At 39.7% G+C, this 229,070-nt stretch overlaps 4 protein-coding genes and 1 long non-coding RNA gene across 12 annotated transcripts; 4 read left to right on the top strand and 1 right to left on the bottom strand.

Annotated features, from left to right (window-relative positions):
- The first annotated feature begins 3,314 nt into the window (after positions 1 to 3,314).
- On the top strand, positions 3,315 to 35,836 carry NRDC (nardilysin convertase). Its single transcript, XM_068406945.1, has 31 exons — positions 3,315 to 3,618; positions 8,172 to 8,493; positions 8,685 to 8,766; positions 9,393 to 9,546; positions 11,311 to 11,384; positions 12,837 to 12,932; positions 13,869 to 13,991; positions 15,480 to 15,537; positions 16,543 to 16,616; positions 16,806 to 16,875; positions 17,279 to 17,356; positions 17,783 to 17,903; positions 17,982 to 18,040; positions 18,642 to 18,696; positions 20,564 to 20,668; positions 20,941 to 21,064; positions 21,618 to 21,704; positions 22,310 to 22,429; positions 26,254 to 26,305; positions 27,432 to 27,582; positions 28,688 to 28,815; positions 29,174 to 29,336; positions 30,628 to 30,659; positions 30,963 to 31,101; positions 31,579 to 31,626; positions 31,989 to 32,041; positions 32,654 to 32,737; positions 34,283 to 34,373; positions 34,691 to 34,807; positions 35,058 to 35,147; positions 35,619 to 35,836. Exons 1-31 carry the CDS (start codon positions 3,422 to 3,424, stop codon positions 35,814 to 35,816), a joined length of 3,345 nt encoding a protein of 1,114 aa, XP_068263046.1. The 5' UTR covers positions 3,315 to 3,421; the 3' UTR covers positions 35,817 to 35,836.
- Positions 35,837 to 36,678: 842 nt separating this feature from the next.
- On the bottom strand, positions 36,679 to 101,598 carry OSBPL9 (oxysterol binding protein like 9). 5 transcript variants are annotated; one of them, XM_068406950.1, is made up of 25 exons: positions 101,410 to 101,598; positions 91,466 to 91,516; positions 87,527 to 87,605; positions 74,437 to 74,513; positions 65,560 to 65,562; positions 64,054 to 64,149; positions 61,956 to 62,003; positions 55,729 to 55,758; positions 54,795 to 54,845; positions 50,644 to 50,682; positions 47,366 to 47,459; positions 46,750 to 46,851; positions 44,466 to 44,625; positions 43,652 to 43,764; positions 43,258 to 43,376; positions 41,722 to 41,807; positions 41,304 to 41,478; positions 40,552 to 40,636; positions 40,172 to 40,282; positions 39,732 to 39,795; positions 39,483 to 39,623; positions 38,480 to 38,558; positions 38,078 to 38,169; positions 37,503 to 37,638; positions 36,679 to 37,399 (listed from the first exon to the last, which is right to left on the bottom strand). In XM_068406950.1, the coding sequence occupies exons 1-25, from the start codon at positions 101,518 to 101,520 to the stop codon at positions 37,325 to 37,327; spliced, it is 2,217 nt and encodes a 738-aa protein (XP_068263051.1). In that variant the 5' UTR covers positions 101,521 to 101,598; the 3' UTR covers positions 36,679 to 37,324. The 5 variants fall into 5 exon arrangements, with proteins under 5 accessions (XP_068263051.1, XP_068263052.1, XP_068263048.1 ...); XM_068406951.1 differs by lacking the exons at positions 50,644 to 50,682; positions 65,560 to 65,562; XM_068406947.1 differs by lacking the exons at positions 65,560 to 65,562; positions 74,437 to 74,513; positions 87,527 to 87,605; positions 91,466 to 91,516; positions 101,410 to 101,598 and adding an exon at positions 71,893 to 71,973.
- On the top strand, positions 101,375 to 105,463 carry LOC137666745 (uncharacterized). The gene is made up of 4 exons (XR_011048687.1): positions 101,375 to 101,565; positions 102,060 to 102,168; positions 104,976 to 105,094; positions 105,184 to 105,463. It is a non-coding gene; the product is annotated as an uncharacterized lncRNA (long non-coding RNA).
- A 16,227-nt stretch (positions 105,464 to 121,690) lies between these two features.
- Positions 121,691 to 173,933, top strand: EPS15 (epidermal growth factor receptor pathway substrate 15). 4 transcript variants are annotated; one of them, XM_068406359.1, is made up of 26 exons: positions 121,691 to 121,805; positions 129,760 to 129,801; positions 134,900 to 134,989; positions 135,315 to 135,362; positions 136,351 to 136,446; positions 136,877 to 136,942; positions 137,391 to 137,516; positions 137,985 to 138,044; positions 139,059 to 139,259; positions 140,823 to 140,968; positions 141,874 to 142,033; positions 145,599 to 145,684; positions 151,596 to 151,668; positions 156,681 to 156,842; positions 157,457 to 157,654; positions 159,965 to 160,162; positions 160,717 to 160,794; positions 161,161 to 161,251; positions 162,600 to 162,635; positions 163,500 to 163,636; positions 165,244 to 165,313; positions 166,584 to 166,660; positions 167,161 to 167,323; positions 169,918 to 170,096; positions 170,675 to 170,711; positions 172,030 to 172,122. In XM_068406359.1, the coding sequence occupies exons 1-26, from the start codon at positions 121,779 to 121,781 to the stop codon at positions 172,038 to 172,040; spliced, it is 2,658 nt and encodes an 885-aa protein (XP_068262460.1). In that variant the 5' UTR covers positions 121,691 to 121,778; the 3' UTR covers positions 172,041 to 172,122. The 4 variants fall into 4 exon arrangements, with proteins under 4 accessions (XP_068262460.1, XP_068262458.1, XP_068262461.1 ...); XM_068406357.1 differs by lacking the exon at positions 170,675 to 170,711 and having other exon boundaries at positions 172,030 to 173,933; XM_068406360.1 differs by lacking the exons at positions 169,918 to 170,096; positions 170,675 to 170,711.
- A 17,256-nt stretch (positions 173,934 to 191,189) lies between these two features.
- On the top strand, positions 191,190 to 227,944 carry TTC39A (tetratricopeptide repeat domain 39A). Its single transcript, XM_068406226.1, is given in 18 exon segments — positions 191,190 to 191,290; positions 199,929 to 200,060; positions 200,724 to 200,739; positions 200,741 to 200,825; positions 201,333 to 201,400; positions 204,352 to 204,416; positions 206,898 to 206,997; positions 208,137 to 208,202; positions 214,738 to 214,846; positions 215,507 to 215,574; positions 215,704 to 215,763; positions 216,539 to 216,700; positions 217,979 to 218,070; positions 219,107 to 219,227; positions 221,512 to 221,623; positions 223,971 to 224,085; positions 224,646 to 224,762; positions 227,824 to 227,944. Coding segments are annotated over 18 exon segments (1,692 nt in total). The 5' UTR covers positions 191,190 to 191,207.
- The last annotated feature ends 1,126 nt before the right edge of the window (positions 227,945 to 229,070 follow it).

Raw genomic sequence — 229,070 nt, 5'->3', positions numbered from 1 at the left:
CATTAGCTGCACACAGAGCTTGTGTTTCTCTGAAACACATGGAGGAACTGCTTTTGCGGATCTGTGAGATTACATGTACTGTCTGCCTTTGTTTGTGATCACGCCTTTGTTTGTGCATCCCAGCTCCACACAGTGACTGCAGATTGCGTCTGTAGATGTAAATGAAGTGGGTACAGAGAGAAGTTTGCTGTCTTAAGGTGAAAATTCTGGAAAGTTTTATGGCTTTACCTAGGGCCTATGAACTGCTCTGACTGAGGAGACACTGATGTCAGCAACGGGAGTCGAGGATCTGCCCACTGCACTGTAATGTGCTGGGTCATGACACTAGTGAATGCTTTTGTGATTTTGTTGTGTCTCAACATGTAATAGTTCTAAAGAAAAAAGCACAATATCCTTGGAGTAAAATTCAACTACATTGGTGTAGTTTGAGCTCATTGTGCTAAATGCTTGATCCCTTTGTTTGTATGTCGCTTTCAGAAATCTTTACTGTGACATATTTTGGGTGTGCGTGATCTAGTACTGAAAGTGCCATTTGTGCAGCGCTAGGAATGTGGTTGTTGTATCGAAACCCCTGAAACTGCAAAATAAAGAGAAATGTAGTCACCGGGTGTGGCCAGAGAGCTTCTGTGAGCTGCATTACTAGCGTTTTGAGCAATCACGTGTGTGTATAAAGAAGGTATCTTCTTAATGCTTTTAAAATACATCAAACTACATTGATCCTTTTTGACAGGGTGATGATCCTTGAGCCCAGCAATCAGGAGCCACTATGCTGATTTAAAACAGAGTGAAAAGAAGGATTATTTGGTCAATAAATGTGCAGTGCAGTGTTCTAACTGTAGCAGAAGCAGGTTTTAGGGCAACTTGTGTAACGAGCAAGAAGAAATAAAAACTTCCACAGCAGGGAGGGATGATTTTGAGCTGTACAGGTATAATGAAGTACCTCAGTGCAAATAATGATTTTTCAGCTCAGCAACTCAATGGTAAAAGAAAATGCATTCAGCAGAAATGGAATTCCAATTCTTTTGGTTTACTTTTTTTTCCTAGCAAAAAAGACATTCCCTTTCTCTACCCAATATATAATTGTGTTTCATTGTGTTCCAGTCAAGTCAGATTTTTTTTTTTTTAAAGAAGAATACAAGTACATTCCAGGTCCTTCAAGCTAGGATGGGCAGAATTGTTTTTTACAGCACAAGCCAGCAAGTTAGCTACATGGCAGTACAGTCTGAAGAACTGGAAAAGACGGTTACGAATTCTACCCTGGCTTATATTCCATACATGGAGAAACCTAGTATTTGGTGCAGAAATCATGCAGAGTTTATTTCAAATAAGAAATCAAATCATCACAGACAACCGACACATTTCTCCATTAATATATATTTTATGTATCTCATCATCTGGCATCTGCATTAAAAGCTGTGAAGCAATACAGAGAAGGCCTTTTGCCTTAAGTGGCATGCAGCTGATTTCAGTTATCACCAGTGAGTCAATAATAATTGTTACTTGTATTAAGTTGTAAGAGGTAACAGCAGAATGCAAGACAGTAATTTTTCAAGGCAACGGAAATAATGGACTTGTTTGCACGGAAGACAAACCCAAAATGCTTCATGGGGTCTTCTATAGAGCCTTCCGTTTGACTGGCAGTGGCCTAGGATAGAAGTGTTGATAAAACAGTATGGTTGCAAGATAAAAGAAAGGGGTACTAGAATGTGAAAGGGAAGAGGTGACTGCTCTTCACAAGCTTGTACAATACAGCACCGAGTGCACAGTTCCCCAGTAAAAGCCATCCAGGAGGCTCTGGGTTAGATGTGGGTCTTGGCTTCCATCTTGTGGACAAATAAAGCACTAAAATATCAGGTAGACATCCAGTCTAAATTACCTTCCTAGACATCCAGTCTGAACTGTAGTCCCTGTATCTCAGACAGCCCTCCTCATTTGTATTAGTCTCTGACCCCTTAACTTTGCTTTCATCATCTCTTTTGCAGTCAACATAGACTTACACATGTGCACAAAATAACAGCACTGGTATTGCAGGGATAGCAGAAAACAGAACAAATATGGAACAATGCAAAAGGGATGTGATAAATGCAACAGCAAGCTTCCTGTCAGCTCTCAAAGTGTTACAAGAAAAAGGATGTTGGCAGTTTATGCCATTTGGAAACACCAGCTTCAAAGCGGTGCAGGACAAGAGGAAAAGCAGCATTCCGGGTGTCAGGACTTGAACTTGTTACACCAACACTGCAGTTTCATGGGGAAGCATATTCACAAATTGGAAAACGCTGAGACCTACTGAACTGCAAAGACTAGGCCATATCAAGAATAAAGTCTTTTCTGTTAAATAGTCATAGGCACAAAGTTCAAGCTATTAAGGATACCAGTAGGGGAAGAAAAAAACAGTAAACATCAAGCACATACTGGATCTCTCAAAAGACCAGCACTACTGCTGGCTGAAATAAAATTGTGAAGTTAGGTCTAGCTCACTTAAGTGTTGAAAAATACCATGTTGATTTGATAGTTTTGCTATCAAACCAACGGTGCGGTCAGGCGTTTTGAAGCGTAAGAAGCCACATTTCTCTGAAGGGATTCAATGTGGTCAGCGTGTGGCTGAGGGAGGCCGATGGCTGCGCTCCCCTTCCTTCGTGCCAAGTTTCGGCCTCGAGTGCAGCGCGTCTGGCTCGACCTGTGATTCTGTGATTCTGTGACCCACCGGGCGCATTTCACCGCCGGCCTCGGCGCTCCTGCCGGCGCTGCCCGCTGCGGAGCTGGGCCCGCAGACGGGCCCTCGGCGGTGCCCTTCGCCGGCTCGTTCTCCAGCGGTGCCGGTAAGGCCTTGCCGGGCCGCCGCCACACCCTGCGCTGAGGGGACTACGCGCGACACCTCTCCTCGGCAGCTTGCGCGAGCTGATTGGTCCCGTCAGGAGTGAGCGACAGCTACTTGGACCAATAGTTGAAGGAAATGAGCGGAGAAGGCTGACCTCCACTAACCGGCGGTTGGACTATTCCAACGCAAGAGCAGGGGGGCACAGCTAACACGGCAGCTGGGCATAAATGTCGGATCGCGACGGCACAGAGAGGAGTTCCTGGGGTCTGGGTCTATTTTCCTGTCTTTTTTCTGAGCTCTCCGTCCTCCCGGTCTGATTTCCGAAAGGGGCTGCCTTTCCCCCCGTCTCTCTCCCCATCTATGGTTCACCCCTCTCACGCCGCTAGCATTCTCTCCACCAATCAGAGCCACCCCCGACCAAGTCAGGGCCTGGGATTGGTCCGTTTTCCCCACCTGGCGCCGCGGCGGGCGCTGACTGGTGCCGTCACAATCGTCACCGCCACTTCCCCGCGCGGCGGAAGCTGGCGGGGTCGCGGCCTGGCGGGGCGCGGCCGGGCGGCGGGTGCCGTTGCCCAGCCGCTGTGGTGCCGTGCGACCGCCGCCATGCCCGGTAGGAACAAGGCGGCGTCCAGCTACAGCTGCCCGGAGCTGCCGGGGGGGCAGCAGGCCGCGGAGGGCGGCCGCGACACCAGAGGCCGCTCGCCTCACGGGGAAGAGGAGGACCGCGGGGACATGGGTCCCGGCAACAACCTCGGCGACCCCGACATCGTCAAGTCCCCCAGCGACCCCAAGCAATATCGGTGAGGGCCGGCGGCGTGGAGCCTCCCCCCGGAGGCCGTTGGCCCGGGAAGGCTTAACGGGGGGTAAGGGGAGCACGAACCGCTACCGTTGAGGCAGCCCCCGGCTGGTCTGTGAGGAAGGCTGGGGCCTCCCCTCCCCGCGGAAAACCTTGTGCTTGAAGTCGGGCTCGTCTTGGTGACCGGGGGAATTAGGGGCCTCTCTGTGAAAAGCGGAGACTGGGAGTTCAGGGGTGTATTTACTGTGAAGATGGGCTGTCGGGTTTGTACGCAGTGGTAGGCTGGGGGCTCGCATAGGAAGGAAGAAATCGGTACTTGTTCAGAGGCTCTGCCCTGACGCTACGTTTTCGAGGCACAGCGCTGCTGAATTGTTAGTTTGCAGCCCTTGTCCAGGCAGCTCTATTCCAAAAGCGTTAAGCTGAAGTGTGAAATGTGGTTGAAGCATTACAGAGCAGATACCAACTTAAAAAAAGGCTGTAACTTTTCTCGTTTTAGACGAGCTTCCAGATTTTAACAAAAATATATCAGTGAGTTGAGACAGAAATTACTTTTACACTGCTGTTTTGCTTGTGTATTCATTTGTGTATTTCTGAGTAATACCCCTGAAAGTGCTAAAAAAGATCACCTTTCCTGAGCACAGCCTACAGCCTCTGGCTCTCGCAGTGAGAGACGCAGCTGAGAACGGCCGGCGGAGGTTGAGCTCTTTGGATGCTGTAAGGCAGTCATTCTTGAAGGGTCGCTCTTATCACTGCTTTCTGTTAGGCAGAAGATGTTGTTGGAGATGCTTTTTTTTTTTGTATTTTTACTCTTCATGATGTCTAATCTGTGCAGCCAGTGGAGAATCTGGCTAAGCCTGGAACTGAGTTTTGGATTTGCAGCGATGCTGGTTGCCAGTGACATTCCCTGCTGGCTGCATGAAGAGGACTGTGCCCATTGGCTTAGGGAGAAATTTGCTCCCTCCCTTCTTGCACTACTTCCTTGCTGCTTCCTCTGGTCCTCTGGGACCTGCCTCTCCTGCTGGCATTCTTACTCATGCTACTTTGTAGGAGGCTTGTCTTCATGCAAAGTTCATGGTTACAGAGACTGTCAGCTTAGGAAACTTCTGCCTTTACTGCCTGAAGCAGCACACTGATGAAGCTTGGGAAGTCCCTTGCAAACCATTACTGGCTATCTATTTTGAGGCTCAGGAACCTCCTCTGCGTGTAGAGAATTGGAGAGTGTGTTTGCTTATAGCATAAGATAAATACCAACATCTTCCAGAAATCCTGCTCTCCAGACTTAACAGATTTTTTTCATCTGGAAGCAAAGTCTCACATCTTTTCAGACTGATTTCTGTTCGTGGGAAGTGAGCCTTGCACAGAACAGACACAAACGTTACCCTTAGGACGGAGAACTTCAGTGTGGCTGAAAGTAAAGCATACCTGTGTCCTCTAGCTACATACCAAACCTCCTAAGGAAATGTAATGGCAGGTGATTTGGTGATGCACATACACTTTCTCCTCTGTTCATGCATCAGTGATGATGTATCCTGCAGACCAGTCACAGTGGGCTTAATGTGTCCATCTGGTGACATCAGTCTTAGTGGAAAATGTTATATTTTGTCTTAAATACAGTGATCATAAAACCAAAAGACTTCTGACAGAGATTGCAGAATGTATTTTAAAAAGTGAGTTTGTTGGGACAAAAATTATTGTCATAATCAAAGCTGGTTTTGTTCATTAGAGCTATGAATGGGTAGTTATCTTTACTAAAATGTATGTTTTATTTCAGTTCATCCATATATGGAATTTCATGGGCTTGTATTGCTTGTTTTGGGTAATTTGGAAATGAAAACATTTCAGTGTTTACCATGCATTGATATGTATTTCAGTATTTACTGCTAAACAATTATCATTGATATAAGAAAAACCTTGGTATGAGAACAATCCTGTTTAAACTTGTTCAGGATGTTTAAACAGTATCTTTAAGAATTTGAATTTTATTTTATATTTAAGCCTTATTTGTATCAATGCCTGTAAAGTCCTTCACAAAAGCAATTGGACTATGCTTGCTTCTGTTGCTACATTAAGTGATTGCATTTTTTGTACTGTATTTTGCATACTAATTGATACTCATGTATTGATTGCACTTGTCCTTTTTCCATTGGACTGAAACATGGAAAAAGTAAACACCGATGTCAGTTGGTGCCTGTGCTCAGTATAACCTAAACTGTTCCAGATTCTCCTGAAGTGGAATCTGATAGCCCGCAACAGCGGCTTAGTTCAATTGTTTCCTTGCTGTGAGGTGCTTTCTGTCCTAGTATGTAACACCCACAAGCCTGAAGATGACTAATGTAAAATTACTATCATCTGCCTCGCTAGTTTAAGGGAGGTATGTGGAAAGGATCAACGACAGCTACTGGGTACACCTGTCAGAGCAGCTTTATGGCAAATCGTTCTTCTGCAAGAATAGTGCTCTTCTGGTCTCTGCTCTCCGTGACTGTCTGTTGATCACTGGGAAGCCACTGTTCTTTATGGGCTGTGAAAACCTGAAGAAGACAGTTGTATGCAGAGATGAAGAAGATGATGGTTGTGCTGGAAGACATGCTGTAGCAGCATGGACTTGTCACTCCTGGAGCTTTTGCTCTGAGCTCTCCAGGGGCTGTAGCGCCTGAGTATACAGTGTATCTGTTTTTGGGACCCCTGTTATTCGTTCAGAAGTGCTGCAGATGTGTAATGTGACATATGTATGTAGCGCAAACACTCGTAGCTGTTGCAGACTTTCAGAATTGTAGGGATGATTAACTTTGTACCCAGACATTAGCCGTGGATCTAGTACTATCTGTACCCCCTACAGTTAGTCCTAGCATCTCTGCAAGTTATACACTATGTGCTGTAGTTTAAAAGAATAAAAATGCACTTGTGCTTTTGATTGGAACACATTTGTAGCACTCAGTGGTCCTGCAGCAAGCAAAACCCATGTGTTAATGATTATGAAATCCTGGCCCAGAGTGCTATCAATTCCTGTTTGATGAGTGATCATAATTCATAAACAACACAACTATTAAACATTTGTTCTTTAGCTTTTTTTCATAGACTTGGCAGTCCAAGAAGCGTGTTTTTTCCGTTGTCTCAGAACTGCGTAACTCATGTCACACCTTTCCTCCAAATACGACCTTGTGAAATTCAGTTGGGAGAGAAGTACTCTGAGTAACTTGTTTCCAAGCTGGTCTGTGGTTTGTGGAGCCATAGCAGGTGGCCTGCAGCTCTAGTAAAAATTGAAACTTACACTGACTTCATATTTTGAATTGGAAAAGTGATAGTAACACATGCTTTTATTGCTGGGAAACTTGAAATTGTATAATGATAGCCATGAAGAAAATGTGAAAAATTTCTTGTGAGAAACTTTGGGAACCATGGAGTTGGAAAACATACACCGTGCCTTTCGTTTTTCTTTTGGGTACTTACTGTGTAGCTTGAGCTGGAAATGTGCTTTGAAAGTTCTGCTACCTGATTATAGCAGTGGCCACATTGCAAAGCTCTGATCTGGTATAAACTTGCTGTGTAACTCCCATTTTTCTGTGGGGGTGGGATGTGACCATGGGTTTGTTTTATACCAGCAGGTTTTTTTGCTGGATCAGATGCCACCTGTTTATATCACACAAGCTCGTAGGCTGGATCGAGTATTCTCTGGGTCCAGCATTCTTTCCTTTCTGCAGCTGGAGCTCCCGGAGAGGGTGCTCTGGCTAATTCGGCAAATTGTGACTGTCTGTTCCTGATCTGATGTGAAACGAATACTGCTGAGAGATCTGGTAGTGCAAAACATTGTTGTTTGCAGTCCTCAGCCTGAAAAGCTGTAGAATGGTGCTGAACAGAGGGCTTGTGGGGTTTTTTTAATATATATATATGCACGCACATATATAAAAAATTCTATGCATGTATAAACGCATATGTATGTAAACACACACACACGCAAAGAACTCTGTGTGTATTGCTTCTTGATAGCAACCCAACCAACCCCCTGTGACTTATTTTATTAAGCCTGGAGAGGAGATCTGTGCTTTCTAATACACATCTGCTGTGGACCCCAATTAATAGAAAGTATTGATAAAATCAAATAAAATTGAGTCTCTGGGGCCTAGTTAGAGGCAAAGACTAAGATCTTAACTCTGTCATGTGATAGAAGTTTCCAAGAGCCCGAGAAGCATAACAAGCTATTGAAGTTTGGGTTTGCCTATTCTGAGTATGTGAAGTTTTCTCTAAGTGGTGCTGGTAGCTTCAATATTTCAGAGAGAGAGAAATAAAAGCCCAAATCGGTGTCCCTGACCTTACAGGGAGAAGGGCTTCTGCTACTGCCTTGAATTGCTTCTTTCTTACTCTTATAGCTGTTGAATAGCAGAAGAGTATTTTTACTTTCCCAGTATAAAACAGCTCACCTTCTTAGCAGCCATTAGATTTTAATTAGGAAATCTCAGTTGAAGAGCACAAAACTATTGTGAGAAATACAGAAGCTTTTGTAATTCTGAAAATTCAGATTTGGGAAACGAGAGTATTCATTGCAAATCCTTGTTCTTTCAGGTATATCAAGCTGCAAAATGGCTTATGTGCACTTTTGATTTCGGATTTGAATTACTTGGATGGTGCCTCAGGTCCTTCATCTTCAGAGGAAGAGGAGGAGGAAGACAACGATGAAGAATCTGAAGAGGAAAGCGATGAAGATGATGACTCTGGAGCTGAGATCGAATATGGGAGAGAAGGTTTTGATGATGAGGACTGTGATGAGGAGGATGAGGGTGAGGACGATGATGGAGATGATGAGTTCAGTGATTCTGATGACAGTGAATTAGAAGAGCTAGCTGAAAAGGAAGAGACAAGAAAGAGAGGCTGTACAGAAAAGCAGGTATGTACTTAAAGCTGTATGGTGAAAAAATACGTAGTGAGCTTTCTTGTGCTCTGAAACCTTGTGATTTGGCATTCAGACTGGACCTTCTTTTTAATCTCCCTGTCCTGATTGATTTATCTTATACTTCTGTCATTTTCCTGAAGTGTTTCTTGAAGGAACTTTTACTGAGAGTGTTGTGTTTTCTCTAGTCTGCAGCAGCCCTCTGCGTTGCTGTTGGCAGCTTCTCTGATCCCGATGATCTGCCTGGATTAGCACACTTCCTGGAACATAGTACGTATCTGCTCCCATGTCACCTTCTCCAACTTCAGTGAGAAATGGGTGCTATGTAGCTCTCAATTTCTGTAGTATTTTAGTATCATTTCCTATTTCAGCTATCCCAGCATTTATTTTCATTAGTTAAATAAATCTGTGACTTTATAAAAATACTGACTTGGTAAGGAACTCTTAATATGGGAGAAGGTGTCTCATACCCTTTGGCAGGCTATGCATTAACGTATATTAACAAATTGTTTGTTATCTATTAAACGTGGGGGGAAGCATGTTACCTATGGCTTTATAAACTAGGCTGGAGCTACAGACCTTTACCTCTCTAGTGAAGGATGTTGAATTAGTAATACAGGCACAGAAACCACAAGAAATTTCTGACCAGATGTATCTTAAAATACTACTCTTGACTGATGGAGGCCAAGCATGCCTAGAAAGGCACTGTTATTTCCAATCTGTTTGGGCCTTCTGCTAAAGGCAGATTACACAGCCTGTTGCTATTTAGTAGTTACTCTCTGCACGTGAGCTGTGGGTCAGTTGTCTGTAACGCTGTGCTGAAGAGGGGTTGCTCTAGCTGCGATTAGGAATAACAAATTAATGTCATTTTGGTAATTTGCTGCTTTTTGTTCCAGTGGTTTTTATGGGCAGTTTGAAGTACCCAGATGAGAATGGGTTTGATGTGTTTCTGAAGAAACATGGGGGCGGTGACAATGCTTCGACTGACTGCGAGCGGACAGTCTTCCAGTTTGATGTGCAGAGGAAGTACTTCAAAGAAGCGCTTGATAGGTAACTTCATATAAATAGTGATTAGGTGTTAATGAATGTTCGTGTGTGCATCAGGAGCTCGGGTTTAGCTGTTCAGTTCTTCATTTTGGGGTGATTAAGGCTGTTGCTGAACTTCCATAGGTACTTGTACTACCACAGAGATCATGGAATATAAGGGAAATATTATTTCCCTTTGGATATCTTACTGGTTTTGAGATAGTGCCTGAGTAGCTGCTGTGTGATTACTTAGGATCCATGTATGAGTCTTAATGCATATAGCTTTTTGATTGTTTTTCTTAAACTAGTAGCATTGATGACAGGAGAAATCTTATGCAGTGTGACAACTGTTCAGAGGGGAAGTGCTCCCAGAAGCCCAGTGACTCATCCCTTGAAATATCTGTCCTGATCAAGTTAGTGGGGTTTTTTTAAATTCTTTCTTTTGTTCCAAGTCTAATCCAGCAAAGTGAGTGGAAGGACAGCCTTGAGAGTTATGGTACAATGTGTGCCCCAGAAGGAAACATTTAACCTCGTCCAGGTTATTCAGTCAAGTATGTATCTTTTGCCAGAAAGTATTTAATTTGCTCTTTTGTGCTGTGGGATGTGTCAGGACAACAGAGCTCCACCTGTTGGCATGGCTTCCTTCAGTGAGAGGAAATTACTTGTTCATAGGGGTGTGGCAGCTGGGTATTCTTGGTGCTGTAAAATACTCAGGAGGAGGGTAGACTCCACTGTGAACTTACTTTGATCAAAATACATTCCTGTGATGACACCAAGAACAAGTGTTTGCACATTTTACCAAGTATTAGGTAAATTTTACTTTGCTGGGACAAATTCAGCTTTCATTAGCAGATTAGTCCAACTTGTAGATGTTTGGAAGTGCGAAATAATCAAAAAATGTAATTGCAATCTGTCACAACAGCTCACTTAGTGGAGGGGAAACACAGAAATTAGGAGTTCTGTAGAACAGCATCTCATACAAATAGGATAAATGGATGCTGCTGATGATTTCTGCTCATTCAAGCACTTGTGGACCTAAAGAAACTGAAAGCTATCACCATTCAATAATCTTTAGCTTAATGGATCCTGTAGCCGTAGAACTCTGTCAATAATGTATTACTGTTAACGTTTTGCTTCCACAAGTTCAGTGCATCATTAAAAAACCTCAACAAATAAAATAGAAATATTAGATTCTCTGGCAGCCTCTTGCAGAGTCTCCATTCACTGCAGGCCTGTCCCTTTCCATTACTCTGCTCTCTATGGGTACAGGAGGAGAGATGTATCTGGATGACAACACTGACTTTTATAGTACGTAATAAAATTGTTATGGATATAGAAACTTATGTTTCAGGACATAAATCAGGAATTTGTTGCCTGGAGTTAGGAAGAAACTTTCCCTATGGTCATATTCCTAACGAACAATCAATAGTTTCCTCTGAAGCATCTGATACTGGTCTCAGAGCCAGGAACCAGACCAGATGGATCACTTGTCTGATCTGGTATGATCGTTCTTAGGATGTAAAGGCAGATAATCCTGCACCCATTAGTGTCATATCCTACTGTATCCAACTCCATGGAGCAGGGGAGCCTCGCCCTTTGTTTTTTTTATGGTATCACAAAACTAGCTTTTATCTTTCCTTAAGACAGTATAGTCAAGAATTACATAATTTGTAGTAAGACAAGCAACTTTATAAAATAAAAATAGTAGATATTGGGTTTAATTGCTGGGTTTTTTTTGCCCTAGCTTAACAGACACTAAAGATGTCTATAAATTTTTCTGTTTTGTAGGTGGGCACAGTTCTTTATTCACCCGCTAATGATCAGGGATGCAATAGACCGAGAAGTCGAGGCCGTAGACAGTGGTAAGTAAGAGTATCCTTTCCTGTGTGTTTAGCCCATCTCCTTAAAGAAACAAAACCTAGTTTGTGACGCTGTTTATTGGTTTCCATTTTGGCCTACACTTCTGAGCACTTCAGTCAAGTTCACTTAACTTGACAGAGAGATTAAACTCTTCAAGTTTCATGGATATCAGTGGCTGTTAGAGGAGAAAGACTGAATGTCGTGCCATCACTGTGAGAGTTTACCATCTCATTTCTTGAATCAGAAATTAATAATTTTAAGTGGTTTGGCAGTAACTGGTAGGGCAATTACATGAGCATGTGGATGCTCTTCAGTGAACAACATACCAATAGCTCCAGCATAGCCCCAGTGCTCTCTCCACTTCTATGTGGAGTTAATACAATAAGTTGAGGTGACTGTACTTGTCTCCTAACGCCTTAATGACTACAAAGTCACTTCACAGAAGGAAATTGAACCAGACATAGGAGGGAGTGGAGCGTTCACTTGATTTTCTAATACGTAATGAATACCTCTAGACTGCCTGTAAAACTTCACTGTTTTAGAAAAAAAAAATGTGATTGGCAGATATACCAACTGGTTCAAATATTTATTCCAAGTTTTCTTCTTCATCTCTCTTCTGGCAAGGAAAACTGGGCAATTTGATCTTTGAATCTAGATAACTGTCAATATAAACAAGGACCTGTCTTTGAGTTAAGGTGTGGTGTCTTCAACAGCTTAAGCCAATTTACACCTTCATTTGCACTGCTTTCATCATGCAGATCCACTCCTTCCCTTGTATTGACACTGTAGTAATGCGTTGCCCAGTAAGTTATGTCAACTTGATGAACTGGCTACAGAATAACCCAGCCAAAAGAATTCGTTTACAGCTCTGCTGTGCATGTTTCTTCTTACCAGCAAAAACAGGGGCAGGAAAATGTGGTTCAGGAGGGTGGATTCTGTATTTTGGCAGCATCCCATATTTAGATTAGTGTAAACTGATTGTAAAACTGCATTTTTGGAAACTGTCTTGCTCAGCTTTCAATTTCTTATTTCATTATTGGTCTAGAAGTTGTTCTGTGTGATGTATGGGAGAAGTAGGTTTGTCATTGTTCTCTGGCCCTTTCTGCAGGGCCTGATGCTGTAGAAAGTTGATAGCTTTGTGTTCCCATTAAATGTAACAGATTGAGAGCATTCAGATGGGACAGGCTGGGGCTTTACATGCTTCCCCTCCTTATCCCTTTCTTTACTTCTCTACGTTTTTTCCTCTTCTCTTTCTAGCAGTAATGAATATAAGTCAAGTCCTGTTTCTTATGCTATTTCACTACTTCATCACACGTTAAAACAAAACTATTCCAGGCTGCAACTGTGTGGTGTGTCTCCTTTTCAGTTTGATTGGGGTTTTTGCTTTGTTTTGTTTTGTGGGAACATGACCTCAAATTTTGATGCATGCCACTGCAAATTCTTTAAATTAACAGAGTATCAGCTAGCAAGACCCTCTGATGCAAACAGAAAGGAGATGCTGTTTGGGAGTCTTGCCAGGCCTGGACATCCTATGAAGAAATTTTTTTGGGGTAAGTTCTGAATTTATGTTACAAAGTGGTGATAATACTTAAGCTTTTAACCACTTAAAAGATGCTTTAACATGAGCTGTCTTATCACAGCAAACACTAGCCTTGCTCAGAAGTATTAGAGCAATTATTCATTTTACAGTAGAATGCTTGGGAATAAGAACAGCTGTCTGCTTCTTAAGATATTTTTCATTCAGGTACTGCTTTTTTGCTGATGTTAAAGTTAGGTTGCCCTAGGCGTGTAATCATGTAAATTTCTGTTAATGTAAAGGTGGTGCTCTCTGAGTCATCTCTGTCTTGCTTAAGCTTGTTTATTGCTATTAAAATTTCCTGGAAAAAGAAAGTATTCTGGATTTGTGTCTAAGGAGGCTTTTCAAAGTAAATAATTCACTGTTGAACTTGCAGAAGTAGACCTTCACAGCCATGTGAGTGGAGCAGAAGGGAAATTTGTCCTTCCTCTCCTGGACAATACAGTCCTAGCTCCCTCACCGTTGTGATGCTGTTGAGCATGGAAATTGCAGTGAGATGAGTAATAGAGTTAGCCATCTTCAAAATGTACGTAATTTTTTATAAAGTTCTGTAGTGACATATACTGAACATCATATTTTCCTCTCTTTTTCTGTTCTGCAAATTTCATTGGTGAGGGAATAGCTGGCAACACACAATGAGCTGTGCAGTACACGGTATGGGTGATCTGATAATGCAGGAGGACTCTGTCCTCCCTTGTCATAGAAATACCAACTGTCCTTATAATAGGAACTAGACATTGGAAGATATTAAATTTCAGTTAACATTCCTTTAACCGCAAATTTCTGTTAGGTATTTTTCATGTGCTTACCATGACCAGACTCAGTGCTGGGGGAGGGAAAGGAATTCTCGGTATATCTGGTCTTGATGTAACCAGTGTCTAGATAACTAACCACCTTTTAATGTTTACAGGTAATGCGGATACACTCAAACATGAACCTAAAATGAAAAATATTGATACCTACACCAGACTGAGGGAATTCTGGCAGCACCATTACTCTGCTCACTATATGACTTTAGTTGTCCAATCTAAAGGTAATGTCAGTTGTTCCTTAAAAACAGGCTCATGGCTGCTGTCGGTGTAGTGCTTTTGGCACCAGTCCTGCTGTAGCCCAAGCTGTTTTAGTGGATTGTCCAGTCCTGCAGGAGGTATTTGTATGTAGATTTTAGCCTGGTTTCCAAATGAAACTTGAGCAATTGCGCTGTGTTGTTGTCATCCTGCCACTTCTTGAGAAACTTTTGACTGAAACTGTTGAATAGGTTCCAGATTAACACAGAATGAAAAATCTCAAAGATATATTTAAAAACAAATCTTGTAGGAAAGTAAAGTCAGACCACTTAAATGACTTAATGCTGCTGATTTGTCTGCCATCAACAGTGAACCTCCACAGAAAATGATGGGGAGGCTGAGACTGGGTCTCCCAGTTGTCTTGTTCTGTTTGGGGCTCTTTCAAAAGAGGTCTTAAACTAAAACACATTTCTCTAGGAAGAATAGAAATTCTAAGTTTTTTCCCCGTAGACTGAAAAATTCTATGCAAAGGGAATTGAGTTTCGTTTCAGCAAAGAACTTCAGACCTATGGGTTGTTTCTGCTGAGAATAAAAGAAAGAAACTTCTTAGAAGTTAAGCATGTGGAAGAGACTTGTGCTGAAAATAAATAGTTGTGTGCATTCAAGTTAGGTTTGTGCTTAGAGGTTTTGTTGAATGCTAAAACTGATTGCAATTCCCGTCTGTAAAATAGAGGTGGTAATTCTTTTCTTCTCCTATGCTTTTCTGTTCAGTCTGTAAAATTCTTAGGGCATTGAATGCCTCTGGAATAATAGTTTACATAGTGATGGATTGTAATGTTGTTTCTTTTGGTGATTGGGAAGAAAAGCATGGGGACTGATAGCCAGCCACATCAACTTCGTATTTCTCTCTGTTAAAACAAAAAAACCCCTGAGTCCTGCCCCCTTCTCCCCACCCTGCGTTTCTGTTGTTGCTCTTTAGCATATACCGCATCACTCTTGGGATACAGAATGTTCCCTTAAACAAGCAATCTCCAACTGGTCATTTAAAAAAAAAATAAATGTCTAGTTCTTGACACATTTGCTTTAGGAAGGAGGATGGGGAGAGGGAAGGAATTCTTATGACTGTGTTTAGGTGTGAAAACTGCTGCGTATGTTCTGGACACAGAGGGATGGAATGAGTCTAGCAAGTACTGGTGATCTTGTAGATCCTTAAGTTGGTAATTCCTTTTCACGGTCACTCCAGATACTACTGAACTTTAAATCCCAGTTGTATCAGCCTGAGATTTCAGCGGTATATACAAAACCAGAGCTATGACCAAAGATATAGTTCAGTGAATATTAAGAATTGGCTCAAATCAACAGCTTTGAAGCTTATAATTTAGAACTTTGCAATTTTAAAATGTACTGACTTGCAGCCTCTTTAAAATAACTGAACCAGAGCAATAAGATGAAGAATTTGTCTTAGATCTTCAGGAAGTTACATTTCTGGCTTTGTTTTTTTCTCTCCTTATTAGAAACACTGGATACACTGGAAAAGTGGGTGACAGAAATCTTCTCCGAGATCCCAAATAAGTAAGAGTATTTTGATGCATAAAGACATTACAAATTATAAAATTATCTATACTTAAAATTGCTGTCTTTAAAAAACATCCTTTACTGGAGAAGCTAAGGAAATTAACACTTGTTAATTAACATCCTTATCCAGAAAAAAATGGGCAACTTAGGAAATTAAAGACCGCATTAATTGTTTCAGGAAGACTTTATTTATGCTTAACACTTATATAGCCTGCAAGCTGTGTGGTGCTAACCTGCAGCAATGTTTGCTTAATGTGTACTGATACCTTGATTTTATGATAAATCATTCAAACCTAGATTATCATTTTACATTTCTTATCTTTGCTTTATGTCAAAAATAATTAGCAGCAAAATAAATTAAGACCGTATCTTGAATTTAAGTGTCATCCTTAGGGTGACAACTGGCTAGAATTTGACCTTTTTTTTAATAATTCACTCCGATGTGTTGTCTTAAAAGGGGGTTCTGCAAAAGCTTTACTAACTTGAAAAGCATTTTATTTCCCCTTTCATTTCCTGCTTTTGCAAGATGTTTATTTCTGTGGCGCATGGAAATGTGCTTGTGAAAGTCTAATGCTGGACAGAGACATGTTTGTCTCTCGTGACCTCCATCCTTCTTGTTCCTCCTTCCCCGCAAGACAATCCGTGAGAATTCTGTGAATCCAGGGCCAGCTCAGGAAGTTGTTTACTGTCCTTAGCTTTCCTTTCCCCTGCTAGGAAAGCAAGGTTTTTATTGTTACCACCTTGGAGAGAAGGAGAGGGAGGAGTTGATGTGGTATTTAAATCTTGGCTAATTACTCGGTTGTGTGGGCAGAGTGCAAGTGAATGCCAGGTTGCCTTCCACTGTGGGCTGGGTGGATCCTGGGCTGCACCCTTCGTTAAGGGCCTTTTTCTGGTTGTCTGGTGTACCGCCTCTGTCACATCAGAGATGTTTGCATCTTGTCATTATCTCAGTGTAGCCTTGAATCCTTGCCAGTAACATCACACTTAAATTTTGCTTTTAAGTGGTTTACCCAAACCCAGCTTTGGCCATCTGACTCAGCCCTTTGACACACCAGAATTTCACAAGCTTTACAGAGGTAAGTAAAAGAGATTTGTTTAAATGTTTTGAATACCTAGCTTCGTATTTTCTCTGTGTGACTTGACACTTTGTAGAATAATTGTGTGTGGTTCTGAATAATTTTTAACCATTCTTTCTGCATTATGTAAATTTTCTTATCTATGTCTAATCATGTATATTTATATTCAATAAATTTATTTGTGTTCAGTTGTTCCAGTCAGGAAAGTTCATTCACTGAGTATCACTTGGGCGCTTCCCCCACAAGAACAGTATTACAGGTACAGTGGTGCTGCATCTTACTTCTACCATGTTTATGTTGTGAATAATTTATTGACTTTTGCCACAAACCAAAGAATCTCATTTATTTGTGTTACAGATTACTTTGGTTCAGCTAGGGGAACATTTTTTAAATGAATTAAACTGATACAGATACGGTTCCTTTTATAAATTGAATGGAATTGGTACATGTCTGATTTAACGTCATTCCTCACTTGACTCAGATCTGTCATTATATTCTGAACTCCCACATTTTTAGCTTATTATTCTAATGCTGCCTGAAAATGCAAAACTTGCCATGAAGAAACAGACAGTGTATACTTTAGTCATCTGTCTAGTGATTTGAGTTCTTTCTGTGAAACATATGACCTCCTGGCATTTAATCTCCTTCAAATTTTCTTTTAGGGTGAAGCCTCTTCATTATATTTCCTGGTTGGTGGGGCATGAAGGCAAAGGCAGTGTTCTTTCTTTCCTTAGGAAAAAGTAAGTTTAATCATAGTTATTAAATGTTTTGCTGTCATTAAAATAAAGGCAAACTCTATTTTGTGTATCTATATTTTCTGTATATATAAAAGCAGGCCAAGTCTGCCTTTTTGTATCAGCGTTTAGTAGTGATATTCTTTAAATTGATGATAGACCCAAGTAAGAAATAAGTGGGTTTTGGTCTGTGATCCATGGATCAGCAGTATCTGTGACTGATCTTTAAGAGACCTCCAAAAGGTAACTTAGTTTTTTCACTGTTTTTCTTAAATTCTATATCTGGAGGTTCACATCTTTATGTTGGAAAAGCTTTGTGTAAACTGTAAACAGATTGAAAGCCATTGAAGTAAAGCTATGATATGCTAATTGTAACTAAGCTCAAATAAAGCTGAAATGAGTAATCAGGAAGTACCTTTAACTCTTCCATAGATTTTGGGCTCTTGCATTATATGGAGGAAATGGTGAGACAGGATTTGAACAGAACTCCACTTACTCCATCTTCAGCATTTCTGTCACTTTGACTGATGAAGGTTACAAGCACTTCTACGAGGTACAGTTTACTGCAGCTTGACTTTCTTACTGTTTTCCTGATGTCTGGAAAAATTAATCTGTTCCTTTCTGTCTGCAGGTGGCCCATGTTGTATTCCAGTATGTGAAGATGCTGCAGAAAAGAGGGCCAGATAAAAGGCAAGTGTTTGCCACTACATCAGGGATTGTCCTTCTCCATTAGCCTTTTATTTGTAGTGTTTGCACTTTTTGTTTAGTTACTAGAGCATAAACGGTGAGTCAGTAGTAAGGCTTGTCTGTGTGGGAAATGTATCAGTTTAAAAAAGTTTAAAAATGAATTTTCTAAATGTTTATGCTTGTTTCTTGGTGCTTTTGGTTTGATTTATTGTGATCTGATTTCTAATTTTGATAAGCTGAACTAGTGTAGATGTTAGGAGTAATTTTTGTGTTTATTTAAATAAATTTGTTGAGCCAAATCTGTGGAAGTCAGGACTGTGGTGTTCTGGTGTTAGCCTTTGTGTTAATTTGGCATCCGATTTTGACTCTTTGTAATTAAGTCTCTTCCTCTTCAGAAAATAGCAGCACTTTCTGCCAATTGAGGAGTGCCCTTTTGGATGGAAGGGAAGTGCATGTAATACTGGCTTCTGTGTCTTGTACCTGAATGAATCATGGAACTCACCCTTGATGCCTTTCCTAGAAGACTGCTTTTTTTCTGATTCTTGATAAATGTTGTGGAATAATGGAGGAAATACACTTTTCTTCTCTTCTCCCTCCTTTACAGAATATGGGAAGAAATACAGAAGATTGAAGCTAATGAATTTCACTACCAGGAACAGGTATTCATCCCCTGTTTTGTGTTGATATAGGTAAACCATAAAAAGGATTTCTTTTTAATTTTGAAACACATTTTCAAAGTTCTGTTCAACCAGAAATAGATGATGCGCTTAATGAGGCTGTATTTTGCTGAAAGACTTCGTATTCTAGGCATTCTTTTTCCTTATCAGAATTAAATGTTACTTTTTTCATTCTCTACCTATTAGGTGGGCTCTTTTTCAATTTTAATCATTAGGCCCTTGTGTGTGAAGTTCTGTGCCCATTAATAGTGCTCTGCAAATTGTTTGGGGCATTTCAGTACTTTTGCCAAATTTCACTTTTTTTAAGCTGTTTTGGCACTGCTGATTTCTGGGAAGAGAAAAGCAGTGGTGTGTGAAAGGTGTGGCTTGCTAGTGACCTGGCCTCACAAAGGCTCGGGTGCTAATGACCTCCCAAGTAACAGAGTGGTGGATTTCTTTGGTAGGAACAAGTTTACTCTGGTTTACAAGCGTGTTTTTTTAAATGCCATGTGGTGGTTTTTTAGTGGAATACGATGTTTATGAATTTGTTAGCAAAGTTTGGCTATTACAAGATTACAACAGACTGTGTTCTAACAAAAGCTTTCCCCAGAACAGTAGAGAATAACTAAAAATCTGTGCAGGATGGCTATTTAATACATCAGACATAACAGGAACGAATGTCTGTTGCCCTACATACAGATTTAGGATCCTGTCTTTAATCATTGCCGGAGAGAGGTTGTCCAGTTTGAAGTTTGGCTTTTTCATCAAAGTGAAGCTATTTAGTCCTGAAAGGTTCTTATTAGTCAACTTGGTTCTTTTTAGTACTCCAGCTAGAATTTTATGTTCCCCAAAACTGTTACTGCTCTGATAGTGTACGTACTTCCCAGTATCAAGCCAGAAACACCTGAGTTTACACTAGGGAAATACTCACTGGTAAGAGTCCTGCCTTTTTGGCCAGCTGATTTTGAGTGATCATTAAGAGGTTACTGACAGTGCAGGGATGTAACTCAGAAGGCAAGGAACAGAGATGTGTGTGCTTTTGTGACAGGGTTGTGCATCTTGGGGACAGATGAATGACTTAGTCATGACACCCCACTCTGCTGGTTGATGGGGAGAGCTGGTACGTGGGATGGTTTTGGGATAAGCAGTTATGTGCCCCAGGAGAGATTTAGTGTTTCCTCAGGTGTACAGTGTCTTAAGAAATTCTTGGTCATGTTTTCCACTACAATTATAAGACACAGATGTGTCAAACTCACCTCTTTTCAGGCAAACTGTGGGCTGTATCTGAACCCAGAATCTTTACAGTATGATGCTGACGGGTTCAAAAAAAACCCAAAAGCACTCAGCAAGAGGCTAGCAAGAGACTAGGCAGTCTTACACCGTTAAAAGGCAGTCTATCCTTTCATATCCGAATAGGAGAATCGCTTCCTCCTCATGCTGTATGTCATGGCAGAGAACTTAGGAAAGGAGCAGAACCAGAGATACTCATGCAGCAGCAGGAGTTCCTTGTTTTGCTCTCTCCAGGTTCCAGATCACTTTAAATCTTGAATTGCAGGACTCTGCTTGTGTTCCCTGGAGGCAAGGAGTGCATTCTACTGGGTCTTTAACCTAGTAGGTTTAGTGACTGCAAACTGCATGCTCAAGGTTTCTTCTACAAAGACGTGTCTGATATTTCAGGATTCTCAGAGGAGTCCTGAGCATTAGATATGGTTATTAATTATATTTAGTTTAATAACTGAAACTAAATGCTGTGACGAGCACAGCATGCAACTCATGCTCAACATGCCTGACCAATGAAGCTCTTAGAACAGAAAATTGATATTTTAGTTTTCTGATTATGTGAAAAATAGCTTTGTTTATTTGCTTACAGACAGATCCAGTTGACTATGTGGAAAGCCTTTGTGAGAACATGCAGTTGTTTCAGAAGGAGGATTTTCTGACAGGAGATGAGCTCTTGTTTGAATACAAGCCTGAGGTAAATATTCTTTGAACTCTGATTACATGTTTTGATGTAAGGAAAATATGAGCATACTGTATAATGTGGGCATGTATGTAGGCATTTATAATTAGCCATAATACAGGCACAGGTTTTGTATTAATTGAAACACTCTTTTTATATTCAGAAAGCAAATCTCCTTTTTTTGTAAGCTTGTTTTGTCTTGTTCTTCCTGTGTTCAGCCTAAGAAGTCTGCTGGGTCAGGCAGAGCCGGAGTTGCATTTGGATTAAGTATTATCTTGAATTTGTAGATCATTGCTGATGCCCTTAACCAGCTCAGTCCTCAGAGAGCCAACCTCATTTTGCTGTCTGCAGCCAACGACGGCCAGTGTCATCTAAAAGAGCGGTGGTTTGGAACACGATACAGCGTGGAAGGTAAAACAATGGCAGAAGCTTGGAGAATGTCCAGTTTGTGCAGTAGAGATATTTAAAGGGTGACAACACAAAATACAACCACGGGGAAGTTGGGAAACGAAACCTCAGTGCTAAACTCACCTCATCTTTAGTCAAATACTGTGTCCTACTCAGTAATGGTTCTGCTTTGTTTGGTATCAGTTGATTCCCACTCCATAGTTTACAATTGTTTTAGGGGGCAGGGATCCCAGCGAGCCCTGGCCTTCCCCTTGGCCACCATTCAAGTCGTAAACAGGGAAAAGACCACAACCAATGAAGGACAGGGCGTGTTGGTAGCTGGATTACAAATGCAGGCAGGCTTGCTTTACTTCTTCATAGGACTGCTTCTGTCCTGCACCAGGGGAGTTCGTAGGAATGGATTTAGAAAGAGTCATGATGAACCGGGTGACATTAAGGAACTCCTATTGTACTGCAAATCTTCATGGAGATAGCTAAGAGATGAAATGACTGGTCTAGGAAATAGGATAGCATTACCTTCCTGTTGGAACTAAATGCATTTCATGTTTTTTAATAGATATTGACAAGTACTGGAGTGGTTTATGGGCCAGTGACTTTGAGTTAAATCAGGATTTACACCTTCCAGAAGAAAACAAATACATAGGTAAGGCACCTGAGCATGAGTGAAATCTTGCCCCAATAATTTATTTGAGAATTTTCTGTAGTTTAGAAACAATCTTAATTTCCATCTGCACATCAGCGTGGTTTTGAAAATTAAAAAATAGAGGAGCTCTGTTTACCTGAATTTTATTTAATGTTCTTTTATGTATAAGAACTGAGTTTTCCTAAGGTGTAAACTTGTAGACCATATAGCTGTAACAGAGCAGATCTCACACAATCAGTGAGAGTTAACACAGAGCTCCAGACACCCTAGAAGAGCAATTTTATTTACTTAATCTTGCTGGTTTTGAAAGCATCTAAATACCAGCTAGCTTTGTCACAAAAACCAAATGAAAATAAACCCGTAACTTGTATCCTGGATGGAATGCAACATCACCATTTCTGCACTGCTTCTGAGCCACTATTCTGGTGTGGAACTGAAAAACAAATGTTCTTTGGGTCCAGGAAAGCATTATCACATGTAATTTAGCAAGCTGGGAGGGGGAAAATGTATTTTGTTGGTAATTTGAAGACTTTCATGCATGTGGCCTGGCTGTGTCTGTGAAACACACTAACTTCTGGGTTTGGTTTGCTTTTTCTTTTTGTTAGCCACTGACTTCGCTTTGAAAGTTGCCGACTGCCCTGAGACAGAATATCCAGTCAAAACACTAAGCACACAACAAGGCTGTCTCTGGTACAGGAAGGATGATAAATTCAAAATCCCAAAAGGTAAATGCCTTAGGGCTTTCTGAAGAATAGGAAGTCCCTGTTTTTACCAGCTGGAATTTATTTGAAGGCAAATAACCCATGATAGTGTTCACCATTTAAACTCAGTGTTTACTGTCAGCTCTTCCATGGCACTTAGTACCACGGTCTAGTTGACATGGTGGTGTCAGGGCAATGGTTGGACTCGATGATCCCAGAGGTCTCTTCCAACCTGATTGATTCTGTGATTCTGTGGGAGATGATAGAAGGTTAAAATATCCCAAGTGGCAAGGAAAGGGTGAGAAGGGGTGACTGTTCCTGCCACCTCCAACAGAAGAGCGATTGGGGCAGCAGATAGAGGCTGAAGGTGGAGATGTGAAACAGGAGGCACAGGTCACACCAGGGCTCCCCACAGGACTCCCCACTGCAGGAGGCCCCGGGTGCTCGGAGGTTTGCACATGGCCGATAAACAAGTGGACAAAGTCATGGAAGAAAAATCCATGGGAGTCTGTTAGATACAAAAGCTCTGATGTCCCTGTGCTGCCAGTGGCCAGATGCTAGAGGACCTGAACTGGTCCTGAAACTGGTTTTTGAACAGGCTCGGCTCACCCAGCATGAAGAGCAGGACGGGTGACGCTTGATTTCAGGCGGCGGCATAAGTCAGCCCGTGGCTGGTGTTGGGCTCTGCCAGCTGTTCCCCTGGGGAAGCGGAGGCAGCTGCAGGGGATGTTTCTTCAAGCCCCAGTTTGCAGCTCAGGGCCCGAGTACAAATCCATGGGCAAGGTCAGGTTCAAAAAGGGATCGGGGACACCCGAGGGACACGCAGGGCCCTCCGGCAGCGCAGGAGAGGAGCCAGCTGGACGCTGGGATGTCTCAGCTCCGTGCTGCCAGCTTTGCTGGGGCTGGTTTGCCCAAGCAGGGGCATTGCGAGGATGTGCGGCTCCCTCTGAGGAGGGACCCGAGCGAGATGGGGTGTGCGCGGAGGGTCGGGAGGTGGTGGGGCTGGAGGGAAGGAGCCACACGAGACAAAAAGCACTCGGAAAAGTCCTCAGCAGCCAAAGTCCCCAGCCCAGCCATGCTGCAAAGCACCTCACTGGGTGCCGCGGCTGGAAAAGAGCCTGTGAGGAAAAGCCGGGGAGCACAAAGGCATTTCTCCTCCTTCCCCTGGGGGGAAAGGTCCCGCTCCACGGCAGGGTGCTGCACCCCACGTGGAGGAGGACACTCGTGGGGGCTTGTCACAGCATCCTTGGTTGGGAATGGGGGACTGGGGGTGAGCAAGAGGGGGCTCAGTGGGATCCAGCCTCTGCAAGCGGGTGCTGCAGTGGAGGTGGGGGGGGGGGGCTCTACTTCTTTGCCCACTATCCTGTTGTAAAGGGGCTGCTGGGAAGGTGGCGAGTGGTTTTGGGGCGGCGGTGGGGCGGTACCCCCCCGCCGCCCCAAAACCGCTCGCCCGGCTCCCAGGTGCCACGCTGGGACACAGCAGAGGGCGCCTGTGCGACCCTTGCGAGCGGCGGCGGGGCAGGGGATGTGGGGTGCTGGCCCCTTCCCAAAGCCCCAAGCAAACCCCATCGCCTCCCGAAACAGGGACCCTGGCCGGGCCTCAGCCCCTGCTCCGCGGAGGGCAAGGTGGTTTGCAGCCTGCAGCTCTGCATCCCTCCAGCCCTGCAGCCCTGCACCCCTGCCCCACCGAGAGGGAGGTGGTTTGCATCCTTGCACCCCTGCATCCTTGCACCCCTGCATCCTTGCACCCCTGCATCCCTGCCCCACAGAGGACAAGGTGGTTTGCAGCCTGCAGCCCTGCATCCCTGCTCTGGGGAAGGCAAAGTGGTTTGCATCCTTGCTTCCCTGCATCCTTGTTTCCCTCCATCCTTGCACCCCTCCATCCCTGCCCCACAGAGGGCAGGTGGTTTGCAGCCTGCGTCCCTGCCCCAGGGAGGGTGAGGTGATTTGCAGCCTGCATCCTTGCGTCTCTGCCCCACAGAGGGTGAGGTGGTTTGAGATCGGATCATCCTGAGTGCCATTACACGGCACATGCAGGACAATCGGGGCATCAGGGCCAGCCAACATGGGTTCATGAAAGGCAGGTCCTGCTTGACCAACCTGGTCTCCTATGACAAAGTGACCCGCTTAGTAGATGAGGGCAGGGCTGTGGATGTAGTCTATCTATCTAGACTTCAGTAAGGCATTCGACACTGTCTCCCACAGCATCCTCCTAGACAAACTGGCTGCCCAGGGCTTGGGTTAAAAACTGGCTGGATGGCCGAGCCCAGAGAGTGGTGGTGAATGGGGCAAAGTCCAACTGGCGGCCGGTCACTAGCGGTGTTCCCCAGGGCTCAGTTTTGGGGCCGGTGCTGTTCAATATCTTTATAGATGATCTAGACGTAGGGATTGAGTGCACCCTCCATAAATTTGCAGATGACACCAAGCTGGGTGGGAGTGTCGATCTGCTGGAGGGTAGGAAGGCCCTGCAGAGGGATCTGGACAGGTTAGATAGATGGGCCGAGACCAACAGCATGAGGTTCAACAAGAACAAGTGCCGGGTCTTACACTTTGGCCACAACAACCCCATGCAGCACTCCAGGCTGGGGGAAGAGTGGTTAGAAAGCGGCCCGGCGGAAAGAGACCTGGGGGTGCTGATCGACAGCCGGCTAAACATGAGCCAGCAGTGTGCCCAGGTGGCCAAGAAGGCCAATGGCATCCTGGCCTCTATTAGGAATAGTGTAGCCAGCCAGTCTAGGGAAGTGATCGTCCCTCTGTACTTGGCACTGGTGAGGCTGCACCTTGAGTACTGTGTCCAGTTCTGGGCCCCGCACTTCAAGAAAGATGTTGAGGTGTTGGAGCGAGTCCAGAGGAGGGCGACCAAGCTGGTGAAGGGTCTGGAGGGTCTGACCTATGAGGAATGGCTGAGGGAGCTGGGGTTGTTTAGCCTGGAGAAGAGGAGGCTCAGAGGTGACCTTATTGCAGTCTACAGCTACCTGAAGGGAGGTTGTAGTGGGGTGGGAGTCGGCTCTTCTCCCAGGCAACTAGCGACAGGACAAGAGGACACAGCCTCAAGCTTCGCTAGAGGAGGTTCAGGTTGGACATTAGGAAGAATTTCTTTTCAGAAAGGGTTATTAGACATTGGAAGGGGCTGCCCAGGGAGGTGGTGGAGTCACCATCTCTGGATGTGTTTAAGAAAAGACTGGACATGGCACTTAGTGCCATGGTCTAGTTGACATGGTGGTATCAGGGCAATGGTTGGACTTGATGATCCCAGAGGGCTCTTCCAACCTGATTGATTCTGTGATTCTGTGAAAGGAACCCTGCTGATACCTCAGGTTAAAAAGTGGAATCACTGAAATATACTGACTTCTGAATGTCTGACTACGGACAGAATTTGGCAGGCAGACTATGATACTGAGACAAGGGCTTGAAAATGAAGGAACATGTGAATTAGAAGAGACTATAGTCTGCTCTACGGAAAGAGAAAAATATAGCCTGGATCTGAGACAAATGTGGAAAATATATTGCTTCTTTCAAGCAGAGTGTCACAATTTTCAGTGTCTCTTAAACAGATGTTTTGTGGAGTTTTCTTTTTTGTTTATATTGGTCACATCATGTGAGTTAGTGTTCTACAAAGCACAGCTTTGTATTTTCTATTATTTGGTATTTTTGAGGAAAGTTTTGGAGTGAAAAAGAGAAGACATTTGATGATGACGACTTAATATAAAATATCTTCTTATAGCTGAATGACCATTTTCATTAGACTCAAATTGTGACCAAAGAATAACCCAATGGAAATATATTTGACTTTAGAAAGCTGTCACTGTTTATACAATCGCTCATTTAAGTTTCTCTTTGCCCACCAGGTTATGTTCGTTTCCATCTGATCTCTCCATTGATACAGCAGTCTGCAGAGAAGTAAGCATTATACTATTGGTACTTATCTTGCAGAGCAACTAAATTCCCATACCTAGTGAAAAACGACAAAGAGAGATTAATTTTAAACTGGAATAGAGTAAGGCTTCCTTTTCTCATGTTCTTACACTTTCCTCGTGGTTTTATCTGTAGTTCGGTGAGAGTGGTTCTGCCGCAGGCCGTTACTGTAGCACACGGATGCGTAGGAGTTCCACGGCGTGTTATTCCCCAGTGCGAGTTTTAGAAAAGTTAATATAATAGCAGCAGTGCACATACCAGAAGGAAGTGCTTAGAGAAGGAGTTGGTCCTGAGAAGAGAAGTCCGGTCATGCCCTGAACCAGCAACTTGGGAGCCTGTAGGAGCAGATGAAGAGACTATCGGCAGCATTTAGAAACCAACTCTTTGTTAGACAGACCTCAAGATCCCAGCTCTGCACGTGCAGCACTGCTGCTAGTCTCAGGCTAGCATTGCTGTTTGTAACGAATGTCGTAGTGCTTTTATCATAAGCCTGCCGAGACCTGCTCAAGTAATGTTTTGGGAAAGCCTTTGGAAGTCCGTTTTCATCAGGGCTTTGTTAGTTTGAACTTTGAATTGGAATCCAGGCAATAACAAAAATCTGAAAGCACGGACTGCAATTTCCACATTGTGTAGCCTGATTTGCTATAGCTTATTATTATTTTTTTATCTTGATAGATAAACAGTCATCTCATTACTCAAGTGTTCAGCATAACTGAGTCCATCCATCCCCCATTCCTTTACACAAGGTGTAATAATCTCATTTTCTGTGATTACTCAATGTTGTCAGCACTGACATGTTAAAATGTGCATTCCTACCTTGGAGAAATCTTAGATTATGTGAAGCTGGAATCTTATTCATTGCAAAGAATAGTTGAATGTTAAAATAATTGTTAAGTAGTGTCATGTGCTTTCTAGACAAAGGGAAACTTGCATTCTGTAGTTCCAGGCTCGTTGAAAATTTCTTTTTGAATCTCATTTTACTCAGGTATTCATTTCTGTTGGAGAACTTCTTGTGTGTACCACCAAACTCATTGGGCTTGATTTTTTTATCTTTCTTCTATTCCTTCCTTTTTTCCTGTCTTTTTAACCCTCTGCCCTTTTCTCCACCCAGCATAATTTTGTTTGATACATTTGTAAACATCCTTTCCCACAATCTCGGTGAACCAGCTTATGAAGCGGACGTCGCTCAGTTGGAATACAAGCTAGGAGCTGGAGAGCATGGCTTAGTCATTCGAATTAAAGGATTCAATCATAAACTACCTGTAAGTGCTGCTGATCTTCTAAATACTTTTATGCTTGCTGGAGCCTAGTTGGTCGGAGCTTTGAATGTTTAGCTGGGGTATTTTATATTGGAAAATTTGTGGCTGTGTTCAGATACAGGATAATGCAGCAAATGCTTTTTCATGTGCTTATATCTATAAAGATGTAGTTTTATTCACTTAAATAAGTTCAAATTACTGACCTTAGGCTGACTTAAGCGAAATCTTTCTTTAGTTAATAACTGTATCTCTGTAAAGATTTTAACAGCTTTTCCTTTAAAAAGAGCTATGAGTCTCCTACGTCCCTTTAGAGTGTTAGAGCCTCTCCAGCTGTAAGCTAAGGCCATTTGCACGCTGTCTGGAGAAGTGTGTCTGAAAATAGGTTTTGTTGACAATCGAACTTTGGAGATACAACTTCTGAACGTGCTCATTTTGGGTGCCGTTTTTCTTTGTTGGGTTGCTAAGAGCTTACCTTACGAGGAGTGGGGGATCCCTGTTCCCATTTTCTATAAACACCGGCCGAGTAAGACATGGAAAGCACAGAGAGGATGCAGTGACCATAAAGGAGAGAACCACCAAGCTGCTTTAGACTTTCATTGCAAGAGCTTGGCTGGAGCTTTAACCAGACTGTCACTCATCTGTCAGGCTTATGAAGTGAGGTTTAACAGGAAAAGCCAGAGGTGCAAATAGCGTGGTCTAAATATTCTTTTTTAATCATGAACGTTGCTCTGTTGTGATGTCATTGTGCTGGTCAGCTGTAAAAGGGAAAACTGGAATATCCAATACAGGAATGCTGGAGTGACGGGCTAGGTTTGTTTCAACAGGATGTGGAAACTCCTGTTGGTTTGGGTTATTGAGCTTGTTTCTTTCACTTTTTAAAAATGCTGTCCCTTCGAAACTGACTGTAATTTGGTGTAGAATTGTTCAGTGAAGAACACCTAACAGAACTGAGGAATGTGCTTTAGTAACCCTGCACGTCTCTCATGTTGACCAAATAATGATGATTTTTTATTATTATTATATGGGATTAAGTTCAAATTGGTTCTTTTTAAAAAAAAAACCAACAAAACACCAGAAAAACCTCAACTTAAAACTGCTTTCTTTACAGCTTCTATTTCAGCTCATCATTGATTACTTGTCTGACTTCAGCTTTACTCCAGCAGTTTTTGAGATGATAACAGAGCAGCTGAAGAAAACATACTTCAACATCCTCATCAAACCTGAGACTCTGGCCAAGTGAGTTCTGGCAAAAAGTGGCTCTGCAGTAAGTGTTGAGGTTGAGCTGAAGAGCTCAGGAATCCCTGCCCTGTGCTCATGGGGGCTCAGTCCAGGGGTAGCTGGTGGCTTAGAGAGCTCAAGCAGCTGTGCAACCAGCATATCAAACACGTGGGTCAGAGTGGACATCCAGGTAGCTGCTGGTCTGAAGCGACCTGTAGCCAACAGCAGGTGCTGAGGGAGGGCAGGATCAGCCCACAGCCACACTCCTGGGGACCATCTTCCTGTCTCCAGTACAATCCTGAGTCAGAAATGGGATCTCTTACATTAAACAGCTCATTAAACACCCTGTGGTTTTGTTTTCCTTCTTGCATTGCAGGGATGTGCGTCTCCTGATTTTAGAACACGGCAGGTGGTCCATGATAGATAAATATCAGACGCTGATGAACGGCCTTTCCATTGAGGCTCTCTCGTCCTTTGTTAAGGCTTTCAAATCCCAGCTCTTTGTAGAGGGTCTTGTACAAGGAAACTTCACGAGCAGGGTAAGTACAGCTTCAGCAGCTGATGTGCTCTCAGCCTTATTCTTCAGATGTGCTTTAACATGGGTGCCACAGCTCCAGCACTCCCCTGCCAGCTGACTGCCTCTTCTCTCCTGGCAATCCAGAGGCTTGCTGGTACAGGGCAGCTTCACCTCTGACAGCTCGGGAGTGCTCGTCTGGATCAGCCACTGGGGAGGCCGTAGCTGCCAATTTGAACAGAGGGGTTTTTTTTTTAAGGAATTTGGATTTAAACTGCAGAGAGGAGAAAATGTGGTGGAAATACAGCTGTAGCCTGTTGCCCCTGCTGCCCCCGTGGTTTACAGTTTGCTATATTGATATATTTGATATTGAGAAATTGCCATGGTGGTGCCCCAGGAGGAGGCTTCCCTCAAAGTACATTTATCCTGGAAACTTGATTGCCTGCCTGGTTTGATCAAACCTCACTGAGGTCCAGTCATCCTCAGTCTTGTTAAACACCTGCAGTATTCATCGAAGTCTTCTGCCCTGGGACTACCTCACACGTAGTCCTGTCAGGCTTTTTAAAATAGGGTTGTAATGGGGCTCAGCTCCACATGTCCAGCGTCGTTGGGTGCCTGTGTGTGGTGTGGGAGAGAAACCTTCTGCAATTACAATTTGTGCCGAGAAGTTTGTCTTAGCTGGTGGTGTTTGTCCTCATGCTGTTTAAAGCCTCCTAAAGAAAATGTCCTCATGTCCTTTGGGAGGTCAGATTCTTGTCATGTCTGCTGTCCCCTCCTGAGCTGTGGGACAGAAGGAGGTCTGAGAATCTAATTGTGATTTCCTAAAAATCTTCATTCAAAATGCTTTTATTGCTGCAGTTTGTGGGTGAGCTAAGCTCCTTTCACAGTGCAGCATGTGCAACCCCGTAACTCCTGCATCAGCTTTACTGTTTCTCTTACTTCCTCCCATGTCTTAAGCCCAAGAATCTCCTTCCCAGAGCTCCAACTTGATGCACAAGAGCAGGGCCTTACCTCCTGTGTGCACCCTTTGCTGTTGTGATGGCTGGCGCTATTTCTCTGGCTTCTGCATTCCCCTTCTGGAGAAGTTACAGTGCAAGAAGCTGCCTGGAGGCTCTGTTTGCTCTGTGGCTGGGTGCAGAGGCATCCAGAGGGACCTGGGATAAGGCAAGGGGCCAGCGATGTAGGTGGCACGACAGAGCTCGGCTGTACTTTGCTCAGGGGGTCACTTTCTCCTGCGATGCACTGCAGTGTGTGGCTGTGAATTGGGGTAATAATTCTCTTCTAAATAAAACCTATGTTTGTGCTTTCTCTCCTAGGAAGCAAAGGATTTTCTGAATTACGTTGTTCAGTGAGTATCTCTTGACTCTTGCACCACTCATATGTGGAAACTATAATCCAGTTTGGATTCTTTTCTGGAGGAGGGGGCCAGGGTGGGAGCGATGCAGCAATTCTCTTTCCCCCTCTTGGATACAGTGCTGCTGGTGTTTGGGGGAGGTGACCATTCATCATGGCAGTCCGAGCAGGACATTGTTCTGGTTTGGGGAAGGGGAAAATAATGTCAGACCGAGTGTGTAAATGCCCAGGGTGTTGTCTTTGTTTTGGTTATGATGTGAGGGGGTGTTTGACGCTTTGCTGTCTGTGCTCCCTTCAGAAAGCTCCACTTCGCTCCTCTGGCCCATCCCTGCCCTGTTCAGTTCCGGGTGGTGGATTTGCCAAACATGCATCTGCTCTGTAAGGTGAAAACTCTGAACAAAGGTGATGCCAACTCTGAAGTGACAGTCTACTACCAGGTAACGCATTAGCTTGGTGTGTACTGGTCTGTTCCCTCTGGTCACTGCTGATGCTACGGTTGTATTTGTGTCACAGCTTTCAGAGCAGTCTCTGGACAGGGGTGTTACAGAGGGTGCACTGTAACCTACTGTGAGCACTCACCCTGGGGCCAAGGCTAAACCCAGGTGGGCTCTTCCAGTGTATGGTGTTCCCTGAACCAGCACCTTCCCCTCCCAGCCTGTGCTAGTGCCAGTAGCTGGGTCTGTGCCTTGGTGATTTCCTGGTGCCCTCAGCACTGATCTCGTGGCACTGGGCTGAGCCCCTCCCCTCGCTTCTGAAGGCCATATTGAGGCCCCTGTGGAAAATAAGAACTTTCCAGCTGTCCCTGCTGTGAATTGTAATTTAGTGCTGCAGTCCAGGCTGAGGTGTGCATCACAACTGTCACACTGTAGCATTTAACTCCATGAAATCACCCTAAATTCTTCATTTTCTTTCAGTCAGGTGCCAGGAACCTAAGGGAATACACCCTCATGGAGCTGCTTGTGGTAAGTTAGTGTTTGTGTTTCCTGACTCATCAGTGTCTTCCCTGAAAACAGCGCATGGAACTAAGACAAGGCCATGGGGCTGAATGGTACAGAGGGGACAGCACGTGTCTATTGCTCACTCCGATTAAACTTCTGAGTGTTTGGGACAGGACCCCCAAGCTGCTGCAGCGACGGACAGTACGGAAGACTGTTCTCTTAGCTGCCGACCCAGAAGAGTGAGACCTCTTCCAGTTCAGTGGGTGTAGCTGGAAAGGCAGCACTTCCATCGCTTTCACGTCCTGTGATCACGTTGTGTACGGAGCCCGAGGGGCGGCTGCAGAGGAGCATCGCTTCTGCTCTAACGCGGTTGTGCTCTGTTTCAGATGCACATGGAAGAGCCTTGCTTTGACTTCCTGCGAACCAAGCAGACCCTCGGGTGAGTTCACTGTACGCACCTGCTTTTGCTGTTCACCAGTATTTTTACTCTGGAAACCCCTCCAGCACAGCGGCTCATTCCTGAATTACTGTAACAGAAACAGCAACATAAACACATCAAACCCAAGAGCAGCCATCGATACATGCTGCAGCCAAGTTGCTTTTGAGTCCTGTAAGAAATGCATCTATTACCAGTGTGTTAACTCAGAATTATTCAGCATCAAGTTGTTCCTTCAGCTTCCTAAATCAGCTCCCTGTTCTCCAGGGCTGTTCTCACAGCGGCTCTGTGGGGTGTAGCAGCCTCCCTCACAGGCACCCTTCTACCTCAGGAAACTGGAACAAGCTTGTCACAGCTATAGGTCTGTCACTCTGATGAATGAGTTTGCAGGAACACAAACACAGATACTCTGCCAAGCTTAAAAGGATTTCCGAAAACAGAAAACACTGAAGTGCAGTGACGCAGGAAAGAAAGGAGACTATTGAGAGTTTATGTCCGAGATTTTTCTTTCTGAAGCACCAACGCTATTTTAACTTGTAGCATGTCCTGCAAATGAACATTTAATTGTGCTTGTGGAATGACTTTATTGTTTCTTCCTTTTTTTTTTTTTTTAAGCTACCATGTGTACCCTACCTGCAGGAATACTTCTGGGATTCTTGGCTTCTCAGTCACAGTAGCAACCCAGGCAACTAAATACAAGTAAGTGTGTGCTCCGTGGTTAATGTTCATCACCATTCCCAGGCGTGGGCCGCGGGAGTTGCCCCTGAACTGCCAGCGCCCATTTCTGGTGACCTTACCACACCGTGTCCCCTGTGTCCTGCCGGCAGAGGCTCAGGCAGCAGGGCCTGGCTGCTGCAGACCGGCTCTGCCAGCCTGAGACTCGAGGGATCAGCTGGCCGTTCCTCGCTGTATTTTGCTGTGCAGAGCATCCCTGTAATGGCAGCTGTTGCTGCTGTCTGCGTAAGGTGCCCTTCAGCACAGGAGAGTTATGGCAACTGCTTTTAGAAAAGTCAGGCTTAACGGTGGCCAGTGGTCCTTGCATGTATTTAGGCACTGAACATGTGAGCCTCATGGGATACAGTGAGGTATCAGACTAACTCTGTGACCATGTTTACATGTTGTATTTTGTGTATAAGTGGTGTATTTCTGCAACATCCAGCTGAGAGAGTTTCACTTGGATCTTCTACTTGTTGTTAGATCAGGTCACAGCTGACTTCAGTTTGCTTTTGCTGGGGCTTTTCTGTGCACCTGCCCACATGTAAGAGTTCACACCTGTTTCAGACCAGGGAGGGGGTTTTATTCTATGCGAGGAGTGACGTAAGAGCCCAAAGGGAATGTCAGAGAGGAGTCCTGGCCTCTGCTGGTGATGCTGCAACAGTTGTGACATAGTGTCTGAAAACCAACACCTAAGTAAAGCAGTAGCCGTAAGCTTCTTAAAACTGGAGCAGTCCTGACTTGAATAGGGAAAAGTAATCCAAAGACTAGGTAAAATACCCCACTGCCCTGCTGAAGATACTCTGCCAGGAGAGCTAAATCTGTTGCCAAGTAAATCCTGGGTAGCTGTTGTTCTGGCTCAGTTTCAGCAGACAGAACAATACTGTGGTTGTGTTCAAAGCTGGGGCTTAACTACAGGTATTTGACCTGCCAGACTTGAAGGGGTATATGAAAAATATGCAACTTATGAAAAAATAATACTGTGTCAGTGAGAGTTTAATTAGCACAGAGCTGCCTCTAATTTTTACATTTGGGTGACACTTCCATTGCTGAGGTCTGTGTCATGTGTGAAGGTTTTAATGTTTCAGAAACCTCACTGTCCATCACATAGTGTTATTTTTCTTTCATCTAAATCCAACAGAACATAACCATTTCCGTGCAGGGCTGAGGGCTGCGGGTGGGGTTCTCCATACAGCACGCTCTAGCGCACGCGGCCGGTGGGTGTACCACAGCGCAGGGCCCCCATAGCATCACAGCAGCCACTCCTCTCGCTTCTTGGTTATATGAAGTCCCCGTGTTTGAACTATACTTAACAGAGCTAACGATCAGAGCACTGGTTTTATTCCCTGATACAAGGGAAGATAAAAAAGTTGGGGTTTGCAGATGTGTGAGCTTTTAGGGGAGGAGGGCAGCGAGCCTGTCCCAAACACTCCCTTGTCATTTGGGGGCTGGGGCTGTTCTGCTACTTCACCCCTCAATATTGTTTCTTTTTCCCTCCATGCCTGATTTAATTATTCAACTCTCTTTTAGTTCTGAATTGGTTGACACGAAAATAGAGGAGTTTCTTTCTTGCTTTGAAGAGAAAATCAAGCATTTAAGTGAAGATGCTTTTAGCACCCAGGTAAAACTTGGTCTTGAAAATATCTCATCCTTGAACTGCTAAATGACACCAAAACTGGAGGTTTTGGTTACATCCATCTGGCATATTTCTGAGGTTTTCTGGACAAAGGACTCACTTTTAACTCCTGCCTCTTACTCTGTTCTGCAGTCATTCGCTAAACATTTGCTCTCTGGCTTTTTACAGTTAAGTTTGAAAGCAAAGTTAATTAATAATTAACCTTGTCAATGTAATTTGGGTTTTCTTTCAACTCAGTGACTACGATAGTAAATTAAGGTAGTTTTAAACCCTTTGAAATGTATTGTTTTTTTCAAATGTAGGTTACAGCTTTGATAAAACTTAAAGAATGTGAAGACTCCCACCTCGGAGAAGAAGTAGACAGGAACTGGAATGAAGTTGTGACACAGCAGTATCTTTTTGACAGGCTCGCCCGCGAGGTTGGTGCGCCCCCGTCCTTGTTAAGTGATGGCAAAGGGAACAGGCACACATCCCTTCTTGCAGCAGTTTTAAATGCAAAGCGTAAATAGGGGGATTGATGCTGTTAGTGACACACTGATTCTAAAACTACATGCTATTTCTAAAAGGTTCTTTGTCTAATGGGATATAGTTTATAGAGAAACCATTTTTATGTTTAAAATTACTCGAATCACCACTGTGCTACTTAAACTTCGTTCCTGTGGGTTTCAGATTGAAGCGCTTAAGTCCGTTACAAAATCCGACCTGGTCACCTGGTTCCAAGCTCACCGAAACAACATGAGGAAAGTGCTCAGCGTACACGTGAGTGTCTGTCAGCTCCATGCTGACAACGACTAAAATGCCAAACTCTGATAACTTTGGTAACCTCAGAGCACCCAGTAAGGGTATGGCAGAAGAGCTCTGTAGTCTAACTCTTCATTTAGTGGGTATCCACATTACTGCTCATATTTTCTACATTTCTAATTATTATTGTCGCTTGAATTTACTGTGAGGGTGGTGAGACACTGGCCCAGGTTGCCCAGAGAAGCTGTGGCTGCTGCCTCCCTGGCAGTGTTCAGGGTCAGGTTGGATGGGGCTTGGAGCAACCTGGTCTAGTGGAAGGTGTCCCTGCCTGTGGCAGGGGGGTTGGAACTAGATCATCTTTTAAGGTCCCTTCCAAGCCAAACCACTCCATGATTCTATGAATTGCATTTAAGTATCTATATTTAATTGTCAGGGCAGATGAACATTGAATGAGATGCCAAATTTCTTTTTTGGTAACTTTTTTTGCAGGTGGTTGGCTATGGAAAACACGAAGGGGACTCAGAGGTTACAGCTGTCGCAGAAGTACAGAATTCTTCATCTGGTGAAATACCTCATCTTATTTTCTTGCCCCCATCTTCTTTGATGACTAACGTTGCTTCCATCAAGGACATCAAAGCTTACACGTCAACTCTGAGTGTTCTCCCTTACCATAAAATATTAAAATAAAAGTGTCGCCTGGCCCTGCAGTGATGTGTAATACAGGTGCTTTCTGCAACAGAAACATTACCAACCTATTTTTATTAAAACAGGGCTGTAGCGTTAGCTGGGATGAAGATGTCCATTCAGATACCAAGGAAGCTTTCCTCAAGTAAGTTCCCCTTTCTCATTAATCTCCCAAGTTCATTAAGGATAGGCACAGCCCTGCCTCTTAGCTGGAGCGAAGGGAGGGTTCCCCCCCACCACCAGAACGATGCCACGTCTCCTCTCCAGCTGGCTGAAGGGCTGGGCTGCACCTCCTTGTTCAGACTCTCTTGTTCATCGTTCCTGCAGTGCTGGGGCAGTTGTTTCGCAGCAGTTACAGCTCCTCAAAGAAAGTGTTCTGCAGGGCTCCTCGAGGAGTTACAGAGCAGGTGAGAGGGGAAGAAAAGCCTAAGGCTTCAGTCTCACACTGCATTTTTTTTTTTTTTAGTTTTTCTGTATGTGCTACATAGACAAAATCAAGATGACATCAAATAAAAGCTAGATTTAACTGTGGAAAGAAAAATAGTTTGATTGCTACACACAGCTACTTACTTGATCATGATTTAACCTCAAGGAAAAGCACAGAAATGCAAGGATTCCTAAACTACTGGTGAGCCAGGAGAAAGGGGGGTTGGATTTAGATTCCAGAAAAATTGTACTGGGGGTGCTGCAAATTCTGCTCCTTTTGCTAGGTCATAACTACTTCAAGAAGTAGGTTTAGCTGCAAGGATTCCAGTGGGAAAAAATAATATTAATACATTTCACATAAAACAATTGATCATCACTCAGCTGGAAAAACAGTCTTGCTGCAAAGGTTTATTATGAAATAAATAAAAAGTCCATAAGAGAAGTTTGAAAAATCTATTTTATGAAGCTTTAAGATGCATTGAGTAGAATTATCATCTATGGTTACATTTTAATCTCAAAATAACAAAGTTATTTTGGGCAAGACACTGAAATGCCAAAAGATTTGATTATCGTACAGGTGGAAGATAACATTTACGTAGCCTTTTCTAACAAATTGTCCCATCAAAGGAATCCTCATATTTACACATTGCAACCATTAGCTAGATTTAAATGACATCTTGCATTTTGTTTCTTGGTTTTTAAATACGTAGGACCCAGGAATATTACGCAACTGATACCAATGCCGTGGCCTTCACAGTGGTTATACAAGGTGTATATGCTTCATGGCCCAGACTCTCCAGGCTTTAGAAGCGTCAGTAACAGGGCTCCACCAGCCTGCCTCTGAAGCCTGAACACACCACCAGGATAGCGGAGCCCAGTATAAGTTACGGCACAGCCAAGACGTTTCTTGTTTCGTTTAATTGCTTATCTGCATCAGTAAGTCAGTATCCCTGAGATAGGAACCACTGTAGTCGGAGGGGTCAGGTTCTCCGGCCGGTACGTACGTGATAACTGGTGACTATCTTGGTATCAGATGTAAACTTTGCTAAGCCAAGGCTTGAGTGTTTTCTGGTGTTATAACCCACTTAATGTTTACTGGCAGCAAGTCGCTTCAATAGTGGCTCATCATAAACCCAGCATTCTCCATCTTCATGGAATAACTAGAAAAAAGGGAATAATCAGATGTAAGTTTTTTATGACTCAGTTGGAAAGGAACAAATGCTACAGGTTAGAGGGCATTTACACTGCTGGAATAAAGCTCACCCTTGTTTCCCATGAGGTCTCATTCTCCTTTCTGGCTCTGGCTTCAGCTCTTTGTCTTTCTTCAAGCGCGTGCTTTGCAGCTGTGGCTGCATCGATGTCTCTAATTTTTAAGTTGTAGGTCACATCTTTCCATAAGCTTAAAGAAATTTGAATGGAGACTGCTTTATAGAAGCAAAGTGCTACAAGGTTGTAGAAACGTATAACTGGCTATCAGTCATCGACATTTGTTTGAATTAAGGTAGGTCTCACTTACTAAAAGGGCAGAAAAACCCCACTATATATTAAACCACAACTGCACTGTCTATTGCCAGGAGTGAGGAGGCTGTAGTGAAGCTCTCTGGACCTCCTGGAACATGTGGTCCCAAGGAGGATGTGACCCAGAACTACAGGTCTCCTCTTCCCCTTAGAACTGCTTCTACCTTAGCTCTGTCCTGCAGCAAAGGCCAATGAATGAGGAGCACAGTTCATCCATGCAGTGAATGGATTAAATATACCATTAGTCAGACTCTGTACTGCCAACTTGGGTCTAATTAAATAAAGAAGTCTTTATTTGCCCATTTAACTGAAGTTCTTACCAGCGAGACTCAAAGTCGTCTTGGTCCTCCAATTTCCTTACCTTCTTCTTAATTGTAGGCATTTTCTTGGTATCTATAAAGACAGCATTCTCCTAGAGAGTGAGATGTTATTAAAAAAAAAATCAGTTCTTTATCTAGACTTAAAATTTATACACCCTCATGCTCTAGTACACTGGTTGTCAGGAAATACATGGAAAACCATCATTCTTTAGATTTTGTTCTTGCTATAAAAATCGGGTTACCGTAAATTCACAAAGTAAATTCAGGACTTTTATCCCAAATTCAGCATTTTTGTGATCTTTTGGGCAGCTTCACAGGAGTTCCTAGCTATTAATGTTTCTTTTAAACAAAAAAAAAAACAACCAACCCCAAGCCCCAAAGAAAAAAAAAAAGCTGCTTTACCCCTGTTGTGTATTTTGCGTACATGACACCATTCCATTCTCCTTCAATTGAGCAGAAGGGTTTCTTGTCATTAGGAGAACTAAACAGAAAGAAACAGTCGTTTCTCAGTTGTATTACAGTAACTGAAAGACCCTAAAAGATCAAAACTTTATCCTAGTTGCCGTACAGTGTGATTTGTATCACCCCTTAAACTGTCCATCACCAACACAGAAAAGATGAGGGTTCTGTTTACAAGTGAGAAGTTTTGCCTGCATTAGTTCAGCTGGATAAACCTTTCAAGGAAGTGCTGTTCCACGATAAGACAGGTCTTGCCTTAGGGCTGTATCTGCATTTAGAGTTTAAGAAACTAGTTACAGGCTTTCGAAACAGATTTAGAGTGATGAGTTTAAGCTTTAACAGGTTTCACAAACCCAAAGTTCTTTCCCAGATTACTGGGAAAGACAAACACTAGTTCACGAATTACATCGATCAGTGTGTGTCAAGAAGTGATTTAAACCCAAGTTATGGACCTCATTTTGTCAGCATCACTTACTGACATTACAGCACATCTCCAAATAAGATGAGAATCTCCACTGAATTCTCTGCTCTGGGCACGTGCACAGGGTCTAACCAAAATCCACCAAACCACAGGTATAAATAAATATGTAAAAGTGCGCAGCAGCGCTTTAATGACACTATGAACAGCAGTATTACAAGGCTTGCTTCAGTATTTTTATTTTTAGGAGAAATAACGATGAAGAAATTTTGGGTAATTCAGGAGTGAAAATTTAAATTCCTTTTGGTCAACAGCCGAGAATGTTTTAGAGCAGGACAAGGCGGGTGCAGGGCTATGCAGGTTTCCTCTCACAAATCTTGGCTATAAAATGGCATCCCGTGACAGGTAATCATGAGCTCAGTTATTGGGTGTAGCTGTGCCAGTATTTTACACTCCTGACTGTCTTGAAAAAGCACCGTCAGCATTTAAGTAGAGAAAAAGTGAGATTAACTGAAGAAACGTGCTTACAAAATTTCAGCTGTAATTCTGTGCTTCTTTCCTCCATAAAAGGGTTTTGTGTGGAAGACGATGGAAGCATTATAACCTGTCTTTGAGCAATTAATACTGCATTCTCCACCAAGTTCTATCCATGGCACAGTGAGAATAGACCTGCAATTATAAATGTATGTACGTATTTATAACCTTTTCACTGATAAATATTAAGCATGAAATATTACAAGGCATTAAGAATGAAAATACCAAAGAGCATTTACTTGCCTTCCATAACCATTAGGAAAGGTCAAAATATAGTGTTCATCATAATCTAGGCATGTGACACACCCTGCCAAAGAGAAATAAAAATAGATTTTAAAGACCTCTAGCAAAACCTCTACAAAACTTTTCATAATGATCTCCTGAAATAATTCACTAAAACCAGGTACCATAAAAAGGAAAGGTGGAGAGCTTTATTTAAAAGCTGAGAACACCCAGCTTCTAGAGAAGGCAGGGAGAGTTGTGTTTGTTTACGTAAAAAACTGGGCCCTAAATGATTTCAGCACATAAAGTGTGCAGAAGGAATCACTGATTCCTAGATACATAAGATCAAATTACATAAAATCACATACCTTATGTTTAACAGGATGACTAAATAATTTCTGCAATAATTCTAGTTGCAGAATGTAAATTTATCTTCTATTGTTAACTTTACGTGCACATACCTTGGCCTATGTTATGAACCCCAATAGACATTCCTAAGAATTTTGACTTAGTCCATATGTGAGCATTGAACTGTATCCTCTTGCTAAAACACTCCGCGTAAAATGCTGAAACTGAAGAAAAAGGTATTAAAAAACAGCAGCACAAGATATTAATACTATTGTGTCCAAATTCATTCATCGGGAAATACCTCAAAGTGCCTCAGACTTATGTGGCAACAGAGTTTGCAATTTGTTTCTCACAGAAACAGCTTATAGATGATAAAACTTTCAGCTTTTAAATTTGGAGAGAAAGTGTAAATCCAATATTTAAACCTAGAGCTGACTTTACTGTCACTCCTACCCAGGTACCATCTCTATTAGCAAAGTTATTGCCAACTTACTTGGAGGATGATGAGAGACCTGCTCTGCCACAAACGTTACACTGCTTTTACTGACCCAAGGAACTGGTCCTTCTGAAACTGGCTCCTGCATGATAGTAGAGAGGATTTTTGTCACTGACAGCATTTAACAAAACACTGAATGCTTCCAAGAGAAGTTGCTTCCATGTTTAAAGGCTTATAAAAATGTACTGCAGTGATTTAACGTATTTGTCGGTTTGCTAATTTGATAGAGAATAACTCCTTACTCCTGAAACTATGATGCTTTCTAAAGAACGTGCAGCTTCCACTCTCTTGTTTTTAACTATAAACATATCTGGGGAGATGCCCCCAAATACAACAGTTAAACTGAGAGTCATGTAGAAACCCAATTACAAAGCAATTAAATCCACCTAATTTCTTATTAACTAATAAGAAATGGGTGGCAGAAATAGTTTTCATTTTTGCTTCTGAGAAAGTCTGATATGCATAGTAATAATGATCAGAGTACATGTATCACAAAACCATAAAACAACATTCATTGTGGCAAATCATAAAAATTCGTGATTAGGAGCAATGGAAGCACAAATACAATATTGTCTTTGTGCCAGCAAACAGTCGTCCAAACATTCACCTCAGAAACAAGAGAAAGATTTGTGCAAACTGATTTTGCTACTTAAACATAGCATAAGCCATTTCAGTCAGTAAACTAATAAAGCTTTGGGGATTACTCGCATGCATTCTAGGCACCAAAAAACATACCACAAGAAACTAACCATGTCATCTTCACCTTCAGCGCCTGGTAATACCCAATGACATCGGAAGATCTCACCCAAAATGGGATTGTAAGGCTTTTTAGCAACTGACCCTTTTCTTCCTGCATGAAAAGCTGAGAGGTACCATTTAACCACTTGAACCATTCGTTCCTTTGGATCCTTCTGGTCACTAATGCTACACGGGCCAAAAGAGAGAAAAGGACAGGAAAATGAAATACAAGCAAGTACCTCAAACCCAGGAAAGCTCTTTGGATGTTTGGTTGTTTTATAACTAGAAGTTTGACTACTTTGACTGTTTTTTTAATTTAGATCAAAACCCAAGCAATATTCTTCAAAACTACTAACTTACTTATGGCAGCCCACAAGGGCCATAAACAATATCAGAATCAGTTAATGCTCTACTTTAAAAGTCAAATACCTGACAAATAAGTCCGGATGTGCAAAGAAGTCAGCGTACATTTCCAACAGTGATCTTCTTTCCAGGATAAAAGTTGGAAGAACCACCTGAGTGAAGAAAAACAACTCCTACAGCTCAAGACACTTTAACATCCTGCACAAAAGCATTCGACATACTAACTGTAAAGAGCACACACAGCACCCAAGGCTTCGTGTGCCTGGAAGCTGATTGTGTTCTCAAACTTACCAATGAGTTCTGACATATGCAAGTCAGTTGACATCGTCTACAAAACCAAAGATTTAAGGTGAACTGCCTCTTGTCTTATATATATTCTAGTCCCACTTAGAGCATATCCAACTACATGGCTGAGCTTATCAATAGCTGTTCCTAATTACAGTAACACTGATTATTTAATTTCATCTATATGCACCCTGTCAATTTTCAGTTATAGCCAAAATCTCATTCCATGTAGTTACATCCTCTTATGTGCCTCTTTATCAAGACGAAGGTTAATCTCTTCCCTACTACTTTCCTTCCCCAACAGCATTCTCAGGTTCCATTCTTGTGGATCTGCTGTCTGCTTCAGTGTGGTACAGACCGCTGTTGAAAGCGGTGTTGATTGCTGTTGTTGACTTTAAAGTGATGCAGACAAGAGGTGTGCTCATGATGCTTCTTGGCAGCTTGAGATCAGTAATTTTCAACTATTCCAGGAGTTCCCAAAACAGACACATTTTGGACCAATTCCTATTCAGAACTGCCAGAAACCTTCCGTAGTTTACTTGAGAGCTGCAGGCTATTCCCCCCGAAAAGTTTTAAGTTTATCTTTTTATTATCTATTGTGAGTTCCAGACTGGACAGTTGAAGTCATCAACTTAAGGAAACTAATGATAGGATTGACCTCGCCTACTCTTTTTCAATCTGGAATTACTTGTTTAGATATATCCAAGCTGCCTAGAAAGATCAATGCCATCAGAATGTTGTTCATTCAACCTTAAGACAGACACCAACATGAATCACATTCAGGAAAAGCCAACTCTTTACTTGCCAGTCCTACATATAGCATTTTAAAAGAAGCAACTTCTTCAACAAGATCCCAGTTAAGCAAAGTATTTCACAATATGCTTAATTCTCCCTTTCATTTTATCCATGTCTTAATGAATGTCACCATACAGTGGGATCTTGTAGAGCTTTGTTCTAGGAAGCTAAAGGTCAGGAGAAACATTACTGCTGTATGGAGAAACATTAGTACTGCCTACAGCATTCCTCTTATCCCAGCTTTATAGGCGCTCCAAGGATCAGGTTCAAAGAGAGCAAACAGCTACTTTCCACAGCAAACTATTTTCCCAAGCAGATTTTAGCAGTTAGATGTATTTATTCTGCATTCATTTTTCCCCTCCCAGTAACAACTCCAATTAAAAAAAATACCATGCTAGAGAGATTAGAGCTTAACTAGCTCTTAGAACATACAGTTAAATTACTACTTTAACATTGAACTGATTTACACAGAATTCAGGCTTTACTCCCCCTCCCTTACCCATGAACAGTCAGCAAGTTTACCTTTGTTAGATCCATTCCTAATCTAACTTGTGACAATAGATGCATAATAACACTCTTATGTTCTTCCACTGATTCTCCTTCCCCATCATCATCTCGATCATCAGGAGGATCGAAGAGATCTAGAAAGACCAAATTGCTTTTGTGTTTCTCTAAACCTTCAAAGACAGACTGCATTTAATTAGCATATATATTAGCTGTCAAGAAGGTCTTATTTATAAAACTAAGGTTTTTAAATCCTACAATTCAAGTCTTCCATTAGTAAAGAAACAGCAGATAAACCATTTTCCATTAAGTACCTTGTCATATTGATATATGATCATACGTATATTGACACAGTTTACACATAGATTATCAGTCAAGAGCTCCTTACTGAAAGTTCACACAGTCCACTTACCAGCATCATTTGTCCCATTAGACATGGAAGAATTGAGGGACTCTGTGGTATCTGGACGTTTCAGACTGCTTCCTGTGCTGCTCCGAGTCAGGACTGCAGCAGACCCTGAAGAACTAAAGAAGAGTAATAAATTCTCACAATTCACAATGAACTAATGCAGAACAAATTACTGTTATTTGATAGACATAGACATCAATTCCCTGCGGGGTTTACTGATAGACATTAATATATGTGCTGCATGCTCATTCACAGAACACTTGCAATGGACTGTAACTGAACAAATGGGAAAGCCTGCAGTCTAAGATAGCAACACCTGAAGGGATAAACCAGCTGACTAATTCCTCTTTGAAATGTGTAGCATCTCTTAAAATTAATTTTCCGATTCATAAAAAAGAAGAGTAAATAGAGTCAACTTCAAAAACATTTTTTTAGTAAATGTGAGAGGGAATTGGTTATTTACCAAAAGCTGCAACAAATGCATATGAAATACACCATGGTCTCATTAAATCTCTGAGCTGGTGGCTTCCCAAGTTTGGTTTATGTTAAGAGTTTTGTCAATATGTATACCTGATGGCATGGGAAGAAGCAGAGGAGGAAACTGCATCCCTTACAGACGACTGTGCTGGGCAGGAGGTAACTTATTCTGTTACACAGAGTGGCTTTTTTGCCTCCTCCGGCCTTGCTTTGTTTTTTTTTTTAAAGCCAATGTGGCTTATTCACTTATTTAGCTTAACTAACTTCTACAAGCAGACAAGCCATGCCCTTGCAGATAAAAATTGTATTCAGCACACACTGTGTACTTTCCGCTACTTACTCCATACATCGCTTTGGGGAAGAACTGCTCTGATAGAATTCATCTGCATCATAGAATTCATCCTCACTGCTTGAGTAAGAAAAATCTGGGACTGTGTTTGGAGACAGGTTGACATGGCTTGGAGAGGTGAGACTGCTGCTAGGTGCTGACTGCCCACTTCCTATGGAGTATTAAAAATTACAGATTTAATAAAAACAAACGAGTTTAAAATCCACCAGTTCTAACTTATGAGTAAGATTGTTCAAATCAAAGACGACCAACACGAACTCAGAAGGTATGATATCTTACAAAATTAGAAGTTATACTTAGTCAGGTTCATATTCAGTTTCATTTAACATAAAACAAAAGAAAGGTTACAAGGAAAATCAAGAACACAGAACAACAGTAAAGTATAAGGACATGTTTTCCCCAAGGTTGTTGATTAAAGGCAAAACAACGATATTGAAAACTTGTATGGACTCATAGCATGATTTATGTTGGAAGTCAGCTGGTCCAACTCCCCACTGAGGACCAGATAACTTCAATTACACCAGTATGTTCAATATCACATTTATTCAGGTTTTAAATACCTCCCAAGATGAAGAGTCCATAATCTTCCCAGGGGAACCTATTTCAAAGTTCAATCACCCTCATTATAAAAACAGAATTTCTAATTTCTAATTAGAAATTAGAGTAGAAATAATTCTAAACAGAATTTCTAAAATTTTCTAATATCTACTTGGAATTTCCCTTCTTACAACTTGTGTTGATTGCTTCATACCCCAAACTATACCTAGTACTCAAGATGTGGTCTCACAGATCCCAAGCAGAGAGGAACAGTCACTTCTCTTAATCTGCTCTTCACACTCTCACTAATACAACCCGGTACGCAGCAAAGCCTTCATCACCACAAGGGCATGCTGCTGACTCATCTTCCACTTGTTGCTCACCAGGTCCTCTGGCTCCTCTTCTGCCAAGCTGCAGCTAACCCCACGCAACAGGGCAGGTTGAGGGCTGTGTCCATCGTAGCTGGGTGGAGGACTTTGCATCTGCCTTCATCAAACTTCGTGAGGATTCTGTCAGCCCACTTCCCCAGCCAGTCACAGCCTCTCTGAATGGCAGCCCTGTCCTGCCCATGGTTCTCCCCAATCTGGCAAGGTCCATGTCTAGGTTATCTAAGATGTTAAGCAGTATTGGACCCAGTATCAATCCCTGAGAAACACCAATAGCCACTTGGTTGCCATTTGGACCTCACACAGCTGATCATGAGCCTTGGGCCTGGCAGTCCAGCCAATTTTCATTCAACTTGCATTCTACTTACCCAAACCATCTACTTCCAATTTAGCTACCAACACATTTGTGGCAAAATCTAATGAATACGGTTTCTACATTGGATTACACGAATCCTGTCTCACCATAACTTGCAGTCTTTCCAAAGGGTCACAGCAATAAAGACAAAGCAGGTTGACACTGACACAGACCTTCTGTGGAAGCCTAAGTCACAACAGAGGCTATTAAGCAAGCTGAGGTATTTACATACGCAACAATCACCAGAAACTAAACAGAAGATGAGATGCATAGAGTAAGACTAAAAAAAGGACTAAAAGCCAGCAAGGGTATCCTTCATTTTTCAGATTGGGGCAAACACTGTTTAAAATACATATTAGTGTTCTGGGAAGGAAGGGTAGTAATAAAGTAACAACAAAATCATTTACACACAAGCTTAGAAAAAAACCTGTGAGGGAGCTGAGTTTTAACATGATTGGACAATATAATCAATACAATTGATCAGGAAGGAACAGTCAACGTAGACTGATCAATAAAAAAATACATTAAGTATGTAGCTATGGTTTAAAAAAACCTTAAAAATATTATAGGAATTGTAAACAGGTAATTATAGCAACTTCATAGATATTATAGCAACTTTTGCTTCAAAGCATCTATTGTAGTTTTAAAAAGCCCAGTGAATGCTATTATTTAAGGGAGAGAGAAGGGAAGCAATGAATTACAAAACCCAAAGGCCACACGTGATGTATTAACTGCAAAGTTCTTGCGCCGATTACTGCAAGATTGCAGTGATGGAGACAAGACAGCAAGCTGGTAATACTCCTGTGTATTATGCATACATAGCGGGGAGAAGGAGCAAAATAGTTGATTTTAACATGACACTGAAATATGTGTTGATTAAAAGCAAGATGTAGGCCAATACAATGTTATCTTAATAGCTAATTACATTGGTTTACAGACAGTATATATTTAGGTTTTGTTTCTCGTACTTCAATAAGACAGTCACACAGAACCGTACCTGTACTATTTGGTGTTGGAGTCTGATTTCCAAGCGATGCTACTACGGGTCCCACTGGCAAAGATGAGGGTCGCTGCTCTGACTTGCACAACTGAGCAGGTTCTAGGGGATATTTTGATATGTTAAACCCAAAAGTCACATTTAAATATGAGAATTATACTTTTGTTGGGAAGGAGATTCCACCTTCAAAAATGAAATCCTTTTCTATAAAAGCCATTCAGACAGAAAAATATGTCTCTTTATTACTATTAAGCAAAGACGGTGTTTAAAAAATTGCAGTTATTTAGCTAGAGAGCATTTATCTTTTCTGAAAGCTACAGTTTCCTTTATTTTAAGGAAATATATTGGAAATGTAAGCTAGTAACTTAGAGCAAGTAAAAGATATCAGCTTATCCATAGAACTAGAGGCAGATTTACCTGGAGGCTGAGGAAGCTCCATGCCTCCTGCTCCTTTCCCTTCCTTTGCACCATGGTGAGTGTCACCACCACGTGCGGTGTGTGCCTGCATTTGGGACACAGAAGCTATCCAGCGCTACGCAGCCCCTCCATCTAGACTGCAGCTGCACCCTGCTCTGCTCGTGAATATTTCTGCTGAGGTTTTTTCTGTACGCCATACCTGGAGGTATAACCGCTTGGGAAGGCATTGTGCTGATCACTGACTGCTCCAGAGGACTGGGCTGATATACTGCGTCAACCGGGTTTATAGTGCTCTGAGGCAAAAGAGAGAAAAAAGCACATTTTTTTTTTCTCAGTTAAAGAAAAAATAATAAATAAAGTCTAGATAGCAAGAACATTGTGAGCACAAGAAATGCCCAACTGCAAGATAGCAAATTCCTGAGAGAGAAAGTAAAACACAAATTGACAGTTGAGGACATGAGAAATACTTTCAAAGTGGTAATACTTTAATTCTTTATACTAAACTGAATTTGCTACAGATTTATAGAATCATAGAATAGAATCATAGAATCATTCAGGTTGGAAAAGACCCTTAAGATCATCAAGTCCAACCATAAACCTGACACTGCCAAGTCCACCGCTAAACCATGTCCCTAAGTGCCACATTTGCACATCTTTTAAATACCTCCAGGGATGGTGACTCAACCACTTCCCTAGGCAGCCTGTTCCACTATTTGACAACCCTATTTGAATTGTCCTGTAAAGAATTCTTATTTCAAGTTCTAGCTTCTGGTATTCCTTCCAAAGTCTGTTAATAAATATTGCATGCAGAGAGTGGAAAATTAGATGCAAATTATCTGGCAAAATTAGGATAGGTAATCTGTATTTTTAAAACCATTTTTTTCAAAAATTAATTTGTCCAGACCATAGTAAATCAACCCATACATTAAAACAAGAACCATCAGCATGCTTACAGCCATGAAGTGGCTTTGTTGCCAAAACTCTTCCCAATGCAAGCTGACAGTTTTCAGTGCGTCTCCAGTGGACGACATTTCAATCTACTTATGAACGTGGGCGCTTTGAAAATGAAGCGCCAAATTCAACTCGACACTCACAAAAGTCACTGACTTCAGTACATGTTCTTGGCTTTTATACAATGAGCCTCTTGGAAACCTAAACTGCAATGTCTTGTAATCCAAACTAGCATGATTTTGCCTTGCTTCACTGGCCTGTAATTTTGTTATCATCTAAGCACTGTTTGTTATATATGTTTACATACAATATCCAGAACTTCTACGTTGTTCTGTGTTGTTAATTGGATAAAAGGCACGTAAAACCCTTTTCCAAACATCTTGCAATTTAAAACCTTTGATCTATGTCTGAACTGTGAAAATCTTTGTCTGCTAGGAAATCTTGCTACTGTGCTTAGGTTGAAGAATATCATAGGTCATACAATGCCGAGTTCTGCTTTAAAAGAAGTTCTGTTTTTAAAAAAGCTAGATGAGCTTTGCCTTTAAATTTAGTCAGTACATTTATTCCTATCCTCTTTTTAGATCAATATTTAAAACATTAGAAAAAGAAGAGAGTCTCCAACTGTTCTTCCCTCCCTTCACTCTATTAATTTCTATTTGCATGCAGACTGAGGAAAACAGGGTCATTTTAAGCTTCCTCCTCCCCTTTTCCTACAAAAGGAAGACTTCTTTCTTGCCTCCTTTCCTGGTTAAATGTTCCTCTGAACTTTATCCTATATTTGAAATCAGTGAAGATTTTTATTACTTTTTTATAGCATGGGATTTATTTAATTGAAAACAAAACTATTATTCCCTGGTTATTTTTAAAAGTCTCCAGTTTAAAAAAAAAAAGCCATAAAAATTGCTTTCTACATTTTCGTTGGTGTTACTAACGAGTATCCAAATAAATAATCCAGTACATATACTGTTACTCCACTGTATTCCAGCATAAAATCAACATCCTTTACAGGTTACTGCAACTGCTTGTGCAATTAGGTCCCTGTACCACATATTTCACCATTTAAAATCATGATCCAATTTTCAGAGTTAAGAAACTTAAAAATCAAGATGGTCCTATGATACACAGGATGCTATTGCTACCTCTGTCTCCCCTAGTTTCTAGGGAAACTAATAATGTATATGATACAGAACACTGGTGTGATAAAGGAAAAAAAAAAAACAAAGCAACTTTGACTTTGTATGCAGAATTGTAACCTTATCCTTAAACAATTCTCCACACCGCAACATGAACTGGAGTTTCTTGTTAGGTATTTTGAGGTATGCCTTCGTGTTTTGGAAATAGATGAAGGCAGACCTGAAAGTTTCCTCTTCTTGAGTTTAATAACAACTTAAAAACAACCACATAGAAACAACAAGACCCTCATCCCACCACGGTATCAAACATTGATCATATTCTTGCCTAAGTTTAAAGTGAAATCCTGACCTTTAGCCCATCAATAGCATCAAAATTTCAGTCTCCACAATCACTGACACATCAGTTAATATATTCTCTCAGAAATACTTTTTTTTTCTCGCCAGTATAAGCCAGCCCACAGATAATTGGAATAGTGGCTAATCAAATTCAGACTGTAGTAAGTTGTAATATCTAAATGAAATTTCCAAGTTGCAGATCTAATGCACATACCACCTCTGCCTGTGGTAGCCTCCAGCTGCACAACCTCTCTTTTCCAGGGCACGCAACAGATCCTGTTCCATTACATTAAAACCTGAATTACGTGACTCTCCACAGGGTAATCATTTATCTTATTTCCCATAAGCATGAAACCAAAATCTGTATGTGCATCTTCACTCCAAAGTTCACACGAGAAAATCATACTGCTAAAGCTGTATATAATGAAAAGACAAATAAAGCTTGGGAATTATTGTCAGCTGTAATGAAAAACTGTGATTTTGAGAGTTATGTTTTACTGAAATCAATCTTCTATTAAAAGTATCTGAAATGTACTCAAGTGACAAAAAGAGAACGAAGAAAGAGAAGTCACATGTGACCGAAACCAAAGATGACAGAAGTTACATTAAAAATGCAGAAGTTCTATTAAAAAAAAAACAACACTGCTTAAACAGACATAATACAACTTTGCGTCAAATAAGCAGCACTGTAGAAAAGACAAACTACTTGAAGCACACAGATAGCTGATCTATTTCATACATAAAGATACTTCAGATGGAACACAAAACTATTTCTATCCCAATAATTTCCCTTTCATCTGTTCACATGGCAGATTTTTATCTAAGTGTTCAGTCACAACGCTGCCATTTAAGACAGTATAAAACTGATCACTGCATGTTCTAAAGGCAAGGGTGTTAGCCAACCTCAGAAGCTAATGACTCAACAGTAATTTTAACAAGACACTTGAAGCAGTAAATTAGAGAAAGGAAGAAGTATGTTGCAAATGAGTGGAAATTCAGGTCTCTGTTCACATGTTCTGCAGAAATAAAGGGAGATAGGGATTAGATTTAAACTTACTATAAGTCCATCTGCGTGCTTCTCCTCATTATTTTGGTCCTTAAGGAAAAAATGTTAAAAATATCAACATAACAGTCTTGTATGACTTATCAGTTCTGTGTTAAGCGAGAACAGCAAGTTTCTCTCAGGAATGTTTACATTTTCAGCAATAAAATGTTCCTCATCATGTGATACAGTAACTAAACTTAGAAGAAACAATTCTATACCTAGTCACTGCACCTCTGAAGATTAAGAGTTTTCCAAGGATCTGTCCACACAAATTTGAACAATTTAAAAAATATCCTTTCTGTGCTGCAGAGTACCATTATGCTTTACAACGTAGGTTCTTCCCAAATAGCAGAGAGCCCCCCAAACCACGGTCTGCAGCACCAGTGAGTCCCTGAAAACCGAAAGACGTGAAGTTCTTGGTTTCTGAAGAACTGTGATTAGCACACAGGACAAGTTTCCAAAAGCACTTTTTGCTTCTGAAAGGCAGAAGTACCTTTTATAAGTGAAATGTTTTTAAATGTTGCTTTTTGGTATCCACTAGATTTTAAAATGTTTTTAGATTATTTATAATCTCGGATTTGGGTTTTTTTGCCTAGAAGCATATGTGAAAGGGCAGGCAATGCATGGAACAAAACTGTCATCAGGGGAACTAGCACCAGCCAAGTTAATGCCAATGTACAGTTAGCACAGTTTTAACACTGTACCAGCAATGGTATAAATTTTACTGAACATTAAGCCAAATCACTTCTGCTGCAAAGTTTATAGTACCAGTATACCAGTCCATAACTTTGTTCAGTGTAAGCCTTAAGACTCGTCTGCAGAGTATTTCCCCAGATTTCCAGTTGTTTAAGTTAAGAGGAACAAGGGAAAAAAAAAAAAAAAAAGCTGTAAATAGTATTAGAAAGTTGGTGTATACTCATGTTTTGATACTTTATACATCCTCAGTTCATACAGTTGGCAACAGGCTGCTCAAATTTCATGTCTGCTAGCTGACATTTCTTAAGCAAGGCTTTCCATGACAAAAACTACACTAAGGGCAATGAGTTCCACTGGGTTGCAAACTTACAAACAAAGAACAAAGAGTAACGCTGGAGTCCAAATATATGGGACATATATTTCAACATACAAAATTTCCGTGTTACACTATCAGCTCTAAGACCTAAGAAATAAAACCCAAAGATGCTGCATTTGTACTGAAGCTTGCTACCCTATCTCAGTAATGCACCATCAGCAACGTGGCATGTTGATGAGGTAAGGAAGGCAGAAATGCCACAGAACTAGGCAGGCAAGACTGACCAGAAATGATGGAGTGAAAAAGGGAAGGCAAAGATGCATAACTAAATGTGTAAATTATAAAAGCCACTTCATAAAACACATAATATATACTGCTAAGACTGTAGTTTACCAACTCACTAACAGACCATTACATATATTTTACAACACACACATCAGCAAAGCTGGACACCTTCAACTGTCACACACGCAAAGGGGACAACATCAAAGCCAAATGCTCCCCCTACCCATCCCACCTAGTTTATTGATTGCTTTTTGATAAGCGATGTATGTATTATAACATATTCTTATGTAGCTGGTATTTACTTAATTATTTTGAAAACGCCTTGGGTGGGTCACCTCAAGTACAAGTACACTTGATTTACCAGTAAATTTAATGAAAATTTAACTGTCCAAGTCCTAAGGCAGGTTGTTTTAAGAGTCCATGAAACAGTTCAACTTAACACACAATTAAAAAAAAAAAAACAACAAACAAAAAAACGAAAAACCACTAAAAAAACAGGTTTGCCTCAATGTACCAAAATCATCTGAATAATAAATTGCTGTGTGTTTGAAACAGAGCAACGTTCTGAGTATAGATAACAATTTTCAAGGTATGCAAACAACCAGATGGTAATTGTGAAGTCTGCCTCCTAATGAGAAAGGCACTGTAGAAGTAAAAATGGGGGCCAGGGGTGGTGTTAATATGATTTATTTTCAGCAGGGTAAGTCAGCAGCCATACTTGCCTTACAGCTTTGGGAAAAAAACTTGCAGAATCTTATAAGGTTCTATACTGGAGAACAGAAAGCTATCAGTCAGACAGTACATTTTTACATATATAATGCTTCATACATGTGCAACTTCCAGAACTGTAAAAACAAACCAAAAAACCCTGTATTCTTAATTCCCTACAGTAGTAAGAAATCAGGATACCAACAGTTTACGGAAAAGAGGGCAGGGGGTGGAGAGGGAACAGAAGTGCCATGTAGTGAAGCATAGTTGCCTAAGATAGAGAGGGAGGAAGATGATGAAGAGATGAGGCAGAATAAAGGTATTAAAATAGCAGGAAGATTTATAGAGGGTATTTTTCACTGTATGTGGATCAACTTCTTCCAATTAGCTATGCATAAAATACTCATTTAAACCACCTTATCTTCAATAGCTCTACAAGAGCTTTAAATATGGTTTAGCAACAAACAAACAAAAAACCCCCACTCCCTAATGGATAAACCCATCTGTTTACACTGGTTAATATTTACTGGTACTGAAAGGAGGACTTAAAGTCTGATTTAGTGTAACAGAAAGCAAGTCTTAGCATCTTTGGGGGACCCAAATTCCACCTACCTTTATGCTTATATGGTAGAAAAGTTTATGGTTAGTAAAGTTATGGTAGTAAAGTTCAGTAAAGCACTGAACCTGATCAAAAATGACTGCAACTGCCACTACAAGTTCAATTTTGTCCATTATCTGCAAACCAGCCAGCCAGCTTCAAAAATATGCTTAACATAAGTGCAAGATAAGCAATCATTTGTCTATCCCCCAATAAACACCCATAGCAGAAATGGGATTTGATATTCAATAGAAACAAGACAGCTAACTCAGCAACCTATTACCAGCTTTGATCAATCTATCTGTGATTGACTCCACCAAATCCTCAAAGAATTACATATTTCTACTGGTTTCACCATACTAAAACAATTCTAAATACACCCAGTACTAAATAACAGCAAACTATTAAGTGCTGACAAGGCTTTTCTTGCTATCACTACAGCAAAGGCTTCAAATAGTATCATTGTATGTTAAATAAAGACTGTTCTAACTCTAGATTCATGTGGTACAAAACTATTTCAATGTACCCTACTACTTGTAAACTACTTCTCATTTTGTACAGACCTGTTAACTAGCAAGCCTTTTCTTCAGAATTTTTAAGCTAACGCTATGACATTTGAATTTCACAAAATATGCACTGATCCTTCTACTGAACCACTTCTGATCCTGCAAGGTTCTAAATACTTCCATTTTCACTGGCCTCAAAATTTTGTGCAATGTATCTGGCATCTAGAATGAAGACAAATAGCAGTATTGTATTTGAAAGCTACAAAAAAAAGTTGATCTAGACCACAGAAAAAAAAATTGAAGAGCCTATGCCTATTTCTGAATAAATCAGAATGTGTTCTGATTAAATTCAGCCTTAAATTCTGAAATTACCATAAATTAATTTCTTTGTGAAATACTGTCTTCCTTCACTTTGGTCACAAGATATAAATCAACAGCTCGTAACTAACATATCCTAAATACAGTAAGTGAAGGCCTGTAAGAGCAGAACTTGACAAAACAAAAAATCCAAATCTCACTGAATTTTAAAAAATAACAAAAATTTAAGTGAAAAGCATAAGGGCATGACCCATACTGCATTCTCAAATAATACAATTCGTACTTCAAGAAGTTCCGACATCATCACGAACTTCAGACCCACTAAAAACCTTGCCAAACCAATTTAGATTATTAACATCACAATTTTCCCTTTTTCTGTTTACATTAGTCACATTCTTAAATGAAACAAAAAGAAGAGTTTTGGTAAGTTTGTATTCTGTCACCCTGATGTTTGTTGACATTCTTATTTAGTCTAATAGCAAACTCTGCAAAGGAAAGTTTATCTCAAAAGAAAAGCTTTCTCATCAACACGACTGTTACCATGACCATTAACAGGACTGTCTGCTATGGAACTCAGTATTTCAGAAACTTCATTAAAATAGTAGCATAAATCAACTTCTACCAATTTTTTTAATATATCCCCTAGATCATATAGAAGGCACTTTTACATTTCAATTGTTTTTAAACAGATTAATGCTGTATAATTAAAATTCAAAATAGTTTATAGTATACTTACTTTAGCAATCTGTAGCAACACAATGCAGTGTTTTATTGATTCTACCATGCTCTAGGAAAAAAAAATAACAGGAAAAAAAAAAACCAACTTGTATTACTGTCCTACATTTTTTTGTATGTACAAGTATTTTTATTAGTTACACCAAATATTAACCAAAATATGGGATAAGAACTAAATGGACACTCACTTCTGTAGAACCCCTATTTTCCCTTCCCCTTTTTCTTCCCATAGACAAAAGCACAGCAGTAGAAAACTGAAGCTTCCAAAAGCCACACACAACACAGGTTGTTAGGGTGAAATGCAGGTGAGCTTCAAACTTTCAGAGCGCTGCCAGCAGGTAACCTGTCATGTGAAGACAGGCTGAGAGAGCTGGGCTTGTTTAATCTGGAGAGGAAAAGGCTCAGGGGAGACCTCATCAACGGGCATCAATATCTGATTGGAATGGCAATGTGCAAAGAAGACAGAGCTAGACTCTTCTCAGTAGTACCCAGTGACAGGACAACAGGCAATGGCCACAAATCAAAGTACAGGAAATTCACCTTAAACATAAGAAAACACTTTTTTAGTCTAGGGATGATCAAACACTGGGACAGGTTGCCCAGAGAGGCTGCAGAGCCTCCATCCTTGGAGTTACTCAAAACCCAACTAGATTTGGTCCTGGACAACCTGCTCTAGCTGACCATGCTCTGAGCATGGGGTTGGACTACAGACCTTCAGAGGTCCCTTCCAACCTCAACTATTCTGTGATTTTATGATTCTAAGGTGCTAAACACAAATCCGAATACAGCACCAGAACCAGGCTGCCTCTGCCATCACACTGTTGGATCAAACATGGATTCCCACTTTTCTGTAAAAAGCTTTAAAAACTTTCCCAAGAAAATAAGGTGAATTTTAGAATCTATATATAATAGATATAAAAATTAAAGAAACTTACACTGGTTGTTTCTTTGAGACTTTCAATTTTCTGGAAAAGAAAAATCAAAATAGTGTGGTTAAAGACAGAATTTCCAGCATCTCATTTGACCTAAATACTGTACAAACACTGTATTTTAATCTTAAATTGGGGGAGGGGAAAAAAGCAACCAATATATTAAAGATTATTTCTGTATATAGACACAATTTTCATTTTGTAATTGACGAGACAGAACTCAAACTGATAACTAAAGCTTAAAGATGACAAGGTTCGGAATTTCTGAGCAGTGACATCATACATATTTACCCATCAAAGTCTACACTTCAGTTTTGTGTAACACCAACAAAAATGAAATGCAGGATGAAGATTCACTCTACGTTCAGTTTGTATCCTTATACAGTGTACTGAACATGAGCCAGCAGTGTGCCCAGGTGGCCAGGAAGGCCAATGGCATCCTGGCCTCTATTAGGAATAGTGTAGCCAGCCGGTCTAGGGAAGTGATCGTCCCTCTGTACTCGGCACTGGTGAGGCTGCACCTTGAGTACTGTGTCCAGTTCTGGGCCCCGCACTTCAAGAAAGATGTTGAGGTGTTGGAGCGAGTCCAGAGGAGGGCGACCAAACTGGTGAAGGGTCTGGAGGGTCTGACCTACGAGGAGCGGCTGAGGGAGCTGGGGTTGTTTAGCCTGGAGAAGAGGAGGCTCAGAGGTGACCTTATTGCAGTCTACAACTACCTGAAGGGAGGTTGTAGCGGAGTGGGACTCAGCCTCTTCTCCCAGGCAACTAGCAGTAGGACAAGAGGACACAGCCTCAAGCTTCGCCAGAGGAGGTTCAGGTTGGATATTAGGAAGCATTTCTTCTCAGAAAGGGTCGTTAGACATTGGAATGGGCTGCCCAGGGAGGTGGTGGAGTCACCATCTCTGGAGGTGTTTAAGAAAAGACTGGACATGGCACTTAGTGCCATGGTCTAGTTGACATGGTGGTGTCAGGGCAATGGTTGGAGTCGATGATCCCAGAGGGCTCTTCCAACCTGATTGATTCTGTGATTCTGTGAATGGTGGCACATTTCAACAATCAATATTACTTGAAATAACCACCATTCGAATATAATAAACATACACAGTTAAGCACAGTTAAAAAAAAAAAACCCACGGAAAATAACAGTGCACACATGTTCTTGCTCTTTCTAAGCCTCCAGTAAAAGTGCATCTGGAAATCTGCCTACTTAATTTTATCTAGAAACACTGGTTCATAAAGATTTCCTGTGTGGAATTGCACTTCAGGCATGCAAAAGGCATCTGCATGCCATTTTACACATAAGCATAACCTATCTAAGAAGCATATGCATCCTGTTGATGTCCTTGGGTCTGTCTGCAGAAGCCAAATTATTAAATTGGACTCAGCACTGAACTTCTACTAATTCAATTACAGGACCTCTTTGTTTTGATTAATATGAGTGTCTCATGTGACTTGAGTCACAGCCTTTTTGATTCTTGAATAATCGAAGTGCGTAAAGGAACTTTTTTCCCCACACAGCATTGCAAGCCAAATTCTACAGCTTAAGAAAACAACATGCATCTATAAATCTACAGGAATCAACAGTCTCAGCTCATGGATTAAAAAATATACATAAATTCAGTGACGGCTTCCCAGCCAATACCTGGGGACAATTTTTTCAGTCATACTCTGTTCAATATATTATTCATAAGGATGCTATACATTTTCTTCATGATTAACTGGCAAGAGGTGGCCAAACGGCACCCAGTCTCAGCCTTTTCCATTGGAAATACTGGACCATGCTCATCTAGGAAATAGCATATCAAAGATGTCATATCACAAAGTTATATTTACTTCTGCTGCTAGCGGAGAAATATGCCAACAGCTAAGAATTCCTTTGTTTTGTTTGTATTTCATCTCTACTATACTTCCAGTCCAAACTTTATCAAAATATATTGAAAAAAGCATTTTAAATTCCAATGACAGCAGTGAAGTTTTGTAGCACCAAAATAGAACAGGGAACGTACCCAAACATACAGATCTTGTCAGATGAAAGGTTATGCAGCTGAAATAAATCATTCGGTCTCAAAGCTTTATAGTCAACTATAGGCAGCCGTCAGCAGCTTTGATTATTCTTTACCTATTTTTTCTCCAACATATTATAGAGTATTTGCACACCAAATAAACTGGTTTCTCCTTCCCTTCACTGACATTGTCTTTGGCAAAAATCCGAAAGTGATGTCAGGCCACGCAATGTAATTCAGTCACACTGTTTCCCCCCTACCCATATGTAATTTTCCAAACAATAGACTAAGACACTGTTATTCTTACACATAGGTAGAGACAAAAGGGTAATTTGTCCAAGATTACACAGAAGATCTGAGATGGGAAGACCTCAGGACACCTGGTTTTCAAGGCCTATCCACAAATTATACAATCATAATTTTTTCCTCTATGGAAATGAATTCTTTGTGAGCTGGCCACCTTAGGTGTAACAGTACACATTAATCCAGTATTTTTCACATTTGTGCTGTAGGGCTACCTTGCAACACTACAGCACATGGAACTGGAACATTGTCTTCTTCATAGATATACAAAATTATAAGAACAATGCAGGCAAGTCAGACAGACTCAGTCCCTGGGACGACCCTTCCAAACAGCACCGGCCCTGTTCTTTAGGGCTAAGCAAACATTGATATGGAAGTCTCTGGATTTCCATGAGCAATGTGTTATTCTAGAATGGTGGTGTAAGCAGGCATAAAATAAAAGTTTGTGAACTCTCCTCCCTGTAAGATCTTATACACACTATAGACATGACACTGAGGAGAGAAAAACAAGTGGACGATCACTAGCAACAAAACCGGCATGCTTACAAGAGTGGTTGGTTTGGAGAAGTTAGGACAATGCTTGTACCTCATCTCATCGATTGTACAGAACTAACTGCTATGTACACATGCTGCTACAATCCTTGTAACTTTATTCTTATTATAGAATCATAGAATCACAGAATGGTTTGGGTTGGAAGGGACCTTGAAGATCATCTAGTTCCAACCCCCTGCCACAGGCAGGGACACCTTCCACTAGACCAGGTTGCTCCAAGCCCCATCCAGCCTGGCCTTGAACACTGCCAGGGAGGGGGCAGCCACAGCTTCTCTGGGCAACCTGGGCCAGTGTCTCACTACCCTCACAGTAAAGAATTTCTTCCTAATATCTAATCTAAATCTACCCTCTTTCCGTTTATTATCAGTTAATTATCTTTTGTTTAAACTTGCATTAAAGTAAGTAATATAGATAATGTAGAAAATATAAAATTGTAAGGAAAATCATAAGCAGGTAAAAAGAGGTATGTTGAAGATAAAAACCATGACCAATAAAAATAAAATCAAATAATATAATTTACTACTAAAAGTTATCACAATTTTCTCTCTTCAACATCCCTACCCTTCGAAAACTGATGATCAAGATAAAATTTTAGTAAGACAGTTTCCCTAGTTTTAGGTAATGAATACACATATTTTCAAATGAAACATCAATTTCCTGCAGACTGACATTTGTAAAATGCAGCCACATGCTGTATCTAATCTAATCAAATTGCAGGCTGCTGTTGAAACTACTCCATCTACTTGCTGCCTGTTGCACCTCCTTGACACTTGATTTTTTTTTTATGAAGCCACTGGTGATCCAATAAAAGCTAATTTTATTTCATTGAACATGATTTTTGCCTCATTCAACAATCGTGTGACTACAGAGGGATCAGCTCATCCAGCAAAGAGAGGCAGCAGAGGCTCATAGAGGCACCCAACTCGTGGTCAGAATTGGTAAGGTGCAACCTGAATCCGTGTGCTCAGCCTTGGTTTACTTCACAAGAAGTACTCGTCATGAACCAAACAGCTTAAGCAGGCTACACTTCCCTCCAAAATCTTGTTAAGTAATGTCAGCTTTGTTCCAGCCTGCCAAACATACAGCTCTTCGCTCTTCTGATGCCTTTGAACACTTACAGTTTTATTCTCCCTGATATGGGTGGTCAAGATAGTTTCACAAAAGGGAACAGCAAAGTTTACTTGGAGTTCTCACCAATAATATTGCTAACACTGTCAGAAAGCAAGGTCCTGTCTTGTCTTCACCTCGAAACGCCAGTACCCTCAGATCACACACCTTCCTTTACTTCCCACGTAATCGGATATATACTTTGTACTCCATCAGCAGATTCGGCAAAACTGGCAGCACTGCTAGTTATAGTATGTTTGCAAGGCAGTATGATCCCGCTAGACAGTGCTAGTTGTAGTTCTGCCAGAAGTATCAACACAACACAGGGAATTCATGATAATCACAGTATTTCTCAGTCTTCAGAATTCATCAAGTCTACATCTGCACTGTCTTCTTTCAAGTTCAACAGATTACCATGTCTCAGAAAGAAGATATCCAAGAGATCTTGAAGCATCTCAGAACACCTATACTCTATACCATTATCTTAAAAAAACAAATATTCTGTTACTAAAAACCAGTTCATCCAACGCCCTGTACACTTGCAAAAACAATAGCTCAGGTTTTAAATGCCTGGCCATAAACAGCTGCAGAAAACAGCACTTAGCTAGTTGGGAAGCATGTAACACTCAAATAACCAAATCTTGTTTCCTCAGAGGAAAAAAATATGGGTTGGATGGAAGTATCCTGCAGGTTACACTCAGCTCATAGTCTGATAGCTGAACCATACTTCCATAAACAAATAGGAAAACTGCTAAATACAGTATCAAAAAGCCTCTTAGCTGCTTTAGTACAGGAAGAGACATGATCAAAAAAGTGCTTTGCCAAGTCTTTTTCATTTTTAATAGAGAATAAATGGGATCTATAGTAATAGCAACACTCATCAAGATTTAAAACTGGAGGAAGCTGACCTCTTCTAAACAAGCCTCCTGCTTTCTCTATAAAGTCAATCTGCTGTTCCTTGGATGTATCCTCCAAGATACCTTCCAGAGATAAAGAAAGAAATCAGCACGATATGCGGAAAGTCTCCAGGGATTAGAAGCACTGTCACAGGGAAAAAGAAAGTACTGCCTGCTCCGCAAAGTAGCATCTGGAGGAAGGTCAAAACTGAAGGAGAACTCCACCCAGTGAGATACACTGAAGGAGAAATACAAAATATTTAGATCTTACTCTTTTGACCAGTTGTCTACAGATTAAACACGCTTACACAGAGAGCGCCTGTACTTCAAAGTTATTCTAGAAGTCTGTACATGTAAAAGAACTCCAGAAAGACCATCACTTGTGAAGTCCCTAAGACACCACGTAACACATCAAACAAGAGTATAACACATGAAAGGTCACAACCATTATAAAGAAGTAAACTAATCACAGAAAGTATCAAACTGTTTTCAAAACTGAAACCAAACACCAAGAGAACATCAGCTTGTTTTTCACAAGTGAAATTGGGGGGAGAGAGGGAACTAGGATGAAACACACCACTACTTCACGATATTGAAATTACTGCATTCGCTGAAAACAAAAGCAACTCCTCAGTAAAACACCCTTCATAAGGAATTGTTAAATCCCTCCTCCACACCACACAAATTAACATACAAAACCAGCAGGCTACTTAATGCCAAACCCACACCACCAAAGGTATGTGCTAGCCTTTCTTAAACACAGCGACTGAACCCTGATCTACAAACCTGACTTTGAAATGGAATAGGAGGGGATGCAAAAAAATACAAAACACTTAAGGGAATTAGAACCTCACTAAAAAAGTAGTGCTCCTCACATAGCAAGTTACATTTTTGGCACCCTCACTTAAGGTGAATGAATGATGGTATTCTCAAGACTTCCAACATGTGGCATGCCAGTCATAGAGCTACACAGGATGCAGACTGATTATGTGAAATACATGATTCTTAGCATTTATTTTTTTTCTTCAGAACAGCTTTGCTATTCCTGCAAACATTAAACTCTCATCCTTGTTAAAGATTAAAAAATAGCAAATTTAAGTCAAAAATGCTTTCAATGGTTGGATAACAGAGGAGTAATCATTTCCTACAGACTGAAACCTTTTTTAATGTTATGACACCCAGTATTACTAAAAATTCGATTTGCAGCCTATTCACAACACAATGTTATCAGTTATTCAGATTGTTTTAATTGATTTTGACAAGTTGACAAATTTGAACTGTACTTTAAAATTTCTATAGGCTATAGCGAATTGATGCACAAACCAATCTGATTAAGCAAAACAAGCAATATTTAAGACAAAATGTACTTGCTTTTCTCTGTTCATCATCTTTGCAGTTCTGGAGTTTTTCATCAAAGAGCTAAAAGAAAGAGATACTTGTGAAAATACTGAAAGTGCTATTTTTTCATATAATATCAGTCAGAAACACTGAAATTTCAAAACGAAAAGCATTTAGTAAGTACTTAAGTTATACAATCTTGGTATTATGACCCAAAGCAGTTTTTGCTTAATATTTCTTTACAGCATTTGTGATGTAACACATTTGAAACTCATTTCTCACATGATCCCGTCCTGCAAGAGACCAAATCTCAGATCCCAGCTAGTTCCACAGCTCAGTCTGGTATGGTTCTACCATGGTTTGAACAAAAAGGTGAGATTAACTGGTAGAAGTGACACTCATCAGAACACCTGAAACTCCTTTATTTTATTTCAGCAAAGACCTTTGGGGCATATAGAGTGCTTACCAAAACAGCCTCGACCCTTATCAACCGGGTATCTTGTTATTCAGGTACATGATTCAAATAACATCAGACTTGTAAGCACTTCTTTTGCAAAGACACGTAGTGATTTCCTAGCATTAACTTGTACTTGTTTTATTAAAAGTGGAACATGAGATGCAGCTAAGCAAAGTGAAACAAATTCTTACCGAAAAGCTTGCATGAAAAGCAAGCTCAATTCTTACTGAAAAGTTGAGATGGAACAGTTAAAAGGTGTCTCCCAGAGCACTCTAAGGTGCACATACAAATAACCATTAAGTACAAGTTGTTCAAGAAATAGAAAAGATTAAGGGTAATGCTCAAAAGTTCATCACATCCACCCTTGCTCTGAAAAGAGGCTGTAATTTTTAGTAGGTGAGCTACAATTCTTCCCTCAACTGCCTGCCTAAAACCTGTTCATGTGTTCCCTTTCCCTTGAGGGTTGATTTCCAGTTCTAAAAAAAGACTGTAGTCTTGGTCTCTGTTCATCCTCAAATTCACTCTTCTTTCACTATTAACTAATTCTTACACCCTCTCCCCCCAGTTGGCCTGAAATAACAATTAGAATGTGTAAAGATTTAAATACCTTCCTTCAGTGAAGCATGCTAGATGGCTCTGGAGCTGCAGACAAAGCTAACTCCTGATCAAGGCTTTGCAGTTTAGCTTTGAATTTTGTTTGTATCTCTTTTGCCTGCCTCCATTTGTTGGTATGCTCTTCCCCCTCTCCACCCCCCCGACAACTGAATTTTTGCTGAATATCCCACATGCAATACTTGCCCATTATATCAGGGAAAAAAAACCCCAAACCAGCAGAACTGAAGCAATCTTAACAGCAATTTTAACCTGCTGAGTCATGGGAAAAAGTGTCTTAACCAGCAGCAAAAGTGTTTTTCTCAGTAAGGTGAGTACTGAGAGATATGACTTCATCATCCCTCACCTTCCCATCTACTCTTAAAATACATGTATAAAGTGTAAAAGAACGGTATTTGTGCAAAATTTCTACAGAATGTTTTCACTCAAGGACAAAGAAACAAATTATCTATCACTCCTGCAACAAAGTCAGAAACTACCTGCAGCTGTAGGTACATATTATTTGACAAAATTTTCTCAAGGTAAATTCTAAAATGCTATGAGCAATACAATGGCTTAATGTTTTAAAATTAAACTTAAGTCATCTCTGCCATTTCCATGGAGCTATATATACAAAAGAATGTTTCAGTCATTGTAAACCATTCTATAAAATCTGTTTGAGTTATTCTAATTTTCTAACTCCATTTTAACAACCCCAAGATCCACTCTCAGAGAAGGCCATTTTCAGCTTATTTCAGCCCTTAGCTTATAACTTTTAATTTTTATACTTCTAGTGAAAATCTATTTCAGAAGGAGTTAGAACTTACGTAACGTCTTAAGCTAGGGAGAAAGAGAAAATAAAATTCTATCATCATCAGACTTCATATATACAGAAGGTATGTTTTCTCCAGTTCACAGTGAGCTCAGCCAGATGAGCCTCTCTCTGCCTCCCACATTGACCAGAACATGTGCCAAGCATAAAACATGACTCTCCCTCTGTTGAGCTTCCTTTCAACCAGCTCTTGAAATCCCCACTGACAAGCAGACTCCCAATACAGTAAATACATCAGTTAGTTACTGTACCTTCAATTGGTCTATCAAGATCTGTAAGTAAGCATCAGCCTCAGTAAGTTTCTTGTCAAAATCATGAACGCTGGGAACAAATCCTGAATCCACTCCCTAGATAGAAATAAATAAAAAACCATCAAATATATAATTAGAGTTTCAGAGGAGGGAAAAAAGAGAACAAAAATATGGTTTTGCCTGCCAACTGACTGACAAAATGTTGCCTTGCCTCTCATCCTGCCATGTGCAAACACAGGCACACACAGCTGAACACATCTGTCTTCTATTTGCAGCTAAATCAGTAACAGTAAATTGTTACACATTTTCCGTAGGGGTATAATCATCACACACCAGAGTATTTCATTACTTATGATTGAACAAATCCCCTTACATTACACTAATTAAAGTTTCTTTGGAAAATATAAAGGAGAATTCGAGGTTTTCTGAAGACTGTCTCACGATTCCACATTCTCACATTTCGGTGCAGGAAGACAAAACCATACCCAACTGGATGACTGCACTTTTCACACTTCAGACAATATTGCTCAACTTACAGCTTCTTAGCTAAGAACTGAACTAACAAGTGCTAAATCTCTTCTTAAATACGGACCCACCTTTGAGCTGAAAAATTCAAAATTATTACTCCCAGTTGCCCTAGTTCCTTTACAGCTATAATGATTTGCATCCTTGTCACTATATTAGATTTCTCACATTTTGTTGCACATATGCCAACAAGGACAAAGTATCAGTGCCATGAGAATGGTTACTTTTATATTTTCTTGCTTGCAAATTTGTTTCCCTTAATAATGTCAGACTCGAGGCACACTTCTGCATTTAACATAATCCCTACCTTTAAACTGATAAACCATGTATTTAAAGACCGGAACAAACTCCCACTGGGTTACCACATCTTTAATTACAGGAAAGAAAATAGGGGATTCTTTAAATGGATTACTTCTGACTTCATGGACATATGCTACGTATACACATTTAAGGTTTATTTATATAATGCCTTTAATGCAAATGGAACTGCAAAACAAATATTGAAGCACTCCCAGCTTAAAAAAATTGTGCAATGCAAATAAATATATAGGAGGAAAAAACCCATGAAGGATAAAGGAGCAAACACCAGTTATAACAGAAACATAATGCTGAGGACATCTCAACAGCGACAAGACTTTCCTACTAGCCTAAATACTTTCACCCGTATTCACACTGATCTAAAATATGACATCTTCACTTCAAACTCTCATGAAACCATCAACCGTGCTGTTGTGACTGCTGAGAATCTCAAGAGTCTGAATGTGTAAAGCTCAGCCAGTGGCAAAAAAACATTTCGTAGAGGGGAAGATGGGCAATCCGTATTTGTAAAATTCCAGATTAGCATAACGTTTTCTTTGACATTGTTTGCTCTGTCAGTACAGATAGTTTCTTTTATTTTTATATGATAGCAGGCCACCATATTAAGAGCTTTACTGATGGCTCTTTAGAGGCACGAACACTTGTGTGCAATAGAGGAATGACTTGCTCTTACATCTGCCAAGTTGTGTGCACAGTATCATGCACACCCTAAAACATAAAGCCATCTACTGACTGTCGAAGATATTATTCTTTATTCATTTGCCAAATCTTAAACTGTGCTACAGACTAACACTCAGATCTTGACAACAGTTCTACATGAGTAAATCTATCCATACAGATTAGTTTGTAAACCAGCATAAAGAAAAAGATACTTCACCCTGTATTAGACAGTCCACACTGGACAAATTTAGAAATAGTGTTTTGAAACAAGGAGGAGGGAGGAGAAGACAAGAAAAAAAAGCAATCATTTTGACTATGCCAAGAAATTAAGAAGACAAGACAAAAAACACCCAGTGGAACAAGTTATCAAAAAGAAAGGCAGAAGGGAGAGTCCTCTCAACCAAGAAACTTCTGGCACTCCCTTAAACTAGTCAAGTTTAAACTACACAGAAACTAGATCTGAAACTGTATGAAATTAGTATTCTATTTCCTTGTCGAAAACAGAATTGTCTGCACAGCTAGCAGCCAACACTATCATTTCAGCAAATGGTCTAGCATGCTCAGTTTAAAACTTCTGGAAGTCAGGTTTCATATATCAAAACTGCATGAACTATACAGAAAATTTCTGCTGAAGATACTATACACAGAAATATAGTTTATGGTGCAAGTTATCTGTATGCTGCATCAAAATGCTGATTTTTATTTCAGTCATCAGTCTATGACTACTAATATGTAACAATCTGGTATTTTTAGTGGTGGCTTAAAGATAAAACGCCATTCTTAAATTTCAGCCTCTTAGCACTAAGGGAAAAGCTGATTAAAACATTTAGTGTTACAACTCAGCAGACATCCGCATCAAACACAGAGTAAAAACCGTGACCCAAAAAGTTCTATTAGAAAGTTAAAACTTCAATGCAAAGTGAAAGCCATAAAACCAAGTATAGTGTCAAGCTGACATAGCAGAGATGAAACGTGAAAATAATTTTGAAAAGAAGCACAGGTACTTGAAGCTGTAGCACTTCACTAGTTTGCTCTTGGTTTGTATAAAGATAGTTTAGATGAAACTGGATGATCGACTGAGCAAATTTACTAGTCTGTGTTATACGAGATTAAGTTAATAATTGGAAGTTCTCACATAGTTTTAAAATTGAAAACCAAAAGATAATCGGAAAGTTAAAAATATCAAGATTAGCAATAGCACAGAAAAAAAACACTGTATAAATAACAAACAAAATCAACCAATATTTCAAACCCAGCAGTAATTTAGAAAGAGCAGATATACAAAGTGCAGATTTGCATAACATATCCTTATTATCTAGTCACCCAAAGACACAGCAGAGGAAAAAAGGGGACCCTTTCTCTTTCTTCCCCTTTCTTCCCTCCCCTGCCATGTAGGAAATGAGGCTTCAAAAGAAATGGGTGAGCAGAGTCAATAAAATGGCATTTAACAGCTTGTTAAACTTGTACATTAGGAAACTGCACATCTGAACTACCAATCAAAGTTTTACGAGAAACTTTTTTATATGCTGCTCACCTATTCATAAACTGACAAAAGGTTGCGTGCAGATATTGTTGAGCCTCCACCCTTGGAGGGCAGAGTTCCAAACTCAACTGGGTTTGACCCGAGACAACGTGATCTAACATAGAAGTTGGTCTCACAATGAGAAGGGGCTCGGACTAGGTGACTTGCAGAGGTCTTCTCCACCTGAAGTTATGCTATGATTCTAAAATAAGTATCTTTACATTAAAAAAAAAGAATAGGAACTCAGACTATTTTAGATCTTCAGAAACACGCTGATTCTTTCCTACTGTCAGTACCAATCCAAAGTAATATAACCTGCCTTTCCATTGAATAACTAGATCTATCAGTAAGCATACTTTATTTCCCTCAAATAATGACTACTCTATGTTCATGTAGGTTTTAAGGAATTAACAGATTATATTACCAGATTAAATAGCTGCAGAAGCAGGCAATTTATATAACTTCTAGTCTGTCCACCACCTCTCAAAACAATGCTGGTCTGGGGTTGAGTAAAGAACTCTCATGCTAGGGGTCCTGCAAAATTATTCCCTTCATACACAACCCTTTTTTTGGAGGGGGTAAACAGGAGGGCAACAACAACATATAAACCAATTAAAAATACATATTATGAGCCTTATTTCCATTACAGAACTGCCAGCACTATGGGAGGTTTGTATGTTGTTTCCTTGTCCTCCAAATGAGAAGTCACATATATCACTAATGCATTTGTATTCAAAACTTGTCCATGCTGAGAAGTAATTCCAGCCTAATTTAGACTAGTTCTTTCAAACTAGTATGGGATGAAAAGATTGCATCACCCTTAGAAGCAGCATACCAGAAAAATTCAAATATATTTCTCAAATAAAAGCATTACAGTAATGACCTCTGTGGAAAACAAACAGTAACGAAGGCAGGGAAACAAAGAAAAAGATAGAGGCAACAGCAAAGACTTGACAAGAGTTGTCCTTGCAGAACAGCTTTGCTGGGGGAGGAAAAGAGAAAGCTGTACAGCGCAGACTTTCTTATCTTTTTAAAGATACTTATGCTATATTCTTCATCTAATTAGGATTTCAAGTCCAACCAAAAAATCTTGTGGAAGTTAGTTTAAAGAAATTAATAAGAGTGTTTTCCCTCCATCCGCAATACCTCATCAGAAATACATGCCCTGCCTACAGCATGTTTGATTTTGTTGAGTAGGGCATTGCCTGTAAGAACCACTGCTATAAAACTGAAGAAAAATGACAAATCGACTAGTAAGCCACTACATAATGTCACTTTCTTGTGTTTTTATTTGTGGCAAAGACAACCATATTTTTTTCCTCTGCTAGATTTTTAAGCAATATTTAAAGCTCAGAATGTAAACGTCTCCAAATAAATTTAAAAACAAATGTATGAGTTCTGGAAGGCACATGAGCCTTCCAAGCAGTCAGAATATTGCACTTCTTTAAGAAAAAAAACTATTTCTGCTTTGCAAAACACAAAACGCTTAGCAAAGACTGTGTAGCTATAGATATTATCAAGTCTTCTAGGAAACTAGAGTTCAAAAAAACAGAAGTACTTTACATGTATGTAAAATTCTGTCTTTAAAGCATAGGTTACCACTCTGAAACCTCACAAATAGTAAGTATATCCTACAGTTCCATTCATTTACCTACATAATTTATTATGGATGTAGTGAACAAGCACGTTAGTGCATGTGCATCATGTACCACAGTTACTTTGTTAGAAAAATTTGAAGAAGGGCAGCATGCCTGTTAACTCCATGTCCTTCCACCAGCACCTGAAACACATCTGTATTGGATATATTCTTAATCTAAAAGAACATGTTCTTAGTTTTATGCAAGCATTCTGACTCACACTAGAAGCAGTGTTGGAAAGCCAGTGAGTAACAATGTAATATATTTAAGAAAAACATATAGAAAGTTTTACTCTATCTTTTATTCTAGTTTGCAGCTTTAGTACCACATTAACCAGGATTTTCGACGACCTTTCTAAGTGAACTGCTACTAGCAACACAGTTTCACAAACACTTTACACCGGCATAAGTGAAAGAGAAACAAATCAGTTCTCCTGTTGTTTATTCGCACCCTCATTCTGCTCTTTCTTTTGAGTCAGCATAAACATTTACCTTGCCACACAACCAACTCAATGTGGAAACTAATCCGGGTTAAAACTAAACTCAGAATGGGAGAGCAGCAGGAAAAGTAGGTTTTAATTTGGGCCAGTTCTGAACCCAGATCCAAATTCAGCTCTGCTTGCTGCACTGCCTCTTCCCTTTTGCCAGGAGAAGCGAGCCAGGACTGCTCCCAGCAGCAGGACCAACTCTTAAGCACTGGTGAAGCCATGGTGTAACTCTTAATATTTAAGCCATTTTATCACTCTTCACAGCAACCACTCCAGATCCACTTCTTAGAATATAGTTTTCTTACCTTACTATTTGCTACTTATGAAGTAAACATTGTGTTTACATTATGGAGGCATCAAGCTCCAGAGCAATTTTTTTTTTTTTTTTAATTCCTTTCACTTTTATGCTGGTAAGAAACAGCCCACCGTTGTACTGACAGTAATTTCAGTTCCTTTGCCTCTAGAGGAGTCGACTTAGAGGCTGAAATAGTTTGGGGCATTACCTGAAGGGTTTTCGTAAGTCTGGGTAGGAAATCCTTTGTAGCCTGCAAGTATTTAAAGACTCTCTAATGTGGATTATCACTGTCATGTCTACTCAGAAAGCATGAAAGACATCTTATTTGTAGAATACGCAAGTTTCAGCTCTGTATTTTTATTTATTTTTAAATCAAGCTGGTAGTTAGTTGTCTTTCATGCAATTCTCAACAGCCTCTTTAGCTGCCACTTTAAGACACTTACAAGATGCTCTAGCAGCACTAGAGCGGCAGAAGGCAAAAGTACATTTCAAGACATGGGATTTAAGGCAAGGATGACTGTGAAACCTTCAGCTAAGAGAAGGAAGGAGAAGGGGGAGGGAAAAAAAAAAAAGGAAAAAAAAAAGCAGCAAAGCTCATCCCTCCAGCTCATGGTGAGCGTGACTCCTACAGACAGGATCCTAACGCTACCAGAACACATGCACACATTCAGCCACTTAAAATTTTAAAAATTAGCCAGTTTTTTACTGAATTCCCTTAAGGCATGAAAAGAGTATAGCTACTGGTGTTTTTTAGGTAGATTCATATTTTAACAGTGGTCTTGCACTTTTCAGACAAAAGCAGAAAGTTACTGTGGTCCTAAAAGACAGAGTTATCTGCAAGGCGTTTTCACACCAGAGAACTCCAGAGCCAAAAATTACATGTAGCACTAGGGTGCCACTTGAAAGACAGACAAGGAAAGCGGGACGTTTACACTAAACAAGATGACTAGAAGCATTTCCTGCTTGAATGGGATTGCTAGTTGACATAAGATGCTGCTGAGGAACAAAAGAAAATTTGAGATAACTTATCACCCTCCTACCTCTGCCCAGACAAACAAGAAACCCAAGCCACAATATACCTTCACCCCATGCACACCCTTCCCCTTATCTCTTGTGGGTATGAGGCAACTGATGTGCTGTCACTGCAAAGCCACTGACCTGGTAATGCCACAACAATAACATCTTGGGAGGGGTAAGGGGAAAAACACTTCAGTTTCAAAATTCAGAGAAATTAGATTACAAGTGTATCCGAAACATTTCCTCCCTGTTCTTGTTTCATTTGAATACAACATTACTAATTGTCAGCCCTCTGGACAGTTAGGATCCCTTTACTCATTCTATATTTATGACCCAGTTCTTCCTCAGTTCCTGGACTGTAGCTCATTCTTGCAAGTTTCAGTTTGTTGGGAGGTGTGTTTAATCATTTTTAAGTGTTTCAAAAACATTTCCATTATAAAGTCTGAAGGACAACACGGTAGGACATTTAGGCAAACTAGCAAGACTATTCACACTAGAGAACATCCAGACACCACTTTGCCTCTCATTAATTCCTTATCCTTTCTGATTTGGTCCACACAACACACAAACTACCTAGGTTTCAGCACACTTTCTCACGTCTAACAGATGTGTGTTTGACACTATAAAGAAAACTTTAAAGTCTGACTTTCCAAACTTGAACACTCCAGAACAGAAAGTGAAAGTGGCATGAAAATCTGAAAAAAAATACTCAGAAAAGATAGATCATTTTGGACAAAAACAGATGCATAAAGGTTTTATACAACAGATAACCACGTTTCTGTTTGCGACATAAACTAAGAACGTAAGAAAATACCCTTACAGAAAATAATCTCTGCTACAGCACTCAAACCCCATCCACACCCGCTGAGCCAATAATCCCCCCACAGAACTCATTTGACTTTATTGTCTGAATAAAAAGGAAAGCAAGAGAACATCAAGTGCATGAAGTGGCTTTTTGTTTTAAATGTTAATTGAAGCCAAGGCGTGTTTGTATACAAGGGGCTCCTGTAACCGGGTGGAAGCATCCCTCTCGGCACGCAGGAACTCTCCGACGCTCCGGTAAGGAGGCAGAGCCACTCCCGGGGGCTCCGCGCGTCCCCCCGCGCCCCTGCCCGCCTTCCCTGCGGAGCCCCGCTCCCGGGGGGCTGCCTGACGCCCACCTCTGCCGCCCGCTCCCCGGAGCTGCCCCGAGCGCCCGCCCGGGCGGGGCCGGGCAGCGGCCAGAGCCGCTCGGCCGCCGCGGGGAGGAGGCAGCGCCCGGCTGCCGGTGAGGGAGGCGCCCCGGGGCTGCGGCGGGTTGGGGACCTGCCCCAGCGGGGGCACCCGGCAGCCCCGACACCTGCCCCCTCCGCCCCGTCCTGCCCTCCCCCGTACTCACACCGGCCATTCCTCCGCGCGGGGCGGCGGAGCGTGCGGAGCGGCGGGGCTGGCTGGCCGCCCGCCGGGCCCCGCCAGCGCCGCCTCGGGCGGGAGGAGCAGCGGCGGCGGGGCGGGGAAGGGAAGGGCAGGGCGCCCCGCCGGCCGCAGCCGCGGCCCCGCCGCTCGCATCACGAATAAGGCAGCCGGCGATTGGCGAGCGGGCGGAGGGCGCCCTTCCCTCCGCAGCATGGCGGTCACCGGGCGGGGGACAGCCCGGGAGCGCGGCCCCGCCGGGAGGGCAGGGCAGGCCGCGGCGGCGGTCGGCGGGCGGGCTCAGCGCCGCGCCTCCTCTCACTGAAACAAAAGCGGCGGAGCAGAGCGGGCGAGGCCCCGGGCCAGGGGGCGGGGCGGCGCTGCGCTCCCTGCCGGCCCGCGGTACCGGGAGGGCGGCTCCGCGGTCACCCCGCCAAAGGCACCGCTGGCTTCAGCAGCGGCCGAGGCGAGAGCTCGCTCAAAAAGCCCAGCAGCGCCCGGCGGCTGTTGAACCTCCGGGGTTTCGCTTGGCGAGCGGCCCCGCGCTCGGTCCGCAGCCTCCCCAGCTCCAGGCCGGGCTCCGCAGAGCTCAGTCGTTCCGGCTGCGCATCCCGGTGGTGAGGCGTGAGGGCCCTGCGGGTGAGCGGGACCTGAGGCCGCTCTTCCTAACTCATGAAAGAAAGGTATTTTGCAAGGAGGTACAGCCTTGTTCCATTGTTAAAGCTGCTCAGCAGCTCACGTCAATGAAGATGGCGAGCCTGAACAGTGCCCGAATTGGGGTATAAGTGAGCAGTGTTCCATCTAGTCTAAAACTAAGGGCCTCAGAGACAAGCTTACATGACCAGCACATTGACGAAGGTTCTTGAAAATGAATGGTGAGCACACAACAGTGGCCCACGAGGTGGTACGCTCAATGCTGAACATATTTAAGAGGGATTAGGATATGTTTCTTAGTAATCAGTTCTAGATTTTTAATTATTTCCTCAAATATTACTAGATGAATTACTAACTTAGGTGTTTTTATCTAAATATGCCTTACTGATTTGAAAAACTCCTGGAACATGAACAGCTTATATAAGAGGAAACAGCTCTGTCATTAGCTGCAATCATTAAATCTATGTCTGCCAATAAAACTACAAGCACAATTTCCAGAGAGCGTGGGAGTGTACATTTTGATAAAACTGCAGTATATTCTGATGTTTCATCTCTGTAGTCTGTATCTCCAAGCCATAAAAAGTCTTCTGGATGGAGGAAACTACACGGATTCCTTTTACTTCATTTCAGACCCTAAATAGGACCACTCACATTAATGCATTCACTTTCTCTCTCCAAGTTGAGGATGGGGAAAGAGGCATCCCTTGGGAGGCAGCTCGGCCCTTCTAAGTCCACATGTTGCTCTCTAGATAATCTCTGTCTCCTCACACCCACTGCAGAGCAGAGTTCTTCAGTCTGTGGTCAGCTACTGTGTCCAGATGGAGAGATTACTTCTAAAATATCCATGACATGTTACTAGGGACACAAAGCTGATTATCAAACTTGAATTATTATCCGGGGATCTGCTATCCACTAGAAAATTTGTAGTGGTCTTTAATAAGTCAAAAAAGGTTGAAAACCACCGTTTAGCAGGAAATTAACGTAAATTGACTGAGATAGCACAAGTGTCTAAAGTTAGATGGGATAAATTCAAGCTTGTTCTACTCTTTAGATTGGGCAAATGTCATCTTTATAAGCTGCTTCTCTTTCTGTGATATTAGGGATTTTAATGTATCTTTCTTCACACAGTGTCAATCGTTAAAAGACCTAATTCTCTTGCTGTACTCCAAAAGCATACCAAACCTTTATTCAACACAAATAATGAATATCTGCTTTAAGATTTCTACACTGTCATCAGACACCTTTGTGGTCCAAACCAAGTGTAAGAAAATCCCTTTCACGAAGAGTTTGGGTTTCTCTCCAGGGCAAAATAAAGGTTTAGCAAGTCTTACAGACATGTCCAAGTCTACAACATCACCAGAAACTGATCTTAGATAACTAGTACTAAGAACCATCCCCAGTCCAACCATCTGTTTTTAGAACCAGAAAGCTACCAATATCCAGCTTACACAGTGGATTCAAACATAAGCTATTTACCATTTTTGTCATCCAGAAAGAGGTTCAATGCTCCTGCCTCATTGTAATTTCAAGATCAGGTGGTGTAAAAGCACACAACAGGCTTGACCCAAAAAGGACTAACTCCCAGTTTAAAAAAGAAAAAAAAAAAAGAAATGTACAATAAGTCTGGAACCACCAATTAAAAATATGAGTTAATAAAGGGAAGTCTTATACTGACTTTTCATGATGGTAAGACAAGAAAATACTAATAGAAACACTCAAACTTAATCTCAGGTACCTATACTGATGTCTTACTATATCTGATTGTATAGGCTATAGAACGACCAGATGTTATACAGGATTTGTTTGATATTAGCAGTCATGCCATTGTATTTCATTGCTTTGAAAAAAAGTAAAACAAGTTAAAAGTGAAACTTGCCTGGAGCTGGAGGGTATGGCGGAGAATGGTGTCCTCTAAAGCATGAATCCACTTCTCTCTCTCATCAGCATCTCGAGCTGAAAAAGTATTCAAGGGATATTGTTAAATTATATGCAGCATACTAAAGCAAAAAGTTCTGATGTCCTCACTAAATACAGAAATTAAACCATACTATGTTTGTTAAGTCACCAAGGACATAATTCCACAGTTGTCTTAATATCCTGTTTATTTTTCTGTGGTTACAGCTCTGTAACATTATTATGTTAATCTACTCTACGGTACTAGAGAGATGTTTTAAATAATCATGCATGCAAAAAGCTTTTATGCTTTGATAGAAATTTTATTCTACTAATGACTCTGTACCATAGATGTCAAATTAAAAAAAAAAATATAAATATAAGAAAGTTTTGCATTATTGCTACTTGTGATTATCTGTCCCTTGTCCGTCTTTAGGGGCATAAATGAGAAGAGCGTTTGCACAGACATTCCTCAATTCAGTAAGTAATTTTTAAATTTTCTTAGTTACGAGAAGCTGTTCAACCTGTAATAAATTATCCAGTAATTCTACTTCAGTGTGAACACAGTAACTCTGAAGAAGTTAGCCTTTTGGGAATGGATTCATAAGACAGGACAAACACCAACTCTAGCAGTTCACCAGTGCGAATTAATGAAGCACAAAGAATAATCTGAAATACATAATAAACATCTTTTAAACTCAAGACAATCCTTCTCTAAAACTGAATAGAACCTGAATCGTATGTTAACGACAATCCACACAATAATATTTTCCTACTTCCGCAACAGACCACCATACAGTTTAATTAAGAATCTAAGTCAGGAAGTAATGACAAAAGAAGATGATTATGCTTCTCATTTGCAGATAGTGATAGTCAAGAAAGAAATATATTAAGTGATGATTAAAGGAGGCAGTGGATGGCTTTCAGGACTAGGGGGGCAAGGAAGAGAAGAGGAGCTGGAGAACGAGGATGAAGAACATCAAAACAGACTGAGGACTATCATCGCCTTTTCTTTTTTCCCCCGACACTGCTTTTCTTCCTCCCTACCCCCAGTACAGACATGACCCCTTTACTTTGAAAGAGATCCTTGCTGTGCTCGAAGAGTGTTTAAAAACCACAGGAGCAGAGTCAGTGGACTCCAGGCAAAGAAGAGAAAAATCCACAGGCATTAAATAGACTGTAAACAAACTGGCCCATATACAGATTTAGAAGAGTTATTGACAATTGTTTCTAGTTCCTCATTCAAGTGGAACGTATTTAAAAGAAACAGGAAGCCTGCTAAAAGTAAGGAAAGCTTAACTGAGCTAGCACCTATTATGAATCAGAGAACTAAGATGCCTATCTGACTTATTTGTTATGGAGTTTGGAGGAAATATCTGTAAGTTATTATACTGAAATGTACTCTCCAGCCTCAAAACGCTTTGTTTTCAAGTCCTGCACTTGGGTCACAACAACCCCATGCACCGCTACAGCCTTGGGGAAGAGTGGCTGGAAAGCCGCCTGGAGGAAAAGGACCTGGGGGCATTGGTCAACAGCTGGCTGAACATGAGCCAGCAGTGTGCCCAGGTGGCCAAAAAGGCCAACAACATCCTGGCCTGTATCAGAAATAGTGTGACAGTCACAAGGGAGGTGACTGTCCCCCTGTACTTGGCACTGGTGAGGCCACACCTTGAATACTGTGTGCAGTTTTGGGCCCCTCACTACGAGACAGACATTGAGGTGCTGGAGCGAGTCCAAAGAAGGGCAACGAAGCTGGTGAAGGATTTAGAGCACAACTCTTATGGGGAGTGGCTGAGGGAACTGGGGTGGTTTAGCCTGGAGAAAAGGAGGCTGAGGGGAGACCTTATAGCTCTCTACAACTACCTGAAAGGAGGTTGTAGCAAGGCGGGTGTTAGTCTCTTCTCCCAGGTAACAAGTGACAGGATGAGAGGAAATGGCCTCAAGTTGTGCCAGGGGAGGTTTAGATTCGATATCAGGAAAAATTTCTTCACCGAAAGGGTTGTCAAATACTGGAACAGGCTGCCCAGGGAAGTGCTTGAATCACCATCCCTGGAGGGATTTAAAAGACCTGCAGGTGTGGTGCTTAGGGACATGGGTTAGTGGTGGACTTAGCACTGTTAGGTTAACGGTTGGACTCGATGATCTTAAAGGTCCTTTCCAACGAAAACGATTCTATGATTCCCTTTCTCACCCTTATGTTTCTATTGCTTTTATTCTTCGGAATTCTATAGCTCAAACCCGTCCATACTCAAAACCACCACAGGTCTTCTAAATATGTTAAATAAATGCTTCTGTAGGAAATTATTTATTATATTTTCACACATCCATTCCTATAAAGGGTATTTCATTGGCCAGAGGAAGGAATGAGGGAAGGAGAATCAGAAATCCAAATCTTTCTCTTATGCCCCCCTGCCTTTAGGAGGAGGAAGCTGTAGATTTTTCTAGACTCCCCAAAGAAAACCCTATCAATATTAAGATAAACATACTGCATTGTTTACTTCTCTATATATACACTGATTATGTCAAATTAACAAAACCATCAGGAAAGAATTGATGATTTATGTGTTTGTGAGAAATACGTAAGAATGTCTTTTTAAAACAGAAACTTGCTCTGAGTCTAACTGATGAGGTGGCCTCACAAAGTAGTGGGGCAAAACTTCCACTACACGCAAGGTAAAAGTAAAAGCCCAGTTTGAAATCTAGCTAGTCTTTAAAAGAATACATATTTTCCCAGATACTACAAGTCAATCCCTATTCATTGTTCTTTTAAAATAGTAAAGAGTGATCAATTGCCACAGGTATTCTAATAACGATGCCATTAACGTGCACAAATAAAAACTACACATAAGGGAAAGTGACTACCCAAAGTGCCCTCATATGCACAAAGGAAGCCTGTAGGAAGAAGTTAAAGTAATTAAATGTTACTTGGAACAGCAGGTAAATAACTTTCCTGCAGGAACTGCAGCAAGTATTAAAAAGCTGGATTTTGCCATCTGTAATATTCTCCAAAACTCATTAGAAAGAACTTCTAACTCACAGGGGTTCTTCCTACTAGTTCTGTATATTTTAATTGAAAAGCTGAAGTAGGTGCTGAGGACAAGTTTATAATGCAGTGAAACTAGAGAGGATGAAGGGACAGAAACCCTATGAACTCTGCCCAGATGACTGCATTAAGCCAAATATATTTTGCAATGTGCAAATGATAATTTTTCCTTTCACATTACGTACACACATGCACACACAAACATCCTGGTTTTTTTTTCACAGCATAGCTTACACTTCAACACTAATTTCAATTACTGAATTAGTCAATTAGAATCAGGTGTATTTTCCTCTGATGGTAATTTTAATGTTTATTAGCTTCTTCGGATCTGCTTACCAAGAACAGGCCCCTTTGCCTAGTCCTGACAGACATATTAATTAAGCTTATGCTTCTTACACCAGTCACCACTGAACAGTTAACATGTAAAGTTACCTGTGTCATTAATCCATCAGTACTTCAAACGTATCAATACTTTGACTTTTCAAATGTGTGTACGAAGTGGTGGTGTTTAACATATTTCAATCTGTGTAAGCTTACTTGGGTTTGTTTTCTATTTTTCTTTGTCTTTTTAATCAACCATCTCCCAGTCCCAAACAACATCTTACTGGGGAACTGGGGTACAAGTCACTGTGGAGCTACCAAGTAATTTGTGGGATACAAAAATCCTGTGTTCAAGTTTTTTGCCCACGATTATTTAAACTAAAAAAGGAACAACTAAGCTGCAGACCAGTGAATTAATCCTTGTATTGCAACAGACTTCCTATGACCTTCCATACTGCCAGCAAAAAGAGGTCACTGTGTTAGTTAAATGCTCATCTCAATACACAGTAGCCCATTAATAAAGGTTATCACAGTAAGACTTGTAGATGAAGCACTAAGCACGGAGAAGGCTTACAGCAACACGGAAGACCTAGAAACCAACCAAGCAGTACAGTTCAAAAACTGAACTGACCTTCCCATGCTCATAAATAAATTAAACTTTTGAAGTTTCTATTCCTCCAATAGCCCTTTTTATAGCTCTTTCTACCAGGGTTCAGCAGAAGGAAAAAAGCTGTATTTTTTCCTCATATACTAGACACTGCAAACTTATGGCGTAGCAAGATCAGTCTTTAGGTAGAACACATGAATCTCATCAACTCTGCTACTAAGACAAAGTCTCGGCCACGGTAAGTCCAGGAACACTGCCATGAGAAGACTGCTTACTGCATGGAAACACACAGCATTGTAACCTTTTAAGCATTTTCTGTTCAGGACACTGATTGAACTTTCAGACCATCTATCATCAACAGCAGATCCTCCTGGCTCTCCTCCATACGCTCTTTTAAGAAAACCATGGAGAAAACAGCAGGATGCAGTTTTAGCTGCGAGAAAAGTTATAGTAAATCTAATCAAAATGGCTGCTCTGAGATTAGGTGCAAGTAAAAGCTCTCTAATGGTAAAAGCAATTTAGAACTGAACAGCTGCCAAAAGATCACTGATGAAAAAAAAATCAATGGGAACATTCAAAAAAGAGATTAGCCAACACACTCAGAAACAATTTATGGGAAAAATCTACACACAATGGTCAGAGATCATTATCCCCCCATCGGTAGGGAAAGCTAGATATCCAAGCTGGTTTTCATTTAAAGAGGGCAACTTTGGCCAAAGAAAAAGCTCTAATATCTTTTCAGCTAAAACGTTTGTGATGCACGCTACATAATATCCACTCTGCATCAGCAAATGCTGGAGCCTTTCTTCAGCGGAGTGGGGACAAGAACGCCTTGCTCCTTAGTCCTGTGTTCCTGTCTCAAGTACCCTGAAATCACTCCAGCCTTTTTCATTATTTGATCAGGCTCCATTTCCACCTCACCCCCTCAATGCCTATGGGAAAGCTACTCCAGAATTTCTTTCTGCCAACATATTTGGGATAAGGCAATTATTTATTATCTAGTCCAAGGAATTTCACTAGTATCTGTGCTTATATAAAAATGGAGGAACGGTATCTGGTCCCTCCTGACACAAAACTTCTAGAAAGAGAAGAAGGGTAGGGAGCAAGAGAGAGAAACAAGTTACATTTTCCTAGGCTGACTCTAGAATAACAGTAGTACAAAAGACAAGTAAGAAACACTGAGACATCAACATGAGAAATATCTGGCATTTAAAAAATATAAAGGTGTTACTTCAGCTGTTTATAAGTGATTCAAATCTTTTTACACTAATTAGAAAAAGAAATTAAATAGAGGAGCCCACTACGCTACATGAACATTCCCTGTGGTTTAGTCTGATGGGTTAATGCGAGAGTCACCTTGTCAGCTGAAATTCAAATTGTACTAGGGCATCAACTATCCATAAAATTATAAATACTGTCTGCAGTTGAGAGAACAGTAACAGTCTCTGAGCTTTTCTCTATTTTAAGTGCCAGAATCATTAACTCAGTTTTTACTGCAACTTACCGGTGAACATTTGCACGTGGAACCAGCTAAATCCACATAGAGCCATATACTCACTGCTGTATGCAAGAGGTTGAATCATTAACGCTGAAACATTGCAAATTTACCATGATTAGGTCAATTAAGCTACTGTTACATTTTTCTAGTAGAACTAGTATTTATGAGCTAGATTACAATTTGTCCCCATTTTCACTCCTCTTGTGTCTATAGTGCATTCTTTGAAAGGTACCTGTATAATTTATTGTGAGAGCTCAGGCATGTCCAAGACAACCACAGGGTACTTAACACAATCACAGTCCTATTTATGACTAGTTCAGAGAAGCACAATTCAAAAGTATGTAATTGCATTACAGTGAGATTTAATATGATAATAATATTTTTAAAGATGTGTGTTTTTTGCAATCTGTCTGGTTGAGCTTATTCATAAGATATTTTAACATCCATTTTTTACTAAAAAAAAATCTCTGAACTCTTTCCTAGAGGAGGTACAAAGAAAGAAAAGCAATTATTTTACCAAGGAGAAAATTATGGAATGAAAAAAGTACTAAAGACAAGAATCATTCCTTCTACTGAGGAATTTCTGTAATTCAGAAAAATGATGTTTTAGAACTCCTAAAATAGTCCCTTATCTCTGAATTTCCCAAACTGCCAAGTCAGATATGGCAGGGATTTTAGAAAGTTCTATTCTATGAGGATAAGAAGGCAAATGAAATGCAACTACATTAAATGCTCTCAGCCTCTATTAATTTCCCATAAAGAGAATAAATTTTGTAATTTAGAGTTTCTATAATATTTACTTTGTTGTGAAGAGATTATATGTGTTTATATAACGCATACCAAATGTTAAAGTACAGCATAAAACAGATTACTTTTTCTAGCCTAAGCTTGATAGCATCTAAAGATTAGATATAAACAAGTTTAACAACTCTGCTCCACGATACAGCATTTACCACCAGCATTTCTAGGTCACGCACAGCAGTACTTGGAAGACAGAATATACAAAACATCACCTCAGAATTAGCATACTGATGCTTTTTTTTTCCTATGTGCATATACATGGGCATCAGGATGAAAGAAAAACCTCAATAATTAGTTAAAAAAATCACTAGATTACTTATAAATACACCATACTGTCACAAAGTGAAATGCATATTTTATTTTCTTTCACTGTGACCTACTTACAGGCAGAACTCAGAAAAAAAAAGTCTATTACACCCACAGAGTCAATAGAGTCAATTATGCAGCCTTCATTCTGACAAAACTTCCACTGATTTTTATGCAAAATTCATGTATTTTCTCAGCCAAGTGCAGAACTAATGTAGTATCTTTACACACAAATAACCAGATGACAGAGGTGAAATTCTGACTATACCAAGATTGATAGGATTTTTGCCACCAGTCTCAAATGAGAGGGATTTTATCAGTAGTGCCCAATAAGGTGGAAAAGTCACACATCAATGGACTGTTCCATGGCTAAATAAATGTCTTTTAAAAGTCACTAATGGCCTTTCAAACCATAGAAAAACACACAAGATAAAGAAGGGTTTCATACAAGCCTACAAAAATACTATGGTTTCATTGCTTACAAATACCCTGCTAACACACGCAGCTCCCACCTCTGTCAGTAAGTTGAACACAGTTTCAGTACCTCATTTCCTCTGTATCATCATTTTGGAGTTGTCACAATCATTACTCTCCCTTCTACCAATCTTCCTCCCGATGCCATTCTCCGCCCACACATATAAATCAACCCTCATTTTGTTCTGCAGGTGTTTGACCAGTCTGCTCTCCCTGTACCTACTGAAGCTGCAACGCAGTCACGAGAGAAAAAGTCTAATCTTGTCCAAAGAAAAAGCATCAAATGGTCTCCTGTGTACAACGTATTAGTAAGATTAATCTGTGACCTTGAAAAATCATCTAACCTGCTGTTTCACTGTTACCTAAGCTCAAAAGCTTTTTTAGCAAGCTTTACAGTCAGCCCATAAACATACCTTCAGGTAGAAACTTGTGTGACAAAGGAAATACACAAACAAGATGCTGTTAGTTCTCTCTGGGAATTCATACACAACATGTAATTTAGTAATTAAACATTTCTGGCTGTGGGACAATCTGCAAATATCTGGGTTTTCACTAGAGAATATCAATATTTAAATATTAAAATAGAAGAACAAAAATATAACCATTTTCCTTAGCCAATAATATAGTTCTCAATTTGACAGGTCAAACTCAAGTTTATTGCTACTTGGAATTTCTCGTTAAAACACAAGGAAAAGTGTGTTGAACTTCTCAGTATCTCTCCCCTCCTTATAGTGAGACCTTTTCATAGTTGCCATGTATCACATATACAGTTGAGATATTAGATTCATATTGATACCAAAAGTAACAAGCAATAAATACACTATTTCTTCCAGAGGAAGGAAAAAAGAAAACAGCTGGACACATCACACAGTTACTGATTCAAGGTATTATTTTCTTTGCTACTCTCAAGTTTATCATACATTTTGAACTCTGCTACTTCAACCTCAAGAAATGGAAAAGCAAGAGGTGTTTATATATGACCGTAAAAATTGAGTGCAGATAGTCCCATTAAAAATGGCGTACTCATGGTACAACTAGAAAATAGACGATGATACAGGATGCTGCAGGTGCAAAGAACTGCATGAAACAGTAAAAGCACAACCATGCACCGTTCCCTCCACTCTGGTCACAAGTTCCAAGTACTCAAAGTATTAGTATAATACATTTATAGCAAAAAGGAGGTAGATGGAAGAGAGGGGAACACAGAAAAATCATACTGCAAAAGCTAAACCTAGTTCTGGCAGAGGAATTTTTGCAGTTTTGCCAATCAGGAGAGGACGAGATGCAGCCCAGAACTTTGTGCAGCACGGACCTGGTCGGTTAAAGGGAGGAGGACAGGTAGGTCAGCTCTGATGTAAGTGTATGAAGAGACAAGGCTGGAAACTTTACTCTTAACACAGCTGCTCATCCTCCTCTGCGATATAAAAGCACCATTGAGCACAGCATAGAGGAATTCACTGTTTCAGCATTACCAGAACCCCAAAAGGCCCTGAAAAATGTTGGCTTAGGGCAAATGATGCAGTCACAGCAGTCATAAACATCACTGAGGAAACCAGCACAGACCAAGATTTCACACCAAAATCTCTTTCTAGGCATTTTTCAATATAAAATTTTAAAAGTTCTCAAAACTTTTGTGGAAAAAGGCTGCAATTTATGAATCATTATTCAAATTGGGTAATCTGATAGACTAAAATGGCTCTTTATACCATAAGGGCAATCAGCGTCCTGTCATCTATCTGGTGGACAATGCTAAGGTTTTACAGAAGAGTGTAAACATTGACTATTTCCCCAAGTAGTGGTTAAATGCAGGTCTAAAGCCATTATACTTCATTTTGATACTTAATACAAATACTTAAAATCTCAAATTCTGACACTGCTCAGCAACTAAGGCCTTTGTGGACCCCGGTATATCCTTAGTAAGAACTGTGTCCCACATTAACAAAAATTCCCTGCTTTTATGATGCTAAGGCAACCTCTTGCTGTGCCTATCTCCCTCTTTTCTCAGCTGGGATGGTAGGCAGCCACAAATCAAGCTAGAAACTGGGGCAGTATGGGGAAGAAGGAGAAATCTACCTTTACCAGCTGACAGCTTTCATGTAATAGGAGAATAAGTTGCACAGCAACATTCATGCTTCATTTCTCAGATACTTTTGTGGCAGGAATAGGAAAGGAAAGACAAAAGCTAAAGCAAAATCATCTCAGATCAATGCACTGGACTGCTTCCAATCTTTCAATCCTTTATTACACAAAACAGTGGAGATGAGACTGATTTGCCTTCCAAGGAACTGCGCTGCAGGCTGTAAAAATAAGAGCTGGGTTTTCAGGCAGGAGCTTAAAAATCTGAATTCTTGTTTCTGCATACAATATGTGTTTAGTGAAGTATTTCAGTCCAAATAAAAGCCATTATTGCTTCAGGTTAGACAGCAATTCAAATATCAAGAAGGCAACAATACCCTTGACAGACTATCTTGAACATCATGTTCCCACTCTTGAATTTAAGCTGCGAGCATCCTAGTGAGCAGAAAGAGCAGCTAAGTGATATGAAGGATAGAAGAACTGACTTTCCAAATGGAAACAGTTTATAGCTAGGTGATAACATGAAGATGTTAAAAGAAAAAAAAAAAAACAACACACCCCACTGTGTTTGAAGGTTATGGAACATTTAGAACAGGGACATGTATTACAGCAAGAAAAAATATATTATCAAGAAAGAGCTTCCTGACAGGAAGGTACATTAGACTAAGAGTATTACCCCAATTGTCTTGCAGCAACTTGAATGTATTTTTGCATCTAATCTGAACAAACCCATGAGGGAATGCTTTGAGATCTACCTAATTCAGAAGCCTTAGAATCAAGCCATGAAACTGGATATACAGTATGACCAAACAAGAACCAATCAGGAGACGAAATAGATTACTTTTAAATACATTTTAAAATTTCTGTGGACTTTCTACCCCTTCCCTTCTCCCTCCAGTGTGAACAGGTATCAATACAGATGTACATAACAGTAAAATAAAGGGTAAAAATCTGCTGGGCACTCTGGCAGAGCTAAAGTTAAGCTGAGAGTAAAACCAAAACATGCTGTTTTTTTTATTGCTCATATTTATTCAATTCACTTCTTTATACACAGGTACTAAGTATATGGATACCATTTGATATTTATGCAGTCATTCAAAGCCTACATTTTCTTTGTAATAAAAACTTTTTAACTGTTACTAATGTTCAATACAGAGATGGCCACTAGGAAACACAGCTGTGAACAGAATAGAGGGAGACTGTCACAGGCAGCAACAAAATATGAGCTACACACTGGAAAGACTCAGAATTTACCAAGATCCAGTGACAGGCAAATCTTAGTGGGAGATACTGGAGCTTTAGCGCTTCAGAAATTCAGTTACACACATACACACACATATGGGAACAACATCCCTGTGAGAAGTTGATCAGACATCTTTAAATGACTTATTTGCCCTTCATCTCATTACTTATATCTCTGAAGTGTTAAGACAGATGTGCAATTTTGAGCAACAGACATTAAGAAATAATTAATTAATCCAGTGTGAAGTTTTTCCTTCTTTTCCCAAATTCAAATTCTATCACTTCCTGTCAGCAAAATTTCACTGAGGCCAAAGAAAATTCAAGGCTTCACCTATCAGTACTTAAAAGTCTGAGTACATGAAAAAATTTTCTTTTGGAGCCTGAAAGAGAAACCGTTCCACTACAGATGGGACCCTAACTTAGACACAGGTCAGCAGATCTTTGAAATCTTGATATTTTTAAAGTTCTGTCATTTTTCCAACTAGGTCCCAGGTTGTTTGGATCCCTGGCTGTCTTTGAGAATGAAGGCAGGCAGCAAGAAGGAAGGAAGAGATTGTATCTTTTAAAAAGTTGCCATTTCTGCAGTAGTCTTCTCTCGTACAAGACTTCTTTTATAAAGTATGTATATAAATATACATACATTTATAAATGTATTTATAGCTATGACTATCTCACAGAACAAAAGTTCTATCTGGATCATGTATAAAAAAATCTTAGAAAGAAATTGTTAGGAATACTGTATGTCTTCTTGGATTATTCCCAGAATCTGTTCTACATATCCTATGTAGTCTCAGAATACATTTTGTAGTATTTACATTATTACCTATTCATCATTCATGACTGAGTGACCTATATTTCACATAAATTAAAGCCTGTGTAATACTGAATTAATTTAATGTAATGAACAAACATTTTATATATCTATGACATAAGGGTTGCATGAGGTGAGAATACATTTACAGTGACTGTAAGAACTACAGATATAGTTCCACAGAGCTGTTATATACTGAAATATCCCAGCACTAATATCTTACCTGTCTTTTAACATTTTCACATTACAGCCACATATATTAATACTGTGATTGTATCATTATAATTCTCTGGATATCAGAGATGTTATCTTCATAATATGCTAATAGAAAAAGCATAATACAGAAAATAGTGTACAAGATCTTAATTCTGCACTAAAGGAGCATACAGAAATCCTGACCTGATATGAAATGCACACAAATAGAGATTATAAAGCATGATACGTTATGTGACAAAACTGCTGTTCAAAAATTATGAATATTACTTAGAGCAGAACATTACTTGTATCAAATACTACCAATCTTAAGACATCTGACTACCCAAAAGAGAATATAGCATATAAGAAATCGGTGCAAATAAGACATATTAAAAAAGGTATATCTTAGGAACTAAAGATGAGAGATTTCTAGATTTACCTGTATCAAGTTCTCAAATATTCAGCAGTATTTTGCTTCATAATACTGACAGAGTGCCACAGTACGGCATTCCATTACTGCATTAGCAGTTAGCTTGCATTTTATCAGTTATCCTTGGGAACAGTAGATTTAAGTATTACTGTGAGCTCAGCATTATGAAGGTGTGTTCATGAGGCTTAATGCAGTGAAAAGCCAGAGTACAGCAGCAGCATTTAGGAAGAACTGTAGCACAACGAATACAGATGCCAGTGACAATATGGTGTACAATTAATATTTATCATTAGAAATATTCTCACAAACACAGCAGTACTAACGATAACTCCCATTTCCAAATCACTGATTTAAAAATACGTACAGTACAATATAGGTTACAGAATTATTTCCGTTTATATACATTAATATGACTGCTTACATGCAAATATGCCTCTTGGATATTTACAGTCTCCAGCTCTATGCAAAGCAATTAAACTATTTAGTCGCTACATTTTAGAGGAAAAGCAAAAGGACTAACAAATGTTAGTTTAAAAATATTTTCATCACACTTCCCTAGGATTTTAACATTCAGAAAAGGTAAGTTCTCTAGTCAATATTATCACAGTATTTTGTCCTACTGCTGCAGATAAAACGATTTAAGGAGTACATAACAATTATATAGTACCTTACCCTTTCTACCGGTGAACCATAGCATGCAATGACGAAACATAGCAGTGGCAGATGGCATTGGTGTTAGTAAATGTGAATAAAAGGATAATAGCAGAGAAATAGCGACTGGCAGATAAGACACAGAAATGTAGATGAAATGAATGCAAGCTGGTAAATCTTGAAGCAAAGCTCCACCTTTAAGCCAAATGTTGCCTCTAGTCTCCTCATAATTGAGCATTAAGTTCTATTTGGATACAAATTGCAACCTTCAGACCAGTCTTGATTCTCTTCATACAGAAATGCATAATTGTATCTTGATAACGAAGATCAGAAATGTTTTCTAAGCGAGACCCATAATCAGAAGCCCATCACTTTCTCCCCTTGAGTGACTTGTTCTTTAAATTTTTAATCTCCAAATCCTGCCAGAGCTACAGTCTCTTTCTAGCACATATGTATCCACTGCAGATGTAAATCCCTGCCTAACCTGCAGCACCCCTGGATCCAGAATGTTCTCAGTGTGCTCATTCATGCTGTTCTGTTGCCAAACATTTAAAATCATCCATCAAATACGAGTGGAATCTAGTATAAGAAAAAAAAAAATCTCTTCTTTCAGCTCACCCTGAAAATGGAAGGTTTTCTGATCAACAGTTATTGTGAAGGTGCTGTCGTCCTCATCGTCTATACCAATCACAGCTCCCTGTGAAACAAAGAACAAAATCCTGATAAGGCAAGCAGTGACATCAGCAGCATACACTCTATCACTACACCACTGGAATTTAAAAAGCATCGACAAATTAGATGCAAACTGAATACAGTAAGGAGCAGAAAGGTTCTCTGTTTAGTCATAGGATACAAGTCAGCTATTTAAAAAAATAAATTTTTAGTTGCAGAAAAAAACAGTAATTATTTGTAAAACGGATTTTCTGGATAATAATATGCATCTCTTATTTTTGTAATGGAAGTGGCTTTACGCTAAAGCATCATGATAGTAAACAGTTTTCTACTACATTCCAACTTATATTTTAAAGAAGAATGGGGAGCAATATCTTATAAGTACTTCCCATGTATAAAAATATTAATTCATAGATATTCTACAAAAAGAAGCTCTTGACCTGATTTTATCTACCAGTCTACAAAAAAAAAAAAAAAATCATTCTAGCAGAATGAATCTGGCCCATCATGTCATGTCACTGGCACGCTGCATGATCTAATTTTCAGTCCCATAGTAAATACTAACTAAGTCATCCGGATATATCAAAAGCAGCTAGCTTTGTCTTCTAACTCTTCATGAATTATTAGAAGGAAATGTATATGAATTATAGAGTTAAAGGCCATCTGTTCATAGCTATTTACAAATCTATCCACATCTTCATTCCTGCCACCCCCCTCCCAAACACTCAATAAATAACACAGTTTCACCCAGGAGACACTGACAAAAAACCATTCCAGGCCTCTGCCAACTCCAACAAATTATAAGATTTAGTTCAAAAATCACCAATGGTTTTACTCAGTTTCTCTTCTCCAGCAGACACAGCATCAGGATCTGTTTTATCCTTCCCCCTCCCACAAAACAGACATCACTGGAAGGTGCACATATTTAAGGGGTAAATTCTGCCCTTACTGTTAGAGTAAACAGCAAGTAACAATAGTACAAGCACCTGTGAGTCAGTTCCAACAAGTGCTTCATTTCATTCAGCCAAGTATCACACCGCAACTGCAGAGTAGGGGGTCAGGTATGTATCAGGCTGACCACAACAGAAGAATCGTTTTGGTACAGACTTAGAGGCAAAGGGATCTGAATCAATGTTATTCACACACATTATTCATAGCCCATATATGAGGTTTCTGGCCAATGGTACCAGCTCATGTATGGCTGGGACTATCACAGGCTCCACAAGATGGAGTGGAAGGAACAGGCCCTCTTTAAGAATAGCACCAACCATATGTAATTCAAGGCTATACAGCAGGAAAGGATGCTCCAAACTGTTTTTAGTTCCCTCCACTGCCAAAAATGTACCACTTAACTTCTCCAAAAGAGTATCTTCCATATAGGCTTTTCAAGGACTGCTCTGTGATCACTATAAAAGAGGCACCTAGAAAGTATACCCAAGCCAGTATAATTCTGAATACTTTTAGTGCCAGGACATAACAACAACCAGATGACTAGCCATTACATTTGGAGACTATCTGGTAACCATGCAGTGTGACAGTGACATTACATGATGGGCCAGATTAATTTTGCCAGAATGATTTTTTTTAAATATACCAATAGATAAAAAATGTCTGGCACTTTAGGTACACGTTTTGCTATACAATAAATCAGAAGATCATTACAAGTTGTACAGTACCATTCTCCTCACCAGCTATATACAAAATCCATAAGTCAGACACCAAGAACATGACCAAGCTATTCTCCCTAGAGAATATAGGTAAAACTAACGTAAGGCTATAAAGGTCAGACTAGGACAGCTAAGTCCTGTCTCCATCCTAAGTGGTGGGAGGAACCTGAGGAGCAGGAAGAGCACACCACTCCCTGTGATCTCAGCACAAGCCTGTGTAAAGTGCACATGCTCTAACTGCAATGCTGAGGCAAAGGGTCTGAGCGTAAGCACAGAAGATACTTCTGTTGTCATGCAGATAATACATATGAACAAGTGAAAGAAAAACTAGAGTGTGAAAGTTTGGGTGTCTATTCCAGAAAACTGAAGCAGGACTTAAGCACAGTACAGATGACATAGATATCTCTATGAACACACCTTCCTAAATACACTACGACAGTCAACAAAAGAATTTGAAGATAAAACTTCAGGCCTATGAAATGTGTATCAAGAGGAACAAGCTTTTAAAAATCTGTTCAAGAAAAAAGGAAGTATTTTAGCCAAATTGCTTAAATTACATGTTTGTTTATGTTCACACCTACAACTACAAATCAACAATTACTCTAAACAGAAAACCTCTTTGACAGAATTTCAGACTGCAGAAGCCCATCTGTTCAGCTATCAGTATCACTGTCATCTGCCAGAAGAGCTGCTTTACAAAAGCAGAAAAAAGAAAGATTCCTTCCTCTTCACAAAAAAAGGCCACACACTTTCAGAGAAAGGATGGGGGAGTCAGCAAATCTTCAGAAAACTCCAAAGAGTAATTTGGGGTGGGAAAGTGGCAGATAGGTGGAAGAGAAAGGGATTGTTTTATGTTAAATACACATAAAGATGGCTCATGCAATATTGAACAGATTGTTCACTTTTAATATTTCCTAAACTGACAGGCTGAGGCCAACCTCCACACTGACAGGCTCACAACTCCATTAAAGCAGGCATGGTTTTTCAGACTAATTTTTTCTGCACAATGCAAATAACATCCTCATGAATCTTTAGGAATGTCATGTTCTAGACAGTGGTCTGAGTTTACATTACCCTTAAAGAAATTCTAAATTAAGATAGCAATACATTAAATAAGGGAAAGTGCAAAAACACCATCTGGAGTGCAAGTGAATGGAGAGTCTCTGTATGAGTCTCAAACGGCTATGGGTAGCCCTTTATTAGGCCCACAGAAAGACTAGAAAGGAGTAACAACAGAAGGAAGGGATAACTAGAAGCAGCAGAGTTCTGCTGCAACGCTCATCACGTTGTGTGTCAGACCACAGATCACCTTCCCTATACTTCTCTTACTTCAAGACTCAAAATGCTCCCATTCATACCCATCATCCTCCTGACTCCTTCCCTCTGATTACATCAGCTCTTTACAAGACTGCTACATACTGGAACCAGAGATTCTATGAGGAATGGGAAAAAATATAGAAAAAGGACTTTTGCAAGAAATATTTTTGGTACGTGCATGACCACAAGGTAGAAACTGGGCATGTGCAAAGACATCACAGCATTCCCACCTCACTTCAGTACTGTCATTTCAAGCTACAACAGTAGCACTCAAAGTTAAATGTCCCAAGCCAGCGTGCCTCAAACAGGTAATACTCAGCTTTCCCACTCTGCATCTTCTTACCTCCATTTCCCCAATTTGTTCCCCACCCCCAGCTATTTCAAAAACTTTGTCTGCTGTGTTCTTCCTTCCCTTTCCAGTCCTCCTCTGTTTCACTAAGCTCGAGCACAGTCAAGTGGCAGGCCTAAAGAGTGTCTGAACTGGCAGAGTGGAGGACACAGTAAGAGAATAAAGGCAAATGAGGACAGAAGGAAGCAGTTTTGCAATGACTTCTGTAGGTACATGTATACACATATATATCTCCACACACAAAGAAATGAGAACTGCAAACAGCAACTTTTTCATAGCGCACTACTACTAACCCGTCTTACTCTGTCACATAATGCTTTTTTATACAATGTATAAAATGCATGTTTTTACACAACGTATAAAATTACAGAATGTAATTAGCCCAGCATGTCACTTGACCTCTAACATTTTCTTTCTTTAAATACTTTTACTATTTCAGTATTTTGCAGAGTCAGGAGTAGAGCCCAAACCTCAAAACTCTCCTTGCAGTTCTCTCCATTAGGCCATATTATACACACTAAGTCATTAACTACTGAACAGAAAAAAACTTACCCTGAGTCTAACACACCCTCGGCGTGATCCTCTCATCATTTTGTCTTTTGACTGAAACAAAAAAACCAGATCACTGGATTAACAACTGGATAGAGTAAGAATTGCAAGGAGAAAGTTAGTTATTCAAAGCAACTGAGGAAGGAATAAAGCATTTTTGTATAATGATTTATTGACTGATTAAATGAGATGCAACTTCAGTTACAAAATCGGTTAGTTCTCACACTAAAGAAAGTACGCCACCATGGTATGAAAAAGAAATCCTTCAAAAAATAAGAATACAATATCCCACTTCTAGAAGTTTTGTAGACACCTTGAAGAAACACTTAGAAGATGCAGTCCACACCTTTATAGAAAGTAAAAAGAAGTGAAGAAGAAAGGAAATGGGAAAATTAAAAATTGGCAATTTACATCTTCCACTTTTCTCTCTTACTCTCAGAAAAGTGTCCATATAAGAAAATCCAGCTGTGCAGGCAGAATTGTACAAATGAAATTATATATCTGTCACAAAGTTTCCCGGATTCATACCCCTTTTCATACAGATAGACCGTTTCTATGTCTACTTCCTAGATAGTACAGCCTGCTTTCATTACAACAGTTAGAAAAGTTACATTTATAACCATTTAAGCGGTAAGAGCCCAGATCAGAAAACAGGATTCCCATATCCATAACCAGTGCTCAAACCTGTAGACTAGCCCACTTTGCAGCTAAACTACTCAATCTCTTCTTTAGTATCTGTTTGAAGCACCGACAAAGGAATTCCAGGGGAAAAAACCTCAACCCCCGAAACGGGCAATTCTAAACAGCCAACTCACTTCTAGCTTGAAATTGTGATACCTTGAACTTTTCAGCTATTCCCAGCACGAACTCAGGTAGATTTGTCAATAACTTTCTGCCAATGTCATAAGTGTTATTGAGCAACAGGGGCAAGTCCAAGTAGCGCACACACAAACTCTTTAAGACAAAGAAAAAAAGAAAACATTTCGGTCACCCTAAATACTCAGTTTTCTGATAGATGCTAAACATCTTCTAGTGTTTAACTACCCACACCACACACTTTCTGTTTATTAAATGATAAATTTCATGCCATTGTAGCCTTATCTGCAAAGGCAGTCTTGTCTAATACAACCCCTTCTCTCTTACCATTCAAGTATTCAAACTATACTCTTTCAGGTCACAAAAATACAGCTATCACTGGTGTCTCGTGAACAGATCCTCTTGCTGTCATCTTCTGAAACATCCACATCTTTCCAACAGTATCTTAACAATTCCAACTAGACAATATATTGATGTGATTATGAACAGCCCCATTTTCACTGAAGCCATTAGACAATGAAATCTTACTGACATCAGTGGAAAAAAAGACAGGAACGAGAAGAATCAGTGTTAACAGTAATAAATTATTCTTTGTCTGCTATGTATTTGAGATATAGCTAAAAGGAAAGCATGAAGCAGTCACAGCAAGTCCTGTTATGAAGAGAGGCTGAGAGACTTGGCCTTGTTCAGCCTGGAGAAGAGAAGGCTCTGGGGAGACCTCATAGCAGCCTTCCAGTACCTGAAGGGCCTACAGGGAGAGGGACTTTCTACAAGGGCAAGTAGTGATAGGACGAGGGGGAACGGTTTTAAACTGAAAGAGGGTAGATTTAGATTAGATATCAGGAAGAAATTCTTTGCCATGAGGGTAGTGAGACAACGGAACAGGTTGCCCAGAGCAGCTGTGGCTGCCCCCTCCCTGGCAGTGTTCAAGGCCAGGTTGGATGGGGATTGGAGCAACCTGGTCTAGTGGAAGGTGTCCCTGCCCATGGCAGGGGGTTGGAACTGGATGATCTTTAAGGTCCCTTCCAACCCAAACTATTCTATGATTTTATGATTCTATGATTCACTAAAGATAATTTTAAAATATAGCAGCAGTCAGAGCTTCAAATAATGTTTTTGCTGATCTCTCATTCAATTCAGTCTCTAATCTGTCAGAGTTGTCTTCTGAATGTTAGAAACCATCAGTATTAATCTATTTGTTTTCACAAAAATACATGTTAGCTGGTCAAAATGAAATGGATGTAAAGACCAGCAGTGCATCCACAATGTATTCTACAGATAAACAATTTCTTTGTAGATTTCCCGAATGAAAACATAGGGAAGATTTTTTGAAGTTGTTTTTTAACAGCTCAAAACCAAAAAAGGATCTAGAAACAAAGTTTCCCCGATAACTTCCTACCAGAAATGGTATATACTTGGGACACACCTCACTAGGGCACACTTTCATTTTTTATAGTCACTGCCTCGAGTGTTCCATACAGCGGGAGGACACTCTGAGAGCCGGTTACTCCCTCTCGTGGTTTCCAGAAGAAATACTGGCATTGTCTTAGCAGGAAAGGAAATCCCTGGGCTGAGGATGTCCAGTGCAGGGAAGATGAGAGCTAGTCCTAGTGCAAGGGAGGGCAGAATCCCAACAACCCTGATTTACACCGTGCCGAATGGCTATCAACTGAGCTGCAAAAGACACTATAAAAGCCTTCCTTTTTCTCGCATGCTGCATTTTAATGGAATGGAAATTAGGTTTAAACATTATTATGTTCTTATTCTGCAAAAAGGTTCACAAGATAAGTCACAGGTTCAGAGTGTGATCCTATATACTTACAATTTCGCCATCTTCAGACAGCGCTTTAATCGGTTATAGCAATTATAACGAAGCGGTAAATCTAATTCATTCTACCTAAGTGGAATAAAGCACCTATAGTTCCATTAGCTGAACTCCCTGGGCACTAAAGCATGCAGCTACCATCACATGTAGTGCTGTATTCTCTCACTGGAATTCAGCAAATCTTTTACTGATTGCTGCAGAAGAGTACTTTAAAACAGAACTCAGCTACGTTTTAGATTTGCCCCCGCCCCAAGAGTAAGGTTTTATAAAAAATACAATTCAGACAGCTTCAGCTTCCCCTTAGAGCACTCTGGTTTTCCCTTTGGTTGAAATCAGGCATGGGTATCCAATATGTCCTACACTTGGTCACGTATTCTTGGATAAATAAAGCCATCCCATAACTGTTCTAAGGAATGGTTCCATTTCACGGAACAAAATCTCATACAGCAGAAAGATGTCTCTGAATGGCTAATTAAAAAGTCACATTTTACTTTCTTTTTATATTTAGTTTTAATATGCAGCTATCTTTTTTCAGTGATCAGTTTCATAACCAGTCAAAATGACATTTTCAGTAAACTTTTCAACACACAGTGCACTGATTTTGAAGATAATGGACTTGAATAGGTTACAAGCAGACAGCAACATGAGATAAATTTCAGCTGAAACTCAAATGAAAATTTGTAAAAATGAACAAAGCTATACAGTATTACTGCAGGGGGGATGTAGGTATCTCCCAAAAAAATATGGCCTTTATTGATTTCTTTTTCACATCCACACAGTGAAGCTGATCAAATACAGAACTGATCTACCATAAGGCATTTCAGGGAACCTACAACTTCTTAGAGAAATGAAAATAATGCCCGGGTCTATTTAAAAAAAAAAAAAAAATCCTAACCCCTCCAAAGGCCCCTAGCCCTCCTTCATCTTTAGAACTACCACTATTTCATTTGAGTTTTAGCTGTTGCATGCAAAGTTTAAGATTTCAATATAAACCCAGCTGCGGTCTGCCTCCAAAACTTCTCAGGCGCAAGTTCTGCTTGTGCAGAGGCACACAGAACTTGAAGAGGTTCGTTTTTGACTCACACAGTGCTGTCAAGGAAATCCCTAACATAAGTACACAGCTGAGCAAAACCACTGATGACATTTATTTCCCGTGAGGGATGAAGAACCTGGAACAAGCTCTATTTATAAATAGTGATGTTTGCAGTTTGACTACGTCTACAGGAGAAGCTGTAGCTTGGACCACTTTCCATAATAGTCACTGTTCTCATCAAATGCTAAGGCAACCCTCATTTTTCAAGCAGAAATAAACACCAACAATTTAAAAACTTTACATACTGTTCCCAGCTCGCCATTCCTCTAGCTCCCTTGCAAGGCACACCCCAGTCTCAGAGGAGGACCTACTTGAGCACAGGGACAGCATCTAACAGCCAGGATGTTTCTGTAGCTAAAGCTTTGACTTTTGTGGATGCAGTCACAAAGCAGGAACCGAAACACTGCAGCAATAACTGAGGATGCCACTGGGGCTCATTTAACCCCAATAAATGCCATGTATATCTGAAAAAGATAAGGCAACAATTTATGATTCCTGACAGAAAAGCATTACACTGCCTATAGAATCCTACAAGAAATTAATACATGAGAGGCCTTAACTGGATCAAGGTGTAAAAGATACAGCACAATCATAGGACACTCACTTCAGCCTCTTCCCCGAGAAGCACAGCTACAGACTAAACAGCCTGTATCTGCAACAGGACTGGTTATCTGATCACCATGTTGATCTTTTCAAATTTCTAAATACTGTAATTGCTATTAAAATTTCATACTGTATAATTCGAAGTTATTTTAAATAAAGCTTATTCATTAAATTGTCTCTCTCACCTGATAATTCACTAGACTCAGCTTAACTGCTCCATTCCCAACCTGCATTGAGGTAAGACTTTTAAATAGCTAGAAACCTTTAACTAAGTTGTAATCTAACAACAACAACAAAAAGTGATCCTCTAGATTGCTACTGGTTTTATTTTGCACACCTAATAAAGAAAATACAAAAAACATGCAATAGATGAGATTTTGCAGGTAAGTGAACAGATTTAGTACTGAACTGGTTTTCTTTGGATCCACAGTTAGCACATGATCTGTACTCTTCTGATTTGCCAAACTGTACCCATCTTGATCCCAATCCCACACGAGCACCCAACTACACTTCATCATATTAATGGAGCAGACAACACGGCTGGCTTTGAGAGGACAGACAACATGCAGTTCAGAGTGCCAGTACAAAATTAACCCATCAAATACATTTGAACAAATCTGAACAGGCACAATGTGTTTATATTGGATGAGAAATGCCAAAGACATGCACTGCAAAGTGATGATCAAGTATTGGGAGACCTAAAACCAGACCCATAGCCTAACTACTAAAGAGGGGTCAACTGCTTAAATTATAATCCTGTAACAATTTATTCAGTGCATTAAAACTTGTGACACAAAGTTAAAGTTATGTACAAAATTCAATTTACTGTTGCATAATAGCCATAAATATTTTTTATCCTGTGTCCGCAAATCATAATTCTTCTTTTTATACCTAGTATGCTTATAATTTTGTCTGTTTTTATCAGACTCACTGAGCTGTTTCCAGTGCATGTGACAGATCGAGTTATTACAGGAAAAAGTGTCACCTCAGCTGAGAATGGAAAGCAGAGAACTCAAAGGGAATGTTTGTGCAAAAGCAGATTTTTTTTCCTGTTTTCTTCAGATTTTTGCACATAGTTGTTGATTAAGAAACTGTATTTGGAAAAAGCAGGAAAAGGCATTCAACTGAAAGTCTCTACCATAGGGGCACTGAGCCATGACTCCAGCTTCAGAGGCATCATTTGAAATCAAGTTAACAAGATTTGTTTTCAGTTTACCACCAAAGGTTCATGAAACCGCTGCAAAATTTGAGTCCTCCTCCTCAATATCTGGATTGTGCAATCCACAAGCAGTTCTTCAATGCAGTACAAACAGTATTAAAGTTACTAACCAGCAGCAATCTCTACCAAGCATGAGGGGAAAAATATTTTTATACCACCACAACTACTTCCTCCTAATGACTGTTTTCACACAGATTTTGCTTCTGAAAGCATTCAACCAGCTTAAGTTTTTAAAAGTAGTTTGAAAGAATACACACTATGGAGTTGTCATACACAACATTTTTTTCTTGCAACCCTCCCTCGCCACACAAGGCAGCTGTTTAAGACTACAACATTTTGAACAGTTCTCCTTTCAATACCACCAGATGTCAAATATCCACAAAGTTTTAAAATATTTTAAGGAACTGACCTTCCTATCTACTGGCCCTGGTTTTAGCATTGTTTGCACATCTATGCCAGTTCTGCTTTCAATTTATTAGACAATTAAAATATTTATTTAAAGAGTACACTTAAAACAAGAATTTAAATTACATTTTTCAACCTTGAGGGGTTCTCTGGATTATTTCTACAGGATTCCCAAGAGTAATCAAGGCTATAGCGGATGTGTATTTAAGACAGCCCTTCTGCCAGAAAACACAAACAAAAAGCAAATTGCATTCAACTCCCTCTTTGTCCCTAGCCGTTTCTTTGTCTTCATGCTATCTTCCAGTATCATGCCAACACACATTTTTATACTGACATGCAGAAAACAAACGGCAGAGCAAATTCAGCTGAAAAAATAAATCAGCAGAAAGTTATTTTTCATCTGGAATCCAGCTCACGGAACAATTTTACAGCTCCTGTGCCAGCAGAAGGCAGAAATGAGCTACTTCAAGACTTTTGTGTTAAATATTGTCAGTGCAGCCAACTACACACTGAAAAAAACACAATGCTTCAGCAGACTTACATTTGCTATACCCTCAAGAGAAAACCTTGGTGGACTCACAAATCAAAGAATATTGAGGGGAAAAAAGAAGTAATTTGTCAAACCATTGGTCAAACTGATCCAAAATGGCACACAGTCATTTATTTCATGTTTCTCTCTTCTAAAAACAGAAAAAACCTAACCATTTACTGATATCAGACAATCATTTATTTGAGCAAAACCATGTAAAGACCATATTTGGAAGACAAGTCCAGATCATACTCTCTGAAATATATAATTCATAAATAAATTTAAACAAATGTAATTATAAGCAACTTTGAGGATGTACATTTCTATTCTGAAAGAGAAAAATCCCACAAACTACAGAAGAAGTGGGAAAAAAGCAAACAATTTGGAATTGTAAAAAACTTTTGTAAACAACTTGGAAATGCATGTGAGAAACATTCGCATTCACACTTGCAAGTAGTACTAGTAGTGTTCACTACAGTACAACTAAGCAGAGAGGTAGGAATACACAAATGAAAACAGAACAGCGTGAACAATAAATTATCTTTTTTTTTGTTGATGTAAAATCTTTTGTCTTGCTCCTTGAAAATTCTAATTATGTCAGAAATGCAAATTTAATTGGATTAATTTGCTTCTGATGGATGTATCTAAAACATATTTAGGTTAACATCTACTCATTTTACCAAAAGACAAAGCATACTAATTTAGGTGCTTTTTTTTTTTCCCCACAAGTGCAATACTATTGCACAGTAACTCTGTTGGAATGTTTATTCCACATTAAGGGTACTTTTCTGCAGTCTATTTTAAGTTACTATCAAAGACGACTAAACACAACAGTGCAAGGACACAGCTATGAAGAGACACATGTTTCTGGATCTAGCTCTGACGGAAAATTCAACTGCATCAGAAGTTATTACCCTGAAGTTTTCCACAGCTCCTCTGCCAAAGGTTAATTGGATTTACTGGAGAAAGTGTTTCTTGCATGTGAAACTTTCTGGATTGAAATGGGCTAAGGACTCTGGGAGAGGTGATGAGCAGGTAAAAGCTGATCAGTTAACTGTAATCTCTGCTATCAGCAAAACTGTTTCCAGATTGCATGCCTACACAGCCAGGTTGGAACAATCTCAGCCTACCCCACCCATGCATTACGCTCATGGGGAAGGGCCAGTTTCAGGCTCCAAAATCATTCCGTTACACTTACACAAGCAGAGCAAGGCAACTATGTTGCTTCAGACTGAAACTGGCTCAGAGGGAACAGAGTACATGACCCGATGTACCCGATCACATAGACAAGCTTTTAATTCTAAATACAAGTCTGCATATACAGAATCACAACAGGCCGTTTTCCTACATAAAGAAAGCCCCCAAACCTTCTAACATTCCAAATTAATGTTGCTTACGTACCACACCCTTATAAACTACCATTCAGGAGCTATTATTCTAAAACTAGAGGTAAAGCTCAAAGAAACAGTATCCTACTCCCTTCCAATGCTAATATTAGCACTCGTGAGACATGCAGTCAACTGGGACTTGATCTGAATTATCTTTCAAACCCCTGCTCCAGCCGACCCTGCAGCCCTACGAGTCATCACGCCAGCACACGCGAAGAAGGGCGCGTGCTGAAGGACCAGTTCTTTTGGCAGCCAGTCTTTCAACACAATACACACCCTTAGGTACAAGCATGAATTCAGACATCTAGAGAATGGCATAACACGTACTTTACAGACATATTTGCGGAAAAGATAGCACATGGTTAAAGAAAGCATTCTAAAATAAATGTTAACTGCAGGAGTTTCTTAGTGGTAAAGGCACACAAAGCAGAGAACGTGGCCCCAACTTGAGTTTTTTAGGACAGGTAGTTAAAAAAGGATTTTTAAATTTGTGCACTGAAAGTCACTATAATAACAGACACATAATAAATTATACAAAATAAAAGTGTAATGCATATGTAGGGATACCTAATCATGGGAAGTAATGAAATATAAGAACTGATTTTTAGTAAACAGGTGGAGACCATAGAATGAAAGTCAGTGCAATAACCAGAATTATTATACACACTAGTCATCAGCAAACATTTCTATTTCTGTAGCTGAGCACTAAATGACTTTGCACCTTGGACCTCTACTTAGACTACACTCACTAATTCACCTCAGTCAAACAGCTAACATTTGAATAGCCATTAAAAAGCAACTATAAAAGCACTTTTGTTTCTCCATCCATATTTCAGGTGAGGGGTTTTTAACGTACACGAACCAAAAGTGTTTGGGAGTCTGTGACTGTTTTATGCTGAGAGCCTTATAAACTCCTACGTCTGGAGAGATAAGCTGTCTCTTAGTAGGGCTGTAAATCCAGATTTAGGAAAAAAGTTTTATATGCAATGCTGCTGTAAGAATATACCTTCACAGACAGCATGATACTCCAAGTTGTTACTTGCTGTAAAGCTATTACAGTTTACTACAGGTTAAATCTGTATGCGTTTTATCCAGACTGGCACACTAATAGTAATTGCTCCACGCTAAGGAAACTTATCCGTGCACGTATGCGGTTCAGCCAGTCAGCCTTCTCATTTAAGGGCATATCCTTGAAAAAAATGAATTTGTACTGTTAACATATTTGTAACTTAATACACATTTTTATACAAGAAGCTGGACAAGTCAGCAAGTCAGGATCTGTCAGTGGTTACGCAAAAGAAAAAAAAAAGTCAAAGAAAACAGCGCTGTTTCTTAATACACCGCACTTTAAAAGTTCGTGCTTGAAAGTACCAAGTCCTCGAAGCAAACGGGACAGTCAGTCTCCAGCCGGGAAGCTGCCGGCTGTTGCGGCTGCGAACTCCGCGGGTGCAGCGAGAACGTGTCCGCGGCCCCCGCGTAAGGAGCGCCGGGACGATCGCCGCTCCGCGCAGCCGTTCCTGAGGCGAGCCGCCCGGGAAGGCGACTCCCTCACGGGCCCGTCGCCCGGGCGGAGCGGCCAAGTCAGGGCGGGAGCGAGTTCCCGCCAGACGGAGAGGGGGGCGCTGAGGGAGCGGGACCCGGCAGCCCGCGGCCATCGCCGGGCGAGGCTTCGGACCACCCGGAGCGAGCGGGCCGGCCCCTCTCCCCCGGGGCACAGGGGTCGCCGCCCGCCCGGGGGTGGGTGGGAGGCCCCGAGAGCCACCTACGGCTTCCCAGACCCCACCGGCCGCCAGGGACCTCCCCGCCGGGGGGCAACGGCCGCTCCCGCCCAACGGCCCCGCCCCGGAGCCGCCCCCTCCCCCCCGCGCCGGCCGCCAACAATAACAACGCCGCTCGCCCCCACCGATAAATCTCCCCGCAGCGCCACCCCATTGGCTGCTCCCGCCGCCTCCTCCTTCCCCATTGGCCACCCGAGCACTCACACCGCCCCGAGTCCCCTCCCCGCCCCCACCCTGCGCCTCAGCCGGTCTCCCGGCTCCGCACCCGCCCGGCCCGCCGCTGCCCCTCACCGTGTAGTAGGAGAGGAGCCCGGCGTTATAGTCCAGCACGAACCAGCGGTACTGCCAGCCCTTCATGACATTGGTCCATTTGCTCAGCGGGCCCTCCATGATAGACGCCATCTTAGGCACCGAACCGGCACCACCACGGCGCGCACCGCCCGTTCGGTGAGGGGAGCCGGGCAGAGACACGGCGGCCGCCAGGCGGGGAGGGGGCGGGGCACGCAGCGAGGGGGCGGGGCCAGAAGCCACATTCGCCCGGGGGCGGGCGGGGAAGGGGCGTGGCTTGCGCGCGCAGCGGGGGCGGGCGTCGGCGCGAGGGGAGGCGGGGCGCGGTGAGGCGGCGGGAAGGCGGGCGGGGGTGTGTGGGGAGGAGGGAGGGCGGGAGAGGGGCCTGGGTGTCCGGAGGGAGCCGGGGGCTTGGGTTTGTGGGTGTTAGCTGAGGGATCCGGTCCCTGAGGCGGCGGGGCTTCCCCTCACGGCTCGGGGGAGGCTGCGCGGTGGCGGCGGGTGTGGGCAGGGCACGACGCCCTGGTGCTGCGGTGGTGTGAGGGCGGGAGGGCGTTGTCCTGTCCCCGAAAATACTTGGCACCACGGCACCTTTCCATTCCTCTCGCTGATGTGCTGGTCCCTTTGCCTCGCTGTTGTTTGCCTGTCCACAGCGCCTGTTGGGCTTTGCCAGTCGAGTCCGAGGGCCCGGGTCTTCTCCTGAAGGGTCTACACGGCCAGAGCGTGTAACAAACATTCACGACTTGAGATAACCTTTTAAGGGTAAGGCTTATGGAAACGGGGCACAGCTTTCCTGTGGGCTGATCCAAGAATGTGGAATGAATTCCCCAGGAGCTATGAACAATTGTAAATCTGTTGTTCAGTGCAAGGCATGTTCTTTGGTGCTGATCTTCTCTGACATAAGTACATAACTTCAGTTGTAGTTTAACATAAAAACTTCGAAGGACCCATAGAGATACTCACATTCTTTCCTAGGGATCGATAATACAGCAGCAGAAATAGTGCTTTTACCATGACGTTTGTGTTTGTCATGCAATCTTTACAGTACTCATGGAAAAATTTTTCCTTTTTTTTAACCAAATATAAACCCAGCTTTTTCTTTTTATGATTTTAATATAAAAATCACTTTATAGTAGGGCTGAGATAGGTCTAGTGTCTTAAAACATTGCAACTTTATACTGTTATCTAATTTTAATAGAAAAATCACCCCAGTTACCCCTTTTGTGAAAAAGAATCACTCAAAGGCAGAGCTGCTGTGTTTGATTTTAGAAAATAAGAAATACTTCCATATTTCTAATTCATCCTCCCATTTCACATGTCACATTGCTTACTAGTTTGTTACCAAGTGGAATTTATGGCATTGACTCTATAATACCCCTTGGAGTCACCTGATGGTGTGTTTTTGTGAGGTGTTACCAGTTTAATCTAGCTAATGCACAATTCAGTCTTGAAACACAGCTTGTTAATTTTGATAACATTCTTTTTCAACCTGCATATGACCTTAGTAGTCTGTTTTCTTCTTTAGTTTCACTGACTAAACAAAGCGCTGCTGCCTAGAGATTATACCCAGGCAAGCAAAACAAAAAACATCAGATGGTGCCAGAACATTACTAGTACTACCATTTAAAGCTGCAGTTGGACTGGAGCTTTATTCTCTCAGATCACTACTTTGACTGTGTTATACCACAAGAGTTGAAACTATGCAAAGAGCTTGTGCAAAAAACCTCTTGGCTTAACTGTGAAAGGGCTGTCTGTAGGCAGAGCATTCTCAATGAGAAATTCTCAACACAAGAGCTTTCTATTTACCTTGTTTTGCCACAGGCTGAATTCGCTGGACTTCGGCATACACTGAATATCTTACTAGTTCTTTGTTCTCTTTGACTTTTTTGAGGGGAAATGTGCCAAAGACTTGTCTCCACTAGAAAAAGCCTGTATTTTAGCTAGCTCAATTTAGCTAAACCTTAAAAGCCCTAGAGTAGATGGAAAAGTTGTGTTAACAGGTGTTAAAAGGGGAATTAATCTCTTTAGGTAATTTGGCAGAGATCAGAGAAACATTGTTTTTCGAAAAAAAACCCACAGAAATTGAAATAAATACATATGAAATTATAGTCTGTTGTCAGCATTCAGGATACAATATCATATAGGTTTATGTACTTTCTTGACATGCCAGGGTGATGTGTCTTCTGTGTAGATCAGATTACTCGGGTATATTTTGAACATGGTTCACGAGGGCATTGTTGAAGGGATTAGGCTTAACTAGTTAGGTCCTTCTGATTGATAAAGATTCTAGGTGCCCATTCAAATTGTTTTGAAAGGTCAGTGCAAACATTTTAGTTCAACAAATTGAAATCAGCCACACCTGTGATATAACCTACCTTTATATACTTTGTGTATTACATCATCAACATCAATGATTTTGAATAAAAAATTACTTGAAATAGAAGTTAGTAAGTTACTTCCTTAATAGAAGACGTTAGTTTGCTATAACATGTCCCGTCTGTATCCAATTTGGAACAGTTACAAAGAGCTGTTATTTTCTGTAATTATAGACAGTTTTATTGTGATGTTCTCCATATTTTACAAAACTTAAATTAGACTAGTGTGTCACCCTCTTTAACATTAAGTAGAGTACTTACTGTCATCTGAGAGAATTATGTACTACAGAGATCAACAGAACTGGGCAGAAAGCAGCAGCTGTTACCTTGTGCTGCCTTTGTTTTATACACTGCTCCATCAGCTGAAAATCTTGTCCAGCATCATTCTCTTGCCACACAGAGGCCTCAATTAAATTTTCTTGCTGTACTGTCCCAGCCACACACAGATTTCCTGACCAGCCACAATGTTTAGCCCATAAAGTGGCCTCTGGAGTACTCAGACTGTCCCAGGAGGAACGTAGTGGGAAACCTCAGATATGCCTGATCCTGACTGTGTTTACCAGGACATCCCAGCTTACACCCTACTTTTAAAAATTTCTTCTATGTTCTTTTCCTTTGTCCAAGCTTGTCGAATAAATTACACCTGGGGTTTTTTTGCCATTACAGTTTAAATCTGTATAGTTTCTGGCCAAGAGGAAGGTACTGCCGATTTAGAGTAAATGCCAGTGAAGGACCAGGGTAGAGGGAATGAGAAGCAGGAGTATACTGAAAGTCAGATTCTTTAAGAGGAAAATGCTTTTCTATTGTAAATTTTCCTGAAGTTATAGCTGAAATAACTTTGAAGAACCTCAGTGATGAAGTTGTGTGGCTTGTGGGTTTCTTAAGGGTGTCTGGGAGTGTGACTGGCAGCAGTGAAAGTCGCTTTAGCTTCTCCCAACAGCTGCAATTGGTTGGGGTTCTGTAGAACATAAGGAAGCCATTTGAGAAGAGAACAAATGACATTTTGTTTCCTTTTCTTTTCCCACTTCAGAAATGGGCTGGCAGCTTCATTTTGTATTCCTTGTCCTATCAGGTCACTGTGTCAACTACTGATAACATAATAATCATAATTAAGAAAGTATGTTTTAGCCTGATGGTGGATGATTCTTTTTCTACTTGTTGGTAGCAAGTAATGTCTTTTATTTGTACCTTCAGGAAAAAAAATTCCTTCATTTGATTTTTTTTATGGGTAACAAATGCATGAATAAACTACAGTCAAGTAGAAGATGAAGCTTTCTGTGTAATCTTCAGTCTCCTGCTACAGTCTTTTAAAGGTATTTTCTAGTCCCTCTATGCATATACCCACTACATTAAGAATAGGAGTAATGTCAGAGCCTAAACACTTTTTATTTTATTTCTTCAGAATTATGTTTGGTTTAAGGAGTTATGGAGAGGAAGATAGATGGGAGAGAATCACCTTTACCCTACAAGCAGTCATTCTTAAAAGAGGATAATGAAATCAAGTATGCCAATAAGTGCCATTGTAAGTAGATTTTCTGAATAGATTTATTATACTGTCACTGTTTTTAATATAAATGTTTGTGAAAAACAATCAGCAATACGGTGAAATGAAGACAGTAGTTGGTTCTCTGTCTTTCTGAGGCAAACGAATTATTCTCTCTTGAGTTTTTCTTACTGTATGATCCAGCAAATAAAAGCCATTAGCAATAAATTTTCCCAATCCTGTCCACTTTAATCTAGTTTTTCTCTGATCTTAATGAATTGTCATAAATTCCTCTAGATCAGGGATGAGGAACCTTGTTGAGGGCTAAGCAGACCTTTCTGAGTCTTCTAAATGACTGTGTATTAGCACATACCACAGGTGGAAATCAAATTACCACAGGTTGTATGGAATTAAAGTCCTCAGTCCCTGTTCTGTTTCTGCTTATAGCTTATGGCTGTGTTGGGACTAGCTTTCACAAGATAAGGGACTTTTCTTTCTGAACATTATTGTCCAGATTCTCATTCTTTCATGGCATGTTTAGAGCTGCATTGGAGAGTATTATCATATTGGAGCCATTTCCTCAAAACACGTGGAATGTGTTCAGACAAAATGTGGTACCATTTAAGAAAGGGCTGAAGAATCTCTCTTGCATTTAAAATAGAGAGAGATGATTCTGAAACTAAGATTTATTTTATCTGTAGTTATTTAGTCCTCTCTAGTAGTGCTGTATGTCCATGGGATGATGCAGCGAAGACGCAGCTGACTCACCTAACTGGCACGGATACTTTACAGGGCTAGGAAAAGTTTGTCACATGTTGCAGTGTGTGTTAAAAACAGAGTGTGATGGTATTCAGTTAAGCAATTCAAGTGACTCACTGACCAAATCTTGGTACAAGGTCTACAGAGAAACACATTTTAAGGATATTATAAATTTGAGTAGCTTTGCAACAGTAACTTAAATTTTGGTATGATCTCATAAAAGAGTAAATTCAGGTTACAGTTTTACAGGACACTTTGACATAATGACATTATCTGGGAGTTGCAAGAGATGTAAACTGATGTTTTAGGACTCAACATTTCTTCAAGAAGTACATTTCTGAACTTGCTGAGGGGCTTTGCCATTTAGAAATGGGGGTATATCTTCTGTACTCCCTTTACATAGAGGAGGGCAGAGAATTCCTCCCGCATGTCCTGGTCACACTTGAGATTTTTCAGTGTTCAGAGATGAAGGCATTAACAGTAATACAAATTTAATAGGGAAAGCACCTTCTAATGAAATCTGTAACTTAAATATACTATAAATCTAGTCCAAAAGGATTAAGAGATTTGCCTAGCTTTTATACTGAAGAAACAGCTATGTGAGCTATTTTCCATCTGCACATAGACTGAGCTCTAGTAATCTGAAAATCAATCTAGCAACTAGAAAAATGCTGGAATTAATTTTGCAGGGTGAATGATTCACTGTAATCTTAGTATTATTTTATTTTAAAACTTACAACATCATAATTTAGTCTTGAGAACAATAGGCCTGATGTCTTTGCTGAGTACAAGAGTGTAGAGTTCACAGCGTGCTGAATCACATTTTATACTCCTAATGCGTTACTCAGATGGGTAACGTCTCATCATTTGATTCGAGCATCTTATCGTCCTGTGGGCAGAATTTATTTAAAATTTAATGCAGAAGTCCGTGCTATTTTCTCAACCACAAATGAGTGATTTCTGCTTTAGTCTCCACAGAGACTTTGAAAAGATATAGAGGAATGCTGCTCAACTGGAATGTTTACTTCACCGCAGCCGCGGTATGCAGCCCACTGGTACAAAAAAGCAAATAAGCATCATCTCTTTTCCCAAAGCTTTCCCACTATCACCTCTTTTCATAGTGTTTGGCCTATTAATATGTTTCAAATAAGGTTACTTGTTCTTTGTAGTTGATTTGTTTTGCAAGAATGCAATAGGTACATTGTCTTCTCCCCAAATTTAGACTATTTACAGTAGAGTTTGATGTGTAGCAAGTTTAGCAAGGGAAAAGGTATGAACTGATTTAATATTTTAAAGGGTATAGTCCCTCATCATAAGGATTATATGCTATGTTTATTTTCAGTAAGGAGTGTGTATTTTTTTCTTTATATACTACATTTATTTGTTATTAATACATACAGCAATATCAAAGCTTCTCTTTTTTTTTTGTCCAGGTAAATAGCAGAAATAATATATTAGACTTAAGCATAAATCTGACTATGGTAATTTTTAGGGTACTAGGTGGGAAATCTAAGGAGATGAAAGGGAGAATAAAAGTAAAGTCAAGGAGACCTAGAGCTGAGCAATCAATCATAAAACACAAGTATATAGAATGAGCACTATCCCATGAATGCTTCTATTACTTATTTTATTTCCTTAGCTAGAAGTATTAAAGGAGTATCTTAGTTAAAACTAAGTTTCAGTTTTGTCAATTTAGAATCAGTTTCTGGCTCCTTCTGCATTTCATTCTGGGATTTAAGGCCAAATCATTTTTCTTTAGATCTACAGTCACTCCCAGTGATTTGTACGTAGGAGGAGCCTTATATACAGTAAAATCCCTCGTCTAATACTGACCTGATTTTGGGGTGCCAAAAAGATCTTCCTTTAGGGTTACTGTTTCTTCTATAAGGATGGGAGACAAAGGTAGCAAGGTTTATCCTACTAAAAATTGGAGAAGGCATTTTCTTCTTACCTGAGAATTAAAATAATCCTTTTTGGTGCCCGCTTAAAGGATTTGCTTCCTCATTGTTCTGATGAAAGTGAAAATGCAGAAATTATTTTTTCATCTTACTCAATTCTCTCTCTCTCTCTCTTTTCCATGAGAAATGGAGAAAGAGGTAGAAAATTGATTTAGTAGAAGAAAAATAAGCAGCCACCAGAACTGGCAGAATAAACTCAAATTGCTCCCCCAAAATCATGATCTGCTCTTGCACCTCAATTTAGAGAGCAGATGGGTGTTTTGCTACTTCGACAGCTCTCAAGAGCTGTCAGGAGACTGTTCTGGCTATGTGTGATCTAGCAGACTCATGTGCAGAATGCAGCCACATCTGATTTCCAGATGAAGTGAGACTTCAGTTCACAGCAGCACCTCCTGCAGCTTCATCAGCTTGGTATCAGCAGGAAGAAACTGGGTTCAAAGGTCAGGGGAAAGCCCTAGCCCACCCTGACTAGCTTTCCAACCTTAGTAGTATGAAGACAAAAGCTTGGGACATATTATAGGACACATTGATCAGATGTCTAGACTAAAACAGCCACTCACACCAATTAAACAACTCCAGTATATTATTGGAGGTTTGGGATGTATGCCAGGGCAGTCTCATTACATGTTTATCTACTCCTACCATCTTCCATAGCTACTAGCTATTGCCACTGCTGGATACAGGACACTGGGCTGTTTGAACCTTTGTTCTGAGCCACTACCTCTGTTCTTATGTTCTTATTTTCACAGAGTTAGCTAAGGGACTCTATAGGTATCCTTTCAAGGAGGGTTTGGGGTTGGTTTTTTTTTTCCCAGTAAAAGAGTGGAATCTCTGTGGGGACCTTTAATGATATTGTAGCCTAACTTTACATTTTAGTAGTCGAACCTTATTTTGCCCATTCTCTAACATGAGCAGTTTCACTGACTTTCACTAAAGCTGAAGTTGCTCAGAACTGCTGAAATACACCCAGATGTCATAGACTGAAACAAAGGGAATCCTACTCAGCTTGTAGGCAGCAGCACATACAGGGTGGCTCTGTTACTCAGTTTGTAAGCCAAGAACTTGATGAAAATCCAAGCCTTATTGCATCTGTTTGCTTCCAAGTTTCAAAAGTTCAGTCTGTTCTATTCATACTTCCCAGTGCCCTGATAAACTATTTAATTTGAACAGTAACTGCAATGTAACTTCTAAGCAAATGCTACAATAACATTAATATTAAAATCTGTAAATGCTACTGGAATTAACCAAATTCTCTGGACAATTCTCAAAATGGAGAGTTACATCGCTTGCTTTCCATTGCCCAAGAGAATTAATTTTTGAAAATAAACTTGTGAGGAATATACTAACTAGCAAGGCTAACTATAAAAATAGTCTGCAGTATACAGTGAGACTTTGATTTCCATAGCATAAGCTGAAGTTGGTAATGTTTAGGACATCATAGTTTCTTACAGTTGTGTATTTACCTGGGGTATACACAATAAATTGTTTTAATTTACTGGTCAAGTTTGCAATGTAGTTTGTAGATTAGCAGCATTAAGTCTTTGGAAATAAGATATCAACAAATGAAAGCATGAGTTTAGTCGGGTGGTTCCAGTTCAGGCCGAACAGGCCAAAAGTTGTTCGTACTTGTGTGTGCCATTGGTGCTGATGTGGTTGCATGTACATAATCAAGAGCAAAATTTATCCCATTGAGTTAAAGATTAAAGCATGTAAATACCCAAAGTTAAGCTCTGCTATTCATATTGCATAAGAAAAGAGGAGGATCTGAGCTTTTCATTAGTATTACACTCTCCAGTTTATGCTGACTAGTTCTAATTATGCTGTTTCTAGTATGCCAACTAGAGAAAAGAGGCAGCTCTTCTGAATATAGCAAAATCAGTAGCAATTGAACTGTTGTCTTATCAGTCTTTCAGATTTTTGGTTTACATATCTGACAATTTTAGAAAAAAAAATCCTACCCATAGTTTTCCCTGATCTATTTTTTTATGTAAACAGTCATTTACATATTGATAACATTAACCCATTCTGTCTGTAAAACGTTATGTCTCTTTGGCTTTGCACTTTTGGATAGGAAATTAATCTGTTATATATCAGGGGTGATGTCTCATACATTTAATCACTACAGAGTCACTGCATTAAATTTACTCATTGCACTGAATTTTTAAAACACAAGGAGGACAATGTTCTTTGTCCTGTAGGTAGTGGACCAGTCTTATACCCTGAGTACTTGCCTTGCTGTAGAGTTAACTCAACTTACAATTTCTTTGTGGTTTTTACCTTGAATCCTGTATACCCACAATCCCTTAATTGTAGCATTGTAGTACTTTAGAGATTTGTGAGGATAATCAGTGCAGTGTCAGCTGATGCAGTGACTGTGTGAAGCATACTCTGCAGTGTAACTATCTTAGTAGTGCTTGGCTGACTCAAGTGATGGCTGTCATTTCTGTTCCCAGTAGCAACATGGGCATATTCTGTACTGTGAATGCTCAGACAGTGTAATTACTTCTTGGAAATGTTCGATTTTTTTCATGCACAGAGAAACTCTGCAGTATGCAATCTGCCATTCTCTGGGTTTTTTGAATGTACTCTATCAGGATTCCTAATGTGAAGAAATTCAGACAACTAGGTACAGAGTTTGGGGAGAGGGACATAGATGTGTGTATCTCCTCAGGAAAAAAAATCTAGATGGAAAAAACTGGCATATCTGGGACATATGGTAGCTTTAAATCAGGTTTACTTTACAGTGAAGGCATTGCCTGAGGCATAATGATGCCAGCAGGAACAATGCCTCCACTTAGGCAAGCCATTGACCAAGTGTTTGGCAGAGGGTCCTGTGGAAAGGCTAGGAAGCATTACAAGCTGGGGAGAGCTGTCTGGTAGCCGTTCCTATATCAGATTGTTTAAATGGGAAATCAGTAGACTTCATATTCCAGGCATTTTAAATTATTTATTTGTGCTTAAGCCCTGCCAACCAAAGCATAAGGTAAAAGGGAATTTTGGTCTCTGAACCTTCAGGGTTCACATTTTCAAGCTTTTCTTGGCAACTTTGAAGGCCAGAAAGGTCCTATATTTTGCTGCTTTCTTGTTGGCTTTTTAAAATTAAAGCCTAAATAACCCATGCAGGCTCTTAACTCCAGAGGCTGGAGCTTTATTAAAAAAGCAAACAAAAAATTGGAAAAGATATGATAAAATCTTGGTAGCTGGTAAAACTGAATTTGTTTTCTAGAGCATGCCATATTTGAAAATAAGAAGTAGAAAGGCAGAAAATGAGAAAAGAGCGTCTTCCAAGCAGATAGGCCCTGTTTATCTAAAGTGGGACAAGGAAAACTTTTATCTGACTTAACTTTTACTTTTGGATGGCATTTGAATTGGCCTTGTGTGTTTGGCAGCTCATCTGTTGAGCCATCTGTTTCAAATTATGCATGCTCAGAGGGCACATTGCATCCAGGGATACAGTTCCCCCAAACACAAGAAATGTGAATTGGATTTGCAGTTTAGCGATCTGTAAACATGGATGTGCAATCATACAGCTAAATAAACTCTTGTTTATTTTGGAGAAATTGAAGCATTCATACAGCTGGAGAAACCTGAGGAAGGTTGTAAGTGGCCTCTGGAAGGCTGTAAGTGGTTGTATGGCCTTAGGCCATATTCACTGTCCTGTGTCCCTTGTACAGTGCAAAATAAGAGAAAACCACCCAAGGTCCCCAGCTGGGAAATTTCTCTTGTAGACTGAAAAAGTTCTTAATGGACTAAGAGCTAATATAGTCACCAGTTTTACAGTCCATTTAAACAGCGTCTTAAAGGGCTTGTAGGGGAGAGAAACTGCAATTTGGCTCCCTCTGTTAATGAATCATCTTCAGTCTCATCACAGTGCTAGAGATGAACTGGGTAGTGAATCAGAAAGCTATGACCAGCTCTCTGAGAGCCTTTGTTATGCAAGTACAGCTTGGCCAGGAAAGAGGATTTGATCCATAAACTTTAATGGTGCATTACGTAAATTCTATATTATTTATGGCATACTAGTAGCACTTATCTTTTCCATATGTTATCTGCTTTGAACATACTTATTTTTTGGATGAATATACTGCTTGTTCCACCCCTCCCTATTCCTTCCTTTCCCCAGAACGCTGACTCAATTCCTTTTACTCTTTCAGTCAGCTTGCAGTTTTAGCCATTTCCTTGTCCGGTTTTCAGTGGAACACATTACTTCCCTCTCATCAGCATTGTGCAGCTCTGTTGCGGCTGTTGAATAACATGCTGGCTGGAGATGGAAGAGATTTATTTACATGCAGTAGATAACTGACATCAGACCATCTTCTCTTCATGGAGTACACTGAAACTATGGACTTGGGTAGCAGTTGTGTATGAGAGAAGGAAATTTGGCTCACATAATGCAGTAATGGAAGTAATGGTAAATCTAGAACCAGCCAGGAGACCTGAGGGATAAATGTAATTTTGTCATGAAGTCGCTTCCTAGATTATTACATTTCCTTTTTATAGGTTTTCACATTACCAAAACCCCAAACTGTTTGCATTACCAGCAAAGTTTGAGTCCTCTGGTGATGAAGATCAGACTTAAGTAATATAGTTTATAATAAATCGTGAACAGAGCATTGACCAAATGTAGATCTATTATATTGTTTGGGCAGATGTTATTCAATGTGCACGAAGAGTCTAATTATGACACTAGGTTGAGTGAGGTGCTTGGAAATATTTCTTCCTGCTAGAAGTAGCACACATAGTTAATTTAATCAAATAATTGTATATGTCATTTGCACATCTAAAATTATAGGAATTTTACTTTTTGTAATATATTTAATCTGCTCATCTGATCAAAAATAGGTCTTTATATTACATTGCTTACTCAAGTATTAAATTGTATTACTTTTTAAATTAGCAATCCCAGAAGAGCTACAGGAATTGATGTACATTATTTCAGCAATGTTACAAAATTCAGGTATCTGAAAGGAAAAAAAGTCTAATTAAAATTTTGCCTTTTTGAATCTTGTTAGTAGAATAAATGCTTTTCTCACATGAACAGTTTGGTAAGTTGTTATAGAGCTACAAGGGCAGGGGACAGAACTGCAGATATGTAAAAAAGTCAGCTGTCTGATAACAATAAAGGGGGGAGAGAGAGATTCTCTGCTGGTTTTAGAATCTGCCAAGGATGTACTATGTTTTGGGCAAGAGAACTCTTTTAGACTAATGCCATCTGGCTGGCTTTCGTCTGTGCCAGTTGTTATATAGGCCAAGCCCCGTCCTGCCTCTACCACATTTCTTGAAGTAGGAATTACATTAAAAATGCGGTAATTTCCAGTTACCTGACTGGAAACATACCTGTCAAGTGATTTAGAAACCCAAGGAAGTGATCCAAGCTTCTGTGCTTCTATCAGAGACTTTGATCAAAAGTTTCCTCATCCATGTCCTGAAGCAATTTTTGGATACTTTTCCCCTTTCAAGCCTCACTGGCAGCAAAAAAGCCTGGCTGTAAGATCTGCTCCAATTTGCTGTCCAGTGCACATGATGAATACAGTTTAAAAAAGCAAAAAAGCCTCCACCACCACCCCCAGGTCTTCTATGTCATTCTTTTAATTAGTAACTACTCTTTCTGAGATGCCATGCATATCAGCTTTGTTTCCTGTGCTTTATTTTTGCAAAAGACAGAGATCTGTCACACCAAGGTTTTTCAAAGCCTGTCTGTGTGACAATATTGGTAACTCACTTAATCTTTTAAATTATTCTGTAAACCCAAGTCTCAATCCTATATTGAGGATAACTGTAGATTTTCAAGTTGTGATTGTAGAAACTCCATATACTGGAAGAAGGGATTTTAAATTATCAGAATTGGATATTATGTTGACTTTCATTTGAATACAGTAAACTTTGTGGTATCATCCATGTCACAAACTTGTGTTCTTTAGAGTTAGCAGACACCTTGCATACCTGAGAATCCCAGTTACAAAATAAGGATACTGAAAAGCAAGAATAAACAGCAGATACCTGTATTTATAAATACAACAATATAGGTTTTGTTGACCTTGATCTCTACAAGGTACCTGCATGGTTTCTATTTTGGGCCAACAGTTGTGCTGTCTAGCTAATGGATTTGTCCTGTAGTCCCATGTAGGAGACCCAGAGCTAATTTTTAGCCTTGGATTTATTCCCTACTTAGGAGAACTGGAGTTAAATTAAGTAACTCATCTATATATTAATTTTCCAGTTAACTAAATAGCTCTACTGGTGATTTTGACATATTTTTTTTCTCATGCTCATCTGTATATATGTAATTTACCATCATCTAATGCTATCACAAGGAAAGGAGACAGAAATTCATTAAATCATTTTTTACAAATATTTCTCTAAGGAAAACCACTGGGGTAAACTTGATTTAAACAGGAACAAATTATATCTTTTCAGTAAACAGGAAGAGACTGACTATCAAGAAAGTTTCAGTTTTGCATGTAATTTGAACGCCTTTTGAATCGTGGAGATTCTTTTAGGAAGAATACATCCTCTGTTTCTGCAAAACTCATCTAGCTATCTGATCTTACCTAGCTTATATGGCTTCTTCCTCTGTTTTATACCGAGAACCTTGATACTTTCCTCTTTTGGGCCTCAGTGTTCTTTGTGTCATTTTCATACATCATATCTATTTGTCTTGTGAGCACCTTGGGGGGTTTGTCCTTCTAAAGAAGGACAAATTTGTTTGTCATGTTTACACAAATTAAACTGATATGGGAATCTGAAAAATCTGGCTGGTTTGATACTTGTGCATCATCATCAGTAATTTTGGTAATCTGATATAGATATTTATGTATAAATATACCGATACATTCTTCAAATGCTTCTCAGCTTTTGTGCATTTAATTTAAATTAATATTACCAATAACAGTGGGAGTTACTTCAGCTTGTCTGTCAGATTCTGGGGTGCATTTTTAAGGCCAGAATATATTTAAATGTAATTTTATTTATAAACTGAGGAAGTTTGATTGAAAAGCTGTTGTGAAACTACTGAAATCCATGATGTAGTTTGCACAGTCACAGTGATTGTTACACTGGAAGTATTTTCCATGGCTGCCTTAATTGCTACTAAAACTCAGTTAAAGAAACTTTTTTTATGAATGGTTACCAGACTTTTGTAGCTACATCTGTTGAACACAACAAGTGAAGCTGATGAAATATCTTTAATTACAGGTGATAGATAGGAAAGAAACATAAGGTAAGCAAGTCCTTGTCAGCTGATGGAGTTCAGATTCAGCTAATGCTCTTTTGCATCTGATCAGTCTCGTGCACACCTTAAACAGTTCCATCAAGGCTGAATCACCACTGCATTACTTCTGCAACTTAATCTTTAAAAAAACCCCAAACAAACAAACAAAACCCCAAAAACCCAAACAAAACCAGAAAATAAATCAGTCATTAAGCAAATAATTTGATCATTTTTAAGGATATTTCATGTTTCAATTACATTGTATGTGCAACCAAATGAGAACATATATTAAACTGTGAACTATTCGCTGCACCCATACTTCACAGCAATGAGATAATATTCAGTCTTTGATGTGTAGCAGTGATATTTATTTTACATGTTTAAAACATTTTTCATAAAGGAAAATATTTTAGGTGCTGTCTCATCAGTCAAGTTACATTACTGTTATTGATAGTACCAAACTGATTTAGAAGAATGAAAAAATTTAATTACACATCAATAATTCAGGAGTCTAGAAAACAAAGAGAGGTTTTAAAGCAACATTCCTCAGTCTTACATGTCGACACCAGTGGGATTATATGTTTTGCATTTAAAGGAACATTTTGCCTGCCGGTGTTGTGCAATAGTTGGCCAAGTAACAGAACGGATTCCTCTCCCTGCTACAGAGCTGTAAATCAAAAATAATCCTGCATGGTGGTTTCTCATTTATGGACATACATAAATGGTTCTGAGAAGGGGGGGTGCAGCAGAAAGAGTATCTGTAGAGATTCCTACAGAATCACACCACATTCCTTCTGTCTGCAGAAAGAACACTGCAATATGGAATCTGATAGCCTTCACAAAGTGCAGCCTGCACTTATAGCACATGACTGATACAGATGTAGGCAAGTAATGCTTTGCTCTCGCTTCTCACTATATTTGTCAATAATTTGTGATCTTCTCCATAGCAACAAAGGCATCAAAACACATATTTTAGTTAGCACAATTTTAAATGTGGCTTGGCTGTGGTTAACTAACATGGTCGAGTCATCTCTGTCGTTGTCTACGCTGAGGGCAAAATCATTAACATCTTTTCAAATACAATTGATTTTCCACTATTGTTAAGACTTTTGACTTATCCCCTCGCTGTCCCTTTGGCAGCCACAGTACCATAACCCAGCGGAGATCTCTGTTCTGCCACCAGTGGTCTTGTCACTGTATTTCACATACATGAGAGAGGTTATTGCTGAAACCAAGCAGAATATTATTTAAATTTAGGAAAGTTTTTAACTACTAGTGTAAAATTAGACACAACTATTGTGTTGTCCTGAATAAGGATGAATTTAAATGTGTGTTTTAAGTGTTTTGCTGTGTTAGTGCCTGAATTGTTGCTCAGTTTAAAGACTGGGTTGCAGGTAGTAGGTTACTGTGATTTGGGAAAGTTAGTTTTTTTTGTTTTATGACCAACATTATTGCATCAGTGTTATTTTATTTTCATAATTTCCAAACCATTTTGACATTGTTAAGATTGTAATTAAGACTAGATAAAAATGTGAGAGAATTTAGAAGAAGGTAAGAATATATAAGGAGAAAAAAAGAATTAGGAGGACAAAAGAGGGAAGTCCCAAGAAGAAACACTTGCTAGTATCAAGATTTACAGTAATGCCATAAAAAATGGCATCATGCCGTAAATAGTCATGAGTTTGTCTTAAAGACAAACCATTTAATGAGAAGAAAAAAATTCAAACGGTCATAACATGCTCTTTTACCTAATTACTTCATGTATCTTATAATTCTGAAATGAATTAATAATCTTTGTGAAGTGCAGAGTGAATTAGTTCCAGGTTAGGGGAATGCTGGGAATTCAGTGTGTAGATTTTTTAAAATTAAATCCTATGTGAAAAATGTCACTCTGCTGTGTGTCATCCATCTAGTTTATAAAGAGGTCAATTTGACCTCTTGTATATACCTACATCAGCCTGTCAGTAACCCTACATGTAGAAAACCTGCAGCTGCATAAAAAGTAAGAGCACATAAAGCATATCCTGGGGTGTATTTCTGGGTAAAGGCACGCCTGCAGTTGTGACTTCCTAAAACAACTTGTGTCACTAGTCCTGGAAAGTACTCTGAGATTTCTGATGAAGGGTACCTTCAGTCCAAAAGGTCATCAAAGTTTTGTATGATGATCTTCCTCATTTCTCAGGAGGGATCTCTCAATATCTAAGTGGGGGGAAATGCGGTTTTGTCTCAGGAGCACGGCTGTTGCTTGGCTTTCTGAAGCCTGTGCAACACAAGACAGTCACTGTTTACCTCTGAGCTGGTTCCCTTGCATTTCATTCTTTGATCATAGAATAGTAATTCTTTTTTTTGCCACGATTTTGTGTGTTCATGTGTATGGTTCCTTTTGTTCTGTAAAACTCAAAATGGTTTAATCCTGCTGACATTTAGGTCCTTGATTCTGTATCTGTAGCACTGGAGCTACTGATCTGCTTTGCACTGACATTCCAGAAAGCTGGGTACGTCGTTTAATGTTCAGGTATGCAGGAGGCAGGAGTGAGTCATGCCTCTAGTCAGCCTCCTGAGTGTTCATGGGCTGTAAGAACACTTTTCCTAGAACGAGCAGAACAAGTCATACTAAATGCCTACGTGTTGTTTTGGAAAAAAAAATAATGGGCTTCCTGCATGCTGATCCATAATGTAAACAAAGCCATAATAAAGGAAGGGATGGAACTTAAGATGTTATTTCCAGTGGATATGATTAAAATGTTATTAGCTTTACTAACAAAGATATTTTGTAATCATAAGGGATTTATAAAACACAGAGATCATTAGTGACTGATGCTGACTTGTGCAAGGCCTATGTTGTCTTGCTGCAGCACAGCTTTCAAATTCAAGTCAACTGTATTAGAACAAGTCACTTCATACACTTACACAGTATCTTACTTGTTTGACCAGCATAGACTTAACCTTGGGCATTGTGCTTTTGAAGAAACAATAAAGCACACTGAGATCTGTACCCATTTGCCAAAATGTCAGTACTTAGAATCATAGAAAATCCTATTATATTTACAAATAATAGCATACTGATCCTGTTCTCTGTGTCCTTTTGGTATCCAAAGTGTCCTGTACTAGAGGATCTTATGACAAATAGATCAACATATAGCAGTCATTACAGAGTAGATTACAGATAAACACATCTCCTGCAGGATAATTGATGTTGAATGTCAGAAGATAAAAAAGGAAACTTAAGTTTTTGCCCCATTCATGGACCTTTTGACTTTCTTATTCTCTTAACAAGCTTTCCCAAAAACCCAGCACACAATCCCACCACCCCTTCAACATCTCCACAATTCTCAGTACAGGAGATACTGCAAAAAGACAAGATTCATGGGGCCAGCAAAGGGAGAGACAGAAAAACAGGGTTTCCACTGAGGAGCAAATAAGGGGAGAGAGACCTTTAGTAACTCCCCCAGTTCCAGATGTCAGCAGCTTTACCACCCTAGCCAAGCACTAGCGAGCTGCTCTTGGCTAAGCCAAGAAAGTAGTTGGAGGGCATTGTTTTGCAAACCTGACAAAGGTTACAGGTAAATTTTCGTAGCCCTAATTTGTGTCTTGACAGAAAATAAGTATGAAGTCCAGTTTTATGACCGTGTGTCAGGAGATGACATTTCGATTCCAGCTTAGAAGCAGATAGCTATTTCCTTCTGGGAGCTGTCATTCCAGATTCATACAAATCTGCAGTACAACAGTTCATTGTCAGCAGGCTGACAAGTGCTGTTGTAATTATTACACAGATGTCTGAGGCCATGAGCTGGGTGTTTTAATTCAGGTGGTTGGAGGAATCCAGGACAATGTTTGTCTGTGGGAGGCACAGAACGCTCAACAGCAAAGATCTACCTGACCACACCAATCCAGCATTGATTGAACTCATTTTAATTTGCAGAGGCCACAGTGATTACCTTGAGCAATTCTTGCACTCTGACTGTGGACAGGGTGGTCATGCATGATGACCATGTGTTTTGAAAGTCCGTCCACCTCTCAGAGGAGCCAAGCGTGCTATGTGCATGGCCAGGGCGTGAAGGTACATAAACACGTACCTGGCACTGCCTGCTAGTTCCTAAGCAGCAAGTACAGCTCATAGTCTGCTGCTGCTGCTTAGGAATGCTCAACAGCAGTATGAAAAAGGCTCTCTGGAGCAGCAGACTGCTGTGCACTTCACAGTTTGAGGGAGGAGAATGGTGTTTTTTGCTGTGTTTATTTTCTAACCCAGAGGCTTCAGGAAGGTCAGGCCCTCAGGGACAGTCATTCGGCCAGAGCAGACGTACCTCCTGGACAGCACCTTCTGCTCAGAGGGGACATGGGACATTTTATCATGCTCTGGGTGAGGCTGCCCTGCATGAAGGGCTCTGTTGGGAGAGCCGAGAACCCGTACAAGTCCCTGGTGTTCCTTGGCTCAACACCCTTATTTCAGTGGCCTCACTTCAGCTGTGGGTCTAGTGCTGGACCAGATGGGAAACACTTGATGCAATACCCAGCAGAGAGAAAGGGAACAGCAGCAAGAACACATCTGCCGAGTCAGATAGCCTGCCCATGAAGTCCTGCTCTCAACAGCTCTCAACATCAAGCCTGTAACTCCAGAGCCAGGTCCCACTACCCTGTTTTGCATTTTCCTTCTATTTGCAATGAGAAGTCATCAGCCTGGGCGTAACCTCTCTCCTGAGAGGCCACCAGCCTGCTGCCAAGCTGTAGCTGTTCTCGCCTGGGGAGACTGAGAGGAGAAAACAACTGTCAGGGCAAAGAGCATCCGTGTGAGATCATGGCAGCTAATAGAAACCTAGGTCCTCCAAACCTCTGCTGAGGGGCCCCCTCCCAAATACTAACGGGCTCAAATACTGCTGTCCTGAGGAGACACAGCTGTAGTTTTACAACCTTCTAGTTTAATTGCCAGGTATTCATTATTGTGGGATAGTAATCCAATTTTAATCAAAGATGAAAAAAAAATCAACCTAGAAATATAATAGCCTGTGCTATTTTCTAGGGACTTTACTTAGGAGGAAATGAGTGTGAGGTGGAGTAGAGGTGTGACAGTGAGTATGTGAATGGTGTGGATATTTTTGTATCTATTCTGTTTGCTTTTTCTGTTCTTCCCTCCATATCTTCTTGCTGAAACAATGAGAAACAGGTCGGTAAAGCAGAGCTTCTATAAAACCTTTATGAGAGGACAGGTGAGAAGGAGGGATCCCACATGTTTCATGCCAGATGATGAGAAATAGCAGCTCAGAATGACTGCCAGCTGAGGAATGACAGGATGCAGAGGTGGGGCGTGAGCATTAGCACAAGTATGAAACTGAGCTGAAGAGGACAAAAAAAATGCAGAGTGGTGGAGAACTAAGAGCAGAGAAAGAAAACAAAGCCCATTGTGAAACTTTTCCAATAATCAAGTGTGACTCCAGGTAATTTCCCCTTGGAAATGGTCCGAATGTGTATTTCAGGTTTAAATTTGTGCCTAATCCGTCTTGGTGTAAAGTAAAAAAATACGAATGTTTTCCCTCCACCCTGGGTGACTGATGTGTGATGTGGCAGTGCAAAGAGCTCAGAACAGTGGCTGAAATAGCCAGTGCATGGGAGTGAGCAGTGCAGGAGGAGCAGTTCGTGCTCTCCTCTTCCCTGGCTCTGTTGTGGCAGAGGGAGATTTGCCTGGGTGAAGCTGGGGCCCTAAACAGGAGAAAGAGCCAGAAAGTAAGTGGTGACACGAATATCGCTTCCAGCCAGTGCGTACACGATTGTTTCTCACGGCTTAGGGGAATGTGGCGCAGTTGGCTTCCCCCTCCAGCTTGCTCCTCTTTCTCTCGCCGCCTGCGTTGTCTCACTGTTTCTCCTGTCATAAGGGGCTTGTCTTGTCCCCTTGCTGCTTTCCCCTCGCGGGTGACCCACTGTTCCCCGTACCGTTCCACCGAGCACACACCGTCTGACAAGGAGATGGACGTGTACAACCAGCAGTTGCCTGGGCAGGCGCATAATTTCCTGGGAGCGGAGAGGTCTGGGGGAGAGAGGCAGGAGGTCAAGCCCAGGGCTGTCCCCCGCTGCTGCTGAGCCAGGAGAGGACACGTCAGGTCAGCGCATCCTGTGGGCTCACGCGCTGCTTCCTCCTGGCCCCGTGCCCAACGCTGTTGCAACCGAGCCCGGACCTGCTGCACCTCCTGTGTCGGGACTTCCCCAACCTGTGTCGTGACTAAACTAGGGGACTGTAACCGTTCAAAACGCCTGAAGCATCTACAGCAGAAGCAGAGAACATAAGGGAAAGGCTCGGAACTGGGAGTGGGGATGTTGGCCACTACATCACGCCAGTAACTCCGGCTCCGGGTTTTTGTTGCAGCTGCCTCGAGTGGGCTCCGGCTCCAGCGACCGTGCTCCAGCGCCCGGTTTTGCTTGCGGCTGCCGTGTGCTGGCGGAGGAGGCTGGGGCTCCGGCTCCGGCCGCCGGGCGGGCGGGGATCCGGTGCCGGGTTTTGGCCGGGGCCGGCTGGGGAAGTTGCTGAAGTTGGGCCGTGAGTGCCGGGGCCGCGGCGCGTCCTTCCTGCGGCCCGGCCGGTGCATGATGGAAGCAGCATGGCCGCCCACCTCTCCCTGACACAGGTACCTCCCGCCGGCCTCCGCGCGGGGAGCGGGCTCCCCACCCCTGCCCGCCGCTCGCCTCCCTCTGCCGGCGGGCTCCGAGGCCTGGCGCCTCCCGGGGGTGGTGCGGGGTGTTCGGGACGGGAGCGGGGCCTGGGGCTGACCCGCTGCCGCGGTGCTGAGGCGGGTGGCGGGGCCGCCTCGACGCCGCTGGGGAGGGGCTCGGTGCTCCCCGGAGGGCCCCTCGGCGGCGCGGCTTTGTGTGCCCGCCGCCGCCCCTCAGCCCTGCCCCGCCGCGCTAGCGGCCGCCGGCGCTGTCAGGTGGCGGCTGAGGCGCGGCGGGCGGCAGCGGTGTGTCCGTGTGAGGGACGGACGGAGGGAGGGGGCGGCCGGGTTCCCCCCTCAGCCCCGAGCCGCGACCCGGGGGCGCCGCGGGCGTGAAACGAGATCCCTCCCGGCTGCAGGTGCCTCTGCCCGGGGCTGAGGGGGGAGCCCGGCCTGCCGGGGCGCGGTGGGGGCACGGCCGCAGGCGTCCCCCCCTGGCCGGGGAGCGGCCCTACGACAGCCCGCAGAGGTCTGGGCTGCGGCGGCTGTAATCCCGGTTGGTCTTTTGTCTTGTGTAAAGACCCAGGGCGCCTGGTTTAAACAACAACAAAACCCGCCCCGTAGATTTTGAAGGCAGGTGGTGAGTGTTGGCCGAGGGTCTGAAACGCGATCGCTCCGGCTCAGGTAACTGTGCCCCCGTGCCTGGCGGGCGGCCGCCGGCCCAGCGCCCCGCTCGGCTCCCGGAGCTCCGCGGCTGACGGCGCGGGGAGAGGCAGGAGCGAGTGAGTCCCCGGAGGGATCAGTTAATGGGCAGGGTGCGAGGAGGTTAGCTTGGAAGGGGGAGCGGAGTTTCTTGTTTTAACAGAAACTTCACTCTGAAGATAGTGCTCGGAAGGCCTTTTGCCTTGTTTTTCGGTGGGCCCCGTGGTATGGGGACACCATTTTTGCATACCGCCTGTACAGGTGCCTAATAGTGGAGAGCTTTCCAAGTGGTGATCTTGAAGAATCTTGGCACCGTTTGGTGCTCAGGTGATCTTACTTTGCCTAAATCTTTGTTGCTTGCATTTTTTTTTCCTGATGGTAGTAGAATTGCCTCATACTGTTGGGATTACCTCTTATCCCCTAGAGATTTGATAGCTAATAAACTGTACTTTTTGGTACTCTTTTTGTTTAATCTAGCAGTGGCATGAGAAATTTGCATTCCTACCTGACATAAGCCTGAGACAGGCCTGTCAGTGCATGTGCTCCTGCTTGGGATGCTTCAATCCAATAAATTGATTGTCACGTTTGCAGAAAGTAAAGCTGGTAAATAAGCATGAATCACTTAAGCACATACAAGTAAACTTAAAAGCTGGCAGCAAGACTGCTCAATTTGGAGTTGACTTTTGGGAAAATCATCAAGTATTTAAAGGGAAGGAGGATAGTTCAGTGAAAAGATGAACTTCAAATATGTGGAGAAAATAAATGTGTTTTTAAAGGTCTAAAGATATATAGTTATGAAGTAGTACCTTCTGTGAAAGCTTGCTTTAATATTAAACACTGTTAGGTTAGCCTTTTTTTGTGTCTCTTTTTCAACAGTCTTTAAGCAAAGGAAAAAAGTTTAAAACATCTCCGTACTGAAGAGGAAAAAAAGTTTTCATAGACCAGTAGCCTTAATTCTGCTGGTCTAAAGGCATGGGCTATTCTGGGTCCTTGTTTGGGGAGAGGAGTGTCTGCTCTGGTGTGTTCTACAGCAAGACATTATTGCTTACAGGCTGTGTAATCCCTTCATTGTATAATTTATTTACTCTTTTGGTCATGTGGAAGGGGGACTAAATACAAATCTGATAATGTTGACAGAAGCAGAAAAATCACCAGTATCCTTAAAACCATTGTGACTACAGCTTACATCAGTGGTTAAATTGAGGAAGCTATTTCTGTTGCTGTCGACCATTTGTGTGGGGGTTTCTTTTTGTTTGTTTTTTCTGCTTGCATTGTATAAGAATCATCTTAGAAAGTCAAGCAAGCCTAAAGAGAATTCCTTCAATGTAGGTTCTAACTTCTGGAATTTCAGGGTTATGAAAAGTCATAACAAATTGTTAAGTGTTGTAAATCTGTTTAGATGAGCATGAGGAAGTGAAAATGACAGTACGGGGTGGGGGTTGCAGTTACTGGCTGCAGTTACTTTTTATTGCTGATGTTTGTAATTGATGTATGCAGATTGGTACTTTCTGCTCTAGACCACATGCAGAGAACAACAGGCATATTCACCTGAAATCAGGCTCACAATTGTGTCAGATTTTCTTTTCCCCTTCCCTGTTAGGTTTGGCTGTGATTTAACACAGCTAGGAAGTTGGGTATTTCCAAATGAGACTAGGGTATTTTCAGATGGCTTTGCAGCTGCAGTGTCTGAGAGAGCTGGGCATCCTTCATTTGAATATCAAAGCTCTGTTTAAGTAATTTGAAACTTTTTGGTACTAATTGTAATCTGTTGGCTGATCAGTAAAAATGTTTTAGGACTGTGTAGCTGCAGTGAAATTTATTGCACCAAGTATACTTGAAAGTGTGTTGCAAAATGAAGGTGATTATCTCTCCCTTCTTCCCCCAATTTAGTATTAAACTGAAGTATCTTTTATCTCCTCATTTTGAACCCATTCTACAACATCTTGTTGTCACTTGCATTTGCCCACTAAGTGTTACGGTCTGGGCGTAACTCTGAATTTAACAGGGAACTTCTAAGGAAACTTCTATGAAGTAAATGTTTTGTTGTGGTTGCCTTTAGTTTGGAAACAGGCTAATGACCTCAGTGAGAAGGACCTGTTAAATTGTCATATGTGGTTGGAAAACTCTAATTAAGCTATAGCCAATATAAGGAGTTGTATTTTTGACCTTCCAAGGATGGTTGCTTATCTGGCCTGTTTAATTTAGGGAGAGGGGAACAGAAAACTGAAGATGCACGTTGGGAGTGGGGAAGATACGTTTGTTGAAAGCTGGTGTCATACAGACATTTGAAAACTTCGTGTTGCTCTTGAAAATTGAATTTGCGGTTTATTCTGAAAAACAGTGTATGTGTGATCGAGGGGGAAGCTCACAGTTCTGGGAAGGACTGTAAAGAAAAATTCGGGGACAATAGGGACATAACGTTTTGTGTTTGTCTTCTTGAAATGCTTCATGTGAAAAGTGTGGTAGTCATCTTAAAGTAGTTACGAGCTGCTTTGGCAAACAAGACAAAGCCATGTAATATCAATTTGTATCCTAACTAGCTGCAAGTCTCGGTTTAAACTTCACTATTATGTAACGGAGTCCAGGATGCTGTGCTTTGTTGTTGAAGGGAAGCATCAAATATTACAACTGAGGCTAAGCTAGGTAGATATGCCAGGATTAGTCTCTTGTTACTGGAATATGTAGGATGTAAATACTTAGTATGAATGGCACTCTTATAGTGATATATATGTTATATATAATGTAGAGCCAAAGCTTTTGAGGTCTGTGGCAAACTTCTGATTTTTTTTTTTTTTTTAAAGGGTCAACAAAATGGTAAAATTAAGATCTTAGTTTGTTCATTTTACTGGAGCGAGAGATCTGTTGTTCCTCTTTCTGTCCTCCATGGAAGGTGAGGAAATCTGAGTATTCGTGTGTGTGTGTTTAAACTTGCGTATAGAAGAGGCTGACTGCTCCTAAAGCAGATAAACTTAACTTTTCTTGATTGATATTGCATCAACCGTGTTGGAGAGTAGCTGCATCTAAAAAGGCAGTGGAGCTACTCTCATGTTATGCAGGCTTTGTGCAGTACCGATTAGAAGATAGTGGAGGTTTCCTGTCGCGATTTGAAAATTAAATTGAACCATTCTTAATTATGCCGTGACAGACGTCTATGCAGAGAGAAGATGGCAGAGTTTTTGTGCATGCTTCAGCTGTTCAATGGGAATGAAAGTGCTGGATTTTGAAGTGCTTGGTAATATATGTGTATAAATTATAGGAAATATTTTTTGTCTTTACTGTTGTTATTGCGGTAGATGTGCTTGGTTGTATAATGGAAAGTGGTAGAAAGGTTTGCCATGAACCACTTCAGATAAGGCAGTAAAGCAATAGGGGAAAAAGGCAAGTTGATTATTGTTTGGAAAGGGCGTTGTAAGAAAACCAGCTTGCCTTAAACTTACCTGCTTTTTGGCTGGCTGACTATGGGAAGAACATTTACAAACAGATTGTGTCATTTGGCCTGGAAACTCTTAAAATGGATCTTAGAGCTTTGCATCATGATAGAGTACAGTATTTTGGATTTTAATCAAGATAGAGTAGCTTGTTTCTCCCCTTCTGTCTCATTTGGGCTGCAGGGGAAAGTTACTTTTGTTTTTCTCAATGGACAGCTTTTGTTTGTTTGTTTGTTTTTAAACCTTTTCATGTGAAGGAAGGTTGTGGATGGATGGGGTGAACAGACTGGTAGCAGTATCTTATTACACCTAAATGTGAGTGTGCCAGAGGGATGAAAACATGGGGATATAAAGGGCTGCTTGACAGAAGATGGAAAAGACGGGTGTCCTTGAAGGTGTGTTTTATTTCCTAGGCTAGTATTCTAAAGTTCATAGGTTTGTGACAAAGGTGGTAATTACTAGAACAGACATTACTCTTATGAAGTGATAAACTTTTAAATGGGATCTTAATAATGTATTTCTATTTTTGTGTGCTGTGGAATCTGACCTTTCTCCCTCCCTCGTTTCTGCATTGAAAATAAGTTGAATTTACTCTCTGCAATTGGTTGTTACAAATCCCATAAAAAGAATTTTTCCAGGTAAATTCTACAGCAGCTCTTTGAAAGATGTTGAGCAGTATTTTTCTTCTTATCCCAGAAGAATGTCCTAGACTATATTTGTATCTGTTGTTTTATTGTGGAGTATACTTGAAAGGAAAAACAAGTCTGTAACTAGTAAAATAGCCTGGGAAACTTTTTTACTACTATTATTCTGTTTGGTGTCACAGGAAATTCCAGTTACTGCCATGATACTGATGTTAAAATGAATATTGGAAACACTAATGAAATAAATAAGAATTATTGGCTTGTACTCCAAGTACTGAATGAAAAGATTGTTTTGCACTTAGTGTTTTCATTGCAGGACTTCAGCACGATGTTTCCTGTCCAGGAGTGACAATGATCGGTTTGGCTGTAATAACAAAACATTTGGCTGAACAAAGGGTGATATTGGGCAAGAGGGATGATGATGCATGAGAATTGATACTTCTAGCGTATGCGCTGGCCAGCTCTGTTCTAGTTTTCTGCTCATGGCTTTAATTTGATTCTGTGCCTATACTTTTACATTATAATGAAGTAGTATTTAGTAAGTAAAACACTTGAATGTTTAGGAGAACTACCCCTCTAGGTTCTATTCTGCAATAAGGTCACCTCGGAGCCTCCTCTTCTCCAGGCTAAACAACCCCAGCTCCCTCAGCCGTTCCTCGTAGGTCAGACCCTCCAGACCCTTCACCAGCTTGGTCGCCCTCCTCTGGACTCACTCCAACACCTCATCATCTTTCTTGAAGTGCGGGGCCCAGAACTGAACACAGTACTCAAGATGCGGCGTCACCAGTGCTGAGTACAGAGGGACGATCACTTCCCTAGACTGGCTGGCTACACTATTCCTAATAGAGGCCAGGATGCCATTGGCCTTCTTGGCCACCTGGGCACACTGCTGGCTCATGTTTAGCCGGCTGTCGATCAGCACCCCCAGGTCTCTTTCCGCCGGGCCGCTTTCTAACCACTCTTCCCCCAGCCTGGAGTGCTGCGTGGGGTTGTTGTGGCCGAAGTGTAAGACCCGGCACTTGTTCTTGTTGAACCTCATGCCGTTGGTCTCAGCCCATCTATCTAACCTGTCCAAATCCCTCTGAAGGGCCTTCCTACCCGTTTAAGAAAAGACTGGACATGGCACTTAGTGCCATGGTCTAGTTGACAGGGTGGTGTAGGGGCAGCGGTTGGACTCGATGATCCCTGAGGTCTCTTCCAACCTGGTTGATTCTGTGATTCTGTGATTCAAAGTGTAGCTGAGTTGGTAAGTGCAGCATTTGAGGTTTAGTTAAGAAAACATAGTAGGCTGTGGAGCATGCTGGAAAGTGATTGAGTGTTGTTTGTTATGTTGGTGTTATGGTAGTCAGAGGTCTGGCAAAACTTGAATATATTTCATCAGGCTATTTTAAGGGATGTGTAAATGCCTGCTTAGTTGATGGCTGAAATAATAAGTCTTTGGGTACCTGAGCAAAGTCAGAGCAAGGTTAAGCTATATAAATGGAGGTATTGCAGTGAATACCAATGATGGTTTCCCAGCATATGTAATCCCCAACAAACAAAGAAAAACTCACCAGCTCCCCACCACCTCCCACCCCCCCCCCCCCCCCCCCCCCCAAAAAAAAAGAAAGAAAACCCAACTAGAGAAACAGAAATGCCATGTGGCTCTTACAAGGAACTCGGTCTCTCTGGGGCAGCGTACTTGTTGAATAAGCAGATGTCAAGGTCTGAATGACAGTTCTCCTGTTATTTCTAGCTGTTCTCTATAATTTATCTTTCAGGATGTTCTGGTGATACTGCACGCTTTTCTAGATGAACAGGATCACACTAAACCCCTGATTTCTACCAAACTTCCCCTTCCAATGTTCTTTGATAATCAGCACCTGTGAACATCAAAGTGCGTAGCCAAAAGTGCAACTGTATTAGCGGTGGCTATAGGAAAACGTATGTGGCTTTATTTAGGCTGTCACCATTTATACACGCTGTAGTAAAGTGTTTTCTCCAACTATATCATTGAGACCATCTAGAAGCTGTTGGTTTCCATATTTCAATGCAAACTTCTAAATTTTAAAGTCGAAGAAGCTACCTTGTTGGATTCGGTTTGTACAAAGGTCTGTAAATCCTGGGTTTTAAGATCATATTCCTCTTAAGGGCGAGAATTCTGGTTTTGGATGATATTCGAAGTTATGTGGTTTGGGGATTTTTTGTAGCGTGTATTGTGTAACTTGTATTATGCTCAGTTGTTCCAGCTGGGTTTGTGAGGGCCTCACATTGTGATAATTTAGGGTTATCCTCTGCATAAATGCACCCAGTCACACATACAATCTTTGGTTTAGGCAACATGCTCTTCATGAAAATAGTATCTGATTTTGTGCCTGTTTTCACGTCTGGGAAGAAAGCTGACCCCAACAATACATTTATTGGGAATCCCTTGGGCAAGGGTATTTGATGTAGGCCAAGATACTTGGGTTTGCATGGTTTGAGGCCTTGGGCTTTTTTAGAGTTTCTAAGAACGGTTTAAAAATAAATTCTTAAAGAAACAGCCTTTTCCAAAGAAGCTATTTTATCATTGTCCACCTAAGTTTAGGTGAGCACTGAATGTCTGGTAGACGGCAGTGGAATTAAGGCAGAAATTATCTCTGGCAAGGGTTCAAGTTACAAAAACCTAAGTTAAAATATTACTGTCTTTTAATTTGGTACCATTGCTGTGGATTTAGATGTGAATCCAGGAGCTAATTTGGATATCTGAAAATTTTACAGGCTAGTTGCATATGACACTGAATTCTAAAGAATGATACAGTGGATAACGAAATATAATTATACTGCTTTGTACTGATTAGAGGGCACTTCCTAGCCTGTATCATTTCAGGTTTCATCTTTTGCCTATAGATGATCTTGCTTAAGAATTCTTGTTTCATGCTACCTAAGCTGGTCTCTGTCTGATAGTAATCTGATAGTGGTATCCCTGACTTCAAAACAAGAAGTTAGTCTTCTAAAAGTTACAGCACAAAGAGCTGTCGTAGTCCTCATCACTTTACAGAATGAATAGGATTATCTAAATGCTTAATGCTTCTTTGAAGACCAGTAAAAAGTGTTTTATATCTTTATTTATCCAGGGAGAGGGGAATTGAAATATGGATCTTTAGGGTTAATTTTATCTGTCTCTCTCTTTTACAGCTATCGAGTGCAAATCCTGTTTATGAGAAATTCTATCGACAGGTATGTATGTTTTTGTTGAAAGAACAAACTTTATTTTGTATTTAAAAGGAAGAGTATTCTTTTGCTATGGACTTCAGTGTGGCCAACAGTGTGTAAACAATAAAAGTTCAAGGAAAATTATTCTGTTTTAAAATATATTTTTATAGTAACTAACACTTAGGTCTGAGCTGTATTAGTATAAATTTAATATTGGTTGTACGATGACTTATTTAATTTGCTAGGGAACGGCCAGGTATGTATGACATACATCACTTTACAGTTATAACAGACTGTTAGCTCTGGGAATGGAGGAAATTCTTGTGAAATACTGTATTGATAATATTCTTTGTTCCTTTTTACAAGTGAAGCTGAATTTCTTGTGCTTGTAGTGCAGTTAGCGTTATGTGAGACTTGCATCTCTCTCAGAGTATCCCCAGAGGTTCTTACAGGATGCTGTAAGGAGTGAAATTTGGATGGAAGGCCACTGAATGCCAAAAGAATGCAGGTAGTTCTTGCAGCTTCACTCAACAGATACAAATATTTTGACTTTATAATGTAAAAATAAAATATATATAAAAATAAAATTAATAATATAAGTTTTATTTATCACCTGTCTCTTATACTTAGGCTCAGCAAAAATAAGCTGTATTAATTCCTATAAATACAGATTTTTTGAAAAATGGCTGTTTCAGCTACTCTATAATATTTTTTGTATCATGTGCGTAATACAAGTCATTTACAAACATACATAATATGAAAACTTTTAAGGAAATGTAAACTTAAGTGAATGACTGTATAAAATAATTAAAAATAGATTTTTTTTTTTGTAGTAGAAAGACCTGATGAGTAATTGATGAACTCTGTAAAAAAACAACCTTATAGGAAGTTCTTTTTTCCTTTGTGCATCTGGTAATGTTCCTGTCTGTTTGTCCTAAGTCAGGATATAGTGTATATGACCTCTTTCTTTAGGAACTTATTTTGGGTGTCAACATTAGAATGTAAGCTTATCTGCTGGGAAAGAGAGATGACCATGATTTCTATCCACGCTCTATTTTTGGATTGTGCTTAGAGGGTTAGTCCCATTATCAAGCACATAGAACAGCAGTTAAAGTGTATCAGCCTGTGATGCCTGAAAAGTTTGAGCTTTCTGTTTTACTTTAACAAGGGTTTTTCTCCACTACAGGAGAGTAGCGGATTTGAAATTGCTAAACAAGAAGAGAGAGTTTACCTTGATCTAAGTTCAAATGGCTCCTGAAGGTTGAAGGAGATGGTATCACCCTCACAAAGTTTTCCTTCAGTCTGATGGACAAATCCTCTGTGTGTCTATCTCTAGGCATTGAATTAAAAGCCTTAGGAGAATCCCATGTTATGGTGATCATTATAAGGTCACAAGAAAAGGCAAGGAACTAATTTTTTTGCATGTTAGGTTTCCTAGCTCAGTACTACTGACTATCACAGGGATGTATCATCTTTGCCATGTGCCTGTCTCTCTCTTCTTCCTGACTGCAATTGCTTAACCACTGAAGTGTGAAGCAAAAAGTTGGATAAAGAAACTGAATTAAAGCACAAAAGTGATACTGGTTCCGAAGTCACTTAGCGTCTTGCATTTGTTGGAATATATAGCCTAGTGAAATTGGAGCACTATTTGTTGTCCAGCAGAATCAGTGGTATACAGGAACGGGGATTCCTTAAACGTGATGCTACTGTCAGTGAAGTTGTGCCAATGGATTTGTTTCCCAGAGGGTTAATTTTTTGATTTGCTCAGCCAGACTTCTCTGCAAGCAGTTGTTCTGAAGAGTAGCTTTTGAATGTACTATGTCTACAGACTTCCAGTTGCACTAGATAACTTTTTCCTTCCCTCCCTTAGATAGGGAAATGTTAACTTTGGGGATAGAAATGTTAGAAAGCCATTTCCCAGTTTGTCCTATGGTGCTGGTAGAGTGTGTTTCTATTCTTTCATACCAGAAGCACTTCAGCGCATTCCAAGCAATTTAGGAATAAATTAATCACCTGAAATAGCCCTGATGCTAAGCACACTTCCAGTTCTATCACAAACCTCAAGTAATTAATCTTGCATAACGTGTGTTGTGAAATGGGTATAAATCCCAGGCTTTGTACTTAGAATGTGATTGAAATCTTAACCTTTCAGTAGGGATGCTTTTCTTTCAAAAAAAAAGTTTTTCTGTTTAACCTTTTCTAGACTGACTCTCAAAACAGGGTGAGGTTAAAGGATTAAATTTAAATACGCGTGATAAAGTAGTAAGAAGTTGCTTAATCATGCAGTGCAGTGTAGCAGGAAAGCGGTACGCCTGCACTGCTGCTTAATTCTTGATGAATCCTCAGTTGAAGTACTTCTCACTGTTTCCTTGTGACCTAATGACATCAGATGTACGTTTTTAGCTTTTGATCATTTCTGGCCCTACCAAAACCAACTTGCAACAAGAGAGTTGTTGGCTGATACAGCTGTGAAAACTGCTTTTTGCACATCAGAGAAAAGGCTCTACCAAGTTGGTGTGTAACTGACAAACACCAGCGATATTCTCAGTGCAACAGTCAAACATAAGCCAACTTTCTGCAGTATTTTAATGCTTAGTAAGTACCCCCATCCCAGCATGCAAGACTTCGTAATTTGTAAAGAAATTGAAATCAGCTCTTTAAAAAAAAAAAAAGTTACTAAAATTTAGGTAATTAGTTGCATGAAAAGAAACTATATCCATATTGGGTTAACTAAGAATCCTGCTTAAATCCCTTAAAGTCACCTTCCTCTGGTTTGGAGGTGGAGAAATAAAAAATAAACACAGCTGATACTGCATTGCTTTGTGACTTTCCCAAAAGAGCAGAAAAGTCCTAGGCTGGAGGTTTTCTGAGTGGCTGCCAAGATTACTGTGCTTATGTGCAAGGTCAACTCCACGAACTGAAAAGGGGATTTGATGCAGTGTCTTGGCAACTTTTTGCCTATAATATGAACAGCTCTGCCATACACACTGAATTAGATATTTTAAAAATCTGAGGAGCAGGCTAACTACAAGGCCATAGTGTTTGTAATTTTATTGGCCTGACCAGGGAATCCTCAATTATAGGAAACAACCTCTCTTAATGAAAATCATATTAGTTATGTTGAAAACAAAGGACGTTTTCGCTTTTGTATTAAATGATGCTTTCAGGATTGCTTTCAAAATTTTTTGTTCACTTTTAGAAGTGGAAGAGTCTACAGACAACCTTCATCTGCTGCAGCGTGCTTTCCAAATGATAAATTCTCTGCCGTCTTTCACTAGCTAGTTCTAAGCCCATCCTTGGGAGCTGTTTGCTTTGAGCACCTTGTGTCTGCTGTACCTGGGAACATGGAAGGTTGGTCTTGCCTTCCAAATGAAATATTGAAGATAGTCTTTGTTTAAACACAAAGCTAGGAGACTGTAAATCATGCAGTGCATCATCATCGTGTGTTTTGCTGTATATTCCCAGACTTTCTGTTCTGTCTGAAGCACTAGTTTTCACTAGGCATTCTCAGGCTATTTCAGACAGCCATGATGATTCAGTGTTCAGCAAATGCTCAAAAAGCATTGATCTTCAAAATGGCATACTGGGAAATCTAACACTAGCATCAGGTTATTCTTTCTGTGCATGTACTTCAGTTTTCCGTACACGTTCATTTATTTGTACAGTTTCAGTTTTGGTTCTCTGTCTCTTTCTCTTCAGGAAGCGTGGGAAGTAAGTGAATTCTGTTGCCTCTTTCCTATCCTTTGAAATGTTTATCATGTCGTGAATTCTTCAGAGTTTCAGGGCATCTTGGCTCATCATGGATGGGAAGAGTTTGTTTTTGAAGCTAATATATCATTTTTATCTATAAAATGTAATATATTATTTGATCTCTAGATCTTGTAGGACCTGTACAGCTTCCTGTCTGATGTAGCAAGCCTGACAGTTTGAATTGACTGAAGATACCCTTAGTTCTCTTCTGCATACTGTGCCCTTTTTAGGCATCCTTTGGCTTTAGGCTCTCAAAGACTCGCAGCTTTTCCTCTGTTTCCCTTGTCCTCATGTATGTGGTGTAAGTTTTACTGCTTGCTTCTTCCACTTGAATGTATAGCTGAGGTACTGTTTTCGTTGAGGAACTTGAATAACGATCTACTTTAATGATCTCCCTATTGATTGAGGGAGAAATGCATGCTGGTTGATACTCTGCCAAAACTATCGCCAACTTCTTCATTGTGTAAGTAAGTTTCACTTTAGGGAGTAAGCATTTCCCTCTTCTAGGGCTGTAAACATATCTTCAAGAAGAGCCTTCTTTTTCAGACCATAACAGTAATAAATTCAGAGCTAGACAATTACATGTAATCAAACTCTGGGACGTCTCTGTCCTTAGAAATCAAGGACAGGCATCAAGAAAATCCTGCGATTACAAAGGGCTAATTAGATTGGTTCAGATGATGGCCTAATGTGAACAAGCTTCCCTGTCTACTGTATAACTTGAGAAATTCTTGGGCCTTTGTCTGTACTACCGGAGACCTTGAAATCCAGGCATAGTTGATGGTTAGAAACTTACAGCAGTGGACATGTGGTTGTTTGCATATGTATTAGTGTGTTATCCTCAGTTTTTAAGTGGAATTAATCTAAATCTTCACTGATGACCTATAGAGTAAGCTTGTGTTGAGCTACTGGCTTGTGACTTGGGAGACCTGGATTACCTTCCTCACTTCTGCCCCAAACCAGGTCATCTAGGCAAAATTCTTGTTCTCTCTGTGTCTTAGTTGCCTACTGACAGATGGGGATAATAGTGTATTTTTCTGGAACATTGTAAAACATATTAGTGTGAAAGATGCTTAGATACATATTCATAATACATCTTAAATTTGGCAGTGTTAGTTTAAGATATCAACTTCCAAAGCCCGCCTATTAGTATTAAATCTGGAGCAGCTAGTTCAAAATGTCTTCATTCTAATGTAGCATTTTTTTTAATGAAAGGGAGTTTTTCTTTTTTAAATAAAGTCTGAAGATTGTCCTCGAAGTGACCATGTTAACTTGAGCAATCGTCTTTGCTAGCTTTTTGAGAGCCTCTGTAAAGAGATTGCATCAATTCAAAAGCCGGTTTGTCACGTGAGTTTTTTTTTCTCCCCCTCAGGTTGATTCTGCTAATGCTGGAAGAGTGTTGGCTTCTGATGCAGCTGTTTTCTTGAAAAAGTCTGGATTGACAGATTTGGTACTTGGAAAGGTATTTAATGACAATTATTTAATTATCCTGTCTCTTGCTTCAGTTATTATCCTGTGTAAATTAAAATACTTAGTGGTACTACAGGATACGTGATCTTCCCTAATGTGTTTTCAGTTGTGCTATCCAATAGTTTCCAAATTCAGTATCCTTGCTTATTCTACTATGTATGTAGTTTGTGGTGGAAATTAAAACAATTTTTAAATTTGTTGCTACAAATAAGTGCTATCATGAAAGTGAAGACCTGAACTTTCATCCAAGAATGCATTGTTAAATACTCCCTCTCAGTGCTGTGGAACACTTTGTGTCTATTATTTTTATGTTTTAGATTTGGGACTTAGCTGATACTGATGGCAAAGGCATCCTGAACAAACAGGTATGATTATTTATATGATGTATGTTTACCCTAACCATTAGCAAGCCTTGAAATAAGATAAAAGTTTAAGATTTCTGGTTCAGGGAAGAAGTTTTTCTAACTGTGTTTTTTTTCAGATTTTTCTAATTGGAACTAGATATTTACTTCCCACTTCAGTGTAAGCTACAATAAATTAAGCAGTCTTCAGCTACCTCATGAGTTCTTCTTCAAGTCATAAAATGAACTACTGTGTACCTGTTCAATACAACATACTGAGAAGTAATTTAAGGGTTAATGTACTACAAAGGTGACTTTTCCTCTTAATCTTGGAGGAAACGTAATACAAAAATTCCACTAAAATCTTCAAAATTCTTATTTATCTAATTTTGGTGGACTTGACATTAGTACATTCTGTTTGGAGTTGGTCTTCCAAAGTTGTAGCGATGAGCAGTATGGCAGACTTGCATATCAGTGGTGCTACTGAACAGCTCTAATGTGAGTTGCTGTTTGGTTTGAAGTATAGCTGCTTAAATAACGGCCTGCGGAGAGCTAGCTGCTTCTTCCCGTGGTGGGAAAAGGAGGAGCTTGTAGCATCTACCAAACAATTTTTTTTCCAGACTTCTCCTTTTGGTTTGTTTTTCTTGTGTGCTGTACCTTCCTTTCTTCCTCCTCCATCAAGTGCCACCTTCGGGATCAACCCTGTTCCTCCAGGATAAACAGCTTGTATTTGCTACTTTAAATTTTCACTGCTCTGCCATAGAAGAACTGAGTGCTGAAAACTGACTACACTAGCCAGGAAGCTACTAAATGCTTGGAGCTAGTAATTACAAACTTTGCCTCACTGGAGGAATTCAGTGATTGCTGACTGCTACTTTCTGTCACTTTGTGACCCCCTTTGAAGCCATTTGCAACCCTTCGTATATCTAGCAATACTAGAAAAGTTCTTAATTCTTCTGAAATTTGAGTATTTTCATATAATAAATCCTTTAAAATTTCATTTTTCCTGTAGGAATTTTTTGTGGCTTTACGACTTGTAGCATGTGCACAGAATGGATTGGATGTTTCCCTGAGTAGTCTTAATTTGCCTGTTCCTCCACCGAGATTTGTAAGATTTGTTTTTTTAATTGAACATACAAACTCATTAATAAGAACTGGTTTTAAGTGAACAATTAGGAAGGTTTGATATAAATACCAAACACTTCCAAAAGTGATGTTGTAGGGCAATAGGGCCCTACAATAGGGGAGACTAAGGCAGCGTGGAATAAGAATAAGGCGCTAGATGTTCTAGTGGGGATTTGAATATAAAATTGTGTATAATTGGAATATATATGGTATTTGTTCTATTAGTGTTGTCCTTAATGGAAGAAACATTTTAACTTTCTTACTGTAAATTTGTGTATCCTTAACTAAGGTGTGAGTGACTAAAATGCAGTTCTGGCTTGAGAAGTAGCACCTTCTCAAATAGGGGGGTGGTTTTGCAAGGTCAGAACCATTTCTCTTTTAATATGTTTTTTTTTTTTCCTGTTTTTCTTTAGACTGATACTAGCAGTCCATTGCTACTCAGTGGAACAGCATCAAGTGACGTACCATGGGCTGTTAAGGTAAACTAAAGATTAGGCTGTTACCTAGAACTATGATGTGGTTTGCAAGAAAACATAAGTCAATGTAATGCTACTGGTAGCTGTAGTTTATAAAGTATGATAAAATTACCATTCATGTCAAATTTGTGATTGGGCTAGTAGACCCCATTTGATAAAAACCTTTGTCCCTTGGGAAGTCTCTTTGCGTTTAGAAATTTGATTTAGTGGGAATAGTTACCTGAAGCCATGAAAATAATTGAAGAGTAAATCTCGCTGGGTTTTGGATGAGTCTTTAGCTGACTTAGAAATAATATCTTTTTCATCTTTTCTTTTGAACATCAGGAACTGCAATCTGTGTGTTTCCAACTGTAACTTAAGAAAAAAAGTTAATACTTTTGAAAGAACTTCTGCTTCTTAGCCTATGAGTGTGACTATTTCCTTAAGTAATATTTTTCCTCTGCCCCTACAGCTGGAAGACAAGGCCAAGTATGATGCTATTTTTGACAGCCTAAATCCTGTGAATGGACTGTTGTCAGGTGATAAGGTGAAACCTGTACTCCTTAACTCAAAACTGCCAGTGGATATCTTAGGACGAGTAAGAATATCTTTCTACTTAATTGATAATTCACAAATAATAACTGTGCTACACTCAGCAATATCTGTTTTCCAAATTGAAGATTTGTAGTAATAAGCCTAACTATTTAATACCAACTTATGGAGTGGCCACACATGTGTGACTGTTAAACTGTAAGAAAAAAAAAAAAATTCTTTTGCTTTTTCGATAGATTGCCTCTTACCACAGTGTATCAGTTACATGTACTCTTTAACACTTGGTTTAGGGCAGAGTGCCATTAGTGCACTCTGCCTCTAACTTAAGAATCTCTCTTCTTTTGCAAGGTTTATATGAATGTATGTAGCTCACTGACAACTAATGCTGTTAATCTTAATAGAACTTAGGATATGGTGGAGGGAGGCTGTTCTCACATTTGTTTTTAATGAGGTTTTAAATAGGAAACTGCTGCAGTTTAGGCAAACATCCCTATATTCTGCTTTTTATTGGTAGGTGTGGGAATTGAGTGATATTGACCGTGATGGAATGTTGGATCGAGATGAGTTTGCAGTTGTAAGTATCTTATGCCTCTTGGGGTTTTGAAAGCCTAATGGCCTAGGTTTAAAATAGATACATTCTGTATTAATTTTTGACTGTTTGTGTTGTTCATTTATTGCCTTTTTTCTGAGACCTTAATCAAGTTTTAGTACTAGTAAATGTTTCTGTCAGTTTATTGAATGTCTCTCATTACACAGCAATAACTTTTGGGCTAAATGAGCCATTAAAAACTTATACCTGTGATCTGCTGTCCCATGAGAGACTGAATGTTTTACCTTAACCTTCAGTGTTTATAGTACTTGAATGCCTCAAGATACCTTTGAGGAAAATTTTAAAGAAATAATGTATAAATTCTTCAAAAGTTCATAGCAAGTTAGAATTTTAACACTATTAATGCCAGAACTGATGAAATAATGTAAGAAGCAGTAAATAAGTTTCACTTCCCCAAAGAGATGGCAAGTAAGAAGAGAGTGAGAGGCTCTTGCTTTTGAAGACTCTGTAAGTCTTGGATGCAACAGTAACCATGCATCAACTTTTCCTCAAAACTTTCAGCTTGTTTTTGCATGTAAGTGGATTGGAGAGGAAGGAATTATGCATTCACTGTGGAGGAGAGGGTTTCATTTTATGCAGAGAAATATCAAACCTAAATTTAAAAGCTTGGAAAAACTAACAAAATATCTTAACTGCATTCTGCATTGCAAGAATCTTGAAAAAGTAATGTGACCTTTCTGCCCTCAGGTGGGACTAAAGCCAGCCTTTAATTTTAATTTCTACAAACTAAACTATTGCTCATCCTTTCAGAGTCAAAATTTAAAAATTCTAAACCAGACTGAACTTGTTTGCTAAGCACTGAACCTCAAAAGAAAGTAGTAATGATAAACACAGGTCAGAAGGCAATAAGCTGCAATTCAGTTGAGGGGGCTTGTACAGGAGAAACATAAGGAAAAAATGCTACAAAGTTGTTTCTTAACTAATTCTTTAATTTATACATATATATTTACATCCACACTCCTTGTTGTTTTTGTTCAGGCCATGTCTTTGGTGTACTGTGCTTTGGAGAAAGAACCAGTGCCAATGTCCTTGCCTGCAGCTTTGGTGCCACCATCCAAGAGAAAACCTATTAGTGTTCCAGGAGCAATGCCATTAATTCCATCTTCAACATCTACCAAAGAGTCTCATCAGTCCTTGCCACCTGTAGGCATTTTAGCTGCCAAAACACCATTAACACAGGTATAGTTCTGAAGTTACTCACGGTTAGAAGATTTCTGCTCTTAATGCTGTGCTTTGGAGGCTGCCTGTATGAAGGCTCTTGATACAGGTTTCGTTTTTCCTGTGTTGATTGGTTGATGAATTTGAGGAGGCTGATGGGAAGACCAGGTGGAGAGGTACAAAATTTATCTTCTGCTTTTTTCTACATGTCTTCAAATATAAACAGTTGGATAAAAGAATATTATTTAGTAAAGATTTGGAAGATATTTTTAAAATAAATCATTTCAAGGTATCAAGCTCAACCCAAAGGTCAGAATATTAAGAAAACAGTTTAAAAATGTAGTCCAGGAACACATCTGCAGTACGTAAGTCTTCTGGCTGGAGACTGATTTTAATATGGACAAATTCATAAATTGTGGCAGACATGTATGTGCAGTTGTATGTGCGCGCATGCCTGCAATTTGAAGAAGACATTAATGAAAATGGAACAGATAAACGCAAGCAATAGGAAAAGGAGACAAAAGGTCTGATACATCCACCTACTAAACACACAAGATTTAGGGTTTGTTTAGAATATAATAATTAAGAAAGTTGATGCCTCCCACCCCCCCGTGCATCTTATTTAATCGTGGTTATTTTAGAATGCAGAATTTGGGAAATGTCTTTCTAAGCAGATTAGAACTTACTCATTCTATTTAAGTAAGAAGCGGATCTAAGGTAAGAACTGTAGTACTTCATGTATAAGATACTGCTTGGACATTTGGGTACCTGTATTTGAGTAATCAGTAAGAAACTGGCATCTTAATTCTGGAGGTCCCAAGGTTTTCATCTGGTGGTTTACTTAGTAAGTCTTGCTGTGTGTATTACAAAGCAGTGCCATTCTGGATGAGTGTTTCAGTGTATGTTTTGTGTACAGCACCAGTTGGGATTCATATAAATGTCCTAGTATGCTGAAATTAATTAGTGTCCACAAGCATGCACCTGAAGGCATTTCCACTCAAAAAATACATCGTTATAGTAGCTCAGTGTTTGGAAAAATTGTTGAAGTAAGAGAAGTGGCTCTAATTCCTGTCTGTACCTTGATCGGAGGTAAATTCTACAATTTAGAATGAGCCAGCTGTTAACAGTCTGGGCTTGAGCAGTTCTTCAGTCCCTCCAGCTAAAGCTCTCCAGCTGTGTAAAGAGGAATAAAATTGATGGAGCCAGATAGTAAGCAGGACTGTGACTGAGCACAGTGATGAGGGCACAACTCCGTGCTGGGAGGATATCTGGGCTCTAGGGAATACTTTTAATACATAGGCAAAGAGGCAGAGCAGTATTAGCCAGCCTTGGTGCTTCACTGAAGTAAATACTTCACTTCTGCTTTTGGAGTTGCTTGTGACTCTCTGTGCATCTCTATTTTGGAGGATAAAACTGGTTCATGAACTAGACAGCTATATCACTTTTAAAATCTGTGCTGTAGTCCTTGAATTATGTAACTCTGAAAGTAACTATCTGAAAACAGAATGGCCTATATCTTAGTATTGTGAGTTTTGGTTTTGATGTGTTGTTGTTTTTTTCCTTTCCATCCCCACCCCCCTTCAGTGGGTTGTGTTGCCTGCAGACAAAATTAAGTATGATGAGATCTTTGTGAAAACTGACAAGGACATGGATGGTTTTGTGTCAGGTGTGGAAGCCAGAGAACTATTCTTGAAGACGGGACTGCCTTCTGCTCTTCTTGCACATATCTGGTAGGGATTTTTTTTTTTTTTCCATGACAGCTGTTTCAGACGATGGCATGGTTCTTGCTCCTTCCTAGCACTTTTCATGAAAAGTGCTATGTTGACATTTCTGGAAAGTGAAAGTTGTTTTTTTATACAACAGCACGGCCTCTATATAAGCAGTGGTAACTTACTTGCTTCTACTTTTGGACAGAAATGGGGGGAAAACAGGTTTATGCTATGTGTCATCTCCTGGAGGAGGAAGTAAAGTGCCTGAACAGAGATTGTTACAAACAAATACTGCACTTCAGCTAAATCTCTGTATTTAAGACATCATAGTGTTGCTGTGTATCTAAACACAGGTACTGTCCATATATTGGTAATGAAAATTATCTGTATAAAATTCTTAGCATGCAAGACTTATGGCCTATTTAATTCTGCAACTTGTTTGTCTTTCATTACAGCTACTAGTGACATCCACTGCTTTTTTAATTCTTTCCCCACTATAAGCTATTCCAGGGAACTCTGATAGGAAAAACTTCTCTTTTTTCAAGGTATGGTTAACATAACCTCTAATTTAGGAAATTTAGGAAAATTAGCTAAAATTGTGTTGGCTATGAGAAGGTCTTTAATTTAAAAAGGACTTCAGCTACAGATACTCAGGTGGTGTTAGTGACTCATAGCCCTGATTCTGCCTTTCACCAGATCAGAACTTACCGTAACAGAGCTGTGGACCTTAGCATGCAAAGAGAAAGTGTTTGTGTATGTTTGAGTAATGTTTCCTCTTTATTACCATGCCTTGCTTCTGTATTGCATTTTTTAGAAGGAGATATACACTAGCAATTTTCACATTTTTAAATGACAGCAGGTACAATAAACAGGGCTATGCTTGCAGAAATGAGGATTTGATTGATTTCATGTGCATCTCTGTACAGGGCTCTCTGTGACACAAAGGACTGCGGAAAGCTTTCAAAGGAACAGTTTGCTTTGGCTTTCTATTTAATTAATCAGAAGTTAACAAAGGGCATTGATCCCCCTCAGGCTCTGACTCCAGAGATGATTCCACCTTCAGACAGGAGTGTCATTTTACAGAAGGTAAGGATGGGTTTGGCATTTTTTGGTATAAATCTCAGACAAAGCATGTTAGTTTCAAAGGCTATGCAACAAACACCTTGAGTACTGGCATAACTCAAATTTATCATAATATCAGGAAGAAGACAAATCTTAAGTGCAAAGAATTGACAAAACACTGTTCCATTCATGTTTCAAAATGAAGCTGTCATTTATTACACCTGCCAACCAAGCGGAGAGATCTTATGTTGAGAAAGCATTATTTTCTATTTTGAAAGAATAGTCTTTCTACTACCTGTCTAAAGAAATTTTAGTTTGCATTTGAAATAACATGCACAAGTTTAATGTTTTTCTCCTAATGTGTTCACGATTACCTTTTTTACATTTCTTTAAGAAGTCTGGAAACAATGTGAACTAAATGAAGTTTAGAATTTTATATTTAAAGTTTTGAAAGTAAGTGGTCCTCCTGTTTGTACTCCATGGATAGTTTAAATGTCTTCATAGCCTGTTGATTGCCATCTATCTTAATCCAGCAGTAGACTATACCTCAGCAGTTCAAGTTGTATTTGTCAGAATGGTAGAGGTCATCACAAATTCTTACTTGTCTTACACATCACGAAGTCTGATGTGGGTTACCTTTTCTTGGTTGTGCAAAACATTGACCTAATTCTAAAACTTTCTTAAACAGAATGAAAAATTCGCACCTGAAAAACTGAAACTCAAAATTTGGCACTGCTTTTGAGTTTCTGTAATTGGTATCTAATTTCTTTTTACATTCTGTTTTTAAAAAGTAATTGCTTTATTTGCAACTCTACTAATCTTTTTTGTATGTTTGCTTTCCTTTCTATGTCTCTTTTCTAGTTTGGACTGTTTTTTCCATTCTGCACCACTCTGCTTTTCATCCTTATAATTCTGTCAGTTTGTTAACTCTGCTTTCTCCAGGTTAGAGAATCTTTGCTTTTCTAATATTTACTGTCTGTTGGTTTAATAATGAACATCATCCTTCTAAGGCTTACATAATCATTGAAATAGCACAGTGCTTTTCTGAAGTGTCACAGTATGTTGCGATCTCAAACTATTGCTGATTTCCATTGTTGTTCATCTGGAAGAACCCCAAGGTTCTTCCTTGAACCCAGACCTCTGTGGCTGTTACCTGTTGGTAATATGTGCTGCTTAAACTGAAAAGAAAATGCTATGTCTTATCCTGTTGAAATTGCTGGGGAAGTGGTGACAGTAGTAACCCAATGTGACAGTTAGCAGTTATCAGTAGGACTAATACCCCTGGTTTTACTGATTATATTGCAGAAGATGTAGTGATCAGAACATGTTAGATGAGATCAGTGTTTGTTACTGCTATTCTGTGTAAATTGTTTATAGAGAACCCTCAAAGACATCAGTGTGATTTTTTTTTTTTGCATTACTAACAAACAATAAGAGTAAGAATATTGTGAAAGAAGGTTAAGAGTTCTCTTAGTTAGCTTTGTAAATCCTTACCAAGAATTTGTTTTACTAGATTGAGCTGAACCTTCAGCTTATTTTGAGCTTTTTCGAAAGAGATGTTGTCTTGTTGATATGAAAGAACCTGTTTGTCCAAGATTATTGCTCAAGAATTGAATCAAAAGGGCAGTAGGCAGAAATAGGCTTTTTGCTGGTTTTCTTGAAGTGGCGTGGCTTACATTGGGAGGTTTTTTTGTTTGCTTTTTTATTTTTAAACAAAAAAACCTCTTAGGCTTAATCTTCTGAATTGACCAATATAAAGGTAGTAGCAGAAATATCAGTAAGTATAATGGTAATCTGTTATGGTTTTAAAATAGGGAAGTTAACTTGTGATCCTTCTTGGTAGATGTTGAGAATGCATATGTATGTATATTGCTGTTATCTAATGTTTGGTTTCCTTACAGAATTTTATTACCACAGTAGTGTAACGTGTATTTCAATTTTGAGGCATGGATGCAGATCCTGTGAATGGGGTACAGCAGCAGCCTAGTACTTGTTGCTGTATTTCTTTACCTAGAACTGTTCGTAGTCAACAATTTGCACTTGCATTACCAGCCATAGAACTTAAACTTACATGCAAGTTCCTTTTAAAGAATTTTGACAGAAATTTACTTTTATTACTATTTTGAGTTAAAAACTCAAAGCATTGTTTGCGTGTACTTTGCAGTGTAGTAAATGTCAGCAAATAGTTCTAACCCTTGCCTTTGTTAACTTGTATATTGAAGCTAAAAATGCTGGCTTTTATGTTCTTCCCTCACACCAGTTCTCCGGAACAATTGAAAATAAGATTGAACTACATTTTGTTCAAGTTTGTTTCTGGTATTAGTGTGCAGAATTTCTTTAACTGATAAGAGAAGGAAGCCTGGAAAGAATTTGTGCTTGTAGCTAATAGCTCCGTGTTTTCCTTCTGTCCTTTACTTCTTAGGAGAAGTAAAAACTTTCTCACTGGAACACTATGAGCAACTCCACAAAACTCCTGTGTAATTCCTTTAGACCAGGATTGAACTTCATAGATATTTTGCCCTTTTGAGAAGCTGTACACTAACCAGTTTAAGAATATCTGTATGGTTTTTTAATTCTCAGTTCATGACATTTGTTCTAGTAAAATATGTGTGAATAATCTATAGTTCTGCTGAATAGTATTCTCTGCCACAGTGTGCTCAGATTTACTGTTTAGGTCTTCACGGCTCTTGTTATTCTCCCACCCCCCAGAGTATAAGCTTGAATAAACACGTAGTTAATAGCATCTTGATTTATCTTTAGAGACACTTCATCATTTAAAGACTTTTGTGTTATTTTGGGGGTATCACTTGCCTTTTTTAATTATTATACTTTTCCTCTGAACTTTGTGTTTGTCCTGGATGACTTTATTCAAGACTTGAAGAAAACGATGTATATATAGAAGGTAGTTACAGTGACTATGGCTTCCTAAACATGTTCACGTTGTGATAAGGCACAGTAGAACAATTACAGTATTTGCTAATTTGTGTCTTCAGTATTTGTTCTCTAATAATTTATGTGTACTTTTTTGCAATAAATAATATGTATTACAGTTGTCTTATTATAAAGACATAACTTACTCATGACTTTGTATTGTCAAAGTTTCATTCAATACTCTGGAGGTTCACATTAAACTAGCTTGATATCACTTAAAGCACTGCAAATAAGTGTCTTTACTCTGCAACAGGAAAATCACCAAGGTGAAGAAATATAAAAGTAGTAAACAAACCAAACCACTCTTAAATGAATGCTAGGAAGCCAGCTAATCGTTAACTGTAAGGTAAATCTCACTTTAGAACTAGATTTTTTTTTTTTTTGTATGATCAGGTGGTCCTTTGCTTTTGTGGAAGATGTCTTCAAGACTTCGCAGCAGACAAACTCTGTTTGAATTATTAGATGCATTGGATGTATGTTGTGTTCTGCTAATATAGCATCTGGACTGTTTTGGGTTTTTTAATGTTGAAGGTTTGAAATACAATGCTACCAACAGTTGTTACAAGAGGATAGCTCATGCTGTCACAAAAAGTAAAGTGAATATAGTTGTTGGACAGCATAAACTATAAACTAACAGTATTTATTTTTTATCTTTCAGAGTGCTCAAGGACCGAATTCTGTAGCAGATTTTTCTGCAATTAAAGAACTTGATACATTAAACAATGAAATAGTAGACCTGCAGAGGTAGGTAAAGGAGGAATAGTCATAGTTGCCTTAGATTCAGTTGTGCTACTTACTGTTTTTTGAAAAACAATTCAATGTATAAGAGAAACCAGGTGATAATAGTCTGCCTTGCTTAAAATAAATGGTTGGCTTGTCTGTAATACTGTTTAACACTTCTACTCTTCGTGAACTCAGATGAGTGCTTTTAATAACAAGAAGGCTGTGAAAGGTCTGTCTGTCATGCCTTGTGGGTACGCTTCAGAGAGCTGCATATCTTAGCATCCTGAGATGGAAATATTCTCTCTTGTTCATCTTTACTGGCAGATGAGAATGGAGCAGATCTTTAGGATGCTGGAAGCATGATATAAATAGGCATTGTAGAGGGAATTCTAAGGCCTTTTTTCTAGTGGCAGTGAGGAAGTGAGATGGGAAAGATCAAGTCGTGTAGAGAGTGGGAAGATGTCGGTTTGTATATTGACCTCTGCTAGGGTTTTGATGGTGGTAAAGATGGACATGCTTCTCTTCTGTTCAGTAAAATAAACTGTTGCATTGAGAAAAATTGTTTTAATTTGAGGTCTGCAGACCCTTGGGTTCCATTAATTATTTCTAAGGTAATTAAGACGTCGACTTCAAGTGACTAAGAAAATCAAGTTCATATATGTTGTATAGTCTTTCTCATACTCTTAAGACATAGCAGATATTTTTCTTCAGTGGTTATTTTGATACTATCATAAATCTACTGAGAAACCTATTAAGAACAGTTAATTCTACTATTTTATAAGTGAGGGTGCTTTGTCATGATGAAATCTGCCTGCCTTATTCATGTCATTTGTAGGAATGATTTAATTTGGCAATGTGTCAAAGCACAGTCTGTTTCCTAAATACATAAATGTTTTTTTCACTTCAGCTGCTTATTCTCCCTCTTGTTACTCCTGCTGCCTCCTCACTTCTCCCTGCTCTGCCTTCCTCTGTTGTTCTTTAGGTTGTATTAATTCCAGTTTTGGACTCTCACATTTACTAACCTGAAATATGATTTACAACCATGTTTATTTCCCTCTAAGATACTAACAGCAAATAAGTTGTTCACTAATATGAATTTTTAGATGAAGCTGGTTTTCAGTAGGCGTGGGCTTGCAGCCTAACATGCAAGCCAGTCTGTGTATGTCTTGTTTTCTTTTCTTACTGTGAGATATGAAGGAACCATGGCTTCTGCAAAGTCATTGCTTCTAGTTCTTTAGTGGCACATACACTTGGACAATTATTTAAGACACATTTGAATGATATTAGATTGTTGGAAGATCTGGTAGGGGCAACTACTAATATGTATTTATTTTTAGAAACGGGAAATTTACTTGAATAGGATTTAGAGGTTCAGAATAGAACTCGATTAACAATCGGAGGCTTAAGCGTGTATCATATAATAGTAAGAGGTTTGTGTGGTTTCATTGAGAGTGATTAGCAAATCCTCAATGCTATAAAGTGAGTTGTGGCTCAAGTAAAATTTTTTCATTTTTATTTTTTTTTCAAGAAAATTACTTTTTTAGAATCATGGAGTGGTTTGGGTTGGAAGGGACCTTAAAGATCATCTAGTTCCAACCCCCCTGCCACGGGCAGGGACACCTTCCACTAGACCAGGTTGCTCAAAGCCCCATCCAACCTGGCCTTAAAGACTGCCAGGGAGGGGGTTTTTTCATTACTTGGAAATCCTTTAGCTGCTGTAGAAGAGTTATTTTGGTAGCAGAGTAACTGTTACTTTTCTGTGCCACCATTGCACAGGTGGCAATGCTAGGCAACAGATTAATCTTCGCACTAAATGTAGGAAACTTTTTTTATCTTTCGCAAATCCACATTTCTCTTATAACTGGTGAAGTACACTTTCAGTCTTGATATTTATCAGATAAAAATGTAATTTAAATTATTTTTGTTCATTATTAAACAAGATATATTGTTCAGATGTTGAATTATTACATATTGAGTTCTAGTCCATGATTCCATTGAGAAGTATCCATGAGAGCTGCATTTCTGAGACCCAGTAAGACAGATTGAGCCTATTTTTGAAGTGCATTTTAAAAAAAAAGGCAGCAGAGGAGATGCCTCAAAAGAATGACAATGTCTGGAAAACATAGCTTTTTGAGAGACAGAGCAAAGAATACAGAGGTGATGTGTTTGTGGCTGAACAGTTTGTGTTGGAAAGATTTCCGGTAGCCAATAGCTTTTTAATCTAATTCAATAAAAACAATGTCAGGAAGGTGGAAGTTGAGAATCAGAAGAAGAATAAAATGCAGAACACTTATCAGTGAGGATAATTCCCCTCTGGTAGGGGGAATGATTTGCCTGGGGACAAATGTGGAATCTACATAATTTTGAGCCTGTCAGCACTGCTGCCTGTAAGTTCTGTTTCAGTTGCACTATATTTTTAGAAAGCTATTTGAAGCTTTTTTGATCGTTGTGGGAGGCTAGACCAGATGTTCTTAATATTCTTTTTTGAGCCATAAAACCTTTTTCTTCCCCAGCAAACCCTGCTTTGCTTTCATGCATTCAAAGCTAGCTACAGCCCACAAATTAGTGGAATTTCTTCAAGTGTTACCAATACTACATTCCTCTCTAAGCATGTTAAGTAGTTGAGCTTAACTTAGTATATCTCACCAAAGGTGCCATCCTTCACATATATTGGACAGCAACAGTTATATTGTCTTGAATATAAATCAGGTTAAAAGGACCATAACGCTGGTAAATTGGTCTCTCAAAAGTAAGGAAACAACAAAATGTCCCCAGAAAAACAGGGCAACCTCTCCCTGCCGTACACTTGCATCAAGCCTTTGTTTCAAAGTTCAGAGATATACAGCTTCTTAGCAAAGCAATGGTGAGAACTTTAATGTAGGCTAGATTGTTTCTTCTAACCTCTGGTTTGGAAGTAACTGAGCTGTTGTAGCTGAAAAGGCTGAAGAGAAAAAAGGGGAGAATAAACTAGGCAAACCCTAGGCATTTTTTCCTAGCATTGCCAAACTGAGGTACTACTACACTAGGAATTCCGAAAATTACAAATATATGTGAAAATAAGAAATGTTGGGCTACAATCTGAGTGTGGATAATGCTACCAGCTCTGTCGCTTATTATGGAAAACTACTATGATTTTTTGCTTTTGTAACTAAGGTGGTTCTAAGTGTTGGCTATCAGGAAGCCTGGCCAGGGTTGTTTCATATTTGGCTTGTGTGCCTCTACTGACATCAGGACTCCTCAGTTGTCAGCTATCACAAATATTTGCAGTATGCTGGCTCCCATTTATAAATTACGCCATTCAAGAATTAGTTATAAAACTTATGGATTTACTAAGATTATTTGCTTGTAAATCATGAAATATCCAAAGCTATCTATTAGTTTTGGGTTATTTTAATCATTGCTTTTAATTTATTTGATATGAGGTTCTCCTGACCTGACTACTACTAAAATACAGAGGGGAAATTGTATTGCTTTCGTAAATTGACTTGAGTTGGTTACAAGTGTCCTTTATTGGCAAGACGACAGTTCTTTTTGGGTTGTTGTTTTTTGGGTTTGTTTTTTTTTTTTTAATCCAAGTGCTGATGTTGTAAGGGACTTTATGATCCAGGAAATCTGTCATATCCAATAAATCAATTTTGTGACTTGTTTTTGGTTCCTTCAGTTGCTGAGCATTCCTACAGGGGCATACCAGATAGTTTGTAAAAGAAATGGAGGCATTCAGAAGAATTAGTGAATTAAGTAGGTCTGTGGTTGTTGGTTTGTTTGTTTTTTTTTTTTTTATTAAACAAAGACGCATTACTGGGGGGGAGGAGGGGATGTGTTATGTGTAGACTATATACACTCAGCTTGTTTTCCTTTGCCTGAGACTGCTGCCTAAGCTTTTCTTGTTCTGCCTGACAATACTGCTTTCACTTGATTTTTTCCAGTTCATTGTTTGTGTTGTGATTTGGCCAGTGTAAGCTGCCTGTGGGTGCTGTGGGTGGGTGTTGTATCCTGTTGCTTGCTTAGCATAGTCCAGATCATAAGGTTTAGGTACCTGGCTTCTGTTGAAATAAAAAGGAAGTGATCTTCATCTCTGACGGTCCCTTAGGCGTATCAGCGACATCAGTGTGGAAAGGCTGTATATTAAAGCATACATACCTGCTTGCATTTCTATTTCCTGCTCAGTTTTCATACCCAAGCAGGAAAAATAACAAGTATTTTATAGTCAATTATTATCTTTTATCTTGAATCAGGAATAATATGCCTGAATGTGTGCCGTGCTTGAGGTGTGTCTGAGGGCTTGAAGGTATTTTTTGGCCTGACGTGTATTTAGATCTGTGGAAGTGCTTTATTGAGCTTGAGACCCTTTGTTCATGGAAAGTTATGGAAGGCAAAATCACTGGAACTTGTTTCAACCATGTGTTGCAATGCTTTAAATATCTAAGTACAACTATGCTACAAATACTAGTTTATTGAGCTAGAGGAATGTGTTATAGCTTTGATGGAAATGGTAAAGATTTGCTTAGAATTTCCATGATACTTTTTTCTGATGAATGGAGAGTGAGGAATTTTATGAAACTTGAAGGTTCACACTTAACAAAATAGCTAGCCTTGTTCTTCAAAGTCCCTCTTTCCACATCTTTCCTTTTCCTTCCATTTAAACCTTCCCTTTGTGCACAATCAACAAGTTGCTCCTTAATCAGATACTGAGATAAATAATAGCAGAACATAATCTGTAGTAATTATTTTTCAGAGCAAGTGTTCGTTTAAGATCTGTGACATCTGGATTTTTTTTTTATTTTCCATTGTACGTGGTTTAGCAGTAAACAAGAATTCCTCAGCTTGAGTAAAGAGAACTTAGAGATGACCTGGTTTACTTTGAAGACAGAAATGCTTTCTTCTGTATTAGATAAGAGTAAACAATAAGATTAGTAATTTTAGATAGATTACCAATCTGCTGCTATTAAAATACAAAGTAACCTTATTTTCAGTATGTACTAGTAATATAACTTGATAGCTTTTCATTATGGTATTTAATTTAGAAATGTTAGGTTTATCATTGTTCAAAATCTAACTTTTAATGTGTGTGCTAATTTATTAACAAAATCTTTATTAAATATCTGTATACAGAAGATAGTGTTAAAACTGTAAAGCTTAATGCTTTTCTGCATCTGTGAAAGGAGAAAAGATTCCATATACTGTCTAGGGATAAATGCTTTTATGATTTTTTTGAAACAGTAACAGTTCTGAGTTGTATGTTGTTTTTTTCCCCCCTTTCTTAAAGCTATTGTTATGTCTGACTGCCAAGAATTTATTGATGATAATTCCCCTGTCATCAGTAGTCACTTTTGAACTTAAATAAATGACTGTAGAGACAGACTTATGATATGACACAGCAAATAACTATGTATGAGTCTCTAAGCAGATGGGGATTACAGCAAGCTAACCTTTCTTCTTCTGACTGAGTTTACCAACAGACAGATCTAAAATATGATAGGCAAAGTTAATTAATCAGCCAGATTGGCCTGCTGGAAATGTTTTCTAGCTGCTGTTAGCATAGGAATTACTGTGCTTGCAGGGGTTAATAGATGGAATCTGATGCAATCCCTCCCACTTTTCCCAGCAGTTTTCATTAGACAAGTGCTGCATAGCAACAGTGAGATCACTGGAGACAGTATTTCATTGATTTCTCCCTCCCGCCCCCTTCCATTTTTGATCCATTCTTATCACTGAAGTGCAGTTGGGTGAAAAGACAGGGGTTTTTTTTATGCAGAACACTTACGTGGGCTTCTGTCTTGTAAATAATTTGGAAAGCAGAAATCCCTTACATCTTTTGTGTTTAATGTTTCACTATGTATTTAAAGAGAGATACAGGCTTAGGGGGCTGGATAACTGTACCTGCTGTAGCTGATGTTCTGAAGTATTCTTGCATTGTTTGCTGGTCTTCTAGGGAAAAGAATAATGTAGAGCAAGACCTGAAGGAGAAAGAAGATACCATCAAGCAGAGGACAAGTGAGGTCCAGGTAAATAAAACACAATTATGGTTCAGACACCTGATATTGCACCGTGTGGTGCTTTAATGGCAGTGGGATTACTGAGTCTTTAGATCACATCACTTACTCAGTGATGTGGTCATCACTATGAAAAGAAAAAATTTTGTGGCTAAGAATGTCCTTTGAAGTGTATTTTCTATATGAATGTGGGTTAGTGTAGATGTGTGTATTTATACAAATGTGCAAGCTCCTAGGATATGTAGCCTGCATCGAGTTTTAAATGAAAAATACTACAAAAGAATAGATTTGTTTGTTTGTTTGTTTTTTGTTTTTTAGCAAGGCTTTCTAATGTATAATTAAAACTGAAGAAGACACTGTAGCACTGCAAATTAATAAACTTAAGTGGCTGAATTAAAAGGGCTTGTATATGGGGCTGCTTCTTAAGAGTCGCAGTAATTACCAGTTTGGGAGGAATGTTGCCTCAAGTTAATTTTGCCCAGTAGAAGTGAATTTTAAAAATAATCTGTTTGTTTTTTATTTAAAAGGATGACATTGAATTTCCAGAATATTGGAAAATTTAAATTTTACAAGTGTTTTACAAGGATTAAAAATTATACAGTCAGCATCAGTGTTTAGGGTGCTAACAGTCTAGCCAAACCCTGAATTAAATGCTGCAAAGCAATATTGCAATTAAATTTTAAGCTGCAAAAACAGCTGGAGTTGCTGCTTTAAGAAAAAACTTCAGTGTGATATCTGACCACTTACATTTATTTCTACATTTATTTTAGGAATCTTTATTATTTCAAATAATCTTTATTTGATTAAAAGCAAATAATGCAAGATTTCTGCATTTTACTTTGTGTTGGGCAGAAAAAAGAGCCAATGTGTTACAACTGTTGTGAATTTTGTGCTTGGCTATTTAATACCCTTAAAGCCTGGATGATAATTAATAGTCTGACCTTTCAGAAGATAATCGGATGCTGGCCTGAGAGTCACAATGGCAGCCGGATTCAGCAGCTGCAGGAATGCGTACAGAAGTTGCCCATGTCTGTGATTCTGTCAGTGCATGCAGCGGTCGTTCCCCTCCCCACTCTGCAGATTGCCTTTTCACACTGTTAAAAATTCTTACGGGTATTCCTGGTTTTGCACACAGGATGATTTTGTTAGTGTGTTCTGGAATCTGCGTGTGTTCATGTGCAGGTTGAGTTCTCTGGTGCCTTTGCACAAAAGATATATAAAGCTAAATAGAAACCTCACCTTTAACGTTAAATATTGGTGTTATCTGCGTATGTTTAGTGTTTGATAGTCAGCAGCATCACAGAATCAATTAAGTCATTGTGTCTAGAGCAGTAATGTTGGAAGCAACTGTCTCGGGTCCTTAACCTCTTACTGATCACACAATCTATTTGTCCCTTGTTAAATACAGAGTTACAGAGTTCTGTCAGTCTGCAGAGAAGGAACAGTCTATTACTGGCTTGTCAGAAAAATGAGAAACCATCAGGATCAAATAGGATACGGCTGCAGCATTTATTTAAGCCGGTGGCCCTTTATCTCTGGTCCCTTTCTTGCTCCTGAATGTTGGAGGACCTGCATGTTTCAGGAAACTTACTAGAACTTCAGATAATAGTGGTGACAGACTAAGAATATCTTTACATCATGCTTTTTTCTTCTGTTTTTTTTTTCTAACGGTGACATTTCTAAAGACAGTGTACAAAACTGGTGTGTTCTAATCCGCCGCCTCGGATCAAGCTAGTTTCATGGCATCACACTCCAGGGTTTCTGATACCAGCGTTAATTCCATGGACACAAATTATAATCTCAAATATAGCCATGGTCTGTGGTGGGTTGGACTGATGTGTATGGGAGGAGGGAAAGAGTGACTGGTTTTCTTCTATAAAATAATTTATATGCTATGTAAATAGATACTAAAAAGCAAATACAGAAAAAGAGTTGGAGAGAAAACAGCATACTGGTGGGTTTTAATGTGTTTATTAAAATATCAGCTCTTTAGTAGCAAAAATTAAGGGGTGTGTTTTCTTGAAAAGTTATGGACAGAGTAACAAAGATCAAGAAACTTCTAAAGCCCCATTTCCTTAACTTATTCTGTGATTGGATTACCATTTTCCTATAAATACGGGAGTAATAAGCTCATATATGAAATGTTTTTCTTGGTAGTAGAGAACTTTGTTTTACAGGGTTAATGTGTAACTAAAACATTCGTTTTTGACCACATACCAAGTGGCATCCAAAAGTGCCTTTACCTGGCTGCCCCCTTGCTCTCTCATCACCAGCTTGCTCTTCTAGACACGGATGTTGAAGGACAGTGTGCCTCAGCGGCTATATAGTGCCTCAAGCAATGGGCTTTTGGACACGTTCACAAGACACTCATCTTCCATCTAGCATTTCACATGTGTGGGCATGGTTTGCCAGGCTACCTGCTAAGACTCTGAAATAAGTGGAGGTTCTCCTGGTTTTCCCAACAATTACTGCATGTTCCCTAGAATTTTATTGACATGAAGTGAAAAGGTCTATGTTTTGCTTTTCAATGGGACACTGAAAGTTTGTAAAGAAATTTTTGGAACAAATGCATGTAACTCCTGAACAAAGCATAGTATATATTTATATCAATTGGGAAAAAAATGTAAAGTGTGTGAGACACTGCTTCAGAGAAGAGGGCGGAGGGGTGGGAAGTGAAAGGTATTTTGGGACTGTGGCCTTTCAAATAGTCCAGAATGTTTCTGGCCTTCTCTTCTAGCCTTTGGATCTCCTTGTTGGTCTCTGTTTTCTTAAACAGGTTTACGCTCGGAGTATCCCACTCAGCATTGGATTTTCCCTGTTCTTGGTTTGTTGCAGTGCACAAAGCCATTAGAAAGTCAGCGAAGTTTAACTTTTCTGTGCTATTTCAGGCTTAACAGTTCTTAGCACATCAATCGTTTGGTGAAGTACAGACTGGCAAGCTTTTAAAGACATTGTCTATCTATGGAAATACAGATCTCTAGACTTTCCTTGTCCTACACAACATTAGCGTGAAGACTTACAATGATTGTACATCTAACACAAGGATTACTATTACCATAAAAGTGCTAGTTTGTTCCACATCAAATATGTTAATAGTTTTCATATAGAATCTCATTCAGTGCTTGAACATTAAGATGATGCTTTTCTGCTGAGAGTGTTCTCTGAAATTGAAGTGTAATTGGAGCCTGGTTTACTTCATGAAGTGGTATCTTTAAGTATTAGCACCAGTTCTGTGTATTGTATCTACTCTGACCTTTAATTTCGGAGTGGTTATGTGAACATGTTTGGCTTTTGGTTTTGGTTGGGTTTTTTTGCCTTCTTTTCTCTTCTGGGAGCCATCAGGCTTACTCAGGTCTCTTCAGTGCTTCTCTACTGCTGTGCCTAGGACAGACATTGGGATTCAAGGAACAGTAACAAGAGTGGAGGTTATCTATATTTAGCTTGTATGTATGTGAATTCTTGCTTCTTTTCAGAGAAAGGAGACTGAAATCTATTTAAGCTGTTACTTCTCCCCTGTTGCTTGTGTTGTCAGCTGATACTTGCTTTTCAAAGCGATGTAAAAAATAAATTGGATCAAGAGTGCCCCAGTTATCCAAGTCAGTAGCTGCTGTGTGCATGCTGGTTTTGTCTTTCATAGATTATAAATAATGAGTAATTCATCTAGTCTGACTGCTGTACATCAGTCATGTACCTTTTACTGAACTTCAAATGTGATTTGGGGGTTTTTGTGTGGGTTTTTGGTGGTTTTTGTTGGGTTTGGTTGGAGGTGGTTTTTTTTGTTGTTTGTTTTTTTGTTTGTTTGTTTTCATAAAAGCATCTATGCTGTTTCTTTCATTAGTCTTCCAGTTGTCTGGAGGTTACCTATTTCCCTAGCATCTGACTGCTGCACCATATGCTTTCTATTTCTATCTGGCTTTTCTGTTCCGATTATCTGGAGGTGTTAGCACATGGGGATAAACTATCTCCCTCACCAAAAAAAAAAAAAAAAAAAAAGCCAAACAAAGCACCCCTAAAAAAGGTCAACAGGATCTTAGCTTAGAGTAGCACACCTATGATCTAATCAGAAATTCACATCAGCTTGTTTTTTTTATCCTCATTAATTTTCTTTTATCTCTATTATTTTTTACTGTTGTTCATTATTCTTCCTTCAATTACCATATTTTTTCGGAAAGGCTGCAATCTTCTATTTTCATCTAATACTATTCCTTTTGTATTAATCCTTTTTGATCTCCCTGTATTACCTCTTCCTCTTGACTTTGATGATTCTTTCTTCTTCATAAATTCTTTTCTTGACTTTTTTTTTTCAATGTTATCTCTGCAGTTTCTTGAGGTATAACCATTCCTGTTGCTCAGAAATGAACTGTCATATGATGCTACTTAATGTACTTAGAACACAAGATACATACTTACTGCTGTTTCATAAATTAAAAGATGCCATATTTTTGTGCATGGAATGTGCATTTCTTACCGGTATTGTTAGATGGAAAATAAGTTTTTGGCTGATTTATGCAAAATCAGAGGCAGGGAGGCTCTAGAAGGGAGTGTGGGTTAATAATGCACTGCTTTGGTCCTTTACCATGTTGCTAAAACAAGTTCCTGGTTTTGGCCATGTGTTTTTGAAGGAGGAAGGAGCAGAATAAAGACTTTCTATTATTAAGGAACTCAGTAAAACATATTGCTAAAACATAGGAGAGAGACAACGTTAGCAGCCTGAATAAAGATGACTTCTAAATTCAAAATGAAACCCTAACCTCCTTGTGAGTAAAATAGTTAATCTCTGTGTTGATGCACGATCTTCAGTATTTCAGTGGCATTCTTTTTACTAAAAAAAAAAAAAGGCAATTAACCTGATTATGTATTAGAATTTGAGAATAGTTGCTTGTCTGATGTGTTATAAATGCTAGCTTTTGAAAGATAATTTGTTGTTACTTTGAAATCTGAGTGAGTACTGCAGTTTATACTGCGGAATTTAGTGGTTAGGAGGATAGAGGGAACAAATGCTAAGCTAATCTGTTTTATTACAGGATCTACAAGATGAAGTAAAGCGGGAGAGCAGTAATCTGCAAAAGCTGCAAGCTCAGAAACAGGAAGCGCAGGAAATCCTTGATGATCTCGATGAGCAGAAGGCCAAGTTGGAAGAACAACTTAATGATATCAGGCAGAAGTGTGCAGAGGAGGCCCATTTGGTAAGGGCTAGTGGCTAAGGCCCTTGGAAGAGTGAATGCCCCGTTTTGAAGAACTTGGCCTTGCAGTGTTACAGTTGTTGGGGCAGGAGAAAAATCTTTAATGAATAAACAGCCTGAGTGTCAAGATTTTGACCATTAGAGAATAGGAAACATGTCACTCATTTCAGTGACCACCTAATTTAGTATCAAGGTGTCAACAAATATACTGAGATATACTTGCACACAAATAAGGTTAAGTGCAAACAAATAATGCAAAATTATAATGCAATATAAGTGTAATTAGAAACACTAATTACTGGGAATGATTTCTTAGCAGTCAAAAAATAATCTTATGGTTATGTAGATTTTTTTCTAATATAAAGCTATTAGTATTTCTTTAAGGTCTAAAATGATATTTTCAGTATCAGAAATATCTTTGTTGGTCAGGAAAACAGCTAGAATACTATGATCTTACTGAGACCAGCAGGGAATTAACCTTGCATTCAGGTATGTCAGTAATCCCTATGATAGCTACGAGGTTTACTTTTTCTGGTCATAAATAATAGTATTTGGATGTGTTTGTAGGTGGTGGGTTTTTTTTTTATTTGGCTTTGAAATATTTGTTCATGCTTTAGATTGCCATGCTGAAGGCTGAAATAACAAGCCAGGAATCAAAGATTTCAGCGTATGAAGATGAACTGACCAAAGCTCAAGAGGAGCTGAGTCGCCTGCAGCAAGAAACTGCAGAGCTTGAGCATTGCATAGAGTCTGGGAAGGCACAGCTGGGACCTCTTCAGCAACATCTGCAGGATTCACGACAGGAAATCAATTCAGTAAGGCAGTGTGAAAGAGCAAAAAAAAAAAGTTTTTTTAGCTGACAATGTTTAGTGTGGTTTTTCTTAAGGGGAAGGCATAGTTTCCTTTTTTCTTTACTGTTTGCTCATGTCTTGAGTTGCTTACACATGTGTTGTGTGGTAGTAGGTAGGATTCTTAGAGGCTGACTCAAGTCACTCAAGATAGTTTGTGATTTTTCTCCAAGTTTTGTTAATAAAAAGGGATTAATTTATTATACTTCATAAATAATTTGTCTTAATGTAATGAATGAAAAATAGATAATACATGTTTAAGTTCTCTATGTCCAGTAGTTTATTTAAGCTTTCTTGCTCAGCCGTGGCCTGGGGCACACTCTCACTATTTAATTGATGTGAAGTCAGTATAAAATTGCTAACATTTACTTAGTGCATTGCTGAGGGGGAAAGTAAGGTGAGTGTAAGATTAAATTGGATTGAGACTAGATACCGAGAAGCAGAGAGATGGCTGCACTGGTTTTTAAAGACAGAACTGTGCTTTGAAGTGTCTGCTGTTACGTTAAAGGAACACTTTTAGCTCTTATCTGTAATCAGTGATTTATTATTACTTCAGTGATGTGTTAGCTTGCACATCCTTTCCTCATCATTCTCCTTCTTTGACTTGCCAGCTGTCTAATATACAAGCCAGAGTCACATCGTTATCAAGTTAAAAAGCCTTCCCATTAACTTTGAACCCTAGAAATGGTCATTTCACCCAATTTGTCTGTGACTTGTTCATAGAATCATAGAATAGTTTGGGTTGGAAGGGACCTTAAAGATCATCCAGTTCCAACCCCCCATGCCATGGGCAGGGACACCTTCCACTAGACCAGGTTGTTCAAAGCCCCATCCAGCCTGGCCTTAAACACTACCAGGGAGGGGGCAGCCACAGCTTCTTTGGGCAACCTGTTCCAGTGTCTCACCACCCTCACAGTAAAGAATTTCTTCCTGATATCTAATGTAAATCTATCCTCTTTCAGTTTAAAACCATTCCCCCTCATCCTGTCACTACTTGCCCTTGTAAAACGCCCCTCTCCCGCTTTCCTGTAGGCCCCCTTCAGGTACTGGAAGGCTGCTATGAGGTCTCCCCAGAGCCTTCTCTTCAAGTTGTTAACAACTTTTTTTCTTCTTAAGACTTCCACTGCTAGTGTTCATGCAAGAACACTTTCTTCTATTGAAGAGCCTTATAACATATTCATAATTTTTTAAATTTGGCTTTGAGGTTTAGTAACTGAGAAGTAAACAAATAGATTTTCCATTGTTTCATCGCAGGTAGAGAGAAGGTTGTGCTATTTCAATATTAATACACCAGCAAGAGGTACTCGCAATGAACAGATTTGAGGCTGATAATATAGGTAGTTATGCTTGACTGTACTACAGATTTTTTCTTTTGATAGGTTTTATTTAATTACTCCTGATTTTATTGCTCTTGGCTCACAAATAATGAACAATAGGTGCTTTGGTGCTTTAGGCAAGGTTATCTAATGGTTGATCTGAGGTCAGTGTATTTGAAAGACACCTGGTGTTGTCTTTGCTGCCACCTGACTTGTGACATGTGGAAGGCAATGATAACTCTGTTAGGTGACTGACCTAGCAGAAGTCAGTGGGATTTAGACACCTAAATATCTGAACTATGTTCATCCTTGTGCATAATCTGCCAAATCCAGTAATTCCTTCATAACTGGCAGGTTGGTTGTAAATGTTTGCTGTGAGGCATTGCATTAAATATATTGCTGAAATAATAACGTGGATGTAACTGTCTGATTAGGAAGATACACTGTGGATTTTGTAGACTTCAAAAGCCATCTGGCAGAAGATAAGGAATTTGAACTTTCCTTCTTGCAAGATGAGAATTCTGATAAAGCAGCCTTTTTAATTTAGAATTTAAGGCAATTGTAAATGCATAACTTAAAGCAAACAAACAACCACCAACAAAAAAACACCAAACAAAACCAACCAAACAAAAAAACCCTAAAAGCTTTGCAACTCTCTTATGAGTTTGAGTAGAAACAAAGCAACAAGTCTTGATGTTGCCAGTGATGCAGTCTGCTTCCTTGGCAGGAGAAGGTTCTCAGGTGTGTCCTTCCAACTACATTACGTCTCTTCTAAATCAGATTTGTGCTTAGCTCTCAAATTTCACCCTTTGATTGAAAGAACGTGGTTTTCATTGTATTTGATTTTGCAAATAAGAATTTCAGACATACAACTTCCATCTTATATTTAAGAGGGAATGGTCACATATTAGTTCCTGTGTGCTGCCAAACTGATGCATATATGTTTTTTTTCTGTTTACAGGTGCAGACAAAACTTCTTGAGCTGAAAGAATTGGAAAATAACCAATTTAGTTGGCACTCTCAGCCACATAATACACTTGTTAATGGAACTGCAGATCATTCTAGTCTTAGCAACAGCAGCAGTGAAACTGCTAACCTTAATGAGAATGCTGAAAGGGAAAGTATAGCAGAAGATGAACAAATAAACAGTGTGTCTCCAGTGAGTAGTGTTTTGCCTGCTTGATCATGATGCAATGCAGCTGTGAAGTTGGAATAAGTTAAGAATGTATCAAGATTGATTATGTTTTTAAACACTTGCACAAATGGAATTTCAGGGTGTTATTCTGAGGGACTATGTTTCAGTAGTCTGAAAGTTGATGAGCAGAAAAGGAGGCAATTTTAGCTTGGCTGGAAAGCGGCAATACAAATTTTTCTGTATTTGTTTCCAAAGCAAAATAAATTGAATAGTAGAATTAACATTAAAGGAGAGCAGCTGTCTCCAGTTGGTGCAACAAGAATGGAATAAGGAATAGTATAGAAAGTCTAAAGCTATCTTGCTTTAAATTTCCCTCCTTATGTCCCAGTAGATTCTTGATTGTTGGTTTTTTTTTTAAACTTTCACAGGATTTATGGAACACTTCAGTGTGTTCTATAATAAGTATGAACCTCTTGAAGTATCCTTTAGTATATTCTTTTAGCTATTTAATACTTAAAATTATATTATGTAGTCTTCTATTTACTTGTTTATGGTGAATTTCATTTATCCTTATGTAGGTAAGGAATAGTCCTGAAACAACAGCATCTGTTGTGGAAGAAGAGAAAGAGACCCCAGCTGCAGCTATTATCAAAAAAGTGAGTTTGTTGAGATTTGGGAGAGGAAAAAGTAAATTAAAAAATCCTAGTTAAACTGTTTCAGGCTTGCATCATGTCACTTGAATGATAGTCATAGAACAACAGAGAAATAAAATTGTCACCACTTACTGTTTTTATTTAGAGTGCAATATAATGAAAACATTTCATCATGTATAGCAGGCAGGTAGTTGTTGAGAAAGATTTTTGGATCTCCGTTGATGAATTATGTAGAATTCTAGGTGTCTCTTTTTTTATTTTTCCAGCTTTAAGAAACTACTAACTGGTAACACAAGACGACACAAGTGTTTTCTGTCCTGCATGTCTTAAAAATTTAATACATTTCTCTGCTTCTTTTGCATTGCCCAGGAAGATCCATTTGATGCTGAATCTCATCAATTGCCTGATCTAGTTTCTGAAGGCAGCTTAGAGTTCTTCCAGTCTGACCCTTTTGTGGGCAGTAAGTAAACTCTTTTCTTTAAGTGCAGATTTGCAGAAATAGGTCTTGTATGAACCCATCTCAGACAAATCTTCACCTTGGAACTGCTCTTTATAGAAGAAATGTGAAGGCGTTTGAGTGACAGGAGTGTGGAGCCAATAGCATTACAAAAATGGAAATGAGAGTTCCAGGGTGTTTCTCCTTCCTTCATCTGGACTTTCTAATTAGCTGTGAAAATTGCACCTTTCCCTCACTGCTCTTCCCAAGTACCTTTCTTACCTCCCACTCCCCCCTAATTTGCAGCACAGATCCACAAACAGATCAACTGAGGGTTCAGTGAGCTGTGGTGTGGGGAGGGTGTGGGTGATTGAGAATGAATGGCTGTGGCCTACTTCTGGTGAGTTTGGCACTCAGAAAAAGGTGATGTGGAACTGCACCATCTGCTTGTCTTGTGGAACTGCTATGCTTTATTTTAAGAACCTGCCACTTACAAATGCTGTTGCTCTGATTTTTTGTTATGTTGGAAGAAGTGATCTGTCTTTATGGAGCCACTTGGAGAAGGGGAGTTAATTTGGATTAATTGCTTCAAGCAGATGTTTTCAGCCACATTAATATGATTTTACATGCTTTCAGAATCAACATGGTCTGATCAATTTCACTCATATCGCTTTGAAAAGAAAATAAGCTAAACTTGTTTCAGGTCACTTGGCTTCTGAAAGAATTATCAGTGCAGATTTAATACTTTTAATGACTAAATTAAACTAAAAACAGCTTGAATGTTTATGTTAGATATTGCTTGATTTTTGTTTATATTGAAGTGGTCCTACTTACAGCACATGACAAGGCCTTTCTCTCAGAGGAGAAAGGGGTGTCTGTTGGTAGCCAGCCTCTTGGGCTTTGTGTGCTCAGTATATTCAGGGGTAGATACCTACAGCTAAGAGATGGTACATCTGTGTCTCTTAGATGTAGATGAGGGAGTACAACTGATGCAATTGGGACCATGTGTCCACTACAGAAATTACCATTTAGGAGCTACCATCCACAGCACCTATGAGAATTCATAAAAACTGGGACTAAGCTTCTGTCAGTGGTTAGCCTGGATTACTGTGGTGGTAAATACTGCATAATGTGGGTGTTCACAGACAACAGTCAACAGAAATGCATCTTTGAGATGGCTGCTTTTGTGTGTGTTTCATATTGGTAATCAGCTATTTGATTAATACTTGCTTCATTTAATGCTAGCTCTTGTCGTTCCACTGAAAATAGTGAAATTATTCCTCTAAATTCTAGCTGTAGAAATGACTTCATATCCAAAAGACTTCAACTGAGTACATGCTTTATGACAAGTAACTTTTTTTTTTAAATACAGGTGATCCCTTCAAAGATGACCCTTTTGGGAAAATTGGTAAGTATCTTTGTAACTTAACTTCTAAATGATTCCTGCTAGAAGAGTATGTGGGGGAAAAGCATCACTGCTTTCAGCACAAAAAAGGTGGAAATGACCCAAAAAGTCACTATAGGGTGGATAGATACATGGCAGTAGCAGCTGGCCACTTGTGTTAAAGCTTTTCAGAGAAGCCCATTGCCAGTGAACTTCTCTCTTGCTATTGGAAGTATCCTTAGTTGAGATTTAAGTATGTGAAGGTGGTGAAGAGAAGACCCCAAACTCATGCTGCCTGTTTTGTATGCAAAGAAGTAGGACTGTACCCTTTTAAAGGCTCTTAATTTATCAACTTTCTTTAGAACTAAATATTGAAAAAGGTGGGAAGTGTCTATTTAGACTGGTTGTATAGGCAATGTCATTGTGTTACGTGCTTTGGCCTGGGTGGAGTTACTGGTGACAAAAAACAAAATGACCAGTAGGAAGGCTCTAGCAAAATAGTGTTGTGTACCAAGTGCCAAATAAGAAAACATCAATGGTGTTTGGGGAGCGAAGGAGAGGAGGGCAGGATAGTTGTGAGAAACATTAGGTTTTGTAAAATGCTTCATTTTTATGGGGCTTGGTTAAAGAACCTGTATGCTCAGATGATTCTGGAACTGAACCACTGCCACCATCCGAAGTTTTCATGATGTGCAGAAAATGTTGTTTTGTCTAATGTTTTGAATCACAGAATACAAATTATTCACAGATTAATTTCATACTTCAGAGATCCTTGGTCTTAAATGTGTCACCTTCTTGCAGTATGAAAAAAGCAATATAAAGTTTAGTTTTTAAGATATCAAGCTAAGTAAAGCTAGCAGAAATGTTAATGAGATGTTTACTTTTTAGATCCCTTTGGGGGTGATCCATTCAAAGGCTCAGATCCTTTTGCAGCTGACTGTTTTTTCAAACAGTCCTCCACTGATCCTTTTGTGACTGCTGGCACTGATCCTTTTAGCACTGCAGACAACAGTAATAATATCACAGTAAGTTGGGTAGCATACCTTTTACTTCCTTCTATAGATGATTTGGACAAAATAACCTATTTTGTGCATTTGGACATGCCTTGAAAAGCTGATATTCAGAAATCATATAGATAAAAGGTTACCTCTCACCCCATGGCTCTGCCTTGTCTTTTCTGTGTCCGATTTTCTAGAAATAGTCACAGATTAAATAGAGTAAAAATAAAAACATTTTAAAAATGTTTCAGTGTGGAGCTTCATTGCTCCACACGTGAAAACAATTGAGAATAATGAACACTAGCTCTATTGGTAGCTGGTGGAACTTACTAAACATTGAAAGAAACCCAATATTAATCTCACCAAGTTATGTTGAGACACTTTGATTTTTGCCTCCAAAGCTTATAGGATCAATAAGTATATTCTGTATCTTGTCTGAAATCTGATGTGGTATGGGGCTTCCCTTCTGAAAAGTCAAATTGTTCCATAGGTGTATATTGTTTGTGTTTTGTTGTGTTTGTTTTTTTTTTTTTAATGAGTCACTGAAATCCTCCCATAATCTGGAGATTCTTACTGAATGTACCTCTTTCAGATGTACTTATAGCTGTTCACGTTGTAACTGAGCAGTTATTACTTAATCTTGAGCCTATAATAAGGTAGTGTCGGCCATGAAACCTCCTCTGATGTAGGATAGAACTTGATGAAGATGAGGTAATATTTAGAGCTGATAGACACTTAATATAAGAAGCTGAAATTCTTCATGTTTTAAGTTTGTCTCCATCCTTTTGCCATCTCCTTTCCTTCTCAGTGCTGCTTCTGTTCATGCCTCACTTCCAGTCTCGTGTGTGTATAAAATATGCATATACACATATGAAAATTAAAGATACATGTGGATTAGGATTAGGAAGCAAGTGGCTGTACAGTGTGCCTAAGGTGAACCCACAACAGCCAGGATAGTGAGAAATCCCTGCACCTACCAGTGATGGTCTTGTCCTTCCACATGGTGTGCACATTATGCAGATCTCAAGGTCATGTTACACACCACAGCCTGCACCTCCAATCTTAAAGATTAGTTTTCTACAATTTTCAATACTGAACATGCTATCCTTTGCCAAGTGTTAATATTCTAGTATAACCAATTCTTGGTCATATTACAGCCTGATAATAAGAGAAGTACAGAAGAGGGGAAAAAAAAGGGGGGATCAGAGCTGTGGTGAGGGATTAGCAGCTGTTTCTTGTGAGATCTGTATTTCTGAACTGAAGTTGTGCATTCATCCTAATTGCTTTACCACACTTTTGTGGTGTTGATACCTTGTAGTTATGTCTTCATGAGGGTGGCTCTGGTTGTAGAAATCTGAGACCAAAATGAGTGGTAGATATTCTTAAATTTTGCATTAATGGTTACCAAGTATGTTGCACATACTGAACCTTTTTTCCATCCTTTGAAACTATTAATCACTGTTTTGAGGAGGAGTTTCTGTTAACAGACTTGTTTACTGATGCTGATGAAAGCTACTTCCAAAATATTTTATATTAGAACTTCTAAACTAAAATAAATGGTGATTGTATTCTTAGAATGAAGAATCTTTTAAGCTGAAAAACAAATTTCCCTCCAAAGGCATTTTTTATTTTAGACAGAGATAGCGAAGAAGAATGACCCTTTTGCTCCTGGTGGAACAACTGTTACTACATCAAATGATCTAGGTAAAAGTAGATTATACGTATCAAACTACTTGGGTTTTGTTTTTATTTGCTTTTGCTTATTTTTGTTCCTAGTCTTTTAACTGAATTCGTGATGGAGCATTTTAGGGGTTTGCTACGTTTTTTGAATTTTCCTATAAAGTATGACATAAGGTGCAAGTTTGCAGGGGGGTGTTTCTATTAAAAAAACCTGTCTCATTATCTGTAGTGCCTATCACTGAAGACTGATTCTGCAAAAATGTTCCTCTGCCTTACCTAAAACTGGTGAAATATCCTGATCTAAGTGTTTGGACTATTTGAATGTTTTGTACTGCTTCCCATTAGGATTGTTTTTAGAGATTTCATGTTAATTTCTAAGTAACATACAAGATAGCTTTGTACTGTGAGAGGAGATGTGGGATAGAATAACTACTTCATCAAGAATTTTTACTGTTAAAAGTTTGCTCCTTTTGTTTTGCTATGACCCTCTCTCATCTGAGGGCTAAAAATGTTTTAGGGAAGACTCTTATCTGCTGTTTTCCCAAGCAGCACTGACAAGTGGCAATCCAAAATATGAATTCACGTGTGATTTTGTATTGTGAACCTGTTCAGTTTAATTGTAGGAAAACAAAATGCTGTTTTCTAGAGATGCAGAAATGAGTATTGGTAAAGACAGCGCACTTCTTGCTTCACAGTAGAATAGCAGTTGTAAATATGTAAACATATTTTACATACGAAATATGTAAACATATTTTATGTTTACATATGCAATATGTAAACATATTTTGAGGCACATAAAAATGAAAGGGTACTGTTGAATTAAATTGAGATGATACGAGGTTTAGATAGTTTATTCCACAATAAACTATTGTGGGCCTACAGTCAGAAGTGAGCTCTTGTTCATGTTCATATATATGTAGGTGTCTGTGTATGTATATTTATGGGTGTATGCACACAAATACCTCTGGGTGTATACATACATGTATCTCAGCAGAACATCCAGTAGTATGGTTATTTGATACTTTCAGTGCAATTTAACTTTTTTTTAATGTAGGAAATTAGAATACCAGTATTTCTTTTGAATTATTCCCTGTTCAGGAGAATAATTATTCTTAATTGGTAGTTGACACTTATTTGTAAAAGCTACTTAACTTAAAATGCCTAACTCATAGAATACTTCACTTGAATTAGTCTATGCTGCAAAATATGTAACAGTTGCTTTTTTGTTGTTGGATTTTTTTCTGTCTCTTTCATATTTAACTTTAATTCTGTTTGCTTGATTGTGTGTATTTAGCTACAGACCCCTTTGCTTCTCTGTTTGGAAATGAATCCTTTGGAAGTGGCTTTGCTGACTTCAGCACGCTGTCAAAGGTAATGTGAAGCTACTGCCACTCATGGGAAATGCATGAACCTCTACAGTGACAAGACATAGCTTAATCTCTCTACCGACAGCTTCGTTACAGTTTTGCCATTACTGAAAATTTATAATGGATGATGTTCTTCAAAAAAAGGTCTTTATAGTAAATTGTCCTGCAGTTCCACTGTGAAGAATGCAATGTAATCTTTGTGGCTTTATAAGTATTTTCTCTATATTTTAAGTGATATTATAATTATTTTTTTTAAAATTTGCTGAGTTTAACAGCAAAAGTATTACTTTTGCATGTATAACTGCACTCAGCTTTATATTGCGGTACGCACTGATTTTTCTTTTTTTCAATCTCCTGGAGTATGTGGATGATAAAACCAAACAAAAGTATTTTCTTTTTGTCTTAGTCCAAACTTTCAGTTCTAAATAAATATTGCATTATTGAAAGAAGGGAAAGTATAGTAGAATTGCACTGAAAATGTGTTTGTTGCTGTTTTCTTTGAAGGCCAACAATGAGGATCCCTTTAGCTCTTCCACATCAACTTCTGCCAACAATATGATCATAACTAAAAACTTATTTGAGGAACCACCAGCTAAAAATGAGGATGTTCCTCCTGCATTGCCCCCTAAAACAGGAACTCCCACAAGGCCCTGTCCACCACCACCTGGTAAGAGCTGATACTGAGATGTTGTTAACAATTAGCTGCTTCAATATTGGCAATGGGACAATAATTATGAGGGGATGGTGAAGAGTCTAAACTTAGAATGAGTGAGCAAGATGTTCCTGATCTGTTGGTGGTTTTCGCAGAGTTAAATTTTGCATGGTGTTTGGGATCATAGTTTGTTTTTTGAAGAGAGAAAGGATTTAGAAAACAGGAAAAAAAAAGTTATTTCAAGTATCTGCAAGAAGATAGCATGTCTGCAAATTAAATGGCTACTAATGTGATACATTGTGAATCTTGCATTAAATTGTGCTTAAAGTGAGAATTCAGTGTGTTTTATCAATTGCAAAACCTCTGGTTTTGATGCAAAATGAATTAAATAGGGTTAAATGACTGTCTCAAGTTTTCAGATGAATTTTTTCCAGGTGGCCTTGCCAGAGGTCAGCAGTAGTAGTAAACCTAGCCAATGTAGTAGTAATAAACACAAGTTTCCTATGCTGTTTTCTGTTCAGTGATAGCTGAGTCCTCTGGTCTACTCCATGACACAAACCACCCTGCTTTCCAGAAAAGGCCATGGTTATCAAAGCTAACACCACCTTCTTGTGGTTGCAACAAGCCTGTGTTACAACAGATTCCTCACTCTCAATTTTTTTTTTCATAGATTGGAAAATAAATTACTAGTATTCCTTTTTAAGTTTCTGTCCTTTGTTTCATTTTCTTTAAAAACTACTGCATCATTTTTTCACTGTTCACTATATGGATGAATCTTAAGGTGTTTGGAAAACTGTGTAGCATGAAACTTAAACATGTATTCATCTTTTTCCTCAAAAGAAGGGGAACACAGTAAATGTAGGATTATTAATACTGAAGTTTAAACTCGGCTGTTTAATATCTAATGTTGATGTGAGATCTGGTTCATGCTCATGCCTTACAAGTAACCAGTTTCATTGTAAAGAACAGTAAAACAGCTGACAAGTGATGATAATTTGAATGTTTGATAGTGTTTCCTCTTATGGTGGTCCTTATTTAAAACAAAAAAAAGGATTTCTGACTTCATTGTATGGGAGTGGCTATGGCGTGGTGTACAGATCCGCTTTTAGAAACCAAGCTTCTAGTGGCAGAACAGCAGCATCCGTATCAATAGGTGACGAGAAAAAAGTGGCCTGTTTTGATTTGCGCATATTAAAAATGATACTGTGGCTATCTTTACAACCACTCCCAACAAATTATTTTCCTAATGGAAATAAAAAATGGAGATACTTAAGTGTATTTGGTTTTAATTACTCCCTTGGTCTGATTCAAAACAAGGGAATGGTTTTTCAAAGAAATGCCCCAAAATCTTTCTCTTCATTCGTCACGCTACTGGAAAGTGTGCAGAAGGGCTTTTTGCTTGCCTCTGAAATCCGTTGCCTCTCTAGATACTGATAAGCACCCTACTTTCATAACTTTCTAGGCAGGTTTGGAGATTGTATACTTGATATTCTTATATGTATTAATCCTTCCCATGTAGAAATAAAATTCCCTGGATGTCATTTAAAGCTGCTTCTCCCCCATTATTCAAGAAATAGACATGCATTGTTTGCCGGTAACAGAACGTCATCAGTGAGTGAGAGCTATCGTGGCAACGTTATCTGCAAAGTGTCCAAATAAATCATATATTCCCGAGGGAGTATTCTCTAAATCATTGCCAAAATAGAATCTACTTTGGGTCTATGAAAGAATTTTTAGACTAACTTGCAACAGTGACATACAAAATAATAAGCACTTTGGTTCAATTCTGCAGTTTAAAATGCCAACAGAAGCAAGTTTTTAAATACAACCATTTTAAGTATCGAACCACTTGCAGAACCCTATAGTTGAATTCAAGAAACTGCAATGAAACCTTTTCTGTAAGCAGTAACATATGGAGAGAATGGTGGGATGAACTTCAACTCAACTATTCTTGGAAATATTTGGGTTAATGTCCTCAAAGGTGTTAAAAGCTGACTGGGGTCAAGCTGAAAAAAAGAACAAGATAAGTGGGGGCTTTTGCCTAATTCTGTTTTATCTGCAGCTACTTAGACAAGGATTAACAAAATAGTTAAGCCTGTGATTGCTTGTTATCATACTTCTTCATTCTGTTAGTTTAAAAACTACAGAAATTCCAGGTGTTAGCATAGTGAGAGGACATGGTGTTGTGAAGGCTTACAAATATATTTCTGGTCTCTGAATGAAATTGTGTTAACTTGATCCAAACAAATAATAAAAGAGCCTAGCTGGAATGATCATCGGCACTTGATAAGCAGAAGAAAAAATTACTGTGCTGATAGAATAGGGGATCAAAACTTAGAAATTCTCTTCCCAGAATAGTTAATTAGTACATAACTGTGTTCTTGAATCATTAACATACATGTATTCCTTTTTGCCTGATACCCTTTAAGAAACTATGGACCATACCCTCATTTTTTAAATTGGCAACCCTTCCTCTGAAGTCATTGCAACTCCGCTAGTTTTCTAGAAGAGGTTGCATTCCAAGTAGCTCTTGAATTTGTTTTTTTTACTATTTTTGGCATGTTATTACCTGCTATCTTAAATTTATTTTAAATTCATTTTAATCTAAGGGAAAAGACCTATCAATCAAATAGACTCTTCAGATTCCTTTAAACCGAGCGATCCATTTCAGCCTTTCCCCACCCCAGACATTCCCAAAGAACAAGAAGCAGATCTATTCTGTGATCCATTTGCTCCCACCAGCATCAGTAAAGAGGCTGACCCCAACAATTTTGCAAACTTCAGTACTGTGAGTAAACACTTTTTACATTTGTTTCAGTATAATGACAGCTTTGAATTGTTCACACTGAAGTCTTCAGTCTAAATTAAAATATTAAAACATATCCCATGTACAAAAGGGATATTGCTTCCAGTTAAAACAGTATTTACATATAGTTTACAGCTGAGGCTGTCCTAAAACAAAATACTGCAAAATGTTGTAGTTAATGTTTAAATTGCATTGCTTTTATGAGTTTTTTCATGGAGGCCTCCTAGCTTATAGAAAATAGGAGGAGATTTTTAAATATCTGTTTTCTAGGGATTATCCATTTTGTCAGTGCATGCAGCAGATTTAAATTATATCTCTATAACAAGCATGCTGTTAACTGTCCAATTAAAAATAAAACAAAAGGTGTGATTTTAATTTAGCTGTCACTGAACTGTTTGGTCATAATTTCAATGTACTGAAATATTGATAAACAGCCTCATAACAGTGTACGTTAATGAAATATAATTTGGTGAGTTTTGAATGGCTAGTAAATTTCAGACTTATGTACAATGAAGTAAAAAGGAGTAAGTGTCTCTTTATAACCAGAATCCATTTCATAGAAGTCGTGGTGTCCAAGCAGTAGAAGCAAATCTAAAGGTTTGTGCATATATTTTTTTTTTTTTCTTTTGAGCTTTTGCAAATAGGAGTTTTGAAAGCCATCATCTCACTTTCAAGCTTGATACCTGTTAAATGCAATTTGCATTTACAGTATCTTGATCATACTGCTTTTTTTATTTTCAGGCCTAATAAACTATGTGCTTGATTAAAGTAAACTGAGGATTGACAGGCTCTCAAATTGACTTGCACTGGTTGATGTGTCTTGTAGCATGATAATTTCTGAAATGCTGTTACTATTATCACTTATTAGTTAGAGGGACTGAGAAGCCCGATTGGAGGAGAGAATGTGAAATGTGGAGGAGAAAGCAAAAATGTTCATTATCTTTATGAAGGCAAAAGTATTGTTTTCCAGCTGCAATTACTGAAAATACTAAGTGACCTATGGAGAAAATCAAGCTTTTCTACATTTATTTCCCAAAGCAGCAGCTCAAAGCAGACACTATCTGGAGTATATTCTGATAACCCTTTCAGACTTAACATTGGGACATTCATGAAGACATGGGCTTCACCTACCTCTTAGCTTTTTTGCATGCTGACTAGAAACAAACTGTAGCATAATCTTTTGTATTTTATTTAATGTAGTACTCTTAACTGTCTCTGATTTATAATCATTGTACCACAGAAATTTATTTCACATTCTGTTCGCATCAATATACATGGAAAGAATCTCTTTGGGTTTTGTTTTTGGTTTGTTTTTTTTTTTTTTCCCCCCTCTTGTATCACGCTGACCTTTCTCTATGTTACTACTAGGCTTCTAATTGTACGGTTACCTTATTACTTTGCTGCTTCTTGGCAGAAGTATTTTTCATCTGCACAATTAAAAACAGTCATTCTGTGGCTAATTTTTGCAGTCATTGTCACCTGGAAAAATCATCCCTCATGAAAGTAGGGTAAATCAGGATGTCCCACAGGGTGAATAGGGGTGTATTTTGCAAAATGTTCTCATGATTTATTCAAAATTTTTCTTGTATAGACTGTTTTTTATCCAAAATAGTTTGAATTTAAATGATAGCACTTTCTACTCGGTAACTTTTTTGAAATTTACTACTGAATTTTGAAACATGGTATATTTCATAAAAATACATCAATTGGATGGCTTCAATGCAGTTCTTAATAGTTAAACCTTAGACTAAGATAATCTTAATAGTGTATTACAATTAAAAATCAAGTAATATTTGAAGACTAGAAATATATACAATTTTTGAGAACCTGTAATTGTCCCTTAAAACAAGGACTTGAACAGTATTAGTTATTATTGTATTATTAATCTGGTTTATTTTGTCTTTTAAAAATGCAGTATTCTACTGAGGAAGACATGATTGAATGGGCTAAGAGGGAAAGTGAGAGAGAAGAGAAAGAAAGATTGGCAAGACTAAAACAGCAAGAGCAAGAAGACTTGGAACTGGCTATTGCACTCAGTAAATCTGAAATATCAGAAGCATGAAGTTTAGAATAAGATTTTTGTCTTATGTCAACTGTTTTGTCCCTTTTCCTGAATACCTAACCTATTTAATTATTAATCAGAAAATACATATATACAAGAAACTATGAAAGGTTTTAAATTTCTGAAAGTGGTATGAATGTTTCCACTAAACTAAATCCTTTTGGTTATTGTTCGAATAACTGTTAAGTTTAGCATTCAATTTCTCTCGAGTTTTCAGGAGAACAAAGTACTTTTCCCAGCTGTAAGCAGATCAATTTAAAATGCAGATAGTGAGATTGTAGTTTGACTGTAATCTGTCAGCAGTTGGTAATTGACCATAAAGTGAACATGGCAATTATTCTGCCATGGTTGACTGTCTCCCATCAAGCAGTTAGTCATGTGAAACCTTTTATCCTTCTAAAGAGATTTTAGTAATGCCAGAGTTGTGGAGTGCTTTATTTTATATATATGCATATAGATTTTTCTCTTCATTGAAGATTCTGCGTTTGGATTTGAAATAACAATCTTTATGGAGTCTTAAGTCAGAAAGAGTGTGTCTTTCTGAAACCTTTAATGCTTTTCTTGCGTGGTCATACATTTTAAGACCTGTTATTGTTTTATAAAGCAGTTAAGTTGAAGATTCATGTGCATTTGCTGTTGGCCAAGATGACTGACTGTCAAATTATGAGACTCCACTGCTATTTGAGCCACTTTTGCCTGTGAAATATGCAGCTGAACTGGCAAGTTACTAAGTTCAATTTGAAATAGGATTGAGAATAGAAAGAAAAAACAGGTAGTCTGACTTCTATTTTTTTTTTTAACCACAGTTGTTTTCTGTATATGTAATTTATTGAATGCCAACTGATAGTTGCACCTTAAACTGAATGATTTCTTTATGGTCACTGAGTCAGAGTAGGATTGATAGAATGTTAATGAAAATAACTTAATGAAAATAACTTATTGCTCATTTTGAAAGAAATCTCTTCTGGAGAATCAGTTTTGTTAAAATAATTCCAAAAAGAATAATCTTTTGCCCTACCTAAGAAAAATGGATGGCAGCAGCATAAACATCAAGAGATTTTTTTTTTTTCTTGCACTTTTAACCTGTGGTATTTCTGTTGAGGAAATTGAAGTGTTTCAACACAGCACTGGTGGGGAAAGGGGAAGAACTCGGCCATGCTTCAGTATATTTAAGCTCTGCCCATTACCTATCAGTGCTGCTGTTGCACAAGTTTGAGGGTAGCTTTCAATTTTTCAGGAAAAAATGGGTAACCTGACTGGGATGGTTTTTCTTTTGCACTGGGAAATGAGCATTTAAACACCTGCTCAAAAAAGTAACTTAAAATTTTGCAAGTATTAAATAGTTTAAACTTATCTATACATCTTTGTAATGAGTGTACACTAATCTTGCAAATGATATGCTTAACTGGATTACATAGTTTCTTATCTTTTGTTAAAAATGTATACTCAGTGGACCAACACAATATTATATGTATATATTATATATATATTCCTGCTTTCCTTTACGGAATTTAAAGTTTTGAGTCATTTGATGTTACATTTCACGTTACTGACTCTGACTATAGTACTTTTACTCAGACTACCAACAAACCACTGCTGTGAGCTAAATGGCATTACTTTATGAAGTTTTAACTTTTTTTTTTAAAAAAACTTGTTCAGGTGGGATTAGCCTCTATTTATAGACTTCCCTTTTGTTTAAAAATTCTAACAATAGCCTGTAATTATGAAGAAATAAAGTTTAAGTACATAAGTGTGAACTGTTTGCCTGTTTTTTCAAAAGTGTGCTGTGAGCTGTAAAGCAACATGTAAATGTAATGCAAACAATGTAAAGTGTCCAGTTGTAGTCTGATGGGAGTGGGTTAATTTTCAGAGAAAAAAGTTGCCTGCATTTTGAGGTTAGCTGAAGTGCGCACTGATCCCAGCTGGCACTTGCCTCATTAGGAATTGTGGCAGCTTCAAGAAAAACTCAGGCTACTCTTGTCCAAGGATTTTTGCTTGCACAAGGGTTGCAGAGCCCAGATGTTTAGATACTTAAGATTTATCTGTGAAGATATGTAAGCATCTGCTACTGGCTGCTGTCAACATACAGGGCTTCAGAGACTTTTACTTTGACCCAGCATGTATGATTCATCTAAATATGTCTGTCAGCATAACGTCTCCTTTATGTCAAGGCGTAGAGTGCTTGGTCAGAGGTTTAGGAGTTCCAGCAACCATTTACATGTGTCTTTGATCCTTTTGTTACAGTAGTGCTAGGTGTTAATATATTCATCTAAGTGGACCCAAATCTCTTTGCCTATTTTCTTTTAATGAGACATCAGTTGGATAAGGCAACATAATTTCTTCATTAATTGTATCAGGTTCACACACATTCTTGAGGCTATTTGAAACCTTCTGCAGGCTGCCCACTTTTTTTTTTCCTTTTAAGTCCCCTGTCAAGTTCCCATCTTAGGTGCGTTTTGCTTCTGGTTGTGCTGCTTTCAACTCTCTTTCCCCTCCAAATTGTGTGCAGTCCATTTAACTCTTTATCATGAAACTGAAGATGCTAATCATCTTGAGTAATTTGATATCCTCTTTTCACTGTCTTTCTCTAACTTCCTAAACTATGAAATTCTAACTGTTGTGTAAAAGTTTCTGTTGCATTCACAGAATACCATTGCACTCAAAAGACTGAAGAGATTAATGTCTAGCAGATGAATCGGCCAGTTGACAGTTACATTTCCAATGTAAGTTATCTGAAGTAACTTAACTAGAAACTGTATTGGAAGAATGTACTGGGGATTAATGTTAAGTCTGTTCTATCACTGTGAAGTATTGACAAGGAATGAAATGGCCAAAAAGGTGCTTAATGAAGGAACTGACATACTGGGTTGGCTTTAAGTGGAGTTCTCTAGAAAGCTGTCTGCTTCAGCACAGCGGACTTTAAGCCAGAAGACTTGATGTGACGGAGAATACTAACCCTTCTACTTAATACTTAAAAGCTGTTATGTTAGACCTCAGTACTGGACTTACTGGTTTCTTTGGTTTACCTGGACTTCCTTGCCATCCTTTGCCACCTGACACACCTGCTGTACGTCATCTCTTCACAGAAATAGCATCCAGCCATCACAACCGTGTTGCCTACTGGTGTTTCCCCACTAACTTCTCAACAGTTTCATTTAGCTACTTAAATTTAAATTGACTGTTGCAGAATTTGAATATTTAGCAAAATTGTAACTTTAGTATTAGTTTAGTTTGTTTTAGTCATGCTTTAGCCTGAGTCTTCAGATTGTGTGCATGGATGTGCGATCTCATGTTTTTGCAATACTGATAGAATGGTATCTTTAGATGATAATGTTTTTAGATAATATAGAGCGTACAAGTTTAATTTATAAAAGGGTAAAACTGGGAAAGTAACGTTAAAAACATAGGCAACTAAAGTCTGTATCATGTCAGTGAATACTTTTGAATTTGTTTCCATTGTTAATTAGCATGAACTAACGCTGGCTTTCAGATGCAACATTTTTTTTTATCATAAGAGGGAAGAAGATTTGTTTGCCTTGTGCAATTATAAAACACAAGACAATGTCAAATTAAAAGCAGATAGTCAACGGTTTGTGCTGGAAGTGGACAGTAATTTTGCCAAATTGAAGATCTTTCTTGATTCAAGTTTGAAACTTACACTTTTGGTAGGTAGAGTGGAGCTTTAGTTACCTATGTGAGTGTTTCTGAACTCTTGAACTCTCTGCGGAATAACTTTTGTGTTGTCTTCCTTGTTGGCAGCAAGGTGTTTTTAAAGGCAGGAGAGGAGAGGGAAGCAAAACACAGCTCTGAAGTGGTAGCTAAGGGTGCAACTCTCCAGCTGGGGAGAGACAGACTCCAAGCTTGTAGCCCCTAAGCCTTAGTGCAACTACCAAAGAGTCTTCACATCATTCCATCCTAATGATACCTCTGCTGTTTGTAGTACTGGTCAAACTCATGCTACCAAAACAGCTAGAAAGCTTGTGTTTCCAGGGAGCTCTGAGGCTAAAATGAAGAAAGCTGCTCTCTGCACTCATTGCAGAACTGTAACTCACTACCCAGGCAGGGAGGGAAGAGAGCATAATGTTAAGGAATTTCTTACGTGGAGAAAAGTCAGGGAGGGGGTGAACAAAAAAAGTAAAAATATCTTCCTTTTGTGCTTATAGATGGATAGATGAGTATGAGAATCCCTTCTTGTGGGTTTTTGTGGGAAGTTTCACAGCAAATTGTGGCCTGTGTCTGTTATCCCAGAGAAGATGGGAAGGAACTTCTAATTTGTCAGGTGACAAGCCATCAGCTCTAGGTCAGTAATACCCTGAAACAAGTAATTTTCATCCACAATCTGTTTAAAGAAACATGAATTAAAAAAAATACATAAATAATACCAGCTGTGTTGCCATTCCTTGCTCAGAATACTTAAGAATTGCTGTTGTGCTAAAATTGAGAAATCTAGAGCTGCTAGGACCTTAGATTTTAAACTGAAAACAAAAAGCATTAGTTTTTAAAGCAGGTGATCAGGTAAGTAGCTGATGGAGGGGAAAAATGCTGCATTGTTTGGATGTGTATTCAAGAGGTCAGGATGTTCTTTCTAGTTATCTCTTGCTGATTTATTAAATGATTTTGGACAAACCACTTCTTAATTCTAATCTGTTTCCTCTTTTCAAATGACAATGGGTCTGATTATAGTGTATTACGTAACTGCTGTAATTTAGAAAGAGTTGTGCAGAGTAAAAGGAATTTTATCCCATTTACTTATGTGTATCCTATAGGTAGGAGAGATATTATAAGGTGTTTTCTCTGTTAGTATAAGCAGCCAGTTTCACTCCAGGACTATACAAATAACTGGAAATAGATTAAGAATTTAACTGCTGCTTTGAACAAGATATCTGCTTCAGGATTTAGTTTGCTGATAATACAGGGTGAAAGTCTTACCTTTGACTTCAGAGGTCTGTCCCAGCTGGCACTGGCCAGCAAGAGATCCTCGTAACACTGTCTGCAAACTGTCAGCTTTCTCAGGTTTGTATCTGACAGTGCCCAAGTCAATAGAAGGATTAATCCTGATCCGCTTACTCAGACTGATTTTCCTGTGTGGACAGATTCAATATTTTTCTGCTGAGACCTTGTAGCATTGAACTTCTTGCATTCAAAGCCAAAATATCTTCAGGATTGTTTTCCACAGAATGCAGTCTCTCTTGAGATGTTATATGAACAGGTGTGGTCATTTATACAGAAAAAACTAATTGTGAAAGGCTCAACGGATTTTTAGGCAAAATCCTTCTTCTAGATTTTTTTTTTTTTTAATGCATATCTGAAGCTCTATTAATGCCTCCTTATTCTTAAATGCTCTTCTGGAATACAGACTAGGGTCTTTGAGTTCCAAACAGTTGTGAAGAGTTTGGAGTCTGAATCCCATTTTGGGCCCACATCCAGTAATAACTTTCACTGAATAAATAACTCGGTTGAGGTTCAAACCAGTGGCCCAGAATCCTGAAGACTCTGTAACAGTACTAGTTGAATGTTAGAGTCGTAGATTTAAATTATCTAATTTTCCTTAATATGCTATCAATTTATCTTAAAATATTTTACTGTCAGATATTAAATATACAACTGTTCTGTTCCTGAACATACAATAATATGCTCAGGAGAATAACTAATTCGAACTGCAGTTAAGCTAATGATCCAAATTGGACCTTCTGTTTTAGCTTTTTCAACTTTGTCTCTATAACATAGAATTCCTAAAAGCTGTAAAAAGCAATTTAGAGTATATTCTGGGGTGGTTATTAATAAAAATGTTCTTTAGGTTAAATGTGACTGGCTATTGAAAATGGGTTGTATCTGAAGTGCAGAACTACCCAGGAAGTCTCTCTTCATTATGAAAGCCATGAGCTGGAATGTATGAGCTTCACAGTTCAAAAAAGTAAATGTGTAATAGGTATTTTGTACTGAACGATGTAGTTTTGCATCCGTACCAAAAATAGCTCTGTGGAGGTGCTTGTCACCACTCCTTATTACCTTTCTTATTGATCTAAAGTGTTTGATTTAGCTAAGACAATCATGAATTTATGCCCGTTGTCAGACTAAAGAATCATGCTCAAATAGCTCAAATGTGCTCTCTTCAGGTGTCTTAGCTTCTCTCCCAGAACAGCTGCACCCTGTGCACTGGAGCGTGAGGCAGGCCTGCTGCCTGCCTCTCATTCTACACATCATGAGCCACATTGTCAGTATTCAGCTAATAAATTCTTTTTTTAACCTTATCCACCCACTGTTCTCATTAATGTGCCCATTGTTTCTTTATGTCAACCCCGTCCTTCTGTTTGTCCTGCCACTCCCTCGGCCGTGTATACCTTTGCCTTCTTTCCCCCTGTTCATTTCCTTCCACAAACTCCTTTCTTTTGTTAATCTCTTCTGAACTGTTATCCCTATAACCCTGAAGGTGCATGGTCGATACGATTGTAACATATGTAAAGGCCAAATTAAAACAATTTTTTCAGTATTGCACATTTATTAGTAATTTAAATTGGTTTAGCTTTTTCTAACTCTGTATTTTACATAATTTGTTCATAAACTGATACATTTGCAATGTAAGCACTGCTGGGTGTTGCTCCTTTTGTAGTTAACTGCCCATTGTGTTTTGGGGCAGAGGGCCCCACCCAGGCAAACGCTTTCTTGGTAGCAGGCTCCTAGAGAGTGCCAGCTAGTTTAAAACTTGGCTAAATATTAATTATATTTTTCTCCTGTTTTTTTTTCTCAAGAGGAATTCATAACTCTAATTCCAGCACATAATAATAATGATGCATGCTTTCCTCTGGGCTGCTCCGGGGGCCCGCCTGGCCTCACCGCAGGCCTCCCCTCCCTTAACAGCTGGTGGAGCCCTTCATCCCCCGCAGCGAAGGCCCCAGGTGCCGCACTCGTACCGCCTCCAGCCATCGCCCTGTGCCCCAACGTTGCGTTATCATCGCAAACCAAGGCAGCTGCCGGGGGCCGGGCACCCCCCGCGCCCTGCCCGCGGCCGGCGGAGGGGCGGGCGCTGCCGCAGCCGCTCACCTGCGGGGGCGGCCCCTCCGCCCGGGCCCGGCCCTGCCCGAACATGCGCCGAGGCTCGGCGCTGCCTCCGCTTCACACCATGCAAGGTGGCTGCGGCTGGCGCCCGCGCCGGGGAACAGCAGCACCGCCGCCAGCCCTGGGCTCCGGCCTCTCTTCCCGCAGCTTCTGGAGCTGGGGACGCCCTTCGCGACGCCTCCATGGACTCCCGCGCGGCCAGCAGCGGGAGCGGCGACGCCCGGTACGGGGGTGAGGCGGGGCGGGGGGCCGCGGCCGGTACCTCAGGCCGCGGGGGGCAGCGGGGTCTGTCCCGCCACAGCCTGCGCCCGCAGCCTCCGGCGGGGCCGGCTGGGGTGTCCCCTGGGGGCAGCTCTGCGGCCCCCGGGGCTTTGGGAACGCTCCGTCCCGGGTGGGAAGAGCAGGCGGCGGGAACAGCCATCCCGGTGCCGGCCGGAGCCGAGGGTCCGGTCGCAGGAGGCGCCGGTGCCCCGGCGGAGCGGGGTGAGGGCGGTTCGTTTCGCGGGTGGGCAGCCCGCGTCGGGCTGAAGCCCTGTAAATCGAGTTTGGTCCCTGTCGAATTACTCGCGACGGGCCGTGGGGAGTCGGTGCCTTTGTAGCCTCGTCTCCTCGCCGTGCTCTCGGGGCCGGCCCTGCCCCGGGGCCGGCCCTGCCCCGGGGCCGGGCAGGTGCTGCCCCAGGTGTGGGCCAGGCCGCGCCGAGCCGCCCCTCGCTCCGCGTTTGCCACCGAACCGCACACGACTTTGGGCAGACGACTGTGTCCGTCTGTGCGTCCCCTTACCGGCCTGAGCGCAGCCACTGAAGGGGCAGAAGCTGCTTTTTGCACTTTCAGGGGCTTTTCTTTTTTTGGCTTCGACAAAAGCATTAGCTTAAGCTAATCAGATACCTGTGCTGCAGCCCTGCAGTAGTTACGTGCAAATTTAGCCTTCAAAGTGTTGTTTAAGAGCCTCGTCATGTCTCTGAAGTCTGTGGAAGAGCGTGGAATACCAAGTGCTTTCCCCTGAGCTCCTGTTTGCACAGCTTGCAACGCACCTTGACGGTGAAACACTGGCATTAATTGCTCTGTAACTCAATGCCTCCTTGCTCACCCTCATGAACAAGCTGCAGGTGGATAACTTTTCTTTCTCCTTTCCACGTGTGCACTCCCACTGCCCCTAAAATACATAAACTTCCATTGTGTGCATGTGAGGGAGTTGTTTCTTCAACAGCTGAATCAGTGTGCAAATAACATTCTTCCCCGGTGATGATGGCGTGTTAAATTTTAGACATGGCTGCGTTCAAGGCCTGCTGGTGGATTCCCTGTTTGATATAAGGCTTTTGAAGTCATCAGCTTTATAGTCTATGCAGGAGTAGAAGCTTTTAAGAGTGCAGTTGTTTGAGGGGTCAGCAAACCATTTCTCTGTGTAGAAAAGAGGTAAAGGGTCCATTCATGGCTCTTTGTGAAGTGTTGGAAGTGGTGTTTTGCTTTTTTCCCCCTGCATCTTTAAGTTGAAAACAGCAAACACCAGCTCAAGATATTAGTTCATCTGCAGAAACCATGATGGAAAAGGTTTCCTAGATTTTAGATTATATAAGCTACACAATAGTGTGCATTATTTGATGGCATCTGTATTAACATTAGAGTTATTGCAGAGAGTGGAGGTAGGTGGTCTAGTGCCACTTAAAGCAGCAAAATCCCATAGGATTAAAAAATACAGTCTGTTAGCCCTGCTAGTGATCCAAAAAGACACGTGTTAGTATTTGTAATAGCCTTATACAGTTTTGTTGATGCGTTCTCTCTTGATAACTCTTTAATGGACCAACACATTTTAATTGGTTTTTTTATTTTTTTTTTATACTCTCTAGGGTGGGAAGGTGGGCAATATGTTTGCAATAACGATTTTAAATGACATCATTAATCAACTTCCAGGTCTTGTGCTTGCATCGACAGTAGTAGCAGCAAAGGCTGAGAGATAGCGATTGTGTCTGTGTTGCACTTCAGAAAGTTTTGAATGTGCAGAAGAACGTTTGCAAAAATGTTCAGAAGCAGGAAGGAGTTTGCTGAATTTTGCTACATTGGGCAGGTTGTCCCAAGTCAGACTGTGTTATTGAAGCTGCTGGAGAACTTGGTGCTGGGTCCTTATCACCCTTCTGTAGCTCCATCTCCTGGAACCAGCTGTCGCACTGCAGTGCAACATTGCACTGGGATGTGAAGTTACTGTAATACACAATGTTGAAAACATGTATATCAAGATTTTTCCTAACTTTTGGAAAAAATATAACTAGTTCCTTATTGTAGTTCACATTTTACTTAAAAAAACTCCTTTAAAACCCCAATGAAGCTCCTAGACAATGTCTTTTGCAGGGCTGAGCTTGTGTTTTCTTAGGTTTCAGATATATTTGGGGAATAGATTGACATTATCTCTGCTTAGCCTGCACCCAGGGCTAAATAATAACCAGTTGTTCTATCACCCAATCTTCCCTCCCCGACCGAGAAAGGGAATTGGGAAAAGGAGGGAGACTTGCAGGTTGACATTTGAACATATTTAATAAAATAAGAAAATCAATATAAGTACTAATACTAAAGACACAAAACAATATTTAGCTCATAGAGTGGTGGCAAGTTGCTCCAGGGATAGTAAACATGAAGAGGAGAGTAAAGAGCCCCACCAAGCTTTCCAATTTATAATTAATATCAGGTTTGCTTATAAAATACACCTGTGGGCCAGCCTGGGTCAGCTGCCCTGGCTTTCACTGCTAATGGCCTTGATCACCATCCCACAGCTGGCCACAAACTAAACCAAAATGTAATAGAAAATTGATTCTATAATTTTATCCCCACGAAACTAGGACACATTATTAGCTCACAGTTGGAGGACACGGTGGTCTAGTGGACTGGTTAGAACTAAAAACTAAATGCCAGATTTTTTTGAGTAGGGATGATGGAAAATGACCTCCTATTTTTGCAGAGTTTCAGCTTTTGTTTTTGCTTTGATAATAAAACTTTCAGCCATCTTTTGTGGGAAAAAACATCAGGAGAGGGTCTGAATGTTAGGATGGCCTTTCAGATATACTTGACTTAATGGCTTGAATCTCAGATGTAAATAAAATAGAATACAATACTGAACTTGCATGTAATTTTATCTTTCTTTCTCTTTGGCTCTAACTAAAATTGTCATCCTGAACTGATGAAATCTTCTCACTACGTTTGCATCACAGTTTTTAATTTTGACCAGTCCATGTTTCCTGTCAGAAAGGGAAAAAAATGCCAGAAAGATCCCAGACTGCTTTGATTCTGAGTTCAGAATTAGCCTTGCTTTATTTGTTTGTTTTTTTATCCTCATATAGCTTACTTAGTGGCTTTTGCACTCTGAAATGGAGAGAATAACTGTCTGCTTCTTGAGGCCGTTGTGCCTAAGAATAACTCTTCAAAATGGCTTTAGAAATACTGAGTGCCAAGAAAACTTGCTACTAGTACTTCTTTTCTGTTCTTGAGTATTGATTCAATAGGCAGGTTCAAGAGAGTTATAAAGGCGTATTGAAGTGTGGTGCCTGAATTTTTATTTAATGGAGAGAAAGTGGCATTGTTATTGGTCAAGGTACCATGAAGTGTGCTTTGCAGATGACTTCTGAAATAGGAAGTCAGTTTGTTGGAAGCTCTTGGGGAACCATAATCTGAAATTTCATGTAAAGCAATGATTGAAGGCAATGCAACAACCCCTATTTGTTATTTTGTGTCATTCCTGTGTATTTTTTTTATGAGAACCTAAAGTACTGTTCAGCAATGGAATTGAAACAAAAGCATGATTATTTTTTTAAGTTGCAATAAAACATACTACAGAGGAAATTTTTTTCGAAAATGCTGTGCATAGATGTAATGCAAAAAACCCCCAAACCAAACAAAACCAAAAATCAAACCAGGAAACATTTCAGCTCAGATTAAGTACTGCAGGAAAATGCCTTTTGGGCCAAAGTGGGTATTTTATCCCTTCCATATTCATCACCACACTGAAGTCTGAAAGAAGTGAAGTGTAAGCTGGCATAAAAAAGTACAAACCAGACTTTACAAAGAGCTGAAGTGAGATGCGTAGGTCACTATTTGTGACCTACCAGTGGGTCTTTATTATTGCTAGGTAATGGAGAATCCAACCAAAAGGGAAAATTGCATAACATCACTCCCTAAGTTCTCGCTGAATCTTACTTCAGAAGTAATACGGACCTCTACCCTGATCTTGCAGTCCTTCCAAAACCAAATCTCACAGATTTTGTCTGGCTTCTCACCATGAATGTGGCAGGTGGAGCTTGCATTTTGCTTAATGTTTTTTTTTAGTTTGCTGGGTACCTAAATGTGCTCGACACCATTGCAAGGCAATTGTCTAGTGCAGCTCTCGTTGATTTCTCATTAGTTTTAATATGAACAGGATTAGACCTGTAAAAACCGAGAGTAACTATGTCAGAAGTGTAGGTTGACCAGAGGCAGTAAAACTGTGAGAAGTTAGAGGGCTTTGAGAAGAGAGCAGATGGGTATTGTAAGGTCGTTGGAAGACCTTAAGACTCTTAAAAAAGCCTTGAAAAGGCGTGATATGAATCACATCTGTCCTTCAAAGTGGCAAAGATTGTAGAGCATTTGAATTGAAAAAGAAGCGCTGTTAAAACTTGCTGAACATCAATACAGACTGATTTATGATGCAAATTTACTCTTAATTGCAGTGTTCCTGTAAATTTCTTTAATGATGGGTATATTTGTTTTCTTTTAATTTTGACCCGTGTTAGCTATTTTTTTTCTGTGTACATTCCAGTAGGTTATTGCAGTTCCAGGAAGCTTGGGTTGATAGTTTCTCATTTGCCAGACTATATTGTGTGTTTTTATTATTTTTTTTCATTCTCTTCGATCAGGGCAGTTCTAGTAACTGGGAACAATCACCCACAGTGGTGCATTTAGCCCTCTGTGAGCAGTCATGGCAGTACAACACGGAAAGGGAACTGCAAAAATGACACCAATACTTTTTATTTATCTAAACAAACCTATCTTAATGAATTTATTGCATTGTTTGCCCGTTCAAATACAGGATGAGAACTGTGAACGTAATGCGACCTAGATCCTGCTTGGCGCAAGTTGAACAGTGGCGGAAGCAAGGGCAGAACACAAGTGTACCAGTTCCCTGGACTTTGTTCTACTCCCTTGACTGCTTTGCGACGTCCCTTTGTTTTGTGAGCTTTCGCTGAAACAGAAGGGCCAAAAGCTTGAGTATCTTTTTAACAAAAGACTTTGACATTGCCAAGGCATCAACAACTTGGTGGTTTGAGAGCTGAGTTAACATCTAAAATAAACGGTGTCATACTCTGTGTACAACTTGAAATACAGACTAAGATCTCCTGAATTCCCGAATTGCGTCACTGTTATGTCTCTATAAAGAATATTTGGAAAATGTGAACATTGAAACCTTTCCAGTTGCTTTGTTGTTGTTAGAAGTAATGGCATTTCTGCAGCAGCGAGGAGTCTTAGTCACAGGCCAGAAATGTGTTCAAGAACACAAAAAGATAAATGCTGAGGTATTACTAGCTTGGCACATAGAACAGGAAAGGATACGGTAGAATTAATTTTCTTGCATTAACTTATTTGCTTTTGAATTATGAAGAAGTTTCGGTATTGTCTGAAAACTGAATAGTAACAAATTATTGTGAGAACTGCTTACTGGTTCTCCTTTTCATGGTAATGAGAGAGCCGTTCATCCGAGATTGTTTCTGATCTCATGTGGTTTTGGAAATGTTTGCAGAAGAGGAAAAGAATTCTTCCCAAGTGATGTGCTTTTTGTTTTCTTTGAATGTGGAGATTTTTTCAGTCTCAGGCTCAGAACATTTGTAATGCAGCGTTGCTCAAAGCAGTCATCTGTTTAGAAAAGTAGTAGTCGTTGATTTAGGAATGACCTGGCAAACTTGAAAAGGCTGAAGAAAGTAACCCCAGGGTGTATCCTGGTATCTCATAACGTCTCTGTGATTATTCAGCATTATGAGAACAGAAAGTGGTGTCGTGGCAAGAATTTCTATATTCAGTGGTGATATTTTTGAAGACACGCAACAAGAAGGACACACAGGTGTCGGCGACAGTACCTACAGCACATGGTGGCCAGCCTGTCAGCAAGCCAGGTTGGTTCACGTGCTGGAGGTGTCTTAGATGTTTTTTGTTAAGAACTGAAACGCAGACCTTTGAAATGTGCTTTGGGGTGCTCCTCACGTCTGTGAATGGTTTGAAGTGTTCGCACTGGTGAAGCTTTGGTAGCCTGAGTGGCACAGTGTTAGTAGGGAGCAACACGGTTTTACTGCTCCTTCCCCTCTGGAAAAAATGAAGCCACTTTGGGCATGTGAGACTAATCTCTTTTCAGTTCCACTTCATACTCTATAAAGAGGTTGTTTAAGAATTTATTACTTTTTTTCTGACTACGTGGCTAGAAGCAACCCTCTCTAAATCTCTTTGTAAAGATAGAGAGAATGTAATGCTAATTGTTGTTCCTGTGTACGTAGTGAGCTTTCCACAGCCACAGTAGCAAGGTGTGCTGCCAAGTGTATGCGCTATTGATGCAGGTAGTTAAAAACAGCTGCAAAAATATGTGTTGGTGCAACCCAGTCCTTTCTACCAGCGCTAAGAGCGTTTGTGCTGCCTTTCAATAGCATAAGATCAGCATTATCATGCAAAAATTGAATCTGTGTTACACAGAGAGCCCTTGATATAAAGGGAGTAAAGGAGGCCAAAACACCGTATTGTCCAAACTGTTGAATATAAAATAAAATCAAGAGCAAATACTTCAAAATTACTTAATGAGAAAACTTTCAAGCTGAATTTGTAACGCTTCAGATGAACAGCTATGTTCTCCTTGCCTTTGGTGTAGTAAGTCTGGGTGCCAAACAGTTTCTGTTACGTTTCAGAAGAAATGTTTCAGGAGCAGAAGCCAGCTGGGCAGTGTAGGTAGAGCAGAACCCAGGCTGGTATTCAGTAGAGTAGCTTTGTTGCTGTTTCTGAATAAGATGAAAGCAGTGTCAGTCATTACTAAGCCCAATTGTTCTGGTGCTGTTCAAGCCACTGAGATGGAAGGTTGCTAGTATGATTACAGAGATTTTGCTCTGAAATTTCTTTGGAATGGGAATACAGTCTTTCCATTAGATGCTTTTCTTTGATCTTGCTTTATTCGGGACTAGTCTATATCTGGGAAAACATGGTGTGCTTCCACTTCTCCCTGCTCCAAGAGTCTCCTGCTAATGGAGAGAAGAGTCAGCTACTGAGTGACCAGCATTTGATCTTCTCTGTGTTGGTTTCTCATCAAATACTGATTTAGCTCAATTGTGCTCTTTGTATTTTATTCTCTTCCTTCAAATTAAGTTATCCATGCACACTATGTTAACTTACAAATGCAAGTAGTGTAGGTTTGGCGGAGAAATGCATCCATATTTTAGGATATGGGTGATTGAACTTGCTTTCAGTGTTTCACAATACTGAAGGAGCTCTTGAATTACTATTAGAAGCATTACTATAAAGGCACAAACTTCAGACTTACCTTTTTTGCAAAGTTCTGATAACTACTGAGGTAAAATGAGTCGATAGTTCAGCATTTTGCAGAATATGAGATTCGAGATCCTTTTTATTAATGAAACGCATAAACCCCAATGACTAATCATAAAGCATATGTGCTGCAAACTTATAGGAAGAAACCAGTCAATATCATGCACACAGTGAAATAAAATTTATGCAGAAATATGGTAACTCCCATGCTCAAAAAAGCCTTCCCTCCCTCCTGCTTTTGACCATGGAAAACATAATGATTCTTTACTTTTGAAAGTGCTTTACTTTTCATTAATACTCAGAAATTTAATTTTGCTTAGTTCTGCTCATTTATTTTGTTCGATATTGCTGTTGGTATAAAAAGGATTTGATGTTTAAGTAAAAAAGGCATTGCTTAGGATGTCCCGAGTAATTGCGCTTCTGACTAGAGACAGTGGGGATGCAGTGGAGTAAGGAGATGAGGTCTTAAGTCAGAGGATACACTGTAATTATTATTTGTAAAGCACCCCCAGTCATGGTCCCCGGAGCTGAGAACGATGATTTCATAAATAATGAAAGCACAATGAGAACCATGTGAGTGTCCTTGCAAGACCTGCTGCCAAAAAAGCAAAAAAAAAAGGAAAGGAGCTTCTAAAACCAAGGGGGAAGTGGCCTGAATTTGGAAAGATTTCAGGTCTTTTTTTATATTTGTTTTCTTTAGTTAAAAGAAAATATGGATATATGTGAGGGAAGAGAGGTTGCATGCTGAAGGTTGTCTGAGCTTGTAATTGTTACCAGAGAAGTGATATTCAAATAAAAACCTGCCAGCTCAAGTCTTGAAGAACTTGGCAGAAACAACCAGAGCCTTCACCATACAGAACTTTAAAGACTGTTTGGAGAAATACAGTGTCAGTGAGAAATTGTATAAACAAATAGTGAAAATGATGTATGATCTTCTCAGAGTAGCTCATGATCCTGCCATGGAAGCACCTCAGTTAATTTTAAGTTGTAAGCAGTAGTTATTCCCAGCTGGGGGAAAAAAAAAACGCTAATGTCTTCTGTCTCCTGCTGTGGCCCAGGTACATAGTGCTGTTACGAACATGTAATGGAGTCATTAATGGGGCAGCCTGTGGATCTATTACAATAATTTTTATACCAAATGCAGCACAGGCTTTTCCTGTACAGGATGTGATAAAAACAGCAAGAGATGTAATCAGGTACGTTAATGCCTTCAGACTATCTTCCTGAAATTATCCTTCACTTGTTTATCATTTTTGGGTCTTCCTTCAGCAGTTGATGTCTTCAGTGTTGGTACTGCTTTGTGTAATCTAAAAAATAAGACTGGATATAGGAGGAAAGGCATGTATAATTTTTAACATTAGATGCTCTTGGGAAACTAACTTAGATAATTAAATCATAGCTGATCAACTTCTGCAATCCAGCTGTCATAATGAGAGAGGTGACCGTTCTTGCTGCTGGTAGCTGCCCTTCTTACGTACCAGACCAGTACTGCTGACGTGCCAGCAGAGCAGTTTGGGAGCATACACTGTTTTATTTTGGACAAAATCGGCCAAATGAGCTCACACCACTGATTAAATTGTTTATGCCAACCCGTGTCATTTTGCATGGCATTAAAGAGAGATTTTTACAAAGAATGTGTGAAGTCTCACTACCTCCCGAATTTATGGGAACCAACAGTAAGCAGCAGTGGCTGGTGGATTGAAGCCTGTTTTGCAGAGGATCCTCGCTGGGGAGAAGTACTTTCCCCTCCCTTTTGCCTGTCTGCTTCTCACATCCGCAGCAATTAATGCCTGGATTCTCCTGCCTGTCAGCTGGCCTCGTTTGACTCTCCGTTCTGGTTCACAGGTTTCTGATGTGGTCCACTGCCACATGCAGTAATTTTTGTCATCTATAATTACAGGGATATTTGACTTCTGCCTAGTTTGTACTGAATGAAAGACAGCTGCTGCTGCCACTGATTTCAGACAGGTCTGTAGATCAAAGACACGCTGGCAGCTGCCAGCACCTTCTACATTAGTAGTAAGTGTCTAGTGATACATGAGGTTCACGTGTCACGGACCGGATTCCAAATCACTCATTTGTAGTATGTTGTAAGCAAACTAGTGATGCTCGTAACTCTCATCGTATCATCCCTAGTGACCAATCAGAGGGTACGGTATCGCAGGCAGGCTGGCACTGCCCTACCCCACGCTTGCAGTGTCACTGTCCCTCCGAGACGGTTAAGTAGCACCCAGGGCTGCTCGTGGATGCTCGTGCCTGAGTGCTGAGCGGGCATACAAATGACCATGTCAGAAAACACAAGAGATTCAGTGGAAAGGTAAGTAGTGGTGCACAGCATTTTCCATTCGGCTTAGAGGCAGTTCTGATCTTGCTGTTGAAAGCAGGAGAGAATCTGCAGCCCACTGAAGCATGACTAATCAGTTTGCTAAAATACTTAGCGCTCTCTAGTTTAAAGTATTTCTGCCCTATTGTTAGCAGCAACAAATGATGGTTTGTAGCATTTATGTGTGTATTGTGTTCAGGTCTTCAGCCCTTTCCTTGGGAACTACATCAAACGTCAGGTTTCCTTGGAGCATGAGGGAAGCGTGCAACTTGTATTTTTGCTGCTGCTGTGGGTGGCATTGTGTTAATAGGTCTTATACCAGAAAAGATACCAAGTAATTAATACATCTTATTTGTGCTTTGAGCTTCAACAGTGTTTTTTTCTTTGTCATCTTTCTGTTTCAAAGGAATGTTTTGAAAAGGTTTATTTGTATTGAATGGGGTAATTCTCCTGCATGACAAGAAACAAACAAACAAAAAAAGCAGGTAAAATGTTACTAGTCTAAATATTTTAAAACAGATGAGAATATGTTTTATATAGTGTTAAATATGCTGTTTGGTTCAGAGACACAGGTTTAAAAAGAGCACATAAGAATTGTAATACATGTAAATAATAATTGCCAAAGTTTTAATTATTACAGTAAGTAAGGCTCAGAATTGTTATGCAGACATGATATTGCATATTGTACGAGATGGATGCCAAGACTTGGTTAATCAATGTTTGCAAAGCACTTGAAGAGTCTCTTGGGTGCAGAAGGATTTGCAGTGTATCTGAAGTGTGATGACAACAGCCACTATGAACGGTGTCATATAATGTTTCTCTCAAATTTATAATCCTGTTTTTCATATATATAATTATGCTCTTTTTTCTTTGCAGTCATTATTCTTAAAAACAAAGCCAGCCACTGCTGCAGTCAGTGGTTATTACTGATGCTGTCTGTCTGTTCTGTGCTCCTCTGCCTTTTGCTTAAGATGATACCAGGACTTTGCTTTCTGTTTTTCCTTTCAGCAGGCTGTGTGTTGTGCCATTTTTTAAGGAAGTAAGATAGTTTCTAAGTCGCAAGACAGATCACATCAGTTAGAGCTGTTCAGAGTCAGGAACAGGATGAGGATTTGTGTTTTGTTGAGGGAGCTTTTTTGTACAGACTTGTATACAGTATATTAGCACAGCATAGCTCTTTGATCATTAGATGCAGATGTTTCAAGTGTCCTGACATTGGCCAGGTTACCGTAACTTTGTTAGTGCAAGGCCTTATTGTTTCTTCTGTGGATTTTTTTGTCCAGCAGTTCTGGTGGTGATGAACTTGGGCCAAACTTACTCAGCTGGTCTGTATTATCCACTTGCCAGTAACCCAAAGACCAGCTGAGAACCCTTGTAACAGGTCAGGCTGACATCTGAATGTTGTAAAGGAGAAAAGTACAGCCAGAGTAAGCCACTGAGATAATCTTCTGACTTTGAGATGCAGCAGCAGGTTTTTTGTTGGAGTGCAGTAGTACTTCTTAGGGACAGTGATGTTCCCAAGAGCACGCACAATGTGAAATTTTAACCCACTTGCAAGTCTGTAGTGGTCTACTGGTCAGGAACCATACTGAACGTGAGCTGAACTAAAGCAGATGTTCCAGCAGCAGTTGGTGTAATAATCTGATGCAGTTTGGCAATGTCTCATCCTTAAAGTGATAATGTGATCATAATGACACTAGTATGTAGTCTCTGTCAGCCTTACACACAGTCAGGTGTGCGTTGTCATCCAGTGCTTCTGTGTTCCTGATACCTGAGCTCATCAAATTGCCCATGCTCCCACATGGTAACTTCTGCATGTCCAGGTTCTTATTTACAGTACATGCAGTTTATCTTCTTTTCAGAAAGTACAAAACTTGAATTGATTTCCAGATGTCACAGAGTAAGAGCATAATTAAAATGAAAAGGAACACAACCATAGTGGAAGTCACTTTCATTTTTTGCGATCACTAGAAATGGAATAGCAGATTATACGTGGGAATAAGGCTAGAACTGAAGATGGGGAGTTCAAATGTAGCAGTAATGCACTGGTAGAAGGAGAACAGATGTGCTGAGTTTATTCTCTCTTCTTCTGGCAGGTCACCTACGTCAGACCTCAACATGGCATTGCATGAGTGTATGGCAGCTCTGGATTTATTTCTTAACAACAAATTCTCAGATGCTTTGGCTTCTTTACAAGCAAAGTAAGTTGATTACTTTTACTAGTTTTCCTCTGTTTATTTTTCTTTTCTTCACGTCTCTCAGGAGAATTGACTAGACAGCTAGTTGTCTGTCAACAGTTGATAAGACTGCATGGTTTTAGTTCAGAAGGGGGTGGTCAGTTAATATGTTAAGTTTTGGGGAAGGCAGAATAAGTGATTTACGCTTGGGTGAGTAAATAAGATTGATCAAAAGAAACTACAAAAAGTACTGAATTGTTGTCTAAAGAAGTTACACCTCAGCTCTAGTACAGTATGTGAGATTCTTGCTCCTGGAAGTATAAAAACCATCTTCTGTCACTTTTTTTTTTTCCCCTCCTTCCCCGTGTTTTTCTGCATACTGTGAGAATTTGAGAATTTATAGTTTTGTGACTAAATGAGCAACCGACCATGAATTGCCAGGTTTGGGACACATTTGAATTTTTTTTTTTTTTTTTTTTTCTTTTTTAAATAACCACTTGCAGAAACTTTCTCACAGCTTATTTTGCAATTCAGTGTTGTGGTCATGCACTCTGTTTCCTAATTACATTGCAACCCAGCATGTAATGAGTAGCCCAGCTGCAAGCAGTGAGATCATAAAATAGCTTCTAAAAATTTTTGTGTCTTTACAATGTCTGTGATTTTTCGTACCCGGTCCTGAAATTAGCTGTGCTCTTGGCTTGTTGAAGTCTGTGGTTAATTCACATTTCCCCCCCGCCCCAATTTGCATCATGCCTTCTTTCAGGCCACTGGAATACGAAACAAGTAAAATTTATAGGTAATGCAGTAGTGTGTGTTTGATATGTATTAGGGGTAACTATAGTGAACACTACACATCTGCTTTGCTGAGGTATCAGCCTCAGTCTTTGATGCCAGAATCTGTAGCTTAACCATGTAAGTACGCTCTGTGAAAGTCATTCATGATAAATTGTAGGTTTGGATATATTAATAATACTGGTTTTATTCACAGCACTGTTGTTTTGTGTTTATATGTCATCAGAAGATATCATAGAAATGGTAAGAAGAATAACTGTGTTTGCATTAAATTCTGACAGTAAAGCCCCTGTGCCCATCTGGAAGCGCTTACTCGGTGCTTAACATAAAATAGGGAGATATTTTATTGAAGGGCGTTTCCAAAATACTGCAAAAGCTAGTGAGGGTGTGGGTTTTTTTTTTCTGTAAATCCATTTTTCTTCTATTGCATATGGTTTTCATTCAGCTTTTGTTGGGCCCTGCAGAATATATTTCGTGAGCTGATACTCGGTTTTTGTACCTGACTGTATTCCACATTGCAAAACAATTTTGAAACTGATTTTTCATGTTAGCCTGTTGTTATGAGGAGGCCCTTATTCCTCTTGCCTTTGGCAGTGAGGGAAATACAGACTTAAAATCTTTGCGAGTGTCATGCAGAAACAGAATGTTAAATTTCCCCACAGATGATATCCATTATGGACACACTCTATCTCTTTAGGGAATGACAAGAGCTGTAGAGTGGGCACGTGTGGTAATACTGAGTATTTTCTTTAGGAGTCATCAGTTCCTCACTGTTGCCTTTTAGCATGCTGAGATTTGAAATTGGTTTTCACAGTCCATAAACATACTGTCTTTGTTTAAATAAATACTTTTCAGTTTTTACATGCTTGTGAAGAATTTCATATCATAGTTTTTGCAGCTTTGCCACTTATGTTGTAGGTCTTACTCTGCTCTGTATTACATTATTGCAGATTCACTACATTACTCACATTTGGCTTCCACAATAAGTGTATTTTCAACTGATTTGTACCATGTGTAACTGAGAGCAGATTTGGCAATGTATGAGAGTTAAAATTGGAAGATCTTTCCTAGCAGCTTAAAAATAAATATCTGAGGATGGTGTCTAGACTTGTGTTGTGGTAAAGCTCTTTTTTTCCTGTTAGGGAAGCAAATCTATCATAAAGAAGAGATCTTGTTTCATAAGAAAATTCATCTAATGTTTTTTGCTTCAACTTACATAAAATTTCTCATTTCCTCGGCTACATTTTAGGTTTTAGAGTCAGTTTTCTTTATTGTTGTTAACAATTGTTGTACAATAGTGGGCTCTAATTATCTTGTGGTTTCTGCAGTAAGTTTAATTAAATTAATCTTTTATATGGAGTATTCACACTAAGTCTAAGAACTCTTAAAAAATTCCTTAAGTTCAGTTGCCAAACACAGCAGTGTTTTTCAATATGTAACCTGTTAACTGTGACAATGAGTAACACCGAAACTGTTCAGTTACTGGAGTGGGGAAAAAAACTCATCTTCCTCCTCAACCCCGAGATACATACAGTAAATTAAAGAGTTACAGTAAATTAAAGAGTTGATTCTGGTAAGATGTCCCCTTTCCTTCCCCAAGAGAAATGTTTAATATTTTAGTAATTATCCTGAAGGAAATCATGACATAATCACTTGATAGTTTGCTGATGTCAAATAACTTGGGAGAATGGTAAATAATAAAGGTAAATTCATGACACAGAGTAATCTGGATCATCGGATGAGCTGCAGTACATCTGTGTTGCTGCTTCCAGTATTATAAGAATATGAGAACGATTCATTGCAGGTAGTTGATCCTTATTCTGAAAATAGTCTCCAAAAAGCACTTGGTGTTGTTTGGTGAATGGGCAAAACTCAAGTGGAAGAAGAGGGTGTACAGATCGTGGAAGGAGGGGCTGGCCACTTGGGAGGAATATAAGTCTGTTGTCAGAGGATGTAGGGAGGCAACTAGGAAAGCTAAGGCCTCCTTGGAATTAAACCTTGCAAGAGAGGTCAAGGACAACAGAAAGGGCTTCTTCAAATACATTGCAGGTAAAGCCAACACTAGAGGCAATGTAGGCCCACTGATGAATGAGGTGGGGGCCCTGGAGACAGAGGATAAAAAGAAGGCGGAGTTACTGAATGCCTTCTTTGCCTCTGTCTATACTGCTGGAGGCTGTCCTGAGGAGCCCCGGACCCCTGAGGCCTCAGAAGAAGTCAGGATAGAGGAGGAATCTGTCTTGGTTGATGAGGGCTGGGTCAGGGACCAATTAAGCAACCTGGACGTCCATAAATCCATGGGCCCTGATGGGATGCATCCGCGGGTTCTGAGGGAGCTGGCAGAAGTCATTGCTAGGCCACTCTCCATCATCTTTGCTAAGTCGTGGGCAACGGGAGAGGTGCCTGAGGACTGGAGGAAAGCGAATGTCACTCCAGTCTTCAAAAAGGGCAGGAAGGAGGACCCGGGTAACTATAGACCGGTCAGCCTCACCTCCATCCCCGGAAAGGTGATGGAGCAACTTGTTCTTGGTGCTGTCTCTAGGCACATCAAGGATAGGGGGATCATTAGGGGCACTCAGCATGGCTTCACCAACGGGAAGTCTTGCTCAACCAACTTGATAGCCTTTTATGAGGATGTTACCCGGTGGATAGATGATGGTAAAGCTGTGGATGTGGTCTATCTCGATTTCAGTAAAGCGTTTGACACGGTCTCCCACAGCATCCTCGCAGCTAAACTGGGGAAGTGTGGTCTGGATGATCGGGTAGTGAGGTGGATTGTGAACTGGCTGAAGGAAAGAAGCCAGAGAGTAGTGGTCAGCGGGACAGAGTCCAGTTGGAGGTCTGTGTCTAGCGGAGTCCTGCAAGGGTCGGTTCTGGGACCAGTTCTATTCAATATATTCATTAATGACTTGGATGAGGGATTAGAGTGCGCTGTCAGCAAGTTCGCTGATGACACAAAACTGGGAGGAGTGGCTGAGATGCCGGAAGGCTGCGCAGCCATTCAGAGGGACCTGGACAGGCTGGAGAGTTGGGCGGGGAGAAATTTAATAAAATATAACAAGGGCAAGTGTAGAGTCCTGCATCTGGGCAAGAACAACCCCATGTACCAGTACAAGTTGGGGGCAGACCTGTTGGAGACCAGCGTAGGGGAAAGGGACCTGGGGGTCCTAGTGGACAGCAGGATGACCATGAGCCAGCAGTGTGCCCTTGTGGCCAAGAAGGCCAATGGCATCCTGGGGTGTATTAGAAGGGGCGTGGTCAGCAGGTCGAGAGAGGTTCTCCTCCCCCTCTACTCTGCCCTGGTGAGGCCGCATCTGGAGTATTGTGTCCAGTTCTGGGCCCCTCAGTTCAAGAAGGACAGGGAACTGCTAGAGAGAGTCCAGCGCAGAGCCACGAAGATGATTAAGGGAGTGGAACATCTCCCTTATGAGGAGAGGCTGAGGGAGCTGGGTCTCTTTAGCATGGAGAAGAGGAGACTGAGGGGTGACCTCATTAATGTTTATAAATATGTAAAGGGCAAGTGTCAAGAGGATGGAGCCAGGCTCTTCTCAGTGACATCCCTTGACAGGACAAGGGGCAATGAGTGCAAGCTGGAACACAGGAGGTTCCACTTAAATATGAGGAAAAACTTCTTTACTGTGAGGGTGACTGAACACTGGAACAGGCTGCCCAGAGAGGTTGTGGAGTCTGCTTCTCTGGAGACATTCAAAACCCGCCTGGACGCGTTCCTGTGTTATATGGTCTAGGCAATCCTGCTCCGGCAGGGGGATTGGACTAGATGATCTTTCGAGGTCCCTTCCAATCCCTAACATTCTGTGATTCTGTGATTCTGTGAATGTTAATACTAGAATGACTGTGTTTGAAAGGTAAGCTCAATCCTTTGATATGGGAGTATCTCAGGTAGGTGTGAAGAGATTGTGTAACTGCTCTGCTAGTTACTTGTGAAACTCTTATTGGAATAGTGTAGTTCTGTGGTACCTATTTACTATCACTGGAATTTTTACTATAAACCCAATTTGCAGTATTAAATGTTATCCTGTATGTTCTGATATTTAAAAAGTTTAAAGAGGTTACTAAGGAATGTAATGTAACGACTGTCGTCTTGGTGTGGTGAAATGTTTTTGCCCTTGTAGAACAAAAGCAAACATGAGGTTGTTCAGTGGGGTGGAGGAGCTTTCTCTGGGAGCTAATAAAGAAGGTGTGATTGTCAAACAGTGGTGAAAGAGGAAGGGAAAGCACGTGGAGGTAGAGTGAAGCTCTAAACAGTGGTTGGCTAAAGGTGGTGTACAGCTCTGCAGAAAGCTCAAGTTGGCTATTTATTGTAAAGAATGTCAAGAACATGAAGGAGGTCATTATTTCCAGGGTTGTTTTGTCTTCTCATGTATGGAGTCCAGAAGAACGCAACTTTTATAGTCTTTCTAAATAAATACATTGCTGCCAAAACCTGACTTAATTGTTGGGTTTGCCTCCTAGCTGAAAGAACTTAATAGATTATGAATTTTGGAGAATGGCTTAGATCAGAAAGGCTCAGGGGTACTCTTGTTGAACCACAGCTTTTTAGCTTACACCAGACTTAGACCGTTCTGGCAGCTTATGGTAAATAGGGAACCAGGCTGGTGGCTGATTAGAATGGTCTTTTCTAGTTGTAAACTTAATGCTAGTGGGGAGTTTTCATAAGAAACATGTTTTTATTGGAAAATGTCAATTCATCAAAACGGAGACTTTCTGTGGAAGCCCATGCAGTAGGTCTGGTGGGTTGTTTGGAGATTGGGTGGAACTTCTGATCAAAGAAGAGGAAAGCCTGGACTTGAACCTGGGGTTTCTGTAACCTGGTGATGTATGTCCTGCCTGCTGGATTACTGTTAAAGGATCCACAAAAATATTTTGGGCACTGTGTTTTTCACAAAAAATTCTGAGGTCAAAACAAGCCAAGCTTTTTGATTTTCATACTTCAGTTGGAGAGGAGAGCTGTCACCGTCCTCACCTAGGTACTTGTTTTCAAGCAGGAATAAAAGTGTTCTCCGTCAGCTCTCAAGAAAGGGCAGCGCTACAAGGTGATAATGATTGCACTGTAGTTGGAGAACAGGCATGTGGCATAACTCCATTATGTGCCTAGAGATATTACTTATAATCCTCTTATTAAGCCGTGTGATACCAACTACTGGGATAAGTCATTAATCAGAATATTAGTTGTGTTTGTCATAAAGGCTTGTTAACTTCAACAGTGTCCTGGGGAAAGTGCTGCTGAGGAATCAAAAGAAGGGAAAAAAGCTATCAAGTTTCGTTCTGCATCCATCCATGTAAAACGCAGGCCTTACAACTTCTGGAAATATGCCAGGATGTAACTGGCAACTTTAATTGTATGGTTAGTATAAATAGCATAGACAACTGTTACATTTGGTTGCATTTCTACCCGCCTCCCAGCCCCTTGGAAAAAAAAAAAAAGAGTAGATTTGAGTGTTGATAAATACCAGTTCACTAATGATAAACATTAATTATTATCTCCTTTAAATATTAGAAGCAGAATAGATGAAACCATTGTTTAGGGCAGGAGTGATTTGATATCAGATGCAAATTAGTGGAGAGGGAAATCCCTCTTCACCATATGTATGTGAAAAGTATCAATTTTCCTTTTAGTGCAGTGAATTTAATATTTATCTGCTTTGATTTGGAAAGATTTTGAAAGAAATTTCTAAAATTTTGGAAGGGGACTATTTTAGTGCCTTCCCTATGCTTTCAATTTGAACCTTTGGAAGGATTTTATTTTAATAAATACAAGATGAAGTGAGTTTCTCTGCGCCCACTGAGGCTGATGAGTAATCAAATGAACAGGAACACTTAATCAGACTGTCATTTTGTAGTGTGTTCATTTTTTTTCTACTTCACATTATCAGTCTACTGAAAGAATCGTGATGCAGGAGGCCAAGACAGAGCTGTCCTGACTCCACTGGATTTTAAACTAATTTCTCTATTATCTGTCTGTTCTTCTTACATTGGAGATGAGATGGATGTTAGCATAGTCTGGGGCTTATAGCACTTATGGCAGTAGGTGATTTCCCAAAATGGCTCTTCTGCTAGATTGATTTAGATGTTGGTTAGAGCAGCTTGTTAGGTAACCTGTGGACATGGTGAGGGCAACTAGGAATTAAGGACAGCCACAAAACACAGTCTGCAGTGGAGTTTAAAGATGTACGCTGCAAATTTCTTCAGTACAGCCAGCCTGCCCTTTGCCATGTGTATTGGAAAAGTAGCCCTTCATCATCAGTATGAAGATTGGCAAGGGAAGTGCCAGATATCTGTGTAATGCTCTGTGCCAACACTAGGGTATTATTTTAATCCCTAGATATCAAAAAATATATATACAAAGAAAGTCAGGATCGTATCATCCCTTGAATTTTTCTTCGGTGATTTTATTGCATAATGTCTTTGAGAGAGGGTTATTTTAGACATAGACAAGGTTATTTTTTGGCTCTGGAAATCACTAAACATCATGGACTCCTGAGGATACTTACGGATGTTTTACTCCATCGAGTCCCTTAATCATCCTCATCACCTTTCACTGGACTTTCTCGAGTATGTATATGTACTGAGGAGCCCAGACCTGCACACAGTACTCCAGGTGTGGCCTCACCAGTGCTGAGCAGAGGGGAAGGATCACGTCCCTCGACCTGCTGGCAGCAGCCCTCCTAATGCAGCCCAAGATACCATTAGCCCTGTTTGCGGCAAGGGCATGTTGCTGGCACACCACTTTCTCCTTGACAGATAAAGAAAATGAAGTGACTCATTTTGAGAAACAAACACCTGAAGTACATGTATTGAGAACAGTTGTACTGAGGGTCGAGGTTTTGTGGAAAGGATAGCCTTGTTTGACTGCAAGTATTTTTGAATATTCCCTGCCATATAGAACTATCTGATCCCTTCTGAAAGTGTAAACAATTGAAGGAGCAATCGTTGCTCTTTAGCAGTATTTGTCTAAGTCGTGCTGTTTGTCAGAGGTGGATTGGCAAGGTCTACAGAGAGTTTCTGTGGCAGGAATTCATCTGAGCTTGCCCTTCAACTTATTTCCCACGTCGTCTTTATTAGACCTCTAGGCCTGAAGATATTTTGATTCATTTGCAGAGGATTATACCATACATAGGTACTGGCTGAATGCTGTAAATGTATATGCAATATATAAACCCTTCTTCCTGCCAGAGGAAAGATGCTGGTAACTGCTGAAGGGAAAAGGTAATTGTTTTCCTTGCACTAATGCCAAAGGTTTTGGCTTTTTGCAAAAAAAGCACCATCTGAAATCCCACGGAAGAATATTGAAGTTGAACAAATTGTGGTAGAAGGTTGGCAGAAAGGGAGAGGAGGAAAAAGCTGTAATGTTTGGTGTAGACTGGAACGCTTCTGGTGGGAAGATCTGTTTGAAGAAGATTCTACTTTGGCCATGGTTACAGTATTGTGTTACTTACCTCCTTGAGCCTGTCTTGAGTAACTGTCCCAAAATAGAAGATGATCTGAATTTGTGCCATGTGTTGTATTCATTAGGTACTCCATTAAAAAACCCCATGATTCTGTGGTCCCTGAATGGTTAGCCATGTGGTTAATTCCTGTGCTTTGTTATGTATGTTAAATACCTACCCTTGGCTCAGAAATGGAACATCTTAGCACAGTTACTGAAACTGCAGCTGTATACATGATTTCCTGTACAGATCTCAATGTATTAGCATTTCTTCATTATTTTGCATATCCTTTGTGCTTGATTTCTAGTTTATTTAGACCTAGTTCCCATCAGACTGATGAGTTTTGGGAATTCGATTTGTAATTGTTTTTTAAAGTAATAATATAATCAAATCAGCTGTGCTTTGCATCTTGTGTTTTCTTGCAGAACTAAAGATAGTATGTATCATGCACTGACTTACGCCACCATATTGGAGATGCAAGCTATGATGACATTTGATCCTCAGGACATACTGAATGCGGGAAACACAATGAAGGAAGCTCAAGCCACCTGTCAAAAGTAAGTGTGGAGCAATTCAGTGAAAAAATAGTCCCTTCATGGGAAAGTTTTGAAAGACATACAGGTTAAAAAAAGGACATGGAATTTCATAGAAATCATGGGAAAAATGAGGTTGGAAGGGACATCAGGAGGTCATCTAGTCCAGCCTCCTGCTCAAAGGAGAGTCAGTTATGAGGTCAGACCACGTAACTTAAGGTTTTCAGCAGTCTAGTCTTGAAAACTTCAGTTTACTGAAATATCTAATTTTTCTTGTCAATTAGATTTTTGTCCTATCTGTAGCCCCGGTTCTGCAGTGTCTGGAAGTGATTTACCATTTACAGACACTGCAGAATCTTTCCATTTGGTGATGGTTGTACTGTAGCTAGCTGTATTTGAGTCAGCTCTGCTCCCGCTTCTGTACACACATGCACACATACACACAAACACACTAAATAAATCAAAAAGCCCCCTTATCCCCTTCCTTCATCAAGACAGATTTCCACAAATGAAGGGTAAGAGATGGATCCCAGGAGGACCATGTTGACTAAGTTCTGTATGGAATATGCTGGAGTTTGTATATGTGGTAAGATGACAGAGGGCTGGTGAGCACTAGAGGTATGTTAGTGCCTGTGTGGGTGGCAAGCTTAAAGATGTTGTTCTCTGTTGTTGATGCTTCATGTTCAGAATGACCACACTGACTTTTCTGCAGATTTAGGAAGAAATCTACAGTAGCTGATTCTATCAACAACCTTGTACATAGACAAAGCCTTGAACACTTTACTGAAGGTAACATTATCTCTAAATGCATAAAGTTTTTGTCTTTTTTCTGCTGCAATTTGAATTGTGTAAATTGTTCACCCAACGTGTTTTTGCAGATTGTGAGTTCACTGACAAAATCGCTGATTTGGCATTTCCAAAATTGCTGGATTGGTGTTTTGGCAATTGCTGTGTCAGCACATCCATCATCACTAACTTTTTTCTTAATTGCTGAGTCAGCATTTCCAAAAATTGCTGGGTAAAGAAATACCTAGAAAGAAATAGGGAAATGCTTAGAAAGGTTCTAGATCCAGGAATTCCTGGAAAGCACCAGAGAAATTCCTGCAAAGTTTCTGTAACTGTGTGTCATTCCTGTTTGTGGTTACTTCAGTAGTCTAGAACTGAAACACTACAGCAAATTTGAAACATATTTTTCTCCGTTTGAGCTTTGTGATCTTATTCCTATATTAATGGGCTAAGTGTTTTTTAATTACTTTTTGTCTGATTTGTTTTCTTCCCCCCTCTGTGTGACACTAGAGGAAATCCATGCAGAAATTTGCTATGCTGAATGTTTACTTCAGAGAGCAGCACTCACGTTCCTCCAGGTATGGATTCCGGCGTGGCTCTTTGGGGCCAAAAAAAGAACACACCATTCAGGTTTCTTTTCTTAAAATTAATGAAATGGTAGATGACTCTAGTTTGACCTAATGGTGTAAAACTCTTTCATCTGGATTAAATCTGGATTTTATCTGGATTATCTGCTGATGAGATAGTAGAATGTTTTGTTATCCCTCATGATTATGTAAAAACGCTTATATCAATACTAATAGCTCTGAGTCCCTTATGACGCCCTTCTCCAGTCCCTTTTGGATGTGTGAAATGTAACCGATTTTCAAATACTGTGTGTTGGGATATCAGTTGTGTTTTTTTGTTTTTTTTTTTTTTTGTTTTTTTGGTTTTTTGTTTTTTTTTTTTTAAAAAAAAAAAAAAAAGGAGATGGTCATTGGAGCTGTGCTGTGCTGGAATGCAAGCAAGATTTTTGTTTCAGCCAGGATGGTGTTTGCTTTCCCAAGACTGTTTTCTCACTAGTTTGTTCTTGAACAGCTATTACGGTCTGCATAGCTATTAGACTTCACACATGCTTTTTGCTAAACAGTGCTGCCTGTCTTTAAAAGAAGGGGACCTCTCCCTCTGCTTTGAATTTTATCTGTCTGTACTAATGAAGCTTGATTTGTTTGATGGATCAACATTAGCAATACTTAACCTGGGCTCCAGCTCGCAATTTAAGTTGTTAATCATAGTTGAAATAACTGGTTTTTCTTGGTTTGGCTGTACTTGCTATATGATAGTGGGCCTCTTCGTCTATGCAGAGGGGATAATAAAAGTCACATTCACAAAGGGCTTCTGCTTCTTGGCTCAAAGATCCTGACAGAGAACAAAATGCAGGTGGTGATTTTATAGTGTTTGGGAGTTGCCAGATGGGCTCTGATTTATGTTGCTTATGGTAGTTTATGAACCGTGTAACCTTTTTGAGCGATCTGCCATGCCCCTCTGCTAGAAACTATTGCTTCATAGCGAAACCAGTAGTCAGAGGAGCTTCTTCTGAAGGTTTTTAAAGTGCTAATGGTAGTGACTTTATGATCAGATGCTGGACTTTGAAATGGCCAAGGTGTAGCTACCTATTTCCATATTCCTGCTGTGTTGGGATGAGTAGCCTCTAGCACTGGGGACAGTTTGGGTGATACCTGAAGCTATGGAAGCAAGGCTTCTCAGAACTTCTCCATTGTGCCTGTAAGAAAGAAGTGTTTTAATGCAGTGTTTCTAGGTTTTAAGCACTATTTTCATAGCTATCTGTTTTCAAAAATGTTTATAGATACATGAGAATTTTAAGAGTAAGAAAATTATTTCTTGTCCTCTTCTGCATAAAGAATGCCTGTCTATTTGCTTCTTGTTCTATTCTGTGTTTAATTTTTTATGAGCACATGAACTGGTTTTAAAAATTAAACAAAGCCACTTGGTTTCAACAGCTATTGATGTGGGTTAGTTTTGATGCTTAATGTAAATGACCAAATCCAGTTGAAAACACATAAAAAATAGTCTCAGGATTTTTCAGGAGCTGGACTATTCTCATGTTGATTATCTCTGTGGTTGGTATCATGAGTATTCTGAATTTAAACATTTTAAAACCATCTTTCCATTTTCCATTCAAAGGAAAATGTAACTGAACCTTTACATATAGTTAGGTATGTTGTACTCCCCACCCCCAGTTGCTAATTAAAAACTTTTTTTTTTTTCCTACAGAACAAAGAAAAATAGAGTTGCTTTTTTCTGTTGTTATTTTGTTTGCATGTGATTGGGATTCAAGTCTCCAGGGATATATCATCAGGAATTATGTGTTCAGTTATGGTGCAAAGTTTCTGTCCTTGATTATAGCTCTTGGCTGTCCTTGATTATCACTCTTGATAATGTTGTTTAAGGATGACTGTCAAGGACACAGGCTAGTGGTGGTGTTGCTGGCTGCAGGAGTAAGCCCCTGCCCTTCAGTTCAGGCCATTAGGCTTCCTATACTAGTTCACAGAAAGCAGTCTGGAAGAAGTTGAACTGTAACTTTGATTGAATTGAGTTATATTCCTGACTTACAGGAGGATGGAAATGTCTTTGAGGCAGGTTCTGTCTCTTTGTTTACATATCGATGAGCACAATTGGGCCCTGTTTCCTCAACAATAACAGTAAAACAACCAAATGTTCATCCAATCTATGCTATTTTCTCCACAGTTATTCATACGGCCTCTTAAAATGCCATCACAGAAGAATCGTCTGCTAAAACACATGTAGTCTTCCTAACCCAAAGTAACAGCAGATATCAGAACAATCCAGAATGACAGATTATGTACAGTGAGTGAGGCAGGAAACTACCACCAGAAAGTTATGAGACTAAAGAGTTCTCTCTTTGGGATACAACTGTAAACTAATGATCCCCCAGATACACTTTGCTGCAAGTTCTCAGTTCATTATAGCTTGCAATGTAGCATGTTACCATACTAGTGTGGATCTCATAGATACTTGAATATTCAGACCAGAAAGAGCATATCCTGCATAACTTTACTTACCCTGCGTCCTTTTTAGGATGTTAAACTATATTCCGTAGACTCCTGGGACAGACAGTTATTTGTATCTGGTGCTGAGCCAGGAGGTGTTCAGATCTTTACTGTGCTAAAGGACAAATGAGAGAAAGCTATTTTTTTAAACAGCCACAAATGCATGTGGTGCCATTCATTAGCTTAGTCCCTGTGTTCATTAATGCAAATTCAGATGGTCCAAAGGTCACAAGGGCTAAGCTAATCACAGAAGGCATCAAAATAAAGTGTATATGTCTGAACAGAGTAAAAATATTTTAATATAGAAAGGAAAGCCTAAACCCATGTATTGTTTTTCAGAGACTTGATATTGTTTGTGTCACGATGGTTATGTTCAAGGCATGTGTTCATCTCAAGAAGACAAAAGCCCTTTATAGTGCTTACAAATTCATATTGCTAATGTGTTTCCCTTCTAACAGGATGAGAATATGGTTAGCTTCATAAAAGGAGGCATAAAAGTCCGAAACAGTTACCAAACATACAGGTGAGTCAGAGTGATGATGTGATTAAGCGTACTCTTTCAGTAAAAAGTGCTGCTGGTCAAATTGCCTAATTCACAAATTAATTACTCTTGTATTTATTGCAGCCTTTATTATGGGCCTCATGTCTGTAGCCTTTCTCAGTCCACACAAATTCCTCCTTTGCATAACAAAGGACATTGGTATTATGGTTGATTTGGATTGTAAAGATAGTGGACCCTAACCCTGTGAACTCCCAAGTTTTGCCTACTTCAAATATTATATCCTTGAAATTATGTCCAAAAATAACTGTTCTAAATGATATAGTGCTCATTGCGTCTGCATAGCACAATTTGGAGGTCTCGCAGTCATTAGGAATATGAAATGGCATTTCTTTATAGTTCTAACTGCAGCTTTTTGGAACATTCCAAACCAGTAGCTGAAGAACAAGTAATTCCATAATAAATGCATGAAACTAAAACAAAATAAAGAGACAATAAATTAAAGAGCTTTCACAGGAAAGTATAAATGGCTTCAAACAAAGGTTAAACAAATTTATGGGAAATAGGTTTATAGGGACTAGTTGGCATAGTAGAACAGATGCAGTCTCTCCGCGTCATGAAGTCCTGGACAGTCAAAATTCCTAGAGGATGCTTTTCCAAGCATATGCCACTGTCTGAGTGGAACATTTGGTTAGATGGACTTTAAATCTGGTTAAGTTTGGAGGTTGTTCTGCTCTAAAGAGAAGGTGCATGCTGTTGAAAATGGTAAGCAGGGTTGCTTATCTGAACTCACAATGTGCCCATTACTTAGTGTCTGTAAGCCAAAAACATCTGCTTAAGCAGATTTCTTTTCATCCAGGAAGTTATGGAGAGCTGCTTTCAACATGTGCAAAAGGTTTTGAAGTGCAGTAGTAAATTCTAAAAATTACATGAAAATGTACACCATGGAAAGCCTACTCAGTTGTGCCTCAATAAATTAAGGTCAGCTCTAGTACACGTAAAAACAAAGTGTTATAAATCTAGTAGCTCTTAGGTGGTCTTCTTCAAAAGAATGCTAATAACAACTTGCATGTTACTAAAACATATTTTAACAAAGAGAAAGTTTGTGAGATTGGCAGTTACAATTTTTGTACTGTACCTTTGATGTGGGAAGAAATAGTTGTTTGCAGTTTTGGTGAGAGTGTGGTGCAACAGGTTACAGTGAAAACAATAAAATATGGAAACAAGGCTTTATTTGCTTTGATCAATATTTTTTACAACACAGTTTCTGATATAAAAAGCCATCTTTCCTTTCCCCGCTATCAGCAGTACTGCTTGACAGTCCACAACAACAGCAACCCTGAAAAGACAGGAGGAGTAAATGTTGCAAAGATACAATTTTTAAAACTCTCTTTCAGGGAGAAAAGGTTACCATACACTGTAAAAAAGATGGAATGAAATAAAACAGTAATTCAGAATGAAACATTTGCTTATTGTCAGTGAATAAAAAAAATCAGAAAACTTCCATGATAATACAGACTTACATAAATAATTTTTAAAAGTGAAACCTAAATATGCATCATATTTTGTTTTATTTCAGGACTTTAAATTTGGACTCAGAACAGCCACAAAAAGTCACGTGTCTAGCAAACACAAAACAGCATCCAGTCCAGGTTCTCCCGAAGTATACTGAAAGGGAGAGAGATGACAGTGTCCATATTTGTGTGGGTTGAAGGTGACTCTAAACGCAGGTCCATTGTAAAGACTGCAAGTACAATGAATATTCCTATACCTGTTGGCAACAACCAGCAGATGAAAACATGACAGCCTGAACACAAATATGTGGCTGCCATTAAAAGTGTTTTTCTTCTAGTAATTAACAAAATAAACTAAAGTAATAGTGTGAAAAACACATAGCTATAGAAAGCTTGGAGACAAAACAGGTTCAAATCCAGCTGGATTACAGAGGGAAATAAAGGAACACTACAAAGCTGAGATCTATGAAAGTTAGAAAAATAAGTGAAAAGTCATTTCTGATATACCTGCCTATTTTAAAATGTTTCTTACAGTTGTCTTTTCCTGTATATAACAAAATGTTCTTTTGAATGAACATGCACAAGAAGGGAATAACTAATCCAGGAATTTGTGAAACTCAATCAAATTTGCTAATTTAAATTTAACTCTTCTGTACTGCCCCATCATCTCTTTTTGCAGTAGTAAAGGTTGGTGTTACTCCCAACAGCCATTCTTGAAACATTTTCAGGCAGAAATGTGGTTGCAAATTGACTATGCTGTTTGAGAGGAGTTAATCTCCAGGACTCCGTATTTTTTAATTGATAGTAGTGTGACAGAATGATTTGTTGATAAATCCAACAAGATGTTGTAGGTGGTGTTCACCTGAGTGAGGTGACAAATTGACCTTTTTTGAAATAGTGTGTAGTTCAAGGTAATTGGGTTACTTTCTTACTGAATGGTAATTAATCATTTTATTTACTGCCAATGTAACAGAATCTTGTGCATTTTCAGGGAGCTGGACAGTCTCATACAGTCTCCACATTATGTCAAAGGAGAGAACCATCTTCATTTTGAGGGAGGTGTAAAACTTGGAGTTGGAGCATTTAATCTGGTATGTACCAACAGTTCTTCTCTTGAGCTGAAGTCCTGCAACCTCCTGAAAGTGATCTTACCTTAAATACCTGAGAAGTTCCACTGACATCAGTGTTACTAATCATACAGGTAAAATTAGGTCCATGCACTGACACCTGCAGGATCCCAGTCTCTGGTCTGAGAACATCAGATAGTAATATGCTTTAGAAATAGAGACAGCTACCAGCAACGTGGGCAACGCTGCTCTGTGTGTGCAGACCCACTTGTTCATCTTCATGGGGAGATGATTAGCTGAAAAATTATCTCATCTGACATGGGCTAAGGGCATGTTCTTTGAGAATATAGCTGAGTGCTTGTGCCCAGCTTCCAGTAAGGGTGTTCATTAGCCAGGTGACCAATGCCTGGGAGGTACTTGGAGGGGAAGGTGTTATAGTCTCATGAGATGGGACCCACTGGGATGGGGCCAGGAGAAGCCTTGCACAGAAGCAGCAGTTGCCTGTGCTTGTTGACTTCCATATACTGTTTAACTGGCACTTGGGAAGAAACCAGGGACTTGTCTGTTAACAGGGCAGTTGGTGGGCAGGGTGTATGAACGGGGCCTCAGGTGCTGTTCAGGCCGCTGTTGGCTGTTGTTGCTTGTGTTCTCGTTAGAAGGTGGGTGGTCAGACGGTACTGGGCGATTCCTGGTATGTCAGAGAGGTATTGACCCAAAGATGACAAGGGGGGACATGGTTGTTCAGGTGATAGGCTGCAGAAAGTGCCTGATGCTTACCCTTGCTTGCATTACTTTGCCTGAGTCTGGCACATGCCCAAATGTTAGATTTACTGTAAAAAGAGCAAATATGTAATGTATGGTATGCACACAGTATTTCTGAAACATCCAACAAGTACTAGAGTTACTAAGCATGTGCTGTGTAAGCATATTTCTATGCAGGGAATCCTGGAGACACGGGGTCTCTGTATTAAACAAATATTTCTGTTTAAATTGTATGTAAAATATAGCAGGTGTATACATTTACCCAGGAAATCGTCAGACATATAGAGATGGGTTTTGTAGTTCTGGTGATTATTTCTTGTGTTGGAAAAGTTGTAGGAGGCAGCTGGTAGGTGAGAGGCAGAAAGTCTGTTACCGCATAACTGTTGCATTTCTTTCTGCAGACATTGTCCATGTTTCCTGCACGGATTCTGAGATTACTGGAGTTTGTTGGATTTTCTGGAAACAAGGTAAGTGTGAACTAAATGCTATTGGTACATTCCCCTCACTCTTAAATTAAAAAATGGAGACAGGAGTTTCTCTCTCCTTCCTCACATTATCTGTAACCCTCTGACTCTGATTGGTATCACATGCGCACTGTTGGCACCGATGTTTTCATGCAGCTCAGTTTTCCTTTATATTTCTGTTTAAACTATTACACTTCAAAGATTGTGATACCGTTGTTCAATGATGATACAGTTGTGAAACATGATAAAGACAATGGCTAATACAATGATGTTGACATATTTAGGTTTTTAGTTACTGGTCTTTTGCTGTACACTTGTGCCTAGAAATCCATAGCCAAAAGTGTATTCTTAGCCTTTAATAGATTAGCTTACTTGATGGTTACTGTCGTTATGGTATCTGAATGTCCCTGACAGGTTGCTGCATGACCTCCAGTTGGGAAAAAAAAAATTCAATTTCATTTCTGTTTTTTTTTTTTCTCCGTGTCTTTAATAGCAACTGATAACTTGACTGTGACACCTAAATTCTCTTTGCCTAAAAGAGTAAGTGCTTTTTTGCCTAGAGAATAACCAGTCTGACCTATGTTGTTTGTGCATGCAGTTTAAGGACAGAAGTTTACTAATGAAGCACCAGTAAACTCACATGAACCTGAGTTATTCTGCAGGGCAGATGCACAGAAAGTGCTGTGGTAGTTTTTTGTGGATTTGTTGTTTCAAAATAGGATACTAAATTGATGGGAATATCTTGGCCTTTGATACCTTGTACCTACCCTCTCATTCTACCAGCAGAACATGAGATTCACTCAAAGTTGGGTTCTTGGACTAAGAAAACATGGTCCGTTTAACCTAAACCACTAGCCACATTTGTTTCATAAATGCTGGATAAAGTAAATGTTTGATGTCCTGCAAACACAACAAAAGCTGTATAAACAAGTTGAAACTTAACTCTTTTGTAATGCTTTCTGTTTACAAAAGAAGTTTCAAGGAGAAAAATGTTTCCTTAATCAGAGCTGCAGCCTTATGTGGCAGATGGATGAGTGTCATTACCATTTTATTAGTTCACAGGAAAGATCTTAGATCTGAAAATAAAATGTCTTGTTTAAAAGTAAGGAGCTTTTGGCAGAGCATGGATTAGAACTTGGAAATTTCCAGGAGCTGACCAGGAGCTGTTTCACAGCAGCAGAGGCAAAAATTAAATAGTTCTACCTGTCAGTTACAAAAACAAAGAGCATCTAATGCAAAATATTCTGCTAGAAGTGTAAGGGCAAGTCACGTACCAGCAGAGTTCTGAGAATACTTTGCTGAACATTCGTCTTATTACTGCAGATGAAAATTGTCCCTCTAATTGAATTTTTGTTGTTTTCTTTTGGCCCTGGGATTTCTTGTATGTCTATGACTGGGCTGATATTTGTGTTGATGAGTCAGCTCCTGTTCCAGTTGTTTAATAACTCCCTGAAGCATGACCTATATTACCATACATTTAAGCAAAAACCTGCTGCCTGCACATGATAAAAAAGGAGTATTTTAAACACGTTGATCAAAGTTCATTGATGGTCATTTATTTTAGCACCCTAAAAAAAGTCTTTCTGCATTTAACATTTGTGTGTCAGATGCCCAAAGCCAAAAGCAAAATTGCAATTGCGTTTGCAATCCTTTCCAGTGGTGTTTTTCCAAAGCTTGCAAGAGGAAGCTGTCCTCTGCAGTACAGACAAGAGTCTTGAAGGTGAAAGAAACAGTGATAGAGGAGGAGAGGGAAAGTTTGTGTGTCATGTGCTACTCCCCATCCAGAAGAAAGGCATTTTGAATACATCTGTGTTTGATTTTGCACTCTTTTCCATTAAATGTTCATGGTGAGCACCAGACTGTGCAAAAGATGAGAGCTATGGTTAGTGCCTTGAGCTGTTTACAGTTTACCTGAGAGCTCTACAGTGCACTGGAGGACACCTTGCTTTTGGTGTGGGTCATGTGTTTATTAAAACTGGATATAAAATTGCATTGTGGTATCTTCCACAATACTAATCTGCCTTGAAGCCAGCAGATTTACCCCTAGGGACTCTTCTTGTCTCTCAGACATGTCACGTCTGAGAGTAAATGAGGACATGTCCAAAGCTCCATTATGTCCTCAGCGTTTTGTGGGCACTGTGGACAAAATGATCAGCTTAACATGATCAACTTAGCAGCAGTCTGGAGTCTCAAAATAGTAGGTAGGATAAGATCAAGAAAGTATAAAAGTAGCCTGAAGCCATATTTGTTCCCTTCCACTCCAAGATGTGCCAGTTGTGCCATTCTCACTGTGCAAGCTCCGTTACCCTGTATCGTTAGTCAAAATACTGGCTTATTTGTGTTCAGTGGCATAGGCCCTGAATTGGGGCATTGAGGTTCAATGCAGTTTTGCCCAATTTCGTGAGAAATTTTTTTGTGGGCAGAGGTACTTATGACACATGGCCAGGTACACTGTGCTGGGGAGGCGTGCCTTCCTTGCTCCCTGGGCAGTCAGGGGAGTATGTGTCCCATCTGGACTTGTGTTTAATGATAACTAACTTCTGGTGTGAGATCAGAAGAGTCTTTGCACTATCTCCCATATAAGCATTGAACCCTTCTTACTGACCCCTCTTCCAGGTCTCAGGCTAATATTTACTCTTATTTTATATTTATATTCTTTATATTTTATTTTTCTATTTTATATTTTTATATTTTATATAAATATATTATATTTATATTCTTATTTTATAGATGATTACAAATACTGTGCTGCTAAACTGTAGAAAGGTTTGACATGAGCCCACCATATGTTAAGTGCAATTTGTCAGAGGGTCATATGGCAGCATGATTTCAGGAGAAGGCAGGAAAACTTTCACATAGAATTGATTTCTTTCAAATTATACTTTTTGATGTGGGAGGACGTTTTTCCCACAGAAGCTGAGCTGAAGAGTATTTTTGATGTATCAATTTGTAATAAATTGAATTCCAGTTTCCCACTAAGCATCTTTTTGATTTGCATTTTGGTCTCTTCTGCAAATTGTAAATGAAGGTTAAATCTAAAATTATTTCATGGGAATCATTCAAATGCCCCACCTACCAGTTTAATTACTCTGTTCTTCATAAAGGCTGTTAGTATTATCCATCCTCCTCGCTAAGCCTGCAGTAATGTGATCAGGCCATGGGACATGAACGATGACCTTGCTTTGCTTTCATCGTCAAGATCCCTAATTAAGAGAATTATTTTAAAATATCATTCAAGAGCTTTTGCTTCAGGAAAGTAGAGGATTTTAGTCAGGTGACAGCTGAAATAAACATGAACCAGTCTCAACGTTGTCTCACAGTGGTTTTGAGTGTTGTCTTTGTTCGTCCTGCATTCACTGTGGGAATCACCAATGCTCACGTGGGGCATCCTGAATGAGAGCACTGGATGGCTTGGAACAAGGATCAAATCAATGAGATACTCATGTACTATCATGTAGTGACAATCTGGGAAATTAAGAGATTGTGGGATGTTATGAGCAACTTGCACAGAAAGGTGAGGGCTATCGTATTGGATCACATTTATCTCTAAGCAGTGTCATTGCTCCCTGCTCTGCATTATACCATATGTCCTTCAGAGTAACATGTTTTGTGTGAAACCAAAAACTAAATGTGTTAATGTCAAAAGACATTAAAGTATTTTAATTAAGTATTTTTAAAGTATTTTGAAGAAAGTATGAGCACTTGTTGCCTTGACATCTGTTTTATATTGTAGCAATATGCCCTGTAATAGACTTTGTTTGGAAGCTCATTCCTGGTATTCTAGGATTGCTCATATCACCTGTGACATAGGTGTGGGAGGTATTTATGGGTTATTTATGGTTAGAAGGTGTGTCCTAACAATTAAATATAATATACTCAATTAGTGACTGGCAGCAGTGAGTATAGTTTGCTTACAGAGTTATTTCTTAGGCTCAAGTAGTAGCTGCTTGTGGTTTAGTACTGAGATGCTCAGTTTGATCCCCAGTGAGGATTACATGGGTGTAATAGTATTGCCCAACTCAGGACACCTCACTTAGCTGATTAGGTTTGCTGGCTAATCTCCGAAGGCTCCCTGTGGAGTAGGAGTAGGTGCTTGAAAAGGTGATTCATAATGTCTGACCTAGGCTTCTGTGCCAAATTGGTCCTTGGAGCAGTACCTCTGTCCCTGCCAGCCACAGAGGGAGCCTCGGGAGTATCTAAAACATGTTTCCCAGTGATACCCTTCATCATCCCACTTTCCTGGGGCTCTCATCATAACAGAAGCAGTTTGCAAGAGTTTTTTTGAGGAGAAGCAGCTTTGTTGCAGCCTTTTCTAAAAGCAGGTGTTGTAATACTAATAACAACTACTTCTAGATTTCTTTTTTTTTCCAGACTCTGTCTACTGATTATATTGTTACTTTAATATAGAAAGTTTGAGGTATTCAAGTGGCAGAGTGAAAAGTAAGCATTCTTCAATACCTGTACTGGACAAAATAGGATTATGGACATACCACAGAGTGAACTAACTTGCTCGGTGAGCTTCCCATACCTCCATACCTGTGTAACTACCCGGTTTAACAATTTAGTCTCAAGTGTGCTGGATTTACAGCCCTCTTCTGATGAATGGGCGATGTTCTTAACCCGGTTACTGCTTTCCAGGAGGCAGACCCACTAGGGTGGGTGTGGATCGCATTCCTTGTTCATACAGATGATAACTTTGTGTTTGGCTGTATTAAAATACATTTTGGGGACTAAACTACATAAGTGAGACCAACTTGACAAATAATTAAATTGTTCTATATGACTAATATAATTTGTTTCTCTATCATTGTTAGTGCTATTCACAAATGTGATCAGCAGCCATTTTATATGTATTTTTATATTATATAGAAGATGTCAAACATTGTAAGGCCTAGTACTGATCTCAGTAAAGGCTCAGTGGAATATACAGCCTGAAGACTTTTCACTTGAAAAAAAAATCTACTTTGGAAATCTACTTTGGAATTTTTTTCTCCCAAAATTAATTCCACAGAACATTTTGTCTTCTACCTTGCAGTGCTACAGTGCTACTTTTTAAAAAAATTTGAATATTTGTGGGTATCATCTGGGCAGTTTAAAGAAGCTGAGTATATCATATTTTGTTAGTTATCTGTATCAATGCAACTTTTGCTCTCAGCAGAAAATGAAGTTGGCTTTATTTGTTGAGTGCTTGATTTCCATTAAGTTATTGATTTTCAGTAATGATTTTACCATCTTTAACTTCTTCTGAAGTGACATGCAAGTCAGTATTTTCATTATTTTGTCCATACTAGATGTCATACTAATTGACCTGCAAGTATGTGTGTTAAGGGTACGTTTCCCTATAACAGTAATTAATGTAGTAAATTAAGATATTTTAGAAACACAAAATAACTGTATTTATGTGAAAACAATTAACCGCTCTAGTTAAGTGGAAAAGTACATGTATGAGGAAAACTAGAATGTGATTACAGGCTTCAGGGTTCGCACAGTAAGTGGTAAAGGTGAGGCAGTGTAACACCCTCCTGTCAGCAAGGACACACAAAACCCAAAAATCTGTGTTGAGATCACGCTCCGAGTGCTCTCTCTGATACCTTCCGCAGCGGCTCTGATAGGCATCCCTCAGGGTCCCTATTTATAGTGTAGCTGGTTTGAAAGGATGTCCTTATAGTCACATACATCATGTTCCAGTAACTTTCCACTGCAGTCATAGTGTAACTTTTAAACAGAATTTTCCCCAGCACACAGTGGATATCTTACTGTGCATATTCACTAGTAGGCAGATCTCATGTTGAATATGTTTGTGCATTTATATTGTTGCTGTTGATATCATAGAGCCATTTCTAGAATGGGCTGCTAAATGCTGTTGCCTCAGGATGTTGAATCCTTAAGGTTGGTTATCCGTCATGCTCTCATTGCATATGAATACAGCGTTACACTTGATTGCTTTAGTTCTTCCCACAGGGAACAGAAATATTCTTCTTTTCATCATATTTTTCCACTGGTGGTAGTGGGCCAACATCATTGCAAAGCTCTTGTGTTCTTAACATACTTAAAAACATCCTTTTGCCCTATTATCCTTTGCCCTGCTAGTTGCGGATTTTATTTTTTTTCTTGATATCTTTAACTTGCTTATGCAGTGAATAACAAAGATGGATACACTGCACAATGGCCATAAGTGTTATATGCCTTGCATTTCAAAACTCTGTGGTTTTTCTTTCAGGAATGCCATTTAGCAGCACTTGGATGATGGTGATAAGTTGTCTTATGTTAACCATGTAATAAAACCCAGATTAAAACCCAGATTGCTGCTCTGTCATCAGATGTTTTCCAGGCTAAGCAGTAACTCCATGAAAAACTGTTAGATAACTTCATATGTGTGTTTTTATCTTTGATTGCTGTGTAAGCAAGGTATGTCAGTGGATTTTGGGAATTTGATGAGTGCGCAATCTGTAGGTGACACTGCAGAAGTTAACAAACTAACAGAACACAGCTTTGGTTCTTTTCCAATACTTTGTCCTCCTCACCTCTGTTTGCACAGGAGCGTGGTCTACTGCAGCTTCAAGAAGGAGCATCATCATACAGCTTTAGGTCGGTGCTGTGTACCATGCTGTTGCTTTGCTATCATACTTTCATGACCTTTGTGTTAGGTAAGATTGTTTATAATAACTCTTGGATTTGATTAGTTCTTGTGGGACACAGAGGGGAAAGAGATGATTCCATCACTTATTTGTTGCTGAATTGTTTGTTCGTGATCAGACTAAATATGACTCGTTTGTGGGTGATTTTACAATAGTGATCATAACTGAAGAGAGCATCTTAATCTTCAAGGTGGAGGTTTGTTTAACACATAAGAAGGGAGAAGATGGGGATAGCAAAGGAAGTTGTGAGAACTAAATCTATCTTCAGTCTTCAGGTGCATTATTTGGGAGGTTAAAATAATGGCTGTAAGTGATGACTTCCTGAATACTTCGTTCATCTTTATATGTCATCCCTGAATCTTTTGGGAGGTGATAGCTTCCCGCTGAGATACACTTCCCTGTTAACCTCCTGCTAAAGCATTCTACAAAATGTGTTGGGCTGTGCATAAGTGAGTTTTCAAGTCAGTAAGCACAGTGTTGTTCAGGTCTTCCTGCTTGCTGGCTTAGTGCAACGCCAACCTGTATTTATGCCTTACTTATCAGAGAGGAACTTATGTATTGTCCAGATGAGGTTGGCTAATCAGTACCTTGCGTTCCTGTTCTTTTTTTTTTTGTTGTTCTTTTTTCTTTTCTTACTATTTTTATCACTTGCATTTTTATGTGTTCTAGGGACAGGAAAAGGAAATGTTGAGGAGGCAGAAAGACTACTTAAGCCTTACTTGGCTCGCTATCCAAAGGTAAAATGAATCATAATTTAGTTGGCATGATTGTTTAATGTTTTCTTGCCAAATAACAAAGATCTAGACTGTATGGTCAGCTTGAAAACTGTTATAGAATACTTGTATTTTTATTATTATTTATTACAGGGAGCCATATTCCTGTTTTTTGCAGGCAGGATAGAAACACTAAAGGGTAATATTGATGCGGTAAGTAATCCTTTTGCTATTGGGAAAGTAAGTCTCAAAAGTTTTACGAAAAAATCCTCCAGGAACACCATTTTCTTTTTGGCTAATGCTTCCTGTGGCTTTGGCCTATATGTAATTTATAGTTTATGAATTACAAATAGGAATTTTGAAAACTATTTTGACTAGCTTGTTTGACCAGCTCGTTTTGCTATCCTTTGCAATTTTTGGTGATAATCTAGTCCACCAGTATTAATGACACAGTTTTCTTATTGTCTTTCCTGTCCTGAAGCGACTTGTGCCTTTAATAACATCCAGTGGTAATCCTTTGCCTTCAGTCTGAGTGGAGAGTCGTACAGGGCTTGAAAGAGTTAGGAAGGTGAAGAATGCGTGTCGAAAATACTCATGAGACAGAGTATCAGCTGGTGTGCAGTGCAGTAGCTCCCTTGAAGTCTTTGGAGCTGCAACAATAAAAGTCAGCTGAGCATCTGTCCTCTGACTTTAGTTTCCTAATTTCCCTAGACACAAACATACGTTCTGTCTATGCTTAGGACTTAATATAACTTCCAAGACTGGGGAGCTCTGTGGCAGGGGTAAACTTGCTAACACCAGGAAGACTGGAACCAAGGATCTCTTGTGTGAAGCCAACAGACATGATTTTGGGCAATACTGGGCTGTTAATAATTTGGAAGTTGCAGGAGCCATGCCAGCAGATCATGGAGCCCCAGTGTCTATTACAGCACTGATGTGTGTGCATTTATACATGATTAAGGCAGTGTTTGGAAATCTCTGTGTTCAGGCAGTTAATAGGTATGAAGAATGTTGCGAGGCTCAGCAGTACTGGAAGCAGTTTCATCACATGTGTTACTGGGAGCTCATGTGGTGCTTCACCTACAAGCGCCAGTGGAAGATGGCTTTCTTCTATGCAGACCTGCTAAGCAAAGAAAACACTTGGTCAAAGGTAAGTTAAGTGGAACAGGAGGGTGGAAGGCCCTGTAGTGTCTGTTGCACCTTGCCCTGTGTATCTGAAAGGGAGAAGCTCTTCCATCCAGAACCATGGTAGCTTTCTTCCCTCTGTCTTCCCACAAGCCCCAGGGGAAGCTGTCAGAAGGGATTAAGTCTGGCTAGGGGGTGTGTGTGGTTCATTGGAGGTTTATTGGGTTGTTTCTTCTTAATGTCATCAGACTATGTGTGTGGGGAGGGTATCTCTGTTTTTTCTACTACACATTGTATGTATTGGCCACGTGGAACCAAAACCGAGATAAAGTCCAAGCAACCAGGTGAGAGCAGCTCTCTGTGCTCCCGCTTGGGTGAAACCTGCAGTATGGACCCCCTGTGCCCCTGGGGATTCCAGCAACGCGTTCAGCCAGGTGCACTCCCCTGAATAGCTCCCACGAACTCCCACAGCCGGGGTGCACCACCTGGCTAAAAGCTTTAATATATCCTGAAATGCTGTAGGATTAATATTAACATGTATCCTTTTAAACTGCTTGTAGAGTTTTAGACTATATTGCAGGGGCCTTAGAGAAGCAGAGAAGATGCTTCCTATTAATATGTAATCTACAGTGCAATGGGATAGTAGCAAACTAGTAACTACATGAGCTAAATGAAAGATGGTCACATAGATGCACTGTTATGAGTCCAGTGTAAATAAATAATCACAGCTTAAAATATTCTAGGAGACTGCTAGGGTTGCTGTAGATCCCTTAAAGCACTACTCAAGAACTCACCAACTGCTTTGCTTTCCTTGGTTGCTGAATGTATGATTGCTCAGGAATCCCTATGAAATCAGTACTTTTTGTAATCTGGAATCATGAAGCCATTCAAAAACTGTTTCATGTTCTCTAGAACCTAATATTTGAGAGATGCTACCAAGTTGTGATTGGACACATAGACTGCATAGTGGTATTTTTTTTCTCTGAGCATGACCTTTTCATGAGTTTCCTAGCATGTATTCCTGAGAGCAATAAAAATCCACTTTACACAAACATGACATTTGTTCTTGAAATGTGAACATAAACTATAAGCTGAAACAAAGTAAGCAAAGACATACAAGATAAAAAAAATTCTGTACTCCCCTTTCTAAAATACTTACCTCCTGCTTAAAATTGTGTAAGATTACGTCTGTTTGTGAGCAAAAGGAGCAACTTCTTCTGTGTTGCTGTTTTGTGCTTTATGTCAGTAATGGTGATGCTGTAAATTCATTTTTCTGTACAGATATTCTTGATTGCATTTGCAGGCTACTTACATTTACATGAAAGCTGCTTATCTCAGTATGTTTGGACCAGATGACTGCAGTCCTTTTGGAGACAGCGAAGTTGAATTATTTAGGTAAAATTTGCTAACTCCCAGTTACAAGAGTTCCTGTCTTTTCATGGCACAGTGTTGGGGCAATAGAGGCAAAACTATTCGTTGTGCAGTTCGGAGGATCTATGCAAGTAGCATTGGATTGGTAGGAAATTGCAGAATGAAACCTTCCCTTAGACTAAAGCAGACCCTGAGTTCAGACAGCAGATTTCTGCTGGCCTGGAAATACTTTAGAGACAGGATATTAGGTCTGTCAGCCATACAGTGGCTGCTGCTGTTGCATGTAGTATTCACATTCCTTTTCGTTTTTTTCCTTTAATCAAAATGGCATGTAAGATCTGGAAGCCTTCAATGGATTATGCTACGAGATGTGTGCCTCCTTAGTGGAGGCAACAGCAGTACAACTTGATTCTTGGGTTTTGAGTCTGAGAAGAATACGAAATAGTGAAATGTGCAAGTGAATATATGCATTATTAACACAGTGAATTAACCTAATTGTAATGTTTAAACTCAAAAATGCCTAAACTTTGCTGGGCCAAAGAAAGTTGATTACTTTGTTTTTTACAATTTTTCTATAAAATCTAAATATCACTTTTTTATGTGCTTACAATCTATTGATAACTTTTCAGCCCTTCCATGTCTTATATAATCATTACAAGCAGATTTCACTGGATTTGAGATCCATTACAAAGTGAATTAGTTTGGTCTTTGGGAGAATGGGAGGAACAATGACAAAAGCTAGCTTGCCTTTTTCTTAGTCTGTGAAGAGAGATGGGCCCTTTATAAGTTAGGTGCATCATCTAATTTATTCTTTGGGTAGGGAAGAATCCCTCTTCCTCCTGCTTGATTAAAGAGGAAGCCTAGAGATATATGTGCCCTGCATAAAAACAGCTTTTGTGAATATGTATTGCTCAGTTTCCTTAGAGGCAGCAATAGCTCAGTGTATAACAGCTTTTTTAAGTTCTTTTGGTTTGATTTTTTTTTTCTCTTAAAATCCGAATGTTTTTTTCCCAGAGGTTCACAAAGGAAAAATTCCTTATGTTTTCCTTTAAACTTTCAGGATTGTTCCCAGTTTGAAACTGAAAATTGCAGGGAAATCACTGCCTACAGAAAAGTTTGCAATTCGGAAAGCTCGACGATATCTTTCTTCAAACCCCGTTCCTTTGCCTGTTCCACCTTTGGTAAGTTAGAAATATACACACACCCCATTATTAGCATTTTTTTAATTTCTGGAAATAAAAATGAGAGAATAGTATCTTTCCATGTTTCTAAGGTAAAACCTCAGCAGGAGACTGGAATGTTCCCAAAGCAAAGCCAAATGAATGTGAGGAATGCTGTAAAACTGGGGCATGCACCAGCCACAGGGAACTAAGCCAGTTGTTTGTGACACGTAAACGTGTTGCATGTGTAACTCATTATTCCAGCTATAGGCTAGTGTGCTCCTAATAGCTTTCTTCTGATTCACTTTTGAGGAGCTTTGCCCTAGGTCTCTTCTGCCATGTGTCATTTACTGAGACTACGACAAGAAGACTTTAAGGTACAAGGGAGGGCGGGGGGATCAAGGAAACAATGCAAGAATTGGGAACTGCATGTAGGCGTCTATTTAATGTGCCCCTGAATGTCTGCAATTTGGTGCTCTCCAGAGCAACCTGCGGGTGCCGGGATGAAACAGCCATATTCTTTACCACTCCAGAAAACTATTGCATACTGTTGATTTTTTTTTCCCTTCTTTTTTGCCTGTAATGCTGGCCAGTTCCCTGTGGCCAGGTGAGAACAGCTCCGTAAGGCACCCATTGCATTGCTCATGGTGCACTTACAAAAATGTCTGCAAAGAACACGTAAAAGAACATCAAAGGATTTTGAGCCCACAGGTTTGCAGAGTGCAGTGGTGTTAACATTTGCAGTGCTTTGAGCTGTTGCATTTGAGAAAGAGATGGATAATTAGTAAATAGTCTTTAAGAAAATGCCTGAATAAGGAGAGCTTCTTGGAGACACCAGTGAGTAGTCATTTCTCAGCCCACCAGCTGGGTAGGTGACACAGTGCTTCTTGAAGAAATATAGTTATTACAGCATAGTGTGGGTATTCACTAGGGGCCACTTTCCACTAAGTCATAAGACTGAAATGAGAGAAATAATTAGGTTACTTTGATTTGCCTTTCAGGTTTCAGAGATTGTAGAGAGTAAGAAACGTACACACCTGGGGTTTGGCTGGGCTATTCTGATGGGATTTTAGCAGAACAGGTTTCTGTACTGACAGCTCAGGCACTGCTGCGTCCTTTGTTTCTGCTGCAGTTGCATTTCTGAGGCAGCAGATGCCGCAGCTGAACAGTGAAAAGCACTCAGAATGTGGAATTGGGTGCAGAACCTCATCTCCTGGATTTTTCTTTTCACTGTGAAGGCACTTGCTGAGAGGAGCAAGTCCTCAACCAAGTGTTGGCTCAGAGATTTAGCCTAGAATAAGTGTAGTTTGAGTAATTCTGTGTCAAAACCATGTTAACAGATCTGCACTAGATACAGTAAGTTCAGCACAGGTTTTCCAATCAATAGACACCAGATGGTGAAAGCAGCAGTGACTGGGGTTAACATACTGTTTCATCTATTCCAATCTGACAGCTTTTTGTACTGGAGTTCTAGAACTCAGTTATTCTATACAGAAATTTTATGGAAGAGCTTAAAATTATCAAATACAGACTAGGTCATATAAATAAATAGAAGAAATAACTGAGGACCGTGAGGACCAGTAGTATGTCCATATAGTATTTCCATCTTTAACGTTGTGATTGCTAATGGCAATGGGCACATTTGATCTGGTGATACACTCTAAGAGAGAACTCCAGTAACAAATAGGAATTAAACCAATAGTTTTTAATAAAATTTACTCTTAAGAACAGTTGAATAAGAAGGAAGTTTCATTTTGTGGGAATATCAAACAAACCTGAGGAAGTGGTTTACAGTTCGGCTCTAAAATTCTGTTGGTTTGTTTGAAGCTTGGCTTAAAGGTTAGGGGTTTTGGTTTTCTTTTTGTTTTGTTGCCCTGAGATTTCATATTTTTCTATGGAAGCAATACATTGTAGTTAGTTATTACTGCCCTGGCTGGGATAGAACTGAAAAGCAAGAGGAGACCTTAATCAAGTGACAGTTAGCCATGTGCCATGAATGCTTTAAGTCTGTCTGTTTTGGTGGTACTTGCCTTCATCTATAAGTGAGATCGTGTTTGCATTCTGTTCAAGCAATCGTCCTTGCATTGTGTGTCGTAAATGGCTCTTTAGTGGTCTTCCAGGGCTAATTTGTTCTGAAAACCAATGTAACAAGTTTTCAGTTGCAATGAAAATATGTTTTGACAAACTGACTTTTTGTTTAAGGAATCTGTAACTTTTTCATCATACAGAGATAACCTGAAGTATTTGATAACTGCATTTATCCAGTACTGTAATTAATGATGCTGTCATTTCTCCCTGACCCTAGGAAATGATGTATATCTGGAATGGCTATGCTGTAATTGGAAAATGTCCCAACTTAACAGAAGGCATGTTAGAGACTTTAATTGAAGCAGAAGCTGCATTGGCAAGAAGTTCAGGTAATCAGTGATATGGTATAAGCAGGTATTTTACAGTGCAATAGCTAAAGATACTATCTGTGAATAAAGAGAGACACTCATTAGTAAAGTTAATCTGATCATAGGAGGAACATAGATAATGAAACCATAAACTGTTTACACAGATAGGAATAATTTTCCTTTTAAATATAGCAATAACTTACAATAGTACCAAGTGATTTTCCATCCACAGATGTGTATTAGGAGTAGTTTATGATGTGTATTAAAGGACTGTTTATTTTGCTAGATCAAAATCAGCATATGCATTGACTTGATTACTTGGATCGTGAAGCTTTGTTATCCTCAGATGCTGTATTTCAGTTTTGAAGCATAAATAGAAGGAGACAAGTCAGTCTTCTGTTTTAAAAGTGCTGTCAATTTATGATGTGTCCTTGGGCTGAATGGTGTTGGTGTGTCAACAGTACGCTATAGAAAGCTGGGACACCAGGGATGGGCTTCCTTTGCACTATGAATGAGCGTAAGAGAGGGGACAGCATTGAACTACAACAGGCTCTGCTACCACATCTTCTGTCAGTCTGTTAATTAGCCATCCATGAGAAAGTTTAATTGATGTTTATTTCTTGCCAATCTTTCCCAGCTCCTATGGGAGTGCAACCAGCCTGCACAGCTTTTCTCACAAAGTTTTCCCTTACTAAATATTTTATCTTATTATTGTGTACTACCTTCCCGCAAAAGGATGACGCCCCTGTTGACAAAGGAATCACTGCATCCACTGTCAAGGAATCACTAAATCACTGCATTGCAGTCTTTTCTAGGACCTTGGTCTTCCTGTGTGCATTTTGTTATGCAAGATTTGAAAGAGTTGCCTGAAAGACTGGCTAAAGCTATCTCCTTTTTAATTAATTGTGAAAGAGAACAGAAAAATATTTCCAGTGAAGGTGACATCTTAGAAGAACGCTTTCCTGACAGTGTTTAAAGCTAAACTATTGTATTTTCTCTGTCTCACTGTTAGATTAATAATGCAAGAATCTAACACTATAAAATTATGAATCTGAGAAAGTGCTCATAGCGACGTTATACCATATAAGATGTAAAAGGAAGACTGGTTGTGGAAGTAATGTCTAGAAATGCAAATCTGATATGCACAGTTGTGTCTAGGATAGGTCCCTAAATGTTTGCTTATACAATCCAGGGCAGTTTTGTAGGATATATTATAAGTGGAGAAAATATGTACATGTGAACATGTTCATGGGACAGATGTCCAGAAGAGACAGCTGATCTGCTTTCTTATTATTATGAAATACCTCTTTTGTGGCCGTGAGTTATCTTGCTGTGCACATACTTGACGTGTCAACTTTTGCCCTGTTCCTTCTAAGTCAGTTTGCTGCATAGTCTTTGGGCATCTTCCCTGGGATTTGCTTTGGTGACATATGTATGTATGCGCTTCTGTGGGACTTAACAATAGAAGTGACTCCAGTTGTATTATCAAAGCCTACAGCTGCATAGTCCAAAGGGAAGCTGCTTTTTCGTGCAGTGTGTGTCAGCATTTATTCAACTGGAGTGATAGAGGAAGAACCAGGTGAGGTTTGGAGTAGTGAGAACAGGATGACATTCAATAGCACAAGATGCAGTATCATGTATTTTGCAGAAGTTCTTTTTAGTTAATATTTCGTGACTTGGAAATGAGCAAGCAAACTGAAGATCTTGCTTGTAAACTTTAAGACTAAGCTGCCTATATGGAATGTCTATGAAAAAGCCAGATGTTTTCTTTGCAATGTATCATGCAAAAATTTTCTGATGGAGAAAAGGTGTTGTCAGTAATGAGTTTGAACTGGGCACTGGTAAGGCTGGTAAGACTCTGAGCACTCATAAGTATAAACTCAAAAGAGGTGAACAGAAGGTATCGTAAGAAGATGAGGGGATGTGAGGTGCAGGCAGCAAAGGCTGGCATGTTTTTGTTTAGCCAAAGGTAGAGAGTTGATGAAACGCTTGCCTACGAATAGAGCATGTGACTAAAAGTCAAGAAAGGAGAAGAGCTATACATACTAATAGGCAATAAAGGCATAAGGGTAAGAGATTATAAATTGGACCTCAATATTTCCAAAGTGAACACTTCAAATTAGTTTTTAGGTGTCAGAACAATAAGATTGTGGAATAACCTTTCAGTGGGAGTAGGGAGGGAAAGAACAGCCCAATGATTTTTAGACAAAGTTTGATTGATTTATGAAAAGGTTGATGCATGTTTGTCTCTGCATTAAATGAACTAAATTGACCAGTTAGTTCCTTCTGTCTTGTGTTCCAGTAAATGGAACCTACCTGTGTAAAAGTCTCTGCTGCTCTAAAATGTGCTATTTACTTCATCTTGCAGCTACAGAATTACTAGCAGATGACCAATGTGTGATAAAACTGTTAAAGGGTTTATGCCTCAAGCATCTGGGCAAGATCTCAGAAGCAGAAGACCATTTTCATTATATCTATTTAAAGTAAGTTTTCATACCTGGCATATAGCAGAGCTCTTGAATTTCTCAGTAACTATTCATTTCAAATAGAGGAGATGCAACTGTGATATGAATAGAAGGGAGAGGACTGCAGTATCTTTAGTGTTTATTTCAGTTGCTTTGATATCAAGGAATTGCAATTTTAGTTGCCGGTATTGTTAGGCATGTATGGAAGAAGAATTGCAAATCTGCACTTTTTACTGTGAGATATTTTCTCTACGTCATGCAGTGAATGGCATCTCTTTTTGTCAGTTCACATGGATAGAGTTCATAATATTGTCATCTTTTCTAATAATTTCCTTGTAATAAAGGCAATATTCTGTAATCCTGAGAAATAACATACTGCACAGCAGGATGGTTATGAAAAATACACATTTAATAACCCGGAAAGTAGCTTTGGATAGAGAACATGACAAGTGTTGCAATAGAGATTGATTGCTCCTTCTGATCTTAGCTAATCTCCTCTTTATTTGTGTTTGGAACTGTTAAATGAAGGAAACAATATATCATTTCAAGATCTTGAGGCTATTTCTTTTCCAATGCAGTGAGAAGAAGATAAAATATGACCATTATCTAATTCCAAATGCCTTGCTGGAGCTGGCGATACTGTATCTAGACCAGGATAGAAGAGAAGAAGCAATAAAACTGCTGGAAAAAGCAAAGTAAGCAAGTGAAAAGCCTGTGCTGACGTCTGATGGGTCAGTATGGTATTTTAGGTTAGTGGGAAGCAGAAACATTTCATTAATATCATGGAGACTCATTGTTTCATTTTTTCAATGGAAGCACACATGCACTAGTTTGGGTTTGGACCTTTCTAATGCTAGACATTATCTGATCGTTCAGTCTGTGACTTACCCATCTATTCTGATAAGAGCAAAAAAAAAAGTTACACGTTCAGAGATGTTAATATGAATGTCAAAGGCTTCCATAAGAAATAATCCATGTGTAAAAAAACATAATAATCTTTGTAGTCTATTTACTTATTCATAATAGATGTATTAAACTAAATCAAAGCTCTGTGTTACGGCTAAAATAGCATTACTCAAACTGATGTCTAGCAGTGCTGTTTTCTTTCCTTGATGAAATACATTAAGATAATGCTTCAGGTTGCATTTAGTATCTTTGTATTGTTTCATCTGCATCTGAAAGGCAACTGAAACACCTGTGTGTACTATTTTGTGTGATTGATTTTTCTAGCAAAGTAGGTTTATCAGGAATAGTTGGACTTGGTCATGTATGTTCTTTACTATAAAATTAACAAAAGACAGTTTTTGCCTCTGTCCGAGCCTTTACTTCTCTGCTGAGCCAAAGTTTCTTGGCAGGGGACGAGAGGGAATCCAAACCAAACAACCCTCACCCTCTTCAGGCATCCTGCAGCAGGGTAGCTCACCTCTCTGCCTAGATCCTGAACGAGTCTAGATGTCTGCATCTTTCCAAGTGCAGAGAGTCACCTCAGTCACTGCCGCGGGTGTTAGCAACTACACAACTGATGTCTGGCCCCAAGTTTCAAAGAGGTCAGATAAGAGTTTTTGTGTTGAGCTTTTGTCCAGGTCAGTCAACTACGCAAGACACAGTGGTGAATCGGCCTACTGAAGATTATGCCAAAAGCCTGTCAACACAAAAATTAGTCTTGCAAGTCTTAATCTCCGTGATCATGAGCCTGGTTCTCAGTAGACTCATGGAAGAGATTAAGAGCAAAAATTGCATTAGCAAAACGCAATGGAAAGTATTTCAATTGGTTTCACATTCCTCAAAGCACACCTCTCCTTCTGTCCTCATTTCCTTTGTTCAAATCTCTCTTAAGAAGAGATCTAGAAATTAACGATTCAGAGCTGCTCGTTCCATCTGGTACTTCTACCGCTTGCTGCTCAGTCATTGCACCTTTCTCCTGATGGCACTGTGTGGCTCAGGTCACAGGCCCCCTCGAGGGAAGGGGTTCGGATTAAAGAAGAGCACCAGCAGACAGCAGCAGCTCTTTGTTACAGTTTCCCAGTGTATGGAAAGCTAAGATTCAGACTTGCTATGCTCAAAGAACTCATGGAAACTGTAATGATACACAAAAAGAAAATGCCCACCACAACCCCCCGCCTTGTTTCAGTCAGTCATAAAAAAAAATGCAGTCCTTACATTTCCACCTGTAGCTGTTACACTGCGTTAAAATGCTCAGGGTTTATAAGCTTTCAGCTGAAAATGCTGAATGTCTTTGCAGGCACTAGAGGGAGAACGCGTTGTCCGTGGTGGGTTGCAGGACTGCAGAATTCTGTTTGCAATTGGCAGGAGTGCAGGCGAGAGCACTCGGCTTGTGCATGACGTTTGACTTGCTTGACCTAAATCCACATACTGCTGCTGACTTGAATGTTTCAGCTTTGGGAGAAAGAGTAGAGTGAGATGATAAACAGTTTTGGCTTGGTCATGCATGGAAATATTTCTATTTCTATTTGTATTACCATAAGCTACAAGCAGGAATATCAGCCTGCTGATGAGAAATACAGAATCTGCATGGCAAAATCTACTTAATTCAAAGGAAAAACTCCAAAGGGTTTCAGATGAGCATACAGCACAACCCAGTCACCTCCTTTCCTCATTCAGCCTCTTGGGTGTTGCATACATAAAATTATAAGCTGGTGTAGGATGGGTGTGGAATTCCTTGTTTTCACGAAGAGACTGCCACTGCCATAGTGACAGATACCACACTTCCGTGCTTGATTTGAATTACAGATTTTGAACTGAAATGCTTTTAAGGTATACAGACTGTTCAATACTTAACCTTACGTTTCTGTAAAGATGACAAATACCTTCTAACAGAAAATTAGCATGGTCTAATCCTCTTTGGTATCTGTATCCATCCTGCAAGAGCTGACATATTAATTAATTCCTGTTAAGTAGGATCTGCACTTTTCTGTGTGGTCATAGGGGCAAAATTTATTTTTTTTATATAAGCTTTTCCATGAAAATACAGATTCTTTTAATGTTTCTGTAACTCTTTAGAGCATGACATAGCTACTGGAGACTATAGGCAGATGACACTGCGGAGTCAGCCGCTAGATGTTTGTGGGGGAAGTCCTGCCAGTCTTTCCCCAGGCTGGTGAATTGCTCGAAAGCTGATACGGAGTCTCGTGTGTGCCCACTTTCTCTTTCCAAGCTCCTAGGGCAGCAAATTGTCTGGCCTTATTTCCTACACACAGTACACATCGTTGGCAACCACAGGATGCAGATGGGTGTTTCTCTCTTCTGGTTCAGGACAGCATGTCTCTCTATTTTTTTTTCTGTCTTATCTCTACTTCCTTGAAATAGGTCTGTTGAATTAAGATGAGTCCATCTTATTAAAATAAGAAAAAAAAAATCCTGAAAATGTTTGTATTCAAATTTGTCAGTTATACTTTGAGAGGGGGAAAAAAATCTAATTTCTGAATGTAAACTAAGTGGAAGTTATAGATATTTAATGTGAACTCAGTATTTTGATGGAGTGGAACAGATTCAATTACTTATTAAGCTGTATTTTGGTAGTAATTGCCAGACAGTGGAACTACAAATAAAGAACAAAGAGCTGCATTGTTTGGCTAGGAATACATGCCTTGTATTTTAGAGTAGGCAACAAAGGTGCTTGTGAAGAACGGCTTTTTTGCTGTCTACAGTTCTTTTGCTTAGAACAATAATATAAAGATAACTTGAAAATGTCTTAAAAAATAGATATTCATCAGAGTGGATCTGCTTTTGTTTTAGACAAAACTACAAGAATTACTCCATGGAAACAAGAACACATTTCAGAATTCAAGCTGCCCTGCACCAAGCCAAATCCGCCCCAGAAAATGGAATGCACTCTGGAGCCTCGGCAGTGTCGTAACTTTTTCTTCTTTGATGTCCTGTTTATTGCAAACTTTGGTGCGAAAATTACTGACACTTTAGAATTATTTTTCCTTCTCTTTCAAGTCAGTGAGAAACCAAATCATTTAAAATTTTAAAGGTGATGCATAAAACATTAATCTAGTGTAATAACATGGCAAAAAAACCTCTCAAACCAACCATAACCCTGAAAAATACTGTTTTTCCAACAGTGGCTTTTTGAATACTTACGTCTGTGTAATTCATTTTTCAATCGTGTGCCTTTTTCTCTTGTGTTTGCAGCATTTACTAAGCAAGCTACAACATAAAGGGGAACAATTGAAAAAAAAACAAACAACAAAACTTCAAAGATTCACAGATTTAATCTCAGTTAGCTATAAATGTTTGTTTAAAGTCATACTCCTAGCAGCTGAGGAGGAGGCATCACTTTTTCCAAGTACCTACTTAGCTGAAACGGTGGGAGAAAATCTTGGTGCACAGGATACACATCAGGGAGGAGCTCTGAATCCTGGGCATTTCCAGTTGTGCATAGAAAGCTTCTCTTTACCAGCTTTTGCTAGTCACATTTTTGCCTTCTGTAAGAAACTTGCTGGTGAAAAAAATCATCTCCCTTATGCAAGTATCTTGACTTTTTCTTTAATTTGGTTTTAATGTCAAATCTGCCGCTCATAGTGGCTGAATGTTTTACCAAGGATTTGGTGGGGGCAGGGTGATGACAGTGTAAAACTGCATCACTTCTTTGACAAGTTTAAAAATGGGAGGTCCTTAGGAAGCAGTTTATCATCAGAACGAACACGATTTGAAGTTTATATCATATTTAAAGCACGAGTCCTTGAAGGTCACTTAAGAAACAGTAATATTGCTCTGGCTGCATAGCAGTACAGAGTGACTGTGACAGTCAATTCTTTCTTGAAACAATTGTTCTTAGGTTTGCCTAACTTGAGATGTCCGTGGTTGAAGAGATCCTATGGCCACGTTTCCTGTGTTGGAGCAGGCTCTCTTGGCACAGTACTCTGCTTTTCACAGAGAGCCCTTTACCTTTTTGCTCTGTATTGATCTTTGGGGGGAATTTCTGTGTAAGCGGCTTTGAGAATCAAGCAAAGAGCTAGCTCTGCTTTCCAGCACCG

The sequence above is a fragment of the Nyctibius grandis genome, chromosome 8 (assembly GCF_013368605.1).
Source record: "Nyctibius grandis isolate bNycGra1 chromosome 8, bNycGra1.pri, whole genome shotgun sequence".
Lineage (NCBI taxonomy): Eukaryota > Metazoa > Chordata > Aves > Nyctibiiformes > Nyctibiidae > Nyctibius > Nyctibius grandis.
This window is presented reverse-complemented; position numbering and strand designations above follow the sequence as displayed.

Excerpts from the sequence above, each read along its gene's own strand:
- NRDC (XM_068406945.1), top strand. The coding sequence starts at position 3,422 with ATGCCCGGTAGGAACAAGGCGGCGTCCAGCTACAGCTGCCCGGAGCTG. Across the intron at positions 31,627-31,988 it reads CCCTCATGGAGCTGCTTGTG|ATGCACATGGAAGAGCCTTG; the intron begins GTAAGTTAGTGT and ends GCTCTGTTTCAG. Across the intron at positions 32,042-32,653 it reads CGAACCAAGCAGACCCTCGG|CTACCATGTGTACCCTACCT; the intron begins GTGAGTTCACTG and ends TTTTTTTTTAAG.
- OSBPL9 (XM_068406950.1), bottom strand. The coding sequence starts at position 101,520 with ATGGCGTCTATCATGGAGGGCCCGCTGAGCAAATGGACCAATGTCATG. Across the intron at positions 43,765-44,465 it reads TCCCCAAAGCGATGTATGGA|TTCTTCAGGGTCTGCTGCAG; the intron begins GTAAGTAGCGGA and ends ACTCTTCTTTAG. Across the intron at positions 39,796-40,171 it reads GGTTCATAACATAGGCCAAG|GGTGTGTCACATGCCTAGAT; the intron begins GTATGTGCACGT and ends TCTCTTTGGCAG.
- EPS15 (XM_068406357.1), top strand. The coding sequence starts at position 121,779 with ATGGCCGCCCACCTCTCCCTGACACAG. Across the intron at positions 156,843-157,456 it reads GTGCAGAGGAGGCCCATTTG|ATTGCCATGCTGAAGGCTGA; the intron begins GTAAGGGCTAGT and ends TTCATGCTTTAG. Across the intron at positions 170,097-172,029 it reads ATTTTGCAAACTTCAGTACT|TATTCTACTGAGGAAGACAT; the intron begins GTGAGTAAACAC and ends TTAAAAATGCAG.